General features: G+C 41.9%; 20 protein-coding genes across 30 annotated transcripts in view; 10 read left to right on the forward strand and 10 right to left on the reverse strand.

Annotated features, from left to right (window-relative positions):
- Window positions 1-7,179, reverse strand: part of tamalin (trafficking regulator and scaffold protein tamalin) — a 9,524-nt gene extending 2,345 nt beyond the window's left edge. Inside the window, exons 1-5 of the mRNA XM_069141460.1 lie at window positions 6,865-7,179; window positions 4,935-4,987; window positions 4,036-4,090; window positions 2,390-2,492; window positions 1,151-1,244 (exon numbers count right to left, since the gene is read on the reverse strand). Of these exons, the coding sequence (XP_068997561.1) occupies window positions 1,151-1,244; window positions 2,390-2,492; window positions 4,036-4,090; window positions 4,935-4,987; window positions 6,865-7,062 (503 nt within the window). The 5' untranslated portion in view covers window positions 7,063-7,179. The remainder of the gene's footprint in view (window positions 1-1,150; window positions 1,245-2,389; window positions 2,493-4,035; window positions 4,091-4,934; window positions 4,988-6,864) is intronic.
- A 3,028-nt stretch (window positions 7,180-10,207) lies between these two features.
- dgkaa (diacylglycerol kinase, alpha a) lies at window positions 10,208-27,053 on the reverse strand. The gene is made up of 24 exons (XM_069140835.1): window positions 26,803-27,053; window positions 19,975-20,078; window positions 19,530-19,606; window positions 18,202-18,331; window positions 17,924-17,998; window positions 17,785-17,834; window positions 17,615-17,689; window positions 17,180-17,296; window positions 15,974-16,091; window positions 15,722-15,810; window positions 15,488-15,607; window positions 15,134-15,232; window positions 14,825-14,911; window positions 14,650-14,723; window positions 14,492-14,566; window positions 14,262-14,347; window positions 14,077-14,166; window positions 13,774-13,934; window positions 13,622-13,686; window positions 13,145-13,235; window positions 12,816-13,002; window positions 11,821-11,938; window positions 11,585-11,645; window positions 10,208-11,480 (listed from the first exon to the last, which is right to left on the reverse strand). The coding sequence occupies exons 2-24, from the start codon at window positions 20,048-20,050 to the stop codon at window positions 11,400-11,402; spliced, it is 2,202 nt and encodes a 733-aa protein (XP_068996936.1). The 5' UTR covers window positions 20,051-20,078; window positions 26,803-27,053; the 3' UTR covers window positions 10,208-11,399.
- A 2,270-nt stretch (window positions 27,054-29,323) lies between these two features.
- rnf41 (ring finger protein 41) lies at window positions 29,324-34,477 on the reverse strand. 2 transcript variants are annotated; one of them, XM_069141008.1, is made up of 7 exons: window positions 34,363-34,477; window positions 33,297-33,380; window positions 32,193-32,302; window positions 31,838-32,109; window positions 31,568-31,703; window positions 30,994-31,097; window positions 29,324-30,852 (listed from the first exon to the last, which is right to left on the reverse strand). In XM_069141008.1, the coding sequence occupies exons 3-7, from the start codon at window positions 32,280-32,282 to the stop codon at window positions 30,498-30,500; spliced, it is 957 nt and encodes a 318-aa protein (XP_068997109.1). In that variant the 5' UTR covers window positions 32,283-32,302; window positions 33,297-33,380; window positions 34,363-34,477; the 3' UTR covers window positions 29,324-30,497. The 2 variants fall into 2 exon arrangements, with proteins under 2 accessions (XP_068997109.1, XP_068997108.1); XM_069141007.1 differs by having other exon boundaries at window positions 33,297-33,404.
- A 1,060-nt stretch (window positions 34,478-35,537) lies between these two features.
- On the reverse strand, window positions 35,538-56,094 carry ankrd52a (ankyrin repeat domain 52a). 2 transcript variants are annotated; one of them, XM_069140780.1, is made up of 29 exons: window positions 55,893-56,094; window positions 55,222-55,305; window positions 55,031-55,109; window positions 54,778-54,848; window positions 54,355-54,555; window positions 54,145-54,232; window positions 53,355-53,497; window positions 52,939-53,151; window positions 52,152-52,230; window positions 51,934-52,048; window positions 51,659-51,741; window positions 51,165-51,282; window positions 51,001-51,069; window positions 50,781-50,921; window positions 50,392-50,454; window positions 50,160-50,271; window positions 49,993-50,064; window positions 49,697-49,898; window positions 49,475-49,562; window positions 49,200-49,317; window positions 48,578-48,797; window positions 48,381-48,468; window positions 48,174-48,257; window positions 47,621-47,689; window positions 47,357-47,502; window positions 46,885-46,967; window positions 46,576-46,658; window positions 46,240-46,331; window positions 35,538-45,805 (listed from the first exon to the last, which is right to left on the reverse strand). In XM_069140780.1, the coding sequence occupies exons 1-29, from the start codon at window positions 55,917-55,919 to the stop codon at window positions 45,534-45,536; spliced, it is 3,303 nt and encodes a 1,100-aa protein (XP_068996881.1). In that variant the 5' UTR covers window positions 55,920-56,094; the 3' UTR covers window positions 35,538-45,533. The 2 variants fall into 2 exon arrangements, with proteins under 2 accessions (XP_068996881.1, XP_068996882.1); XM_069140781.1 differs by lacking the exon at window positions 47,621-47,689.
- A 1,466-nt stretch (window positions 56,095-57,560) lies between these two features.
- Window positions 57,561-63,443, forward strand: coq10a (coenzyme Q10A). 2 transcript variants are annotated; one of them, XM_069140783.1, is made up of 6 exons: window positions 57,561-57,867; window positions 58,027-58,238; window positions 59,390-59,539; window positions 59,627-59,819; window positions 60,051-60,152; window positions 60,841-63,443. In XM_069140783.1, the coding sequence occupies exons 2-6, from the start codon at window positions 58,102-58,104 to the stop codon at window positions 61,006-61,008; spliced, it is 750 nt and encodes a 249-aa protein (XP_068996884.1). In that variant the 5' UTR covers window positions 57,561-57,867; window positions 58,027-58,101; the 3' UTR covers window positions 61,009-63,443. The 2 variants fall into 2 exon arrangements, with proteins under 2 accessions (XP_068996884.1, XP_068996883.1); XM_069140782.1 differs by having other exon boundaries at window positions 57,561-58,238.
- Window positions 63,444-64,945: 1,502 nt separating this feature from the next.
- On the reverse strand, window positions 64,946-75,253 carry cs (citrate synthase). The gene is made up of 11 exons (XM_069140621.1): window positions 75,084-75,253; window positions 72,475-72,525; window positions 72,079-72,186; window positions 71,556-71,621; window positions 70,913-71,044; window positions 70,106-70,294; window positions 69,643-69,842; window positions 68,633-68,762; window positions 67,739-67,840; window positions 67,190-67,399; window positions 64,946-67,077 (listed from the first exon to the last, which is right to left on the reverse strand). Exons 1-11 carry the CDS (start codon window positions 75,132-75,134, stop codon window positions 66,907-66,909), a joined length of 1,410 nt encoding a protein of 469 aa, XP_068996722.1. The 5' UTR covers window positions 75,135-75,253; the 3' UTR covers window positions 64,946-66,906.
- Window positions 75,254-75,978: 725 nt separating this feature from the next.
- Window positions 75,979-101,906, reverse strand: LOC138192770 (inactive dipeptidyl peptidase 10). Of its 2 annotated transcripts, XM_069140415.1 has the most exons (26): window positions 101,735-101,904; window positions 101,407-101,521; window positions 95,078-95,192; window positions 93,957-94,052; window positions 93,687-93,781; window positions 91,646-91,717; window positions 87,722-87,774; window positions 87,059-87,134; window positions 86,457-86,577; window positions 86,209-86,363; window positions 85,373-85,470; window positions 85,073-85,196; window positions 84,648-84,689; window positions 84,458-84,562; window positions 83,178-83,269; window positions 82,308-82,355; window positions 79,817-79,935; window positions 79,615-79,662; window positions 79,208-79,306; window positions 78,871-78,937; window positions 78,525-78,719; window positions 78,371-78,425; window positions 78,178-78,277; window positions 78,017-78,075; window positions 77,304-77,376; window positions 75,979-77,199 (listed from the first exon to the last, which is right to left on the reverse strand). In XM_069140415.1, the coding sequence occupies exons 3-26, from the start codon at window positions 95,136-95,138 to the stop codon at window positions 76,982-76,984; spliced, it is 2,271 nt and encodes a 756-aa protein (XP_068996516.1). In that variant the 5' UTR covers window positions 95,139-95,192; window positions 101,407-101,521; window positions 101,735-101,904; the 3' UTR covers window positions 75,979-76,981. The 2 variants fall into 2 exon arrangements, with proteins under 2 accessions (XP_068996516.1, XP_068996515.1); XM_069140414.1 differs by lacking the exon at window positions 101,407-101,521 and having other exon boundaries at window positions 101,735-101,906.
- Window positions 101,907-103,059: 1,153 nt separating this feature from the next.
- On the forward strand, window positions 103,060-112,161 carry racgap1 (Rac GTPase activating protein 1). The gene is made up of 17 exons (XM_069141309.1): window positions 103,060-103,209; window positions 103,542-103,649; window positions 103,746-103,948; window positions 104,379-104,521; window positions 104,824-104,893; window positions 105,009-105,062; window positions 105,166-105,243; window positions 105,470-105,587; window positions 106,419-106,561; window positions 106,825-106,989; window positions 107,097-107,192; window positions 108,172-108,370; window positions 108,804-108,909; window positions 109,262-109,394; window positions 110,500-110,626; window positions 110,740-110,839; window positions 111,058-112,161. The coding sequence occupies exons 2-17, from the start codon at window positions 103,565-103,567 to the stop codon at window positions 111,131-111,133; spliced, it is 1,896 nt and encodes a 631-aa protein (XP_068997410.1). The 5' UTR covers window positions 103,060-103,209; window positions 103,542-103,564; the 3' UTR covers window positions 111,134-112,161.
- Window positions 112,162-112,871: 710 nt separating this feature from the next.
- LOC138193330 (uncharacterized) lies at window positions 112,872-116,417 on the reverse strand. The gene is made up of 5 exons (XM_069141310.1): window positions 116,237-116,417; window positions 114,152-114,257; window positions 113,792-113,898; window positions 113,386-113,558; window positions 112,872-113,292 (listed from the first exon to the last, which is right to left on the reverse strand). Exons 1-5 carry the CDS (start codon window positions 116,391-116,393, stop codon window positions 113,014-113,016), a joined length of 822 nt encoding a protein of 273 aa, XP_068997411.1. The 5' UTR covers window positions 116,394-116,417; the 3' UTR covers window positions 112,872-113,013.
- Window positions 116,418-117,551: 1,134 nt separating this feature from the next.
- bin2a (bridging integrator 2a) lies at window positions 117,552-120,570 on the forward strand. The gene is made up of 12 exons (XM_069140283.1): window positions 117,552-117,635; window positions 117,750-117,830; window positions 117,994-118,048; window positions 118,138-118,232; window positions 118,395-118,490; window positions 118,634-118,741; window positions 118,832-118,917; window positions 119,005-119,080; window positions 119,159-119,241; window positions 119,640-120,207; window positions 120,324-120,399; window positions 120,514-120,570. The coding sequence occupies exons 1-11, from the start codon at window positions 117,552-117,554 to the stop codon at window positions 120,375-120,377; spliced, it is 1,386 nt and encodes a 461-aa protein (XP_068996384.1). The 3' UTR covers window positions 120,378-120,399; window positions 120,514-120,570.
- A 1,785-nt stretch (window positions 120,571-122,355) lies between these two features.
- LOC138193441 (small cell adhesion glycoprotein-like) lies at window positions 122,356-125,783 on the forward strand. Of its 2 annotated transcripts, none has more exons than XM_069141483.1 (6): window positions 122,356-122,606; window positions 122,961-122,993; window positions 124,310-124,363; window positions 124,524-124,583; window positions 124,750-124,797; window positions 124,883-125,783. In XM_069141483.1, exons 2-6 carry the CDS (start codon window positions 122,975-122,977, stop codon window positions 125,053-125,055), a joined length of 354 nt encoding a protein of 117 aa, XP_068997584.1. In that variant the 5' UTR covers window positions 122,356-122,606; window positions 122,961-122,974; the 3' UTR covers window positions 125,056-125,783. The 2 variants fall into 2 exon arrangements, with proteins under 2 accessions (XP_068997584.1, XP_068997582.1); XM_069141481.1 differs by having other exon boundaries at window positions 122,358-122,606; window positions 124,304-124,363.
- Window positions 125,784-126,772: 989 nt separating this feature from the next.
- Window positions 126,773-133,012, reverse strand: dazap2 (DAZ associated protein 2). The gene is made up of 4 exons (XM_069140284.1): window positions 132,860-133,012; window positions 131,038-131,156; window positions 129,692-129,940; window positions 126,773-129,577 (listed from the first exon to the last, which is right to left on the reverse strand). The coding sequence occupies exons 1-4, from the start codon at window positions 132,870-132,872 to the stop codon at window positions 129,449-129,451; spliced, it is 510 nt and encodes a 169-aa protein (XP_068996385.1). The 5' UTR covers window positions 132,873-133,012; the 3' UTR covers window positions 126,773-129,448.
- Window positions 133,013-134,545: 1,533 nt separating this feature from the next.
- On the forward strand, window positions 134,546-144,162 carry pou6f1 (POU class 6 homeobox 1). Of its 4 annotated transcripts, XM_069141044.1 has the most exons (11): window positions 134,546-134,851; window positions 135,529-135,621; window positions 136,593-136,767; window positions 136,932-137,068; window positions 137,691-137,910; window positions 138,893-139,152; window positions 139,254-139,391; window positions 140,095-140,328; window positions 140,497-140,632; window positions 140,718-140,886; window positions 141,800-144,162. In XM_069141044.1, the coding sequence occupies exons 2-11, from the start codon at window positions 135,568-135,570 to the stop codon at window positions 142,140-142,142; spliced, it is 1,866 nt and encodes a 621-aa protein (XP_068997145.1). In that variant the 5' UTR covers window positions 134,546-134,851; window positions 135,529-135,567; the 3' UTR covers window positions 142,143-144,162. The 4 variants fall into 4 exon arrangements, with proteins under 4 accessions (XP_068997145.1, XP_068997143.1, XP_068997144.1 ...); XM_069141042.1 differs by lacking the exons at window positions 134,546-134,851; window positions 135,529-135,621 and adding an exon at window positions 135,656-136,256; XM_069141043.1 differs by lacking the exons at window positions 134,546-134,851; window positions 135,529-135,621 and adding an exon at window positions 135,656-136,256 and having other exon boundaries at window positions 140,545-140,632.
- Window positions 144,163-144,347: 185 nt separating this feature from the next.
- tfcp2 (transcription factor CP2) lies at window positions 144,348-155,261 on the forward strand. Of its 2 annotated transcripts, XM_069140233.1 has the most exons (16): window positions 144,348-144,636; window positions 145,045-145,241; window positions 146,415-146,566; window positions 147,001-147,077; window positions 148,725-148,830; window positions 149,455-149,561; window positions 149,813-149,965; window positions 150,096-150,206; window positions 150,888-150,976; window positions 151,124-151,172; window positions 152,148-152,241; window positions 152,645-152,735; window positions 152,854-152,960; window positions 153,613-153,755; window positions 153,889-153,940; window positions 154,054-155,261. In XM_069140233.1, the coding sequence occupies exons 2-16, from the start codon at window positions 145,120-145,122 to the stop codon at window positions 154,089-154,091; spliced, it is 1,491 nt and encodes a 496-aa protein (XP_068996334.1). In that variant the 5' UTR covers window positions 144,348-144,636; window positions 145,045-145,119; the 3' UTR covers window positions 154,092-155,261. The 2 variants fall into 2 exon arrangements, with proteins under 2 accessions (XP_068996334.1, XP_068996335.1); XM_069140234.1 differs by lacking the exons at window positions 153,889-153,940; window positions 154,054-155,261 and having other exon boundaries at window positions 153,596-153,749.
- A 428-nt stretch (window positions 155,262-155,689) lies between these two features.
- Window positions 155,690-164,044, forward strand: csrnp2 (cysteine-serine-rich nuclear protein 2). The gene is made up of 5 exons (XM_069140232.1): window positions 155,690-156,427; window positions 157,884-158,056; window positions 158,142-158,404; window positions 159,104-159,400; window positions 160,879-164,044. The coding sequence occupies exons 2-5, from the start codon at window positions 157,897-157,899 to the stop codon at window positions 161,848-161,850; spliced, it is 1,692 nt and encodes a 563-aa protein (XP_068996333.1). The 5' UTR covers window positions 155,690-156,427; window positions 157,884-157,896; the 3' UTR covers window positions 161,851-164,044.
- A 27,630-nt stretch (window positions 164,045-191,674) lies between these two features.
- Window positions 191,675-229,320, forward strand: itga5 (integrin, alpha 5 (fibronectin receptor, alpha polypeptide)). The gene is made up of 30 exons (XM_069140632.1): window positions 191,675-192,086; window positions 201,100-201,230; window positions 205,831-205,931; window positions 206,696-206,819; window positions 206,988-207,049; window positions 207,145-207,190; window positions 207,287-207,412; window positions 207,507-207,551; window positions 207,740-207,783; window positions 208,015-208,071; window positions 208,636-208,688; window positions 208,831-209,039; window positions 209,794-209,985; window positions 210,078-210,123; window positions 210,387-210,500; window positions 211,825-211,880; window positions 212,288-212,445; window positions 212,617-212,754; window positions 215,239-215,306; window positions 217,478-217,628; window positions 218,110-218,202; window positions 219,267-219,346; window positions 219,714-219,794; window positions 219,884-219,989; window positions 220,933-221,091; window positions 221,687-221,794; window positions 224,996-225,109; window positions 226,263-226,364; window positions 226,475-226,597; window positions 226,715-229,320. The coding sequence occupies exons 1-30, from the start codon at window positions 191,878-191,880 to the stop codon at window positions 226,796-226,798; spliced, it is 3,180 nt and encodes a 1,059-aa protein (XP_068996733.1). The 5' UTR covers window positions 191,675-191,877; the 3' UTR covers window positions 226,799-229,320.
- A 32-nt stretch (window positions 229,321-229,352) lies between these two features.
- On the reverse strand, window positions 229,353-252,659 carry rapgef3 (Rap guanine nucleotide exchange factor (GEF) 3). Of its 2 annotated transcripts, XM_069140635.1 has the most exons (28): window positions 252,507-252,659; window positions 249,952-250,037; window positions 244,140-244,184; window positions 240,312-240,418; window positions 239,547-239,668; window positions 238,791-238,968; window positions 238,547-238,631; window positions 238,047-238,107; window positions 237,546-237,622; window positions 237,300-237,446; window positions 237,033-237,139; window positions 234,978-235,066; window positions 234,794-234,872; window positions 234,463-234,613; window positions 234,235-234,317; window positions 234,109-234,139; window positions 233,872-233,947; window positions 233,513-233,650; window positions 233,230-233,327; window positions 232,933-233,058; window positions 232,428-232,609; window positions 231,265-231,355; window positions 231,119-231,169; window positions 230,913-231,000; window positions 230,762-230,826; window positions 230,613-230,667; window positions 230,348-230,419; window positions 229,353-230,114 (listed from the first exon to the last, which is right to left on the reverse strand). In XM_069140635.1, the coding sequence occupies exons 2-28, from the start codon at window positions 250,012-250,014 to the stop codon at window positions 229,996-229,998; spliced, it is 2,586 nt and encodes an 861-aa protein (XP_068996736.1). In that variant the 5' UTR covers window positions 250,015-250,037; window positions 252,507-252,659; the 3' UTR covers window positions 229,353-229,995. The 2 variants fall into 2 exon arrangements, with proteins under 2 accessions (XP_068996736.1, XP_068996735.1); XM_069140634.1 differs by lacking the exons at window positions 249,952-250,037; window positions 252,507-252,659 and adding an exon at window positions 248,665-249,146.
- A 1,169-nt stretch (window positions 252,660-253,828) lies between these two features.
- slc48a1a (solute carrier family 48 member 1a) lies at window positions 253,829-258,317 on the forward strand. Its single transcript, XM_069141169.1, has 3 exons — window positions 253,829-254,447; window positions 256,281-256,448; window positions 256,571-258,317. Exons 1-3 carry the CDS (start codon window positions 254,318-254,320, stop codon window positions 256,705-256,707), a joined length of 435 nt encoding a protein of 144 aa, XP_068997270.1. The 5' UTR covers window positions 253,829-254,317; the 3' UTR covers window positions 256,708-258,317.
- Window positions 258,318-259,273: 956 nt separating this feature from the next.
- On the forward strand, window positions 259,274-266,260 carry LOC138193014 (solute carrier family 26 member 9-like). The gene is made up of 18 exons (XM_069140778.1): window positions 259,274-259,398; window positions 259,610-259,749; window positions 259,875-259,985; window positions 260,132-260,307; window positions 260,404-260,568; window positions 260,652-260,804; window positions 261,183-261,265; window positions 261,379-261,526; window positions 261,607-261,720; window positions 262,480-262,557; window positions 262,667-262,762; window positions 262,851-262,957; window positions 263,043-263,112; window positions 263,217-263,309; window positions 263,389-263,529; window positions 263,654-263,899; window positions 264,777-264,831; window positions 265,149-266,260. The coding sequence occupies exons 1-18, from the start codon at window positions 259,274-259,276 to the stop codon at window positions 265,304-265,306; spliced, it is 2,259 nt and encodes a 752-aa protein (XP_068996879.1). The 3' UTR covers window positions 265,307-266,260.
- Window positions 266,261-272,163: 5,903 nt separating this feature from the next.
- tmdd1 (transmembrane and death domain 1) lies at window positions 272,164-278,438 on the reverse strand. The gene is made up of 6 exons (XM_069140609.1): window positions 278,372-278,438; window positions 277,813-278,004; window positions 277,069-277,188; window positions 276,034-276,174; window positions 274,879-275,102; window positions 272,164-272,238 (listed from the first exon to the last, which is right to left on the reverse strand). Exons 1-6 carry the CDS (start codon window positions 278,436-278,438, stop codon window positions 272,164-272,166), a joined length of 819 nt encoding a protein of 272 aa, XP_068996710.1.
- Between the last annotated feature and the right edge of the window lie 1,273 nt (window positions 278,439-279,711).

The raw sequence follows: 279,711 nt of genomic DNA on the forward strand, positions 1-279,711 counted from the left end.
TAAGTCAGAGGTCTGGTGTCGAGCGACAGTTTACAAGCAGTCGGGTGGGTGGTGGTGGTGGTGGGAGGGGGTGGGGGGGGGGACACAAAACATATACGGTTTCCACTCAGACACCCGAGTGCCGTAAATCCTTTTGAATCACATGAGGAAGAACAACTAATATATAAGCTCGTTTGTACAGACTCGAGTTGTTTATATGATTTGCTGATGTCAGTCTATAAAGTCTCTGATGCGGTTCACCTCACTTCTTCTGCAGCAGCTCGGACGGTTTACAGACGGGGCACGGGGGATGGGGGTGCGGGGGATGGGGATGGGGGTGGGGGGCTGCGCTAATTGTCCTTTTAATCTTTTACAAGCAGAGACAGAGGGTTGAGGAAGAGAGCGTGATTCAAATTAAAACACCCACTCAGCAAACTGACGGATATCAGATCTTAAAGATATTATTCAGACTGAATAAAATGAGTAAAATAGGGCTGTTTTTTTCAATTATCTCTGATCTTTCAGTCTATAAATTGTTAGATTGAGAATCTGAGTTTCCCCTGAAGTGACATAACAGGTGTTGCTCCGATGCTCTTCAGTTTGGGGATTTTGCTTTCTCGCCCTGAGATTATGTAAGATTTCGGTGTGAATTTACCTGCTCGCTCTGACTGCCTATTGGTCCATATCGATCATATGACTACTGATAACAAGTATGACAAACAGCCCGAAGGAAATCCTTTTCTACTTGCCCTGATGTTTTCTTGGCCCGACCATAAGCCCAAGAAACCTAAATATACGCAGAGGATGATAATATAAAAGACTGATTAAGTCATATATATATATATATAAATCATATTCTGTATTTCACTGTTATTCTCTTCCTGTTACATCCCTCAGCTGATTTACACGTCACGGTGTCCTCTGATTAAATCTTTGCTTGAGTTATGCCGACCTCGGCAGCAACAGAGACCGCAGGTTTAGTTTTTGTTCCCAGATTTATTTGAACTTTAGAAGAACTTCCCATTTTCCATCTCTGGCAGGGAGTTGAACAATTAATTAACATCCTGTCTAATCGATTTACTGTTTCATCAGCGGAACAAACTGAACATATTTATTAATGAATCAGAATCTGAGAAGTAGAAGTGTTGGGGCAGTGTTTTTTTCTGTGTACCTGATTGTGTTGCCGCAGGCCCTGATGAGCTGAACGATCTCTTTGTGTCGAAATCCATCCACGGTGGTCTCGTTCACACTCGAGATGGTGTCACCTGCACACACACACACACACACACAAAAAGCATGTGTTAACCCGCAGCCCAGTTAAAGGATGCACTTCAATCCACTGTGGCTTCAATTACTGCAAGAGGCAGCCAACTGAGGCGAATTGGAATTGAGTTTTAAATGAAACCATCGACACATGTGCCACACAAATGTTGGGAGGGCCGTCACCGGGCCGCTGTCGCCTCACGTGACGGGAAGCAGTTTGTTTCAGTACGAAATCTATTTGGTGTGTAGCGTTGAAGCCATCAGCAGTATGAATGTCTATTTATGTGCGAGAGAGTCACACGGTTCCATTTGAGGCTCGGTGGAGTCATTCGATGTGGACTCAGACGTGACAGAGGCCTTTGTGAGGCTTTCAAGACAAAGCCTACTTGCCTCTTTCAGAAAGCACCGCGGTGAAGTCACCAGCGTTCGCAGCAAGACACACGAGGACAATAGAGCAAGCATGCGAGGAATGTAGGAAGTGAAACTGAAGTGACACACGTAGGTTGTGACTAAACCGTCACGGGTTTGTAAACCAGAGATAATTTATAGGAGCGAAGCACAGCTGCAGCGCTCCCGAGCATGAAATAGAGCAGAAAACTGCTCATTTGACTAAATTACTCATTCACTGATCCTCTCCTGTGAAAAGAACAAATGTACATGTTGGTTTAGTTGCTTCTATTTTTGAGGATTTTTTTTTTTTTTATTTTTTTTTTTTTAAATGGACCAAACAGGAAGCCAGACATGTTTCTCAAATAAAAATATCCCTTCCTTAAAAACTGGCTTGCCTGTCTCTATCTGGCACGGTGGTGAGAGGAGCTGGCAAATAACGTGCCGGCTGAAATAGCAGCCCATTAAGTTGTTTGTTGACTGGGAAAATGAGTGGGCACGCACGATTAGGTACTTCCCCAAACAGCCGGCTGAAACTCACAAGTGCTTTTGTTGACGTACGGTACACACAAGTGGAAGAGGACGAACCGAAGAAGCAAAACCTAGTGCCACGCTCACTTCCTATCCCGTCTATTTCTGGCGTTTTCAAGGTTATTTCAGGCTGAGATAAGAACAGAAAGAGCGAAACATACAGAAGGACCAAAAAAAAAAAAGAAAAAGAAAAAGAAAAGGAAAAAGGAGAAAGAAAAGGTTTACTCACCAACTTTAAGTCCGGCTTGCTGGGCCGGGCTGTCGTCGTGCACCTTGAACACAAACGTGCACATCTCCACCGAGTTCTGGTCCTGATGGTGGAGGCCGTAAGTCTGAAAGAGACACGACAATCACACTGAGCAAAAGAAAGACTTATTCCTGATGTCTGGGGATTGTTTTACACAACGTGACTGATGTCATCCGTCTTGAAATAATGCAACTACACAATGCAACTCTGAGAAACCGCCGAGTGACGCGCTCGGGAAGCCGTGACGGACAACGCTGGCAAGAAGACGGAACCGGTGGACGTGCAGCGACGTGACGCAAACAAGCGAGCCAGCAGGTTTATTTCCTCTCTCTGATGAAACGGAAACCGCTGGTGGATTTTGGTAATTGTACAACATTAAAGCGACTGTAAAAATAAAGACACTTAATGAGCATTTTACTCACAAAAAAAGATGGAAGTTCACTTGCTGGAAAATAGTGGAAAACAACAATGTACTTTTATTCAGCTACTGCACATAATAACTGCGATTTAGTATTTTTCCTCAAACGTATTGTTTTGATTGACCAACAGTAAAAAAAAAAAACCACCAAAATATTCAATTCATAATGATATAAAAATGAGAAAGCAGCAAATTCTCTGCTCAAACTAGAAAATCGTGATACTTTTACTGGACTAAATGATCCGAGTGCCTCTCCAAACACCAGGCGCCACTAATATTTTGTTGTCTTGGAAACTGTTTGCGTTACTTCCACATGTATTTACATGCGCTTCCCGGTTTCCGTCACCACATCGTCTCTGCAGCAGGTCAGAGTGCTGCAGGACAGACAGACTTCCCCCTATTGCACAGCTATCACGCAACTATCACGGAGCTGTCAGTCAGCCAACACGCTGCTGCTGAAGGAGCCTTTTCACTTAAACAAAAAAACAGGCCGAACGCACCAAAAAAAACAACCAAAAAACCCACAAGCGTCTCGTTAAATAACACAGAAGTTATCAAGCTTTCCATCTGCTACAGTCAAGTGTCACATATTAATAGACACGAGTGTGTCCTGTAGAAAATAGCCTGTCTCTGCTGCTGGTTTCCTCCTCAGCCGCCCGAAAGATAAACTTTGAACCATGCAAATATGGTCGAAATGCAAATATTACATTTACATGCTGGATCCTCGTCCACGTTGACTTAACAGATACGGAGGGAGGAAAACCACCAGAAAAACACAGCAGTCTCTTTTCTCGGCCCGACCATCAAACCGGTCGACCCTCATGATCTCACTTCCTGCTGGCCGCGGGCGGGCAGGAAGGGCGGGAACCCGGGAGATCGGAGCGAGCGTGTGAGCAGAGCGCACGGCTTAAAATACAAAACGCTGGGAGCAGGATAAATATATAAATGAATAAAAGATCTCCCCTTCCCTCAAGTCATGGGATTAACATCATCGAGTTATTTGCCCGATGCGTGACCTTTCACCCCCCCCGCCGGCGCAGGCAAATGCTCGGATTAAGCGACGCGGGCCGAGATGATGCGCACGCTTCAGTCACTTAAATTTCATCACCGGCTCGCAGAGACTTGGCCGATCGCGGGAAATCCCGTTAAACGGCACTCGACGGGGATCAGAAATTTCCCATCTGCCTCCGTCGCCCGTTAATCTTCTTACCTGGATCTCAAAACCGAACGTCTCCTCTTCTTTTTTCTCCAGGACCACCACCTTCCTGGAAAAAAACAACAACAAAAAAAAAGCAACATATTTTATTAAAAGTTCAACGCATGAACACTTTTCTGTTTGTAGTTCAGACATCACGACGTCTTTTATAGCCTCAGATCTCATATGAGCAACTTTTTTTTTTTTTTATTGTACTGCTTTGCAGCAGCAGAGGAAGAGATGTTATCTTTTATTATGAAACTTATTCTTCTTCCTTTTCAAAGATTGCTACCAGCGGCGACCTGATAATCGATAGTGCCGCATTTCCTGTCTGTCTATACCGACTTTGTCAGAACATTACAACGCAGGTTGGTTTTTAGTTTTCAAACTTGTCTTCCCTTTAAAATGACCCAATGTGTGATTTTTATAGCCGGTTCATGAGGACAGAGGCAAATGCTAAATGATGACATTTATCTAGACTCATTTATAAAACAGCACCTTTGTACATAAAGTGAACAGAGGAGGAGGGGTGGACGTCCAGAGGAGTTTAAATGTCCGGATTCATGTGCACATCCTTATCTAAATTGCATAACAAGACATCTCTGCTGGCGGCACAGGACTCAGTTTGTGTCCGGCAGCATGTGGACGTCACAGACAGACAGAGACACAGTCTGTTGGACTGAAGGACGTCAGCGTTGGACGTCGCCCGCAGGAGAAGACATGAAAATTCATGACAACCCTCACGAATGTCATACATGACAATGGCTGCAATCACTAGAGATCACTGTCCGAACCGGCCCCAAGTCAGAGACGACGCTGCTCGTCGGCGACATGTTGGCACCAACAGATTCGTGTAAGAAGAGGGAGAAATGTTGGGGGGAAGGGGTGGTGGTGGAGGGGGGGGGGGGTCGTACCTTTGTGGTTCTGGTGACTGTGTCAGGGGTTTCCACTTCTGCAGCCCGCCAGCCTGCGTAGAGAAAACGAGAAGATGTGAAGCATGTCAGACACCTGCAAAATTACTCATAAAGAACCCCCCCCCCTCCAACCCCAACCATTTCCTGGACACACCTTTAGCACACATCATCGCATCAACCGGTCCGTCAGGTCGTTAAGCTGCACACGTGCTATGCGGTGTGTTTATGGTTGTTGTTTTTTTGTTTTTTTTTAAGCCACTGAACTAATACGCAAGCATGGGAATATATAACCAGAAATGCGTGTCTGGCTTGTCTACTTTACGCCGTCACAACATCAAAACAAAGCCCTGAATCTAAATTTAGCCCTAATTTTCACACCAGATCAGGCGCCTTCAGGCTCTTAAACTGCTGACTGATCAGAGAATTTACACCGTTTACACAAACTCCAGTCTGCTAACAGAAACAAACAAGACGCAGTGGTGAGCTCCAAGCCGGGGCCACAATAACTGCATTGAGAGGAAAGCCGAGTCAGCAGCGGGTCAGCTACCTGACTGTGTAAATAAGGAAGGTATCTGTCCAGAAGGCTCCACTAAATCACTTAAATCAAATCCACCTCTGTTCGAACTCAATCATTTTCAAAAGTTGGCCCTATGAAAGGCCGCTTTGTGTCCGCAGTCTCTCTGGGTAGTAAAATGTTGCTTTCTTTATGTCCCAACACTTACAGAATTGTCCCACACTCGTCTCAATGGGGGCATTTATTTCCCAAATACCCACAGACACCGACGGGGGTGGCTGGAGTAGGACCTCCGGCCCTGGGCAGGCACAATGCAGTGTTGTAGACCCTCACTCGCACTGTGTGTGTGTGTGTGTGTGTGTGTGTGTGTGTGTGTGTGTGTGTGTGTGTGCCTCACTTTACAGTACACTGTCACACATGTCTGCCTTCCAACTGGGAAGTCCACATTTGACAGAAATTAAGTTACAGAACAGAATTAAATGAAGTTTCTGAGGGAGAGAGAGAAAAGCAGCCCGTAAAATGTGATTATTGACCTACTAGACAAGCAAATCTGTAACCTGCAGTGTGCAACACGGGCAACAGCCGGGGTCACTCTTGACCATCAGGGAAGGAGGGCGGCCGTTCCTGGAAACTGTTCTTCAAACTGGGGGGCTTAACTAATCCACGCCACACATGTGGTCGCCGGGATAAAACGATTGATTTGTTCCAGGCTATTTTCAGCGCGCTCTTATTTTGAAATAAAGGCAACATGTAGTAGAGAGTCATAGCAGGTGAAATAGTCCTGAGGCCAGTTTTCAGCTGAGCTTAATACATTTTAGTGTTAAAATGACAAGTGTTTTACTTTGTGTTTTAACTCTCAGACAACTATTGGTTCCGCTTAATTGTGAATCACCAAAAGCAAGCTGCAGTATGTTAATAAACCCAAACCACATCAAAGTTTCTCAACATCCTAAAAACAACCAAAAAGATTTGTATCCCAAAAAGAAGTCTTATTTCATTCTGTAATAAATCCTGGTACAAAGACCTGCACTACCTGACACAACACACATCAGATTCATTGTCTGGGTGGTCCACACTTGCCCTTGGATGGGCTACTGTTGACCCCGAGTCAGATGCCCTCTGCAGATACACTGTGAGCAACTTTTCCAAACATTTCCAGATAAACATACTGAATATACTTTTAAACACTTCATTGTCTTGTGAAATTATAACATGAATAATCCAGTTCAAAATTGGAAATGCAGAAATTCGTAAATAAATCCAATTATTCCGCCTTTTTTTTATTATTATTTGGTAAAGTTTGAACTTTAAAAAGTAAACAATAACTTTTAAGAATATAGAAAATAACTCACACTATCTAGTTTTCATCAAACTTTAAAGTAAACTCTCTCGCAGGAGTTTAAAAGGACTTCTTACCTTTCTGTAGTTTCTGGGCAGCGTCCCTCCAGAGTAAGCCAGAGTCTTGTAGTTGTAAACCTCCGCGGAGTTGGTCGGTATGTCCGACGTCCTGCATCCGTCCGACTTTGACGAGGGGAAATAAATGTCGTTGTCCGGAGCCGTGTGTCCACTCTCCGGCCCGCTGGAGTTCATCTTCTTCAGCCGCCTGAACGTCATTGTTGTTGAAAGTAAAAGACAAAAAAGTAAAGAAGCAGACTCGTCGCTATGGTCCTCCCGCAGAGATGGAAACCACCCGAGGAAGATGCTGAGCGAGTTTTGAACCTTCAACGTGGAGCCAACTCCAATTCCTCTTGTGTGTGTGTTTCCCCTGAATAAGCTGGAGGCGGGGACTTTGTTGTGAAGGACGCGACCGGGTGCCAATCGCGACGTTGACGTGCATCCTCCTGCGGTGCCTTCAAGTGCGCCTCGGGCGTCTCGGCTTCACATTTACAGAGCAGAAGATAAAGGAGGTTGGAAGTGTTTTACTTATTAACAAATTGACGGTTTAAATGAAAAAGTAAAGCGGTCCTTATTTACCTCGTGCTATAACAGCAAAATGATGAGGAGAAAAAAAAAAAAAAAACACGTGATCGACGATGAGTCGATTATTCAACAAGATGAATCTTGATTAGTTGTTTTTTCTATTTTTTTTTTTTCTTCCACAGGTGTCAACTCCTCAAATGTGAAGATGTTTCTCTTTTTTTAATTTTCACATCATTGAAAACTAAGTTTTTGTCTTTTGGACAATTGGTTGGATAAAACAAACTATTTGAAGGACATTTTCACAATTTTTTTTCTTAATTTTTTTTTTTAAACCAAATGATTTGAAAAATAATTCTAAATTGCAGATATGCGTTAATGTTTGTGTTCAACATTTGTGAATAAGTGCTTATCCTTCCTGATTGTACAAATCCCAATCACTTTTCTGCATCTAAAAGCTTTAAATTTTTGATTTACTGTGATTATTAAAAGGTATAATCTGAACCCGAGGGCCACAATCCATCCTATACAGTGGTGTGAAAAAGCGTTTGCCCCCTTCCTGATTTCTTATTTTTTTTGCATGTTCGTCACACTTAAATGTTTCAGATTATTAAACAAATTTAAATGTTAGTCAAACATAACACAAGTAAACACAAAATGCAGTTTTTAAATAAAGGTTTTTATTATTAAGGGAGAAAAAAAAATCCAAACCCACATGGCCCTGTGTGGAAAAAGTGTTTGCCCCCTAAACCTAATAACTGGTTGGGCCACCCTTAGCAGCAACAACTGCAATCAAGCGTTTGCGATAACTTGCAATGAGTCTTTTACAGCTGTGGAGGAATTTTGGCCGACTCATCTTTGCAGAGTTGTTGTAATTCAGCCACATTGGAGGGTTTCCCAGCACGAACCGCCTTTTTAAGATCATGCCTCAGCATCTCAATAGGATTCAGGTCAGGACTTTGACGAGGCCACTCCAAAGTCTTCATTTTGTTTTTCTTCAGCCATTCAGAGGTGGACTTGCTGGTGTGTTTTGGATCATTGTCCTGCTGCAGAACCCAAGTTGGCTTCAGCTTGAGGTCACGAACAGATGGCCGGACATTCTCCTTCAGGATTTTTTGGTCGACGGTAGAATTCATGGTTCCATTTATTCACAGCAAGTCTTCCAGGTCCTGAAGCAGCAAAACAGCCCCAGACCATCACACTACCACCACCATATTTTACTGTTGGTATGATGTTCTTATTCTGAAATGCGGTGTTACTTTTACGCCAGCTGTAACGGGACACACACCTTCCAAAAAGTTCAACTTTTGTCTCGTCAGTCCACAGAGTATTTTCCCAAAAGTCTTGGGGATCATCAAGATGTTTTCTGGCAAAAATGAGACGAGCCTTAATGTTCTTTTTGCTCAGCGGTGGTTTTCGTCTTGGAACTCTGCCATGCAGCCATTTTTGCCGAGTCTCTTTCTTATGGTGGAGTCATGAACATTGACCTTAACTGAGGCAAGTGAGGCCTGCAGTTCTTTGGATGTTGTTGTGGGGTCTTTTGTGACCTCTGGGTGAGTCGTCGCTGCACTCTTGGGGTAATTTTGGTCAGCCGGCCACTCCTGGGAAGGTTCACCACTGTTCCATGTTTTCTCCATTTGTGGATAATGGTTCTCACTGTGGTTCTCTGGAGTCCCAAAGCTTTAGAAATGGCTTTATAACCTTTCCCAGACTGATAGATCTCAATTACTTTCTTTCTCATTTGTTCCTGAATTTCTTTGGATCTCGGCATGATGTCTATCTTTTGAGGATCTTTTGGTCTACTTCACTTTGTCAGGCAGGTCCTATTTAAGTGATTTCTTGATTGAGAACAGGTGTGGCAGTAATCAGGCCTGGGTGTGGCTGGAGAAATTGAACTCAGGTGTGATAAACCAGTTATGTTTTAACAGGAGGGGGCAAACACTTTTTCACACAAGGCCATGTGGGTTTGGATTTTATTTCTCCCTTAATAATAAAAACCTTCATTTAAAAATTGCATTTTGTGTTTACTTGTGTTATCTTTGACTAATATTTAAATTTGTTTGATGATCTGAAACATTTAAGTGTGACAGACATGCAAAAAAATTGGAAATCAGGAAGGGGGCAAACACTTTTTCACACCACTGTATTTGGCTAATGGGTTTACATCCTAGTTAAATGACAGGTCTGAAGTTTAAAGCTCCTTTGTTTTTTGTTATCTTACCTTCACTGCAGAATCATACAAACAACAGTAAAAGGCTGCTTTCAGTATTTACTTATTTGGACATATACATATAAGGAAGAAGGAGAAAATGTAATATAATGATTTGTAGGTAGTATATTTAAACTATTTTCAGACTCATTATTATTTTTCTATGAATGAATTGAAGAGGAGAAGCTCTTACACACATTCTTTGGTGGCTTAATTTTCTCAAAATACACAGAGTTGTGTAAATCCTTTTGTCCAGCAGCTGTTTGCAATGTTTCCACTTATACAAGATCACGTAAAAAGTTGTAAATTGTCCAACAGCATGTGAAGAGAGCATTTGTTGCTTGCAGACCAACCAGGAGCTAAAAGTTCAATGTTGTTGTTCTCTGAAATACTTTGCTGGAGAAAACCCATAAAAAGATTCTTTCGACTCTTCGACAAAGTACGGATCAAGTTCTAAAATAAAAAAAAGTTTAAGGGAGGCTGAGTAGACAATTATTTGTAGTCAGTGGATCAGGTCATGTTGCAGCCATCTGTGGCCCCAGACGAAAAAGTCAATGATGCCCCCTCGTGGCAGAAAGATTTCTACCACAACAAACACGGTGTGTCAAAGTTTTTAAAAAGTATGACAAAAAGTGAGGGTCCAGATGATTTATTAGAATATTAAGACAGAGAGTTATTTCAGGCATAATACATTGGCATCATCCAGATATATTCAAATGATATGGCTGATAAAGCATTTAAATAAAGACTACATACATTTAAACAGGCCTAAAACAAGGATTTCAAATCCAACTCATCATATATTATAAGTCAGAGGTGAACATACTGCATCTTTTGGATTTCCACAGAGAGGCACAGACAAACACACACACACACATTCACACACACTCACACGCAGGTCTGCCCAGCTATCATTGTTAGGACATTGACTTCCATTCATTGTGGACAGCATAAAACCAAACTTTAACCTTAACTTAACCTCGATTAAAACGTCACTCCTGAACTCAACCAGGACCAGAAATGACCCAGTTTGATCCCCATGAGGAGTACTGGTCCTGACAAGGTCCCTATGAGGTAACAAAAAAATACACACACACACACACACGCACGCACGCACGCACGCACGCACACACACACACACACACACACTTACAAGGAAACAGCAGGCTGACTGCTGCAGTGGGTCAACGTGCAGCCCTTTTTGCCCTTTTACTGTTCCCCAAAACACCTTCAAGTATCTTTTGAAATTAATGAAAAAAGGTGAAACAAGTTCAACTGTTATCTCAAATGTAATCCTGTTTCTCTTTCACTCTTGGAACAAAATCGACAGGAACATACAACTGGCTTTTTCAGAACATCTTTAAAGCCACAACAAAACAGCAAATACTACATGGTCTATGCTCACAGTGCACGCCTACGCAGCGCTCTGTACGTCTTCTACCTAAGCCAAATCCATAGAGAACAGATTGAAAAGGCACATGAAGCTGAATAATCTTCTTTTAGCATGATATTCACTTTAATCTTAGTTTAAGTTTCTAAAGAGCAGCATTTCTACCAACTGTGAAGCATCGAGACGGCGAGATTGTTGATTATTGGCACAAAACACTGAGGAAATTTGGTCAAAATCCTTTTGTCACAATGCAAACATTTCTTACCGTAAAGTCTGATATCATGCCATGCATCAGTTATGTGTTAAGAGAACCTTTGAAACAGCTATCCTTACTTTGACTGTTACAATGCGATTATTCTACAACAGACACATTCAAAAGGATTTTATATAAAAACTGTCAGTCCTCTATAAACAAGTGCATTTAGTCAGTCGGGTTTATTTGTAATTAAAAAACCCAGATGATTTGGCCTGAGGAGCCATCAACATACTGGCTTGATTCTTGTGTGTCATGTGAATCTGAAAAGAGAATATAAAATGCAGAATTTTAAAAACAGTAGCTTTCACACCGAAGCAGCCGGATTTCATTTCAATTTTTTTTTCTGTGTGAGTGCAGTAATTACCGTGCAGGGAGGCTGCATCCACGGCTCTCCATCTATCTGCATGGGTAATGCCTTCTTTGTCCTGAGTGTAAATGAGAGAGGGATCATCAATCTGCATCAGGTAACCGAAGCAATGTGCATTCCCGTGTAAAGAATCAGCAAACGATTATCCCCCCGCTGGAGACGACCGGGGCTATTGTCGAGGCTGAGGGCCCAATCTGGTCATGTCCGAGCATATCTCTGGCCGTTTTTCTCACCTGATGGTGATCTGCGAAGTTTTCGCGAGTCGTACAGCACTCTTGAGGCCGGTGTATATCTGTCCCATCTCCATGGCTCCTTCCAGGCCGACAACCTCTAATCGACGGTCGCTGAGATCTGACAATATACAATATGTAAATAGGCAACTGTTTACTATTAGATTGACAGATAAACTTAAAAGGGTCAGTGTTGTTTACAGCTTCTTTTCTGCTCCCCTCAGGCAAACAGAAAAATCAGCAATTACAGGTTTATAGTATACCTAAACCAAATTCTTCGGTTGGGACATGTGACCTTTGACCACCGAAATATAATTAGGTCATCCTTGAGTTTAAGTCAAATATTGAAGAAATTCCCTCAAGGCGTTCCTGAGATAATGTGAGAATGAGATGAACACAGATATGTAGGTACCGACGTGTAAACAACCTCCGAAACGCCTCCGACTACGTCTGTCGTCAGCAGAGAGGCTTAAACACCACACAGTCAGATGTCAACTTCAGGGTGTTTCAGTATTTAATTTGGTTATCCTGCAAAACTTGCTGCCGAATTGCTTTCATTTATTTGATTTAGTTTCATTTCCAGGAGTTTCTTTAGTTACAGTGTGTTGAGCTCTCAGGGCTGCTGTTGTGTTTTGGCCACAGATGACTAAAAATAAAATCTGTCTCTGTCGTACTAAATGTTCCACTATATTTACCAGCTAGTCTCTGATTTAGTCAGCCTGTGTTTTAGTGCTGGCCAGCTAGCATGAGGTCGGTTTATAAGCTTTTCATTGATAACAACTGCCTGCTGCAGTTGGAAAGCCGGATTTGGAGATTGCCAAAAACAATCAGCTAAGGGGCTCGGTGGAGCTCAGGGGAAATTTCATGTCACACTGAAGTCCCTTGATCAACTGGTAATATAAAAAGTATTTATTAGTCTTTAAATTAGATTTCTGAGAACCTCATCTGCATCTTGTTTTAATGTCACAACTGAGTGTAGTTAAATAAGGTGAAAATACCTTGGGCGGTCACTTTCAGGATCTCTGGGTTGACGATCACCTCAGGCTCCTCCGGACTCGCCAGTCCCTTAGTGTCCACTTTTTTGGTCTCACCCCATAGGTTGGAGCCACCATGCATGCTGGGAATGTTTAGGACAGCAACTCCCTCTAGAGACAGGCCATTAAGATCCAGCGGAGTACCACAACACTAGAGAGGGTAGAGAAGACCCCCAGAGACAGATTAAATCATCAGTACACTGTCTGTGGGAACAGTGTCATGATGGCGGTTTTGTATTTTAAAGACATGATGAACACTCCCGGTGCTGATAGCTCTGCTGCTGCATTCTCACCTCAATTGTTAAACTTTCGTTCAGCTTCTTGCAAGAAGCAGAGATGGTTTCTGAAGTGGCGAATTCAAAATACCACAGCTTGTTCTTCATTCTGCAGATATGAAAAAAAAAAAAGTGTTTTTCAGGTTTCAGGGATATTTCACTTTCACAGAATATTTTCTCCTTTCAGCATGCACAGCTCTTTGGAAGGAGGAGGAGTCAAGTGGCAGCACTTGCTGCCACAGACATCTGCTGGAACCACCTGCTTTCGTTTTTTTCTGTTTTAAAAAAAAGCAGTAATTGCAACAAAAAAAAAAAAGGAAAACTGATGTAAGAAAACTGAAACGGTGTCACTGAGCTTTGTTATTTTGCTTAACAATGCATCTGCTGGAGGTATGAGTTTCAAACAGTGTTGTATTCTATTACTATGACTGAGATATTATTTTCTTTGTTTGCTGATGAGGTGCCCTAGAAATGTTCCAACAAGAAAGCAGATACCTGCTGTTGAATTTCTGGGGATGTTTCTCCCTCATTGTGTGAAACCGGTGGGCAATGGATGCATCCTGTCAACAAAACACAACACAGCCATGAGCCAAAACCACCGAACTGAAAACAAAACACTTCCTCTTGTGTGTCTCTGAGGAACTCACAACTCCAATAGAGAAGTAGTTGTTGATGATTTCATACGGCACTGGGTCGCCCTTCTCTTGGCTCTCATCTGTGATGACCTGCACGCTCCAGCGGTCCATCAGCACCTGAGAGCTCCCCTCGATGTCCTTAAGAATACGACTCAAATCTTCACCATCATATCCTGCAAGAAATTGAGAATAACTGAGTGCCTTCATGTGCACAATTATAAAACAATGTAATTTGGAAAATAGTGAATTAAAAACAGGAAGGTGCAACATTATTTTCATTATAACAGAGCACTCTGACTGCCATTCATTTCTCACCTCCTCCCCAACGCAGACATCGTGCGAGGTCATTTCCTGTGCCCAAAGGAAGCACAGCTACAGGTGGTCGTACCAGCAGATTGGCTTTGTCTGATTTCAAGAAGTGGAAAGAGGGAAGGAAAAAGGACGTGCGTCACAACGATATTCACACGTGTCTTTTATGGAGTTTGATCCAACAAGCTCACCTATTGCGTCAAGAATCCAGCCAACTGTTCCGTCTCCACCACAAACCAAGATTCTGTAATCCTGCAGATTTTTGAAGAAACTCAGTCTGAAAGAAAGATGATGAGAAGAACTATAACAGCGAGGCGTGAAGCAGAGCACAAGAAAGTATTCAGGACAACATGGTCTCAAATAATCAGATATTTAAAGTGTTTGTATCTCAATAAAATATACAGAATTGCGAGGCACTTACCCTGCTCCAGGGCCACCGCTTGAAAGGTTGTACACCTGCCGTGGATTCAGTAAAAACTGAAATTTACGCAGGACTCTGAAATACATAAAACCAACTTAAATCATGTCCATGGATCAGAAATCCCTTTTTCCAATATCATTAGATATTTTTGGGCTCACCTCTCTCCCTGCTTGCCACCACTTTTAGGGTTCACAAACACTAGAAGAGGATGAGTGTTTGGCACAGGGTTGATCTGTTGATTGATAAACAAATGTCACAGTTAATATGCTGATGTAATATGGAAAAGTAAACATACATCCTAAGTGTGATTATTCAGCATTAATAGAGTAAAACCTGAAGCACTTGTCCATCAGGAGTGGTATTGAGCTCGCTGTCATCTGTTGACCCTGAGCAGCCATTCTTTACATTGTTTGGTCTCTCCTTCAGAAAAAAACCAGAAAAAATGTTTTATATTTTTCTTGTTTTTTGAGGACATGAAAAAAAATATATCTCCTCACTGTACCTGTTAAAATTCCTCACAGGTGAGAAGGTTTTTACCAACAACAAGCAGCCCTGGGCTGATGATATGTTGTGCGTTGGTGTGAGAGGCACCTTTTGTACAGTACATGGGCAGTACAGATGTGCCTGAGGATAATTATGTACCTTTATCACAGGATATATTGCCCACGGAGGCAGGATATGGTCTCTGAGCGGCCCACAGGTGCACTCTGTTGGCTCTCGGTCCGCACATTCATCGTGACGCTGTAAAACACCAATATGTGACACATTACATAAAATCTCCAAACAACAGGGACTGGCAGAATCCAGTTTTATCTTTTCAAAGATGATTTTGTATTTCTGATTCGTTGGATGCTTACAGTGGCAAGAGACATGGAAAAAAACAGGCTTCCCTACACTGGATTTGAATGCAAACAACATTGAGTGAATGGCCTAAAATTATGCAATTTAAATCAGAATGTATGTTGACAAAAATACATGCAGTGAATGTTTCCTTACCATCGTGTGGCACCACACACAGTGTTTGCCTGTCAAGCCTTGGAAGCTCTTGATCTTCTTCTGGCATCTGTCACACTTCCTGGAGTCACAGTTCCCACTTACCCAGTCGTGCGCTGGAACCTGAGAAGTGGGATGCATGTTTAAGTGTCCATGTAAGAGCGCTCACACATAGAATGAAGGCAAATTTAGACATTGCTTGTCATAGTAAAGGTTGTCATGGAGACACGAGCATACCCCGGTTTCTTTCTTGGACTTCACATACGTCCTGGTGCAAGGGGCCGGATTCCTGTTAGCACAGCGTCCGTGGACTGTGTATTTGCAGCCTGCACGACAGAATGCATAAACTAGTTGTCATATCATTTTTGAACAAGTATGAAATACCCTGTCAGACAGGGAATTAATTAATCCAAAAAGGATCTTGCAATGCTCAAATTTGACCCCAGGGTTTGGCATCGCTGCCCTCTTCTGGTGAGTTCAGGTACTCACAGGTGCAGCACAGCCCTTGCTTCCTCAAACCCAGCAGCATGCTCTGACACACGTTGCAGTAAACAGGCTTGTTAAAATGTTTCATTCTCCAAAGGTGCTGCCCGTCCTTCTGGGTCATCTGGGTTGTTGAAGTCATTGGCAATGCAAAACAGGGAAGAACATAATGGTTTAAGATCATTCTTATAACGCAAAATTTGCAATTTGGATAGAAAAATAAAAGTTAGTAAGAAAAATAGTGGATCTACATAAACCCTTTTATAAATGGACTCTTATCATGTGGCTAAGTTCTGCATTTCAGTTGTTGTTTTGCATCCACTCAACCCTAACACCACTAATCCTGCCTTAAGGAGACTGTTCAGTTATGGAGTGACATACATATCATAACATATTGTGCAACATGGTGGATATTCAAATCAGCACTCACGGTATTTCTTTTCTCAACACAAGATTGTTTCAATCTGCGTACACAATTTCGAGCGCTCTCATGCAGATTACACGCTGGAATGTTTTTTTTTATGACACTATGGATCAGCCTATCACTTGGTGCACGAGGCATAGTGGACAGTCCTCGGAGCAGGACAGAACAACTGTGAGGGGGCTGAATTCATGCACCCCAGGCTTCAAATGTTCATTGGTGGCTAGAAATAGCTTGAGGGGAAGTCCCTGGCATTGTTGTAGAGGCCAAACCCAGTAACAGAGTCTAGTTCATGGTTTGAGACCACCACAGTGAGCTGGCAGGCAGGCTGTAAGTGGCTTTTGAATTCCTGGCAACAGATTAAACAACGCCCGCAACAAAAAGCGGCTCTGTCCTTAGTTTAAGAAAAAACATTCTAATGTATTTATCCTATTTTAAAACAGTTCATTTCATTGGTTAAAATATTGTGCATTAGAACTAAAACGAATCTATTTTATCGAACCACTTATATTGTCACAAGTGAATGGAAAACACGAAAGCATTCTGATGGTGCAGGGCTGGCATGAGATGGGATGACATTACCACACCCTGTAACACTGAGTCAGCAAAAAGGCCCTAACAGAGAGGGAGGAGGAAGAGGAGGCAAAGGACAGAGGCGAGGCATGCCAGACCACGGTTTCACAAGAGCAGCAGCCACTTTGTGAGACACCTGCTGTAAAAATGAAATATAGTTGAGCTCGGCTTTTGGAGCCAACACTCAATAAAAAAGAAATATATTGCTTTTAAAGCACCTTCAGACCCAGCAGCACCAGCAAGGGAACGTTGTTCATGCCTCCCTCTACCCATTCTTCCAGAGACACCGTGCCGCTGCTGTCAGCATCAATCGCTGTCATCATGTCCTTCAGAACCTGACGAAATCACATTTACTTGTTATTATACAATCAGTACACACATTTCTATTACTTAAAAAGGGGCCATATGTTTTCTGAAACTGGTCAAGCGTTGCAATTTCTGAATCTGATATGCAGGGAAGTTGATCACTTTATGAACCCTAGCAAATGAGTAACGAGTACTGCCATATAATGTACGTCACATTGTCAAGGATATCTTATGCAAACAAACATATTTTCAATTCCTATACTGTCGCAGCTAAAAGCACAGTATGTACAGGGTTTCATGTGTTTGTGGGACATTTACAATTCAGCGTAGGGCAATCTGGGACTCACCGGCTTGAGCTCAGACACATCCCAGTCGAGATATTCTGCAGCATGCATCATCTGAGCGATAATCCGATCCACCTCCTGGGAAAAAGGCAAGAGAAGACTTTATATTCTGTCTGGTATGATACATTGAAAATGTTACAATTATACCTTCAGAGATTTTCTGAGCAACTTACAGAACTGTCAAGGACTCCATTGCCATCTCTGTCATAAAGCCTGAAAGCAACTAAAGAGAGAATGGAAACGAGAGGGGAACAATTAGACCGAGTCATCCCTTTAGACTTATTTTGGGCAGAAAATAAACAAGGGACTCACATTCCAGCTTGTCTCTGGGTTGGCCATCCTCCAGCAGAGAGAAGTAACATGAAACATCCTTCAGGAAGACCTCCTCTACAGAAGGGATGGAGGAGGGAGAGAGAGAGACGGGGCTGTGAATACTCTGGTTACCATATATGCACAAACAGCATCCTACTGGCATGTGGTGATAAATGAATATATGCCAAATAGGCCGTGGCGTAAATTGATAAGGGCCCGCAGCAAAGTAGCATGAAGGCAGTGAGTTGTGTGAATACGTGGTGTATGTATAATCTCACTGGCACTGTCTTCCTGGGTGGGTTCAGAGTTTTGGAAGGAGCGGAAGAGTCTCTGGCAGAGATCCACAGGGAAGTCCTCCACTTCTAAATAAGTCTTCAGGAACAGACGAAAGCCTTCTTCATTGATGCACTGGGAAACACATGAATGGGAGAGACGTATTTTGTTTACGGTGGCTTATTGAGATGTAAAATAAAATGGCTGAAGTTTCTGTATATGTGGTGTGCTTGTTAACTTCTGCATTTTTTCAAATTAACCTCTTCTGAGAATAAAGGAAGATGACGATCATTTTATTGCTGTCCTGTGAAAACCTTAGATTTGACAAGTGTTGCTTTCTGCCTTAGTGTCATGCTGGTGGGAGATGAAATGCATTCAAAAGGCCAAGATGCTACTCGATTACATTTAATCCATTATTTAAAGGTACAAATATGTCTCCAAAAGTGGAGTGACTCTTGGGTTTTTATTGTGACATTGACATGTAAATAAAAACCAAGCCCCTGACTGAAGATTTCAGTCCATCTGCCTAGCGTGGTATCCATGTTTCTCACATGATAATCTGCTGCAGGGCTAACAAGCAGGAGTGCCTCCATAATGATGAACCACAAACCCATTTCTTGTTGATATCATTCCATTGCCTTGGTTCATAACCAGCAGAGCTGCTCCCGTAATAATTAATGTCACAGCGAGGCAGCCAGATCACAAAAAGAAATTTTAAAAAAACAAACAAACATGAATGCAACCGAGGAGATTGCATCACTCTCAGAGCACACCAATATTTACAACAAATAATGTCATTGTTCTGCACATTTACTGGTGCTTTATGGCTGTGTTTGCATCTTCCCCCATTATAAAAGACAATATTTCGTCCTAATTGTCTAATAAAACTGAATGAAGCCAAATAATCCATCAGGAATTACTGCTTCCTGCACAAATTAGTTGGCAATGTCAGCAGTTGACGTACATCATTGCAAAGATATCTTTTCAATCACATTTAAGCTTACACTGCATGAGGGCAGCCAGATCACTGTTCAACAAGGCCTTGCTGCGTGGGCAAATCCAAGGAGGTGATTTACATTTGTAGCCTTGCCCGAACCCGCTGAAGATATTTTTTCATGGGCAGCTTAGTCAACGTGATCGATGTGTTCGAATCTAATTAATCAGCACAGTATAATTAATAACTGCAGAATATACATAAATCACACTCTCATTTCACGCTAAATGGTTGCTCTGAGAGCAATTACTCTGTTCAGTTATGTGCCTTGCAGCGACGTCCCTGTGACTCAGTTTCGGAGGAGTGGACTGCGAACAGCAGAACACACCGTCCCCTCACCTCTCCATGTCTGTGCCGAGCCAGACGGCCATCTGCATCAAATTCCCTCAGCACGTCTTTCACCTTCAAGCTGCAGTCTGGAAGTACAGACGAACAGGTCAAACAGGGATACACAGGGCAGTTCACCGAACGTTAGACTCTACTGTGTGTAACTGTTTTCAATACACATCTCTGAACTATCACTTGCATGCATATGCATTTTACACAACAAATACAGACTTTTATAAAGTACAACGCAGTATGTGTATATGCAGTATGTATGTAGGCATGCCGGATATAGAAAAAAAAAAAAAAAGGAGAATGAGGCAGACTGCAACCTTCTCTACATATGAGAAACATGAGCGAGTGTAAATGAGCGTGTGGGTGGAAGTGGAAGTGGAGGTGTGTGTGTGGGGGGGAGATGGGGGGGGGTGCATTAAGCGCTCAGAAAGCTGCCTGTACTCACATTCAATATACTGTTGTAGCTGGATGAAGTCTACAGGGTTCAGTTCCTTCACCTCTGGGTTTGTGGGGGTGGACATGGTGCCTGCTTCTGCACTAACTGCCTGCCTGTGTACAGGCGAGAGAAACAGTGAGACATAGACAGAGAAAAAAAAGAGAAGGTGGGTGCACGGTAGCCTGCTTCTTTGTAAAACATGAAAGCATGGCTGCAAGCAAAAGATAGCATCTTCCATCACAAACGGTAAAAAAATGCGCGATTGCGGCTCACACTCGACATCCAAACTTTGTGTGAAGCCGAAGCCAGAATATGTAGAGCTGTGCACGTGTGAAACTGTCTTCTAACAGGGAATAATTATAACAGCATTATCTGTCACTGTGGTCCATGTTCAAAAACCCATAGTTTTTCTTCCAACAAGTGTTTGGATAACACTTTTTCCTTGTATGACGCTTTGAAATGCAGCTTCGCTACCAAACATGAAAAATGTTGTGTACATGCTGTGTTTGTTTTAGCTGTCACACCCTTAGAGAAAGTGACAAGTCAGTCAAAACTGGGCCAAAAGTCTGGCAGAAATTATGTCAGGCTAAAAGTACCCACGGTAGTTCGACTCCAGGGATTCTCTGCACCCAAATTCTCTTTTAATATACTCCATATTAGCTTTTTAAAAGACCAAATATGGGGGGTGTTTGGTTTAGTGTAGCGCTAAAGAGTGCAACGACGCACTAAAATGCAGAGATAAAACATAAAATCTTGCAGAGACATTGCAAATCCCAAACCGGTTTGCAGAGGGGCCTCCCCTCCATCAAGAGGAAGAGACTTAAATGTCATACCAGGCTAAAAGCGAGCAGAAAATGTAAACCCGACACCGAAAAAGAGCACGTCACTGCAATGAAAACTGGCCAAGCCTCATTCTGAGGGCGACAGCATGAAGCTTAGAAAAAAACATTTAGTGGATTTGTTATGCATATTTCAGAAGCAAACAGGTTGATAACATAATTGAAAGAAATTCTATACAAACAGGAAAACAAGCAGACAATTATGCAGCTCATCAATCATTGAAACGGGACAAACAAGTTAATGGAAGGGAGAAAGTTGCCATCCTGACATCCTGTTTAATGCGGTTGTTGTACATGCATGTCGATGAAAACAGTTCAATAAGAAATATACAGATAGATCAATATGGAATTTATAGAGTACCTAATGGAGTAAAAAAAAAAAATCTATGTTTTGTAATTGTCTTTGCAGAGAAATGTGATCTTTCCAGCAGGTTGGTCGTGATTAACAGAAAGAAACTGCACACGTGCTTTACTGACTCTCTCGTGAATGCCTTTTGTGGTAAGAAGCGCATGTAAGAGCTATTTTTGTTAAAGCAACGCTGTGTTTAGTTTATATTGTTAAGACAGAATAACACATTCTCCCATTTAAAAGCAATATAAAGGCAATAAATATTCTATATTTAAAAATGTCAGGAGATTTGTTGCTAGTCTTTCTTGGTGTTGTATGACCTGTCACTTTACTTCTCAGCTCCTACCATTTAACGGTATCCAGTAATCATCACTTGTTTAATAAAATAAACTTTGTCTTGCTTTAAGAGATCACACCAGGAATTTTGTCTGCTTTCGCCCTTGAATACTTCATATAACTGCAGAACATTTAGAAGTGCATGCTGGAGAGTTTCAAACTTTTCATAGCTATCTTAAAAATTGTCTAAACTGTGTAACCATAGAATACTGCATGAAGTTTTGTGTATAGGATCAGCATGAGTTAATACAGTGCACACTTTCTGAATCAATCTGCACTTCACCTGCATTATCATGCAACAATAACAAAAATATTGTTTGGTCATGGAAACTGAAGTGCAATGGAAGTCTGCAATGGAAAATAGCAAAGATAGATTCACAATGATAATTTCTACAGGAGGCTTTGGAAGATGGTCAGCAGTAGTATGATGTGTGGTTTAAGACATCTTTACGAGCACCATTTTGGCTTAAAACCAAATCCAGTAGCAATGCTGGAAGTTTCCCATTTAACAATGTGATTGTCATTAAAAGAATTATGAGGGGAAAGACTTTGAAACAAAACAGCACAGAACATGGCGTAACAGTGTTGAACAATAAAATACACATGCTGTAAATCTGATTTCATGTTCAACATCCAGTCTTTTATATCATCAACTTCCCAAATACAAACCAAAAGTGAATAAAACACCGTATGAGGGTTTTCTAGCTGATGACAAGGCCCTCACTGTATATGTGTTGTTCACACTGTTGCCCACAGGTATTATCACACATTAAAGTGCTGCCAGCGCAGGTATCGTTAACGGCTGCCGGCAGTGAACGGAAAATCAAAGTACTTAAAGGACAAAGAATGCACTGAGAAAAAGCAGTGAAATAATCAGAAAAAACACCCACTCACTACATGTGATTTGGATCCATTTGCTCTCTTTGGACTCAGAAAGGTTCACAGTGCCCTCACTTAATTCCCTCAAAAGGTCAGCAGCGTTGCCTAGCAGTTGTGTTTATGCAGCCGATCAGGTGGGACAGGTCTGTATCGACGGCAAAGTGACACCTGAAGGAATCATGACAAGCCATCTGCTACCGATCACAGATTACAGCCTAAAACTGTTTATCCTGGCCTCATCTTCAAACACTGTCATATAACTTAACCTAAAAATAGGCTTCTGAGTTTACTTGCACATAAAACGGCCCTTTTATGTTAGATTACTTCTGGGTGATGTTCTTCCTCTCCTGTTTTTATGCTCTCCACAGGAGGGTGACGTCAAAAGCAGCATCATATCTTTTTTGTCTCCTTACCAACTGAGTATCATCATCATTATTGTCTGGTTCAACAAGATCTTGACCCAATCTGAGTAATTTGATTCCTCACTTCCTGATTATATAATGATTTGCATAGATGATGCGGAGAAGGAATCGGGACCAGTCAGAACATGGATGACAGGAAGAAGCATTCCATTCAGAGGAGAGGTGAGTAGTGTAATAAATACAGATGGTTTTTTGCACTCAAAAACATCGGATGGACTTTTGAAAAACAATGGCAGCAACTAAATGAGCTCACTGAAGCAGGCATAAATATTTCAGGACGTTTTGCGAACGTCTGAAGCTTTTTAAAGGCTTAATACAGACCGTGTGACTACCTCAGCTCTCGATAAGGTCACGCTCCTGGGCTAAAGTTAAATGGTACGTGCTTTATGAGGAAGCTGTTTATGTTCCTTTATAGCAACGTTCATGTGGAGGAGTCTCTGTTGTGTAGACATGAGGAAGATTTAAATGTGTGCTAACAGGAATCCTGGTGTTATCATTCAGTGCGAATTAGTTTGGTTCTCTCTACTGGCAGACAGTCGGAGGTATAATTCTGTTAGAACAAAATGTCGCTCCATCTAATCAGCGCAGAATGAATTGCACAACGCATGTTCTGAGCAGACGTGCACAAAAGCCACAGCCTCACTCGTGGTTCTCCAAATGCTACTAAAGAACATTTTAAATGTTAAAGTGGTGAGCAACAGTTTGCGAGAGCAACATCTACACTCCAATAAACGTCTGAAAAAACATCTGTCTAGTGCCCGACACTCACTTCTGACCACTTAAATAAAATACACAGCAGCAAGTGCTTTTTCAAAAGCAACATAATAATATAATTGGAGGTTTAGAGTGGACAGTTCGGTTGGCTTTCTCCTTCACAGACACCGTGCAGTTAATTATAAACTCTTAATATCCTGATGTGAAACTGTCAACAAACCTAAAACCACTCTCTTCACAAGAATCTTTTGAAGGTGTTTTGGGGATGACCTTTTTCCATGCCCGCTAATGTTTGTGCAAGCTGTCATGACGCCCACGCCTTGTGTCAAGGAAATCTGCTGTTTTGCAACACTTGCAGGATGTAAGTCACTGACTCCGTCATTCTGTGGTTGGAAAACACTGCGTAGGTTTTTTGAAGCGAATGAAGTCTGCCCGTAATGTTGTAGTATGTTTTTTTTCCCTTCTGAAACTACAACAGTTCTCTTTGCTGAAGTGTGTGCAAATTGCATCAGGTTAACAGAAGGGGAAGGACGGACATGCTTGGGTTGCTATGGAAAGTGTTTCCCTCCATCAGCTGCTCTCCGTCAAAGCGCTGCCACGGGTGACTAACAGGTATGAGGATCCGCAGGCAGAACGGGAGGTAGCCGGATTAAGGAAGGGGAGCCCAATCATTGGCAGTGAGTCTTCCCCCTTCAGCTTCACCTCCTCCCACGCGCAAGTCTCGTTTGGCCTTCTACACCAGGGGCCCCGCTCTAAATTGCATTCCACATGCAGATGCTACTGTGACTCATTGCATGAACAGGGGAATACACCCTTACTATAAATGGACTGTTTGACAAAGAGGTCCCTTTGCAGATTCAGCCAGAAGTTAAAAAAAAACTATCAGGAAAAAATATATATATAAATGCCACTGCTTGACATTTGTGTCTCCCTTGAGCGTCAACCTGTAACCACGAGTTCTCCTGTGTTTTCACTTGTTCCACTCTGTAATACTAGCAAATGTATTGTTGGCCATATTGATATAGATGATGTATAAAATTATTAAACAGCGTCCTAAATAGAGGGGTTTTTTTGTTTTGTTTTTTACAGATGGTGTATTTATTTAGCCATGAAGATAAGAGATGTGAAATATGGCTGAAAGCTGGGTCTGAATAATTGCATGTTCACAGCCGAGCACACTCTGTTGAAACAGGGCTTCCCCTTGTCTACTATTGTTTGGTGATATTTAAAAATTGGGTGCAAACTACAGGCTGCAGTTAGTAGGAACACTGGAGAAACATAGCACAATAACTATCTATTATGAATCAGACAAAAAACACTAAACAAATGGGAAAGAGAAAGGATATTCACCACAGTATGAATCACAGATTTCTTGGAAAATGTAGGCGAGTCTCTGCTCACGCTCCAGCTTCAAAGTGAAGACTGCCCATCACTCTGAGTTCAGACTTGAATGTGACTTATATAATAGCTTTTTTGTGTGGAGGCAGCCTTGTAGAACACCATGCTGCGCTCTGAAAAAAAAAATAAACCTCAAACCTGCCTAGACTTGTGAGGGTGCATGCTGCTATACAGCAGCCACATTGGTTTTATGGTGTAACTCTTTGCAAATATCAGAGTCTCCCCTGGTTCACCCACAGATTTATCCACAAGTGAAAATGAAACAACATAAAATTCCACATCCCCCCCCCCCCCCAAAAAAAAAAAAAAAAAAAAAAAAAAAAAAAAAAATCTAATATAATGTAGTATTCTCCACTATCATATTAGTAAGTCTGGGATTTGAGGTCTTCTGAAAGAATAAAAAAATATGTGATTATATTTGCTCATTAAAACTATGTTAAAAACGTTGATAGATGAACCAAACTCTGAGAAAATAAGTTGTAACTTACAGCATGCTCCTATGACGTGATAATAAAGTAGTGACGTATGGCAGTTTAAGAATGCCAAATACGTAGTCAGTATTTTATTTGTTTAAAAGGATTCAGGTTGGGGTGATGTGATGAAGGAAGTGAAAGCCACTCGCAAGATACCATTACTGTATTTAGAGAAGTGAAATAATCTATAAACAAAAGGCTATGATGCCATTTCTCACACTAACTATGCTGTAAAGCAATAGTAAACATTTACTAAATACAAAATGGGCTAAATTCTAGTTCATTTACAGCCTCTAGCCTCTGATGTAAACGTTAACAATGGCACAATTGACCTGACAACAGTATTGATTGTGTGTGCTTGAAAACTCTCCTGCAGCTACAAACAAATGAGCACCGCTGAGACGCCGAGCTTTGAAACAACCTTCTTACAATATAACATACATACAGCGCAACAAGGAAGGTGTCACGAGGAAATAAAACTGAGAGCTCCTTCCAAAAAAAACCCAAGAGAAAGGTCAAACCTAACAACGTTTCTCGACTATGCTGTGTTTTGTTTTTCAGGTTACCATGAGGTCTGAAAGTCACATTCACTATTTGTAGTCAAATGACATTGAAAGTGGAGCTCATGTACTTCGCACACAATGAAGGCTTTCGTTATCCCAGTACTGACAGAAAAAAAAAAAGTGCAAGGGATGTTTATTGAGTGTTTTGATTGAGGTTACCCACCATATCCTGCAACACACATAGTCTCTCTGGGGGAGGAGGGGGGGGGGTCACTCATAAGATCCTATCAGATGGGAGGAATAAAACTGTACGCTCAATGTACTAGTGACATATTAATGTATATAATGTATTGGCAAATGTAAATAAAAACACACTGTTGCCTCCTGTACACCAAAATATCTTCAGAGACGACACCCCAACTAGTTAAAATAGCCCTAAATGTTTACGAGTCCCTGCTCCGACATGGGTTGTTTTCTCTAAATGGACTGAGAAGAAGGGTTCCCCACTCAAGAAGCCTGCCATTAACAATCATGACACACTGCAAAGGGAACTGAAATGATGCACGTTTCTGTGAAGAAAAGGAAGGGGCCTGCGCTCTAAATGCAATAGCTTTGATGGTTGTTGTTTTGCTGATGTAAATTACTCTGTTATTGGCACACGACTATGTTTAGATTTCTCTCTATAAAAACAACAACAACAACACACATGCACTGAGGTGAAAGCGAGCAATCACCACATGCAAATTGAATACTTGACAGCATCGTCAAAAACAACGAGCTAAAATTACCCCCCTCCCCTCCCCTCGTATTTCTACCAGCGTTTATCTGCATGCAAAAGACGTCCAGAGCTGCACCGAAACTTCAATCAATACGAGTCCGGAGAGCTGTGCTGGTTTTTTTGGTTTTTTTTTAAGAGTCGTGTACCTTTTCTGTCGGGACTCCGTTGTTCAGTCTCTCCTGAAAAACCGTCGCCGTGCAGCTCACAACAACCCGGTCCAGATCCCGCTTTTCCGATGCGAAGCAAAGTGGCCGTTAACTTTAAATGGAGGCAGCGGCTCGGCGGAGTGGAAGCGGTGAACTAGTGCAGAGCGCAGACTGAGAGGAGTGGATCCCTCCTGTCAAGCACCGCCTCAGCCGCTCTTCTTCTGCGCCCTCCTCTCCAGCCAATACACACACACACACACACACACACACACACACCCGGTTCCACCCGCTCCTTCTGCAAAGTAACACTCGTGAACATTACGCAGCGCAAACCTGCAGTGGTGCGATTATATAGCGTTGCTCTCTTAAAGGAAATCAATGCACGTATCCGTTCTAATGCTTTTAATAAATGAATAGTGCTTTTACCATTTTTTTTTTTTATAAGGAGACCTAAAGTCTATATGGTGCAAGTAACTCACTGAAACAGCTGAAGTTATTATGCACGCCAAACTAAGCTATTAGAAATTACAGCTAATTACCAAAAAAAAGGACCGTTTTTAACCAAAATTAAACTCGAAAACATAATATAATAGCTCACAAAATAGCAAACATTAGCTACTGCTTCACCTCAAGAGACACATTTGAGCAAATTCTTGTGTTTAAAGCTATCTGCCATGATTACTGCCCAAAGTAATAAACATTAATTATTGATGGAAAATAAGTTATCCATTTAATGAAGTTAGGTTGTTAACTCTTTGAATTAGATATGGCTATTTTTTTAATTTGTTTTTTTATTGTTAGTCAACTATGTCTATGCACACAGTCTATGAACTTCCAGGAGCTCTGTCAATCATTATTATTAAACCACTGGCGGTTTTACGGTGCAAAGCCAATCAGAAAGGAGCATTTTGTGACTACTATTAAGTTTAGTTTGCAAAGGAAAATATTACTGTTTTTATACAACAGAGAAACAGGAAACATACCAATTTTTAATTTGAGGTAATATGATTTATTATGGTCCTCTGCGAGTCGCCACCTTAACGTGGTGGAGGGGTTTGAGTGGCCCAGTGATCCTGGGAGCTATGTCGTCCGGGGCATCAGCCTCTGGTAGGGTCTCCCAAGGCAAACTGGTCTCAGGTGGAGAGCCCAGTGTCTTGGGACACTCGGGTGAAGAGAGGCGCGGAGCTGTCAACTGATCACCACCTGGTGGTGAGTTGGATCAGGTGGTGGGGGAGTCGGCTGGAAAGACCTGGCAAGCCCAAACGTGTGGTGAGGGGTAAACTGGGAACGTCTGGCCGAGGGACCTGTCCGGGAGGTCTTCCAACTCTCACCTCCAGAAGAAGCTTCCCACGCATCCCGAGGGAGGTTGGGGACATGGAGTCCGAGTGGACCATGTTCAAAGTCTCTATTGTGGACGCGGCCGCTAAGAGTTGTGGTCGGAAGGTTCGTTGGTGCCCGTCGCGGCACAAACCACGGGAACCCGGTGGTGGACACCGAGGGTGAGGGAAGCTGTCAAGCTGAAAAAGGAGGCCTTCCGGGCCCGGTTGGCTCAGGGGTCTCCGGAAGCAGCTGACGGGCGCCGGCAGGCCAGAAGGGGCTTGCAGCTACGGTGGTCGCGGATGCTAAAACTCGGGCATGGGGAGGAGTTCGGTGAGGCCATGGAGAAGGACTTTCGGTTGGCCTCAAAGAAGTTCTGGCAAACCAATCCGACGACTCAGGAAGGTACTTTTACTTAAAAAAAAAAAAAAAAAGATGTGAATACTTCATCCAGCACTGTATAGAAGCCAAATAGTGTTTCTGGTAGAAATTGTACACATACTTTGACGAGTATGTAATATATCAGTCACAATACTGAACAGCTGTTCTCCATGTCTTAATAGTTTTTAAATGTCCTTGTCTTTTGCCTTATGTTTTGACGCTTTTAAGTGAAGCACTTTGAATTGCCTTGTTGTTGAAATACGCCGTACAAATAAACTCGCTTTGCCTTGCCTTGTCCAGGAACCAACCCTATCACGTAATGATTTGAGTAGACAATAACTGAGCCAAGGTATTTGGTAAAGCACATGATTTCACATTCCGTCGGCCACAATGGTGAGGGATTAGGCTCCACAATGAGGACGAGGCTGGCAGGAGAGGATAACAGACATGGAAAACATGTGGGTGTCTGAGTTAGACGGAGAAAAGGAGAGTGAGTCAGGTCAGGGCAGTCACAGCTTTCTCCGTCTCGAGTTTTGCGGTTCAACTTTTGCTCTTTTGTTTTCCTGATCTGGATCAGCACCACTTCACGCCCCACATCTCCTTACACGATGCCCTTATTTCATAAAAGCATAAATCATTTTCCCCTGACTGAAAGAAATCCTTACATAATGTGATCATCTGACGTGCCCTCAAGAAATGCAGCTCCCCACGGATCTCTGATGACATGGTGTGGTAAAATAAGGAACTGCATTTTTTTTTTTCCTAATTACAATGCTAAAAATAAAATGGGGTTATCCCGATGAGAAAATCCATTAATTTAGGATGAAGTTTGACATTTTATTACTTTGTCTGTACAGCACGGTACATAACAGACACAAAACAAATAAAAACATTAACAAGGAAAATAGTAAAGGGCACAAGCCACTTGTGTGGGCTTCTATACCGTCAGTTCATGTCTTCTTTGTCTGACAACAGCAATAACTGAATAATGGTAAAGCATTTTCCTCTCAAAAGCTGTAAGAGTGACTTTACAAATATTTGTACAATCTCCAAGCTGTTTTTTTTTGTGGGTTTTTTTTGTGACGTGTCAGTGAAACGATGTATGATAACTGTGACAAATGAGAAGATCAATGTCTATATTTCAATCATCAGAAAATGATATAAGGATCACCTAACAGCAAGTGACCCAATACGATTCATCAAATAAAACTCATTTTACATAGTTAAATCCCAAATGTTAAACTTCAAATTTAACACTTCAACTGGACCCAACAGACAGACTATATACACACAACTGAGGCAACAAAGAAACCACAAAATCATTTTTTTCTTCCTGCAATGAACTTCAAATGCACCGAAAAAGGCAGATTTCCATACATCAAATGGTAACATCTTCAAGCATGTTTGTGTAAAAGGCAACACAATAAATAAAACAAATGGCACAGAAGGTTTTGGACAATCTAAACTGAGAAGCACGACGTCTTGTGAAATATTCACAGGAAACTAAATACTAAAGCGAGCGCGTGAGAAATCTTCAGAGTTGACATCCCTGCAGACTAAACAGAACTGAGAGAAACAAGAAATAACAATCTAATTACTGTGAGGAGTATAACATTTATAATTCAATATAGTATTTGTATTTACAAGCATTTATACAGCCGCGGACTTTATTGGGGGGTTCAAGCTTATTACTATATCAGGACAAGGAGCAGAACAATCAGATCATATAATGCACTAAATATAAACCTTGTAAACATCACATCTCACCTTCTATCTTAGATATCAGTCAGATTAAGTTTATATTTGCTAGGTTCATAATGTATTTGTCCTTACTTTAAGGCATAGGTATCAAGCTTAGGAGTGAGCCTAAGATTTTGTTAAATAAGCCAGATTAATTCAGAAGGTTTCACTCCAAAGAGGAAAAACTGAGTCATCACAGCAAACCCCCAAGCAAAACGTCCCCACTTGTCTCTGGATCAGCTCAGCCCGCTGTACAGTTATAAGATCTCCTCCACTCCGTGCGCAAAGATCATAACCAGGCCAGGCTCCAGGATCATATCCTCCCCCATATGCTGATTCTCGCAGGCCATCACCACCACGGCCTGTTTGCCAGGGATACGCTTGGCAACGTAGTTCTCATAGTAGCGCCTGTTCATCTGCCGCGTCTCGAGAGTGGCCAGTCCCTGCGGCCAGTTTCGCTCGTGGGCGTTCTCGATCAGGTCGTTCACAATCGAGAGAGGACAGCCGCTGTCGATGAGGGAGCGCTTGATGACTGCCTGGAGCACGGCGTCGGGGGTGGAGATCATGCCGCCCCAGCGTGTCACTCTGGCTGGCTGCATGGAGTTCACCCACCTAAAAAAAAGAAAAGGAAAAAAAAAAAAAAAAAAGGTGAAAAACACACCCCCAAAAAATAAATAAATAAATAAATAAGCACCCGGAGATTGAATGATTTTAGATTACCAAGTGGGGAAAAGAAGAAGAAACTTCACTTACTCCAGGATCTCATTGTACTCGATAGTCTCCTCAAGGTTCTGCAGGTTGGGGTTTGCACTGCGGATTGCTCTCATGTAGGCTTTTAGTAGCTGAATGTCTCGTTTCTGGACAGTGAGAGCACTTTCATCAGAGGCAGACCTCAGGAAATCTCTTAAAAGCTAAATAGTCATTTCCAACTGTCCAATTAACGAGTCTGGTGGCCTAATATCAAGATGAAACATAGCTCCTTAGGACAAATCACATTTTGCACAAGTATATCCATATGCCAGTATCAATAATATGTTAATTGCAGAGTAAAATAGTATCAAACATAACATTAACAAATCAAACAGAGCTTATACAGAGGTATGCATGTTTCACAAAGACCTATCACAGTTGGAGGGCAAACATTTTACGAACAAAATAACATTGGTAACCGAGTTAAAATGTATTACACCGAGTACTCAGTAGAGAATGACGTGATTGTTATTGAAGAGAAACACTTTCCAGGCTGTTTGTAAACAGTATTTTTCAGAATTCGGCACATGAAGCATTTTGTGGGTATTACGTTGCTGCACCAGCAAAATGTTCTTACTTGTTCCCCCAACTGGTGCTTATGTTCTGCCACCGTTTTCTCCAGGTCTGAAATCTTAGTTTGTTGCTGCTGGACGACGCTACGCAGGTGTTTGATGCAGTTATGGTTAGGCAGCTCATCTTTGGGCATTTCAAGCCTGAATACCAGGGAAGAAAAAAAATAAAATAAAAATGTAATACCACACCAGACAGTCCACACGGTTTTAATATTGTACTGCACAAATATTTCATGGAGACCATTTAAAATTTCTGGCAAATGGGAGCCACTTACCCGCATCCCTCCTCGCAGTTGACAGCCCTTTTAGGGTTGTGCTCGCAGTCCTTGAGGTGCGACTGCAGCTGGTCCAACCGCAGTGTGGCGATGCAGCCGAAGGTTGCATTGTCACAGCTGATCTGAAGTTTGGACAGCATGTTGCGCATGATGCGGGGTACGGGCCGGAGGTGAGCTAGCGTCACTACTGTGCGGTCAACAGGACAAATCTGCTGCTGGGCGAACCACTGTGTTATACAGGCATTGCAGAAGGCATGTTCACAGTGTGGAGCCTGAATTGGAAATGAAAACGCACGATCAAAAGATGTTGAAAAATGCTGATGCAATTAATAGCTGTTGTGAAACAGGGACTTGCCTGGACTGGCTCTTCTAGCACTCCACTACATATTGGGCACAGCAGGTCTTCGTCCACCTCCCCTTGGAACCTCGTTACGTCGTACCCCATGGTACATTACCCACAACCTCCTGAGCAACACACAACCAAGAAAATTACGTTTTACGACAACTTTACTGCTGCACCATGATATGCCTACTGCACATACACAGCTGTGCAAAGGTTTCAGGAATTTTTTTTAAATTTTTTTTTTTTTTATGTCTGATTCGACACAATACAAGGCTTCTCATTGGTTCCAAATTCATCAAGCGGCATGAGTCACAAAGAACTATTTTTGGTGACGAGGGGAACAAGGAGTTCTGCTGCATATGGTACGGCCCCCGCCGAGCCCTGATTTCAACATCATCGGTTCAGTCTGGGTTTATGTAAAGACACAGAATACGCTAAAACAGCCCAAATCCACAGAACAGTCGCAGGTTCACCAAGACGCTCGGGACAACTAACCTGCCAAGTACCAACAAGAATTGATGCACCAAATATGAATTTAATTTCACCTTTTTCCTTTTTCAGCTGCCTGTTCAGGACTAATTTTAAAGTTTTATTGTTTGTGTACAAAGTGTTTAAAAATGGGACAGCCCTGACAAATCTGTCCGACCTGTTGCAGCTCCCCCTCGACACCAGGTCATCACCGTTAGAGAGAACGTACTCTCTCCGGCATTTCCTGATTAGGCCCAATTTTAATTAGGATTTTTTTTTTTTTTTGGTATTATTTCCATTTTAATTACCGCGCGTGCATATCATGCACACCGTCTCCTATTGTTTTGCCATTTCTTTATATTCAGTTGTTTTATTGCTTAACTTTTTTTCAATTGCTTCATTGTTCTATCTGGTTTTGTTTTGGTTCTGGTCTGATGTTGTGCAGTAGAAATGCGCGATATAAAATAAACTTGACAGGACTTTTTCTGCTTATTGAAAGTTTGTATAAAGTAGAATGATAAATCATTAAAAAAAATACAAATTAAAAAAAAAAAATCTACGCACCAATTTTAAAAGCGCCCTCGCTTTCCTTTTAAAGTTCCTTAATCTTTCGCACGATTTGCGTACATGCACGTCGTCGGAGCTTACCTCACTCACAAAAGGCCTCAAATGCTTCCATTCAGCTCTTGATGTCGTGCTGATGCGTCACATCTGGCGGAGACAATCCGTCTGCTGAAAAGAGACAACAGACACTCCCTGCAAGAGATGATGACAACATGCACACCGCTGATTTTTTATTTTTTTTGTTTGTTGCATTTTTTAAATGACTACAGGGTGGCTGATGGTCAGATCGGCCAAAGTTATGCTGCACAATCAAATCCCACATCCTTCACACAACACTGATGCAGCTCATCTGGACACATGTTTAAATAGGCAAGAGCTCAGGGATTTTTTTTTTCTTTCTTTTTCGTGATATGAATACCTATAATACTAAATAATAATAATAATAAAAAAAATTTAAATTTAAAAAAAAAAAAAAAAAAAGTAACATTTTTGCTATTACATATTTATTCCTGATAAATAAATCATTAAAAGCTGTAAAAGCACAATGACTCTTTTTTTTTTTTTTTTGGGATCGGATGGTTTTCCAACGTTGTCCTCGACATGTGGAACTGCACACGGACAAGGATCCTGTGATCCTTTGCTGACCCAATTTCTTGTGAAAGCAGGCACATACCGGCCTGGAGATTTATTTATTTATTTATTATTATTATTATAAATTCTTTTCCTCCCATCGCTCCCAGCATGATGCCCGAGAAACGAGCTCGCCCTCAACGATGAAGCTCCCAACGCTGCTGCATCGATGTTGATATTTGCACTTGAATCGCAAAAGGCTGCAGGTTTTTTTTTTTTTAAATTTTTGGTATTTTTTTTTTTTTTAAACTGGTGCCGTCGTGATTAAATATCCCGTCACTTCATATTCCGGATATCGGCATAGTTCTCTTTAAGTCTTGACCCTCGCTAACCCAGCTAGCTCTGTTAGCAGACCCACGGCACCGTTGGTTTCCTCTGGATATTAGCTGTCGAGCTAACCAGACGTAGCTCAGTCTGGAGGTGTGGGGGGGGGGGGTAAGAAAAAATAATTACACCCGGGAAAGGCCGTTTACACTCAGCCGCACTGGAAGAACGCGTCGTAACGGACTGTTTTACTTACTTCGGCGTGTAGTGAAACGAATCCTTACGGCGATTTGCATGTGTTTTCGGACGTCCTGCTACAACTAGCAGCCTGTTAGCCACGTCCTGTGCTACATCCTACACTTCTGCGTCGTCCGGGCGGTGACGTCATGACGCAAAGCAACAGCTTTTGATCGGTCCCTTAAATCTATCTGAATCTATTTACAATATCTGATGGCTTTATTGCAAATTGTTTTTTTGTTTTGTTTTTTAAGACAGGATATGACAAACATTCCCTAAAAAAAAAAAAAAAAAAAAAAAAAAAAAGTATTGCCAGCAAATTATATGTTTGATCTGTTTATGGGATAAATATTAAAGATCAATACATGTCATTATTTAAATTACCAATATGTTATAGTTGAATTTGCACACAATATATATTTTTTTTTAATTTATGTATTTGCACTGTTGCAATGCTTTGTTAGCAAGGAAGGAAATGGAAGAGCGTCCAGACAGCATGCAGAGAGAAAATGAATGTGAGGATGCAGTACAACAGAAGGAGGAACACATTATAAAAGCGTCCACACTCGGTGCCAGTGTGATTGCATGTTCCAACACTGACCAAAAACCAATGTTATGACATTGCACAAGTAGTTTTAACACCCAGGATGATTGCGTTCCCAGTCAAATCCATCCCCAAGCAGCGGGACTGTTAACTGTCAACTGGTTACTTCAATATTTACATTAGTTGAGTGTTTAATTCTTCTTTTTATTGCCTTTATTTAAAGGTTTTGTTTTATATGTATCTTGTGAGGACTTCACTTTAATGGTTCAGTATTTTATTCTAATTATCGAATTGAAATATAAACTATAAATACTTTGGTGAATTAAGATCCTGCCGATTAAAACGCGAGAGTTATGGACTAAAACAAACCCTGTAGTTTCACAAAACAAGGGCTGACAGTGCAGCAAAAACACTTCATCATCTTGACAGTTCCTCGTTTAAATTTAGATCAACCCAAGACATGAAACAAATTTCTCACACTCAAGTGACGACAAGAAGTTGTAAATGTTTTCTTAGTATTAAGGCACATTTTAGCTCCCAGCAAATTAGGCATTACAGTGAATTAAACAGAGCTGAAGATAAAAAAAAAAATGTGAATTCGAGACCCGAAATGGTGATCACTAGTCCAAAGTAACTCCAGAGTCCAAAAATATTTAGCAATAGCACTTTATTGAACACAAACAACCCTAAGCCACAATACTGAATGACAAGACCAATTGGCTGCAGCAAACATTTTATAAAATAGATTCCGGTTTAATGTCACTAAATTGTTTTTTTTTTTTTATCTTTTAACGTCAGAAAGACAGATGCAGGTTTTTCCAAAACAGTGAATGATCTTTTACATATTTAACATTTCTGTAACAAATTATCATTCACATGTTCACACAAAGGAATAACAAGGCAAAGTGCTTTCAGGATTGCATTGTCGAAAAAACAAAACAGAAAAATGAATGGCTTGAGGTTTAGGTGAGACGGCGGGTGGGTGATGGGGAAGTGGGGCTGGTCCTGTCATGGGAGAAGGCGTGAGTGGGTGGAGGGTTGTGGGTGAATGGTTGGGGAAGGGGGTGGTGGGGGTGGTGGTGGGGGGGGGCTGGTCAGAAAACCTCAAACCTTTCACCTTGTCCTGTACCCCTTGTAGTTAAAACTTGAATGTAAAATGTTGGGGCAGTGCGGAGACGGACGCCTATGTAGCAGAATTTGGTTCAGAGTGGACAGATGGATTCAAAGGCATACGGCTCGAGGGCCTCAAACTCACCCCCGTACACAAGTACAAATCCAACTAACTATCTTCCTTGTGATAACCTGTGATGTAATTCCAACTGCAGGGCAATCGATGGCTGACCCAGAACGAAGCTGTAAACGTTGACATATTGAACACTATTAGAGCTAGGCAGGGAAGTATGTGCATAAGAGGAAAACCAAAGGAATAAATGGTGTTAAAAAATAAAGCCAATGCACGGTTTTTCCATTTTTCTAAAAGATGAGACTCCTCTGACCATTTCGCCACTGTATGTTAAAGGGGGATAGACTATCATCATAATCTGCATCATAACATTGTCTGGCTTCACATTCCAGTGGTATTTTTGTCGTATAAATGCTTCTCATAAATATTTTGTTTTTATCAACGTCAAATAGACATATACACATACAGCACAACCAAGCACACTTTATGTATAACTACCATTGCTTATGATAAATCTGTATTCCCGTACTGTGAATAGACTTTTTTTTTCTTTTCTTTTAAAGTCAGAACAGGTGGCGAAGACAAACAATACTCAAGGCTGCAAAACAAGGAGGTAGGAGAAATGCTACTGAAAAAACAGCAAGTGATGCCAATATGATCGTTCACTTAAATAATCGTGAGATACACCAGGCCTCGCGAGCCATGCTAGTGCCAACCAGTTGCTATTCCAGTCAGTGTTTGAGGAGCGGTTTGTAACAACCGTAACGTTAAGATTTCCACTTCTATTTTGTAAAATGAGGTGGAATATTAATGCGAAGCCTCAAAAAACGGTATTATGCAGCTTTCCTGACAGCTCCCGAGGCTGACTGGGGTAGCAGCTGTGGTGATTTACTAACTGAAGAAATCTTAAGAGGACCATCTGGCCTTTACAAAAAAAAAAATAAAAAAATTTTGAATCGTGTCTTAACCCTATATTCCCAGACTGGTTGTATTTTGAAGTTGGCTAATTTCAACAGAGTAACTTCATTGGTCCTGTTGTCATCACAGGTCTCGAGACCGCGCTGCTGGTGATGGCATTGACTCCTTTACACACAGTAGAATAGTATATTTGCAGATTTCTAAATGAGGTAATCAGCGTTAGGCTAAATAGGGAACCCTGTCATTGACACACATGCCCACTTCATTCACCAGCAAAGCAAAAAGGACCTCCTCAATCAGAGGGACAGGACTGTGGAAAATTAAATCAACTTTGGAATGTTGGGTGGACGAGCCAACTTTTTTTTTTTGTGTTGTTTTTCTAGTTTTTTTCCCATGAAGGTGCACTGTGAAACGTTTTGATTGTAACTCATCACATGCCCTGATTCAGAGTCCTTCCACTCGTGATAAGGGCTCCTTTGTATTTCCCCAGATAAGCCACTCAAAGTAAAAACAGGCAACCCTTTTTCCTACCATCTCTCTTTTTTCTTTCAAATTTTGCAATGAATTAAGGCTGCCTCAGCAGCAGATCAATGCCTGCTTTAAGTCCAGTTGTGAGAGGATTGTTAATAGCTTGTGAGTTGCAATGAGGTGGTGACATCTACAGTGAAGCAGACTAAACATTACAAAAAAAACAAACAAACAAAAAAAAACAACATGAAAGGGACTACCACTACTAAAATGTCACAGAACATGCAGTATACATCCTTTCCTACAGTAGGCTATTCCTAATAGCACATTCAAGGGGGCTCCTAATGGGCAAATTCTGTGATATGGCTCTGCTTTAGAGTAATCAAGCTTGGTGAGAGACTATTTCCATTGTGGGCTCACAGAAGGAGCAAGTCGATAAGGTGCTCCATCAGAAGATTGCTGCCTTATTTCACCTGCACAAATACTTTGTGTCATTCGGTTCAACAGGTTCAACAGTAAACACCGGGAAAGTGTTTGGTTATTTTTTTGTGTGTTTTTTTTGTTTTTTTTTTGTGAACATTTGTTTTCCCTTCGTGTAAATACATCCCCCCCCTCCCACCCCACCCACCCCCCAAGACACATCTTCTGCTGGTGAAAACAAACGGCACTTTCAAGGGGAATGTTTCTCTAAAACCACAATCACAGGACCTCCGAGTAACAAAGTCTGAAAACACATAGGCTATACAGTAGATATAAATCTCATGAGTTTCTTAACTGTACAAACTTTAGGCTACACGCTGAGAAGGGAGGGACACGCAAGAACCCTTAATGCTTAACATTGAAAACAAATATAAGGCATTTCATATTTCCTTTTATCCGCATACATCACTGACAGCAGGTCTAAATATTTTTGAGAAAACGTTTCATTCAAGGAGGAAGAGAGGATGCATATACACACATCTACACATGCAAATGAACGAGTCTGCCGGTTATTAAAACCAGAAGCCCAAACTACAATACCATCAAAGTCCATCCAGAAGAAGAAGAAGAAGAAGAAGAAGAGAGAGAGGAAAAAAAAAATGCACCTACTCAAATCTATCAGTCAACTTGTGCACGGTCCTTTGTCTGAGCAGGCAGCTTTTAAAGTCGGATATTGATCACAGTTTTAAGAATGGAATATCACACACTCCACTATCAAATATCACCTCTCTGAACACAAACAAGAGGACCACTTGAAATCCTTCATTTGCTACAGATGAGTGACTTTTGGTGTTAACAAAAAAGAAGAAGAAGAAGAAAAAAAAAAAAAGGGCATATCAAATAATATTTTCTTCAACCGAGGAAGCAATGATAAACAAAAGGTTATTGCACTTTTTATCTTTTGTCTATTTCAAACGAGGTCAGCTCGACAGAAGATGATTCATGCCTTAATGTCGTAGTAAGACAACAAATGTTACGTCACTTCTATAATATGATCACACTGTTATTAACACTGCACACAGCTACTACTGCCACCTTACTTGTAGTCAGTCTACCCTAAAAAAAAACACAAAACAATCTCCACAATCAATTTGCAACACAGTCACAACAAACAGATTCACTTAAATTCGATGTTGAACGCAGGTACCGCAACAGCTCACAACTTGGTTTGCACTGTGAAGTTACTAATTGCCGATGAAATACCCAAAGAGTTGAGGAGAACAATAAGAATAAGCTCTGATATTCCAGACAATGGTCTTTCTACAGTTAATGTGTTACTGACAATCAAACCTCATGTTTTCTGTACTCAGGAGTCGGATGGTTTTTCCTTACATCTTTGCCAAATTTGGTCTGTAGGCCGGCTCCTTCGCTTCTTATTGTTGGGAGAGCCAACTGAGCCCCGAGGTGCCTTCTTTGGATTTGTGCTTTTGTACTATTGAACCCCATCCATTCAATGTTTGATGTGCCCTAAAATCGCAACAGTAATGTGCAATTTATTCTGCTCCCCGAAGGGAGCACTCGGTTACTAGAAATGCAGTGAAATTCAGATGGATACAGAAGAGTTATTTAGGCTGTTTTTTTTTTCCCGTTTTAAATCAGATCATACAGGATTGAAATGATATTAATAATAATAATGCTGGGAGGGAGTATGAGCCTATCTACTGTCGTCATGTATGTTCAGGGTAATTTCTTTTTCCCATTATAAGGCTTCTGGGAAATACAAATGGAAGACCGTACCTTTCGGTAGTAACAAATAAAAGGCACCATGCCACCACTGTGCTCGATATTACACAGGTCCTATTGGTGGAGGGGGAAATTAATAACCAAGTGTTCAGGCAGGGAACGCGGTCAAACTAGCATTAGTCATACAGTCAAATTGTATTGTTTTGACTTGCAGAGGTATGGTTTTTATAGCTACCTTCATTTCCCACCGTAAATTAGACTGTACCCTTCACTCTAAATGACTTGCACCAGACAACAGACTCATGTTGATTATTAATGAAGAGAAATATGTTGAAACGGAGTAACTATGCTTTTCAGTTCTAAAAAAAAAAAAAAAGGGCTCGTGCATGTTTAGGTTTGACATGCATATGTTGAAAATTCACACACACACACACGCACACACACACACACGCACACGCACTATAAGAGCGAGAGAGAGAGAAATCTACACGACTGGCATCAAGGAGAAACAAGAAGAAATCACAGAGGATCAATGTCAGCATCGTCACACAAAAGATCACTGATGAGGTAAAACTGCAGGTCCAATAAAAAGTACAAGGTGCAGTTGGCTGCCCCTTCGTAAGGTAGGAAACATGAGACATCTGCCGACACTAATCAAACACTCCCGCGTAGATACATCTGATTTAGGCTGGTTGAAGCAGAATTACACTACCCACAACAAGATGGATCACAAGATTTTAACTCTTTGTTAGCATAGCTGTACAAGCGTTTTTCATAAGAACGTCTTTTCTGTCTGAATTTTTTTTTTTTTTACCTTTATTCTTTTTGAGGTACACCACTTTTTATCTCCAGTGTCGTTTGGCTCTGGATAACAGAGAAGCCAAAGTTGATTGTTTACGAGTGAATTCTGAATTCATTCATTCACAGTGGAAAATATGGCGATATCCCAACCTCTCAGGACAATCTCTGCACCGTGGCAACCTTGAGCTATGTGCTACCTCAAATTTATTTGTGTGCTTCTTGACACCCGAAGATGTCGGTAAGACCAAAAAAAAAAAAAAAAAAAAAAAAAACAACGCCAATTTTCTTTTTTTTTTTTTTCCCACAATCCAACCAAGTAGCATAACTCTGCAGGTGATGCAACTTATCAGGTACTGCCAGGTATCATTTTCCTTATCAGCTTTTAAGGCAAAAGGCTCAACAGTGGATCAGAGAGTTGAATTGAAATTTGCCATTTACTTCAAGTAAGAACCGAGACATCCCTTGAGGCAAATCAATTCTATACTGTACTGTATATACCATGCTTTTTTTTATTTTTTTTTTTTGGACATCAAATTGTTTTTTTTTTTTCTCTTCCTGGTAACACATACATTATAAACCATCTGGTTAAACACACAACCTAGGGATTGCATTGCCAATACCAAAGGGCCTAACTATATTCTTCAAAAATGTCCAATTATAAAATAGACTTCTACCAACACCAAATTTTAACAGAATACTTGCATTAAAGTACTAAAAATCCATGCAAATATTTATATTGTTTTCCTTTGACTAGTATAATTGGCGAAAAGACATGCAGCTCCAAACACAAAAACCGTAATAATCCTGCCTACGTCTGAATATGTTACTGACCAAGTAAATATGATTCATGTCTAAAGGCAAATCAAGGTTTCTATGGCACTAAATGGGTGTAGCTTAGGTGCATTTTTGTCAAATATAGGCTATTTACGAGTGTGTGTGTGTGTGTAATCATATCTACTGTAGACCCTTTTGTCCCTCTTGTTTTACTGTACTGTAAGGCAATCTCAATGGAATGGATGAACGTGAATGTTAAATTCGTCTGAACTCTTGTCCTCTGTTTACCTTTTAGGCTACGCTCTACACAAATGTATAGAGAAAGAAAAGTGATATTTCAAAAACAGCAGGCCTATATGCCAACAATAATGCCAAAGGAAAAAAATAATAAAAAATAAAAATCCATATCCAGACCTTCGATGCAGGAAGACAACTACACATACTGTATAATATGTAGAGAATTATTTTACTACATGCTACCTGTAAAATCGTATCTACGCAAGACAAATGAAGAGCAACAGTTTAAAGTCGGGAGAAAGCAAATTTGTCCTGCTCTAAACTGACCCTACATTCATTTCAGTCAGAAAAATTCATGGCTCAGATTTGATGGTCAGACTGTAAACTGCTTGAACATATGCATAAATCCTTTGCTGCTTCACGGAGAGGCTTTTCCCTCCCGTCTCTACACATTTTGGCAAACAGGCCTTATTTGTGACCAAAGATTATGACATCTAACCCGCATTTAAATCTTCCATTGGCATTTATGCTATGAGTTACTGAATTGGCCTAAATGGATGGCAGTGCAATATTTGTGCTGCACACTGTTACACACACGCGCTATTGCTACAATTGGACCTTACATTGCTTTCCGTTTCTGACTCCAGATATATTGTTATATGCTCCATTTGCTTAACCGTTGCTATATCAAAATAGTGATCTAGCTCCATGCACAATCACTCAGTTATCACTGGTACACACAAATAAAAAAAAAAAAAAGCATGTATAAGAATACTGTGATACAACAAAAGGATTCAGTTTCAACCTGTAGAGTTGCAAGGGGCAACGGCTCCTTTTCACTGGTCAGATAAGGACATCACGAGAGAGAGAGAAAAAAAATCTCTGCCTTAACAGGCTGGCCTGACAGCACCTACAGATGGCAGAGAGTGTGTGTAGAGGATTTTGAGGAGCCTGCCTGAGGTGTCTGTAGAATCACTGCACTGACTTTAAGTGACTGAGGCCAGAGTCTGTGTTATTAACAGTAGGCTGGGTAATGTAACCTTGTCACTTTGCCGGGGCGCCCGCCCAGAAATAGATGCCACAAGCGGGCAGTTGACGCTGTCCCGAAGTGTGCGTGATTTTTTTTTTTTTTTTTTTTTCAAATAATGCATTGTTAATAGTACAATTTTGTTGCAGCCTTTTGTCTTTTGCAACCCTACCTTCCTGTATTCAGCAGCAACACACATGCATGTAAACAAAAGTACATACATTACATCTGCTCTATTTTTCACACTTAGAACCTGAATGTACTAAAGTGCGTGCTTGACTATCTAATTAAGTGTCAAGGGATTAGGGTTAAAAAGGAATTAAATTATGGAACATCCCTTCACAAACTGTGGACATAATCATCCTGCGGAGATCTGATTGGATTCATAAATTCTGTCTGCTACTTCAGCACAGATCCTGAGATTACAAAGAAAGTATGTACCTATGCCCAGTCTTAATGTAATATCGGTTCTCGTGAAATTTAGAAATTGATCAAGAGAACAAAAGCTGGGGTTCACCAATTAGTTCCATTTCATTTCAGTCAGTCATGCAGATTGAGTGAAATGCCCATTACACCACTAAAGTCATCGATATCACTGCTCTGAATAGGATTCGTGTCACTTTTCTTGAAAAAAAAACATCGAAGTTAAATACGCCAAAACAAAAGCCATTTTGTGAAGGGCATTTAACGACACAGCCTAGTCTAGGTCCTCATCTCTCATCCAGTCAACTAATGTGTGCAATTGTGCCACTTCATTACCAGTGGATATGAAGTTATCGCGCCAATGAAAACAATCTGACTCAGTGTAATTTAACCACCAGCAGATGGTTTTAAAAAAACAAACAATATAATAGCATAGATATAACATCTAAAAGTCACAAACAGCTCTAGTGGTCCGATACAATCATCTTTAGTATGCTTAGTACCAGAAAATGGGATGAGCAGACAACAAAATAAACACCAAAAAGGACATATTTGGATTTCTGCTATTCCTGAAATCTAAACAACAGGTATTGGCCTCAGCAAAGATCCCTCTCCTTTTCCTCTTAGCCCTATTTGATTCTATCAGGGATATCAACCCCGTGGTCACTGATAACGCCGGGACATAAAGATATGCCAGGCAATTGGTTGTTTAGTTTTTTTTCCCACTAGATACTGTGGTGCAACTGTGGTTTCAATGCCGTTGCTATCAAATGGGTGGAAACGTAATCAGACTTCGGGCTCGCCATACTCTGCCATTAAGCAATCCAACTGAAATGATGTGTTACGGAAGGCATGGGTCAAAAGGCATTTCATGAGATGCCATAAAGGCAATCCAGTGCATTTGTGTTGACACTGACAGTAAAATGCCCGGCACACACAGAGCCATTCGTTTAGTCTTTAGGTAATTTGTCATGAAATTTTTTTTTTTTTAAAACTGAAGAAAACAAAAAATAATAATAAAAGAAAAATCAAACACATTCCAGGGAAACAAAAGCCCTTGTGACAGTGATTGTCTATTCAATAATGCTAAACAAAACAAAAAAGGCCAAAAGAAAATATTGCTTGAAAACTGCCCAATAAAAATAGCAGACAATACTCTGAATCTGTTCAAATTGATCACCACCGAGAAGTTGAGATGTAAGCTATTAGATGCTTAAGACTAGTTCACCAGCTCAGAGAAATACTCCTTTAGTGAGAGCCAACCACAAAAGCTGATGGCCGGTTCAACTTCAGAAACACAAAAGAACAAAAACATCATTAGTGCCTAAAAACCAAAAACTGATTGCTCTCGTTCAATAATCAGGCCATTCGAATTCTGAAATCTTTTTTTTTTTTTTTCTCCGAAAAAACACTGTTAAAGAGATGGGAAATAAATTGAAATGGCTTGTTCATTTATGTGCTCAGATATATGATGCTTTGATGAGGTGTTGTTGGCAGATATTACTAGTAAAGCCTTCATCTAGAAATAAACAAGGCCTCAGTCAGTCACTATCCTACAGTAGTTCTCTAGTCCTACAAAAAGAGAACGTTAGGCCTACGGACCCTGGGTGAAGATGAAGCAGCTGCTAAACGAGTTGACGAGGTATATCGAGATCTATTGTCTTTCTCTATACAGTACAGTTCATCTCAAATAAATAATTTATAGCCATAGTAGTGTTGATCAACTTTGGTCATAACTTATATGCTTAGAAACATTCTAGCTTAACAAACACTTATTTAGCATCTTTAAAAAATGAAGTCGGCATTAAGAACAAATCGATGTTATAAACGCTGACCCGAACATGGCTCTCCTTTGGAAGGAGACATGCTAATGTATTCAGCAGCATTACCAAATTATCTTTAAAATGCCAAACAAATTCTAGGCCGTACATTTAAAGTACGCTATGGAATTAAACATCTTTGTGACCCTTTTCCAAATTTCAGATTGTACTGTAGTACACAAGCATTGCACTCTTAAGCAAAAATTTCGATTTTTCCCTTGTGTGGTTCCTTCATAAAAATCTAAGCTAACGGACAATTAAAAACTAAAAGAAAAAAAAAAAAGAAGAAGAAAAAAAAAAAAAGAGTAAAGATAAACTATCAAAAAACAAAGAAACTCTTTGATCATTCTTTTGGGAAGGCTGTATGTTCCTCTACAAGGTCACCACAACTGATTAAACATGATATGACTTTTATACTGAATGATATGAGGTGAGACAGCTGAGGATACAGACATTTCCATGCTCTTAGATGTTGGTTATATAATCATGTCATTATGGTTTTAAAGGGTTAAATGGTTTCGAGATGGCCAGATTGCTAGTGTTTGCTTTGAATGCTGCACTTCGTCTGAGTGACCTTGTAGAGCAATCTGCCTCTACATATTAAGCACTACTAGGAGATGGAGGAATGGGATCTAATTGCATATTAGGTTTGACTGCACCTCAAGAGAAGACCAAACACTCACGCACGCACAGACACACAAACACATACATACACAGAAAACAGACATGTGGGTGGGTGCTCTCCTGGTCCTCTGGGCCATGTTAAAGGGAGTCGCCCCCTGGTGGTGATGAAGGTGATAGCAGCTGGCTGAGGGGGGGGGGCTCGAGGAGCTCACTCAGACAGACACCCGTCCAGGCCGACCGGTGCACCGTGACGGTCTTTGACGTAGCCGTTGTGGAGGCCGTTGCTGGGCAGCGGGGCGCAGGCGGCGGTGATGCCGCAGTGCTTCAGCAAGTTGAGACCCGGGGATGAGGAGACTGTGGGAGAGGAGCAGGAGCAGGAGGAAGGGTCCCGCTGGGGGAAAGGCTTCATGGTAGAGAGGATCAGAGCCAGGCAGTCAGCCACGTCCTTGTTGGGAGCACAGGCCAGAGCTGGGGTGTGGCCTGACGGACATCAACACGGACACATTCGGTCAAAGGTTTCACTCAGTGATGAACTCGCAGAGAATAATCAACTTCACAGTTTAACTCGGCTCTACAGAGCATTTTAGAGTCTTTACTCTACTTGTTTTGGTTTCATGGCTCGAAACGTCACTCTCAAAACTCATCATTTCCAACACTAAAACCTCTTTGTGCGTTACCTTCTCAGCAACAAAGGGCACACAAAAAGGTGCAAAAAAAACCCCCCCATCGAACCATAATTGAGAACTTGCAGATTATCCATCAAAAGTTTCACATCTGCACATTTTAGTTTTCAAACAAAAATAGAAAATATGGTGTGGTTTGGAAAAAAGGGTTATCCGACAAGATATATGTGATTTGTAGTAAAGAAGCTAACACAAGATAAACTGAGAAAAGAGAAACGTATAGTGCCTCACCTTCCTCATCCACAGCCAGCACTGTGGCTCCTCTACTCAGCAGTGCCTGCACCACCGTAGCCAGGCCATTACGTGCTGCAAGATGGAGGGGCCTGTGGGAGAGCAAGGCAGAGTTTGACAGACAGCTGGCAGACAAACTACTTAACTAATGTGCACACATAGAGAATACCATAAACATTCAATCAAATTTGGCGAAAAAAAGTGGTACGTGGACAAACATGGCCTGTGCAGTTTTTCAAGGTTGTTGGACAAAATAAAATCCCCAGTAAACTTAAGTGAAGCGCTTTTTGCCACCAAATGTTTTTTGGCAGTTTAAAATGTTTACTAAGTTCTCACATTTGCAGAGCACTGTTGGTGGCATTTATGAGAGTGGGACTGTGGATCTCGCCCAGAATCAGCAGGGCACACATCTCATGGGCCTGAAGAACAAAATCAAAAAGACAGTCATAATGATTGATGATTGATCGCTGAGCATTTGAAGAAAACGGAAAATGTTTTTTTCGAACTCATTATTCACTGGTGTTATTTAGTTAAAAATAGTGCTTAGAAAAACTGTACATGCTTCAGTTCTGTCTTATCAGCATTTGCGCTGGCACTCGGCACACCGCGGCAGAGCTTCGACTTTAGTGAGTAACTGATGTGTACCTTGCTGCAGGCCAAATGCAGGGCAGTGTTCCTGTTCTCATCCAGCAGTGTCAGGTCGGCCTTGGCCCGGTGAAGGAGGATGGCTGGACGACACAGAGACACAAAGACATTAATAAGATGTTACTACCGATGTCCCAAACTGACAATTAAAGTCAGCACAACAGACAAAGAGAGTGACAAACAGCCACCTCTTAAAAACCAGAGCGGACTGTTCTGTGGAGTCGGGGCTCCTCAGGTCAGGCAGGCTGGCTCGGTTTCCTCCTTTAAATCCCTCTTAAAAACACACTATTTTAGAACAGAATTTTCTTAAACTGTTTGTTTTCTGTGTTTTAGTTCAATTGTATTTTAACCTAATTTTCTGTATTTATTTTTTAATATTTAACATTGATCAGGTTTTTCTTTCTTTTTTTTTTTCCTTTTTCTTTCGTAAAGCACTCTGTAACTTGTCCTTGAAAAGAATAAACAGACTCACCCACGGTGCCACTGTGTCCCTTGTCAGCAGCTACCATCAGAGCAGAGCGTCCACTTTTGTCCACTGCGTTGATCTCTGCCCCGTGGCGAAGCACCAGCTGAAGTCCTGCGACATCCTCGGCAAATGCAGCAGCATGCAGTGGGGTCCTACAGGCAGACAGAGACGGCCCAACCCATGATTGAGTATTATAATCCCCCTGATTGTAATCACACGGTGTTAAGTTGTATTTTTGGTGTGTCTAGTGTCAGAAACACCCTCCCGCACCTTTCTGACCTCTGATATTGGGTGTCTGTGCTGCACTTTTTCGATCCATCATTTGCACCCACTTCACACCTTGATCAGGCAGAGATGCAGATGTGAGAGACCTGTACTCCCCTTTATAGCCGTCTTATTTAAATTTGTTACTTAATTTTTTTTTTTTTTTTAATACTTTTCTTGTGTACAATCTACTGTAACACTAATAATGTTTCCCTGATTGTCTTCTAAACTATATCGTGTCTTTCCCCTCCGTCACCCTTTCTAAGATGGCAATCTTTTTGTTTGTTTGTCTTTGTTAGGCCGTCGGAAATTTCTGACGCGGTTTGACAGCACATCTTAAGGACTAGTTCTGATCATCCGTCTCTTACAGCTTCACGGGCTGTAGCGGGCTTCACGAAGGCTTTCAAGCGTGCCGGAAACAATACTACCTCTATAACAATGAGAAGTACATCCAGTCTATACCTCCTTATTACCCTATGATCATTATGTTACATGCCTGCTTTCTGAATCAAATTTGACCTCGTACAATATATTTAGCTCTTTTGTTCTGCAGCCTCACCTTCCTTTGGCATCTCTGGTGTTAATCATGTGGACCCCAGCAGATTCCAGCAGCCTCTCTGCAGCACCGCTGTGGCCATTCATCCTACAAACAAGACGAGCGGGTTCATGAAACGATGATTCTTTCTAGAGTGTTGTTGTTGTTTTTCAGTAAAAGCAATTAGTGTTGACACACAGAGACACCGGACAAGAGAATGTTAATACTCACAGAGCACAGTGCAGGGGGGTGAAAGGGTTTCCCTCTTCATGGATAAATGTTTTAAATTCAAGTAAAACCTCCAAACAGTCTTCATGCCCTGCAAACAAACACACTCAGCGTTACACGCGACGACAGATGTTACAGTGATTAATTGCAACATTTAGGTTTGGGGATTAGACGTTTCCAGTCCATCAAACTGAGCAAACCTTTGTAAGCAGCCCAGTGTAATGGGGTGTATTGTTTGTTGTCCAGCAATTTATCTTGCGGGTCCGTTGCCATGGCGGCCTGCACCAGACTGGCCAGGATCTCTGTGTGGCCTCTGGACGCAGCGTAGTGCAGCGGTGTCCTACCCTGGATGTCCCGACATAACGCAGAAGCTTTGTGCTCCAGCAGGGCCGTCACACAGTCGTCGTGGCCCAACACCGCCTGAGCAAAGAGAGTTCAAATTACACAAACTCCACCGACATAAAGCAGCAAACCTGCATTCAGGAAATGAGAAATTCTTTTTTTTTTTTTCACTTCAAACATAGAAATAGTTTTTATTCATATGTATCTGTTATGTATTCTATTGCAGTATTAATAGAACATTTGGGCATGTTTCCCAGACAGGGTTTTTAGTCTATTCCAGAAAACAAACACAAGGCTTTATAGTGAAGTAGGTTTTTACTCCATGTGTGTGATTAAAGATGAGTCATTTAGGTTGTCTATTGAAATCGTAAATTATGCTGTAAATTTTGACCTCCACTGTACTCTGTTATACTTGATCCTCCAATTGTCTTAAGTTTTTGTCGGACAGCTGACGCCCCGAATGCAGCGGTCTTGACCTACCCCTCTGTGCAAGCTGGTGCTGCCCCTCTTGTCCTTAGCATCTGGTGAGGCACCCTTCTCTAACAGGAAGTGGACACAGTCTGTGTGACCTCCCAGAACAGCTAGCATTAGAGGAGTCCTGAAGGAGACGGAGGTAACCATAAAGAAGCATTTTAGCACTGTATGTTCATTGGTCAAATCAGCTTTAGGCATGAAACTGTTTTTCAAAGCTGACTGAACAAACTGAAGTCATCTTTTTAAAAGAAAAAAAAAAAAAAAAAAAAAAAAAAACTTACTGGCCAAATTTGTCTGCCACGTTGATGAGATCCCCCTCCTCCCCGTAATCAATCATCATGCGCAGACAGTCCGAGTGACCATTGGCAGCTGGTATGAAACAAAGTACAAAAAACACAATTAGAAAAGAAAAAAAAAATACACTCAATGACATAAAATTGACTCTATCCAGAGTGATAACAATCCGAAACACTGCTATGCAGTCTCCCAGCTGAGCGCCAGACCTGCAACATGAATAGGAGTCCACATTAGACGGTTGTCATTGAGGAGACAGGAGGCCCCCTGAGCCAGCAGCACCTCCACGCAGCGTGCGAAGCCTTTCTGGGCAGCCAGGTAGAGTACGGAGCGTCCGGCGGCGTCCTGCATGTCCACATAGGCTGCAGTCTCCGTGAGCACACGCAGCGCCTGCCAGTGGCCTTTATCAGCCTGCAGGAGCAGAGATAAGACAGTCACAACTTTGCTTCTAATCAGCCTCGTAATGTCAACTAAATGCAGTGGCGACCTGATGTGCAACACTTACAGCGAGATGCAGTGGGCTGACGGGAATACTGCTCTCTATGTCTCCTAGTGCATTAAAGGACATCTCCAGGAGCTAGAAGTAAAGCGCAACAGTCAGTTTCAAGCAGAACAACCCCATTAACTAATCCTTGATATGTAGCGTGTGATATTTGTGAACAGAAAACTCACCAGCTCCAGGTTCTGTTTGTTGCCGTGGTAAGCTGCATAGTGAACAGCGCTGTAACCCTTTGAGTTGACCATCGATGGATCAGCGCCATTGTCCAAAAGATGCTCCAAGCAGCTGTTAAAAAAAACAGAAACCAGAAAAACATGTCATTCTGTGATGTTTTGTAATAACTGTTCACAACAAACCTTACTCATGTTGGTCAAATAAAGTTAAGACTAGAGAAAGAAAACTCACAAGTACGACTCCTTCGCCTCGTCCTCATCATTCTGATGGTTCCCAGAAAAATGACGATCAACTCTGAAAGAACCCAGAAACGACCTGTTTCAATTACCTTTCCTGAGTGTTTTATCTTCTTGATTATGTTGTTCAGACTGCTTTCTAAGAACTCTAAAGGAGAAGAAACTGTTCAGTGCTTGAAGTGAATGAGTAATGAGAGAGAGATAAGGTCAGGAGAGGGCTTTGTTTTTGTATTTCAAACACCACCATTTATTTGACAGTTTCTACCAATCAATCAGTCCTCTGAATCAACAGTTGTTGTTTATTTTGGACAGAATTTGTTGGCTTGTGTTGAATTTGCCGTTTCAGAGAGAACAAAACGAGAGAGAGAGAAACAAGTTTCCAACCTGCTGAAGGCTTGGGAGGCGGCAGAGTAGTGCAGGGGAGTACAGCCTGTCTGGTCAGGCTCGTTGACCTCAGCGCCAGCGCTCACCAGGGTCACAGTGCACTGGTACCTCCCATTAGCAGCTGCATAGTGCAACGGTGTCCTGCAGGGAGCATGAAGTCACTTTCCATTCTTGCTTGTGTTATGGGATGAAAAACACAGACAACTGAAGGAGAACTCACCTTCCCATTATGTCCCTCTTATTCAAATCGGTACCGCTACTTAAGAGCAAGTTCAGACATTCAACATTTCTGCGGAGACAGAAAATCATGAGGAAAACATTTCGTCAGAGGACCATTTATGGTCCTTTTGACATTCCGGTGCTGAAAGAGATCGTGCGTCTTACCCTCCAGAGGCAGCAGCGTGTAGACAGGTCCTCCCAAAGTTGTCAGGGGTGTTTATGTCAAACCCAGCCGATAGTACGTGCTCTTTACTCATAGATGAAACTATACTATACAGCTGACCTGCCGGGGGAGGGGAGAAGAGATGGCGACGTCAAAGTGAACATAAACACAGACATGGAAGATTAAGTTAATTAGGAGCTACGAAGGATCTAAAAGTTGGCACTTTGTGTATCAGCTGATAAATTTAAAGGCTTCATCAGGAATGTGATGACTGAGGCAAGTGTTTGTTTTATTGAAGAGGTTGCTGTTTTATTGTGGATCTCGTATATTACGTTGTGTACGCCGCATTTTAATTGCATGTGACTTTGTACGACTGCTATCTTGGCCAGGTCTCCCTTGTAAAAGAGATTTTTATCGCAATGGGACTTCCTGGTAAAATAAAAGTTAAAAAAAGAAAAAAGAATTTGAGTGCACATACAGTATTTATGGAACAAACCTGAGGAGAGTAACTTGCGACAACAGTCTGAAAACCCGTACAGCACAGCTAAGTGCAAAGGGAACATTCCGTGGATCCCACGTCTGAAAACACAAAAACAAACTAAATGTTAGCAACCGAAGGGGCAAAATTACAAAAGCAACTCCGCCTGAACTCAACAATCTTTCAGCATGACACGTATACTTTAAGGCATCTTTACTGTGGTTCAACACCCTCATATTACAACTATTTCATACTATTATATCAGTTAGCCCCACTGAGAGCTTCTCTCCTACCTGGCCGTGTCTGCTCCGTTGGTCATCAGAGTGCTGATCAGCAGTTCATGGCCGTACTTAGCAGCAACGTGGAGAGGAGTATTGCCATACTTATCCACGCAATCGATTTCCCCACCTGATAGAAAGCAGGGAATAGGGAGCGAAACAAAGACCCATTAGGAGGCGAGAAAGCGGATTCACCAACACGTTCTCGGTGAGACGGTGGAGTCAATCGTTACCGTTTTGGATGAGGATCTGAGAGCGTGTGAAGCGTCCGTGAATGGCTGCCATGTGCAGGGGGCTCTTCCCTTCTTTGCTCTGCAGAGGGCAACAAACAAAATATGAAGTCATATTATCTTAACACTATCTAGACATCATTACTATGGCACTGATTGGGCCTAAACAAATCTAAAGCTATGATGCACATATTCAGGGGTTTTTAAAGATAGCAGCAGCTAACACGTAGTTTCCTCTCTGCTCTTAATTCAAATTAAACATTTAAAGTGACAGGTCTCTTTCCACTGACTCCATTTTCACAACAATGCCGCCTCCACTGCCTCTAACTTTCTGACCAATGTTAATTCTCACAGTATCATTTTTAAAGTCCTTTAAGATATACATAGAGGAAGGATCAATAGCATATTAATCCTTCCATTAATTGGGATTCCTCATGCATTCCCTTTTTACACACAACAATATTGTCATTTCTGCAAGCATAACAACTGTAAATTCACCACAGGAATACAGTGCGTATAATTCTCCATATCCACTGCACTATGTTAAATTAAAACCAAATACACACATACACTTCTCTAAATTTGTTCTCTAAAACTGACCATAACAATAAAATTCACCTTTTTATTAAAGCCTAACCAAACAAAATGAATCGCACTGCATCTGTACTTTTAGCAATAGTAAAGAATAATTAACGCTTAATTATCGTAAAATTTTCCTAAATATTAGTAAGAGGAAAAAATTAAAATAAAACCATAAATAAAAGCACAGAAATAACATCTCATTTCATACCTGCTGGTTGACATCTGCCCCATTGTTGACCAGCAACTCCAGACAGAGGGCGCCGTTGGTGGAGACGGCGGCCAGGTGCAGAGGCGTGTAGCCACACTTGTTGGGCTGGTTCACATTAGCTCCGTGGTTCACCAGCTCCGTAGCCACAGCCTCCTGCCCCATGTAGCAAGCCACATGGAGCGCAGTGTTTCCGAAGCCGTTGGGCTCGTCAATCTGACCGTAAAACACAAACATAACGTCAGGCGGTACCAACTGGCTCCTGAAAGTGTCGTCCGATACGATTTCAGACGACCGTGATGATAGACTTTTCGATAAACGCTTGTTATGGTTAATATAACTGACAACAGGGAAGATGAATTTGGCGAGTCTTAAAGTGAGACCTGTTTGAAATAATGAATACATACATCATCACTCACCTCTGTCCCCATCCTCAGCAGGTACTTTACAATTTCGAGGTGACCACTTGCAGCAGCAGCGTGGAGAGGTGTGTAGCCCTGCTTATCCTTGCAGCTTTTGTCGGCACTGCGGGACACCAGCAACTTCACAACCTCCGCGTGTCCTGTCAGAAACACAGAACGGGAGAAAACATGTCAGTATTATTTCTGGCATGAATTCGACTTTATTCGACGGATACAAAAACAATAAACACATATAAGAGAGATTAGAGAGAAGTAAATGAGACTGTGATGACTGTGAATTTTAACCCTCGGGAACCCTGGCAGGTTTGATGGGCATGTTTTCTTTAAAACAAAATGCCAAAATTACACCATCATTACAGCCAGAAACTGCAACTGAATTATTGCCAGATTCAAAATTTCCAATGGTCCTTAAACTAATCGTGTCCGCCAAACACTTCTAAAAAAAAAAAAAAAAATTAACAAAATCGAAGATTAAAATGGTCATAAAAATCTAAATTCGATATGTCTCATTTAAAATTTTGCCAAAAATGCACAATCCACATAAGGTTAAAAAAAATGATGTGGCGGTAAATGGGAAGACTTGAATGACTTGGCCGAGGCTACCAGTCACATGACAAAAACTCTGAACGGCAGGGACAGGACGGAGAGCAGATGTGAATTTGTAGAGGTTGTAAAAATGTAAATAATTCAGTATTTATACCATGTGGAGATATTCAGAGGGTTAACAGCTAGCTGACAATGAAAACATGTGGAGTGCAGCATTGGCAAGGAAGTGAAATCTGCGAACCCAAGTAAGCAGCACAATGGATGGGCTGTCTCTCCTTCTTATCGATGGCACTCAGGTTGGCTCCTTTGTTCAGCAGCAGCTTCACCATCTGTAAGACAAATGGAATAAATAAAAAAAAAAATTATAGATTGACCTCTCTTGGCGTCTGGTTTAATTACGACAATCCATAAAAAGGTTCACCTCTACAGATTAAATTAAACAAAGCCTCACCTCCTGGAACCCACTCTGAGCTGCATGGTGCAGGGCTGTTCTGCCAGTGCGATCGGCCATGTTCAGGTTGCTCAGCTGGGTCAGCAGGGCCTCTGCGCAGCGCGTGGCTCGGTTGGCAGCGGCCACGTGCAGCGGTGTCTGCCAGAACTTGTCTCGTGCGTTTGCCTCGGCTCCGCGCCTCAGCAGCAGACCCACTGCCCTCTGGGGATAAGCAAAACAACCACCAGGGCTTAAAAGTGTGCATCGTATCTGTGGCTTTCTGCATTTCCCTTCCGTCGGGGCAATAGTTTTTGGATGCATGCGCGTAAATGAGTGCAGTAATCGCCGTGGGTGAATGCATAATAGAATTACAAGATTTGGTCATCTGACCGAGAATTAATTAAGGCTCTTTGAAAAAGGGGGCAAAACGAGTTTATTCCTTACTTCATTCCTGGAAGCAGCTGCCCTGTGCAACGGGGTCAACCATATATGGTCTTTAGCATTTACACTGGCACCTGAAAGACACACACACACAACATCATTTTAAAAAGGGGGTCACAGACGTCGCAGGTATAAAAAAAAAAAAAAAAAAAAAAATGCAATTCAGTGAAGCAAAAATAAGGAGCATGTCTGCTGGGATGATGACAAACGGGTGAATGTGCAGCTCGTTGCCAGGTGTCAGGTGCAGCTCACTCACCTGATTCAATGAGGACGTCCATTATATGGACATCACCCAAACAGGCAGCAGCATGAAGTGGCGTACGGCGCTCTTGGTCCTGTCGAGCAGCCCAGAGAAAGATTTTGAGTTTTGTTTTTTTTTAACGTTTTAACATCACACATCATTCCCGATCTGCAACCATTTAACACGGAAAGTGCTTGCAAACGTACCAGTGCATTGACATCCTCCTTTTTGTGCAATAATAGTTGAACTTCTTCGGCGTTACGATTGAAGATGGCCTGGACCAGAGGAGGCTGCAACACAGAAACACCGGTTAAATGAATATAACGCTGCATGAAATCACGTTAGCGTTGATCCGCACCGACGAACCGGATGAGACCATCGCACATCGTATGGACGCATCCGAGCTGCTCAAATCCGCGCCGACGCCATTATCTATTCCGCGAGATCGATAAATACACCGCCGTGGCGTTCAATATTACATTTAACGCTTCATTGTCGGTAACTGGATGCGATTCTCGCGCTCCTCCAGGAGATACCCCGAGCCTTGGCCGAGGCCTGCAGGCCCCGCTCCAACAACTTACGTCAGCTAACCAAAACGGGCTCTCGCTCGAGCTAAAGTCTGCTCGCGGAGCTGGCAACCGGACCCCAGCAGGGCCCCGGACCGGAGCACCGACGCGATCGCCTCGCAAATACCGAGCGGCATCGCTGTTCACGACGGAATTGCGCAATTAACGACGCGGATATCTGCTTCGGTAAACGCGCGCCGCCGATAAGCTGAGCATGAAAACAAGTACGTTGCGCACAAGGAGCAGGTCTCCGTCCCAGCAATTAGACTGCGCCACGGCACAAACACGGAGCGCTTTTCTTTCAGCGTTACCTGGTCTGCAATGTTGAGTACTCCCATCTCCCAAACTCAGCCAGGACGGAGCTCCTTCATGAGGATAAAACTCGGAGGTATATTGCGGCGCGCTGCTGTTCCCACTTCTCTCAGACTGCACCCATAGCGGATTTTGCAAACAGAAATGCGGTCTTGATCTGTCACTGTTGTTGTCTGTATCCAGTGTCTGGTCTGACGAGACTGGCTACGACGGTGCGGGTCCGCCTAGAGGCGTGGCGGGCCGTTGTCACCTCCCCTGGGTGAAATGGCGGCACCGTGTGGCAGAAAACCGCAACTCGCTGTAAAATTGACCTTATATAAAATGTAGAAAAATACAGAATATAAATAAAAACGAACAACAAAACTACAAACTTGAACTCTGTCTGGCTAATCTAATGGGGGGGGGGGGGAACCATGGATCTACAAACAAAATATATCCTGGCCTTTTCTTCAGATTTTTTTTGTTTTTTTTGTACATATTACCTAAAGAGGTACATTTAAATATAATAATTTCAAGATTTGATTTAAACAATAAAAAAAAAATCAATGAATAAATAGACCAGGAGGATTTCTCTAGGCAGACTCTGCAAAGCTTGGCAAATCAGCTTAACAGGACTACTTTACCTGGTGTTACTATTTATAACATATGTTATATGTTGTATAACATATTCAATTGGTAAGTGGTTGGAGCATTAAAATCAAGTTTTCAAGTGTTAAAAAAATGAGGAAAAAGTGACCAAACTAGCTTTCTCTTAGGCTAAGGCCTTAACGGGCCTTGGTGCAATTACTGCAGTTTGTATAATAATTTTTATAACAAGATATAGAAGGTACATTTTTTTTTTTTGTAGTTGCTGCATTTTGGCTTTGCAGGGCAGTCAGGCCAAAGCTCAACTGAATATTTTGGTTAAATGTAAATGAAATTATATTTCTATGCAGTGTTAAAATAAAACAGTTCAATTGGACAGCCTGGAAAAGGTGGTGGAGAGGAGGACGCTGAACAAATTATTATCCATATTTTATAATCCTGACCAACCTCTCCACCACCTGCTGCAGGGACAGAGGAGGACTTTCTCCAAAAGACTCCTCCAGCTCCGCTGTCACAAGGACAGATACAGGAGATCATTCCTGCCGACCGGAATAAGTCTACAATAACTCACCTCTGGCAAAATCCATCACATAACAATAACACTGTTGACTGTGTTTCTTGGTTGTTTGTATATAATATATATAGATATATATACTGTACTGTATATACTGTATATACTGTGCATTTTATATTTTTTACTGCTATTTTATTGCTTTTCTATTGTTCTATTATTATCTTATTGCTTCTGTATGCTGCTGTAGCGAAAAAATTTCCCCTCGGGGATTAATAAAGTAACTACCTAACCTAACGGGCCTTGGTGCAATTACTGCAGTTTGTATAATAATTTTTATAACAAGATATAGAAGGTACATTTTTTTTTTTTTGTAGTTGCTGCATTTTGGCTTTGCAGGGCAGTCAGGCCAAAGCTCAACTGAATATTTTGGTTAAAATGTAAATGAAATTATATTTCTATGCAGTGTTAAAATAAAATACCGTAAAATAAAATTTTAATAATTTTACCCTCCAGGCCAACAGGGGGCAGCATGACGTCACAGAGCTGTCGGTCTGAACCTTAAGGGGCAGAAGAAACGTATTATTTGCCCCACCGGCGTTTAATTTAGCAGCAGAAGGTCGTCCGCGGCTCGGTCGGAATTTGTCCCATCTTCAGAGCCAAAACGAGCCTAAATCCTTTAACTTTGACGCGAGTTTTTGCGTTTTTTTAGACGCGAAGTAATGTGAGTATTGCCGGAAAAAAAAAAAAAAAAAGTCGAGGAACGCGTCGTGCGGTACGTCGTGCTGTTTTTTTAAAAAACCCTCGGTAGCTAACGTTAGCTGCTGACCACCGTCACCACCGCCGGTGACGCTCAGCGGGAGAGACGCCGTTCAACGGTCGGTGGTTCACTTTACACAAAGCTTACGTGTTTATTTTACATTTCCTCGCTTAAAAAAAAAATAAAATAAAAAAAAAAAAGCGTTTCGGACCGATCGACTGAATCTTACTATACCCCTTCCTCCTCCTCTTCCTCCCTCTTCCTCCTCCCGACCAAGACCCCCGGTGCTCAGCGTCCACACACACACACACACCCGGGATTTCCCTTCCTTGAGCTGGAGTGGCTGGTTTTGATGGCAGCCACGGCCGGAGCCCGGAGGTTACCCATGGGTGTGCGGACATTCAGCGACTTTCTCCAGATAGCCTCCGTGGGCTCCCCTCGCTCGTGCCGTACGGCGCTGCAGAGAGGATGCACGCGACAAAACATCAGGTGAGCCACGTCACGGGGACACTTGGAGGAGGCTATTATTAGTATTATTAGTATTATTAGTATTATTAGGCTCTTTAAGTCCTAATTGACAACCAAAAGGCAGAAAATGACTCACTGGGGCTGAGTGATGTGGACAAAACTCGAGATACCCTTTTATCAATATTGCAAACAATATTTATAGGGATGCTTTCACCAAATATTTACATAATGACATTTGATCAATAGTCATGAGTAATGAGACTATAACGACTGAGTGGGTAAAGGCAAGTAACAGCAAAGATAAAACATTCAAAGAAATTCAGAAAATGACTTCTGTTTAAAACCTGGAAAATAATGTAAGTATAATGCTATAATAATTCATATGTCACCAACAGGGTCAAATATTGATCACCCAGCCCTACTACCCACAAAATACAAGCATTGTTATATAAAAAAAAAATTTCACAACACCTATATTAAATAATTAAACCATATAAAATTATCAAAACAACATTGTGGAAGTCATTTGGACATAAAAAAAGGGGCAACAAAACAATGTTTTACCATATTTCACAAAGCTGAGCAGTAAGAGAAACGGAAATATCATTTTATGTTTATCGCATCACTGAGTAATAACGTCTTTTTTAGGATTTCAATCATATCATGATAAGTATTGTTATTACATGTAATGAAGAAGTCGTTCATCCCTGGTGCAAACAGTATTCAAAACTCTTGTCAAAAGGCAATTTTCAACACCAGTCGACAACAAATGTTCCTTCTATTCTTTTGATCCTGATATGATTTTATGGCACTATTGCCTATCATAGTCACCCGTAAGTAATTAAGTATTTTTAAGCGTTAAGCCAGCGGCCGCAACATATTTGGTCAGAAAACACATCGTTAATTCATTCCAACAAGTGCAATAAAATAAGGTGTCGCGTTACCTAGCTTTTTTTTTTTTTTTGCTCCTCGCATAAAAGGCCTCCCAACTCGGAAAATACCAGCACACTCACAACACAGACCTTCCACCGGCTCCTGGTCCGCTCGCCGTGTGCACTCGCTGACTTTGGCAGCTGGAAACTGGAATGCAGTGTTTTGTTGGACACCGTGCCGATCGCAGGTCGCGCCATTTCCAGAACGTGGCTCACGGGACATTTCCTCTTACCTTTCAGACACTTGTCGTCGTGTGGCATTTTGATGACGAGATCTCCCAGGGTGCTCTGCCTCCAAGACTGGGACACGATGACGGCGGTTCCCCAAAGCAGAAACTTCATCAGCCTCACCAACAAAAGGAAGGAGTACTCCGAGCGTAGGATACTTGGGTAATTGAACAGTACGAGCCGGTTGCGACCGTGTTTATCAGGACGAAAACCGTTTCTTTTGACCCTCGTGTTTCTTTGCTGCCGTAGGTTTTCTATGCTGGAAATGTACGACGTGGTGGCCAACGTTGACGACTACAAGCACTTTGTGCCTTGGTGTAAGAAGTCCCAGACCGTCATGAAGAGAGCGAGTCACTCCAAAGCCCAACTCGAAGTGGGATTCCCTCCGGTGGTGGAGAGATACACGTCTATGATCACGTGCGTTAGGCCTCATCTAGTCAAAGTGAGTACCGACCGCCTCAGAGATTCTGTCGGCCCCGCGAATAACGGGTTGTCTGACGTTCACTGTGACGTCTGCGGATGAGAATTGGATTTTATGTAGTTAAAATATGCTGCCAGTTTCAGTCGAATCCTACTGAGACGCTAAGTGTAGTTTTGTGAACGTAGTATTTATATGTATTCCACTTTCTAATCACAGGGTGTGTTTTGTGTTTTGTTTTTTTGTTTTTTGCAGGCAGTGTGTACAGATGGAAAGCTGTTTAATCACCTGGAGACGATATGGCGCTTTAGTCCTGGCATTCCCGGTTACCCTCGCACCTGCACGGTAGACTTTTCTGTAAGTAGCCTGAATCTTGATGTATGTGCTGGTTCACTGAGTGGGTATTAGACCATCTGTCCCTCTTTAAGCATCTTTGGTCGGAGTAGTTTGACATTTTGGTTGAAAATGTCCCTTTTTGGCCCTGTCACTGTTTTTTTTTTTTTTTTTTTCGAGCCTGTCCAGTAAATAAACCAGTCAGCTTATTTCAGCATAAACATCGGAAGCAATGAGAAACCGCTCGTCTGGCTCTGTCCGAAAATAGCCCAACATTTTAGAGCCAATGATGCTTCATTTGTTTAACCCGTACAAAAACTGAAGTGTGACAGTTGGTTATGATTGGGAATATTTCTTCACCTGTAAAATGGCAAAACGCCAGGAAAGTCTGTTTAGCCAAGAGACGGTCCCGCACGTACATCTTTGTCACCTTCGGACGGCGCCAGGCGAGCCTCCTCCCACTGTTTTCACCCTTTATGCTGAGCTAAGCTAACTGTTTGGGGGTTTTGGCTTCAGTCTCTCTGCAAGAAATAAACAGTAAATAGCAAATAGGCCCATTTTTCAATCATTTTAAACTATTTGAATCCGTCCTCTGTTGTTGCCACCTTTTGATGAATCTTCTTTTCTCTCTGGTGTATACACAAAAAAAAAAAAAAAGCAACTATATATATATATTTTTTTTTATTTATTTATTTTTTTTAATCTTTAACAGATATCGTTTGAGTTCCGCTCGTTGCTTCACTCCCAGTTGGCCACTATGTTCTTCGACGAAGTCGTAAAGCAGAACGTCGCTGCGTTTGAGCGGCGAGCCTGCAAGCTTTACGGCCCAGAGACTCGGATCCCGCGAGAGCTGATGTTTCACGAGGTGCATCAGACGTGATCGCAGCAACTGTACGTCCTCACCTGGCCTTAAATCATACCACCCTTTATTCCCTTTTTTTTTTTTTTGCACTCAAACCTGCATGATGCGGCTTGGTCGCCCCCCCCCCCCCCCTCCACCTCCCCCGCCTCCCCACACATGCAGCCTCCACTGCTGCGCATTCATCATAGCGGCTACTGAATATGTAGGACATCTAACTCTTGTAGTCGTAAAGTTGGGAGTTCCCGCCTCAGTAAGTTCTTGCTCGTCTCCCTCCTCATGTTCAGTCTGTTCACTTTCTGTCTACCTCCAGTTTGGGTCCTTCTTTAGCAGAAGGAAGTCACCATCCATGCATTCTGCTCCACGGCCGCTACAAGCTGTAAACATGCAAAGAAAACAGTAAATAATTACAACATCACGTTAGCGGTGTTACAGTCGACTATCATTTTAAATAAACACCCTTTTAAACTGAATAAGACACGGAGGCCCTTTTGCTCAAGTCTTGTTGTTCACTGTGACTTGAGGTGACAGTATTTGACACTCTTGACACGTTATCGGGATCAGCTGATGACATTATATTATATTAAGAAACGCATTCTTTGCCTTTACTTTAACTAAATAGAAATTAAGACATATTTTTGGACATAGGGTAGTGCTGTCGCTGCGAAATTCTTTCAAATTTATCCAGCAGTGGTTTTATGCAAAATATTCGTTTGGAATTTAAGGTGCCACGTTTTGGGACGTTTGGAGCGTCATCACCGTTCTGACCGTGTGACGCTATCGCGAAGGGAAAAAGTGTCATGTTTTCATCAGCGAACGGCGGCATCAGTGAAGTTTGGGGAATTTAGCTTTAACTTGAGTGTTGTGCTGTGAGGATTGTGTTTTTGGATGTTGAGATTTGGCCTGCTAGTTTTAATAATGCCTTATTTTACAGCCGAGCTTCAGTCACTATTCGTGGAGAGGGGCAGTCAAACTTTGCACAAAGAATGAGTGTATGAAAACGCTGGAGAGTGCTGTGAATGGGATTGTGACAAAAAAAAAAGTTGATAGGTCATAATATAGCTGCCACTTTAAAAAAAAAAAAAAGATATATATATTGTTTTGCTTTCTATATTCATAAAGTTACAGATTATACATTTTAAACCTGACATTTCATGTGATGGTGCTGCTTTGTTGTGGTGAGATCACAAAAATAAAATGCTATGTGCTTCAGTCTTTGATAGGATTCGGATCAGTTCACAGTTATTATATCGTAATTGATCACTGCAGTGACAACAAATGATAATTTATAAAACGTTGTAGAGGTTTCCCTGCTCAGCTGTTTGTATTTTGTGGTCCATCTTCTGAAGGTGATCAGGACGATTATCTCGCATCATGTACATTCTCATCATCAAACATACTGGCGGGCTGTAGAATAAAACATGATCATTTATCATCTTCTGTGGGTTTCCTGCTTATTTGTGGGGCTTTTTATTTAAATACGTTATCATGCATGTATGTAACTACAGAAAAAGCAAATATTAGAGATATTTCTTGAGTTTTACGTGTTGCACCGTCGGGGCATGACTTCTATTTTCTATCCAAGTAGCCCTTCACTTTATTCCATGACAAAGGACTCTTGAAAGTTTACTGACTTTAAATGTGACTGCTGAGTTCCGGTCGCCAAAGGTCAACAGACCAAGTTGTTCTGTCTGTGACCTTCCCCGTGATTGGCAGTTTATTTTGTCCACACGCTCAAGTTTCAGACGAACAAAACTGAGCCGACGTTCAGTTAACTTCAAAGCTGATGTGGTCCATTTGCTTCGGTGGGGAGGCGATTTACAAATCAGTCCATGAGGAATGTGTATTGAAAAGAAATGGATCTGTTAATACTGTTATGTCTTAAGAAATAATAACAACAATATTCGATTTTGAAATGACACTTTTCAAGTGTTACAATTTTAGGGAATAAAATAGATCCGAGTCTATTTTAAACGATTTTATTTTGGTTCTCGTTGTCAGTAATGCTGCATAATTCAGAAATTCATCTTTACCCCATGTTTCTTTTTTTTTTAGTTTTTCTCAGAAAGAGATATTTTACATCACAGTGATTCAATTGAATGATAAATGTTGTTATTGTAGGTGCCAATACTCCTTGAAAACCTTTTAAGAGCGGACATTATAAACAGAAGAAATATTTTGTAAAAGTATTTTATGATGACCTGACCCATTCATCTCCACAGTATGTTTCCACATGATTTCTCAAACTGCAGGAGTGTGGTAGATCCTTGGTCTGATATTGGCCGCCTGGTATGTATACAAAATGTATGTAAAACTATCACTGCAGTAACAGAAAATATTTGCCATCATTTTGCAGCCTGCTCACTTTTAATGTTGCAAGCAAAAATGTATCTTTGTAAATACTCTGGGTTTATTTTCAAACTTTATTTAAATAAAAAGGTGCCACAAATTTTTGTCTGTGCAGTTTTTAAAAAAAAAAAAAAAAAAAAAAAAAACATTAATGCATGTAGTTGAAACTTTGTACCTTTTTAGATTGAGCTTTTTGTGCCACAGATTGGCATGAGGTTGAGGCTCTTTGGCACTTACTGCCTTTGTTGCGCACACCGAGACACAGCTGACCAGCAGGAAACCAGAGCGGTGTGGCGGTATGTGGGCCAGTTATTAATAACGGCACACGGGAGAGTTGGGTACTTGGACCATCATCTTTTCATGATCATGAAGTTACAGAACTGAAAAAAAAGACTAATTAATTAAATTGAAGCCCTACAACATTAGTCATATCGGATCATTATCTTACTAGATGTACAGATTTTTTTTTTTTTTTTTTTTTTTTTTTTTATATCTCTTGTTGAAACCAAAACCTTCAAAACATCTTGAGCTGACATCTCAACAAGAGACAAATGACTCGAGGTCTTCAGAGCACATGCTTCTTTTTTTTTTTTTTTTTTTTTTGCGTGTACTGTCATTCTCAAGTTTCAAACATGACAGAAATTCTCATAAAAGTCAGGACACCGACCTCGCTCTCTAGGGAATTCAGGTCATATTTCAGAATTCAAGAGACACCAGATAATTGGAATTGACCTGAGCCAGCAGATGACTTGTTTTGTTTCCCAGGCACTCGGGTAGGATTTAGTGGCACCTAGTGGTGAGGCTGCAGATTGCAACCAACTTGAATACCGTCCCCCCCGAGTGGCCCACACAACTTGGCCACTGTAGTGTGCTATGTAGCTGACATGAGGACAGTCGGTCTGCCTTATTCCCTGCTAATCCAACAATGGGCTAAGAGGAGGTGCGTGGGTGGAGCTCAGGCAGCCCTAATGAAGCCAAATTGCTGAAACCTACAGGCACATCGCCAACTGTGACAGCATCCACCCGTCACTCACAGCAGCTACGTCCTTAATTATTCAAAGGCCTCGATACAATTTAAATGGATGGATTTGTATATATATAAAAAAAAAATGTAAAAAAAAAAAATGCAGGCCCTTTACAGTTATGAATGGTGAAAGGCTGCAAATGTGTTTTCAATTTACAGTTCGACATTTTAAAATGAGTGTCTGTGGGGATTGACTCACTTTTGGAGACACCCTCAAATGGGCACTCAGGGAACTGCAAGTTTGGGCACTTCCGTTTTAGCTTTTTTTTTTTTTTTTTAAATCTCTGGAGCCAGAGCCAAACCCTTAGTGGCTCTCGGTGGTATTGCAGTTTAAAGCACTTTCGCATTTGCCTCCCTTTTTCAGACCTGGACGCTACGTCCACTTTTACATGGAGTCTCATGCAGAAACATGGCGAGCTCTGTGGATAAACGGAGACGTGAAGGCTTCTTCTAAGGGAATGAAAAAAATGATTCCTAGTTTCAGGGGATTCTACCCCAATAAAAACAATTACAAGTATTTTCGTAGTAAAGCCTCCTAAATCTTGTACACTAAAAGCTTTAATCATGAAGAAGACGAGACCAAACAAGTGTTAATAAAAACCTTTATTTTTCACTTTTTGTTAGGTTTTCCAATTGCTCTTCAAGCTTTTCTTGCCCGTTTGACCCATCCAGCCCCATCCCCCAAGTTTTTCTCTGATGAATCCACCCGCCTTGAGTTCTCCCATTCGTCACGTACCTTTATCCTCCTCTACGATCAAAATAACCACATCTGCTGAACAACCCGCCACATGGAAGAACACTACAACAAACAAAAAAAAATCCACACCGGATAAAGACCAGAAGGAAGACGGCGGCGGAGCGGAGAGAATCGAACACGTCTTGGTGAACTAATGATGACTAACGCGGCGAGAGTATTGTTTGGGAAAAAAAAAAAAAAAAATAAGAGTGAGAACGACACAAAAATGGAGTGCTGACAAACCCAGAATTTAAGAGCAAGCTTGAAACATTCAAGTGGAATCACCTGAAAAACAGCACCAGCTAAGCCCACAGAGCCAGGCGAGAAATCGTGTATATACAAGATAGCTGCAGCTTTTTTTTTATTTTTGTTCGTCGGCAGAATTTCACAGTGACCAGCGAGCCTGGGCATTAATTTACAGACCAACCCGGACACTACTACGATGTTGGTAAACTGTGGTTCTCATTGTGATTATTACAAGCAAGTGATCGCACAGAGCTCATACATTCAAGCTATACATATATATATATATATAACTATGTACACAAAGTATAAATAAAACCACAAAATGAGAACCCCAAAATTTTTAGTTTTATACATATTCAACACCAAAAAAAAAAAAAACTGCTGTCAGAGGGACACAATCAACCTGGGAGGGTTTTCTACTGCTACGAATTAGGGAATCCAATCAAGCAAGTGCTCTTTTTGAAGTAGTCGATGTTTAAAGCGCTCTCCTCTGGGGATAAAGTAACAAAACGTACACGCGTAAACACACAGGACTCCAACAGAAACAAAGCCTCCCCCTCTCCTATCCCGCTTTTCATTCAAGCTTGCTCTTAAGGATTCACTACAGGCTGCCAATTACAACATCCTTTTACTGTACATTATTCTCAAACCATTGGAGCCTTTGAGCAGAGAGACCCATTTATAATAGGAAAGCAGGAAGAAGAGCCGACGAAGCTAATTTCGATATAAGACAAGCCAGTTATTTTGATCATAGAGGTAATACAGGTCAATCTTTACAAAGAAGAAAAAAATAATACAAGTTGGAGAGAGAAGAGAGATTAAAGATTTAAAGGGGCAGTATCTTTTAACTGATTTTCATACTTTTCTTACACAGCTTGCTAATTACTTTTACTGGTGAGGACCTATTATTTCTCTAAACTTGGAGTGTTCATAAGGGGGAGTGAAACACATTGATCAACTAGGTGGGATGACAACATTGCATAGAAGGAAAACTAAGTCGGATCGTCTTATTGAAAAAAAAAAAGAAAAAAGAAAAAGAAAAAAAAGAAAGAAGATGTTTTGCTTGGGAATATCTTCTAAAAAGAAACAAATCACTGCATTAGCCAAAAGCAGCAAAAATGTAGTCAGGTATACTTGAAATCTTTACACAAATACAAAGGAAGTGTAGTTCACTCCCACAATTCCCTTTGAATGCCACTGCCTATTCATAATTCAGACTCAGTGCAGGCACTGCTCAGGGGTGAATCTTAACGGTACATAGTTTGAGCCTTCTATGGGGGTTACATACATGCGCGTCTGAAGTTTGGACCTTTCATGTTTCAAACGTATGATGTGGAAACGTGTTCAGTGGTGAACTAAACGCACTAAAACACTAACACCGTGGCAATTTTAAAAGGCCCTTCTTTTGTGAAATGACATTAAAAGCGTACTGTCTCTTTGAATCCCGTTAAATCCCTGGGGTTGGAAATGACAGAGGGTCAACTTATGTCTGCCTTTTGATATTTCCACCTCCTCCCACCCTTTCACACTAACCCCCCCCCGGTTCTTCCTCTCAGGTGGTGCCTCAGCCCGACTTGGTTCCGACCAAATTCATCAGTCCCTCTGTGCTCATGGACTTGGGGCGCTCCAAGGGGAAGCCCAGGGCTCTACTCCACACCAGCTGAGCCAGCACGCCGAGGGCACGGGACACGCCGAAGAGCACCGTGTAGTAGTTCATCTCCGTCATGCCGTAGTACTGCGCAGACACACGGCGGATAAAAAATTTTTTTTTTAAAAAGACTCAGCGTCTGCATTCGCTACCGTTAGATGGCAAATGTATGATTACAATACAAAACGCGTCTTCTTACCTGCAGCAGCACTCCGCTGTGAGCGTCCACGTTGGGCCAGGGGTTCTTGGCCTTACCCTGCTCCAGGAGCACATTGGGGACAATCTTGTAAAGCTGGGCGACCATCTTGAACAGGGGGTCATTGGGCAGATGCTTCAGGGCAAACTCGCGCTGGCAGGTGTAACGTGGGTCAGTCTTCCTGAGGACAGCGTGGCCATAGCCCGGAACCACCTACAGACAAAAGAGCAAAAATGCATATTTTAAACTGTGATGAAATACTAACACATACTGCTACCTTTTATGGTTTACAGCAGCATTTTTGAGAAGCTTTCAAGGAGTAAAAATGAAATTGAGCGACGGGGTAAATCCGGAAAATAGAATACAAAGAAACATAAAACCGAGTACACAATATTTAAAAAAAATGTTTATTGTAATGCGTCGAACGAATCTGTTGGTTTTGGAAAACGTCTTCCGAGTCCAACGACGCACCTAAAAGACTATTTCTGAAATGACTGAATCTTGAGCTCATTATGACAACCAGAACTGCTCATGAACGTGGTTCATCTTTACCCTTCCAGACTGAAGTGTGTTCCAGATGTAATCCCTCATCTTCTCATCAGACACCTCTCCTCCCAACTCCTTCTGCAGGGCAGTCAGCCACACCAGCACCTCCTGAAGATGCAAAATAAAACACACATTGAGAAGTTTTATATATATATATATATATATATATATATATATATATATATATATATATATATATATATTTTAAAAAAATGTAGCAAAATAACACAAAGTAAATGATTATGACACTTTTCTCTGGTATTTTCTGAACTTGGGCTCATTTTTTCTTCTTAAAAATACCACATCAGAGGAGTGCCGGGCGGAAACCAGTAAATCTTGTTGAATACATTCAGTGTCAGCAGTGCTGAAAACAACCCTCACTTTACTTTCAAAGTCAAGGTGTTAGCAAAGTGCGTATTAAGGGAAGCCAAATCGAATGATCATATTTCATTAGTTAATAATAAAACGGATAGCAGAATTTAATGCCGGTGAAACAGGAAACTTGGACAGCTGAAGAAGAAGTGACCTTCCAATCAAGCCCTGGTTAACAAACTGTGCTGATTATCAGTCAATCAACTCTACAATAAGTTTTATAAATCAATAGAGGCAGTCAGTCGGCAGCCTGTGTAAACTTGTCTTCCTTTATGTCATTATGTTTACCCTCTGCTGTTTGTCTGCTGCGCTGACCACGGTAGTGAAGAGAAAAACAAACAAGCGGACCAAACTAAATTCAACCCTGAACAGTCATATCATGTGTTCAAAGGCCAACAAGCCTTTTCTTACAGGAGACATTTCTAAAAGCAGAGTTGTTACTCGTGACTTATCAAACGTCTTCTTTGTGAAAGGCTCATTGGGAGACGAGCAGTGAATTTCCAAACGCTGATGTGCCGAGGAACGAACCTGATTGGCCAGGCCGTGCAGAGGACCAGCCAGCCCGTTCATGGCAGCGCTGAAGGACAGGTAAGGGTCAGACAAGGCGCTCCCCACTAGGTGGCTGGTGTGGGCACTGACGTTGCCTCCTTCATGGTCACTAAAAATTACAACAACAAAAATTTTAAATTAATAAACACACGTTTACAAAAAAATGTCAACTCGGGATTTCTCAAAAGAGAAGCCAATTTTCTAAAGCAGACTGAGATTAAAGTTTGTTTGCATCAGCAACATTTGAACTGCCGTCTAATCACTCACTGAAATAAGAATAATGTCCGGTGACCCACACTATGTAACTGAACAGTACTTTGCATTTGTGCTTTTACCCTCATCATGTGTCACTATGATGGGATATGTGCTACCTGCTTTGAAGTTTGATGACTAAACAAACTGGTGTACCATGTTATATCATCCGGCGTTAATTGTGGGTGGCAGCACATTCAGGGCAGTGGGACGACTGTCACAGTAGAACAGCCGACGGTTTAACACACAAAGTTAGGAGATGCATCGGTCAAGATGTAACTACAAACTTTTTGTTTCGTTTTCAACAATGTCTCATGAGTGATTATTGTCATGTTGTCTAAATCCAGAAAGATTTTGTTGGTATTTAGCTTAATCTTAGGCTGCTATTTCAGTTAAACTGATTAGATAGAGTGCTTTTAACACTTTTTTCCAATATGAAATTGTAGATATTATAGCTAGTGTTTTAACAGTTTTAAAAGAGCCTTTTCCCTTTAACACAATCATTTAGACTCAGTTTTGCTTAGAAATCTACGAATGAAATCAATATCATCTTCGTGCTCTCATAGTCAACAGCTCCATCTGATTGAAGTGGTGTCCAGTTTTTCAAAAACTTAATTTGAGCTTGTTTAAAGCTCGACTTAATTTACAATAAAATTTTGTTACTCCCGAGGGAAAATTAAAAAAAAAAAAAATCGAACCCAATTCACAGCCTATGAAGACATATTTTAAAGTTGCACCTGTGGATGGTGAGGTAGAGCCTCATGAGCTCGGTGAACTGGGAATCGCTGTAGCCCAGCATGTTGGTGAAATTGTGAGACCAGTCCAGGTTGGAGTCGATGGCTCCGATGCTGCTGCCTTCGCGGTACAGGTTGCGGTAGATCTTGGCAGCAATGCAAGGCAGCTTGGCAATCAAGTCCATGGAGTCTTCATAAACAAACTAAGAAAACCAATGCAAAGGCATTGCAAAAGAGTAAGTCTGAATCTATGAAAGCAGGACTGTAGCTGTAACACTTTCTATACAAAAAAAAAAAAATGTTTTGAAATACATTAATCATCTGAGGGCAGTGCACCCAATTAAATGGCAATCCATCCATTAGTCCAAATATTTCCATCCTTGGTGCCAAACAGGAGGTGAAAAGTGTGTGTGTGTGTGTGTGTGTGTGTGTGTGTGTGTGTGTGTGTGTGTGTGTGTAAACTCACCTCCCAGTACTTAGACTTGTGGACGCCCTCAGAGTAGGCCCGTGCAAAGCTGCTCTCACTGTTCAGAGCTGTGATGGCAGCACTGAACTGAGACATGGGGTGCAGGTTTGTGGGGAAGTTATCCAGCATGGTGACGACGTGAGAGGGGAGAGCTGCTCTTTTCGCCCACTCTTTGGACACCCAGCTCACCTGGAGAAAAAGAAGCACACCATGTACGCGGGAGAGGTTAAAATAATTCCTCTTCAGCTCTTTGTCAGTCAAGTGCAAAGTTGTGGACTTAATCCCTTGAGAGGAAAAAGATCTACATTTTGTCCTTAACTTACTTCTTTGTGTCATTAGCAGGTGCATTCAAATTCATGTCAAAGTACAGTTAGTCAGTTCAAAGGAGGGAGATTATCAGACAGCTTGTCCTCATGACTCTTAGAAGGTGATAGGTGGCAGCAATAAATTCACTACTGATTCGGTTTTGTTTACTAGTTATGAATTAAATCTCTAATTGAGAGAAAAGAATTTTCCAGAGTGATAGATAACCGATAATGTCATAAACACTACTTGCCAACAGCTTGTTATTCACCTTCCCATGCTGTGGCACCAATCATATCAAAGCTCATGTACTATTTTGCGAACTGATCTGTGGCTAAACTCTCCTTCATCTTACCATTTATTGTTCTGACGGAATATTGAGTTTTTGAAAAATGCTGAAACAGTGTGTGGTCGAAATCTGACATGCAGGGTCTGACAAGCCAGGACTAACAGATTAAAAGAGTGAGCAGCTGTTTTACTATTGTACAACAATGTTTCAGTCACCTGCTCCTCAGTGGGGACCTGTCCTGTGACCAGCAGCCAGAAGAGGCCCTCAGGCAGCGGCTCCTCGCCTCCTGGACCTTTGGGCAGCAACTCTTGACACTCTGGGATGCTGTAGCCCCTGAAGCGGATGCCCTGCGTATCAGTGGAGCCAGGAAAAGATGAAAAACTAAACATTACTTGTGATAATCACATACATATTCAAGTTATCCTGAAATTCGCATTCAAGTGAGTGCTGGCAAACTGCTAATGTGAGCTCTCGCCCCTCCAATGAACACTGATGATGCAATATCTCACTCCACGCAGTGCCGCTCTGTCACTGAATGCGCTCAGCTTTGGGCAGAAAGTAATCAAGGTAAGTGCCTACAATGAAGGCTGATTTCCAGGCCGCCAATTTTCAAAACCACATGCAAAGAAAAAAAAAAAAAAAAAACGTGGGCAGTTTCACAAATATTTGTTTAAGATTATGTTGACCAAGATACAAATCAAATGAGGCATTTTACAGTAAAAGAAAACGACCTTTGCAGAGCTCACTGATTGGCAAATTATGCAATCCAGTCTAGAGGACCTTAAACCTAGTTCTGCTGACAAAGACAGACACTGATATTATCTGCAATAAATCAATCAATCTGGCTCTAACACTGACCTCGTCGGGATCCAACACAGAGGTTTCATACACCAGACCCTTCATCCCCCGCATACCTCCATACACCTGGAGAATGAAAACACACAAAACATAAAGCATATAGAGAAATTACATTCCATCTATTTAACACTGTATACAAAGTTGTGTGTGCAAAGTAATGCAGCGAGCGGCTAACAGAAGAAGACAAAGCATTTATTGCAGTGGTGTATGTATGCGAGAGCAATTATGGGCCCGTTTGAGACTGGCAGTTTACAGCCGAGGTTTGAGTGACTCAGCTAAAATATCTCCGCCGGCAGAAAGCAGTTCATATTGTGACCTCGGAGGGAGATAACAGGACATTGATACCCGACACAGTAAATAACCCTCTGCAGGCCGAGATGGATTAAGTGCGGCTGATATGGCATCACTCATCTGAATAATGGTCGATGGCCTGATTATTGTAATGGCTAAGTAGAATCCAGCTCAGTTGCCAACTAAATATATGACAAGCGGCGTATTTTGTTCAATATCGAGAGTCACTCACCATGTCAACAGTAATCTGTCCTATGTTGGTTTTGCCATACTGTGTTTTGAAGCTCTTGATTCTGGTCTGTTCTTTAGGGATGAGGTCTGCCAGGACATCCTTCAGATTCTGTGGGGGGAAAAAAAAAAAAAAAACACAATATTTAGTCACTAATGCCCTCAAAATAAAACCCATTCCTTTTTAATGTGACCTGCAGTTAATCAAACAGACTTTATGTAAACATTTCAGATTTTTTTTTGTGTTTTATCTGCTGTAACAAAGGTCAGCATGTTCTGTTAACACTTGAGGGACCAACAAACCAACTGCTGCACACATTTTATCACTTCAACTGCAGAATAACAATGTGGGAAAATCTGAAGCGAGCAAACAACATTGAGGTGAACCGAGTGCACTTACTGTTGTTGATGCGCTGGCATTTCTGGCAGCCACAAAGAAGCAGGCGGCATTCTGTGGAATAAACAGAGAAATATTAAGATTTTGATTATCAGGACCAAAACGAGAAAAACCTCATGAAAATAAGATAAAAGTCAGAGGATGAATTTCTGGACCATTATCTCCTTATGTGTGAACTGCAACAACAATTGAGCTCCTCAACAGTTACCCACAAAGAAGTTTGGACGAACCTAATACTGCTGTGACTTTGTTAGTTTGTGAGTGACATGGGTCTAACCTTGTCGTATATAGAAAACCGCAGTAGCTTTTTGCCCAACATTTATAAGCAGAGTGACTAATACAAATTCAAAATGAATTATCCCGTTAGAATTGGCATTTGACATTTACACTGAACTAAACTGAAAACGCATGTCTGAGCAGACAACTAGAAATGGCTGCAACAAGTAACTACTAGTGTTGACATTTTTTCTGCATACACAAGGATTACCCAGCCGGAAAAAACACCTCTTCACAAACATGATTTTATCGTCTGCTAATGATGTGAAGATGTTCAGTCACGCAAGTATTTCTCAACTTCTGTCGAAAGAGGACTGTCTGGCGTTAAAAAAAGAAGAAGAGAAAAAAAGAGAAGAAAATCATGGCACACAATCTACAATGTCAATATGGACGATTGATTAATGTGCTCATGTGATTTTCAGTCTTCTGACACTGGTGTAAAACAACAGGATTTGTTAAGACGAGGAATGTTTCTCTATATTTTTTATCCAAAGGACTGTGATTGTGTATTCTGATATTATAACGCCGACTATTAACATGCTGAATTTATAATTTAAGACCAAGTTAAAAACAGTGTATTTATAAGCTTAATTTTGCATGACTGTTATAATCCAAAACACTCTGAAAGTGAAAATGACACTCAAAAGGTTTGTAATTAATGCTACTTATGCTCTTAAGCCTTGGACTGAGGGGGTGGGGGGGGTGATCTTGTTGGAAGCTCAGTGTCTGTAGTGAGAAGTTGAGTTTACCACTGAAACGGGACTCCTCTGTCAGTGTACTAAAATCATCAATGGATGAAGGAGTCGTCGGAGGGAGGGAGGGGGGGACAGCAGGCAATGGGATCCCCCCCACCCCGTAAACACAACTGTTGGGGGTGAATAGGACCGACAAGGTTCGTCGAAACAAAAGGAAGCGTCTTGGGTCACTTTACACAGCTGAGAGAGAGATTATGCAACAGCTCAGGATCTTAAATATAGAGCACGAGTTTGACTCAACTTCCACCAGCCTGACAGTAAGAGGAACGATTACTCTGCACCAGAAGGGCATACGAGTCAACCAAACATGTGAAAGCTCAATTCATGAGCATTCTCTATGGTGACCAACACATACAACCCCTTGCTTAAGGGGAAAAACATTTGCATCTTTTAATGACACTCAGCTGGAAGCAAGTTTTGATTTGAAATTTCTTTCATCCAAATTTTCACCTTTTTTTTTTTTTTTTTCCCCCTTTCTGCATTTCTAAAGATACAATTTTGTACATTTCAACACCGAAATCAAAAAGACACTTAAAGATCACAATCCTCTCCCAAAGAACTGAAACGATCCGAAGCCAGAAAATATCATAAAGACTCCAAATTTAAGCGCTCCGGTCGTCACTGACTCCTGATTTTTGGGTCATAGTTCAGAGACATAAGATATTACACAACAACAACAACAAAAAAAAACAGCTGGCTCATAAATCTCCCTTGCAGAGATTGCAAAACGATAAGGAAGAAAGTGAATGTAACAGAGTTCAAAGACATTTAATCACTTATTAGAGGGAGAACCATTAAAAAAAAAAAAAACACATGGAGGGCAATTGATTTTTTTTTTTTTTTTATCAGTGTTTCAGGAGGCTGAACCAAAGCATACTTCAGGTGACACCATAATGGCATTCACAGCTCGCTATTAAAAGCAATTTCAGCAAAGTATTTTTTTACCTTCACGGGTTATTGATCAATAAGATCTTCCGTAAAGAGATTTCAAGCAGCATCCGTTGTTAGGACATTTGTTTCTACAGGGGTTGAGTATTCTTTAAATGCCATAAATCATATGTTGAGGACCTAATTAAAGAAATAAAAGACATTATAAGACACTTGGCTCGAGTCTAAAACGTGAAGGTCAACGGTGGTGGCGAGAAAATAAAAAAATAGGCACAAAGTTGGAAGTTTTTATGGGCGATCGCAGTGTACCAGATGATTTTTTTACACTTTTACCGATGAAAACTAAAACGTGGTGAGACTCTGGTTCGTGACGTTATTAACACGGTCCCCGGTGACAGCGGACAACGGCCGCCGCGCTAGCTTTAGCCGACGAAAGACACGAGTTCACGAACCGTTAAAAAATATATATATAGTTTACGTAACCCTGCGCGAAACGGCAAGAAATGACCGCTGCTGTTAAGAAAACAACAAAAAAATATAATATTGTAGTTTCAGCGATTATGAGCCACACAGCTGTTTCGCAATGCGTGACGTTAAACTAGCTCACCGCTACGTCGTTAGCAGGCTAAACCTAGCGTTAGCTTCGAGGCAACAGCTTTGACTTTTAAAAGGCCCGTTTCTAACTCGTCTTACCTTTGAATTGAGGAGTTTAGGCGCTAGCCTGCTGACGGTTAGGAAGGACATTGCGTCTGTGTAAAATTATTATTTCCACTTGTTCTCTGGAGCTAAGGAAGCCGCTGCCGGTGCACCGCGGAGCTGGTTGAAGGTGCCCCTCCGGAAAGCAGAAGGTTGAAGAGGGATTCGGGGCCCGCAACTACCAGCGCCGCTGATTGGACGATTGGGACTGATTGCGTCGAGAAATATGATTGGTCAAAGCGATGTTGGCTGCACTCGGATTGGATAGGAGCTCCGCTTTGAGTCTGTGACGATAACTGGAGATCGGGGGGGGGGGGGGAGGGGGCGTTTGTTCAAGAAACTTTATAAAGTTTGCTCCTCTCGATTTAATCCCGTTGGATTAAACAAATAAAACTATTGTCTGACGATTGCAGCGTCATGGTTGATCCAACATGGATTCCCGTCTACACGAGCGTAGCAAAAGGGAATATTGTGTGTTGCCATAATTGTGAAAATGTGGTAATGAGATTAAAGTCAGAGACTTTATCACATGATTTTAATAATGGCATAATCTCTGACGGAAAAAAAAAAAAAAGAGGCTGCCTATTATTATTACCAATTCATCTCAGCTCCATAGTGGTACTTTTTCAGACATCAAAGTTACTATAGTGATTTGTCCATAATCATCTCTCCAAATGAATTTGTTAGACAAAAGCCATAATGATTGGTGAAGGAACCTAAATGATTTCTTTTTTTTTTGCTGTAAAGCAAGAAGTTCAAGCTTTATTTTCAAGAGCTGCTTGTCCCGACTCAGTGGCTTTTGTTTCAAACCAACTGCATTGTTGATAGTTTGATGATCAGGCCCACCCGCTTTGTGAACTGTAAAAAAAAAAAAAAAAAAAAGGTCCAACAGTTTGTTGAAAGAAATAATTTAATTTTGTAATGCACAAGAAATGGTTAAAATGCATTTTGATAAGATGTATCAAAACAGAAACATACTGTACTTTCAAATGCAGTACACAAGACACCTGCATAGATGTTCTTGTGGTTATTCTTGAATTGGAGCTTGTAGTGTAAATAAGTCTCAGTTGCATTCTCATTCCTAACCACACATTGCAAATAAAACCAGTGGATAAAGTCCACAAAATGTATTTGGCACATTTAGAATGATCTTTATGCTTTGAGCCAGGAACACGCTATAAATAAAACACCTAAAATAACTAAAATGACATCTTACAGATCGTGCGGGGTATGCACAGACCAGAGACCATGTAGAGACAGTTAGCATGGTATCTTCGAAGTTGGGGTTCAGATATCTTGCATCAGAGCTGTTGCTAATGTTTGGTTTCACAAGACCAGAATCTGCCTCATTCTGAAGGTGATCCTTTCGCTGGTTTATTCAACAACCTGTATGGAAAACTTCAAGCATTTTATGCAATCGTAAAATCATTAAATGTGTAAGGCTGAGTATTCTCAGTGAGCATTCTTAAAAGTCAGCAAGTGTGTTCCCGGCTGTTGGCAGAGTTTGCACTTTTAGCCCCTGTGGGCGAGATTTAAAACCTACAAAACACACAAAATGCAATGTAAACTGATGCCCATCATGCAGCCATTATGACATGCATGCTTTAAAATTGTTGTAAACTTTTGGCAGAATCAGTAGCCGTCTATAGTCCACATCATCTCAAGTGAATTTTGTAAACACACGGGGCCTCAAACATACAATTAAACAGCATAAATAATTGTGTGCAACACGTTATACAGTACATGAAATTTTCCAGAAGCTGTAGGAGGTGATCTGATGTGTTTGGTCCCCACTCCTGTGCTCTTGTGCCTGGCAATCTGACCCAACGTAATGCATAAGATGGCATACAGTCCAAAGAGAGTTCCTCCAGAAGAAGGGAAGAGGAACTCTGGGCTCAGTCATCTTGCTCCTCTGCATCCGGTATGGGACCTACGAAGGCGCTGTGCTTCAAGCAGGTTTGGAGGTAGTTCACCACAGTCCGCTGAAAGTGTTGGACGCTGCGGGGCTCTCTTAGGACGTGGCCCTCGTCTGGGTACAGCTGGAGGGAGTAGTTGGCCTCCACCTTCACCAGTCGGCTCAGGAGCTCAGCGCTGTGCTGGAAGTGTACCCTGGCTTTGGTCGAACACACACAGATACACAAACATGTGAATTATGAATGAGAAACGGACACAATAATTCACTCTAAAATTCTGTATAAATTGTGAAGAAAATCTCACCATCTGCAGTTCCATGGAGAATGAGGAAATTCTCGTCTTTTAGCTTGTTAACCTCCTCCAGCAGGGAGGCAGTCTGAAAGGATACAACATTACAATATATGTAGTTTATTGGATACTGCCAGCTAAATTTAATGCAGTCAATCGCAATAACTTTGGAAAAAAAATCCAACCTTTATTCAAGTTTTAATGTACAGTTTATGTTTAAAGCTTTGAGAGGTGTTGCTTAAACTTCATAGTCTTCTTGGAGGCCTTGGTTTGTGGTGCTATTGAATTGTATTGCACTGTTACACTGGGAGGTTTTTCAGCCAGCCCAGATATACCAGTGAGGATAGACTCATGGTCATTTTGGAGGTTGTAGTTTGCAGATGAATTGTGTTGCATTATAGTGAGACATGTCTTATTTTGTGAACTTTCACTGATATAAATGGGATGGACAAAATATTAGAAACACCTTTCCATATGGCACAATACAAATTAACAGCTCTGCAAACTACGGCCGCAAAAATAACAATACATTTCTATCAATATGTTCCTAAAACAGTTGAAAAAAAAATAATCAAAACACTAGCAATTATGAAAACAAGATTTATTGCAGGATTAGTGTAAGAGATTGTATTTGTTTTATGGGGTTAACTTGCAAATGAGTTTATGATCACAGTTCTTATCGCTGTTAACATCAAAACCACATATACCGAAGAGCCTTAGAGCCTCACCGAGTAAGCATGTTCCTCTTTTGCTGGAAGGCCCAGATACCGCTCAGAGAATGCAGCGCCTGAAAACAAGAGAATCATTTTTACTCTGAAGTGCCTCTGAGTTTCTGCACAATTTCCATGGCCTCATTATGTGAATAGTTAATGACACGATCTCAACTCACTATAAAGCCTGAAGTCAGTTATTGGTGCCACAGCAGCCGTGCATTGAAAGAGTTTATCGGTTGCAGCTAACATTTTGAGAGTTAAATAACCACCGAATGCCTGTGATGAGAATAGAAAAGTGTTAAAGAGTGTTTTAGCTTTGATGACTTCAATAGGAAAGAATAAAGCTTCCAAATAAAAAACTGCGGTAACCTTTCCATAAAGGGCCATCCGACGATCATCAATATAAGGCAGCTGCATCAGCAACCTGTGGAAACATCATAAAAGCCCTTCAGTTTCTATATTAACAGGCTTTATGGTCACACTTCAATTATACAGCCTTATTTTATTACATAACTCTACTGACTCTACAATTCCCAGATAATCTTTGACTCTCAGCGAGCCGAGCTTGCGTGGATCCACAGCGGTGGTCTTCTGTCCGCGGCCGACCCCGCTCCTGCCGTCCACCCAGGCCAAGGCCACGCTGTGCATGCTGGAGAGGACCTGAGGCCAGTCGAGGGCAAATTCCTCCGTCACTGACTGACTGCCGGGAATGCCGTCTCTGAGTGACAAGACGCACAGGATGAGCCAGTGTGGTGACAGTTGTTAGGGCTTGCAGGAGTAAAGAAAAAGGCTAGAGATCATAGATTGTGAAACATGTGGCTTTAAACATCCCTCTGCCATTCATTCAGCGTGCTTGATGAATCACTTACACAATGATGAGAAGAGGGTGGAGGTTGGCCTCATAGCCCTGAGGTAGAGATAGTTTCAGGTGCAGATCTGTGGAGAGCAAACAAGGCCTGAACAAGGGCAACTGTCCATAGATATGTTCGGGTCACTACTACAGTTGAAACTTGTGCCTGAAATACATCTGAACCACAGAAACTATTATATTGTAATTTTCACTATGACCAAATATCTAAACACACAATTTTTGTGAAAATGTTATTGTAGTTGCCTCCTCCAGGCTGAGATACTTGTTTTGCAAGTATTGTTCACTTAACAATGTGAGAGCTTAAATGAAAGAAGTATTTTTTATCTTTGTTGTACCATGGTTGTCTGCTGGGAGCGTCCTGAACAGAGTCTCAGGGAGCCTCTTGTCCTCCAGAGCTTTAGACAGAGGGCTGTTATCCTCCAAGACGACATATCCTACAGGAGATAAAACACCACTGTCTCATATTCTTTAATATTAAGGCTCAGTAAAGCATCAAGTTGTGGATTAAATCTTCCTCATCCCCATGTAAATGGTTGAATTTAAGAGCCACAGACAGAGGGCAGTGTTCACAAGCATGACTTTAATGAATCTGTACTTTATTGCTCTCTGCAGGCTGCTGGGGGAAACTGCAGTCCGTGTGTGTGTGTGTGTGTGTGTGTGTGTGTGTGTGTGTGTGTGTGTGTGTGTGTGTGTGTGTGTGTATTATTGTACCATTAGTCAGACGAGCAGATGTAACACTCACTTGAGGGGTCCTTTGTACTGTGAACTGTCACTTTAGGTATTCTTGGACCTGAGGATTATTCAAAATGACAGCATTATAAAAACCAACTGTCTGGGCTGTATTGAGCATTTATATTCACCGTGAGTGTGTGTGTGTGTGTGTGTGTGTGTGTGTGTGTGTGTGTGTGTGTGTGTGTGTGTGTGTGTGTGTGTGTGTGATTTACCCAAGCAGTAGAGGGTGAAGTGGGTTTGATTGGGGCTGAAAACAGCTTTAAAGAACCGACATCCATCTATGAGATTACAGGAGATGCACTGGCGCTGAAACACTCCGTCCAGGTCCACACTTGGAAATAAGAAAACAAAAGGTTATCCACAAAAGAACAGGGCAGTTTAAAGCGGTTTGATTTGGTCCACAAGAGGCTCAAATTACTGCTCCAATATAGAGGACAGTGTGGGTATCTAGAGACAAACTACTGAGGCAGTTGACTTTTCAGAGACAAACGAGGTTCAATGAGGTTAGACATAAAAGTCGTTATACAGATTGCTCTGTTAGGCGATGTTGAGTCACTAAATGTCCCTCTCCACTCCACTGCTTACAAATTTCATTCAGGATTAATCACAGGCCGAGTTTAAACAAGCCCTCTTCCCACCTCCATAGTATTAAGTCATTTCCTCAAGCCCAAAGCTATGTAAATTAATAAAAAGATATGAAAAGCTGGGAGGCTGGTGAGGGAGCAGACGGGTGTTCATCACAGGCATTATTATCAAGAGACTCTGGCCTCAGTAGTAGAGTCGCATGGCCATCACCCTAAGAAGGATTTTTATCTGATATAAATGTGTCAACTGAGCTCTTTTATACTGCACATAAAATTGGATTTACATATAAACATACTGTTGTGAGCCGTTACTCTTCTGATTGCTTTTTTAGCTATGAGAATTCAGACATTCATGGTTCCCAGATGATGTATCCTGCTGGCGTTTCCCGTGAAATCCCCCCGCGAGTCTCACACTTTTAGGTTTAATTGAAATATCTTGAAAGCTATTTCCCGGATTGTGATGAAATTAAATTCAGTCACATTGCACTCAAAATGATTTTTCACCCAGTACCCCCAATAGGCAAAAAAAAGTGCATTATCGTTTATGACCAAATTTCTGCAACATTAATAACGTTTCCACCAACCTCTGCTGTGCTTTGTGTTTTTTTTTGTTTTTTTTTTCCAGCCAGCTAATTAAACAAATATTTGCACGCTAACAGGTTGAACTAAGAGGCAGTGAACACAAGCTACCTGAAGGAGACAGACACGTTGCTGGGAAGACCCAGATTTCAAATGTTATTCACTGTTTGTCCTCTAGGTGTCGCTGTAGTAATATTTACAGACCAGGTGTGTGGTATTTGACGCCGGAATGTCAAACGGTCTTTTTGCGATAAAGTTAAGTCAAGCTGTAAGTTGCGTGTTGGTTTATTGCTGGAAAAGGGACCCTGGACATTTAATCACTGTGGAATTTTTTTTTTTTTTTTTTTTTTTTTTTTTTTTTTTTTTACTCAACACGACGCAGCAGCTCCTGAGGTAGGCGAAGCGAGGCGTGACAGCCAGACAGGGTCAGTCCTGGGTGAGACACCTCAGTAGCTCCAAATAATGGACTTAACTTCTTCAACACCTGCTACAAATTAACACGCTGGCATTGACTTTGTTAACAACGTAAAGCCTACTGACATCAGCAAATAGCTCTGAGAAATTACAGACTGTACAAGTAATGCCAGCATGCTACATGATAGGAATATTTCAATTTTAATTAGCCTCATTATAAGTAGAACGTTGAACGGAGTCCTTGTAGGATTTTATGGCAAGCATTTTAGATATCTGCAATTGCATGTTTCAAGGTCAAAATTACATCCTTACTTGATATAACGGTGGTTAAAGCTATAGACAAAAAGTATTCTCAATAGCAGAAATTGTATTTCAAGTTACCTCCGACTCTGAATTTCCTTGTCAAAACTACTTTTTTCAGATATCCTTAACAAAAGTGGGTATTTCATTGCTTTCAGTGGATATGTGTTAAAGATATTGGTAATTTAATTCTTCCTCGTCAAAATGAACATTTCAGATGTTCAGAGTTACATTCTTTGTGTCCACTACTGTCATTTTAGATATCCACAACACCATCCCTCCTATGAGAAACCACATATCTTTTGCCATTCATAGGGATCTGGGTATCAACTTCAGATATCCACGATTTAATTTTGAGATCCAGAATGAACAGTTTGGATATCTGCAATAAAATTCTTACTCAGAAATACTCCCATTTCAGATATATAGATTTATGTTGTCACGAGTCATAAGTTTAATGTCAGATATTCAAAATGATAAATATTCCATCGAATTCAGAATGTAATTTTTTTTAAGTCCAAAATTTTTGTGACCAGTAAAAATGTTATTTTGAATACGAGTGATTAGAAATATAAATTAACAATAGCATATCCACATCCACAAATCTGTTGCAGATATTTTATAGTCATAATTCTAATAAGAAGAATAACATTTAAGATATTTAAAATTACAATAGTGCAAACAAAGAATGGTATTATGGATATTTGACATGGTCATTTTTGACCAGGAAAATGAAGCAATAGATATTTGAATGCACTCAAACTATGATATGTAAAAATAACTTTCCACACAAGGTAGGGCCATTTTTCAGAGGGAAGTTGCATACCTGTAAAGGTGTCTGCTGTGCCTGGATTCTTCTGTGCTCAGGAAGTAACTGATGATGAGAAAAATGAACCACAAACAGAGTGAGTTACTCAACATTGTCAAACATTTGGATGTTTTAAATTCATCCTAATGATTCGGGATATTAATTATTCATGACAATAATTTATCTCCACTTCTTTACATATTTGAGAATGTTAATAAAATCAGCCTTGTACTGCATTTATCTTGCACAGCATCATTAGGGATGGTGAATTCATTCATGTCAATGTGCCTCCCAGTATCAGTCGTGTTCTTCTGTATGAATTTAAGTGGAATGCTGCAGGACAGGATTACCGGAGGCAAAAAGCCGTATAAGCCCGAGGGTTTTTAGGCCTGAAAATAACTGTCTACATACGATTTACTTTCCTTGCTTGTCTGTGATGCTCACACACCTCAGTCAATCGGTACATGTGGGGTTTCTGCCCCCAGCAGGATAAAGACAGATTTAAGCAATAATCTGCTCTGTCCAAGTGCAAGTAATCCTTTGTCCTCTTCAGATTCAGAGCCTGCCAAAGTCAGTCAGAGCTATTTCCTTCGGCCTTTTAACCAAGACCAATGCTAAATGTTAAAATGGCTTATTTTCATTATTTTTTAGTTACTATCATAAGTGTATCGTTTCCCTTCCGCAGAGTCTGTCCTATCGAAGGAATTTTCTCTGAAGCGGTTGACGCATCTAACATTTTCTCCGAGTTTACAGGAGGAGATGATCATTTTAATGATGGCCAATATTCGACTCTAACCCCCCCGCTGTCCCTCGCGTGTTCGTAGAAAGAGGCTGTGCGCTGATAAAGGGTGATTCAACCCAGCTCCACGCGCTGTGGCGCTCACATACATCTTTCCAGCCTTCTCGTCAAGGGTGCAGAGCAGGGTGACGTCCCAGCTCCCCGATGTCAAGAAGCGAGGCGGGATAGAGGGGATGGCAGCCTGCGTTGCACAGAGACACACAGGGATGAAGGGCAATGCAGAAGCCGTCACATGTACAGAATAGAAATAGGTGCAGCTGTACGGCAAGCGCGTGTCAGAGGATGGCAACAAAAGTGAAGACGGGTTCATAAAGTTAAACCGCATGAAGACACTGAAGGCAAGAGAGTTCAGAAAAAGTACCTTTTTTTAAAAAAAAATTATGGTTATTTTAATGGTGGAAGTGAAGTCAGAGAGACATAAAGGAGAAAACTCTGGATTTTAGCCTCAGCAGCTAATGGCATACATCTGTACACATGCCTTTAAGTCTTAGTCTAAATTGAGCAAAAAATCAGCAGATATCATTTCATCCTGTATAGTTTGTTTCTTACAAAAAGCAACATTAAACGTTTTAATCACGCCGCTCAGGATGAGTAAGTTCGTTAACTGAGCTTAAATTAATTCCTTCAGAAATATGAACAGCAAAGCACCAAGAAAATTAATCAGGGAAATAAGTTCTGAGATAAATGGATGGTTTAGCAATTTGGGGAAAAGTAATGCATTCAATAATATACAATTAAAATGGCTTTGCAAGTAAAAGAGGTGGAGGAGAGGGTGAGAAAAGCAGACTAGCCTCTGTGCTGCTCAGGTTTGTAGTCATTCACGGTTTTATGTTGAAATGAAATGAAATGAACCAGTTATGTCAGAAATACACTCAATAAAATGATAAACACTACACTTTTGTTTTCACACTCATTTCTTGTTGAAGTTAAAGTAAAAGCTCTAAGACTTCTTTTATGCAAATAAAAAAGGTTATTGCTCCAATTTAAATTCCCAAATTTGTTAAAGCACATGTTAGTTAGCACTTTGCTTCTGCCAACATAATCCACCTGACAGCTGTGGCACATCAAGGTGCTGATGAAACGGCATGATTACTGCGCAGGTGTCCCTCGGGCTGCTCACAAAATCAGGCCACTCTGGAATGTGTAGTTTTATCAGGCAACTCAACGCCACAGACGTTAGAAGTTTTGAGAGAGAGCGTGCAATTTGCATACCGACTGCAGGAACGTCCATCAGAGCTGCTGTTTGTGAATTGAATGTTAATGTTGGCAACAATAAGCCCTCTCCTGCGTCCTTTCCAAGAACTTGGCAGTACATTTTGTTGAGTGTATACAGGGATGATATGAAGGAGGAATAGTGCCAAAAATTGACCTGCGCTGTGAGACCAGCAATGTGGTGAAACTCTCCACGAGCGCCTTGTTTTGCTGGCAGGATCGTATAAAAAACAGAGGCGTCCTCTGAAAACAGTTGCACATCCTGTAGAGGAAAAAAAAATATGGAGTCAAAAAAAAAAAAAAAAGACTGCAGTGATAAATTGGTGTAAAACACAAGCAATACATACCTGTCGTTGGTTTTGCATTATGTCCATGGCCATTTTGTGTTTCTACGGATTTAAAATTTCACAATTTAGAAAAGTTATTAGCCACACCATTTGCAAAGCAATTTTGTTTCTAAAGTGGATGTAAATAACATTTTGTGAATAAAACTTGTACATGTTAATTATTAAAAATGAAATTAATACTTCACTTAAATCTGTGAGGAATTACAGACGAGCAGCAGCAATGAAATACTGCAATACATCAATGAAAATTCTTGTCAGGCAGCAAATGACCTTAAATATGAATCTAGCCAGTAGAGATTTGAGAGCTTAAGGAAATCAATCTCAACTCCCAACACTGTGTAAATGAAGCAAAAATTCTATTAAAGCTGTATATTGGAGCAGAGGCCGGTCTGATTACTAATGTGGAACAACTGATGACCACTCACCTCTGAGCATGCTCCTGTGGTGGCCTCACACACGCACAGCAGTGATTGGTTCTGGGCACGGTTCAGCCAACGAACCGCGAGCCGGGTGCTGCTGATCCAAGTCACCATGGAGATGTAGCTGTCTCTGAAGAGGCGATGCAGAAAATGATACACAGGGAAAGTGGTGCAAAAGAACAGGGGGAAAAAAAGAAAGCTAAACAGTGAAGGGGAGAGGAATTTCAATGTGCAATCATTTCTGATGGGGTTTCTGAGGCGGGTAACGGTTTATTCTGTTTTTTACATTCACACAGGTGGAGTTACCTGGCCCGGAGGGAGTCAGGAGGCATCATCTCCAGAGTGTGAGCTGGACCATACAGATTCACCACAAACAGACTGACTGATGGGATACTGGAGCCGGCCTGTGAGCACACAAGATAAAAGGAAAAATGTTAAGCATACGTTCTGGCAAATATTTTTAGACATGCTGGCAGCGGGAGTCCAGGGGCAGCAATGTCGGTCGATCAGTCAGTCAGTCCACCGCTGCGGTGCAGGCTAAAACACAGTCGCTTCATAAAGTATATACACCCCATCGCTTTTTACGCACTTAATTGTTGCTGATTTAAATTTGGTTTTAAATTTAGTCTGGGAAATTTGAGCAGCTGAATGGCTGCTTAATGGGCTTTCACAAAGTATTAAAAAGGGTCTGAATACTCTTGTAAATGAGAGATTTGCGAATGTTTTTAAAAACATGCATTTATTTGTGAGTTATTGATTGTAGATTGGTGGGAAAATTGCCAATATTATCAATTTAAAAGGAAATGTACAACACAATAAAGTACAAAACGTGAGGGATTATTTTCTGAAGCGACTGTATTTCAGCAACAACTGGGTGGATCGTCATGAAATGTTGCTATCAATGAGCAACATTTAAATTTGTCCTGCAAAACTAATGAAATTCCTATTATCCTCAGCTTTTTATTTAATGCTAAATGGTAACACGTGAAAGTAAAAATGGTAAACATTACATCGGCGAAACAGCAGTATGTTAACGTCATCATTGTGAACATGCTGACTCAAAGGATGACTGCACAGCCTCAGCACGGCCTCACGGAGCTGCGAGCGTGACTGTGGACGATCTTGTTTCAACCAGTTCTCACCTTGGGGTAGGGGAAGAGCACATTGGAGGGGTAGAGACCACCTAAGAAGTGAGGTATTTCCATCACGGGTGTGGCAGAGTTGTTGATGCTGAGGTATGCCAGCCGGGCACCATCCACAGACCACCAGTGGGCAGCATATTTCAACAGCACCTCCTCTGTTATAGAAGACAGAACGTTTTTGAATGTCAAACTCGTCGCGCAAGTCTGCTCATAATTATTGTTGAGTGTGAAGCCGGACTTTATCGCACCTTCGTAAGTCCAGTCAGAGAGCCCGTTCAGCACATTCTGCTCCTCGTCGGTGGATGTGAGACGCAGGGGCTTGCTGGTCACACTCGGCTTGTAGTAGATATCTCCGTCAAACACGTAGGCCTGGCAGGAGAGGCACACATGGACAGCTCCAATCCGTTATCAGAGACAGCGAGGTTGCAGACTTCAGAGCCGGTTGCCTGATTTGAGCGGCGGAAACCGTCCAAAATGAATGAATCGTTGGCCGGCACACACACACACACACGGGTGGGAGGCAAACCATCTTTACTTGCCAGTTAATGTGCTGCAGATAAACACTGACATAGCAGCAAAAGCCAGTTACATTACAGGGGAAGTAGATGAACGATATTGTGAGTGTAAAACAACCCCATTATATTAACACAGCCACTGCAGCTAAGATGAGTTCATCTCATAATGACGTGGCACCATTTATGTTACCATGATTAAAAAAAATGGCAGGTGCTTTCACAGGTAGACTGCGTTCTTATAAATTATAAGGGGTGAGAATATCCTCTCGTCATATTGACAGTTTTAGTTGTAGTAGATTCCAACACATAAATCTGGTAAATGGCTCCTCACTCACCAGCTGGTTCCCCTGAGGTCCCCAGGAAGCATACTGTAGCACTGCCCTCTTCGGATGGTTAAGGTCCTGCAGTTCCCTGTAACACACACAAAAACTCAGACATAAGCGCTCCATTAGGGATTACTGTCCTATTTGAAGCCCTTTGAGGTCCGTCCATGCCCTGCCCTCGATAGAGATACCGCACCAAGATGCAGAGAGGAAAAAAACCGAAACAGAAATGGAGTTGGTTCATGCAAGAGTGCAACATTTATTTTTTCCCCCGTATTTTTAGACACACTTTTTTTTCTTCTTCTGGACAGGCAAACATTTTTCCTCCAAGGCATACTCAGGCAATGATCAGTACTGCAGGTCTTCCTAAAAATCGTTTTCGGGAATCACTCCTCAGAAGTTCAAGAGCCACCATAGAGTTGTTGTTTTGTTTTTTTTTCCACTGATGATGCTGAATATGAGTCTCAGGCAGTGAAATCTGAATAACAGCACAAACCTTACGTCGGTATATCGAGCCTTGAAAAACCACTGATGAATGACTGCATGTCTGACGAAAACATGATTCAATGAGACACACTTTGGGAGGGAGGTTTTTTTTCAGTCCACAGGTCTGCTTGCATTGGTAACGCTCATGCCCAGTGCAGCCCATGCATTAGCATTCACGATTGCACCTACCCATTAGCCACATTGTAGATAGCATAGGAGGCTGTGAAGGACTGAGAGAACACCTGAAAGAGGTAGAGGATATCATGCACACAGGTGTGCCGCACAGAGATGAAAACACACATATTTCAGTGCTCACACATGCTCTTTAACGTGTTTAAATAAAGTCAAATGCAAATGAAACAAAAGTTGTGAATTTCAACCTTATGATAAAGCAATAAGCAACAGGAAGCTGTGTTTGCATTATCTAAACTCTTCTATAATCACTGCAAAGCACTGCGTGAAGTGGCTTATTGCTTTTATAAAAAAAAAAAAAAAGCAGAAACAATTGTTCAAAAAAAATTAGAAAGGTAAATGCTCAGTGATCCCAGAATTATTTCATTCATAGTAGTGGGATTTAGTGTTATTCTTTTACCAGCAGCAAAATGCCTTCTACTATAATAATCCATAAGTGTGGTCATTTCCAATGGTGCTTTAATATAGCTTTGATTTTTACTGCGCAAATTGCATATTCACATTTGGCTATAGACTTAATTTATATCATTCATTTGCAGAAATTTCATCCGTATTACATCATTACTGAGATCACAAGTGCATAACATAAAGTGGGACCCTGAAAACCGAATAAAAAAGACAACAGTAAAGACACAGCATGTGAAAAAAAAGTACCAAACCTTAGACAAAAATTCTTATTAAATAGCATCATTAGAGCTAATATCCTTCCCGCTGGGCTGTATTGTGGCTGACATCTGTTTCACAACCTCGACACAAGCATGAGCAGCTCCGAATGTTTACAGTAACATGCTGAAGAAAGACGAAGAGACCGGAATCAATGCACGTGCGCATGTGTACGTGTGCGTGTTAACCACGATTGATCAAAGCATTTCCTGATGAGTTCCTGCTAATATATTGATTACCATTGTCGTCTTTTTTTCTTTTGTTTTTCTCAAGTAAAGAGTTGGAAGCAGCGTATTTGCCCGCTGGCCTAGCCACCTGGAAAAACCCGTCCCTAAAGAAATTAAATGTCACATTCTCTATACGGCACACTTTGTGAAATTGGATTTTTTTTTTTTTTTTTTCCCTCAGTGTTGTCTGTTGTTAGAAAATGCATGAGTGGAGTGACACAGGGGTAAAGCTGCAGGGCTCAAGGAAGGGAAATAGATTCTCAGGCTATCTAAATGAAATTGAAATCTGATTGCGGTGTAAAGTCTTTGAGCGTGGACAGCAAGGGAGCTGCACCACAAAATAACAACAAGAAGAGGGAGAGGAAGGCATGAATTGGTCAAACACTGAAGGAAAGAGTGAGGGAAGGAGAGAAGACGCAAAGACGAGCTGAAGGTAGTATCAGTCTTCGAGACCAAAGGAGGCAGCGTTGCCATCAGCGCCATGTTCAATCAGCTGTGTATGATTTGTTTAGGATCCCGATGATTCTGCTTGTGATTAATCGTGAGGCCGTCGGTTGCTGTGTGCTTGTGTGATGAACAGAAAGAGCGTGAGAGCATCTGTCCTAATTCTAATGTGGATGCCAGTAACGTATCATAAATCCTCCAGATCGCTCTTCTTGTCACCCCCCTTTTTTACTACCCACCCCTCCTCCGGGCTGCCAAAAAAAGTGGGGGCGGGGGCACAAAACACAGTTTAAACACTCAGAAGATAGTGCGGGATAATGTGACAAAGGACGCGTGTAGAAATTACAACTCCCTTTGCATGAGCACAGATATCGGGATCTATTTCAAAATGTGGGATTCACAATGCAGAGATAATAGTATCTTTCCTTCTGTTCCTGCCTCAGGAGCGTTTCTTCGCAGCCCCACAATGCGCTGCCTTTGATACTGGCGCCCATCAGCGTTTGCTGCATGGTGCCGACACCATTGCCCTGCCATTTTATTTGTCCCTAAACTACCCCGTCTTGGCAGGCAGCAGTTCATTTGCAGCTGCGCATCAATCCCAGAAACCACCGCTGAGCTATCGCACCATCACTGATTTAAAAATATCCCGCTCTCCTCTTTTCTTGCTTTACTCCTCTCACACAAACACAAACAAACCAGCTTAGTTCAAACGGGCTTTAAGGAAAGGCATTTTCCGGTAGAAAATCAGCTTTCTCTTGTTCATCTGTCGCCAAATCCCCAATTCACTTCTATGTATACCCTCTTATCAAAATCCATTTATTTTCACCCACAAGGCACCCACTCCCGCTCAAAGCCTCCAGACCCGATACAAAACCCAGAGAAGCCTTTTAACTTTACACACAGCCTGCTCATCCATTTCGCTCCGCTGCAGCTCTCTCCGCCGAGCCTCTCTGACATTCTTTGATAATCATTTTGATTGATTTCAACTGGGCAGTGTATAAGGGCAAGTGGTGCATATCCCATTTTTCAACCCCCTCCATTGAGTGTCTTCCCCCCACCGCATTCTCTGCCACTCTCAGCAGCAGCGTGCTGCTCTTCTTCTGAACAGCAAAGCCGGTGCCTGGCGCAAACTGCTTTAGTCAGCACAAATCCCCCACGCCCCCAGAGATAGACAGAAAAAAGTGAGTGAGAGTGAGGAAGATGAAGGAGGAGAGAAAAAAAGGAGGCAGCTACAGAAGAAGGGGGACAACGGAGGAGTAGCCCCCACGCACACAAAATGCCAGCAAGGCTCACACACAAATATATTTTTCTAAACAAACAAATGATTCCAGGTGGCATGCCTGCTGCCTCTGATTTCCTCGAGTGTACATACACCCCGAGCATACAGATGAGACCAGACAATCCCTTCTGACATCAAAGGAAATATGCTAATCACGTGGTATGAATCAACCAGAACAACCCACAAACTGGGCAAAGATCTAAACCCATTCTCTGCACAGATATCTGAAAACTGATTGAGTGCATGCTAACCGCTCGATAATTCAGTTAGAATGGACGCACCGTGTTTGTGACGAATGCTGTAACACAGCAACAGGCTCATTCGTTCCCCACACACAGAGAAAAATATGATACGCAGTGATTAGAGCAAAGGCAGATAGAAGAGAGTGAACGGCTGAACAAATGAGAGGACAGCAAATTCTGCTCCCAGGTTTTTAATAAAAAAAAAACGTGGAAAATGTGCTGAGGACCTTCATTTCCTCCTTAACTCTGTTTTCTGCTCCCGCCGATTACTTGCACATTACACGACGTGCCTGCCCTTTGAGGGAAGAGTCAACAATTTATTAGCGATGCGGGTATTTACAGTGAGGCGGCTGCTGGAGAGGGGGGTGGTGTTGGTGGTGGTGGTGTGTGTGTGTGTGTGGGGGGGGGGGGGGGGTGGAGAAATGTGGTATTAAAAGCAAAGTGAGCAAAAGATCTGTGTTTTGTCTACCCCGATGCTTATCTACCACCTGCGATCATGATTCTCTTCAGCTCCTCATTAAAATTCCCCACCGAACGAGCAGGGGTGATTTCATTACTGCAGCTCCAACCTTAACTCTTCATCTCCTTGATGTCCCCCCACCCCGTGTCGCACCTATCAACTAGCCACTTCACAGATATCGCTCACTCTAACTCTCCCTCAGTCCCCGTGCACCTCCTGCCATCAACCAGTTTAAATATTCAACTCCTCATATGTTATCCCAGTCATTTGGCGGGTGGTGTAATAGAACTAAAAACTGCTGCAGTAGCAGAAAGCAGCTTGCGCGCACACACACACACACACACACACACACACACACACACACACACCCCTTCTCCTCCACCCCCCTCCTTCATGTTCTTGCTCCTTATCCCTGTTGTTATTGAGGCTCTGATCAGGATGCTTGTCGCCGTTGTTTCACAGAGACAGTGGTAGCCAGACAGACACGTGGAGGTCTGTGAGCGGTAATAACTTCGATATTAGTGGATGATTTATAGCCCTTACATGATATTGTCTGAAGGTAAAAAGCTGGATGGGGCTTTGTGGAGTAAATCTGAGCCAACTTACCGGTCGGATGTTATATGCCAGGAGGACAAACCTCTTGTCCGCAGACACTTGGAATTTAGTGGTGGTCAGGTCCTGGAGAAAAAGGACAGTATAAGATAAGACTTGGTCAGAAACTTTAGATTTGGATGCTTGGAGATAAAGTGGGTTGTGTTATTTGATATCGCACTTCTTCTCATTTATCAAATTGCAACTTCCTTGTATTCATTGCTAACTGTCATTGAGTGTTCCTCAAGGGTCAATCCTGGGACCGTTCTGTTTCTCCCTTTACACATCATCTGTAGGGCATGTGGCCGGCCAGCTTGGTTGTGTATCTGTTCATCTCTTGGCTGATGATGTTTATCTTTATGTTTTTTGTGAAATCTGCAAGGCTTGCAAATGTGGGCATGTTACGTAACTGTCTAAAATGCAAAAACTATCAAAACTACTCATATCACCAGTGATGCGTTGTCTAAAGCTAAAAACAAAATCGATTTCTTTCCTAAAAAACCGTTGCTTTTCTCCCATTTAATTACATTTTGTGTGAAAGTATTCATGACAAAAACAACAGTACGAAAAAAACGTTTTGACGTGTAAAATAATCGCAGTATAGTCTTCATAATAAGTAGTGCGATGTATTTCCAAGTGAAATTGAATACACACTCATGTTCAGTTTGGAATAAAACAAGAACTAACTGAAGAACAATAACACAATATGGTTTTGCAAAGAGACAGAGTTTGGAAAATGTACTTTTGTCTGATGGTGTTTTGCTGAAATGAGGACTCTTGTCCAAATGTTTCCCGCAGTTAAGTCAAGTTTTTTTTCTTGCCCCTGTAAGAGACTATGCAGCAACACAAGGTAAGTAGGATTTAACATTTTTTTATTGTTATTTATTTACCCCTAAAAAAATAATCAAAGATAATTAGCTAACTTAGGCCCTAAAATAGGAACAGGACTGAGAAATGTAACCAAAACTCTAAACTGACAAACATCTCGGGCCGTTTCTTTAACGCTTTAAGAAACAAGCTAAGCCCTTTTCTTATCTTACTGACGGCTCAAACATATCCTCCACTGTTTTGTCTCTTCACCTTTTGACAGTGTTAATACATTATATTCTTGTTTAAACCAAGAAGCGTTGGCGTGATTATGATTCGAAATTATGCTGCACATTCACTGAAGCTCCACAGTGTTTTCATCTCATCCTGACACTTGACAATGCTGACTTCTTTTCAGATTTACTCCTCAATTTAAAAGATACTTCTAATTACTTTCAAGGCCATTTGACTCCACTATACTGCATATTAGTGAGTCGGGTCATTAACCCACTCAGGTCATCAGATCAAGTGCTTCTTCCCAACGTTCTTGAACTAACTTAATTTTTGCTGCTCTGGTATTTATTAAAGCTTCCTTTCCCTGATTTGTTCTCATTATTTGACCATTTTTTTACACTTAGCTTTAAACCGATTATATATTCAGAACTTTTTATCGTCTTTTTTACAGCTGGAAAGTGATAAAGTTTCACTCACTGTGAATCTTAATCTCAAAGGTTGACACTATATTTAGCTAAAACTTTCCCAGCAATTCATTTATTTAGGGAAATCCCATGTGCTTCTTGTTATTCATAAAAGAAAATATATTTTTCAGGGATTGGAAAATGCAGCGATGACAAACCACATGAGAACACAGAGGAGAGACTTCTCAACCTGACAACACAACCCTGCTTTAAGCTCTTCAGCGATGACCCATATAAGTCTGTCAGTGTCGTGCAGAGGCGGTGTTCAAAATGATGCCCTTGCTTGGAAAATTCTCTTTGAAGGCGCATGTTGAGGGCTCATAGAGCAGCAAGATTGGGGGGGAAAATGAGCTGATACTGTCACTCCGCCAAATCTTTTTTTGTCTGAACTGTGGGATGTGGAGCGGAGGGACTCAACTGCTTCCCTCTCTCTCAATCCAGAAGCACCTCTCGCTCTTTCCTGGCCCATCATTTTGTGCAGCTGTCGGTGGATATGAGCCAATCAATACTAAAATCTGCCCTCTGTTCTCATAAACTGTGCCGTTACTCACCAGGGAGCTGTTGTCCAGCAGAGTTGTGGTTATGTTGCTGGAGAGGCTGAACGACAGGACATGTCCCTCTCTGGTGCGCAGAGCCACTTCGTTCTCTATCAGGGTTGAGACAGTTCAGGGAAGAAGGTCGTGTGTTATTAAACCGAGGACTCAAATCCACAGAGGTGGAGACGGCTGCTACAAACCAGTGTTTCAGCTTCAGGCGGCGTCATTAAAGCGGTGTTAGGCTGCCGTTAGCAAGTCGTCGTGGCAGTAAACATGTACCCTTACCGTTCAGCCATGCAACACTGGGATCGTGAACTTTGAACTCGTCACTCTCCAGATCCTCCATGGCGAGATGGTTACGGAGCAACAAGTGAGACTCATCTGTGAAGACAGAGTTAGCGAGTACATCAGAAACTCTCCTTTGTTCACAGAGATGCAGAGTCTGAGCATCTTTGTTGTTTTGTCTCCCTTACAGAAAAAACAACATGAATTTTACATGCGTGATCAGATGTCAAACATGTACTATGCCCATGGGAAAAGTGGTTTTGGAACATTTTCATGGTGTAATGCGGGAAGCCCATGTAAATTTAATTTGAAAACTTTTCCATGTTTTGTCCGTGTTATCATACTGTATGTTGCAACATGTGGTAAATCACATCTCCCATGTGCTGCAAAGACTTCGTTTCCGCTTCACTATTGATTACTATTACTATTGATTGATTCTTTTGCATTTTCAGCATCACTCTGGTCAGCATTTTGGAAAAAACATGCTTTTAGGCGCAGAGTCAGATGACGGATATCGCATATCTGTCCTTTAGATTTAAGGCTGCAGCCAGCAGTCGGGCAGCTCGGCTGAATATTGGAGGCAGATGGAAACAGCTAACATGTCTCAATGATAAAATCCAACTCCCGGCACCTCTGTGGCTTACTAATGAAGATATTACATCTTGTTTGTTTAATGTCCACTAAAAGCAAAGTTTTATGGGGTTTTATTTCTCAATGACGATTTCATGGCTGGAAGCAGTACCTTCTTGGATTCTCCCATGGTTGCCTGGCAACTGCTCAGAGCCAAGAAATGGTCACAGAAATTATAACCCCATGGTGAATTGTTGTATTTACACTGTGGTTTGTGTACAGATTAAAAAACAGGAGTTAAAATGTTAATTAGAGAGCTTTGGAGGGGCGAGTAGGAGGATTTAGCTACTTCTGGAAAGTGCAAGGTTAGCTTTTGCAGCCGTCTTTCCAATCTTTGTGCTAAGCTAAACTAAGCAGCTTCTGCCTATCCCCTAAAATGTTAAACTGTTTCTTTCGTTCCCCACCTCACATCACACCTCCTTAATGCTTTAACTTCCCTCCAGCTCTTCACACCCTTGTTGTCCTTCCTTTCTCTTTTTACACATTCTTACCAGGTGTGAGGAGGATGACGGAGAGGATGACCAAAGACATAACCGCCAGGATCACCACCATGGCGATCCCGATGCCCTTCCAGTTCCGCGGAGGACCGTCTGAACTTCCCCGGTCCTGATGTTGAGAAAAAAAAACGAAAAACAAAACACAAACACAGTAATGAATTTGAGAAACAGCCAGGGAGGAGGACATTAGTGCTGCTTGATTTCCACAGTCTCACAGAAATTTCTCCCCGACAGGCATATCAGCACAGCGAGCCTCAGGGGACCGAGACCAGTCTTCAGCATCACAGAGACTTCGCTGAATTACACAAATTTTCCATATGAGAACTGCATAAAATTGTTGCATATAAGAGATCTCCCTCTAATTGCTGCAGCTATTTTGCCCGCACTGTAATTTTTCTTCGCCATCGCCTCATTTCACCTGTTACATGACTGATGGGCCATGTGGTCATTACCAAAACGGGGGTGGGTGAAGGGTCCCTCTTAAACTTGTGGAGCCCGGAACTACACTGTGCTTCTATAGAAAAAGCTGTCACCTACTTCATCTTTAAAGAGCTGCTGTGGTGCGTTAGGATTTATTCAATATCTCTGGGTGAAGTTGTTAACAAGGCAATCAATTTTTTTTTTTTTAAAGAAGCAGAAGATGGGATTGTACAATGAGCTACAAAGCCACAGTTGCCAGGACCTCAAGTTTACCCTGCGTTCCAGTATCCATACTTCATGTATGGTCGTTCCAAATTGCATATTATTTCTTTAGTACGTACTGCAGCTACCTTTAAACAGTATGTAGTGTTGCATGTAGAATGTATACAATTGGGACACACTACTTCATCATACAAATACGTCTTGGTCTTTGACCCTCTTAGTCATATCTGTTGCGACCCATAGTTTTGAAGTAAAAAGAAAAAGAATAGGCTTCCTTTTAATTCCTCTTCTTCTTCTCCTCCTCCTTCCTTTTGCAGACGGAGCATTAGCGCCACCAACAGTCTGTTGTAATACATACTATGTTAAACGTAGGATGCTAAAAGTACCAGGATGTCCTACTATCTCTGGTCGTATTTTGCAGTATGCAGGACAGCATGCTACTCGAGTAGTTCTGCCCCACAATAATTTGCGCGGCGGAAGATTCGTCACATCGACTGAACCGCCGAGAGAGTTGGTGGCACTAATGTTTCGCTCAAAAAGGGAGGAAGAAGCCGAAGAAGAAGAACAGGCATTAAAAGAAAGTGTACACCTTCCAAATCACTTTTCTTTTTACTTCAAATGTTCCACTACGGATCGCGACAGAAATGACCAAGAGGGTCAAAGTTCAAGGCACATTTCTACAATGAAGTACTATTTCCCAATTGTATACATGCTACATGCAACAGTACATACTTTTTAAGGGTAACTGCAGTACGTACTGAAAGTAAAAATAAATAGCATGCGATTCGGAACGCAGGGGGGAGACTCCTTGTATACCCCATGAATGCGATCAAGGTGAACTAATGGAACGGGCCGGCATCAGTATCAGTCACAATTAAACACAACTGCGTGCTGTTCCCAAGCTGTGCTCCACTCCCTCATACTGAGTGGCTGGCACAGCTGTAGCCACACGCCTGCTGGCGTGTGAGAGTTCAGTGACAGAGCAGCCATAAAACTCAGCCTTCATTATGGCCGCCCACCCCTTCGGCTATACCCCTCGAAAACCTCGCCGGTCGTGATCGCCCCGTCCTCCAGGGGTCAGAGAGGCTGGCGGGGGAAGAAGGGCATCTACGCGCTCCACTGGTCAACAGATTGTGCTCTTCCGCGCTCCCTCGGTGACGCCAGCTGTCCTTGATTCGGTGCTATTGGCCACACTATTTTAATAACCTAACACTTCCTCTCCACGAGCATACACTTCTTTGCCTCCCTTTACCATTTGACTAACAGCTCCTTAGTGTATTAAAGTGCTAGAAACTCACAATGTACTTACATACCCGGAGTCAGGATATCTTAAAAATCCACTTCAAGAAATAGAAACATTGTGAATTCTGCAAGATCTGGAGGTGTAAGATCATTGTAGTTGCACCATAAAAATGGTGTTTTTCAGTTTCAATTTCTGTATGCCGCTATGCGCTATAATTTTTCCATTCACATTTGTATTAATCTCAACATTTCAGCCGTTTTTACTCCTTACTGTACGAGGAAGCAGGTTTACTTCACCCGAATAACAAATTCTGCCAGAGCAGAACTCCTTCCAAGGTCTCATCTTTAATAGATCCATTTCGGTTGCAGAATCATAACAAATTAAAATCCACTACCAGTTACACCTGCAGGGACAACTTTTAAGTGATATTTAAACTTTCAGTTGCTGACCGAGAGCTGGGTGATTGATGTCCAAGGCAGTGTATCTACTGGCCTTTCTAACTCTCTGCTTTATCTCATTCCCCTGCCCTCTCGGCACACAGTCTCTCAAAGAACCACCATTATCCCTCTATCAGACGAAGAAACCTGCAGTCTGTGAAGGCTGAAGTAGAAAACAGTCAGGACTGAATCATGCATTTTTAGCACTTACAGGTACAAGGTTGAAAAATAGATCATTTTGAATTGAACCACAGGTTATATGCTGGTAAAAAAATGACAATCCGTCAATAGCGATGGTCGTGTACCATAACTGTACAAAATCTTAATATATCTTGATATGTACTATATTTAAATTACATCGTGATGCCAGGATCTCGTAGAAAAATACATTTTAAACTCAATTTCTTGCTTGGCTGATTTCAATACTCAGAGTTTTAAGTCCTACCTCTAATTATGTGACAACATGAGACCAGGAACATCCTCCTAATGAGAAGCACCGCTGCTACGAGTCCTCTAAGCACAGACATTAGGCTATTCTTCCAATTAAGACCAACAAGGAGAATCCCACATCTGGGTGAATTTGTCACACTCAAAAATGAGGTAAACGCGCTGACAGACTCCCCTGAGAAACCACTGGGGAAGTTGCTGGGGCTGATTGGCTGCTGGTGACAAGAGATGTGGGGAATGTAATGCAGCACAAACTGCTGGAACAGGTGAACAGATGACAGGCCTGGTTTATCTCAGTCAGCGCCACTGATGGACAAGCAGAAATATCTCCGAGCAGGTTTTCTGCTGAGCTGGACTGATAAATAAATCACACATGGACCTTCCTCAGTGAGCCATCTTTTTATTCAGCCCGTGTAATCCCACAGGGGTTGCAGAAGAGGCCTGGATGAGGAGTCAGTCAAACACTGAAGGGTGCGAGAATGCAAATCACAGGTCTTATTGTTTATGGATAAATCTCCCCGAAGGAATCCCCTTGGGAGGATTTTTTTTGTTTTTTGCAAATCCTGCAGAGCTGAAATAGAAGAGGGAGATAGAGCTCTTACATTTGCCAGCAGATCTCAGGGATTTTCACTCAACCAAATGAGAGAATCGATAAGGTGTACAGTTGTACAGAGTCCAGAGGGAAACAATTAATAGTGGGAATACAGCCATGACGGAAAAGGAGACTTTTTAGATAGATGCCCTCTGTTGAACACTGTTTCTCGCAAAGTTTGACACTTTTTTGAGGAATATCAAGAACTATTCTGACCTTTCTACCGTTTCAGCTACAAAAATCAGACTCTTCAGAGTAGAACCGTTTATTCAAACGGCACACGAAGAGATCCCAATCAACCGACTTCTTTTTACTCAAAGCACTGCGCATAATCAAACTATTCCAAATGTATTGATTGAGTTCGCACACTGAAGAAGCAAGCCACGGCAAACACAATTGCTCAATCTGCACAGTATGCACCACAAGTAGGCTGCACTGAATACAGGCGGTGCTTAGAATTCATAAATTAGGCTCAGGAGACCTCCTTAACTCCTTATTCTGTGTCTTGGAGGCATCCGACAATAAATCACATGCAGAGGAATGAGGGGAACCAATGCTGGCTGTTTGGCGTTTCTGGCTGTGGATGTACATGCCTCTAACATCTGCCGATAATCTTTATTACACACATGACATTGGCAAAGGCATCAATTAAATAACTACCCACATAAAACGGGGTGAGAGCTATTGGCAGACACATACAGCCCTCATTAGAACCTATCGGCTCCTGTTTTTAATGATTCACCGCAATTGCTCACGAGGGAAAGCTGTAGATTAACAAGTAACCCACATATGTATTACCTTGTCAATATTTGTCAGTGCCTAATTAAAAAAGAAGGTCATCATTAGAGCAGACTGTAACTTTGACATGGCTGGAATAGATGGCAATCAAACTGCTGGAAAGAGATACTACAGCTCAATATTGATTCATATATGGGGCTCTTTTTCATCACATCCAGAGGCATTTCTGTGCTTCTACTCACTGCACCAGAATTCTTCCTTTGGTATTTCTTATCTTAAAAAAAAAGATGTGCACAGTAGGTGGCACAGACATCAAATGGGACTAACCTGGCAAAAATGCCCTCAAGGCTTTTGCCAGACAATGCAGCAAGAGCCTTAGTGAAATGAAAGACCAGCTGCTTTCGCCTCGACTGCTGCAAGGCTGCCCTATCTTCTTTTCATGCTCCCCATCACATGCAAGAAAATTACTGTACAGAAGGGTCCCATACAAGGGAGCTTTTCCTCAGCACGTCCAGCCACTTAAAGTGGCTGAGTTGCCTGCCTTAGGAAACAAGCAGCATCAGGAAAACACATGTGGGAGTGTTACGGGTGACACGATATGGAGTTACAGTAAAATATGAGAGAGGGTATGCCATTTTTTTTAGCAGGCTGAGACCCGACAGAGACACTCTACCAGCAAATACTATGCGTGTAATGCGCTCACTGTAAGAATTCACTGTGCTATATTGTCACTTTATCTGTGGATAAATATTCAAACAAAATTGCCTTTGAAAAAACTATTTAAATGGCTGTTTCTTTTCTCACTTAATGCCAGGGATTAACTGAGCCAGAACCAAAGCATTGTGTTTTTCTGGCATGAAGCATGTGGTATTGCTCTCATAGTTGGTTCAGGCAACAAATAATATTAAAGGACCTTTATGTTGATGCACTTCATTATGACGCACAAACATATGACACAAGTAGTATCCCGCATTATTCCACAAACAAGCAACTCTGCAGCAACAGAGACGACAGACTTTTTTTCTTATCTGAATCGAGGATTAAAAGAAAGAGGATGTGGTATGCTGTACAGACAAATTTGTGATCTGCTGTTGTCCTACATAAATATAATTTAACTTGACTGGACACACATGACAGCCTCTCCATCAGAGAAGTAACCATAAAACCCCTTAAATCCCCTCAAAGGATTAAGTATGATTTGGCTCATTAAATGCTCTGCTGTATAAAGCACATTGATTGGAGGCTGTGGCTTGAGATGTTGCGACATTTGCACGTAATGGATTGTCTCTAAGTCTCGCAGCCTCGGGGGGGCCCTCTTAAGAAGATAATAGTGCTGCAGGATTGTCACACAACTGCTTTCAGACAAGTTTCACCAAGATTTTATCAGAACAGCATGTAGGTCAAACATCTAAAGATTAGAGCGTCACTGAATGTCAAACACCAGAATCATAATACATACAGATTCTACATAATTTACTGAGTCCAGCCTCTGAAACATTTTCACCACCAAAGAAGCTGTGTACTAATGATCACATGCTTGAAACTCTACCAAAAAGGGGCTGAGCTGCTGACTTGGCAAGGGTGGAAATTGTTGCACTGCACTGTAGAGAAACATAAGCGCCAGAAAAACAAAAAATTCTGGACAATGACTGATGGCACATTGGAAAGTTTTATTAAAAGAAGGAAGCATTGCAGGTTAGTTATGCGCAGATAAATAAATCCCACCGAAATCACAGTGTAAAACCAGCGTGATGATGAATTTGATGGAAGAGTGCCGCTTCCTCTAATATTATATTAAACTGTTCATGATTTCATAACAGTTCAACACACTTCAAGCCATAAAATATAAATAAATCGAATGCTTAATTTACCTAATTATACTCCTTGTAATATTTAAAAATAAGTGTGTTAACAAGTTGTTTCAGAGGGGATTTGCCTGTTTAAATAAACCATGTTGCATCTGAACAGGAGAGCTGAGGTAAAACATAATTAAAATAGGAGTAATATAATAAACTATATATGTCAGAACTACTAAGGGCTGTTTAAATTAACAGCAGTAAACAGAGGATGCTCACAATCTTTGTTCATTGACAATACACCTATGCAGCAGAGGGATAATCAATCATACAGTGCAAGCTGCCTCTGTCACTGTGCAGGTACAAGCTGGATGGCACTTTGCTGGGACAAATATCTGTATACTGGAGAAAAAAAAGAGCATTCTTACGGGTGCAGATATAATGCTGTAAAAGTCTGCATGGGACAGAGACGGTGTAGGAGTGATCGAGACTGGACTGGACGTCGAGTTACACCAGCCTGCACCGCAGTGCACAGAGTCAAGCCTGTCCGGGAGATGGATATTGAGGAGGAAAGTGTGAATGGGTGAGCAGGCTAAAACACCAATTTCCCCGCTGCACATCAGAGGACAACACACCCACATCTGATATGATAAAAAAAAAAAAAAAGACAAAAAAAAGACAAAAAAAAAAGACAAAAACAAAGTAGGAATAAAAGAATAAAAAAAAAGAAAAAAAAAAAGAGAAATTCACACATACCAGCTCCGTGGTCATGTTTTGTTGAGTTGTGGCAATCATTGTAATCCGCAACAATCTCTGCTGCCTGTGTAGCCTCAAAACCCGCCGAGCAGCTGCACTGTTGTCTTGCGGAGCTTTTTCTGCATGCTCTGCTTCTTGCAAGTTTGTCCTCAGAGGGTTGGTGGTCCTTTCTCTCTCTCTCTCTACCTCCCTCTTTCTCTCTCTCCCTCCCTCTTTCTCTCACTCTCTCTGCTCGGGTGACTCTCATTCATTCACTCGCCCATCTAATCTGCTTAGAGGCTATTGATCGGCTCAGAAATTAATCATGACAAGGTGTTGGGTTTATAGATATACGATCGTCGGCTCCGGCTGTTTCAGAATTCCTCGTCAACAGTCAAAATTAGTAATTATCAGACAACATATTGATTTGCTGAATGATGAAAAGCCAGTTTAACTGTGAAGCACATGTAGTGCAATTCAATAGGCTGCTTGCATAAAATAGTTTCATTCCATCATTTCTATGTAGCGTATAGTGCCTTAATGGGCAATACTACAGCTACATTAGGACCTTTAAACATACCGGGAAACATTTGTATTGTCGTGACCTGAATACAGTGTCGTCATCTACACACAAAAGGATCATAATGATTCTTTGTAATTAAGGAGGAAATCCTTTTAGGGAGGCATTATTGGGCTCGACGTCAAATACTTTGTCATATGACTGTTAATGGGCACTATAACTGCAGCGTGACCAATGACCTTAACTCACTCACTTAAAGGAATAACGATATTTTCTGGCACATGTTCGGTGCTACAGATGCAGAGCACATTACCTCACAACCGCAGCATTATGACATTTTACAGTTAAACTCTACAGTTTAATAACAGTCGTTATTTTTCCATTTACTCAACGAATAAAACATTCCTTTACTTGTATGGACTCTACTGTGTCCACTATGTGACCGGAAGTCAAGTTTTTATTCTCATCCCGTCTCTCTCGTTCTGGACTAATTTGTTTGCTTCTTTAATCGCTAGAAAGAAAAGAAAAAAAAAAAGAAAAATCACTTTTTGTTCATTTAATACTGCAATTTACCTTTTCATGATTTTTTTTTTCTTTTTTTTGTCTATTTGTCTAAACACTTATGCGGCAAGTGACCGTTACAGTAATAGACATATGTCATACGTATGTGTATAAAATGTCCATCGGTTACCGTGGTTTTATTTTGAAAACAGGTAACCGGAAGTGATTTATTGTCGTCGTCTTGACACCGGCGCGGTGCTCTTCACTCATTGGCTCGCGGCGAAATTTGAAATGCAATGCGCTCACTGTAGTTGTGGCCGCGGAAGGATGTGGACAAAGGGCAAAGAAGCTGGTCGCTAAAACCTCCCCCTCACCCCCCAAAAAGAAATAGGGGAAGAAAACAAACAAAAAAAAAGGGCACCGTGTTAAACAAACGTCACAGAAGAGCTTTCCTGCAGAAAATTTCTCCGGGTAGGTGAGTAACTCTTGTTTGCCAACACGTGAGATAAAACAAAAAAGTGTACGCTGGCAGCTTAAGGTGAGCGCCAACGTAACTGCCGTGTTGTTTTACTGTGTACATTTAAGTTCGCGTTACGTCCGTGTTACACGAGGCAGCGAAACAAAGAAAGTAGACTTAACACGTATGTAAAATTACAGCTGAGCAATTTTAACTCGTTTGTCTTAACTTTAAGCGTTAATAAGCAACCATACACCAGTACGAAATGTTCACTGTATTAGAGCCATAACAGCTGTAATCCTGTGACTTAAATTGAGTTACAGTATGATTTTTTTTTTTTTTCTTTTCAGAGGGTCTTGAACTGTAGGATACCATGGAGACCGCGGTGCTGAACCTCCAGAGTTTGTATGATAACATGAGGACACAGGTTTACCATCTCAACGAGAACATTGAACCCAGTGAGTAGCTCAAAGGTCTTGATTTTAATCTTCACTGATCGTGTGTTTTAGCGTCCCGTGCAGCTTCATGTATCGCGTTTGCGTCCTCTTTCCCAGACTTCATTCAGATGGCACAAAACTTTGACAACTGCCGTCGCAAGTGGCTGAGCGCTGAGCAGGACCTGGGTTCCTGCAAAGAGATGCTCACCAAAAAAGAGATGGAGAGGGGAGCCTTGGAGGTCAAACTCAAACACGCCCGCAACCAAGTGGACGTGGAGATCCGGCGCAGACAGAAGGCTGAGGCCGACTGCGAGAAATTGGTATGTTAAATAAAATTCCAACTCTCGTTTGTTGTCGATAAACCCGATTCACCAGATTGTAGAATGTCCCCTGCCTTTTTTTTTTTTAATTTTTTTACAGTCCTTAATGTTACGGGAAACATCCACCCCTGAGCTAATAAGGCAGGCCTGCTTGGTTCTTTTTTGGTCTTTTGCCAGATTTAACCATTTTAACGTCGAGCTCGCCTCCCCACGTACTGAAGTTTAGTACCACCCTAGACGACGGTGACTGGTTAAAGGAACACAAACGAACCAAAGCATTTATTCCCCCTCTAGCAGAATGATATATGGATGCAGTCAGACCGTTCTCCAGTGCCAAGTGAAACTACTCGTGGACGTTGCTTTGGACCACTTGAGTTTTTTTTTCCACATAGCTTCTACTCATGCTCTGCTTTTTATTTCTATTGTACAGGACCGTCAAATCCAGTTGATCCGGGACCTGTTGACCAGCGAGGGATCCTCTAACAGCATCCAGCTGAGTGCAGAACAGCGCTCAGCTCTGGCCTTCCTGAACACGAACTGTCAGGCAGCAACCAACCTGAATACCAGCCGAAGGTAAGAAATGCGCAAATACAAGATGGTATCGCTTATATTATGTACTTCCTGTTTTGGGCCAGTGTGTTAGTACACGTGGGAACATCTGACTCAACATTATCACATGAATTACCCACTCTGACCCTCTTTCGCGTCACTCTAAACTGTTGGCTGTGTTTCTACTTTGATTTTTTTTTTTTTAAACAGGCAAAATGCCAAATTAAACTGCTTACTAAAATATTTTGGGTGGAGCAAATGAATTATCTCCACAGAGGGCTACAACGTTGACTGACTTAACATTTGTTTCCTGTGGCCCCTGACAGACTGATGACGATAGATGAGTCTGCCTCCATCTTGTCAGATATCAGCTATGACAAAACCGATGACTCTCTTGTAAGCACTTCTCTTTTCTGAATCATCCAGCTTCATTATTAACACTAATGAATTCGTAAAAAAATAACCTCCTCTAATTTAAAAATCTGATTCTGACGTGCTTTCATCTCGACAGGATTGGGACTCCTCCACGGTGAGGCCTGGGCATCTGAAGAAACTAAAAAAAAGGGTACGTTGCGTACACGCGCACTTCTTTTCTTCAAGAAGTGGAAAATGTCTCTCGTGTCACCGGACGTGTTCAATAGCCGTGATGTCGTCTGTCTTGATTTCAGCGCTCCTCAAGAAATCATGTCGATGGTCCTCCGATGGCCTCCAAAAGGTCTCGATCAACAGGCAGAGCTTTAGAGAGGGTACTTTTCTTTTCTTTTCTGTCTCATTCTGGATTTTGTTAACACTTATAAGATGTGTAGTTATTCTACGTTGTCTAAAACCACGTAAAATAAAAGTATTTTAAATATGGCAGCTATTCTGGTTGAGGTGAGGTTTGGTTGCATCCAGGTCTTCAGGCTCAGTATTGGGTGTTGACGTTGTTTGGTTGCGTGTGCTTATCCTGATCGGTTTTGTTGACCGTGAAAGGGAAATGAGACCCTTGTGACGAAGACCACAGTGACCGTCCCTGCGAACGGAGGACCCGTTGAGGCAGTTTCTACCATTGAGTCCGTTCCTTACTGGACCCGCAGCAGGAGAAAGACGGGTGAGATTTCTTTCATGGTGCAATATGTACTTTATCTGCAGGCATTTTAAAAGTCTTTACTTTAGTTTCAAACAGAGACTTCAGAAAATGTTGAAAATAATTTAATTTACAGGGGCCTGTCCTCTTGCTGGCAATATTCATATTTAAATTAAAAAAAAGAATAAAGTTGTATACTAAAAGGGGAGTTGTGCACTTTTATAGGCTGTTCAGTCCTTTTTTTTTTTTTTTTTTTTTTTTTTGAGTCATGGTCGGCATCATCAGACTTATAGTCGCCACCGCTCTTCACTACACCAGTTAAGATGCTCACATTTCTCTCTGTTTAACTCATCTATTCTTTAGCTTACTTGAGTGCACAATCAGGAATAATTATTTTATACTGTTGAGAAGTACATGATAAATCTGATATGATAATTTTCCTACTTTGGCTCTCATCCTTGAAACAGGTCTGAAACTGAATTCTCTGTGGTTGCTAAACGCCTTCAATTTAATTCCGTGAGCCTTACAAAAACATTGTCTTCAGACATGGCTTAATCAATTCAGGGTAATATAAACATCTCAAACGATCCTGTTGACTCCCATTTAGCGAACTTTGTTTCTCTCAGAGAAGTGAAATAATCGGCCGTAACTCCGCTAACGAGATGAGAACGAAGTCTCTGTTGTGGTTCAAGCAAAACAAACGCCGAAACACAATTCAATGAAAAGCGATTGCCTTGATTGTTTCTTGAACTTTAAAGTGCAGACGTAGCGATTCGACGGTGTGTTTTCTCATAACTGCGGAGTATTGATGGTAAATAACAAACAGTAACTCATTTTCCAACTACTGCTGCTCAGCTGCGATGGAGTGGGACTCTGAATCTGTCAAGTCTGAGGATCTCTTCAAGCAGCCTGGCAACCCTGAGCCAGCGATGCCAGCGGAGCCCAGCACTCCGCAGAGCAAAGGAGGTGTCCGTCTTCACGAGTTCGTCTCCAAAACCGTAAGAGGGACATTTATGTGAAAGAGCAGAATTGACTTAATTTAATAGAAAAGCACACGTTTGGCAGTTATACCATGAGGCTGTTGCAATCTGCTCTTAAATCATGGCGATTTATTTGGCTTTTCTGGACTTTTCTGGCACCATATTGAAAGCGCTGCTCGCTCATTTGCAGCCGTATTTATTAAGAGCATTTAATGAAGAGCGAGTCCTCGTTTAGCTGCGTGTTTACACAGTTTTACAGCCTCCCGTCCTGTATTTAATAGGTCATTAAGCCGGAGTCCTGCGTGCCCTGTGGGAAGAGGATCAAGTTTGGCAAGATTTCACTGAAGTGCCGGGACTGCAGGGTGGTCTCGCACCTCGAATGTCGAGAGCGCTGCCCTCTGCCGTGCATCCCCAACCTGGGAGGCACGCCAGTCAAAATCGGAGCGGTATGTGGATGTTTTCGGGGCTTTCTCGGTCGACGAGCAGGCACGTGCACGTGTTTATACCCAGTCAAAGTTACTCACATTTGACCTCATTTTCCATTTGTTTCCAGGGCGTGCTCGCAGACTACGTCCCAGACACGTCCCCCATGATCCCCTCACTCGTGGTCCACTGCATCAGTGAGATTGAGCAGAGGGGCCTGCATGAGGTGAGCAAAGTTTTCCCCTCCTAATATTCTGCAGAAGTGTGAAGGAAAGCAAAGCCTCGCCATCCCAGTAGATATTTTTACTGTCTTCCCCTTAAGCCAAGAGGGAGAGCTGTAACTAAGATTTTACAATGTGTTCCTGGGAGATTAAATTCGTAATTGGGCTGTGGAGGGGCTCCAAATCTGTTGATTGCGGTATGACTGAGCTGCTGTCTCTTCCGTCTGTTTAATGTTTTTGCTCCTTTCTCATTTTCCTTCATGGCAAATCTTTCTGCAGTTATCATGAAATGTTAGCTTTTTCCCATCTGACACAAATGTGTCCCGCCTGCTGTTGCTTTTGTTTTAGTCGTGCTTTATCTTTATGGCTCTAAAATGGACCAAAATTGACTCTTCAGATTTTGTTGTTTGCATCGTAGTGATGTGAAAGTGTGATTCGAGCTTCTCTGACCAAAGTCAATTGACAGAACGTAAACTACTTTGTCATATTTTGGAAAAGAAATGTCACATTTTTGCTGCTTGTAGAGTCTGAAACTGGAAAATGCGATTGCTCCTTTTCTGCCTTTTTACAATATGCCATTGGTAAAGAGATGACAGGAAATAAGGGAGAGAGATCCAACAAAGGTTCCATTCAAAAAATGGGATGTTGGTTTTAAGGGAGGCATCTTAACCCTGAAGCCATGAAAGGAGGTCTTCTTATGCGAATTTCACTACGGTTCCCACAGTTCAGAGAACTTCAGCGAATTTTTAAAGCTCTTTTCCAGACAGGGAAAGTCAAGGGATTTGATCATTGGATAACCAGGGAATTTTGTTTGCATGTTTAAATTTTGGCTCCCATTTATCTACCCCAGCCGAAACTGGGCAAAAGGCAACACAGAAAGACGAACAACCATTCATGCTCACATTCACACCTTCGGACAATTTATAATCTGCAGTAAATGCTAAATGATTGGGTGGTGTTTTAAAAAAAAAAAATTTTTTTAAGGCTGGACTGTACCGTCTGTCCGGATCCGATCGCACAGTGAAGGAGCTGAAGGAGAAGTTTCTCCGCAACAGAACGGTTCCCGTGCTCAGCAAGGTGGACGACATTAACGCCATCACTGGACTCCTCAAGGACTTCCTGAGGAACCTCAAGGAGCCGCTTCTCACCTTCCGCCTCAACCGTCCCTTCATGGAGGCAGCCGGTAAGTGTGTGTGTGTGTGTGTGTGTGTGTGTGTGTGTGTGAGAGAGAGAGATACTGGTCGGATGTGGAGGGCTCCACCGCAAAAGTTAGTACGCATTAGTAAAAACAAATTTATAGCGGAACTTGAAATAACTGCATCAGTGTAATGAGCAGAAATGTATCCAAACAACCATTAAGTGGAGCTTTCATAAGTGCTTCTGCTGTGTTTTTTGCAATTTGTTCCACTGAGTAATGGAAACCTCTGGTGGGAAGTTGCCTGAAACCAAAAAAAAAAAAAGAAGAGAGAAAGATTGATCTTTGTCTGTTATTTGTTTTTTTTGTATTTGTTTGTTGCTGGAGTCGGGTACATTTCCTTTGACGTTGCTAATAAATCCACCCGACACCCTCTTTCTTGTTCTCCGCTGATACAACTGTTTTCTTTGTTCTCCTTCAGAGGTTTCCGATGACGACAACAGCATAGCTCTGATGTACCAAACCATTGGCGACCTGCCGCGGGCCAACAGAGACACACTGGCTTTCTTAGTTCTTCACCTCCAGAGGTTGACAGCTATTGTCTCATTGAATATGATACTAATAAACCTCATTGAGCTTTGATGCCGTGCAAATTTCTGCTACAAATTCAGTGTGGGGATACGCTGATATTTCCATGGTCTCTGTGTAACTGACGGTTGCTGGTTCCTCTCAATTTAATTGGGTTAAATTGCTTTAGGAAAAAAAAAGTGCTAAGAATTTTTATGAGCAGCTTAACTGAATCTAATTTCCAGATTTTTGGCAGGAACATTTTTTTTTTTCTTAAAAATTCAGTCATGAGTTCTTTAACTTGAAATATACATTTAGATTGTGTGTATTTGACTTCAAAGAAACACAATCGAATCTTATCAAATCTTTCAGAGTTGCCGACAGTTTGGACACGAGGATGAACATCAGTAACTTGGCCCGAGTTTTCGGTCCGACTATCGTGGGTCATGCAGTTCTCAACCCGGAACCCATGACAATCCTGCAGGACACCAAACGGCAGCCGAAGGTAGGCCTGAAGTCTCTCGTATGCACCGATCCAAGAACTCTGTGGGCAGCAAACACTCGTTGAGCAGCTACTTCCAACGGGAACACTAAAGAAGAGCAACTGTAGAGTCCGTTTTAAAGCAAACTAACTCACATTTTAATATAGAAGTCAGACGATAATTAGACTTTTTCCATCATGCTATTTGCAACTGCAGTTGTACGTTATGCTGAGAACAGTAAAAGATCAAAGGAGTTCATGTAAAAGTCAGAGGGTGTTCAGGGTGTCACCTTCTGGTTTCTTTTCTTCCTGCAAGATTTAAAACTTTTCAACGGTCAAGAAAAAGCCAACCTAACATGTTTGTGACAAATACAGTCGGCTCTTTTTAATGTCTGTTTGCTGCAGCCATCAACAAAATATGTAATTTTGTAGAGACTGGCCAACGCCGATATGAGGAAGTACAAAGATTTGAATGTCCGTATATCAGGAGTTTTGGTTATCGAATACTTTTGCCAAAGCTATGTAATGAAGGGAGGATATTTACCAGTTTAATGTTACATTTTATTGTTCAAAATAACATCACTGCACTGAAATAGTGAACTTCACTGGGAATGTAATAATTATATATATATTTTAAAAAAAAAAAACTATAGAAGAATTTCAAATTCATCCCAAACGTCTTTTTTCTGCATCATTTTCTGTAAAAGTAAGTTTGCATTTTGGCATATATCAGACAACATCTACACTATATATATATATATATATATATATATTAGTGATAAGCTAATATCCAATTTTGCTGGAGAAATGCAAAGATTTAGAAGAGTTGGATTTCCAACCAATCTTAAAGATTGCGAATGTAAGTCTCAAAAATCAATTCCGTCCAAATTTAGACGCATTCCTGTGATCAATCAGAATCAAGTTACGAGACTGAGCTCCCGCAGCAGTTGAAGGCCTCCGAAACTCTCTTTTCTATGTAATACTACACACCAGAAAATTATCATAACACCACGCACTGTGTTTGAGTAATTGCCCCGCGTCTTGCTCGAGGCAACTGTAGCCGGCGTCGCGCTGGTGGAGGGAGGATGAGGCAACACGCTGAAATGAGCCTCATCTCTTGTCTGTTCAGGTCGTGGAGCGTCTGCTGTCTCTGCCGGCGGATTACTGGGGCCAGTTTGTGATGGCGCAGACGGAGCAGCCCAACTTGGAGCATTTGATCATCGAGAACGCAAACTGCTACGCCACCCCTGAGAGAGGTACGGGTTCACGGAAGTCTCTTTGTTGTCGTGTTGCCGCCGCCGCGGTGATTGTACAAGTGTAGGCACACGGGAGGCTGAGGTGGTAATGTTGATTGTTTGTGGTGTTGCAGCCAGCATCCTGGGACCTCTGACCACTCCAGAGCACCAGTTCAATAAAACGCCGTCCTCCAGCTCCCTGTCTCAGCGCATGAAGTCCACCCTGACGCCCAGGTAAACACACAATGATCCTATCGTCAATCTCACAGTTAAGGGACGCTGGAAAGTGTTATTTCTTTTTCCTCTCTCCCAGATTTACACAAAAACACTAACTCCTTTGAACATCTTTCATAGAACTTAATCGACTGTGATATCTCATTATCCTCCGTTGACTCTGTTTTACCGACTACGACTCCTAATTAATAACTCATTACGTGCTCTGTTTGTTGCAGATTTGGGAGCAAGAGCAAATCAGCAGTCGGATTTTCTCGCCAAGGAAAGTTCTTTGCATCGCCGCTCCTCAAATAACCCGAAGCAGCTCCACCTGAATCTTTTATTCAGATGCAATAACAAGCAACACATTCATGCTTTAACATTTGATAGGAGCTGTGAATCCATCTTTTAGTTCCCCCCCCCCCCCCCCCCGCTTAGTTTAAATCATATTTCACAGTGCTAAGAGTTGCATTTTGATGATTTTACATGCTTGTTAAAGGGTAATTTTTTTTTTTTCTAACCAAACAGTAGGTTTTCCTATCTATGCATGCTAGTGTGTATTTAGAGTTGCTGCTTTTACTAAATGCTTAAACGTGTTATTCTAATTTCAGATGATAACACGAGAATGTACCGTATATTTTTGAGAAGTGTGCCCCTAGATGAAAATATGTACTGTGTACGCTTTATTGTGACCTGCTCTCTAATTGTAATCATTTCGTTTGAAGAGTTTTTCAGCTCATGTGTCACTCAGAGGTTGAAGAACTGATTTCATGGCATTCCATGGCATTTCATTGTAGGTTGTAATTGAATGTGTGGCTGCTTGTGACGTGATCTTTTTATTTTGATCTTTGTACCTGATTTCTATTTGAGTTGGACTGTCTTTATTCCCAGGTGATTTGTGATGTAGATGTTTTTAATCGTACGTGCCTTTTTCGTTTAAACTTAAGCTACAAACGGTAGTTATAAGACCTCGAGGAAGACCTTTCTTATCGGCACTCATCATCAGCAAACTTGGCCAGATGTGGAATTTATTTTTGTAAATGTCATTGATCTCTTCAGAGAGGAAACAAAGCTGCCAGTGATCATCAGCAGGAACGTCGTCACAGGCTGTGATCTTTGCTTTCTTGGTTCATTTCAACTCCTCCCGTGTTTATTGCTGTGTAATATTTGTACTGTGGGAGGTCGCTCATGAGCGATCCCGTGCAAAAGGCAATTACTTTGTATTGTTAGCCAGTTCAGTTACTGAGGCATTATTTGATTACCTATTCACACACTTTTTTTTTTTTTTTTTTACAGTAATACGCTCTCTAAAATTCATGTAACTTATAAAGTCCGTTTTTAACATTTACAGAAAAATGTCTCCTGTCCTTTCTGTGAAATGCTTTTTAATTTTCTGAAGGTTACTACTCAGCTGAGTCGCAAACATCGATGCCATTTTCATGTAATAGGAAGGTGGACATGGGAAAGAATTTCTCCAGCCATTGATTTTATTTTTATTGCATTAAAGAATAGTCTTTTGCTAATGCAAGACACCCTTATTTGGTTTTCAGCCACTGCTCAAATCAAATATTTTGGCGCTTTCGGAAAAATCTATGGTTCCAATCATAATTCCGATTTGTGGATTTGAAACTTGGAAGATGTATGCCGTTATGGATACGAGACAAAACGAGCATCGATCAGTGTATGTTTGTTTACATCTTGAATGTTTGAGGTCACGTGGGACTGAGATGTGAATGGGTCTTTAACGGTTTGGGACGGGATGTAACAACATTGTACGTGTCTGTATACACAGCCTCCTCTGCTTTTGTATTCTGACTCCCTCACTGTCCTTTAAAGCCACCAGTTTTAAAGGCTCATTCACAACTGGACTCATGAGTCTAACATCTCGATGACTGAAAATCGCAACAGACAACTTTATTGCGGAGGTTTAACTTTTAAATTGAAGGGTGAAAATAGAGGTGGCTGTTTTGGAGATGAAAATAAACCTTTTTGTTTGCGGTAAATCGTGAGATGCCACAAAAAGGATCTCGCACTGAAGTCAGTTTTGCAAAAATCGGGTGTGACAAACTCCTTTTATTTTACAGAATAGCTGCGAAAGTAAAAAGTTTTGTTTAGAGCACTCGACAGCCTTGGATGTTTGTAGCTTCTTTGGGTGAGGCAATTCATGAGAATGTGAAATGTTCAAACAAGTGTCATCAAAACTTAGGCCACGGCCAGAGAAGAGGAGTGTTCCTGACGTAGTCCTGAAAGGCCGGCTCGGATCCCCAATTCTTCACGGCCTGCTGCTCCAGGATGGGGATGCCGCTGACGTAGCGCAACATAAACCAGACGAACAGAGGCGACGCCACGCTCAGGTACTGCGGACCCTGCATCACCGATGAGGCCGAGAGCCACAGACCTGACCACTGCAGGATCTCGCCGAAGTAGTTGGGATGCCTGCTGCAGGCCCAGAGTCCACTCTGGATGAACTTCCCCTGCAGGAGGTGCACAAGTAAATGTTGCGGTCCAGTTAATACGCTCAGCGAAATGAAGCTTATTGTTGCGCGACACGAGGTCTCTTAACTTACAGCATTATCTGGGTCGCGCTTGAAAAGCCATTTCTGCTGGTCAGCAATCGCCTCGGTCGCGAAGCCAAGGCCCCAAACTGTCCAGCCGATGTAGTCCCTCGTTCCCAGAGGCACTTCTCGCTTCTCGCTGTTCAGCATGAGGGTGGGCAGCAGGGTCATGAATACCCACACGGCTGAGAGGGATAGGAAAAATACAAATCATCTTCGACTAACCTTGCCTTAATCCTTCCATGAAATAAATGCATTTAACTTACTGTAACCAATGGTTCATGTATAGAATAAATGCATATAAAGAGCTGGAAACTAGACAGTGATTTATGTGGGGCAAATCCTCCCTCGAGTTCGGTGCTGAATTGGTCAAGGACTACGGTAACGTGATGGAGGCGTTCGCGCTGCTTCCAAGTACCTTGAATAGTCCAATAAACAAAGAAAGTCCCTGGGCTGTCTCTGACTTTGTTGAACCTCCGATCATGACCGTCCTTCAAGATCCGCATGAAGAGGAATGTCCCCAGCCTGCAGAGGGAACATGGTTAACATCCAATCTCGTTAACCGGGGCATTATTCATTAACCCGAGTTTGCCTGACTCTTAATTCTCACATGCATTAGTTCCTCCTCTGACCTTCCCAAGGATCCTCCGTGACTGAAATTACACAAAACTCTGCGAGATGATCTAAACTCTTCACGCCTCGGTTGGTTTGTATTAAATTGTCGGGGGGGTGTGGGGGGTGTGTGTGCGAGACTTGGGGTTGATGCTGCCTCGGTTACCTGAGTCCCCATGTCGTCACCAGGCCCGTCTGCACCTTCTGACGGATATGACCAGCTCCACCCCAGATACAACTCAGGTGTGCAAGTAGTATAAATGTGCCAGAGCCTGCAAACAGAGAGAGAGAGAGAGAGAGTGAGAGAGTTACAGACTCAGCGTGGCTGGGACGTGGGCATGGCGGCGGGCTCTACTTGTTGCCGTCTAAGGCGTGTCCAATAAATCTTTCACCCAGGATACTGCAGACGATTGGTTCCAAAGTTCAAGGGTAAAAATATACAGGAGCACACAGTGGAGTGGAAATACGCCAGAGGACGAGGAAAGGAGAAGTGTCATTTGTGAAGTTACAAAAAAAAACAAAAAAAACTTCTGCCATTGGTGTCGACAGGTAAGATACGCTGTTCTACACGTGACAAATGATTGGAAACTGACTGTATTCCAGATTAGAGGGTCAGATTGCCGACAGACTAAATTAATTTGTAAATCTGTAACTTCCTCATTGGTCGTGCACTTAAAATTTCTTTTACAAGTTGTTACAGATGTCTAAACAGGTAAAAGGTGACGACACCAGGGCTGCAACTAATGATTTTCATCATCATTCAATTTGCTAGTTATTTTCTGGATTGAACTGAATAATCCGTTGTTGAATAAAAAGTCAAAGAAGGTTTAAAAATGTTATGAAGCTGGTGCGTCTTTGATCCCGCCGACCTCATAAAACACAAAGTTATTCAGTTCATTATCAAATAAGATTAAAAAAAAAAAAAAAAAAAAAAAAAAAAGCAGAATATCTTCACAATGGAAATCTACAATCAGAAAATGTAAACTTGAAAAAGAACATAAAAATTGTAAAAATAATTAATTTGATGTCAACCAGCTAATAATGTTTTATGTCTCTAAAGTGAGCAAAGCAAATACAACTAAAATCAGCCACCGAACTAACTTACAAATATCTGTATAGCGACTGCAGAAGTGCTGACCTGTAAAAAAGCTGTTCCTCTAGCAGAGCATTGCTTTTCAAAAACCTTTAAAACCTTATAGTTTTACTTTGAAAGTGTATATATATATATACATAAATATATATATATATCGTTATAAAAAAAATATATGTATATATATGTGTGTATATATATATATTTATAAATATATCTATTTATGAATATTTATATTTTATATATAAATTATATAATTTATATAATTTTTATATAAAAATATAATATAAATATTCATTTATTTATTATTATATATAAATATTTATATAAAATATATAATTTTTTATATATTTTTTAATATAATTCAAAAAAAAAAATATATATATATATATTTATAAATAATGTAATTGCTCATCTTGCATGACTCCTGTCTCTTCGTTTCCCCGAGCAGCTTTCTTCTCCTCAGCTGTCTAAATTCTTTCGGTTTAATGCAGACACCCACCTAACAAAAAAACATTGCTTGTCGTGCCATTAATTGATAAATTGCTTCAGCTGTAGCACTATTTAATTAAAAAAAATTAAACTAAAAGATGCACAGCAAGTGTTTTTGGTTAAATTATTCTACCATTGCAAATGTTGATAAAAGTCATTTATATTAAACTAGTTTTAAACTAGCTAAAGTGAGATTATATTGCAACAAAGACACATTGTGATTTGCTTTACCAGCACACCACAGTAGACTGTGTATGTTCTTGACTGGAGTCCACAATAAGCCCCCTCTCTGAGGGTGCCCGGATGTCTGTTTGCGCCCCTGCTGACAGGCGCTGATTGGATGTATCTGCTGCTTCATAAGCTGAAGGAGGAGCTCTTGAGTTGTTTCACAACTAAGCTGTTTTAGATAACACTGGTTTTATAACGATGACTTTTCAATTTCTGGGTGCAGTGCAAAAACATGCCTTCAAAAAAAAAAAAAAAAAAAAAGAGAAAGGGCTTATTGACGCGGCTGAATGACTAATTTTCTCGCAAAATGTGATTCGCTTTAATCGCGTCGACTTCTCGCAAATTATTTGTGCAGAATAAAAAAACAAAAAACAAAGCTGCAAAACCAAACAGCACACGCGGCCAAAGATGACCGTTCAGGAAGGGCTGTTTTCACATTACCTGCCAAATCATAAAACTTCTCGGTTTTGAAAGCCGCGGCCAGAGCCCAGCCGGCCCACTGGATGCCCAGGTCGGTGACCGCGCACTTGGCCAGTGTGCTCCCCATGATCATGTCCGGAAGCTCCGCGAGCAGCAGGGGAATCTGAAGGGTTGTCATGGAGCCACTCCTCCAACAACCCTCAGAAATATAAACACACCCGGTAAAGTTCACGGCTGACAGACTCCTGCTGGAAGTGGGTTACCGCGAGGAACTCTGGGTATTGTAGTGATGAGAGGATCGGCGTGTCCATTGCTCATTGAGAGGCTGAAGTGCAGTTAAACTAAGTACATTTATTCAATTTGTCGATTTGTACTTTACATGAGTATTTCAGTGTTCTTCTGCTGTGAGTGTTATGGTTTTAAATACCCCCCCCCCCCCCAAAAAAAAAAAAAAAAGAAAAGATTTTGATCACTAATGGACACTTTCCAATATGTTTAAATGACATTTTAATGTTACTGTCTGGAGCCAATTTTAATAATTTTATATTTTACGAAGCAGTAAAATATGAAACCGTGTGTCATATTGTGGCAAACATAGTTATCTGAGACACAAGAAGCAGGCACTCCTGATATTATCTATTTTTTTTTTATTAAAGGGGAGACTTAATTTTAAAAGAAGGGAACACAGTTGGAGTCAAGAAAACAACATCCCCCAAAAATAAATCAGCACAACACAGGCAGACTGATAAAGCATCAAATTTATACTCTAAAACAGTTTTAAAAGAATACATTTATCCAACTATTTCCTCGCTTTCTAAGCACGATGAGAAATGACTGTTGTTGTTGTTGTTGCTTAAATATTTCAATAAGTTTGTGTTTTGCGTGGAAAATATTGCTGTCAAATAAATTCAGTGGAGACAAAAGTAGGCTGAAATATTTCCCTCTGAAATGCAGCAGTGTGAAGGTGCATAAAATGAAAGTAAAGTATATGTTCCAACTACTTCAATTACTCTTCCTATCAAAATAATGATTATAGTAATATGAACTGCAGACAAAGTTTGGACATATTGTATATACGTGATTGTTTAAGTGTTTTAAAATCAAAGAAATACTGGGTGGTTACAGGCGTTGTTGTCCACATGCAGAAGTCATTTTAGCGGTCAGATGGACAATAATAGAAAACAATTTTAAATTTGTTAACATTTGCTTTCAGGTAAAATGCATTTGATCCGTCTATTCTGCACAGCATGAAGCAATTGTGGTGTTACAGGTCTGTGTATTAATGTATTTTTTCTCCTCTGTTTCACCTCAGGAATCAACACAGACAAGATAAAACATGGCAGAAAGCAAAAGTCCGAAAGCTACCTCTGGGGAATTTGCTAAAAAAGTCCAAAGACAGCTGAGCAGAAGCAAAGAAAAGGTACATAGTCTGAAAGTTCTTGTTTCCCAAATATCAAGAGAAAGAATATATCACCATTTATTTACTGTTACTTTGAGATAAATCTTTTTCTTTGCTTTTTTTTTTTTGTTGCAGGTACTCCAGAGGCTGGGAAAGACTGTGGAGACCAGAGATGACCAATTCGAACACTGTGTGCACCTGTTTAATGACCAGCAGGTAAAAATGTGCTCTCAGGTCAAAGCTATCCACTGCTGTCTCGACATGTTTACCTGTGTATTTAAACACTGAGCAATTTATTAACTACAGGCAGTTAATCAAACACTGTAGAAGTAATAAATGTGAAGACTGGCCATCATGGAAACCACTTCTCTGTTTGCAGACTGATGGGAACAGGATACACAAGGACATGAGGAACTACATTCACGCAGTCAGAGGTGAAAATGCTCTTTGCTTGTATAGATGCTGCAAAATTGTCGTTTTGTGCCCTCTGCAGGTCTCAAACAGTCAAATCTGCTTTTTACAGACATGCGTGAAGCTTCAAGACGTCTTTCCCAATCTCTGTTGGACGTTTATGAACTCGACTGGGCCGGAGGGGAAGATTTGGGCGCCATCGTAGAGGTCAGTGTTGGCTAAAAGACAGATTCACTGCTACCACTGCACCATTTAATTCTAAGTGCAAAAGCTGCAGCGTTCACGCATCGCCAGGGGAGCAAAACCTCTTATTTCCCCCTCTCTTTATACATTATTAATGCAACATGTATGTTGCGACTTTTATTGAAGGGGGAGGACCTCCTGTGGAATGACTACGAGGTGAAGCTTTTAGACCAGGCCGTACGCGCCATGGAGTCCTATGTGGGCCAGTTCCCAGATGTCAGGGTAAGGAGAAGAGGATACACGTGAAAACACACATATAGACTGAACAGACAGAAGGCCCGAAAGCAAACACACACACACAACTCAGCAAACTACACACATGTAGTTCAAACACACGTAATGTGCACATTTTTTATCATCTGTAGGAGAAAGTTGCCAAGAGGGGAAGAAAACTGGTCGACTTCGACTCTTCCCTTCACCACCTGGAGGCACTGGAGACCGCTAAGAAGAGGGATGATATCAAGATAAACAAGGTCATTAAAATAACATATATATATGTATTTTTTTAACACTTATATTTGTTTACAAATGCTCATTAAAATGAGCTGTTTTTGTGACTGCAGGCAGTGGAAGAGATGAATGCTGCCAAAAATGTCTATGAAATGATCAACACTGATTTAAAAGCGGAGATTCCTGTTCTCTATGACAGGTCTGGTATTATAAAACGTTTCATTGCGGTAATCTGTGTAAATTTACAGGCGTTTTACATAATGTGTTAATGTTTTTTGTCCCTCAGCCGCATTGGATGCTACGTGGCTGTCTTCTCAGCCATGTCAAATTTACGAGACATCTTCTATAAGGAGATGAGCACGGTATGTTTCACTCTGTCTTGGCGCGACATAGTCATCGTTATGAAATAGTTTTTTTTGACAGTCCACTTCCTCGTTTAGCTCAATTTGGATCTGCAGAACGTGATAAAGGAGCTGCAAGCTCAGCATCCAGACAAAACGTTTTCCGTGACGGGAATGCAACGGTAAGCTTTTCCTTTCAGCTTTAAAGTTTGAAGTCAATTGGGAATTCAAAAGAACAGTTTGTCACAACGACTTATGGCAACAGAAACTTTACCAAACCTCATGGCTAACAAAACACAGTAAATGAACCCCCACAGTCTCGTCTCGGCCCGCTCCCCAAGTATTGATGTTAATGGAGGTTTGTTGCAGCTCCAGAAAGCATTTAACTGTGTTTTACGGCCAAACAGATGCACTGTGGGTCCAAAGCTGCAATATTTACTGTATTTATTACCTATATATTCCTCCCTGATAACGCCTCGGTTGCTGAAAACCCCACAGCATTGGGCAGAGTTCTGCTTATCTCGTGTTTTGATGTCTCTTTTTTGGGGGATGGAAATGACTTATTGCAACATTTTTTCAGATATGGCTCCTTGAGGAGACGAACTCTGCTGTCCCCGAAGGCCTGGAAAGCCAGTTTCTCTGAGTTTCACAATAGCTACAGTCCTAGACCACCGCAGAGGTTTAGTTTCAGGTCCCCGGACAAACATCGCCACAGCACCTTGTCCAGAGAGGGCTCCCTCAGAGTCTCCTCACTGTCACCGTCTCTGGAGAACTCCCTGTCCGAGTCCAGGGACCTGGATGCATCGAGCCACAGCGAGATCCAAAGCTCTGCTGCACGAGAGGACGCTGCAGGTGGGGCATCAGGAAAGGCTGAAGAAGACAGCAGTCAGCTTGAGGATGAGAAGGAAAAGGAACCTCCTGCAGAATCTAATAATAAAGCACCAAGTGAGAGTAGCTCTGAACTGAACAACTCCTGTGATTCGGAGAGCTTGGAGCTCCAGCTGTCTGCAGCAGACAACGGCCCGCTGCACATCGAGGAGGGGGACGACAGCCCGACAACCCTCAACATTCCCAAACCAAACAGACTGAAGAACTGTGACGTTTCTGGGTTTAACTCGGACGATAAAGACCTGAGCTTTCCTCACAAGGTTTGTCATTTGATTATCACACAGCTGAGGGGTAACACTGCAGGCCTTTTCTGTGTATTAACCATTATTTTGTGTCATAACTAGTTTTTTTTTTTTTTTTTGTGTGTCCTATCCAGGATGCTCTTGCAGATAAAGAAGTATCCACGGACTCAAAAAACACAGCGGTTTAAAGAATTCCCACTTTGATAAAAGGTTTGTTTGTTTTTCGTGCATAAAAGATGTCACATATTATTGTTTCTCTTCTTTCTTTGTCTGTTGTTTCTGTGTCTGACTTAGTATTTCATGAATCTTTGAATGCCCTAACAGAACAGCAGAGAGGAGATTGAAGTCAACAGCTGCAGGAAAAAAATGTGGAGACAGACAGCCGCAGCGACTCGTCCAAATGTGGTGTCAAGACTGATGTACTGTTGCTCTTAGTCTTCTTATTTATCTTTTATCGAAATCAACTTTACGTTCACTATGTCGTGCCTCTGAGTAAAGCTCTGTAATGTTTTTGTCACAACCATATCTTTTCTAAAATATACTCACCCAGTGCATTATATTCTTACCAAGAGGATGGATTTTAAAAAAACAGAGACATGCAGTACATGTCTAATAAAAGCATAAATAAATGCAAAGTACAGGTTTACATTTTTAGAAAATGTAGTGACTGACTGCAGCATGGTCACTGTACATACATGTACTGTTTACTGTGGTCTCCGTTTCAAAAGTAACTGCACTCCACTCTCATGTTGCCTCTTTCTAAAAGACTGAAACTAAACAGCATTTTTAATCATCTTCTTTAATTGTTTTAAATTTTATTTTATTTTTCAGACTCATTTGATGTTAAGGATTCAACAGGGGTTTAAATTTTTAGGCTTGAATGGAATGTGTTTGATCCTTTCAACTCAGAAATTTATTAATTAGGTGTGAACTGTGAATATTTTGTTAATCCTGAAAAAACACCTTTGTAACTCATGTTTATGCTCAAGCTGAATCTCAACAGTTGGTTTAATTTTTAAGTAATTCATTGTTTTTGTTAATTATTTGTTAAATATGCACATTCAAGGCGAAGCTGTATGAGAAGTATTAAAAGATGCTTTCAGACCAAAATAATAAAATGCAGTTAATTTAAAACTGTGTCAACAGCTGGTTGTGTGTCTCTGTCAGTGGAAGTGTCAATGTTTGAGATGATAGGGAACAAAATGGAGGTCTCACTCAGACCAGATTTAAAAGCTCTTCGAATTTTTTCAACATAACTTGCGTTAATGTAAAGTTATGATATATTGCTGCTGCTGCAAACATCCTTCATTTAAAAAGGTTTATTTGGAACAAATCCCAAGAAAGAAACAAGGCAACTCAATGTTGAATTTCAGAGCATAAATGACTGATTTTGTGACGATGAATCCCATAGGTGCAGCTCGACTAAGAGTGGTTGGTCAGCACCATGACCATGATTTGATAATACATCTTGTGTGTTTTTGCAAATGCTTTTTTTCATTATAAAAAAAAGACACGAGGTGAGGTTCCTGGAATTTGTTGTCGTCAATTGACCCTGAAGTCTCTCACTTCCGCTTTACGCATCTACACAAAAGGATTCAGTATGACTAAGAGGTTTTATCACATGGGCCCAGGTAACCAGCATCTTCTTCATCACAGAAGTATCCCCATTTATTTTAATATAAATGTACTCATTTACTTCCCCCCAACTAAATCCACAGGAGCCAATATGTACAACCCCAACAACAAACTAATAAACAAATAAACACTGGTTTCAGCTTATAAAATGTGAATATTTTATGGGTTTCTTATTCTTGTACAATATCAAACTAAATATCTTGAGGTTTTGGACAGTTGTTTGGACAAAACAAGCAATTGAAATATGTTTTTTTTTTTCCAACTATTTTCTAACATTTTGTAAAACAATTAATTTAGAAAAATTAAACAATAATGAATTATCATGCATGTTCATTGTCAAATAAGAAAATCATCAGATACAAACAATTTTGAAAAACCCAAATTTGTTTAAGGTTTACCCAGCAAAATAGAGGAAACACACGTTCAAAGCCAGCAACTCCATTTTGTACATCCGCCGTCCTACATTTTAAGCTCGGGAGGGATCGCTCTTGCTCAATAGACGATCTTTGCCGTGTGGCAGGGTCAGGAAAGGGAGGGGCGGAAATCGAGAGCGTGTGCTTCATGACTCACGAGTGCTTGGAGGAAAGCTGGAGCAACTTATTGTATTTCACGGATGCCTCAACAGAGTCGCACGGCGTCTGCATTTCAAACTTAAAATAGCAGTGCGCGTTAGTTGTTCTCCGCCAATAATAATAATAATAATAAAAAAAAAAGTTCGCTCGAGGACCGAAAAGTGAATTATTGGCCGGGTTTCGTGACGCGCGCTCCTCCGCCGCTTCCAGGTAAGCTCGCGCAACAGCTGCAAAAAAAAAACGATGCCCGATTGATTAGCTGCAGTTTTGAGAAGCGTGGAAACTTTAGATGAAAAATGTGCCTCAAACGTCGTTGTTTTTCCACCCTTTGTGTTTGAGAAGTGAGGTTTTTTTTTTTTTTTTCCCCCTCTTCGTGAGGGTGGAGAAGTTTTGTCGTCCTTAAAAGGTCCGAGCGGTTTAGTAAAACAAAGAAAAGTCAGCTTGTGTGTGTCGAAAACAAAGCAGGAAAAAGGTGTCGACCGGTTCATTTCCACGTCCGAATAAAAAATGAGTAACATGTTGGCTCATTTGAAATAAAACTTTTCACGATGTGTTTTTTTTCAGGTCGCCAGTGAGAAATGGCACCAACCACGATTAGTAAGTCCAACTTTTTAATCGATTTAGTCGTTATTTGTAACATTTCATGCTTTCAATTTTGGAAATACTGTATTATGATACTTTGATTTATCAAGTTAATTCATTTTCTGCAGTGTTTTTTTTTTTTAAGTACATTTACTCGACTGTAAAATACACACTCATCTAAAGTATCTTCAATAAAATGCTGTTGTTTGATGAAAGCAACTCGAGCTGGTCAAAATAGGACAAAAATCAAATATCACAACATTTTCGACCAAATTCCTCAGTGTCAATATCGTGACAACACTGTAGGAACACAGATATGATATGATAATCATCATTAATGTGGATGTAATGACTGAGTGTAGAAAGACAAAAACTATAACGGCTAGAACAGTCTGGTAAGTTCAGAAAATAACACCACTGTACTGTAATGAAGCTTTTTAAAACCTGGAAAAGGCCACATCATATCACAATATCCAAAGTCTGAAACAATATCTGGTCTAACATTATATATATATATCAATATTGTTTGATGTAGTGTAGAAATTTGCTATATTCTATATAACTAAAATTGACTTGACCTATTATCAATATATTTTCCAGCCCTGGACTATATTTACGTGAACGCTGCATTTACTACTTACCCAACAGTCAGACTCTACGTACAGAAGATACACGATCAGCGTATGAAATGTGTATTATTCTAGATTAATCAACCCAACAGTACAAAGTAGGTAACATTAGCTCCACTCCCAACAAATACAGTGTTAAAATGCATCACGGATAATAATCCGTAAAGCAATGAAACGGTCAGATTGGGGCCTTCCTGCTGCCCTAATGAACACTTTTGGTACTTTTTGCTGATGAACGCTGTAAGTAAGAATCAATAACACACCAGAAAGCAAACCTAAATTATTCCACTTGCTGTCATGTATAGTGAAGAAAAGCAGGAAAGAATCACATTTGACAGCCTTGACTCCCAAGAATTTGGGTATATTAATAAGAAAGGTGACTCGGAATAGTGACTATGCCTCAAATAGTTTTTTGTATTTTACTTTGTAAAATGTGAAGTGCAGGACATTAAATGTGAGGTGGGTTGTTCTACTTCTGCTCTCATTAAAACCATTGCACCACAGGGCATTCAGGGCTAAATAAGAGTTGGACAGGTTTATTTCAGCCCCCGCTCCTAATAATCAGATTACTGTGTCCCAACACTTAATATTCCCTCCTCAGGCAGCAGCTATGCTGTTACACAAGTTGCTCCGAGCAGACTGTGTGCTGAAGATAGAGCGCTGCGACATTTTTAACATGCTTTTTTTATCTGCCAGCTACAGGTATGGAGCATTTGACAACACTCGACACGTATACGAGCAAAAACATGACAATGGGTGAGTGAATAGGTGTTTTTTTGTTTTTTTTTAGATCTGGTTTTAATGTAATGACTTGGCTGTGAAAGCTGAGTTGAATAATCTGACATAATGTTATAATTTGTGCTGTTTTGTCAACACGTATGTTTTTTTTGTTGTCGTTTGTTTGTCTTTTTCCCAGCACCAGATGTGGGGCCGTCGACGTCACGCCCCACACAAGCAAGCACCACCATAATTCAGGGTAACTCTTTTTTTTTGTTTTTTTTACTACTGTCAGTCTCCTCCTGAACTCGCACAGTTTACTTCCTGTCAAACACAACAGAGGAAGAATCACGTGACCTTTCTGCGACGTCTGTCACCTGCCAACATTTGTTTAAACCTCCTTGTTTAATTTTGTTCCTCCTCAGTGGTAACAACAATGATCCCCTCAAGTCCCGACTCAGCAGTTATTGCAGGTACACTTTGCAGGTATTTTGTCCTGAGATTTTTCTCGCTACATCACGAAATGTCTCCTAAATGAGCTTTCATTCTTTCTTTCAGTGGTTATTGTTCTCATCCTGCTGACGGTAGCTGCTCTGGGCTTTCTGCTTTACCGGTATCTCTGCCACAACAAAGGAGACTACAGGACGACAGGAGAGCTGGCTCCGGGAGAGGACCCAGATGAGGAGTACAGTAACCAGACGGCGAGCGAGAAGAAGGAATACTTCATCTGAGGCGGGGAGTGAGTGGAGATTTAAGAAAGGAAAAAAAAAAAAAAAAAAAAAAAGGATCTGTGGAGGAGTGATAAGAAACAGGACTGTTGTGTTGTTTTTTGTTTTTTTTCCTATGTCTGTGTTTTTGAGGGAAGGCTGCACGCTCGTCGAAGAGGATGTCGTTTTGAAGAAACACGAGTGTAACCAAAGATAGGAGCCTGACTGTAAGAGTGAATGTTGACGGACGCGAAGCAGGTGAAAAAGACAACAGGTGTGTGCAGATTAGCGGCGCGAGGCACCAAAAAAGGTGGTGGGATTTTTACGATGCCTCCAGTCACAGTTTCAACATCAGAAAATACTCCGCAACAGTCAAAGCGTGAGATTAGCTCGTCTGCGACACTTCTTTATCACCAACGTTTCAGATTCTCTCTTTAGTATTTTAAATATGTTGTTTTTCAATCAGATATACTGTATTTCTCCCAAATACAAACCCTCCATACGATGATGTGTGCTGGTGCTACCGTCGGCTGTTACTTTCATGTTGATTTGCTTTAAAAAAAAAATATATATAGTTTTTCTATGCAGTTCTTTTATAAGCTGGTCAAAATCAATGTCCTGCTTTCGAATACAGGACAGCTAAATGATATTGGTTGTATTTGTTTTTTTTTTTGTACAGTTCTTTACCAGACATGGTAACTGAAGGCTTTCCTATTTGAAATAAATAAAGGCAATTAAGCCTGTTATTTTTTTGGGACTAGTGTCATTAATGTGACTGCAATATTTCGTTTAATGTATTGGGAAATAAGCAATACCTTTTCTGGTCATCTTTGCTGCCCCTGAAAATGATTTGCCCCCATTCAAAGTCAGACTTTGGACACACAACATGCTGCACGTGATCCTAAAAGTCTGTTGCACACACCCACCAACATCCAGCGGTTTGATGTAAGTATCGGTGCTTTAGTTTTCATACCTCTGTCTACTTTCAGTTTTGCTCCCCAACATTTCTGAATTTAAATATAAAGTTTTACTCCAGTACATTTCCCCGAAGCACCTTCGTTTTACTTTGTCACTAAAAAATTGTTAGCCTAATGACACAGATTACAAGCAAGCAGGTTTGCTCTCAAAGCCCTGGTTCAGTTTCTATGTCCAGTCAAGCCCAAGCATAGCAGATGATAAATCATAACTAAATCACAATAATCCTAACCTTCACTCGTAGCCAAAGTGGCCCCAGTTCAGCGGGTGTTACAAGTGTTATAATGTCTAAAGGAATAAACTTCATAATTCTCAAAATTCGGACTGCTTTCTTTTTGTGATACAGCATTTACTTTTACTTTGAATACTTGTGTACATTTAGTATTAAAAAGTTACTTTTTATACTTAAGTACAGTAAATATCATACTTAAAGGCTTTTACTCAACTAACTTTCTAATAGGTGACTAACTTTTACCAAAGTCATTTTCTGGGAAGATATCTGTGGGATACTTTTATTCAAGCGTGGCTTTCAGGTACTTTATACACCACTGGCCATATTCAATATGATCCCGTACAACCATGTGATGCTAGCTGACCTCGAGTCGAGGAAACGAATATAAACTGATCATATAATATATAAAAAATAATCCTCAGTCCAAAAATTCAAAATCCCTGATGTTATTCGGTCTCATATGACTATACTGAAATAAACACTCTTCACAATAAACATTAAACAGGTGAATAAAAAAAAGACAACGTGGCCATATTTCAAATTTCCAAAATAACCTTTATTCTAAACTTACATTTTAAATTTTAAGTTTAGTATAAAAAAGTTAAGTGCACCTAAGTTCTTTTTTCCAAAGTATTCCATCTCTGACATGTCTCAGCAAACTGTAGTGACACTCATCTCCTTTAGTAATCTTAAAAGATAGAATGTGTACCAAAGTCGATCACATCACTTTAGTACATACATCTATTTTTTTTTTTTACAAAATATTGTAAAGAGAATCCCTGAACTATAAATGTCCATAATCCTTCAACAAAGAGTGATCCATTTGCTGGCTGTGGTTGGCATAGCATCTACTGGTCAGCTGTAGTTTACAGTACTTCATATTGCTGGGACAAAGCCACCATTATGCTGCTTTACAAACAATCAGAGCAGAGATGGAAAAAAAAAAAAAAAAAAAAAAAAAAGAAAACATTTGTTTGAAATCATTTGTAAGGTTTGATAGCTGTGGCCCCTTTTTCTTGTTTTTTTTTTTTTTTTTTTTTTTTAAAGCGTGAGCGGAAATAAATGAACATTTTGTAGTTAATTGTATGAGCTGCACTGAAGAGGTTCATCAGGTGAACCGAGCAGGTTTCCAGACAGATGATCGTTCTGAATTTGATAAGACTGAAATAACTAAATGTGAGCTGACGGCTGCCGCCATTTGTTTTCTGGTGTGGCCACAGCTGTCAAAACTTGATATGCTATGTCGGATACCCAGTGACACATTGACACAAAATGAAGAATATCTACAAATATTAGTTGATGGTATCCAAACTGACAACTTACCTAGTTTCAGATGCCTTATTTAAGTTTGCCAGATACTAAAGATTCTACAGCACAAAAAAATGTCTTGGAAATGAACAATTATGCTGACAGTCTTATAGCCTCTTTGCAAAAAGGTTTGCATACACATGCAGGCTACGGAAAAACACAACACATCTTGACATTACTTTGAAATTGGACTACACTGGATGAATTTCAGACTCTACAAATGTTCAAAACTAACAGCTTTCTGGAAAAACACATGAAAACAGAATTTAATAAAAAAAAAAAATTAAATGAGAGTAGCCCCTTGTCTGCAACCTCTCCGTTTTGCTTTGCAGTGCATTTCAGATAAAAAGTATTTTAATCAAATTTGTACATAGCAAAAGGTGCAAAAGTATGCAGCAACTTAAAAAGATGCAACTGACTCACACAAAGTGACACTAACACGTTAACTAACAGTTGCAGTCGTGTCGGACTGAAGGTTCCCAACGATCGCCGACAGCCTCACAAGTTCTTGCTCAAGGATACGTTTGCTTTTACATTGTGACGTTTTAAATTTCAAGTCACAACCAAACATAAGTGCATCAAAGACCAGATCTTTGGTACAACCAGCTCATTGGTTATACTAACAAATCTATTACACCAACTACCCATGTAAACCACTTCAATGGGGTAAAGTAATGAAAGAAACATTGAAATATTCGACAAAGTCTCCTCAACTTTGTTAAAAATGTTCACGGTAATCTAATGCTATCACAAAATGTGAGACTTTTCAAAAAGTACTTTTCAAAATGTGTTTGATGATACTAAATTAAACTGCGAGAGGGAAACAAGGGAGGATCGTTCTTGAAATCTGTACAATAAAACATTTAGTGTATAAACTCTGGGTATCCGACTGTGAAACAGAAACAGGAGACAAAAAAAAAGCTCAAATGTTACACCAACCACCCCTCCCGTTCATCGTACGATTTGGATTTACTTTAAATTTCTTTCCTTTAAGTTTACTGAAGTTAATTTGCTTTAATTTAGGGCTATCCCCAGTGCTCTTTGGCACTTGACTATGTTCATCTACAAGTTGCCCAACAAGGTACAGTAAACCACTTTAGATATTGCATTAAATCTTTTCTTGAATTTTGTTTTCTTTGCTTTAATTTTTATTTAATTTACACGTGATTTAAATAGAACAATCTGTCCGATAAGACAGTTCACTGTGCGACAAATTAGCCGTGGTATTTTGGATACTGTGCAAAAAGACAAGACAATTCTAGCTAAAAGCATCCGGGATGCTGGTTTCTTTTTTTTAATAGTTGATCATACTGGTATTTACATGGAACTATTACACACTTATTAATTTAACTAACACTAAAAGTTTTCAAAAAAAGACAAGTGGAGGTTTCTTTTTTTTTTTTTTTGCACTGCAACTTTGTAACTGCGTTTCACTTTCACCATAAAGCAGCTAAACTATATAATGCGGGTCTGGTATTTCAACATTTCATTTACGTAGCTTTACAGGAATACAAGAACATCTCAATGGGTAATTTGTGACCGTTGGATCAAAGGAGACCAGGTCTCTTGTACAAATACAGATGCCTGAAAGAGTCCAAGTCCAATCTGGAAAGACCAAAGAGGTTAGACCCAATGAAGAATTATGAAATGGATTTCTACAACATTAAAAACTTGCATTTTTCCTCTCCAGGCAGTGGGATTTATCATTTGATCTCTAGGTCAGAAGTGGAGTACTGTACCTTTCACAAGGGCTCTAAAATATTACATTCCGTTAGGTGATATCAGTATTGTGGCACGGCCAAGCAGCCTGAAGAGGGAGGCATATGGGATGGGGAAAGAACTGGGGCATCATCTGGGATGGGGACACGGTTTAGGCATGAAGAAGGAGTCGAGGAGTTGCTGTTACCAGATGGTATAACCTCCATTGGATCCACCCAGGAAGAAGTTGTTCTTGCGCTGTGCCATTACAACGTTGGCTCCCTGCATGGCAGCCAGCTGAGCCGCATTGGGAGGGTGTCCAGGAGGAGGGGGCTGGCGAAAGGTGGGGGGAGGGAAACAAACACAGATATAGGAAGAGGGTCGATCAGCTTTGCAAAAGTGAATGGATGTAGCGTCTGTAAATCACTCAACTAAGTAGACACTCACTGGGATGGAAACACTGCTGCCCGCTGTGAAGCGAGCACCAGCATCGAAGCCGCCTTCCACCATCACCGTTGAGCCATGCGGGTAAACGGCTCCCATGGGGTAATAAGCCATGGGGACGTTCTGGCCCACCGGCCCGACGGGCATAGGCGCCTGCATGGGCATGAACACCTGAGCACCATGGTAGTGGGAGGACATCTGAGGCACCTGACCGGGCACCTGAGGTGGAAGCACATATCTGGGCTGGTATATCTGCAGGAAGACAAGAGATGCAAAGACGGATTTAAAACCGTGCGTCAAACGTGCCGTCGCATTGTCTCACGGTCGTGAAGAGCAGATGACGTACTTCCCACAGCACCCTAACGACAGCGACTCTTGCTTGGGCGGTGCAGTAATGTCGCCCTCTGTCTAGCGCGCTCAATAAACACTAAACACATTGATTCTTCTTTCCGGCCGCAGTGAAAAATAAACACTTTGGTGCGGTTTTCAGCCGCAGCTTCCTAAAGCCGCGTCCAGACCAAACCGCTCCAGGTAAATATCCTATACTACTACTAATCGCTCCACGGGAGTAATTCACTTCGCATTCGGCCTCAAGACCCCGTAATTTGAAAATTCTTCACGTCGGTGGCCCCGCCCCCTTCCCGCTACGTAGCCAAGGTGGCTGCCGTTTAGGTTTAGTGTTGCACACGTCTTTTTTTGGACCATTTGTAGCGCGTAATCCTGGTGCTCGCAGTGCGCACCGCGTGTTCTCCGTACTCGACGGCGCGCGCGCGCTCGTATGCACTTAAAATCGTGAGCGTTGGTACGCGAGTACGCCATTTTGAACGCGGCGCAGGTCTGGAGAAGGACCGGGGGAAGTGGGAGAAGAACGGATTTGACCAGAGCCCGTGTAGAGGATTGAGTTCAGGTGCGCGCCCTGATGCTCAAATTGCGGCAGAAGTTTCCGACTGGCACATGTGATTTTCCTTCGCTCTCAGCACGTTTACGTTTGCAGTCATTTGACATCCGAGTTACTTACATTAAGTTAAGAACGACAATGATGATGAGTACATATTATTAGTTCTCCTAAAGCAGATATTTTCTCCTTTTGTATTAAATTCATTCTGTGGTAATACGCGGTACATCTTTTCCGTTTGAAACTGTAAAACCAGCATCAATTGGTGCCAGCCTACTACCCGTTTAATACCTCCAATGAAAGAGGAACCTTCTGGTGTCTCCTCGCGCCGGACCGCGCACCCATAGTGTTATCATAGTACCTGGTAATCAACATAACCCACATGCATACTTACCGACTGATATTTGACACGTTATAAAAGAAAAAAAGACAAAAGAAAAGAAGCAACAGTTACCTCAGAATATGCAGGCGGTGTGTCTGTGTAAGGAGGTGCCTGAGGAGACATTTGCATAGCAGGAGGGTATACAGGTGCGGTGCTCTGCTGAGGGTACACAGCCTGCTGTGGATATGAACCTGCAAAACAACATTTCATTTTAAGGCAAATACTTCTGCTTTAGTCTCAACAGTGGCTGACAGAGAAATAAATCCCAGGTTTCAGCGGGTGACGGCGTTTTTGTGCCGACTTGTTTAAGCAGCGAAGAAGAAGACGACTCGTACTTTGAAACAACAGCGAAACGTGTTGGCAGACGGCAGGAAAGATTATGTCGCGTTTACAGAAAATAACAGTAAAGTTTTAGCAGTAAAAGACGGTATCGGGGCAGCAGAGGAATTTAGCACAGAGTGACGCGTAAGGGGTGAAAGGTCACGTCTGTTCTCATCTGGAAAAAAGACTTCGAACAGCCTTCAAGTACAATTTATTTTTATCCTTAAATAAAAATAACAAAATCTCTAAAATAAAGTACCCATAATTCAGTTTAAAACTGCACACAAATCAAACTTGAGGTTTTGTATTTATAGGACCAGAGTATAAAAACCAACAATTTACTAGAAATGATTATTAAATATAAGATCACCAAAGATCGAAAATCTTGCACAGATTTTGATATCTTCTCCTTTAAAGTAAAAAAAAAATAATAATAATAAAAAAAAAAAAAAATTGGATTTTAAATAGCCAGCGTTAATTTTACATGTGACAACTTGTTTTTATAACTTTGGATATATTTTATGTAATCTTTTCACATTTGTATCCCGTTTTGCGTTTATCCCAAACGGTGTGTGTGTGTCCGGGTGAGTGTCAATAAGTTGTTGGTCCATTTGTAGTAGAGATAAGTAGGTTTTTTTTTTATTGTTTTCTCTCACCTGCTCCGGGACTGCAGATGGAAACGAGCTGGTCGCTAAATCTGGTACACAAGCATTTTTTTTTTGCTCTCCCTCTTTTTGAGATTAATCTGTTTTGAACACGTCTACCTATATTTTAACAAACGAAACTAAAACCTGATGACGCTTTTACGCAGAAATGCTCTGCTTCCAGCAAACTAAAAAATTTTTTTAAAAAAAAATTCTAGTTTCTTTGTCTTCCCATTGGGGGAAAAAAAAAAAAAAAAAAAAAAAAAAAAACGAGCCTCAATCTGGGAACTTATCATGGACATTTTTTTATTTAATAGAAATATTTGTTAATCTGCTAATAAACCGGGGACAACGAATCTACGATCGTTAGTAGCGACCCGCGGTTGTAAGATCAACAAAAGATCCGAAAATGTTTCCCCCAAAAAAAAAAAAAAAAAAAAATATAAAAGCGGACGTATTTACAAAACGTAAAATGTGCAAAATCCGTTAAAATTCCTGACGCGAGGTTTCGATTTTTCTGTGCGCAAAACAAGAGGACAGGAAACCAAAACAGTGAAGTCATGTCAGCCCTGCCTGTAAAATGTACCCGTGTTGGAGAGCTGTTAGCTAACCGTACCAAAAAAAAAAAAAAAATATGTGACGTGCTCGTTTTAAAGGCTGCAAAGAACATTTGAAGTGACAATAAAATGTAAAGCATCCGGCGGTGGTATTTTGTTTTTTGTTATAACCTCGACTGCTTTAGTTCAGCCCCGTGTGCTCCACCGTTACCCAGAAAGCGTCAGTTTATTGTTATGTACGTAGCTTAAAAACGTGAAGATGGCCATTAACGACAAGCTCTTCCATCTCTATAGTTTTTTTTTTTTTTTTTTACCGTCAGCGTCGTACCGCGAACAGCTGACTAATCACCCAAACAATGTGCGGAGAAATACCTTTGTTGTTCATTTTTGTGGACTGATCCGAAGGATGAGGAATGTCAGACTGAAAGGAGCTCGGCGTATCTTTTCACGGCCTTATTACAGGTTACGGCTTCACACAATCGTCCACTTCCTTGTTTTTCAGCTTCTTGTTGTTGTGGAAGTGGTGACGTCAGCCGTTCTCTATCTGCGGTTTTTGCGACGCACGAAGAAGCTTGGCCTTGCGCGCGCGCGCCCCCTACGGGTGGAAGCTGGAAGCGACTTCAAAGCGCGACGCGAGGCGCCTAAACAATTTGACTCGTGTTTAAGGTCAAAAAGACATAACGGATAAATATTATATGATTACATTACTGCATCTGTATTACCCCCCCCTTTTTTTTATGGCTCACCACGTAATAAATGCTTTATTGTTGTTATTGCTTTCTATAGGCCTACTTTTTGGTGGTTTAATTTATAATAATGTATTATATTTTACACAGCTGTCAAAAAAAAATGTAGGGAAGTAAAAAACAATAACAGCAGAAGTATAATAGTAGCCTTTAACAAACACACACACAGCAAGCGTCAGTCATAATCGGAAGGAAGTTCTGCTGACAAGGTCGAATAACAACAGCCAACAGGGAAAGTAAAGTGCATTTATAAAAGTGCTGTACTTATGTACAATTTTGAGGTACTTGAACTGTACTTATTGATATTATTATTTCCATTTGATCCTTTATACCTTCACTCTACTGCATTTTAGAGATGTATTGTACTTTCTACTCTCCTAAATTTATTTGACATCTTTATTTAGATCTTTACTAATAGGAAGATTTGACCCAGAGGATAATATTTATTAAGCTTTTATAATACAACCTTGTTAATGATCAAACCAGAGGTTTTTCCAGTGTCTTTTCGAGGTCACATTTCAGGTGTCTCAAGTTCATAACAGCTCCACCAAACATAATGTTTTTCCTTTTAAACTTTTCACGGTGTAATTTCAATAAATGTTCAAAAGACCCAACATCGCTGCAAAAATCAAATATTAGTGGAAAAAAGTACAGAAACCAAAACGAGATTTGTGGATCAGAACTTTTGTTTTTTTTCTTCCTCTCCGTCAGATGAGTTGAAGAAATCTGAGGCACCCTTCAGATTTATCTGCTGTCTTTGTACACTGCATATACAACTGTATATAATGTAGTTCAAACGAGCTCCCCCTACAGCAGCTGCAACAGTAACACGCTGCTCACATACTGATGCTTCACTGTAAATAATTGAATGATATTTGACCACATTTTTCAGATAATACTTTTGTACTTTTACTTACGCAGGACTTACTTGAAATTTAGTATCTCTACATTGCTGTTAGTACTTTCTCTTCTGTAAATATCTGAATTACTTCTTCCACTACTCACAACAACATCAAGCCACCGTGCATAAAAGCTATTCTGCAAGTACATTGGGAAATCCCCCTATATTATTTTTTACTTTTTTTTTTTTTTACTAATTCATAGAAATAAACAGCGTTTCTCAAAGATATTATGTGTTACACAAGCAGCAGTGTTGGAAACAGTTGCAGCGGCTCTGTTTGATCCCCTCAGTGTGTCACAATGCTCCGCCGCTCGGTGAGCTACTTCCCCTTTAAGAGAACCATGGCTCCTCTCAAGTCGAGGCAGACATTTTTCAATGCAAGATTTTTTCTTGCATAAATTATGTTCATGACGTAGTGCCAAAGGCCAATTTTGTGGCAATTTTGCCCGACTTTACTGCTCAAATAGGATTCTGTGAGACACCTCGAGGATTTTTGACAATCTGAACTGTTGCAGAAAGGGCATCGTCATTAAATATTAAGAGAGAGGAGATCCTAACATTGCAACCCTCCTTATCAATGCAAATACCTCTTTTGTGTGCAGGCACAGCGCCTGTCTGGGAGCTGAGATGAATTTTTAATTATGTGTGACTGAAACAAACTGTGACAAGGACCTTTTTAAGAGCCGGGGATTACAGAAAATAAGCTGCATTTACGCGGTAAGTTGAATATAATAACCGGACTGTGTTCGAGCTCGCTCTTCGCGCACGGCAGCGAAATGGCGAGAGGAAATGACTTTTGGTTAATATGCAATGTTCGTAATTAGCATAATTTATATATTTATGATAAAGAGAGGGAAATACATAATTTTCGGTCTCGAGGCTCGGGTCGAGATGATTTGTGTCGCCTGCGCTCGGCGCTTGCCGCTTGTCCTTAAAAGTGGCCGACGCGGCGAGACTTTTATTGGGCAGGATGGGGGTGGGGAGCCCATCAACACCCGCTGAAGTTTTTTTTTTGACAGATCCTCGTTTCTACCGGGACATTGCAGCAGCAAACGCGGCGACTCGAGCCTGTTTTCTAACCCGTGATGAATTTGTAACCACTTCATGTCCACGATCAGCAGTGTTTGGTCACGTTTTCTGCAGCTTAAGTTGCAACACACTATGGCCTGTTTATAGGCCCCTCCAAATCTGGTCTGGTCCGGCAATGACTGAAATAGCCACGAATTTAAAAAAACAAAACAAACAACTGTCCACTGCATGTGGGGTTCTTTCCCCCAGCATTTCTACAATGAGTTTACGGGGGCACCATAAACAAACTTGACGTATATTTTATTCCTGAAATGTCAACAGAGCATATTTAAGGGAGTTTGTTTAATCAGTGTTTGTTTACTCAGGATGCCAGGAAGGCAGTGACTGTGGTGGTGCAGCCAGCCATGAACTCCCAGGATTTGCCTGCCAAAGATGCCCCACTCACTGTCAACGAGCAGGTAACACTCACCTGTTAGTGACAGGGACCTCCTCTTCCAGCCCGAACCAGAGAGCAGAGCCAGACCCCCATCGCTTGTGTTGCCTTCTGTGCTGCTCCTGTCACCCTCCATGTTGACATACCTCATCATAATGGAACGATTAACTGCCACACAGCAGCCCATTCAGATCAGGAGCCACTTTTTTTTTTTTTTTTTTTTTTTTTTTGGTGTGGGGGGGTGTTTTATCGCCTAATAATACCTGCTACTCTGTGCTTGTGAGGGTTACAGACCTTTAAACTGCCATGCTTAATAATTAATTGTGTTTTTTTTTCTCTGTAGTAACATTCTGTGTCGACATAGTCAGCAAACGAAAGCAATGATCTCCACAGATCAGGCGAGCTCGGGAGGAAGCATTGCTTGAGCTTCTTTGTTGGCTGATGTTCTTCTCATTTGTTTCGGTGTACTCATGCTCTTTTCATTTTTGTTTGTTTTGTTTTGTTTTGTTTGTTTTGTTTTGTTTGTTTTGTTTTGGGTCATTGTGTCCTAACATGTGCTCGGCTTCTCTGTTCTCCTTAGCCATTCACTGTCTGACTGCAGAAGTCTTTTTTCAGCCATTTAAATCCTGCACTTTGAAATTCCCTGCCACAGACAATCAGGTATGCATCCTCCTCTCTCTTCCTGCATTTGTCTCTCTGCACCTTGTCCTCCAGCCCAGGTTGCCTTGCTGCCTCTTCATTAGGTCTTTCATTATTGCATACCATGAGTCAATATCGGGTTTACTACATGTTGTAAGAAAGGGAATTGCTAAGAACTACTAAAAAGTCAGGCTTTTTTTTTGTAACTCCTGTGGTGCTAGATCAAGTGAGACCTTTTTAGCATATTCTTTCTAAGTGTACTAATCGGATAATTATTGATACAACCTCAAACAAAAGACGAAGACATTTTTCTACAGCTCATTTTTGCACCTCCGATTTTATTCCTGATCCCTGCAGGTCATTGTGATGTCCGGCCATGAGACTATTCGTGTGCTGGAAGTTGAAGTGGACGCATCACTGCCATCATCGGCACCCGATGGGAACAGTGAAGGCAAAGCTGAGGAGGGAGAGGCTCGGGCCACAGAGCAGCCTGATGCCAGCGTCACGGTGACCCAGAGCGCTGGGGGAGCAGGTAAATCATGCTGGATGATGATGATGATGATGATGATGATGATGCTGCATCGCTCATGTCTTACACATACACTGACCTGTTGTAGTGAACTGTTGATGACAGCTGTGGAAAAAAACAACAACTTTAAATGTCAGTAAGAACCAGGCCTTGCCCTCCTCCTGCAGTGCTGGGTGAGCAGCAGGTGGTTTCTGTAGCGGCTCCGGCGTCTGCTGTCCAAACATTGACTCCTGCTGTTCCCATCAGCGTGTCCCTGACGCAGCCCCAGGCTGCCATGCCCATCACTGTGCAAGGCTGTCCACAGGTACAAACTCACTACACTTTCCATATCCATCTCGACGCATCAGGGAAAGACAGTTGTGGTCAGTAGTTTGGTTTTTCCTGACTTAACGATGGTCTTTCAAGTGCAGGAATTGTCAGTGAAATGAAGAAAATTAGTGGGTGCAAACATATACTAAAGTTTTGGTAGGTCCCTATTTGCATTTCTTGCTGTTTGCATATTTTTTCTGGTCCAATATTCCTGTACCAGAAAGATTATTGCCACCAATGTCACCCTCAGGCTGCAATAGGTGATTTACTGTAGTTTCAGATTGAGGTAGTTGTCCAGTCTGCACTTTGGATGTGCTGAAAATGAGCAGAGTTGATCCGAAACACCTGAATACACGGCCCGAGGCGGTAGAAGTTGTTGATACAACATTTTCCAGCTGCAAAGAATAAAACCCCAAATGTGGTAAAAACCCAACAGCAGACTATTTGAGTGCACATATTGTACAGTAGCAAAAGTATTTCTGCTTTAGTCCAGGAAAACGGTTCATGTAAAACTACCAGGATAAATCCCAGAGGCAGAAATCAGCCTTCTGCCGCCACACTAGGCATATCTGTTGAAGGAAAACTCTTTTTTTTTGTTCTACATTATGCTGCACTAGGTGCTGACCCAGGAGAGTCTGGCCACGTTAATGACCGGTATGATGGCCCAGACCGGGTCGCTGGGCCAGCCGCTGCTCATCCCCCTCAGCATGGCGGGCTCCATCGGCGGCCAGGGCGGCCTGGCTGTTCTCACTCTTCCTACCACCAATGTGGCGACTCTCCCCGGCCTCGCGAATGCAGCCGGAAACTTCCTCAAACTTCCGTTTGCTGGACTTCAAGGTAAAACACAGTCCGCATGTCCAGAATGTGTTTAAATTCGCTTTGATCACAGCAGAGAGACGAAACACAACAGTTTTCTTAACGTCATCTCTCGTTTCTCTTACTGTGTTGTGTATGTAGTGTCTTTGTTGTATATTGTTTATATTTTGTATTTATGAGTTTTTAAGTTCTTTTCATTTACTGAAGATTATTCTTGTCCCGTCTTCCACAATGGTAATAAGCACATTTGCTTTTTTTTTGTTATCTGTGACAATTTCTGAACATTTTTACATTGAGCTCATGGAGTCTATTTATTTTTTGTTATTATGGTAGAATAATATCAGTAAATCAATCAATCAACATGATTATCTTCACAGGCTATTGACGTCTTACACAAAGCCTGCTACCAATTTTTTTTTCAAAAACTATTTTTATAGTCTACATGGTAGCGCTTTTGGTGTATGAGTGATTCTCTCTATCCGCGGCCCGGACTCAAATATCTCAACCAGTATCACGGGAGTCCTTTGACCTTTTGTACAAATATTTATGCTCCACAGAGGATGATCCCTGCTGACTTTGGTATCATCTGTTTTGTCTTCTCATGCCATGATGAGGTTGACATTTCGTACGATGGAGTTCAAAGTGAAATGTCTCAACACCTAATGAATGGATGGTCATAAAACTCGTTCACATCCCCCTCAGAGTTCATTTTAATAACACTGATGATATCTGACTACAAAAGGTCAAATTTTCCACCAGTCTCCAATACTTTTGGTGCTTATTAGCAAATGTTAGCATGCTTACATGCCAAACTAACATGTTGAATATGTTACACGTCATACCAGCTGAGCTTCGGTGTGATAGAGTATTTATTGTGAGCTAGTTAGTGTAGTATAGTAGCTGCTAGCATTCGTAGCTGCAGACTTATATTTTTGTCAGCTTTCCTTAAAATGAAGAACATTACAGAACATTAACATCTTGTGTTGCATCCTCTCTTATTCAGCTGCAACAGTCCTGAACTCGATCCAGCCGCAGCTGCAGACGAATGCGCAGACGGTGTTCCAGCCTCAAGCGACGTCCATACAGCAGCTGCAGGCTGCAGTGCAGCAGGTCACGACTCAGCCAATGCAGGTCACCAATGCACAGGTCACTGCTGCTCAGGTGGCAGCAGCCCAGGCCACGTCCGCGTCCACCACCGTCTCCCAGTCCAGCATACCGATGGCGGCGCTGCAGGCAGCAGGACTGTCCATCAACCCTGCGATAGTAAGAATGACTCTTCAAGGATCTTTGTCCGTTTGTGGTTGGCTTTGCGATTGATTGTTTTATTTTCCTATTCTCCATGAACATGTTGTGATTCTCCTCAGATCAATGCTGCTTCTTTGGGAGCGCAGCCGCACTTCCTCAGCTCCCTCAGCTCCCTCACATCCACTCCCATCATCAGCAGTGCCATGTCCAGCATGGCCGGCCTCACCAGCCAGATCATCACAAACGCACAGGGACAGGTGGGTGCCATAAAATACTGTTAATATAATGTAACGTGATGTCTGCGAGTTTGGATTTGAATTATGATCTTGTGCTCCTCATATCTGCCACCTCTCTCTACCTGATATTTTCAGCTGAAGACAAAACGCCTTAAATACAATTAAAAAAAAATACCACCAATAAACCATTTCCCTTGTTGACAACTTGAAGACTACAACACATAACAGACTTAATACAAAATTAGGAAAAACATAAGGAATATGTGATTCACAGATTGTGTCTTTCTCAGTGGGGTTCACTTTGTTTAAAAACTTTTTTATTCATATAAATCATATTCATATTCATGAATTCATATGCATATTAATCACTAATCACACAGATTTCTTGGACAATCAAAATTCATCTTCAGTGATTTTGATTTTGAGACATTTCCGTTTTGTGGCAAACAGGCTCCATCATCCAGGTTAACATCAGTCATCAGTTTCAAGGCAGCGAGCATGAGCCAATTCCTATGACAACCAATTGTCCGCTTTACTGAATCTCTCCATGATTGGAGTTGTGTAGTGTTTAATCGTGAAAGACATATTTCATCCCGAGTGAACTGCTAATAGGATCAAATCATTTCACAGCGGCAAAAACGCTCCCATGTCAGGTTGATAAATATCCTGTAAGCGGCTGTGTTTGAGTCAAAACTATATTTAATGGATTATTTCATGTTTACAGGTCATAGGGACCCTGCCGCTGTTCGTAAACCCCGCCTCTCTGGCTGGAGGTGGTGCGACTTCCACCCTCCCCCTGCAGGGTCTCCAGGTCCAGACCGTCACCCCACAGCTGCTTTTCAACACCCAGGGACAGATCATTGCCACTGTGGGAAATGGACACACTGCAGTCGCAACCTCTGCTGCAGTTCTGCCTAAAACTGTTGCTACGCCAACGCTCGCCAAACCCTGCACACAGGTAGCAGGACGAGGATCAGTTTGAAGTCTTTTTGAGGATAATAAATAACTGCTGCATTTGCACGATAAATCTAAAACAAAAATAGCATGTATGATCGCTGAATAGACTCGGTTAAGAGACAGTCTTTTCCACAGGTTACATCCAAGAATATTATCTGTTCCCTCCCAGGCTTCAGTAACCACTGTCACTCAGTCACCAGTTGTCATTGCCCCGCAGCCATCTGTACTGAAGACGGCCACCACGCTCTCCTCCACGGTGCCCATCACCTGTGGAGACATAGCTAAAGTGGGCCAGCTTGTCAGCAGTACGTACACCTGCTCCTCCTATCTGAGCACGGGCCCCGTTTTAAGTAGGTAGATATTTTTAACCAGATTCTTCTCGATTTTTAGAGCCCCAGCAGGCGGTCAGCAGCGAGGAGGGCATTAATCTGGAGGAAATTCGAGAGTTTGCCAAGACTTTCAAGATCCGTCGGCTGTCCTTGGGGCTTACTCAGACACAAGTAGGGCAGGCTCTGACTGCGACTGAGGGTCCGGCCTACAGCCAGTCTGCCATTTGCAGGTAAGATACTTCCCTGTTTGTGTTGCCTTCCATATGAATCTGTGTGATTAGTGATCAATATTTACTTTCTCCAGTAAAGTAGTAACTGTAGAAATACAAATTTATTTCACTGAATAAAGTGCCAGTGATGCATCAGTAACAGAGTGTATACGGCGGACATTTTGATTCATCACACCAGGAAAAGCACATTAACGATGGCTCTGTTCCATTAAGGAGCAAAGAAAGCTTCCCCAGTGAGACAACATGTATAATATCAAACCATCTAAATGGGAACACAGCCATCATTATTGTTATGAATTAAACATGTGCTTTTCCTGCTTTGATATGTCCGCTGTGGAAAAGGTTTATTTGTGCGCACATTTAAATAATTTACAGTATATCCACACAAATTGCTATCTTTTCAGTATTGTAACATAAATGTTGGTAAGGCACCAATGCATGCTTTTACTCTGACCTGGATTCATCCTCAGTGTGAGATTGTGGTATTAAATCCTTCAATTAGTTTTAAGGTGGGTGGTTAAGGCACCTTGAGAACACCATTCATTATATTGACATTTAAGATCTTGGATTTGGCTAACCTGTGAACATACATGTTAAGAATTGTCCAAATGGTTTCATATTATTTTTAACCGTGCAGTGGATGGAAATATCCATAAAGAGCCACAAAATATGTAACATACATTCATGGTGCCCTGAGAATAAATTGTCAAAATTCAACTTTTGTTAGTTGTTGGTATCTGGAGGTATGCAAGTAAAACAGGTCGGTTTTAGCCATTTTTCTTTCTGCAGATTTTCCTGCAAATCGAGTCAGTGTGGGATGCAATCGAGTTAATTTCTCATTTGTATAATGGAGCGACAGTATATACACTGCTCTTATGAATACATTTAGAGTAAACTTTATTTTTTACAATAGGTTTGAAAAGCTGGATATCACCCCAAAGAGCGCTCAGAAGCTGAAGCCGGTGCTGGAGAAGTGGCTGGCTGAAGCAGAGCACTGGAACCAGAAAGGCCAGCAGAATCTGATGGAGTTTGTCGGCGGGGAACCTTCCAAAAAACGCAAGCGGCGCACAAGTTTCACACCGCAGGCGATAGAAGTCCTAAACTCCTACTTTGAGAAGAACGCTCTGCCGACGGGCCAGGAGATCACGGAGATTGCACGGGAGCTAAACTATGACAGAGAGGTTGTAAGAGTTTGGTTCTGCAACCGGCGACAGACGCTGAAAAACACAAGCAAAATCAACGTCTTCCAGGTTTAGAGATGACCTCATTCTGGGAGAGCTCTCTTTTGATCTTTGGTCCTTTTGGGAATTTGAACACATAATGCGGCAGCACAGATGTGGATTGTGTTGTAAATATGACTCCATCAAGGTCAAAAGAACATGAACTTTTTGAGAAAAATACTTATGAAAGAGTACTAAAAATGAATACTAGTTGTGTTCTGAGTGAACACTACTTCAGTGTGGTGTGTACCAAGTCAAACTGCATGGTCCTCTTATCATTAACAGTGATGATAATACAGTGATGATAATGTCATGTTTAAACACATTTTAACTTTTATACAAGTGGTTTTATAGGCTTCACCTCTGACTTATTTGAAGTGGTTGTGCTTTAAGTCACATTGATTTTAGTCACGTGTGTCACTTGGAGACTGGCTGACATTGGGCTGATGTTTGAATAATATGCTTTGAAAGCTATAGCTGCCCTTTTAATAATACAAAAAAAAAATTATATTGTATTTGTCCTGCATGAGCAGCTCCACAAACATTAATGTGACACAAGACTCTATAGACTCTTAAGAAGGCCATAAATATCCTTTTTTTTTTTGTCTAAGGAACTTCAAAAATTACTTTTACTCTCAATGGACTCCCGACTCTGCCACAAGTGTTTTGGGACAATCATTTTGATATTTCTTAACTGATAATCACAAATACAAGCATAAAATCTGTCGTCACTTCCTCTTATTTGACTTTAATACTTTGATCCAGTTGTGTGAAATGTGTCGCACCGTTAGGCGTCCATAGAGAGTCATTTCTGATGTTCCACAGACGACAGATTCTTATCAGAATGAAGTCGTAGTTTGAGCTTGTTGTCTATTGTGCCACATTTTGTATACTTATTTTTGTTTTATAAAGCTTGGTTTGTTTGTGAGTGACTGGAAATACTCACAATGTCCATGTGGGTAAACACGTGTGTGAATTCACCACAGTCTGTCTTGTTTCTACACTTTGTTTTTATGTGCTCATAATACTCTGAGAGTATTTTTTTTTTTTTTTTTGACAGTTTACTTAATAGCCTCACAATGCTTCTGCTGCAGCTTTTCATCTTTAGTTAGATAAAATGAATTTGCAAAATAGGAGCTTAATTGGCCTATTTTGAAATCATAATGCCTGAAACACCAGTGCCAGATTTTTTGATTCTCTTATTAAGCCTAAAATTAATCAAATTGATTAATGCATTTTTTAAAAATTGAATTAACTGTTAAGCAAAGGAAAAGTGTTTGTAAATTACTGTCCTGACTTCCATTCTGAACGAGTTAGAAGACAGTTTGCGAATGCAGTATGAAGTTTATTTTTTGTAGGAACAATACTGTGGCAGTTCTGCCAATATTTCAAGAATTCTTTGCACTTTAGTGACAGCAGGGGAAGTGAAAGAGTTATGAAAGGTTTATGTACAGGTTTCATTTATGTTTGTGGGAGAATGGAATTTATGTATTTTAACGTCATGAACAGTAAGAAGCTTTGCGAAATATAGCAGTACTGGCAAAATTGCAATCAACTTTACAAGCAACATCTATTATCAAGATAGTTTACTTTTTAAGCAGATGAAATGTAAAATACTGCAGAATATAAAAGCCAATATGCATTAATTACATCTTTAAAATATGTCTGAGTTTGAGAATTATATGTTAAATGGTGCGTTTTATGCTCCCTCATGTTTGCCTTTTAAATGACAGTAAGCCTATACTGCAGTGGACATACACCTAGCTATAAAGATAATTAATGTTACAAAAGTCTTGCTTTAACATGTGTTTACCTTCATGTTCAATGTAGGAAGACAATTTATGATATTGTTTTATATACTAAATTATCCAACAGAGAAAAACAAATAAGCTAAATTAGATGAATACAATGTAAGCTATTATTCATTTGACTCTGCAAAGCACATAGAAGTTCTGTTTTTAGAGACATGGGGAAAAAGAAAAGTTTAATGTTTTTTTTTTTTTTTGGTCATTTTCTGTCAGATAAATCAAATAAAGCCCGTCTTTATTAATCACTACTTGTTGTTTGTCGCTATATTTTTGATTTAGACATTTTGGCCAGTCGTTCAAAATGACCAGTGAACTACATGGAAAAACTTAAAGGGGTATAACAGGAATAAACTCAGCGATGGGTGGCGGTAATGAGCCCCGACGTTCTTTGCTGGCACCGACGAAGAAGAAATCGAACCGGAAGTTACGGCAGCTCATTTTCCCGACGATGCTAGATAAACAAACAAAAGCGACACATAATATTACACATATTTAAGAGTTTGAGATCATTTTGACATCTTTATATGTGCTTGCCAGCAACAAACCGGTCCGGTGAACAGCCAAAAGCGAGCTAAGTCAACTGGCAGGCTCCGAAGCTAAGTTGTTACCTCGACATGTTTACTGTATTTTAGTGCTCGGACGAAGGAGCGCGACATGATGGCATGAAACGCTTGCAGTGTTGGCAAATAGCTGCACTTTTTTTTTTTTTCTTTCACCGAAAGGTAAGCTTTATAGCTCCAATTTGATAACACTACTCGACAGAATAATAATAATTAAAAAAAGAGCAGAGAGTTAAAATACTGTCGCGTACTGTTTGGATGTGACCGCATCAGTGCGCGGTTGTGTATAAAACGTGTGTTTGAACTACCGTCAAACCTCTGAAGCTCTTTTTTTTTTTATTTGTTCAGCATGATCGCCTGTTACTGACAATTACACAAACTGCTTTTACCATCATCTTGACTCCTTTTTTTTTTTTTAATGGGTATTTTCCGCCTCTAAACAACCGAATGCTGCTTTATTTGCACGTTTTTGTTTGTTTGTTTGTTTGTTTGTTTGTTTGTTTGTTTGTTTTTAGCGTCGGAGCCACACCTAACAAATGATTTCACCTTCACCTCTTTACATTTCGGCAGGTTGTGAGAAACGGGTAAAAGTTACCTCGACTTTTAAACCGGAACTGCACTCCGTAACATCTCCGCATCGCAACCATGGCGTGGGCTCTGAAACTGCCTCTCACTGATGAAGTGATCGAGTCCGGACTGGTCCAGGACTTTGATGCCAGTCTCTCCGGCATTGGCCAGGAGCTTGGTGCCGGGGCGTACAGCATGAGGTACAGTAGGAGTTTTGGGCAGATCAAGCCCTCTGTCCTTCGGTGTGCTGTTGGAACTGAATGCTGCTGCTACAGGTTGACATATCTTCCATGATTGGTGACTTTATGAAAACTACTGGGAAAAAAAAAAAAGTATATATTTTTCATTTGGAGTGTATGATTGTAAATGTAAACAGCGACGGTAGTAACGCCTCAAAGTGATGCTATCTTTCTAAATTTAGTGAAACTGTTATCACCTGTTTCAGCCTGAATGTCAGCAGTGTTTGGTTTTTTTTACTTGACCCAGAGCTTTAACGGTGTGATTTTATAAATGTTCATCTTGCTTTGTAGTCTGTAGTCAGAACTTTATTTAAGAAAGGATTAGGCATGGGTCTGATATATTTAGAAGATTAGTGCTCAAACATACCTATTGTGTACAGTGTGTCACATTTTCTGAGTGCTACGCTTTGTGTCCACATCAGTGGGCAGTTTGACCAGAGAAATTTCTTCACCCTTTGAAGAAACACCTGGACATGTGAGGTCCTGTGCTGAGCGATAGCATCCACATACAGATAAAGTGGAGATGTTGCACTACTTGACTGAGGCATTCAATTTATACTGTGACTCTGCAGTATATCTCTAATCCAATAGTGTGATGATCTGCACACATCTGTGGTTTTTCATTTGTTGTGGAGAGTTCAAACAAAGTATTTATTTTGTTTTACTAAGCTTCTGCTCACTTTTGCGTGATGGAAATTGTGTGAAATCCATTTAGATTTTGCTGCCTCAAGCACTTTACTTTGCTGGAGAAAGACCCCGCTCTGTGTGTCCTTTGCTGGCTCGTTAAATGCTCTGAAAAGTGTCTGCTTGGTGCAGAAATTCTTGTGTTGTGAGGAGCAATGACGTACTGATTGGATACCTTGGTATTTGGTAGTGTTGCCTCCATTAGAGTTTATGAACTGCAAAGCCAGAGAACACGAGAACTCACTATTCAGCCTCAAGTGTCGTCTGCTGGTGACTGTAGGTAGTGTTAAGCTCTACATCTGATTTCACGTTACTTTTATCATTATGAAAGTCTGTCAGTACTAACAATTCAATATTAAGAGTGGATTTGTTTCATTAAAAGGATTGAAGGTGATACGGTTTTTTTTTGGCAGCTTTACTGACTGTTCTTCCTCCGTCTCTGTTCTCCAGTGATGTACTTGCCCTCCCCATCTTCAAACAGGAGGAGTCCAACCTGCCTCCAGACAGCGACAACAAGATCCTTCCCTTTCAGTATGTTCTGTGCGCAGCTACCTCGCCAGCCGTTAAACTGCATGATGAAACACTCACCTACCTCAACCAAGGTCAGCATCAGGATCCCGACCACAGTGTCCTTTGTTTAAATAATTGAGATAGAAGAGCACCAAGTCATAAGCCACTGAAAGCAAATTCAGCTGCAGAGGAAAATCACTATGGAAATATTCTGCAATACGGTCTGCACAGTGTGAATTTGAAACATTCTTTTCTGGCTGTTTAAAACTGTTTTCCACCTAAAATGTGAGTCATTTGGACACATTTTTCTACTGTCACACAAAAATTGTGAATACTATCACTGCAGTGTTTGTTATTTATTTATGACTCGCATAATGAAATAACAGAGCAAACAAGGATGTACACACTTTGTATTGTTGTGACTAGAATGACCGCAGTATGTATTAAATGTGAATGTTCGGGTTTTTTGTGACAACCTTGTAGGAGTTAACTTGTATTAATTCGCGATGTGGACTTGTCATTGCAGGGCAGTCCTATGAAATTAGAATGCTTGACAATCGGAAAATTGGGGAGCTTCCTGAAATCACTGAAAAAATGGTGAAGGTAAGATTATATGTTGCGATATACACTGCTCAAAAAAATAAAGGGAACACTTAAACAACACATCCTCAATCTCAATGAATGAAATATTCCAGTTGAAAATCTTTATTCATTACATAGTGGAATGTGTTGAGAACAAAATAACATAAGAATGATCAATGGAAATCAAAATCATTATCCCATGGAGGTCTGGATTCAGAATCATACTCAAAATAAAAGTGGAAAAAATCAGATCACAGGCTGATCCAACTTCTGTGGAAATTCCTCAAGACAAGTCAAAATGAGGCTCAGTAGTGTGTGTGTGTGTGTGTGGCCTCCACGTGCCTGTATGCACTCCCTACAACGCCTGGGCATGCTCCTGATGAGACCACGGATGTTCTCCTGAGGGATCTCCTCCCAGACCTGGATCAAAGCATGCGACGTGGTGTCGGTGGATGGAACGAGACATGATGTCCCAGATGTGCTGTATTGGATTCAGGTCTGGGGAACGGGCAGGCCGGTCCATAGCATCAATGCCTTCATCATGCAGGAACTGTTGACACACTCCAGCCACATGAGGCCGAGCATTGTCATGCATCAGAAGGAACCCAGGGCCCACTGCACCAGCATATGGTCTTCCAATGGGTCTGAGGATCTCATCCCGGTACCTAATGGCAGTCAGGGTACCTCTGGCTAGCACATGGAGGGCTGTGCGGCCCTCCCAAGACCATCGCTGACCCACCGCCGAACCGGTCACGCTGGAGGATGTCGCAGGCAGCAGAACGTTCTCCACGGCGTCTCCAGACTCCGTCACGTCTGTCACATGTGCTCAGTGTGAACCTGCTCTCATCCGTGAAGAGCACAGGGCGCCAATGGAGAAGCTGCCAATCTTGGTGTTCTCTGGCAAATGCCGATCGCCCCGCACGGTGTTGGGCTGTAAGCACAGGCCCCACTTGTGGACGTCGGGTCCTCGTACCACCCTCATGGAGTCTGTTTCTGACAGTTTGAGCTGAAACATGCACATTAGTGGCCTGCTGGAGGTCATTTTGTAGGGCTCTGGCAGCGCTCCTCCTGTTCCTCCTCACACAAAGGAGCAGATAGCGGTCCCGCTGCTGGGTTGTTGTCCTCCATGTGGTGTACTGGCCTGTCTCCTGGTATCTCCTCCGTGCTCTTGACACTGTGCTGACAGACACAGCAAACCTTCTTGCCACAGCGTGCATTGATGTGCCATCCTGGATGAGCTGCACTACCTGAGCAACTTCTGTGGGTTGTAGACACCGCCTCATGCTACCTCTGGTGGTGAAGGCACTGGCAAAATGCAAAAGTGACCAAAAATCAGCCAGAAAGGACGAGGACAGAGAAATGGTCTGTGGTCACCAGCTGCAGAACCGTTCCTTTATAGGGGTTGTCTTGCTAATTGCCTCATTTCCACCTGTTGTCTGTTACATTTGCACAACAGCAGGTGAAATTGATTCACAATCAGTGTTAATTCCTAACTGGACAGGTTGATTTCCCAGAAGTGTGATTGACTTGGAGTTACATTGTGTTGTTTAAGTGTTCCCTTTAGTTTTTTTGAGCAGTGTATTTACACAGGTCAGTGTCTGTCTGGGCAAGTTGGTATAAATAGCACCTCGACCTCCCTTCAATGATTTGTAAAACTCTTGATTTCAGAGTATTATTCGTGTGGTGTTTCATGACCGACGACTTCAGTACACGGAGCACCAACAGCTGGAAGGCTGGCGCTGGAACCGACCCGGGGATCGCATCCTCGACCTGGGTGAGCACTGAACACAAAACGACGGGTATTCTTTTGAGGGTTCCAGATTTTCTGGTTCTTATCGCCAGTTCAGACCAAAGATTTGAAGTCTGCAACTCTGAAACCTGCTAGTTCACCCCAAAACCAATGACACGAGACGATGTAACATCTCCACAGCAGTGACTTTCTGTACTTGTGTTTTTTTAACTGCCGGCTTTTTGGCACCTGGATATAATTTGTAGCATCTGAAAACATGAATGAGAATAGTGATAGTGAGTTAATTGCAACTGTTGAGTTTTTAGCTGTGGTGACATGGTAAAACATACTTGAAAGAAAATGGTTGAGAATTTGGGGCCACCCACGGTGCTTCAACAGAATACACAGGGGGCGTATGCAAATTTATGCTGTGAAGTTGAGGCAGGAGATCTCCCCTGTTTTGTTAATTTCTTTTGTCTTTTTCCAGAGTTCTGTTGTTTAGATATGTCTCTTCTTATTTGCAGAAGAAACACTAACTAATCTGCAAAAACAGCTCAGGATGTTGACTGTTAACCTGAATTTTAAATTCCTGACAGTGATTTTGTGGAGAAGTTTGCATACATTAAGAACTCCACTGATAACCGCTTGTTTTGCATTGATCCATTGCAGATATCCCCATGTCCGTCGGCATAATCGACCCCAGGGCTAACCCTACTCAGCTTAACACTGTGGAGTTCCTCTGGGACCCTTCAAAAAGAACCTCCGTTTTTATCCAGGTAGCATGACGGTCAATGCTTTCCTTTGCACATGTTGTAACTCACCATTCTCTCTCTATTAAATTACTTCTGTTCATTAAAAGGAGTGACAGTGATGGGAGGAAATGTAGAGCTAAGCCTGTTAACAAACTGAATGTTCCACTCCCAACTACTAAATCTAGAGTTTTACAGAGATCTGTTGGTTTACTGGTTTCACTGACCTCCGTTATGTCCTCATTCTCGTGTTGATTTCATGTTCTTTTGCTCTCTAGGTTCATTGTATCAGCACAGAATTCACCATGCGAAAGCACGGAGGAGAAAAGGGCGTGCCTTTCCGCATCCAGATCGACACGTTTAAGGAGAATGAGAATGTAGAGTACACAGATCAAATCCACTCGGCCTCCTGCCAGGTCAAAGTCTTCAAGGTAGAAGAAAAAGAGCAAAGACTGCATTTAAATCTGACGCACTGCAATACAAACCTTTTTTTTTCTCCATTGCCTCTGGTTGAGTTGTTTGTGACCACCTCTTTAATTTCCTCCACACGACCTGTTTCAGCCTAAAGGTGCCGACAGAAAGCAGAAGACAGATAGGGAGAAGATGGAGAAGAGGGCGCCGCAGGAAAAGGAAAAGTACCAGGTCTCCTACGAAACCACAATCCTAACAGAGGTTAGTATATTCTGTGATCGGCATGAAGGTTTATCAAAAGGACACACAGCCTAAGAATATACTCCGATATCCAACCAGGGCTTGGAGCAAAAACAATGATGTATTAGCCACTGGGTCAAAATGACAAAGTTGGCTTTTATTCCAGCTTGAGCTGCTACTTGTGCTTATTTTCAGTATTTATTAATTTTGTCAGTTATTTTCTAGATTAACCAATTAATCTGTGAAATGTACAAAAAAAAAAAAAAAAAAAAATATTGAAAATATGCAAATCAACTTCAGTTCCCAGAGGCCGAGTTGAGGTCCTCAGAATGCTTGTTTTTGTCCAACTAGCAGTCTAAAACCCAAATATCTTAAATTGTCAACATTATAGTCGGAGAAAAGCAATAAATCCTCACATTACTGTAACCACAGAATGTTTTCTTGATTAATTAGCTAACAAAATAGATGACTATTTCTGTTGAAGTGGTTATTCAGCTTTTTTTTTTGTTTCAGTTCAAATTCAATAACATTTTTTATTTAAAACTTGGAAATGAAAACAGTACTGCAGCACATGTGGGTAACAGATAGACTGAAACACAAACAGTGTCCAAGGGAAAGCAGCATCTTGTAACGTTTGGCGGCAGAAATTTCTTTCTGCGGTTATTTAAATACGACAATAACACAAGTGTTGGTGTTTTGCAGTGCTCTCCCTGGCCTGAGGTCACATATGTCAGCAACTCCCCGTCTCCTGGCTTCAATAGCTCACACAACAGCTTTCCTGTTTCTGAAGGGTATGAGTGTTTCATGTTTTACGCTAAAATCCACCGAGTGGACACGTCTGATTTAGTGAGGGACGCGCATGATTTTCAGATACTTCCTAACGTAGATTTCGTGGTTCCTCCTGGGCTCTAACACGGTTCATTTATCATCCTTTCCAGAAATGATTCCCCGAACCACCAGCCTGAGCCTGTCGTTCAGGTCGTAGACGTAAGTTCCTGTTCTCTTTGTGGATTTATTTTACCGCCTGCCCACCTGCTGCCTCGCCGGACTTCTGCATATTAATAAAAAAAATGCAAAGCTGACGTCATTATGTCAAACCTCTGCTTGTCATTAGTTTTACTTCCTCACTGAAAATATAAAATCAGCCCTACATGCCTTCAGGTGTGCATGAAAGCGTTCAATAATGATCAGAAATATTTAATCAACTGCTATTAAATTCATGAGACTGGAAGGCAGTGATTTAATGCTTCTGCTATTTAACCTTGACACATGACGTGAGAGTATTTCATGATGTATATTTGGGGATCTGTCGACCTGATATGTTTCAGTCTCACAAGTACACGACAGCCCGAGTTAAGTTCATTGTTTCACTGCACCGATAAAGTTTAAACTGTAATATAACCTGCCTTCATGACATGTATCATCAGAAGTGTTTCATAACCACGTACCGATTTTGTTTTTGACTTTCTAATATTGATATTGATCAGAAATATCCAGTACCAGCCGTATGTGCATCAAATGAGAAACGAAGGAATGACATTTTATAATTTTTGTCCACATTATAAATGTTTAATTGATTCAGGCTTATTCATATTGATTCAGTCACTGTTCTCCTAAGCCTTTTCACAGCCAGTTGAAAAGTTGAGGCAGACTACCATTTGCTAATAAACAGACTTTTGACAATTGTTTTTGCTTTATTGCAACACCCTGACTTTTGAAAATCCCTCACAGTTAACGCAAAATCAAGCAGGCGTGGTCAAATCTGACATCATCTTTATGCATTTATTGTGGTGTCTGTTCAAGACTCCGTTTAATTTTAAACGTATTTCCATACTTCTGACAGGTGTACGACACATGCAAATGCTAGTGATGGCACACTTTTTAAAGTGAACTCTGACCGTCCTTGAGACGTTTGCACTTTTGACTCTTTTCTGTGTTTTGTGTTTTTTTTTCCTCCCTCAGAATTTGTTGCCCACAACGACACCACAAGATGCCCAACAGTGGCTTCTCAGAAACCGCTTCTCACCCTTCTGTCGACTCTTCACCAACTTCTCAGGTAAAACGACCTCTTGTTGCAAATTCAACACCCATTTATTGTTGTGTAGTTTGGTCTTGTGGTTAAAGAGAGGGAAAAAGCCAAAAAGTGAGCAGAGGTAGAGACGACGTCTGGTATCGGAGGACACCAGGTGTCGTAGTGAGAGCTGAAGTCGCAACACTTCACGACACAGAGCGTCCACTCTGCTCAGGTGTCCTTTAGCAAGACACTGATTCCCTGCCAGGTCCTCTGAATTCTTGCTGACGTCTATTGGTGACCTGCTGGGAGACGGTGAGGACAACTGCTCCGTAATGTGGATCTATGAAGTTGTTTTGCTGTCGATGTAAACGGAACAAAAACTCTTTATTGTTATATTCAATTTCATCAGTGGAGGCTGAGAGAAAGGTTGTGTTTTGTGTACCAGGGGCAGACCTGCTGAAGCTCACCAGGGAGGATGTGATTCAGATCTGCGGGCCAGCTGATGGTATAAGACTCTTCAATGCACTGAAGGGACGGTGGGTTTCATTCAGTTTCATCACCTCTTGGAATGTATCATTTATTTACCTGATATTATCAAAATGGGATGAGAGCTTTTTTATTTTTAATTTTTATTGTTTCCGTGTGTGGATGCAGGATTGTACGTCCGAGGCTGACCATCTACGTTTGCCAGGAGTCTCAGCAGGCACGAGAGCAGCAACCAAAACACGAAAACGGAGATGCTGCTGCCAACACTTTCTTTGGTCAGTACATGTTCGTGGTTCAGTGTATCGATGAGTCTTTTGTGTCACATGTTTAGAGAACAGCGAGAAGTAGCAATGAGCCAAATCTGGCGGGAAGGGGTGTTCGGGGAGCAACGATTGTGTTGTTGAACGTGAGAAATTTGTGTTTTTCACAAGCACTGTGAGTGGGCGCGTCATGTTGGAGAATCCGTGTGATGTCATGCCACGGTTCAGGTCGTTTACATCGAATGTGCCTCAGAATGTCACAGTAGAAGGTATTAACTCCACGGATGTCAAAGAAAACGCAGCAGGGCTCCTGACCTGACACACTTTCTTCAGGCTTGGACGGTGACGTTCTGCCCCTCTTGAAATGCAAATATCACTCAGAAGACCTCCTTTTATTGAAGTAGATTTTCGGAAGCATCTCTACGGTCTCCGTTGCTTATTTCCAAAGAACAACAGGATGTTTCTCTGAACGGTTTCCAGTCTTCATGCCAAGAACACCATCTGCTGTCTTCAGCTTCACATTCATTGTACAGACGCGACAGAGCCATCATTTGAATCAAACTCGCTGCAATAAATTGAATCGTATTTCCCAAATTGTTGTGTGTGTGTGTATATCTAGGTACTGATCTTGTCATCGTTTTGATTTCAAGTTCTTTTTTTCCTGCAGTATATCACGCCATTTACCTGGAGGAGCTCACAGCTGGTGAGCTGACAGAGAAGATCGCTCAGCTCTTCAACATCTCACCCAGACAGATAAACCAGATCTTCAAACAGGGTCCCACCGGCATCCACGTGCTGGTTAGTGACGAGGTGAGACGATCGTCTCTGTGGTCCCTTCTGCTATGAATTTACCAAGGTTGCTCTTCAGAGAGAGAGACTGAGAGAGAGTAGGCGTCATTGTATGTGCAAGAATAAACCGCTTTTGTTTTGTTTCCCTTAACAGATGATTCAGAACTTCCAAGATGAAGTATGTTTTGTTTTGGACACAATGAAAGGTATTTGGCAGTAATAAATGATTATTATTGATCTGTTTCTACATTTACCGTAAAGCCCTGTTGACCTTTATCATTGCAAGTTTATTTTAAACCCTGCTTTGTATTCTCTCCAGATGACACAAATGATGGCTACCACATCATCTTAAAGTGAACCCTGGGCTGGAGAAACGCAGAGCCTTCATCTCTTCTCAAACCCGAACCAGTCAGCCCCTCTCGAGCTTCATACTCCTCGATGTTCCTGGAACGTATGAAGACGCCCCGAGAAGCCTCTTGAGGCAGCTATGAGGAACATATGACTGAAGCAACCCGACCCTCTCCTCACTCTACCTTACCGTTTTACTTTATGGAGGAGCGACTCTGTTACCGTAGTGACATAACGGTCTCCCTCTCGCCCTTCCATCGTCTCCCTTAAGTGGTTGCATTTTCCTCTGTCGCTCGTGTCTCAAGAGAGAGGTTAGTGGCACCGCAGCTGCTGTCGTCGTTTGTTAGCTGAGCATCTGGTGTGCCAATGCTCTGTGCGTCTCTTTACGAACCAACAACCAAAAAAAAAAACAGCGAGACAGTTCCACCGACTGTACTTTCAATCTGCAATTCAGCGTGACTTCTCGTTTTAAGGAATTCAAGCCAGTCTGCAAGAAACGCGGTACAGCTAACGCAAAAAAAAAAACCCACAATATGCATCGAAATCACCGCCCAGGTCCTGAAGGGAAACTAAGCTGAAACCTGTCTGTCTGTCTTCGACTTCTTTCAAAGCTCACGATGTCTGTTACTCACGACAAAACAAGTTTTCCCCGGACTCCCGAACACTGTTAGGTCCTAAAAGCTTGTGTAGACCGAATACTGGCACACGTGATCGTTACTTGTGCATCTGCAAAGATGATAAACGCTGTCCGTGTTAGTGATCACCGTGGCAACACCAGCAACCTATCTTCACGTGCTCCCTCAACTGATCGGTTTCTTCAGCACCAATGTTTGTTTTTGGCCATTTTCTTCATTATTTTTAAGTAGATAATTTTTTTTTTTAAATGTTCTCTTAAGGAATCATGCGTTACTTTGGCTTATTTTGTTGTTTGTTTTTTTTTTTTTTTACAAAATTTTGAAGAATAATCTTTTTAACATACTTACATCTCTTCATTGTTGTTTTTGGATGTTCCCACTTCCAAATGCTAATAAATGTAACATCGTTGGGCACACCAGAGCTGCATGTGAAAACAATGGCTAGTTTTTGTTTGGTCCTTCGTACATGGAGTTGATCGCTTGATATTTTAGATATCCATCTTTGCCCCATCTCATCAGCATCATTAAATTACTTACCCATGTATTAGCGTCCAGCTGTCGTCTCTTTATTTATAATACTCGCAAGAAATAAACAGTAGTTTTTTTTATTTTTTTTATAACAATTAACAACCCAAATGATTTCATTCATTTCATTAGGCACAGCCTTCACATCTGTGCCTTTGTTGGACAGATGCACCAGCTCTGTCCTAGTCATTTTGTTGCCATGGAAACTGTAGTTTTGACGTGACCCCACAATGATAATGTCATTTACTTTAAATCAGATTAATCCAAGGCGCAGGTTTATTTTTGAATGATGTCCGTGTCCTGTTTTTGGCACATCTGTTTCTGCCCAATATGAACAAAGAAGTAAAAAAAAAAAGGAAAAAGATAATCACTTCATTTCCCAGCATGCCTCGGCGCCGGGCATGCCTATGATGTCACAATAAGTATATATACGGCTACAGGGAAGAATTTCTTCCTCCATTGTTACATTGTAACAAACGGGGCCGGGGCGGAACTGGGGGGGAAGAAAAAGGCGTCTTCTCCGTTACAAATAAAGCAACATTTTTTTTTTTTGACACCAAACGAAACGAGCCGGTTCCGCGTTTGACTGCAAGAAGACGGCGAAGTGAGCCCGCACCGACCGAACCCGCCCCGGCGACAGAAAGAAAAGGATAAACGAACCCAGATGTCAGCGGATTTCTCCATTACGAACATTTCAAGGCTTTCGTCGGGAAGATCGGCTGTTTACATTATTCACGCTGCACCGAAAAATGTTGGGAAATAAACCGCAGCTTCACCAAATGCCGCCCCTCTTTCTGTCGTCTGTCCTTTAAATAGATCCGGCATGCAACATTTAAATAAAAGCCGCCGGTGCGAGGGGCAGCTCCTGCTTTCTTCGGTGATCTCTCGGTGTGCAGAACAATGAGCATGGAGCTTAAGTAGCCCTGATATCGCCAGAGAATTAAGTGTTGCACGTTGACAATCACGCACAGCCAGATCGGTCTGGGGGCACCATCGCTCCAACGGTCGCAGTCTGGATAGTCGGTTCAGGGATACATCGGCTTTGGCACACAAACACGCACACATGCACGCACACACGCGCAAAAAGGCATCTCACAGGGCGTCAAAAGATTGATGTGCAGCTCGTGTTGGAAAGAGAAACGACCTGCGAGGTGGTTGGAATCAGGGTCCCTGTTACTGCCCCAGGTAAGAAGGTTTAGTGTTTCATTAACTGGGCGGTATGCCATTCATTGTGTGTGTGTGTGTGTTTTAGTGTTTGTGTGTGAAAAATGAGAGCTGGTTTTAGTGTACAGAGAGAGAGAGAGAGTGTGGTCGAGCTTTTGCTTGTCAGACTGTGAATATCCAACCTCCCCTTCTAAAAACAGTCTGACCAGCATGCGCACAGTTAAACAAATAGCTCATCCACACTGCATGTAAATACACCACGAAGTTCCAATTGTCTGCAAACACACAGTCAAAACCAAGTGTTGAGAGGAACAGGCTGATTTCCAGACTTCTATCAAAAAATAGACCTCTGCTGTGTTGCTCTACTTAGAAATATTGATGCTCCAACCTCAGCAGAGGCTGTAACCGCAGGCCCTGTTTGTCACAGCTTTCTCAGGTGTGTTATAACATTAGGCAAAAAGGGCACCGTGACGGCATCTTCTCGAAGCATCAAGACATTCATTTAGTAAGTGCTCATAATCGATCTCTGTGCAGAATGGTGGGAAAAGTTCCCGGTAACATGACTACGACTGCAGTTGTTTCATTATTCACTGTCTACACAGCAGCTCTGAGATGTGTCTCTGTATTACATCATCATCACACAATCTTTTTTTAGCCTGAGGAAAAAAACAAACTATGAAATATTACTGAGATGTTTGTACTATTTAAGGCTGGATTTGTATTTTTCCTGTAGAAGTTTGGAAAAGTGCTCATTTGGAGGCGTCCCATTGAGGAATGATGATACATTATGTTGCATGCCACGTTAACACAGAGTTTAAAATGAAGTGCAGTTGTTCTTAGAATTTATTTCCACTGTGTCTTGACAATACAAATGTGTGAGATGCAGACCCGTAGATGATAACTCAGCAGACCATATACACTTCACTGCTTTCATTCACCTTGTTTGACCTCTCCTACAGATGTGACTGATCACATTCACTCCTATCGATTCCTCCCTCTTGCACTGTTCATTGCAGAAATGATGGGGTGGGGGGTGGGTGGGTGGGAAGAGGTGGGGGGGGGGGACGACATAGAGATCATTCTCTTCAAGTCTGTGCACATAAACAGTGCTTGCCTAGTTGCCATGGTGACGTCTCTCGACTCGATCATTTCAAAGTAGGATTTGAGATGGGGAGGCAGAGAGAGAGACAAAATGATGGAGCTGGAATACAGATGAAAAGAGCCGGGACCGAGCAGATGTCACCCTCCTTGTTTCTGTGCCGGTGTTGAGAGGCGACCTCATAACCCAGGAGCAGTTTGATATGAATCGACCAGCCGTCTGAGGCACAGCAGGAAAATTTGATCTCGAAAGTAGTAAATAAATATTACACAGCACAACAAAACATGATCTGCTCTGTCTCGTTAATAAAGCGTGTTTTTCCCCTTTTTTCTTCCCATCTTTTGGGTCACATTTGCTCTGTGTGCTCTGCGCCCTCAGACACCAAGTTTCCATGGAGGCAGGCTCGTCCCTCAGCCTCAAACGAAGATATGAAGAGGTGGACAACAGCTCTCCATTCTCTACACCTAAGGACTCTGACGATGACATCTCCAGCAGTGACAGCGCTGACAGCTGCGACAGCCTCAACCCTCCTTCCAGCACCGCATTTACCCGTAAGGAAACAGCAGCAGCGTTTAATTACACCTGTGTGACACCACATCCTAAATCTTTCTCCCTTTTTTTCCCCGCCCACGTCAGCCACCTCCATCCTCAGACAGCACAAGCCGTCACCGGGGGGTAAGCGGGTGCGTTTTGATGTGGTGACGGTGTATTACTTCCCCCGGCGGCAGGGCTTCACCAGCGTGCCCAGCCAGGGGGGAAGCTCGCTGGGCATGGCCCGCCACCACTCCTCCATCAGACACTACACGCTGGGCGAGTTTGCGCGTGAACAGGAGACCAGCCACCGGAACACTTTGCGCCAGCACCTGCGGCAGGAGAAGCTCAACGCCCGCAAGATGAAGGTAGATTTTGTTTGAGCTCAATGGCGCCTTTCTGTATTTGGGGCCCTTTCCACATTTCAAAGAGTGAGTGATTGCCCTCCTTTAGAATAACTGTTTTAGGCCAAAGAGGTCAAACTCTTCCATATTTCAAACTACAATTACACAGGCTAGAGAAAAGTCCAAAAGATAAATACATTTTTGTGGAGTAGAACTTTGTTTTTTTTCTTCTTCTGCAGTCCATTAATCAGCTCACAGACCTTCAGATTTATCATGTGATCTTTTAAAGGGTTCGCCCCTCAGGCTGGGAACTGTTAGACCAAAGTACCGAAATAGAAAGCATTTAAAATGGGCTTAATTTGGACCAGCATGTTACTTAATCATTGATACATTAGTGTTAACAATAGTAATAAAGACTACAAGGACATTAATGCGGTCACAGAGGCCAATTTTCTGCCGTTACTATTGGTGATGATGTTTCCTTTCTTTTACTAAGAAGGAAGAATTTTGTTTGTAATGGAATATATTTTTTTTTACAGTTTTTTAGTACTTTTACCAAAACAAAGGATCTGAATAATACTATGACATATTAAATCAGCTGCAAATGAAGATGTTTTTGAAGGATCGGCCTGCCGGATGTTTATCATCCTCTTGACTTTAAAACAGGGACTCAGCCTCTTATTGTCCACGGCTCAGAGTCTCACACTATCTCGTCGTCCACAGCTGACCAGGAACGGCACGGTGGAGTGCGCTCAGGCCGACCTGCTCACTCTGGAGGACGTGTCGGACGAGGACCTGGACGTGGACGGCGTGGAGGTGGACGACTGCTTCTTCCTCCAGCCGCTGCCCACCAAGCGCCGCCGAGCTCTGCTTCGAGCCTCCGGCATCGCCCGCATTGATGCGCGTGAGAAAGCGGAGCTCAGAGCCATCCGCCTCTCCCGGGAGGAATGCGGCTGTGACTGCCGTTTGTACTGTGATCCGCGCCACTGCGGCTGCAGCCAGGCTGGTATTAAGTGCCAGGTAAGAGTTGCTGGCTCGGGCTGGGTGCACTTTGCAGAAAGAGGAGAGACACGCTGAGACTCAGCCTTCGAATTGTAACCCCCCTGTTTACCATATATTTTATGACGGGTGACATTTTGTCATGTCACAGTGGGAAAAGCACATTTGTGAGTCAAAGATGACTGACTTCCATTTTGTTGCCTCGGTTTCAGGATGCTGGTGTCGTGCATGCCGGCTCACTGTAACACTGCCACTGCTTTCTGGGGCTCCTGAACACAACAGAGCCTTTGTTAATATTATCAATAACACCTGTGCTCTTCCTGCAGTGACGGGTCGAAATGTCTGCTGTGAATAAGGCTCCATTCATCTGATTAGAACTGTGGAAGGATTTGATTTAACATTAAAACACCTGCATTTCAGTATTCGAACCAGAATTATATATCAACGAAATAAACATGTTCAATCATCCCAGTGAGACTATCCGGATGGTTTAAAAAGACAAAAACCTGACATATCACTGTTTCACTTTCAGTTGTGATGGTAGAGTTCCCTGCGCTACTTTGTTAGAGTTTTGCCAATTTTACACACGGCATACGTTTTATAGAAGCAGCTCTTTTATTCTGCCTGCTGGCACTTGAACATGGTCCCTCTGTTCAGAGCCTGTGCTGCAGTTTCCACTGTGGGAACTGAGGAAGTTTCTACTGAGCAAGAACAACTTAAAAGACCCTTTGTACATGTGCAAAGCAGGCGTGACAGATTTTACTTTTTATGTTTTAGGGATTGTGAATATTATATTAAAATCATGTCTGTAAAAAAACTGGGCTGCAGCCAGACTGATTCTTTGTCTTTCATTAATCAGTGCAGTGAACTCAGAATTTATAAAACAATGAATCAATCAGTACATTGTCATTTATTTATACACTTCATCTCTCTCATTTAAAATGAAAGTTTGTGAATAAAAAACAAGACACATAATTCCTTTTGATATGCTTTTCCTTTGTTGTGCATATCTTTGTGTTTGTGTAGTCTGCTGGCTGGGAATTTTTCCCTTGCATTGTGCATTTTAATTCTAATTTAAAAAGAAAGTATCTAAAATTAAAGGCCATTTCTACAATATGTGCATGTATCACTGCTGCTGCTGGTCCATCAGGTTATGGAATGATGTCATTTATTTTGACTGAGCTGCTTTTTTTTACCTTCTCCAGTTAGTTAGTTTTATTTTGAAAAATCCACAACTCCTTTGAGGCCTAAAAATCGGTATTTGTTTACATTTTTACTTGTTAGGAGGAAATCTCTGTCTTGCATAGTAACCAAATCATTTCTTGGTTACCATTTCTCCATGTGCTGTATCATCTGTTGTCATTTAAGCTGAACAACAGTAAACACTTTTATAACTTTTCTAACTAAATGTAAATGAGTCAGTAGTTTTCAGGCGTTTTCCCTTCACTGTTGAAATAGAAGAAAAGCGAAAGTGAAATTCCCTCTGCTTTCTTCTCCAGGTGGATCGAATGTCTTTCCCCTGCGGCTGCTCTCGGGACGGCTGCGGCAACGTAGCAGGTCGTATCGAGTTCAACCCGCTACGCGTCCGAACTCACTACCTGCACACCATCATGAAGCTGGACCTGGAGAAGAGGAGGATGCTGATACAAGGAACTGGGGACCAGTATGCTGAATCTGACCCGATGTCTTCCCCCTCCTCCACTTGCCCCACTTCCCCGGACCTATCATCCGTCGCCGGCCTGGACTCGGAGCTGGAGGAGAGCGAGGTGCACTCGGTTGTGGAGGTTCAGGATCTCCTGGCAGAGCAGGACATCCTGGAGCAGGAGAACGAGACGGCTGTGTTGCACCTGCAGAGCGCGGAGGAGCAGGAGAGGAGGGAGAGGGAGGAGGCTGAGGGGGAGGCGTTGCAGCAGGCGTTGCAGCAGGAGTTGAGCGGCGGTGGCCTCGCAGAGCAGCCTCTCTGCCTCCTACCCAGTGCCTTGGGAGGGGAGCTGCCTGGGCAGGAGGAGGTGCCGGATGTGGAGCAGGTCCTCCTGCAGGGGCCTTTCCCCACGGGGGCCACGGTGTTGTGCATCACCGACAACCAGGAGGAGAGCCCATCCGACCTCCTCAAAGACTCCACCTCTCTGCTCTACTATCAGCTCAGTCCCATCGAGCCCGGAGCCTTTGAGACGCTGCCCAGGGCGGAGGAGCAGGAGGAGCGCTTGGTGAGAGAACGAGATGCAGGAGGAGATGAGTTTATGGAGAGGAAACTAGAAGGAGAAGAGGGGCTGAAGGATGATAAGCAAGAAGACAACAACTGCAGGCAGAGTTTGGCCAAGTCTTTGACCAATGTGATTCTGTGCACGGAGGAATGTGTGGCAGCGGTGGAGGAGAGGCCCTCGAGTCCTCGGCAGAGCGTCCCGGACGAGCGGTGCCAAGCGGAGTCCTGCCTGGAGAAAAACGTAGACCCACTGCCTCCTGAAGTTTAGCACTAGCCTCTCTGCAGATATTTTGCACAATAGCTTCATCTAAGATGACTAAATTACACATTTCACGTTTATTACTGCTATTATCAAGACTGACTACAGGTTACAATCTCTTATAGTGACTGTCATTGAATTATGAGGAGTGTTACAATAGATGAGGGAGGAGAGATGCTGAAAGCACATACAGATCACTCCCCAGAAGTCATGTGGATGCAGTTCAAACACAGCATTGTACGCAGTTCTGTTGGGGGTGACGAACGCGGCCTTATTGGAAAAACAATAAAAAACACTTGTGTGTAGGAGTCGATGAGGAGTACAGCGAGCAGAGCTTTTGTTCATTTCCAACGCAGCAAACAGAAAAAAAACACAGTGCGTGAATGCTGACGTAAGCCTTTCGTTTGGTGATTATAAAGCTATCAAACACTAAACACTAAATTTGTTTTTGCGGTGCGCGAGAAGCTGGTGCATTTAGATACTCACTGGCTCACTTCCCATTTACAGCCAACCCGTGCTGTAGTCAAGCCAAATGAAGGCCTCTGATAGTATCCTCCGCTGAAAATAGACCTAATAATCCTGGAAATACTTGGTTTTTTTGTGTACTGTATATGCATTTGCAATGTGCAAGACAGAGCTGAGGGTTGCTGCTTTTTAAAAATCTGTATGCACATTGTGAGCTGACGTGAAGACATGAAGGTAAACAAACACAGAGCAGCAGATTAGCACTGGCCTTAGTTGCTGCTCTTGCTCATCCTGGACTGCTCCAACGCAATCGATAAAAAAAAAGAAAAAAAAAAAAAGAAGCTTACCTGTAGTTGCAATGCCTATGATATTATTTCTTTAAGTGTCTTTTGTGGATTAGATGCTGTTGTTTTTGAAGTCCTTGCAGTCTGTTTTTTTTTTCTTTTTTCTTGGGATGAAAGGATTATTTCTTTCATACTGCTACACCGTAATGTAGTCAGTCATGTTATGTTACGATGAAAAGCCAGAGTGTAGATCTTCCTCGTTCTTTTTAAATGTTCTGTGAGGAAGAGATGATTCTGAAACAAGTCAAATTCCATATGAAGAAAAATAGCATTAAAAGAGTCAAAGAAAGTAGTTATACGAGTACAAAACAATGTGATGTTAGTAATTTATGGATCAGATTGACAACAACATGAATTTGTATATTTTATGTTCAATCTGTACGTGTGGGATGTGTGTGTGTGTGTGTGTGTGTGTGCATCTACTTTACATTTATATGTCTACGTGAGAGAGAAAGGTGTGTATGTACTGTATTAGAGATTAGTGGGGGAGGGAAGGGGGGGGTTAGTGAGGATACATATTTTAATCCTGAAAGGTGCTGATGTTACAGATTTACAAGTTACAGGTTTTTCTCCCGACCATCATGAGAAATGAGATGTTTCTCGATGACTGACGTGTGAGAAGTATCGGACAGCCTCTTGTAGGAATGCAATAGCAACTGCACTGCAAAATCATTAACGTGGTGACTCTGGAATGAGGTGTTTTCGTGACTGAGTATGTAAAATGCAATCGTATAACAATTCTGGTCTTTTAAATGTCTTTTTTAAGCCGTGTCTGCTTCATACTGATCTGCGTAAGTGTGCCGACTCTCCTTACACAAAATCAGTCCTTTGTTTTGTTGCCTGAAATTACAGCCGTTGCTTTTTGTGACGGCTCGCCTAACACAGGATATGCTGCTGTGTATGAGTTGTCTGATGTATTTCTTTGCCTTTTTATTTTTAATTGTCTTAATATAATCCTGCTTAAGAGTTGCACCAAAGCAGTGGTTTCAAACCTAATTAAAAGACGCTTGCATCCATCAGAGTTTAAACAAAGCAGTGTCCTGGAGTTATTGTGAGGCTGCAGATCTATTGTGACTCTTTGTGTTCGCGTGACTTGCCTTGACGTAGTACCATCTTTGAAGTGACGATGATTGCAAGCTGCTTATTGTTGAGCTTTTGTCCTTGGCTTTCCACTAATAGACTTAGGTTTGGGACCACTGCACCAAATTAACTCCAATACACTATGTGATTGTGTGTTTCTCTGTGTGAAAGGAACGTGTGATTGTGGAGGAGACCGATAAGTTTAGACTTCATCTAAAACTCTGTGAGAACTACTCTCATGCTAACTGTTGCCTAAAGTGAACAAAAAAGGTTTTTATACAAAAATAAAAACAATAAAACACATTATAAAAATATTTTTTTGTGTGTTGTATTTTTTTTTCTTCAATAACACATTTTTATTTAAAGGTTACATGTCATTCATGACCCTCTGTCTTGGCCTGTATCTTAGGTTGTTGTGTTTCCTGTTTTACTTTGAAATCCCTCACTTCTTGTTTCGTTGTACCTCCTGCCATTGTGTTTTCCCGGTAGTTTTTGTGCTCACCTGTGTTTAATTATTATAGTTCTACCTCTCCCCCAGATTCTCATGTCTTTGTACCTTCTAGTGAGTTCATTGCTTTCCCCGGGGATGACTCATGCCAGCCTCTCGCCTGCTTCCTGGCTTCTTTTGTTCACCTGCAGCCTGCAGAACTACGTGAGTGAACTTTCCAATTTGCTTCTACTTCCGCCTCCATTGAGGCGTTTTGGGGCCCTTTAGCACCAGCAACCACGACACCTTTTGTCAGATTTGGTTCGAGTACAAGCACACCGAGGTTACAGATAATGCGATAAGTGTACACAACACAAAAATAGATATGTAAAATAACAAAAACTAACTAAAACCCAAAAAGTAAATACTGTAATAGGAGTGGAAGCTTTGAATGTAGCACATTTCCTTAATAATTTGAAAATGAACAATGCAGCTATACTTTTGCTAAATAATTATTCTACATGAAGAACATTTTGCTGTTTTGTCACCAAAAAAAAGGCATAATTTGAAAAGCCTTTGTCCTCATTCGAACACTGCAGGTCACGAGTGTCTTCTGTGCAGTTTGATCTCTGACCACTAGATGGCGGCTAAAACCAGCGCAGTATCTGGGTCACAGATTCACTGCAGTAACAAATCTGACACGCTGTACATGCTACTCAACGGTAGCACTACTGGAAATATTAACATAGCCCAGCCATAAGTCATGTTTAATGTGGTTTCTTTTTGACTGTCACTGACCTGTCTCTAACGCTCCACAATGATCTGTGGCTTTAAGAAAATATTTTCTCTGCACAAGCATCATATTTTCTTACGTGTACATTATCTAGACATTTGTGCAGGTGTAACGACTGATTGTGGAGGCCAAAACATTTTCTCTATTCTCTCTTCGATAGCCGGAAGTAGCGAGCTGGGTGACATAATATCTCATCCCAGTTATCCACACAGTCACCCACACAGCTCTCTGCTCTGGGATGCAGGGTGTAATAGCACTGCCTCTGACATGAACTTTCCTACCAGCAGCTGACACTGATAACTGGTACAAATAACAGTCACATGTGTGGGACTCGTGTCATACACTTTGTGTGTATTAGCTCAGAGAAAATGAGCCTATTGTTTAGATCTCAGCTTGTGATTGGTGAGATGTATTATATCAATAATCCCAATTTAAAAGTCTGCAAATTTTAATATGAAACGGGTGACTCTTCATAATGTAGCATGTATTTTACTCCTGCAGTTTTGGTGCTGTAACTTCTCGTTAAATGTAAAACACTTTATATGTTTACTTAATAAGTTATGCACAATATATATATATGTTAGATACTAGCAACTTCCTCACCCTTTTTTTCCTAAACTTCTGCTTTGTTTCCAAGTATTGTACTCAAAAGTACTTTAAATAAAGTTGTTTCTTTCCCCTTTACTCTAAAAAAAATCGGATTGAAATTCCTTTATTTCACCTAGTCTTGTTTTGTTTCAGTTTAGTGATAAGCATTTTATTGGAACCTGATTCATGCAATGAAATCCCACTGTAAACTGTGGGCTGTATTATTAGGTGTTACCCAGACACCTCCATTACAAAGTTTAAAAGGGTGCAAAGTTGGGGGCATTCAACAGGCAAGGCAGGTCTGACAAAGGACACAGAGTTATAGCCATCGTGGTAAATAAAGGAAGAAAAAAAAGCCTTTACTCTTTCATTGTTTTACTATTTTGTTTTTATTGTCTGCAAGTTTCCAAACTTTATGAAAACACAACGCTAAATATCCGGAGCATCCCTTTAACTGTGTCTCCTTCAGAGTTACCTGAATAAATTCCCCCTCCTTTTCTTCGCCAGTCACTGTGTGTTTGAACGTGTGCTATATTCAGGACTGAGAGCAGACCAACCACAAACATGCAGAAGCTAATCACCTCTGGAACCTGTGGAACAATCGTGGCAAAAGTCCACCGCTCTGAGAACTATGCCTCATCTGTTGAACATTTCCAGCCACCAGCTTTCTATTGTTTTACCTCTCCAAAGCCCGGAAGAAGTCGACTCTCTCCCCCGATAGCTGCGGGGCTGCTGGTGGAGTCCATCACCGGCCTCTGGAAAGTTTTTTTTTTTTTTTTCTTAAGAGGACATTAAGAAAACTCATAATCGGTGAGGCTCTCTCCCACAGTCATCTGGGAGCGCGTTGACAGATGTGTAAAATCACCAGTTTTATCTGGGCTTTAATTTTACTGTTGTGACTGGACCAAGCCGCGGAGAGCAACTGGGCGTCAGGAGTGACGTATGTGAGATGGAAAGTTGCCACACCAGCTTGCTCCAGTCTCCGTGTCTCAAAGCGCTGCTCCAGCGCCTGGAAAGAATGCTTTCTCTTCTCCCTTCCTTCCTTCCTTCCTTCCCTCCCTTCCTCCCTGCCTCCCTGCCTCCTCTCTCTCTGTGACGGCAGCGCGATGGCATCATTAAGGCCTTCACCGAAACCAATCCCTTTTTAAATGGAACTATTCATGAAAGCGGCTCATGGTATTTTCACTCGTCTGCCCAGCTCTTCACATGCTGGCTGAACTGAGGAGGGAAATCCAGACCCTCAGCTGCAGAGTTCACTCTGTGTGCTCCGGAGAGACGATCCAAATGCTCAAGTGACCTTCTGAAGGCAGGAAGAAGGAAACAAAGAGGCCAGCAAAGATCAGCACAAAACTGCGGCTGTAACTTTCTCTTTTGGACCATTAGTGAATGTCAGTAAATCTCTAAACTTGTATTTGGTGTATATATACCAACAATTAATGAATGAATTCTCTGTTACAGTCTCAATAACTTGTGTATTTTATTCAGCCGTCAGTTAGCCTAGCTTAAAGACTGGAAATGGAGGGGAAAAACTAGCCTGGCTCTGCCCAAAGGAAACCAAATTCCCAGAAGATCTTAGCTGGTAGTTAAAATATTCTGACACTTAAAAAGTGCAAGTAGTTGATTCTTTTTTTTTTTTTTGTCTGTGCACATAGCCAGACTGTATTCCCATGTTTCTGGTGCAATAATGGCAGGATTGTGGCATCAATCTTGGCAGCTAACTCTACAAGATAATGAAGAAGAGTATGTTTCCCAAAATGTTGAACTGTTTCTAATACGTTTGAACGGATGAGGAAATTGAAAAGACAATTGTTTGTTTTGTATATAAATAAAATATATATATATATTTTATGATTTCAACAATAAAAGCTGTCTTCTGTCACAGAGAGGGCGATGGATTAATCACAGGAAGCGGGAGCGAAGATGATCAGGATTTCCGTTAGAGATGTGCATGCAGGATGTACATGGAAGAGACATCTGTGTCTGTGTAGAAAACTAGTACCGGTATCAATGTGCACTGAGGAAAAGATCCCTGCTGTATCACAAGAGTCTAGTCATCTCTCCCTCTCGAACACTGGCTACAAACGCTGTAAAGTGATCCAATTTGATCTATTTACATTGTGCACTTATAAGACATCAATTTATAAAATCAACAAAGGTAGAACAATCACTGTTTGCGCAAAGCAAAAACTGAGATCTTCAGTGCGTCCAAGAATGTCCTGACAAAAGGATTCACGTGGAGAGTTATTTGAACTATGCAGCCAGAGGTCTGTGGAGCTATCCCAATCAATGTGACTCCACCGTTTACTCAGCATGACAACCACCCCCCCCTCCCCAACCACACAGCCGGAGTCATGAAGAACCATCTTCAGAAGAACAAGGAGTCCTGATGGTGTGACACCCCCCCCTCCCCCCCGCAGAGTCCTGAGTTTACCTTCATGGAGTCGGTCTGGGATTACAGGAAGAGACAGAAAACACTGTGACCACAGAAGGACTGTAACAAGTTCTCCAACATGCTCGAAATGACATTGCAGGTTCCTTTAAAAACCTGTGTGCAGGTGTTCTGAGGAGAGCTGGTTTTAAAAGCCAAATATTAATTTGTTTTTCTGTTTACTGCCCCTTATATGAAGTTTAGAAATGTCATATTTCCATCACTTGTTCTACATTGTTCCCCCTGTTTGAATGACCCCTTATATGTGAAACAAACGGCTGACTTTAGTAATTGGAGTTATGAAAAGTATGTTTTACTAAAATACAATCTGATTTTATCCGTCACAGTACAGCTCCTCCAGCAGATGATCATCGATCTTTTGTCCTGACAGAACAAAAGGTTATGTTTGATTAATTTGCGACAGCTGAACCCGGAGCGATGACTTCAGTTTCAAATTAATTTCAATGTGTCAGAACACACTGAGGCCAAAAGCACAATATTTCAATTATGTCATCGACCTCTCGTTATGAGATGGTACTGCCAGAACAAGCAACATTTAAAAAAAAAAAAAAAAGAAGTGAACTGAATCAAAGCAAAGCATGGCAGCAGAGCCGAATGACTCCCAATAGAACCAGAAAAGCAGCTGTGGACACAGCTGTATGAAATATGGCGTGTCTTCCTACTGCCTGCTGGTCCCCACGGACATGTCCGTCATAGCTGCATCCAGGCTGCCTAACAACAACTCCCAAACACCGTTTATTATGGACGTTTCTGAGAAGAAGCAGCAGCAGGTAGTTTCAGTCCCGTGCCTGCTTCTTCCTTGTGGTTTCTCTTGAATGTTACATGTTCTTCCTTCCTTTCCGTTCTGTAATAAAAAACATCCATTAGCTAAGCCACTGGCCGTGTGCCCAGCTTTCCTCGAGGTGGAAGTTTAAATATCTATATGCTTGCATAGTCTCTTAACAACAACCAGTCGGTAACCTCATATGAATGTTTTCTATCTTGCAAGAGGAGGAGGAAAAAAAAAAAAAAAAGTGACTTCATATCGGAGGTATCCGGAGAAAAGAAGAAAGAGTCTGCATCTTTAACTCGACCCCTGCAGCTGTAAGGATGCTTTTAATTAATGTAAACGAAGAGGTGGTCTTTACAAATCGTCTGTTGTTAATTTGCTGAAAGTGGAGCTTAATACTTGGTCATTGTTGAGGCTTTTCTTCATGATTAGTTCTTTCTTTAAAATCAGTAATGGCAGTTAGGTGACGGTAACGGGACAAATGATGCCAAGGTCCAGGGAATGACCGATGAATGATGGTATCCTTCTCTTGGTATGATATTATGTCATTAAAATAATGTCGCTGCAATGGTACATGACGATGCAGTTCATGGTCTCACTTACTTAACGTCATTTTAGCCACGGCAGAATGTCGGTCAGTCCATCACGTTGTGCCACACTGAAATATCTCAAAATCCCTTTTTTTTTTTTCTCTGAACGATAAATAGTCTGTAATATTTGGAAAATCATTATCTTTTAGATAAGAGAATGTTTTATAGCTCATAATAGGCAGAAACTGTTTCTATCTTGTGTAAAAGTACAAAGTCTGAGAATGAAAAAGAAGGAAATGATGCCTTAAAATTGTCTCAACAATCCTGAGTGTGTTCATGTCTCCATCCTGATGCTGTTGATACTTCAGCCTCACATGACGTGTTTGTGGCAGTCGGCCTTTGTATCGTAGAAGTGGTGGGAAGAGGAAACGAAATGTGTTTTCTAAAATCTGGGAAAGAATGTAGAGTCACTTCCTGTCCATGTACTCCTACTCCCTAATGAACAATTAAGTGAATCATGTAAAAGTCCCTGCTTGTGGCAAATGTCTAACCCCTGTCATGACAGGCAAGCAACCTTAATTACAACCATATTTGCTTCTCTTCTTCTTGCATAAAACTAGCAGCGGTAGTCCTTCCCAGCCAAGCCCAGGCTGTGCTGACATTTTCAGTTTTCAGTAGCAGCCATGGTTTAATCACATGACCTCATTTCCTGTAACAAAGGGGTTTGCTGGTCTACCTGTAAAAACAGTGATCTGCCCTGCTGCCTCTGTGTGTAAGACTTTCCACTGTGTGTGTGTGTGTGTGTGTGTGTGTGTGTGTGTGTGTGTGTGTGTATGTGTATGTGCTGGGCTTTGTATGTATGCAGAAGCAGGGAGTGTGTGTGTGTGTTTAGTGTATGGATGTTGGAGGGTGCAGGGGGGTGCTTTCCGTTAGTGGAATAATCTGAGGGGGCGGAGTTTAGCCAGGCAGAGGGCCACATTTAAAGTTGCAGGTGCAGTTTAGTTTAAATCTGATGATTTATTTGGTCAATTTTGCTGCTTATTCCTTGTAAAAGCAACAATTGAAAGAAAATAAATAGTTATGTAGACTTTGAATGTATAAAAAAAGATGACGTAGCTTCTGGGTCTGAAAATGAGGCCGATACGGAAGTGCCTTAAACTGTGATACCACCGAGTGCCACTAGAGGTCGGCTCCAAAAAGCCTCCGGCTCCAAAAAGCCTCCGGCTCCAAAGACTCCCATTCAACTTCTCTCATAAAATTCTCGGTCAATAAAATTTCTCCACAAGTTATCTCGGTGTGGTTAGTAAAGTCGCTCCTTCTAATTCGTTTTCTGTCTGTAATCTGAAAATAATCCCGTCATTAATTATAAAAAAACACCTCAAAAAGACGTGTTTTTCTGTTTGATTGACAGGCCTGTGTTGCAGTCAGGTTACGGCTATCGGTGGGCGGGACGTAGTATCATCAGGGGTCCAATCAGATTGATTCAGATCCGCCGCTCGCTCCCCCCCCCCCCCAGCTCATCCACATATGGTCACGGCCGGCTCCGAACTTCACTGAACGAGCAAGATGGCGCCGGCCAAAATCTGAACTCGACCTTTAGCGAACCAGTGGATGGCTTCACTGTCGGTTGACACTTGGATGAACATCACCTGCTTTTTTGAATGTCCACATAGTTCCTGCTTTAGAAATATCTTATTTTAGTGGAAAAACTTTCCACTTTCCATTTTTGAGTGGATAAAACGCTCAAACACTAGAAAGTCAAAGATCAAGTGTCGTCCAAGTGAAATTTTGTCATCCACGAAATCTATTTTACCTCATTGGTGGCCATGGGAGCTGGGAACGAGGTTTCGGGTTACCGCTGGGAAAACAAGCGTAGCGCGAGTCCAACAGGTGATGGGCTCGACGGAGGGGCTTGTCATAACGCCACAGTGCTTCATCACTGGTGGGGGCGGGGGACTACAGCTGAAAATTAATTACACATCAGGGATGACTTCAGAAGATTATTTATAGTCTGTCTTCAGGGGTTTTAGGGGAAAAGGGATCCCCTCAGAGAGAATAGAAGTAACAGAGAACGGCCCGGCTGGACACCCGAGTGACATCCCTCTGACTGGTGGGCTAAACAAAGCAACGCAAGGTCATTCAGAGTTTGCAACTTTAAAGACCTGCTCGGCATCTCTGAGCGCTAAGTGTTAGCAATCGGTAACAGATCAACCACATGAACGGGAGGTTAAGATAGCTGATGCTCAGGAATGCTGAATTGGTTTCTGTTCACTCTGTTCTTCCTTCCTTCTGGCGCTTTCTGGAAAATGTTGGTTTCATGTGAATTACTGAAAAGCAAACCTGGTGTAAAACACAGACGGTCGAGTATATTTCTATTTTATTCAGGATATCCGTGCTGGCGTGTCGAGTCACCTGAGCTGAGGAGATTATGCAGCACCATTGAGGGCAGACCTCGAAGGGCACAACACTGCTGAATGTCAATCTGATGTCCTCCGTCTATCTTTAACGACCAGACGCTCCCAGCTGCTTCCAGAGAAAATGTTATGGTTCAGCACTTCCATGAGACGGCGGTGGCTTTCCCACCGGGGCCCCCCAAAGGGAATCACAGAGAAATCTGATTACCAGGGATCTTCATCTGTCTGAGTTTTTTTTAAAAAAAATTTCAGAAGTTAACCCGAGACTGATGAGGCGTTCCTGAAGAACATCAGAGGACACTGCTGTGATCTCAGTACAGATTTACTCGACTCCCGTGTCAGACAGCTTCCTGGGAGCTGATAAAATATTTCAATAGAAACCCAAAACGCCCGTCGCTGAGATTAAACTCCAGGGAAGAGAGAGAGAGTCTTTTGGGAAGAAAAGAGGAATTCAAACTGCCATAAATTCTTTGTGTGGTAACGTGAACTGGAGAGCAGCTAGATAGTTAATGAATACGTCCTGATCCGCCTCATTTCACCCTCTGCTGCAGTTTCCCACAGGCCTCCAGTCGTTCCTTCAGGTTGGAGCACTGAAAGTAATTGTTGTGAGCACAAAGGCATGAAATAGATGCAATTAGTGTTCTTCTTCCTCGCTCAAGGAAACATTAAATTGAGGGTGGACACAGACGTCTCAGGGATGTTTTGGCTACTGTATGCGAGCTGATCCACTTATTTACTGTTCTGAGCAGACGCCGTGGCTTTCATCCCAGTGAGTGATGGGTAAACTCCAAACTTCATATCTTTCGCCAAAAATATTTTTCCCACTGTTCCGCTGCTGAAGTGCTTTCCCTCTTTAAACGGTCGGTTTAGTCGAAGTGCCTTTTTAAAGGGTCCGTCCACCTAAATTAGGTAAAAACATTTTCCTCATTGAGCTCTGACAGTGCAAAACTGTTTTGGTTTCATTTGTCCAAGTTAGAATCTCTAAAATTTCATTCTCCATCCAAATCCAGCAGGGGCAATTTAAAAATCATCCTACAAGCACTTCTGTGACTGGACATTACAAGGCTGCAGCGCACATGTCCAACCATAAACCCTCTAAAAAAAACACAAAAATGACGATTTTACATCTCTTGTGGACGGTTTGTTTAAAGTTTAGACTGAGCAAGGTGTGCTGCTCTTCCTGAGTTTATACTTAAATAAACCAGTTTTTTTGCTCTGGCTTCATATTCACACATGTTCACATATGAATGGTATCTTCTTGCGTGATTCTCTGAAACGGAAGTGAATACGGGTAGTTGACATCATGGGGAAACAAGCCCTTTAAAACGAGAGAATGGAAAGAAGTCAATTACTATTCATTTAATAGTGTGTTCTGTGTAGTATCATGAGCAATGGCTGGTGGCAACACTTCTCTGAAAAGCTGTTGATTTTTTTTGTGTGTGTGTGAAATGTAAGTCTTACCATTCACCTCTATCGTATTAGGGCAGAAAATGAAGTCAGAATCAGACATCTCAAAATCTGGACAAATAAAACGAAAACTATTTTCATAGAAACCAAAAGGAGGTTAAGAAGGAAGTATGCTTTATGTATTCATGGTGCTTTTAAAGGTACTTCGGCTAAGTCATGTGCTCTCTCTCTCTCTCTCTCTCTCTCTCACACACACACACACACACACACACACACACACACACACACACACACACACACACACACACACACACAGTGTGCGGGCCCCTGCGCTCTGTGTTGGGTGTCATTAGATTAGAGGGTTCTGCAGTTTCTCACTGACATCAGCCTCTGACCCTGCAGGCCTCTCTTTACTTTCAGGCCCCTTCATTAGGCTCCTGCAGAGTAGGACCACTCACCCAGGGAGGGGAGGTCATCTCCCAGCCAGCAGCCCCCCGCCCGCCCCCCTCACCAGCAGCCAGCAGGTGAATCAACACACTCTTTGTCAGATCACCTGAAGGTCTGTCCCCCCCCCCCCCCTGGATCTTTTTACTTTGGTTGTTGCTGATTACGGGGTAAAAGCCAGTGAGTCAGCTCCTTGTTGGGTTTGAACCAGCAGCTGCTCATCACTCATTACGTTAATTATTTCTTTCTTTTTAGAGATCCTTTCATGAGGCATAGTATTTAGGTGGTGGTGGGTTAATGTTTTTAACTTTTTAAATCTTTTTTAATTAAAGTTTGTGTAATCTTGAATTTATAGCTGACAAACGAAAAATAAATTAGAGAAGACTGGAACATAATGAATGAGATTACATGTAAGAGAATTATAAAGAATGAGCTGAGCAGCTCGAGGGGAGCTGGAGGAAGGAGGATGATGAGTGGAGGATTCTGACAGAGGTGATGGATGAACGTGGAAACTTTAGGAACCCTTTACAGTCGACGCTTGGCTTTAAATCACTGTTGGAGCAGGGTGTGTCCGTATTAGAGAAGAAGGGGAATTTAGAGACCCATGCTGTGCTAATAAGGGTTCCTGGTGCCTTAAACCAGCATGCATACTTTTGCATGCGGAGGAGATTGAGGGAAAATTGAGGCAGAGTGAGGAAGTCTACAGGATCTGGAAAGAAACCGTTGGGAAAGAAAATGTTCCACATGCATGAGAAAAACTGGAGCTGGAAGTCATGATATATACTGTACATGTCTTTCATCTGGGTAGAGTCATCAAACAGTTTCAGTGCTTATGAAGCCAGATGAGGCTGTTGCCGGCAGCTGGTTAGCTCAGTTTAGCACAAAGACTGGGTTGAGGAGCAGCAGCTACTGTTGCTCTCTCAGCAGGTAACAAAATCCATCTGCTGTTGGAGACCTGATCAATAATTAACACAAGTTATCTTGTTTGGTTAATCTGTACAAAAAAACAAAGTGTAAGAGTTTTAGAGCTGCTGGTACCTGATAGAGCTACGATAGCTGTAGGCTAGAAAACTATTAATATTTCCCCCAAATTCTTGAACTATTCCTTTAAATGAAGGTCTATCCGTGTCTTTTTGGAGATGCTTTAATCCTTCACTTCTACAGCTGCTATGTAAATGAGACCTGTATAATAGTGGCATCATCTTTTTGTCTGTGCTTTCACAATAGTAGATAAGCTTTATTGTGTTTTTCATCTCAGTTTGCAAAGCTTTTATTAGTTTGCATTTAGTCTAAATCTCTTTCAAATACTTTGACTTCAGCACTTTCTCCAGATAACAACAGCAATATAAACAAATAACTGCCTACTTTGGAAAAAAAATTGAATTGTGTGTCCTAATGGATGTGGGTGGGTCAGTGCTCAGCTTGTGGTTACAAAAATAGAGAAGAGACGACACCCAGAAAGCTTCTCTATTCACAACTTCTCCAGCAACTTTTCACCAGTGACTAAATGACGAGATATGGGAAAACCTCAAGCTGACTGAATACAGGAAGACACACAAGCTAATCTTTAACTGTATTTGGCTGTTGCCATGCAAACCACAGTCATAACCTTTGAACACATTGACATGTAGTCTTTTAGTTTGTGTGTGATCATTCAACACACTGGGATGTGTTGTTTTGCAGTGCTATATTTTACAAAGATACATCACATAATGCATATCTATATTTACATTAATAGGTTTCTCCTCTGTTCTCAGTTTAATACAGTATGTGTTTAAAGGGGCGGTTCAACATTTTGGGAAATATGCTTATTTTCATTCTTACTGAAAGTCAGATGAGATGATCAACAACACTCTAACGCCTTTGCAGTAAATATAAAGCTAAAGCCATGGAATGGTTAACTTTATTAGCATAAAGATTGGACACAGCAAACAAGTGCCTGTCCAAAGTTGACAAAAGCTGCCTGTCAGCATGTGAAAGCCATCAGAGTTGTATCAATGTTCTCATCAGTTCAAGGCAAGAAAACAATCTATCTGTATTCTCCAAAATGTCAAACTATCCTTTTAAGTAATCTCTGCACGCATACAGATGATAAGGTGCTAGCTCTTAAGATTGTGGATGTTTTGTAGCTCTCCTGTGTATCATCTTTTAGATCTCAGCAGCTGTGAAATAGACTTTTTTTTTTTTTCCTCTAACATGTTCCATGAGTAAGCACGAGCTAATCTCTTATTCACTCTTTTAAGTATGTTTGAAAGACGACCACAGACGGAATCTGCAAGCTTACAGTCATGACGCGACTCCAGGGGGTCACAGTGCCCAGTCCAAAAAATTGTTACAACATGTACCTCCCTGTGAAACCACAAAGTGTTGGTGTTGCATCCTTGTGCAGAGTCTCCCCGCTGAACAGACGTGCCGTGAGCTCGACCCTCAGACGGCAGGGAGTGAGTAGGAGTGGAGTCACACACTGATGTAGTTCTCCGACTCTGTACAGCAACTTTTCCTCATCTTTAAGGCTCCATTTAACAATGAGTACAATTGTTTTATTAGCAGATGATCTGAATGTAAAACCTGTTTTTGTGGAAAACATCAGCGAATAACAGAACAGGCCACCCTCAGATCAGCCGTAATGTGATGAATAAAGACACTTCAGATCTCAGCAGTGATGAACAATCGTTTGTTGTTCTCATGACGTTACTGATACAGCTCGCCTTGCCTGAGTTCCTCTGTGATGTGGGGGTGAGAAAGGGGCTGCTGGTTGGTTAATCATTTCACATGTCAATGCACTTTCTTCTCGCTCCTATATAATGACGCACATGTTTGTCCTGGCTTCACCTCAAATCTCATCCCATGTCAACATTTATCTTCCAGAGAGATGGGAACACCTGGCAGACCGAGGTCAGAGGCAACCAGATGACACCTGTGGAATTCAGCCTCCTCCTCTCCCTGCCGCCAGGTTGTGGCCCATCCAAACACCTGGATGGAGTCTGGACGCCGAGTTCATTCTGTTTGACTAAAAATATCTGGCTCTGGCTTTCTGTCTGTCTGAGGGCTTCTCACACTGACATGTGTTAAGTGAAAAAAAAAAAAAACCCACATCTTCAGAAGCATGGATCAAAAAGATTTCTTTAGCTCTGAGCAGAATACTTTATAAATGATTTTCAAATGTGTTTTATATCAAAATTATGTCAGCTTTACATCTGAGGGCCTTAACATGCACATATTTTAATTCGTTACTTTTCTTCTAAGCGTGTGGTGACTGTAATTGGCTGTAAGAGGTTGTGGTTCTATACGTAAGGAGAGACATGACCGCTGTGGAAAAAGGACGTTATGAGCAGAGGCAAGCGTTACTCATACAGCGCACACAGTCTTCAAAGTTGTGTCATCAGTGTGCAGGACTCTCAGCTGACAGAATGTGCTCTCCGCAGCCGGTAAATAACCCCACCCAGCTGGTCTCTGACGTTCTCATCCCAAAGCCTCCCCTCTCCACCTCGTACTAACATCATCAGCATGGCCCGCGCCACAACTGAGAGACATGGAAGCAATTATAGCAGCAGGCACGGGAACTTTACTGTCTAGGCAGGGCGAAGTCAAATCAGAGCAAAATCAAAGCTCAGGCTCTGTTTTAGCCTGCGAGCACACTGGTCGCTGATCCAGGAGGCAATCGGGAGAAGTGTTGGTATGAAAAGCAAAGCTCTTTTCAAGAGTGTCCTACCAGAAAAGTAGTGGAACTTAGAAACGCGACGTTTCAAGGCCAAGTACTGTCGAGGGACACGAGGGACTTTATTCTAATAAAAGCCATACCGAGTTGGCTTATGAGAGGTGTAGAATTTAGATGTTTGGGGCGAGATTCATTTAACTACATGTCAGAGAGAGCTAAATTAGTTTTTATGCCACCGCAACGGCGACAGCTCGTGAATGAGAAATTTCAGTGAAGCCTTATGTCATAAGTGTATAAATGAGTTAAAGCCACAAGATCTAACCAGTTCATCATTGAGTCCAAGTGGATGTTTGTGCCAGTTTTAAAGAGATTCCCTCAAGGCGTTCCTAAGATTTTGTGTTCATGAGAATGGGACGGACACAAAGGATGGATGTAAAGCCACAGTGATCTTGACCACGAGAATGGAACAGACAAATGTGGGTAACAGTGATGTTGACTTTTGACAACCCCAAACTTAATCAGTTCATCCTTGAGTCCAAGTTAATGTTCGTGCTAAATTTGAAGAAATTCCCACAAGGTGTTTTTGACATACCGTGTTTACGAGCCTCGTACAGACAGACAACAGAAATTCCCTTTAGGCTGAGATATCGTGTTCACGAGAATGGAATAGAAAGATACAACAGTTGTCATGTCACATTGATCTTAACCTTTGACCCCCCCCTCTCCCCACCTCATCAATTCACATTAAAGTCCAATTGAATGTTTCTGCCAAATTCTAAGAAATTCTCTTAAGACGTTCTTGAGAGATTCCATTCATGAGAATGCGATGGACAGATATGAGGTCACAGTGATTTTGACCTTTGACCCCCTTAAATTCAATCAGTTTATCCTTAAGTCCAAGTGAACGTGTGTGCCAAATTTGAAGAAGTCCCCACAAGGTGTTTTTGACAAACCGTGTTTAGACAGACAACAGAACACATCATGCCTCAATTGCCGGTGTGGATCAAAGGACTCTGAAATGGTCCGTAAGGTCACTTGGTTCTTGATCCACTCCAGCGGCCTTGATTCTCACAAGATGCATGTAATTATTTCCGAATCTGGATTCTAATTTTTTCTCCAACTACTTGTCACAGACTCATCCGACATTTCCTCTGATCCTCCCATCTTACAAGTACTAATTTTCTTTTTCTCTGTCCTTCCACCCACGCGGAGTTCATTATCGTTCACATGGGGTATTACAGAGACAACAAGGTATTTCTTCCAAAGAGTAACTCAACTCCCCAGCGGCTGTGGTTCGGCTAGATCCTGATGAGCTAAGGTGGGTCTGTCCAAAAAAGCTGGACGCGCCCACGGCAGCAGCTCCTCATGGGAGTCCAGCCCGTCTTGTTACTCATGGAAACCAACATGTTAACACACACAAGGTTACTGGGAGACTCAAATGTTCCGGGTTGTTCGAGTCCCCTGGCTGTGGGCCTGGGACAGCAGGGGGGCGGAGGGGAGGGGAGGGGAGGGGAGGTTAGGGGAGGGGAGGTTAGGGGATGGGAGGGGAGGGGAGGGGGGGGGGGCATCTGTAGGTTGATACAGCCTATATACTATATGTGTGAGTCAGAATGAGGGAGGCAGATTGAAGGATGGCGGCTGTCTTGTAAAAGGGAAATTTCTGCCTTAACAGCTCCCGTACCTCGGCAGAATGTACACAGAGGCTTGTGCCAAAACACTAATAGAAACCAGACACATGGCGCATGAGGAGTGAGGCTTTCACTGCACTGCTCCAGAGGGAACCACTGGAGGAGTGACGAAGATGAGGAGGAGGAGGAGGTGGGAAGTAGGCAAAAAAAAAGAAAAAGAAAGACATAACGAACTGGGTAGATAACAACCCTTTTAACCGTCTTTTGCCCTCGGAGGCAGGCCGAGATGGGAGCGTTAAATCCCTCTTTGTATCTGAGATTCCTCCATCCACTCGCGGGATGAGTACAACCCGCTGATAAGAGGAAAGTCAGCATAACACTTAACTGAGATAATGCTTGAAAACCGAACCTGCTGCTATATCTTTGAGAGAATTCTCTGCTGCTTGACGTCTTATTGATTTGGCCTGATGGATAAAACACCTAACTGCAACCACATGCACACACACACACACACACACACACACACACACACACACACACACACACACACACACACACACACACACACACACACACACACACTCACACACACACACTCGCACGCACGCACGCACGCACGCACGCACGCACGCACACACACACACACACACTCGCACGCACGCACGCACGCACGCACGCACGCACGCACGCACACACGCACACACACACACACACACAGAGATAACCACCCAGATTCAACTTTGAACTTTCTGACAGCTTATTGACATGTAGCCAGCAGTGTGTTAAAAGATAAACAAGGGCCATGGTATGGTGTGATAGTGTACAAACTATGTCCGAGATGGGAATAGAGGGGGAAGAACTGCAGCACTTGTGTAATTTGGGACATTGGGACATCAGATCAGATGAGTCATCATCATAATTTCGTGACTCAGATGTTTGTTCAAGACCACCAGACCTTTTACCCTCATTACTGGGGAGCCCCCTTTCCTTTCCTTTCCTTTCCTTTCCTTTCCTTTCCTTTCCTTTCCTTTCCTTTCCTTTCCTTTCCTTTCCTTTCCTTTCCTTTCCTTTCCTTTCCTCTCCTTTCCTCTCCTCTCCTCTCCTCTCCTCTCCTCTCCTCTCCTCTCCTCTCCTCTCCTCTCCTCTCCTCTCTGGAAAAGCTTGATGCTGGTCATGTGCGAGGCATCCGGAAACAAAGAACAGAGGCTCCACTTCAGTCTTTTTCGGACTGCTTGTTCTCTATGTCAGGTCATAAGCAGAGACTGAGCGCTAGTGACGGTTGAACATACTGATACAGAGAAGTACGCTGCCTTATTTAGAATTGCAGTTGGAAGATCGTTTGAGTCACAAGACGTCGACAGCACAATCTCTCCCAGTGGAATTCATTAGGGAGGATGAATCAGCCTTTTAGCACAAACATGAGCTGTTAGTGTTTCTTGCTCAGCATGCTTTGTATGAGACAGGTATTACCAAGAATGGTCAATTCCTCCTTGGTGTGAGACATTCAGTGTCCAGGTTGGTGGAGATGAATCAGCATTTAGAACAATGCTGTGACTTCCTGAAAGATTGTGGATGTGAAAAAGTCATCTTTTTGTTTATTTCCAGTCTTGAACAAAATGAAACTGAAGAGGGAAAAGATGGTGAGACGTAGACCTGACTAAGCAACCTGATATCTCACCAAAGCCTGTAATAGACCTGTCAGTCCACTAGACAATGCTGTTTTTTTCTTTACCTCTAGGCGTAAAAAGTCGGGTGTCCTGAATCTGTTTTCTACGGGAACTGGTTGCGTTGTGTTCCTGTCCCGATACATAATCGATGTTTGTTATTCCACCAGGCGTACCACGGCGTATGTCAGCATTGTCCCAGAAGCGACTAGTTGGCCACTTTGCTAAAAATATGCGCCTTGTTAATTTTTGTATGAAATTAAAGTCATCAGGAACGCCACATTAGTCATATCTACTTCATCAAAATGGGCATGACCCTTGCAAATCAGGCTTTAAAAAAATTCTCAAACCAAACAGGTTAGTTTTAACATTTCTTTTTCCAATATTTTTATTTTGTCGGAAACAAAGGAAAATGTACTCATTAAGTTTGAATGAGAAGTGACCATATTTATGCATAAGTTTTGCAGCTTTACGTTTTAGTTTTTCTTCTGGAAAAGTATTGTGTAACTCTTGACCACATAACTAAAGAAAATATATTTCCAGAACCTTGTTTGTTTGCTTTGGAGGAAACCTCAAAACTCATAATCTTACCAACACTATCCAAACATTTCTAAAAATAGCAATAACAGCGATCAATTAGCGTGTGCCACTATGAGGGAAAGGCAGTAATCCTCCCCTTTTATCATGTCTGTATGAGTCGTTACGCAATGACCTGTAATATGTTACAAATTTCTTATTAATTTCAATAACAATTTTGAGTCCCCTGTTAGATATCATGAAAAATCCAATTACTAAGGATGATCTTTTTTTTTTTTTTAAGTCTGTGTTAAAGTGTTAAAATTTGTTTAAATAAATCAAAACATTGTTAGGTTGTGAGGTTCAACCTTCCATATCCTGTGGAAGTTTTATGGGAAGTTAGCTACTGCCAAGACAATGTTTTACTGTTGTTTTCTACCTGGGTGTTCCTCCTCAGAAAATTTGTTTTCAGTGAAATAAGAGTTGAAGCTCTGTTGTTAAAAATGTATATTTTGTCATTTTCCCCACAGGGAAGACACTACTGCTGCTGCAGTGGGTAGGTGGTCTTTCACCAGGCCCTGAGCTGTGTTATATTACATTACCAGTTATGACTGTTATGTGTGGTCAGGAAAACACATTTTCTCATTGCTATAGCCATAATCCAATTGATATAATTACAGCAGCATTTCATAAAGACCAGGTTAAAGTGAAATGGTTGTTGTGTAAAAGACTTAATAGAGCATTCATTAATGTCTCACACACAGCAGTCACACATGGAGACATCAACACGTTTGTATCAACAACACATGACGTTAGATAAGCAGTAAAATGAATCTCTTTTCCTTTGAAGAACAGGAGATTCTTCAGCGGCAACAAAACACAACATTCCTCAACACAAATGCAGGAAGACTGGGATTGTTTGACTGCAACGCTTGGATGTGGCAACATGGCACTCTCCTAATATTTCAGCATGAGGTGGAATGTGCCAAGAGCACGCAATCGATGGGATTTCCACATATTACCGTCACACAGAGGTGACTGGGACCTGGCTTTGTGCTCGGGATATGGGTTTGGATCTTTGCTGGGAAAAACAAATGGAGGAGCTATTTTTACTCCCGAACAGACTGCTTAAATTAAGGATCCCTCTACAGCCAGGAGAGTGGCTGTATGAGCAGTGGCAGATTCAGTATCAAGTCTTACTGACGGTCTCAAAAGTAAAAACATTTTTTTTTCCATTTTCCATGGAGATGTCCCAGAGCTGGAAGCCGGAGCAATAAAAATACCTGCCTGGGAAGTGTTTTTCCTGCATTTTCGTACATTTTGTTGTTTGAATTTGTGTGTCGAGTTAAACTTGATCTCCATGTCATATGATGATATGCTGCTTAAAACATCTGCTTACATATGTAAAGGCTCACTGTAATTGAGCAGATAACAGGTGGAGATCTTTTGAGGATATTTAACAATTTGGCAATGAGTCAGATTTCAAATGGAGGAAAAAAAAAACCCTGCAGCCGAACCATAATAACGCAGATGACCCCGCACCCTTTCATTAGAGGAGACACTTCACTTCCCCTCTGCACTGTTTGCTTGTGTGCATGCTTTGGTTTGTTTGGGATGTAACCCTATCCAGGCAGAGGACATGCCATGTACCAAGTCATTTGTGAGTCCTTCATCAATTTTAACCCCCAACCCAAAAAAATGTAATCCCACAATGCCAGTCATTTCCCAGGACCCTTCATCCTGTGCCTGCACTGAGAGGTACTCGTATAAGGGAAGGGTATGAGCTATTGCTAAAGAGCTTCACCAGACCACCTTGGGATGTAACCTCGCCGTGACTCGAGCATTAGCGAGATGACAGACTGCCCTATGCATGTTGGTTCACACCAGCTGATGCTGCTAATGCACTGATCATAAACCCCTGATGGCTTCTATATAAGGCCGGGCGAGCGTGCACGACACCTCGGTGGTCTGGACAGCACTAACATCAACATTGACTTATAAGGAGGGGCAAAGACAGATTAAGAGGAGTCAGGCGCTAGGTGTAACATGTTAACGGCCCTTGTGACTCGCCACCCCAAACATTGTTTTTTAATGTTTACAGAAGGTGACACGGCTGAAATATGGTACATTCTTTGTTGTTCATCAGGTCCAGCTCAGTCTGGACAGGAAATTACACACAATACATCAGGAAGTAGTCAGAACTTAGAGAGGGAGAAGGAATAACCGTTATGCTTTTAGCCATGCCATACTGTAGGGGTGGTGATGTTGGACTGACTGTCAGTCCACCACTTCAGTCCAGTCTGAAATATATCGATCAGTAAAACTTGAATTCATGGTAGCCACATGATGAATCCCAATGAGGGATCCCTTTGGTTTCCCACCTGCATCACCATGAAGCTCTTACTTCTTACTACTTTCATGATGCCTTCACTTTCTATTTATCATAGTTCCATAATCAGTTCAAAATTCTTAAATTGTCCACAAAGTTTTTTTTTTAAATGACCAAATAGCTGTAAAACTGATGTCATTCTTTCAACCTCAGCTTTGCTTTGTGTTTAAAACCCAACTGATACTAGATGTCTGAAGCTCATACTGCTGTTGATATGCAGGAGTTTAATCAAATCTGATAATCATATAATGATTCCTCAAAACATAAACACATAACATGAACCAATCTTCCCTCAGATTAGAGTGTTGTGAAGTTCATACTGATCGAGTGGGACATTTTGTTGGGGATGAATTCACTTGGCCTGTCAGAAGTTCCTGAAATTCTCAGACCATGCTTCCTCGTACTAAACCAAATTTCCCAAGTATGATTCTTTACTTATTATAACTTGTTTTAAAAAATGTTTAAAAGTCACAGATATAATGATGAAATACCCTCAGAAAAAGCTAATAACAACATAAGGCAGCTATTTTAAAATCTAAGAATAAACATACACATTTTGCTAGAAGTGGCGCCACCTGGCAGCTCAACAGCTGACTCAGACAACTCTTCAGTACCAAAAGTTTCTTCTCACCTGTCAGGTCGTGTTGTCACTCGACTCTCAACTGTTTTGCTGCACCATGTTATTTCAAAGCTCCACTAATTCCACTTCTTAAAATCAACAACTCAGGAGTCTGAATCCAACTACATGAAGTTAAGGTTAGCATTATGCTACGCGGGATGTGACGTAACGTAACCGCGAAACAGTATCAATAAAATAAAAATAAAAACTAAATAAAAACTAACCATTTTCTGTAATTAACTGGCTTTTTTTTTTTTTTTTTTTTTTAACTTGTGCTAATTGGAGCGCAATTTTTAAGCATTTCAGCAAGACTCTTACGCACCACAGATTGGGAGTCACTGGTCTATTTAATGACTCAAAATATTTCAAACCTAGTTTGGCATTTATGGTCTGCAGTCTTATTATTTATCACCCACACCATATTCTTCCAATAAGCTAATAATGGCCAATGCTGTTTTACCGATTAACATCTTTTTGTGTTTAATGGTAATGAGCAAATGCTAGGATGCACATTTAACTAGGAGTGAACAAAGTAAACATTATACCTGCCAAACATCAATTTTGAGAAGAACCCATGTAAAGCCTCATACAGCTGCTGTACAGCTGTAGACTAGTCAATGCATGATAAAAAAAAAAAAAAAAAAAAAATCAAAAAAAAAATCTGAGTGATAAATGTGAACTTCCACCACAGGAAGGAAGAGACAACTTGACAACATCAGCCAGAAGCATTCAGGAAACCATAGTAATGTGTCACACCCATAATGTTGTTGAATATGATGACAGTAAGTGTCCTCCTCTCTGAATAAGGCTTGTTCCATTGCCCACCTGTCTTATTGCAAACACAGAAGAGGCCTTAAGAGGTGCGCCTTTGTGTATTCATTCAGTCGTTTCATCAATCTCATGTTAAAGTGCCTCCATCAGTGGAGGAAATTACATCTGCATGATGTGTTGAAAGCCACCACAGTGGTGTTGTGTCTGCTGGTGCCATCAGTCACTCACTGTCATGAACTTTCTCAAGTCACTTCAGAGGTGGAGGAACTGAAGGCCTTTATAAGGGTGGTGTCTCCTCTTTAATCATCCATCTAATATAAATAAGTATGTACTTAAATCAGCAGCGGTTGAGTTTAGGTCATGCTGTTTTTGCAACAATAATATGAGGTTGTATTTAAAAAAAGGACATGTTTATGTTATGTCTGTGAGTATAAGAAGACACAGTATCTTCACATACTGTATCTATTTTCACTTTGGTGCAGTTTGTTTTTGTCCTGCGAAGCCGGGTGCGAGTGTTTCCATATGCATTATATCGGACATGTTTGGCCAAGGGAGTGGGTGTGGGAAAGCAACAGCACAAAATCGCAGGGAATGTGTGAATGGCTATATATGTGTGTGTGTGTGTGTGTGTGTGTGTGTGTGTGTGTGTGTGTGTGTGTGTGTGTGTGTGTGTGTGTGTGAATTTGAAACAATACCCCAAGGCTCCCCAGTGATCACACTGATTCACTGCCCTCTCCTGCTGTACCCCCAGATACACACATGTTAGCAGCCACATTCCTTCACTCCGAGGCCTGGCGGCGGCCCCGCAGCACGCCTGCCCCGATAGCAAAACACAGAAGGGGGTCAGGGGGCACGCCATTGCTGAGAGACAAATACGCCATCTAAATAAAACGTGACACCCTGAACACGGGACCTGAATGCTAAACTGTCCAGCTGGCTGCGCAATCCAATGTCATCTTTCACAACGAAGGGGTTTGACCTGGTTTTGGATTCATAAACTCTGCAGCTTAAGTGTTGTTCTTTCATTGTGATAACATACTAATGGTGCTTTTGCTGTGATCCCGCTCAGAGTGTTACCAGTTTTATGTTTCAATGTTAACTCTGGTATTTCAGAGGATTTTTCCTCATAAGCCCCACCTCGTACCGTGTTTTGTTCTTGCATCTTCTCTTGCTTCGTCAGCCTGGACGCGCTGCCCTTTTGACCTCTCATTAAAGCATGTCAAGCATTTTATGCTGCCCCTTAAATAGTTGTGTATTTAGGCGAACAAGTTCAGTGAGGTGGGACAGAGGCTAAGCACACTTTGGGACACTTGTGTGTGTTATGAAGTGTAGTGGGAGGCTGGTGGGATTTGGAGGTGGGGTCATCGTCCCCCCCCCCCCCCACACAGTTTACATGCTGCTGCTTTACTGCCCTGCTCCCTAACACTGATTAGCAGATGTACATAAAAAACACAAATGCTAATTTCCAGGCATTTTTGTGGCTGCTTTAACAAGGCAGCTAAAGAATGGACACTGACTGAATCATCTTGATAGCCACACAAGCTGTCTCAATTTGTCTGGTTTGACAGTAAAAACTCACAAGAGGAAACCATTAACACATAAAGGGCGGGTGCATGATCTTCGCCTTATAAGGAGCCTCTGGCATGATTTCTTCCTCTAAAACAAACTTATGATTCACTCTGGCCACTTGGTTGCTAAGAGCTTGTGTTGGAAAACAATGGACGGTCCACTAAGCAGTATGGTCCAGCTCAGCACTTCCACCCCTTCATGACAACTCTGTCATCCAGTGTCTCGGAGCGTCTGGAGCAATCAGCAGCACCTCACCACCCTTTCTTCTTGCACATGGGGAATGTTACACAGCACAGAGGGAGGAAAGCAAGGCGGATAGGAATAGAACGTGCATGTATGTTAAGGTGCGTGCAGGAACTCGGTGAAACAGGAAGCCCAGGCAGGCTTTTACATTGGAGGAATTTCCTGCCTGTAAGATGTATATCACTGCCTTTCTCCAGTCAAGGAGAGACCGAGAGAGGAGGGGGAGGAAGAGGAGGAGGAGGAGGGTGGGGTTTGCTCTGTGTGTTTTAAAAGGCATCCCAAGACAGGTTTCAGGCTGGCTGTTAAGATCGAGTGCAGGTTTTCATTTCAGCCACAGAAGCTCATACTTCTCCAGGATTTGGTTTGTTTTTTCTCATAGTACAGCCCATTGTTAAGAAACCACATTTTCCATCATAACCCCCAGGTTTCCTTGTTCAACAAGACTTTTTATCCACAACAGAATAAATCACAAATCCAATGCATCCGAAAAGACCGAGGCAAACTGCTTCAAGGAACAGAAGTTATTGTTGCGAAGTGTGTGTACAAACTACTGAGTTACCTGTTGTGGCCTTTATTTGCTGTCTGTTCCCAAGTGGTAAAATGTCGTTTATTCTGTGAGTTAAAAGGCTGACAGCTCACCTAATGGCAACCGCCGGGGCGTCTCTCCACCCCCACAGAGCCCACAAGTATCAGCTCACCGTTTGCACCACAAAGAAATGAGATGAAGGTGGTGCGGAGGTTGGTGTCTCTGGTAATAAAGATCATTTATGGAAAATGGATGCTAGTATTTACCCTTAACTTTAAAGTTCAAAGTATTAAGAATGTATTGCACCAAGTATTTATCTTCATTGTCGCACCCACGATGCAACTTAACTCCAAACAATTCAGTCAGAGATTCAACAATGCAATGGTAGTGGTGGTACGCTGCTACCGTGAAGCTGCTACAGAGCCAACTTGTTTCTAACTCCACGCTGATTTTCAGATTTCTGACCCAACAAGCATCGACTCACATCTTCAGAACATTTATCAGACTTCACACAGCTCCCTCTGGAGCCATACATTTTTTTAAATGATTTTTTTTTTTTCCCCACATATGCAGTAGTATTCCCCACCACCTGTAAACAGACTTTGATGTGTAAAATTGGTGGAGCTCCACATTAATAATTAAATTACTCTCGTATAGCCGGTCCTATTTCCACCGCGCTGCGCCAGCGGGAAAATGCTGCATCAACGTCTCATTCTGGTATCGGGGGAAAAAGTTTGTTTGTATTTCTTTTAAATTAATGGGAACTGTGAATTTTCCAACCTCTCGGTTGGAAAATACACCTGAACTTGTTTAACCAGGAATATCCCCTCCGGGAAAGCGGGACTTTTAGGGGCTCTGAGTTGTAGGTTTGACGTAACTTGACACGGCGACGTTTGCAGTGAAAGAAATGGAAATGCACTTGATCCGAAAGGTCTTGGTTAGCCTAGCATACCTAGCTTGCACACTGTGTTAAATGTTAAAAAAAGGCAAAGTGTGTAGAAATCTAGATTGAAAATTGGCCTCGTGAGCTCCATTTTGCCCCTGGCGTGGGTTACATGGATGATGACAAGATTGTTTGTCACTTTTCTGTTTTCTGACAGCAGAAATAAAGCAGGTTTTTGGGTGGTTGCCATGTTGCTTGTTTGTTGTCCTCATCTGAACGCTTAACTAGAAAGTGGGAAGTTTCCAAATGGGAACTTTTCCAATTACCAGCTGACTGGAGGCGCTATTATACCCACAGTCTTCATCTGGCGAGTCAGACTACAGTTAGACTGAGTCTTAAAAGAAATAGTGATATTTTAAGAAAAAAATTAAACACACTCGCTTTCTTGCAGAGAAGAAAGAGCAGAAGATACTTAGCTTAGTTTGGCATAAAGACTGACAGAAAATTTGCGAACGTGTCCTGGCTCCAGCTTCGTATCAAATGGACAGATAGTAGTGGTAACGATCCTCTTGTTTCACCCTCTGCAGGAAAGTTATTTGGTGAATTACCCCAAATGTTATTTGAAAAGAACTGAAGTTTGCAAAAGTGAAAGAAATGTGTCCAGAAAAAGATTTGTTAACACTTATGAGAAGCACCTTCCTGAGAGCACTTATTTTACACCTGCTCATCTTGATATAAATGTGTGAAGATGAAGGCACTTCTTCTCGTGCTATCAATAGTTTGTCCTTCTCTATTGGAAAGTCTATATGGTCAGTTCCCAGAAAGAAAGGAAGTCAATGTATATGTGTGTGCATGTGTGTGTGTCTGCACGTATGCACATACAGTACATGCCAGGTCCTTGCAGAAGTGCTAAAGTGTCACGTCTATATTTAAAATAGTTGGCAGGCTGCGTAGAGTCCTGTGAAATGTTCTATAACTGCTTTGCTGCACTTCAGATCTGTTGCCATGGCGGCTGAGTGATGATGTCAAAGCTGAGGCATTGAAATAACCCCCCCCCCCCTCCCCCCAACACCCGCCTTTCAGCAGAAACGACAAGATGGAAAGTATTGTTCAGTTTGCCAGACTCAATTACGCGTCACCACAGGCAAACAGGCTCTGGCTTCATTCATAAAATATGCTCAAAAACCGAGCACACTTGTGTACACTGGCTTGTAGGTGAAGTTTCTACTGGGTGACACACATAAATACATACAGAGAATACTGCTATCAGCTCTTAGTCGTGGTCTTCTTTACTGTCTGCCTTTACTTTAAACAGCTCTCATGTCATCTGTCCACCCACAATAAACTATTCGACCTCTTAAAATATCAGGATTTACCAGGAGATAAAAGAAATATTTCTCCTCACACATACAGTTTCCAAACTATTTTCTTGCCCCCCTCTGACTAACCTCATACATGAGGTCATGGGACTGTATGAGGATGACTAATACCTTCTTCACATTGAGGGGCCAACCAGGATTATACCTGTGGTGGAAATCATAAATTTGGAGTGAAAAGGTCAAAGAAGACTGCCTTAAGTGGCAAAACAGAAATGTTTATTGACATAACTCAGTTAAGGAAAGACAGAGTGACACGTGTAATGGTGTCTTGCCAGTTCACGGGGATTTTATGTTTGAAACAAACGGCAACCAACAGTTATGTCACCCGTTGGTATGTGAACGGCCGTTATGAAGCCTCGAGTTTGGAATTTGGCCGGCGCCATCTTGCTAGTTCGGAGTGGTTTGGAGCCAGTAGCGACCATATTTAGAAGAGCTTGGTGGGAGCAAGCGGTGGCTCTGACTTCGATCTGATTGGCGATACTACATCCCGTCCACCGTTAGCCGTAACCTTACTGCATCACAGGCCTGTCAATCAAACAGACACGCCCCCAGAAACACGGCTTTTTGAATCTTATTTTATCCTTATCTTATTAATGACGGGATTATTTTCAGATGGACCGCCAGGAAACGAATAAGAAGAAGCGACTTTAGCTAACAACACCAAGATAACTTGGGGAGAAATGTCATTGACTAAGAATTTTATGAGATTAGTTAAATGGGAGTCTATGGAGGCTTTTTGAAACCAACCTCTGGTGGCACTCGGTGATATCGCAGTTTAAGGCACTTCCCTATCAAACTCATTTTTCAGACCCAGAAGCTATGTACGGGTTTTGAATGCATCGTCCTGTGTTGCGGCTTCGACAAGAATTGATTTTGATGTGAATGGCAAAACCTGGTTGAACTAATTGCTATGCATCTCTCCAGGATTGAGACCCAAATCCTGTCTGAATTGTAATGAGCAGGGATTAACCTGAGCTCACTGACCTGGTTTGAACTGTCAAAACAACGGTTGGACATTGGTTGAATAACTGGTCATTAGTTTGAAGAAGGTATATGATGACCTCAGTGGCTTCAGACTCTCAGAATATCCAGAAACACGTCATATTGGCACACCCATTAATTGAGTTCATCAGTGAGTTTGTGGCTGACGCACAAACATCATCTCATTTCAGAGTTTGCATGTGATGATGGGATTTCTGAAAACCCAGTTCAGCTGGGAAGTTTCAACAACAAATCATTCAGATGACTACATATAATCCGACTTTCTATCAACCACGCCTTGAACTCTGGCTCTCATTCATCTCCATCCCGAGGACCTAAAAACAGAGTAAGAGCATGAGACTCCGCTGGGATTAGGGCTTTGAACCATCAAGTGCCCCCAACAGCTGTGAACTGGCCCCTTCCAGACACTCTGGATCCCTCCCATCAGGTCTACAGTCGAGACTCCGCTACGTGTGTCGGGCCGAGTTATAAATACGAGCAGCACTTGACAGAGAGTTCATGTTGCTACTGCCACACAGCCAAATTTGGCCCCTGTGTCCAATCCCTGAGGCTTCGAGTGAATCAGCTAAACCAACACTCACTAATTCCAGCCGGCTTGGATTGGTTTATTAAAGGTCTCATTGCAGTGAGTACTTGTTTCTTGCAGCCTAACCGCTCTCCTCGGTCTCGTGTGACTCAGAAGCAGGAACATAGAATCTTCCCAGACACTCCCCTCCAAAGCGCATCAGAGGACATCATATGCCCGAATCACATCAAAGCTGTAATTAGATAGAAATACATATGGATCACACACTGAGTTGCAAGAGTGGCTGATGAAGGTGTAATTAGTACGGACATTATAGTAAGTCACTTTATTTTGAGAGTTGAGAAGCGGAGGAGTAACCGAGTCTCTAAAAAAAAAAAAGGTTGAAAAGAAAGTGGGGGCAATTTGTGATGTGAAGTTTCATTGACCTTTCCATCACCTATCAGTTTGTCCTCTCTGGCAACAACTCTGGTCTCACAGGGTTGTGATAACTGAGAGATAAAATCAAAGCGAGGATTTCAGATCCATTGTTCTTTTGGCTAATAATCTTGGTGCAAGTAGAGATAAAAGTGGCCACATATTTTACCACATACACTAGGTAGTGGAGGAAAGGTTCCCTTGAGTTTTTTTTTTAAGGGAATCACAGGCTCCTCCCCCTCCAAACTCTTGTTACGCTTGTGGGAACTCCCTGTATCACGATTAGGTGAACAGAGAAGGCGTGGGCCTGGAGAGAGGCGGCGAGAGAGAAGGAGAAGGAGAGGAGTGAGTACCCGGAGAGGAGCTGACGGAGCATTAATGACACACAGGCCGGTTAGAGTTACAGGGATGCAGTTTTAGTCTGATTCCCCCTCTTGTTTCCTGGCTTTGATCTGCGGAATAGAAAGCGCGGAAATTTGGGAAACTTTCGCCACTCAAAACAAACTTTAGTGGATTAATTTATTTATTTTTTTCTAAAAATGGGCTTGGAACGATTTTGCCCAAAGACGCGGGGGACAGTCGCCTCTCTCGCCCGCTCATTCCTTTGTATCATCGGGCTATTACTCACTTCTTCTCAGCCTGTCTGCGACGCGTTCAACTTGGATGTGGAGAACCCAGCTGTTTACAGCGGACCTAACGGAAGCTACTTCGGATATGCTGTTGACTTTTATTTGTCTGACTCTGCCAGGTGAGTTTCCTTGATACAGAATTAAAGCATTTTATCAAGAACAGAAAGGAGGATTATTTCAGAACAAGATCTGAAACAATTATCTGTAATTTTATATGTAAACTCCACGTTGTTCTCCAATATGTTGCAGCCTGCAAACTTTCCATTGGAGTTTTTTTTTTTGTGCCAAATTTCAGATCATCTAGTTTACAGCTGTTAAAGTCACCCAGAAAGTTTCCAGAAGGAAACCCATTTCATTTGTTGGGTATAGTTCTGGCTCTGACATTCAAACCAGGGTTTTGTGTACAGACTGTGCTGTGGACACATGCTTTACGCACACGCCCTCAGCCCGCATACAACTCACTGTTGCTTTATTAAATATATATAGGAAATTAAATTTGTGTTCTCAACCACTTCTGGACTAAAGCCCAAATAAAGCCAATAAAATAGAGTGGCTATTCAACCAAAAACAAAGATCAGAACATTTCGAAGTCTTAATCTCATTGTCAGACAAAATGACATTTATTTATGACCTTTTAATCTGCTCTTGCATCTAGAATTCCAAAACTCACTTTAGCAATCACATCAGACTGGTATGAAATGTTGGTGCTGGTTGTGATGCTTCCAGGATGTGATCTCTGTGTCACTCTGCATGCAGTCACCGTCTCAGCATTCTTCCCGAGGAGCTTTTGGCATCAGTCATTTTTTGAAACTTTTGCTCATTCATGCATGCCTGTGGTCAGGTCTAATACCACAGCAGTCTGCGGAGAATATAATATGAGGAAAGGGGGCTCCTGACTTGTTCTGGGACCATACAGTCTGGGTTACAGAATGTCAGGCATTGGTTAATGTGGCTGCTGACAGATTTGCATTTGTGTTGCATACCCCTTCAGTATACTTTGGTGAGTCTTGGACCCAACATTGTACTGGCAATAATCATTAACAAAAGGTTATGCAGCCCACAGTCAAGGTTTCACTCAGACATAATCAGACTTCCTGGCTGAGTCTTAGTCTGCTGAGCTCCAGCGCTGTCTCAGACCTCTGTTCAACCAGCCAGCACGCTGGGATTTGAGACGGGGCTTTGTGCCGAGTGGGCCGCCAGCAGCAGCAGCAGCTTTTAGTTTCCCTGTTTCTCCTCCTCACTTCCCTGGACAGCAGACACTTAGACATGGGAAGATTTCTCTCCCTTCTCTCCTCTGGCCTTCCAGCCTCTTTAAAAGCCTGCTGCTATAAGTCTTAATTTCTGTGCCTGTGAAGCAGGGGGTTCAAGAGAGCGGTATGATTTAGGATGTGAGGCTTGTATTCATAGACTCTTATTATTTCTCTCTCCGACGTCCTCCTCCTTTCTTCCTCCTATGCTGATGTCATTCTGCGGAGCTTTTTTTATTTCATCCATCGCCGAGACCTTCCCCCCACCGTCTAGCCCCTCTTCCCATCATCTCTCCTCATCTCATTAAGCATCAGACACAGCAGACGTCATCTTACCGATGACTTAATCCCAACTTTTCTACACTTGAGACGCCTTGCTCACGGAGGCGGAGATGAGACGATGCTTTGTATGTGCAAAGCAGGACTAATGTTTAAATGTAGCTTCCTTACAACCCAGCGCCCTGTAATTTCCCTCCCGATGATATGTATTCAGAAGTCAAATGTCAAACAAAAACGAAGCACGAAAGAGCAGATTTAAGATCGTGACTCATTGCTCTATCTGTGAACCACATGTATCTAACACTTCAACCAGGTTTCTTAGAAGCTCGCATCAAAACACAACAGCGGAAACATGAAATGAGTTCTGTTATCTCTTGTTTGGCCCTGACATCATCAGTATCATCATCTTTACCCACACTTTGGAGATGTGATGTGGGGAGCTGGGGGAGTAGCCAGAAAGCCCGGTGAGGTCAGTTGAGGGATTGCACACACAGATACTTCTTGTCAGGATGTTCTGCTGCGAGCTCAGCTCCAACTGATAAAAATGATGGCCGCTTTTTAGAAAAACGTGTGTTCATCACTGGTTGGACTAGAGCAGTAAAAATGAGACAGTTGGCAGATGTAGATGCAGAGACGAGGAGGAAAAATACTTCTCCCATCTATAACAGCCGCTGTCAGGCCTTACAAATACAAAGGGTTACTTTCTCCCACTTTGACGCTGATCCTTGACAACACTTTTATAGATGCAGCTCTGCCATGCCCTTCGGCCTGATGTGATAAAATTACATTTGGACACTGGCTGGATGGCCCACCATGGAAGAACGCCTGGGGATAGTTCCTGTGAACTGTGTGACAGCTCTTGTCAGATGCACACAGGAAGGGTGGGAGGATATATGGCTCCCTGTTGTGTGTGTATGTTTTTCCATGTTGAGCGAGGATGGACTTCTCAGTCTATGCGCGCGCACACACACACACACACACACACACACACACACACACACACACACACACACACACACACACACACACACACACACACGACGAGAGCTAGAAGGACTTCTGAGTGTCTGACTCTCTCCTCAAACACACTCAATCACCAAACAGCTGTAAGTGACTCCTCTTTGACTTTCTCCTCGTGCCAGGCAGGGATAAGGGAGCGGATCATACCCAGATAGAAGAGGTCAAAGGTCAGGAGTCTGTAAACAATAACAGACTTGGCCTGCAGTGTGTGAACGGACGTGTTCATGTGTTCCAGTGACGTGATGCTGATGTGCATTAGCTCACAGATGGTTTGGGCATGACGAGCAAAAGCTGAGGTCAGCCGGTCCGTGTAGGTGACTCTCCCCCAGTTTACCCTCTCAAACAGGGTTAGAGTTGAACTAATATTGACTTTGGACCGGGGTCTCATTTGGCCACTAAAATGGCGATGTTTTCTCTACGCTGAGGCTCCTCTCCATATATGATCAGCCTCACTTTTGTTACTGTTTTCACTGGTGTCCTCCTCTGTGTACCTGTTTCTAAATCAGCTGCTGGAGTGCAGCTTGTATATTTGGGTTGCCAAGCGTTTCTTCATCCAGGTTCTCCTTGTTGCGTGCAGACAAAGAGGCCCTTTGTGTGATGGCAGTGATTGTTTACTGTTTTCCATCAGAGGAGCTCACACTATGACTCAATTCTTTCTTAATTTATTGGCCTTCCTTAAAGCTGCTTTAATTATCTGTTGTCAAACGCTACATGCACCTATGATAATCAGGCTGTTGGGTTGGGAACATAAGTGTCTGCTCCTGTGAAGGTCAGTCAGGATATACTTGGTACGGCTACGCTGCTGAAACAAAGTACCTTTCTAGGTTTTACTGGTCTGTCAGTAAAAGGGAGCTTTATATAATGAGCCTGTGTGTGTTACACTGGAAAAAGATGTCAGTGTGGATGGTGCTGATGGGTTTAGAGGGCCCGTGGACCCTGCTGTCACGTCTGCTGTATTGGTTTCGGGAATGCCCCGAGGACGTTGCGTCGACTTTGGGATGAAGTTGGCCGTCGGTCGGGGTCGTCCTGACTCATACGTTGCTCAATATAATCTCTCACTGCCAGCAGGCCTGGTTTGTTTTAACCCCCAGGTCACCAAATGACTCATATCTCTCGTAATTTGATAGAGTCGATCCTTTATATGGCGACAAGCGTATGACGCCATCGTGCGCTCATGCGATACGAAATTCTGCTGGATGACATTCAAAGTAGGAGCAGTTCTGATATTAGAAATGGAAATATCACGCAACCGTTGGCCATTAGTGTCCATGAATGTGTGTTTGTGTATATGCGTGTGCGAGTGCAACAGAGGTTTGGGGTGTGTTGAGGCAAAGTGCTCCAACAGCTGCAACCTCCCCCACCTCTTCCAGTCACCATGTTTAATACAACGGCCTCTCTATCTTGAGGTGACAGCGCCGGACCCCCTGATGTGACCATTGTAGAGAGGTGTGAACCACCAGCAGTTTAACTCCCCGCAGGAAGACTGTGAAAGGAGGGGTGGGGGTGGGGATGATCTGTAATTGCGGTTGGGGATGGGCAACAGTTTAGGTATGAGAAAATGCATAGGCGAGACCACGAGCCATTTTGATGTTTCGCCGTCGTAGCAGGATGTTTCAAATTTCCCACTTGCCACTTGTGAAATAACTCGACAGGTTGGCGGTTTTAACAAAACAGCTGCCGATTTTCCCACATTAACTCTGAACGCACCCGTAAGGATGGTAGCAGATTAAATGATTGCTGCTTGTTGAAAGGTTGGAGGAAATAACAAAACAACGGTTGCTAAATCAAACTTGGTGTCAACTTGCTTGATTCACTTAACAGACCTTAGTGACTCCTACGCAGCTGCAGAGTAGCGTAAAATCATGAAGCCCAAACTATAATTTCAAATTGCTTCTAGATGTTCACACGTTTCTCCTATGTGACAATAAACGACATTGTCTGACTACCTTAGCTAGCAGCGCCTGTATTCTCCAGGCCACCTGTTGCCTGGTGCGGTTATCCTTCGGAGGATCCAGAGGAAGCGTTTTTTGTTCTGTGATCTGGGATCACATCCTCGACAGACCAGACTGTTTATCTTATCATCTCTGGCTGGTGTGGGTTCAGACCTCAATGGCTCCTTGTCAAGCCAATCCCGAGATATGGAAATGTCTATAAATTGTTCTAAAAAGACATAACTCGCTCCAGGTTTGTAGAGCAACATGAAGAAGATCTCTTCTTTCTTTTCTTTTCTTTTTTTTCCTCATACAGCCTCAGCTCAGCACAGTAGACTCTCTGTAGTCAGCACACGCCATCCCAGCAGGCACTGCTACTCTCATCATCTTCAGGCTGCCGGACAGCAGCACTGACAACGTGTGTGTGTGTGTGTGTGTGTGTGTGTGTGTGTGTGTGTGTGTGTGTGTGGATAGACGATCGTCCATATGGCACCCGTGAGGACTCGAGCAGCCTCTGTCTGGCCTTGGTTCTGAGCGGACATGAGACTATTCGTATGGCTCCATGTGGTCTAGAATAAGTCATCACACACTCCTTGTGCTTCTCATTTCTGTCATTCAGCTGATCTCACTCTCATGTGCCACACGTGCTAAATCAATATTGCTTTATAGTATGACATCATACAGGCGTACATTCATTTATGTGCAGCTCCAGGAATTAATTAAATGTGTTGCTGAGAAAGAAGTTGGTTGTATTTTTTCACGCTCCGTTCCTCCACTGAAGGAGCGAGAGCAGTGAAGGTCAAGAACTGCTTCTGGCTCCAATCAGGTCCCTGCGTCGCCGTTTTACTGATATGGAGCCACTCCAGTGTTTAAGCATGTGTTGATAGCTGAGTGCAAACCCCATGGGGCAGTGTGTGTGTTTTACTGAGGTGCTGCTGAGGTTTGTAGGCCTCCAGTCCTTTTTCATTTTTTTGTTTCCTTCTTTTACATGTGCCATAGCATTCGTTGAGCCGCGTTTACGACTGCAGATGGTAACTGCCGCCGGCTCTGGCAGACTTAACCAACGTGATTAGGATTTTTCCCTCTTTTCTATCTTAAAGCTGTTGTAATAGTGTCGAAGTGACATCAGCTTTGCAGCTGGGTGGAAGACAATTAAATGTGGAATTGGGGTGAGGGGGAGGGGAAGGGAAGTGCTGGGCTGAACGGGAGGGGGGTAACAGAGGAATTTGCCTGTTGACAACCTCCCTCTGTAACCTCATCGTAAACCGTATTAGCCATGGCTACGTGCAGTTGTGTCACATCAGCAAGTTCCAGCACTCAGCATCACCCTTAATTTCTAAACCCCACATAAAATAGCGGTTGCAGTCTGGCAATTATGGTGTGGTGATTTCTTTTTTTTGGTAGAACGTCCCCTGATTGCTTGACCTTCAAATGAGACAAACCCAGTCGTCGGTTTACAGTGAAGCTCTTGTTTACAAATTCCTCGCTTGCAGCCTAAATCACTTACAGTAGTTTAATTAATGCTTTAATTGTCAGCTGGGTGGTGGAGATCATTAGTGGCCGCTGTATGGCAGTTGGTGGGACTTGGTGAAGCCGCTAATGCTTTTCATTTGTCCCACTAAGACATAGCTCGCATGTCTCTCTAGTGAAGTGGGTTGGCTACTTTTTCCATAGCAAGATGAATTTGAGAAATGACCAAACGGAGATTAGTTTAATTCTCCAGTAGCCGAAGTATTTCAGTGGGCAGAGCAGCCTGTCTGAGAGCATCAGAAAGGACTCTTTATTTCTTTGCAGAAGCATACTGAGTCTGTCAGTACGGTTTTCTCTAGTGTGCTGTAACTCCAATGCGGTGTTCCAAATGATATACTTCCTTTAGTACACTAACTCTCACTTGTGTAGTGCAGGAAGTTTTACAGAGTAGTGTTGTTTCAAATCTCACACTGCTGTTCTGCTCTCACAGGAAATAACCTCAGCATTTGAACACATCACCCGTCAAAATATCTGCTGCTTTAATTACCCAGAAATTAACATGTTCACATGCCCTCTGCATAACACACTCAATAAACACACGGATTTTTCTATCCAGCAGTGGTAGTGAAGAAGAAACACTTTTGTGTTGAGGAACAGCTACAGCTTCTTTAGCCGCCTTAATTTTAAAATTCTTCACATCGATGGCCCCGCATCCTTCCTGCTACGTAGCCAAGATGGCGACCGTTTAGGGTGGAAAGCGTCCAACGTTTCACACTTCTTTTTTGGACTGTTTTGAGTGCATCATCCTGGTACTTGTAGTGCGCTGCATGTTTCTGTACTTGGCAGCGTGAACGCACTGATGCAACAGTGAGTGTTAGTGCACAAGTACAACATCTGGAACACAGCAATAGCCTCCCCTCAACCATTGTAGCATGAACAAACCCACCTCATGAGGATGCCTGTCCTTCATCTGAAACGCTGAGGATTGCTTGTCCCCTACTAATGATATATTTTTGCATTCCAACGGCCTTTTCTTTGACAAAGGAATTTGTAATGAAGCACTCAGTCGACTGCACCTGGAGCTTCATTAAATGCAAACGATACAAAAGCTCTTACCTTTTGAGCACACGACATGCAGACGAGGTAAAGGGGCGGGGAAATGCCGGCAGATCCTCGCCAGATAAAGACCCATTCAATGCTAATTTCTCCTCATTTACAGAACTTTCAGATAACTATCAGCCTCTGTGTGTGTGTGTGTGTGTGTGTGTGTGTGTGTGTGTGTGTGTGTGTGTGTGTGTGTGCACATCTGCATGTATCCGTGTAAAGCAGTAAAACCAGCTGCCAACTTGCTGATTAAAGCGTGATCTGCTTGTTTTGTTATTTCCTGTATTCCCCACACCCCCTTTGAAAAGCTGCCATGGCCAACTCTGGCTGGACTCTGTTCAACTCCGTTTCAACAAAAGATGCTGTGGCTTTCAATTTCCCCGGCCTTGTTATTGTGAACATGTTCCTCCACTGGTGTCATTTATTGCATACATGTGCTTGCAGAATACTTCTAAAAATGTTTTTGCCAACTTTGCATTTTCTCTTGTTTGAAACTTCTGCAGTCTTGCTCTGACAAACAGAGGAAACTACGCTGAGAGTTTTGGAAATTATTTCCCAAAAATAGATTTGCAGGGCTTGCAGGTGACAGGTGTGCACATTCACTGACAGCCTGTTCGAGTGGGAGTGTTTAAAGATAGTGAGATCTTCAGCTGACTTATTGTGAGAATACCCGACCAGGAAACCTCTGTGATTTAGATTATTGCGCAGGTGGAGCTCTGTTGCTCTGCTGGGATATTCCCGCATCTGCATATGCGATCAGAAATAAAAGGTGTTTCTACTTCTCCAAGTTGAAACGGTTTGTTTCTTCTTCCCTGTTCCAACACAAACCGGGGAGCTTCTGCTCCACATTTGGAATTGGCATTGTGCTGTATCTCTTCTGAGGTAGTAAAACTGCAGTCATATTAAACTCATACCTTCTGCTCTGTGACCTCTTCTTTGTTCTCCCACAGTTGTGGCTTTTTCAAAGCCATAGACGCTGAAAGGATTTGAAAGCTTTGTAGTGACCACCAACACACATCTGTGCACGTCTTAGATTTTCCTTTTCCATTAGCCGTCCAATAACTTTCAGCGTTTTGTCATCTGAGGTAATAGATAGGTTCAAGGGGATTCATTATGGCAGATTACGAGGTCATGGAATAATGCGCGCTTTAACTGCCGTTTGACTCATGCTGGATCTCCCGTCTTCCTCTGGACCCTGCTGAGGAGTCACGCTCGGGGGCAGGATGCTCAGTTTTCGCCAAAACGTAAACTTTCATGCTCTGTTGGTAGATATGGGGCAGGAAAGGGTGTTCTCTTCCTGTTTTGGAACCCCCCCAGACATCGTTTGGTCTCAATGAGCACATGCCTACTTTACCCACATCAATGAGGTGATGCTTATTGGGTCAAGTGAGTCCAGAATGAGGTAACGGCTAAACCAGCCACTTAAGGCACATTATCTACAGAGGAGATTTTCCCCTAACTTATCCCTGCCCATATCTTGGTTTTCTCCATGTACATACCATCCTTCTCTGTCTTTTCTTCACCTCTTTAATCTCTGGAGTTTGTCCTGTGCGCTGTAATTCACCTGCAACCTCGGCTGCTCATCCTGTAGCTGTAACACTGAAGCTCCGAGGACGTTGCTGTTTGGCATCACAGCTGTAGAAACAAGAGTGTGACTCCACTTAGCCTGTCTGCTTTCTTGTTTTCCTATTCAATCTGCCCCACAGGGGAGCATGTGTGACCGCGGGACTCGTTCTCCTCCTGTGTGTGTGTGTGTCAGACTACGTACAAGCGGAGCGAACGCATCTGCGAATATCACATGTGCACATGTCATAACAGCAGATTCCAGAGAGCGTATGGGATTATGTAAAACAGCGCTGCAACCTGTCAAAATGATTTGCATTTGAATCGGAATACAGCTCGCTAAGCAGTTAAATGTGCGTCTAAACCTGTGTGGTGGGAGGCCTGGAGTGCTGTTTTTAATTGAGGCCAGGCTAAGAGCTGGAAATCTTACCAACGGCTTGATAAAGCAGTTATGATTGGCCAATCTTTCAACATTTGATTTACAGCGAGGTGTCTCTTTGTGTGTCTCTCCCCCGCAGTGCGAGTGTGGTGATCGGAGCGCCCAAGGCCAACACGAGGCAGGTCAACGTTACGGAGGGAGGCTCCGTCTTCTACTGTCCCTGGAGCCTCAGCCAATCAGACTGTCACACCATTGAATTTGATACCGAAGGTAAGCCTTATGATTTACACACACACAAACAAGCAGCGCAATGACATGCTGTTTGAAAAGCCGAAGGTCTGGGACTTTGTATGTCTGGTGCCAAAGAAAGTTGTTTTCATTTGATTTTTTTTTTTAAGGGGAAATGCAAAACAAAATGCTTTTTTTGTGATTTTGAACGGTGCAGTCTAACTCTTACTGCTCTTTGTCTTATTACCAAACTGCAACCAACAATGACGTCACCCATCACCCGTTGGTTTGTGAACGGCTGTTATGAAGCCTTGAGTTCAGATTTTGGCCGTCGGCATTTTGCTAGTCCCGAGCAGTTTGGAGCCGGTAGTGACCATATTTGGATGAGCTGGTGGGGAGCGAGCGGTGGATGTGACTGGATCGGATTGGAAACCCGCCTATACTGTGTCCCGCCCACGGATAGCTGTAACCTGACTGCACCACAGGCCTGTCAATCAAAAAGACACGCCACCAAGAACACAGCTTTTCAAATCGTATTTTCTAATTAATGACGGAATTATTTTCAGATGGATTGCAGAAAACTAATAAGAAGGAGCGACTTTAGCTAACAACGCCGAGATAACTGGTGGAGAAATTGTATTGACTGAGAATTTCATGAGACGAGTTGAATGGGAGTCTACGGAGCAGGAGGCTTTTTGGAGCCAACCTCTAGTGGCACTCAGTGGTATTGCAGCTTAAGGCACTTCAGCATCAGCCTAATTTTCAGACCCAGAAGCTACGTCCACTTTTATAGACAGTCTGTGGTTATTACCTGGTTGTTTGAGAGGTTGAGACGCCGTAAATGCTATTTGAACACTCTTTAGATGACTGAGCTTTGTTCCTTCTCTGTAAACTTTTAAAACCATCAGAGCATTTCCTCTCTGAATTGGGCGTCGCTGTTCCACTCCACTGGGCTGTTGTTGGCTGCATTGGTTCCTGGACGTGGGATGATCCTTTTTTTCCTGTTTGTGTCTTCTCTTTGGGGATGAAAAGGATAATGGGGTGTTGAAGAGGATTTTTGAAGGATCCTCCTTCTATCCTTCCTTCCTCCAGGTCATGTTTGTGTTGCCTTGCCTCAGGAGGCATAAGGAGATAAGCAACCAATAAACAAATAAAGTCGGACAAAGAAATATCGTGTTTGTATGACGAGTGAAGCCGACACCGCCGGCCGTGACAAAAAGGCTCCAGTTGAGTCAAAACGAAGTGAAGTGGTTTTTAGGAGAACATGAGGAAGAATGGATTCGTGTTTCAGTACGTTGACAGAGAACCCATCAGCCTGTTTTTACACAATGGAGCCAAGGTGAAGTGAAGAAAAGGGAGACTCAAACTAAAAAGCTTTTAGATTAAACATGCCCTGAAAAGACACAGTCATATACACACACACACAAACAGTATGAATTACACGTATGGAGAGACAGTTATTGCGTCACTTTTGGCTTCTTTCCTGAAAAATCAAATCTCAGCATTATGGGCCAACTTGAATTTACTGTCCGTTATGCACGACGGGAGAAATATTCCAGCGTTTCACAAGCCTTTTCCTTTTTTATTGGACACCCCTGTGCTCCACTATTTCTGCACTGTTTTTCTTGCAACATGAAATCTATTGTGTGTCCACCGTTGCTGGCTAAAGGCCACGGGGAATGATGTCATGCACAAGCGCACGAGGCCTCCCGGTCAAGGTTGGTCCCCTGGGTGTTTCAGAGAGTGTCCTTTGTATTTATAAAAAAAAAAAAAGTCTTTGAAGGAGCAGATTGGAGTGCCAGAGTCCGTTCTGACATCTGGATCGTAATCGAGCAGCTGCACAGACATGAACATCTGCATGCCAATGTGACTCTGACAAACATCCGTTTACACCAGTGGCATTTATTGCTGGAATTAATTTACTGTAGCTGTGCCTGCGCTTTCTTCAAATCTGGTAGTAATGATGAGGGCAATAAAAAAAAGACATTCCGTGATTTTTGTTCTGCTATGAATTCTGAATAAAAGATGGCTGCAGAGTCCTCGGTCTATTCTTAAAACAAAGTGGTGTCAGAGGTCTCCCTGTTCCTTGGTGTGCTTGAGCTCTGACCCACAGGCCACAGACCCTCTTAATTAGTCTAACTAATTGGGTCAAAGTGGCCAGTGGCCCCTCTCCCATCCACTTCCTCTTCCATAGATAAGAGCTTGTCTATGGATCCGAGAGGAGGAGGAGAAGGGACGGCGGGTATGAGGGGGGGGGGGGGCATATACAGGATGGTAGGAAGGGAGAGGAAGGGGGGAGGAAACCAGAGAAACCCTGCTCCTCGCCTCCGTCCCCCCTCTCTCCTCTCCTGCTGTCGGTGCTCCCACAGGGGTAGCTGATGTGATGAGTGAATTTGGCCATTTGTCTTCTACCCCACTGACACAAAAACACACACACTTCCAATGAGAGGCTCTAACCCCACTAATGGCCATCCACTCACACACAGTTCAAAGTAGAGAGCGGGTCTATACGGACTCTCTCCAGACCCACTCTGCTGGTCCTGGGAGAGACCAGCCTGGCACCATGTCACATCAGCACACTGTGCTAACCAGCCTCCCAAGAGGGGTGTGTGTGTGTGTGTGTGTGTGTGTGGGGGGGGGGGGGGTCGACTCAGGTCAGATGACAACTCGTCATGGTCCCTCTCTGGTTCTCCCTTTATCTCCCCGTGAATTTTCATCTTAAAGTGTTTCACGTGATTCCAGCTGGCAGACAACAAACACCACTTTTCATCGCCCGTTAAAGTGACACAGAACTACTGCTGCCGTTTGAGAGCGTTTCTCAGCAGAGGTGTGCCTCGTCTCTTTTTTTATTTTTTATTTTATTTTACACTGCAAGACAGCTGATTGTACACACTAAAAAAAATGGAACCCAATTTAGGTAGTTTTTAACCCAGCTGCTGGGTAAATATTGGACCAACATGGGTTAAATGTTCTTTAAAGGTTATTTTCACTGTAATGCTGGGTTAATTCTACCTCATTAAACATTTTCATGTTTGTTACAGTAAACACTTACAAAACGTTATTTCAACAGACTAAACATATCAAGTTATAATAACATAATAAAAGTACTTTCATAGAATGCTGGAATAGAAAAACTTATTTTTAAAAAGCCATAATAAATTCATTACTGTTGTCAGTTCATAAACTCTGTAACACTTAAATTAACAGAAACAGAATGCTTTCTTTATTGTTACTAAATAACATTCACATAGTATTATCTTCAATGAAAAAACTGCATAACTATACTTTTACAGTTTGAATTATGGGAGGCCTTTTCCACCGCTACTCATTGTTGCCTTGGTAACATGACTCAAACCAACACAGTCGCTGCTCTGCTTCAACCTTCGCCTGGTGGATTTGCATTCGCTTAACCAAACAAATTCCCCGTGCTATGAAAACGTGAAGAATAAATACCAAACAGCGAAGGCAGATTACTTACAGTAACAAGCTTATAAGGACGTTGTTTGAAGTGCTGGTCGTGTTATTGCCTGTGTGGCTAAAGCGCTTCTTTTCACCCCTTTTCTGAACACTTAAAGCGGGTCTGGCTGCTGTTGGCCGGTGATGAATAACGTGAGCAGGAAAGCCTAGAGATGGAGATTAAGCAGAAATACAGTTGGGGTTATTACAAACCTATAATCTCCCTGCTTACTGTCTGGGGTGAGGGGAGCAGCACTGCCTCATAGCAGGAGCAGAGAACGGACTGTTCGCACACGGAGACTTGGGCGAGATAGTGAAAGAAAAAATGAATAGGAAAATGGAGATAATGTTGAAAATGAAAACAGAGAAAAGTGTGTGCTTCCACAGAGATGACTGGGGAAGTTGCTGTGAGGAAGCCAGGCCAGAGTGTGTATGTTTTCCTTGGACCCCAGCCCCCCTTCACTGTTTCCAAAAAGACACGGAGCAGGCCTTCACTCTCAGCTCCGGGCTGCCGAGTTGGCTGGAAAGAAAAGAGCAGAGGCAGACAGGCAATGAACAGAGAGGCCTGATGCACAGCCTTCTTTCTTCACATCTACATAGATCTCCATCTCTTGCGGCATCTGTCAGTCCTCTGCCCCTATTTGTGGATTGATGAAGTCTGCATGGGAAATTAATCTCGATCTCACATTTGGACTTCCCTTACAGATGTCATCTGGTGTGAGCTGCACTGCGTAGCAGCGATGTGACTTCCCTGCCTAATCAATTTGTTTGCATTTCATTCTTTATTGCTGCACAGATGTAACATCTGCCTTCCAATGAAGCTGTTTTTAAACCTGACTCCTCAGACCATCTGTCATGTCACCTGCTGCTGTCAAAGTACTTCAAGTGGGGAGATCAGCTTTACTGGCCAGGTGGTCAAACAGAGCGAAGGGGGTCAGCGGGGTTAAACTAGGCCAGTCCGGTCCAAACCGGGTTGAGCTGAGACAACGAACTATCTCCTGAACAGTGAAAAATAGCGTAACTGGAGTCTTAAAGCCGGCTGTCTGTAAATTGTAGAGATGTTTCCAAGAGTCTGGGAGGGAGGGTGAAGCAGAATTAGGATACTTGAGGTCCAGCTGTAGGAATGCATGTTTTATCGTACTGCTATAACTCACTGTCTTTATTTTTTTTGTTGTATTTTTCCCAGGGGATCGCGTCGTCTTGCTCAATGACACTAAACACCAGGTCGATTTCAAGTCGCACCAATGGTTCGGCGCCACTGTGCGTTCTCACGGTGACACAATTCTGGTAAGTTGACCCTCTCGGAGATTCATTTAATGGTTGGACAAAGAGGGACCAGAGTTTTAGCTTTGGTTTATTTGTTAGTTATTAGTTTGTCGAGGCAGATGGCCGCCTCCCTCTGAGCCTGGTTCTGTCAGAGGTTTCTTCCTCTTAAAGGGGAGTTTTTCCTTCCCTCCGCTGGAGGTTTTCCTCCCTTAAAAAAGAGTTTTTCCCTCCTTGCTTACGTGGGAATTGTTGAATTGTTGGGTTCTTCTGTATCATGTTCATGTGTTAAATGCCATGAAACAACCCGTGTTGTGATTTGGCGCCACATAAATAAAATGGACTTGACTTAAGATTTGGCTGATCGGGCCAAATGGCTGTAAGAAAACAACGTCTCACCCCGATGTCAGTGGGAGTGTGTGTGTGTGTTCTCTGTTAGAAATTTGTCTCCCACATTGCTGTCCACTAAGTTGTTTTCATTCATGTCCAATTTTCACCTCCAGTCTCAGCCCACCGTAAAGAAACGTTTTGTGCCCCCAATGTGACATCAAAGTTCCGCCGCCTGTTGTTTGGTCTGATTGCTCGGGTTGTGACCTGGGTTGAGTTACATGGTTACCCTGCTCCAGATGTAACACTGACCTCAGCCCGGGACTCCTCCCGAGTTCACCGGGGTGCTGTTGCAACTGGAAAAACATAAACCTACCAAGAAGCTCACCCCGTTCATCATCACATCTCCTCCCTCCCGTCTTCTTCCCCATCTCTCCCTCCACCTCCTCTGTGCGTTCCAGGCTTGTGCCCCTCTTTACTCCTGGCGGACTGAAAAGGACATCCCCCGCTCTGATGCCACAGGAACCTGCTACCTCTCAGTCCATAATTTCACCAAATTTGTGGAGTATGCTCCCTGTCGTTCAGGTAACTGTCACCTCTCCTCAAACCTGTCATTAGACTGATTTGTTTCCTGCCTCTACCTTGATGTGGCAGCTGTCTGTGGGAAAGTATTACCTGTTGATGCCTTGAAACCAGAGGATTTGAAATATGAAGTCATCAAGTATGGTCCACTCTACTCCTTTTGTGTTTCAGAAATCAGTGATCCGGTGGGGCAAGGCTACTGTCAGGGAGGATTCAGCGCTGACTTCACAAAGGTAATAACTCGGTCCCTGCTAGTGACCCAGCAGAGGTTTTTCTGGGACAATCTTTTCTTTTTCCATTTCAGTAACTCACAAGTGTTATCTTTCAGGACGGCAAAGTGGTATTGGGAGGGCCAGGCAGCTACTTCTGGCAAGGTATTTAAGACATAAAAAAAAAAAAAAAAATCAACCAAACCAAACCTCAAAATATTGTTGTTTTGCTTACCGGTTTTCCCTCTGGTCCTACTTCAGGTCAGGTGATCTCTGCAGCTAAGGAAGACATAATCCAAGCGTACTATCCAGGATATTTCATGCAGGCGGTGAATGGCCAGATCAAGACCAAACAGGTCAAATCTGAGCACGATGACAGCTACCAAGGTATAGAGAGGCTGACTAAAACGCTGTACTTTAGCACAGCATCTCTATTTGTCTGGCATGAAAGCTGAAGTCTGTCCTCTATTCTTTTCTGCAGGCTACTCTGTCGCTGTCGGGGAATTCAGTGGTGATCAGGTCGAAGGTAAGTCAATAAAACAGACTAGTGAGTGAAACACAAAGAAATTAACATAGCGATGCTAAAATAGCATAAACTGAAATCAGCTACAATAATTTAGACGATTATTGAGCTGGAAATGTCGTCAATGCTGGATTTCTGGTCTCCTGCGGGGGTTTGACCTGGATATTTTCTAAATCTTTGCTTCATCTCAGATTTCGTGGCCGGCGTTCCAAAAGGACTCATGCTTTACGGTTCGGTAAGAGAGCTTCATCATCACTCTCACTTTGGGCTTTCGTTTGAGTGCTTTTAGAACGGGAGGCCCGGGGCTTTAAGACTTGGGACTGATTCAGGAAAGTAAAACAAAGAAAAGAACCTCGGCGATATTGTCACAGTGGGAATTATTTTTGCAGCGAATTCCTTACCGGAGACCGTGCTTATATTAGACCCTATAAAAAGATGTTCGCCATATGTGCTCGCTGTGTTGCAGGTGTCCATTCTGAACGGCACGGATCTGACGACGATGATTAATTACACCGGCGAGCAGGTGAGTTTGAAAACTCCGCCCTTCACAGAAAGCTCCTTCACACTCTACCTCCTCCCTGTTTTCATTCCTCGTGAGAGCTCCTAATTTGTAGAGTCAGTATAATAAAAAAGAATAATATCCTTTACAATGTCCTCTTTACTTGATGCCGGTCTCTTTCGTGGTTTTGCTGTAAAGCTTAATTACAGAAGAGGGAAAGTGCAGTGGCAATTTGTTCGAATGGTTCTGGGAATAGAAAAGTAGTATGCTCGTTTAGACAGCCATGATTGCCTCAGCTGAATAAATAAAATCACAAGTGAATTTGCATACATTCTCCGGCTATGCAGACAGACAAATCCAAAAATGAAACAGAAGTGGAACAGACAGCCCTGAACTGAAATCTAACCTGTAAAACCCATCAGGCCTTTGTGTTTCCTTTAGGCCTTCCTTTTATTCTGTAATGGAGAAAGCAAGAATGACGATTACAGTGACCGTTTTGGATTGTCTGAGAACAAACCAAATCTTGATGATGACGATTGTCGATGATATTTTCACTGGCTAAAGTCGTGGAAACGCTTTTGTTCACAGATGGGGTCGTATTTCGGCTACGCAGTGGCGACAACTGACATCAACGGCGACGGGTGAGTCGGTGCCTCGTCCCTCTCGGTTTTTCTCTCGGAGTCTAGATTGGATGCCATCAACAACACATTACAGCTGTTCCCTGAGGTGTCGACGTGTCTGAGTTTAAATGAGTTCCTGTGATTTTTCCTTTCTCGTCTGCAGGATGGTCGACCTGCTGGTGGGAGCGCCCATGCTCATGGTCCGAGGCTCCGACGGTCGTCTGGAGGAGATGGGCCGGGTCTATGTCTACCTGCAGCGTGGGCCCCTGAACCTGGAGCGCCGCCTGCCTCACCTGACAGGCACCGAGGTGTTCGGGAGGTTCGGCAGCACCATCGCACCGTTGGGAGATCTGAACCAGGATGGTTTCAATGGTAAGAAGTGGGAATTGTAGAAGGGTGACAGATGGATGTTTTGATAAAAAAAATTAATATGTAAATACAAATGTATCAATATAAGAATATAAAAAAAGATATAAAATAAAATTAGTCAGCATCATGATTCTTTTTCGTTTCTACTTCCTTTTTAAATGGTTTACAGTGCTGCGTGCAAATTGATTAACAAAGCAAAACAAAGGAAAGAAAGAAATCTGGTAAAAATCTGTCATAAATATGTTTTTTCCGATTGCATTTTATTAAAAAGCTGCAATATTAGCTTAACTGTGATTAATTTCCCCAATGGAAGTTTGGCAAGATTTTTTTTTTTTTTATCCACAGTATGTCGCTCTACGGATGGGGATGTTGCTTGGTTTAACCACTTATGGTTCCTAAAGAATGAAGCCTATTAACATTAATGATTTTTAAGTAGGCCATTATTAATTCGCTGGAATTTAGGCATAAACTTTGTTTTACGACTAAATACCAGCTTCAGTTGTACTTCATGTTCATCTCTACTAAACAGAAGTTAGTTTGTAGTTGAAAAGACAAAAACAGAGCTGCTCGATGTGGATGCTTATTACTAAAATGACTGTTTGAAATCAGCTACTTTTTTTTGAGTTCTGCATTTTTCACTGAGACACTGTGGCCACAGTCTGACCTGGTTTTTTACCTCATAAAGATCTTTTTTTTATTGAGCGTATGTCTTTTTCACAAGCTAATATTTTTTTCTGACCTTTTCGCTCCTCTGAAGACGTGGCTATCAGCTGTCCGTTCGGAGGGGAGGACCGGCAGGGACTGGTCTACATTTTCAACGGCTACTCAGATGGACTCAGGGAAAAGCCTTCTCAGGTGATAGCGGGCCAGTGGGCTGCTGGGACTATTCCTGCCAGCTTTGGATTTTCCCTCCGAGGTGCGAAGGACCTGGACATGAACGGATACCCAGGTAATGGAGAGCGAAATAAGCAATCATCAGCCATCATCATTGGCTTTTTATTTTTAGTATGTTTTTCAATTTTTGTTCTATTATTTCCTCAGACCTCATTGTTGGAGCCTTTGGAGTGAATAAGGCAGTTCTCTATAGGTATGTTCTTTTGAATCATATTCTGTGTCCAATTATGTAGTTTTCTGTTCATTAGCATAGATTCACATTTTAGGAAATATGTTTGTTCAGAATCAGAAACAGCTTTATTGACCATGTATGTTCACACATACAAGGAAATTGACTCTGGTTGTAACTTGTTCTCTCAATGTACAAACATAGAAACAGACATAAATAAACATATATACAGGTAAAATTTGACACTTGATGATTGCGACTTTGTTCAACTTTCTTTTTCCCCGCAGATCTCGCCCAATCGTCAACACCAGCGCCTCTCTGACAGTTTACCCCACGATGATCAACCCTGAGGAAAAGAACTGCATGGTGACCAGTGGAAACTCCAGCATCCCTGTTTCCTGGTGAGTGTCCAGATTGTCCAGAACCCAAACCTCTCTGCTTTCCTGTAACTCGTGCTTCAGCGCTTGTTGGTATTCCCCCCCCCCCCGGAAGCAGGTAGTTCTGATATGAGAAAATCCTTTCCATCAGCAGTCATGCTAGTTATTTCTACCCAGCGGTGCTCTTTTCTGAGCTATTTTCCAAATTTCTTCATATCGCACTCGCTCCGTTGAGGAGCAGAGAAATAACGCGCTGAATAGCAGCATTGTTAGCACAGTGTTCCAGAAACAGGGGAGAGGAAACAGACGACGGCCGCTCGCCGCTCGACACGGTGGACACTGCACTCGTGTGTCTGCTTCTCCCCTCCTTTTTCTCCACATCCTGATCCATAAAGGAAACTCTTGTATACACATGTGTCTTGATTGTGCTACGTTGCCTGGCGATGAGGAGTTTTTCAGTGGGGGTGAAAGCAGAGCGGAGGGGGATAATGGGAGGGAGGTCGGGTGGGGAGGGGCTGGAAGTTTTTTTTTTTTTTTTGCAGTTGCTTTGAATGAGATATTGTTTGGTTGGTGGAACACAGCTGGGAAACATCAGGACACGTCGACTCCCGTGAGCGTGCGCGCACACAGAAACAGGCAGACACAGGAGCGTATACTCAAAGTTATTACTACTCCTCCAAAGAAGCCTTTTGCACTCTCTGTGTCTTTCTCCCTCATTTTTCACCTCTCTTCCACTTCCTGTGTGTTTTTTTTTTTTTCCTCATTTCTTACTTCTTCCAAGTTTTTCTCTGCGTTTTTCTCTTGTGTGGGGTTTCTAGTAAAAGGATCGAGGGGTTTTGGAGTTGCAGACTTGGACAGCAGCAGCATGTTGTGTGGCTGATGTCATGGGAGAGAGCTACAGGCTTATAGAGACCGCCATCGACTGGTCAGCGCTGAAATATGAGTCGTTGCTCAATTTCACCCTTCTTAAGTCTGCTATTCCGTTGTGTGTGTGTGTGTGTGTGTGTGTGTGTGTGTGTGTGTGTGTGTGTATATAAGGGGGGTGGGGGGCTGTGGGTGGAAAACAGACACACACACACTGATTTATAAGCTTGGCTGGTGAAAGTGATCAAATGCCCTCCTGTCTCCAAACATTTAAAAACATTTTTTTCGTATCGTTGTATCCCCCATAATGCTCCATGCCTTCTAACGTGAACCCTGTAAAGGAGCTGACACCAGAAAAAGTGAGAGAACAAGTGAGGGCAAGTGAGGTGTCTTGTGCTCGCAGCGTATTTACGCTGAACCTCCGCCATAAACGAATATGCTTCTCTCATCATGTCCTCGTCCTTTTTTTTTGTGTCCTAAACAGCGTCAACCTGAGTTTCTGCATATCTGCTGATGGGAAGCACCTACCAGGCAGCCTAGGTGAGCCAATTTTCCACATCTGCACTTTATTACAAGTACGGAAACTGTCAAAGAGCCACCAGTGGTGATGTTTTGAATCCATAACAGTTGGTAGGTTAAAGTATTTTGGCAGGTGATGCAGATTTTTGGGACTTTGTTATGACACAAAAGGGAGCGCAGCACGTCAAATACCTCCTTTAATGATCAGCCCTTTTCTGTGTTCAATCCTTTTCCCCTATCAACCCTCACTTATTCCTCTAATCGCTCTTTCCTCTATATACAAGTCCTCTCTCTGCCATTATGTTTACATTGACTACATTGTGTGTGCTTCAGAGTATTTATGGGGGTCTTTTTCAAACCTGTCATTATGTGACTCGAGAGCATTCATCACACCATGAATGCTCATTTGTGTGTGTTATGTGTTCCAGACTTCCAGGTGGAGGTGCAGCTCGATAGTCATAAGCACAAGCAGAAAGGTGCCGTGAAGAGGGCTCTGTTCTTGGATTCCCAGCAGCCTTTGTTCCAGAGGAGTGTGAGAGTGCGCCACGGCGAGCGCGTGTGCAACCACACAAAGATCTACTTAAGAGTACGCCTTCTCTTTCACTAATAAAAACAATAAAAACAGGCCTTCTGTAATATTAAACAGCAGCTGTTGTTATTTTACTATGATGTTAACTTAAGTTGTGGCTTATTGTTGAACAACAGATTTGTACAAATTATGTTTTACATACCTCCTGCTATGTTTCTTTAACTGCAGGACGAGAAGGACTTCAGGGATAAACTCTCCTCCATTTTTGTGGCCTTGAACTTCAGCTTGGATCCAAAAGCTGCAGCTGACTCGCACGGCCTGCGGCCCATCCTCAACTATCAGACCACCAACGTAATCCTGCAGAAGGTACTTTAACATCCATTAAACTTTGCCAAATCAGTACACTTCACCAACCCTGCAGTGATCTATGAGGCCGCTTAAATCAAAATGTGATCGAGAAGTGTTCACTAATAATGTGCATGTGGTTTCTGAGGCTGCTTGGACTCTCTCTCAGTTGATGATAAGAGTATCTGCGCACCGTGTAATCATTCATCATATCAACGACTCTCTGACTTCCCTTCCTCCCGATGAAAGACTCAATCTGTTCTTTTTAATGTAAATTATCATCTCATCTGCTGGGAAGAGCTCCAGAGTGTCTGGAAAGCTGTTTTTCAAAAAGGAAATGTGAGACATATGTCCAGCGGCGTGTTCCCCCGGTCCCAGTAGAAAACACTTCTCGGCCTGCTTGGCTGCGTAGCGGCACAGAAGTGACCCTTTCCAGAGCTCCAGGCACAGAAGGATGGTCGATATATTTCAAGGAGGGGCTCAGATGGGCTTTTTGCCCATCTGGTTGAAATCTCTCGGCATGTTGCCACTTTTCCTTCTGGCAGTGAAGCAGAGCTGTCTGAACACACGCGGGCATCTTTTTCAGCTGTGGCACCATATGTGGGTTCAGCAACAGCTAGCAGATTGGAGCATTTGGCAAACGGCAAATCAGCAAAGTTTGATCTCTCTCTCTTCTTTCTCTTTCCTGGTTTGTTTTCTCTCTTTTTCCTGTCATCGATGTCCTCCTTTGATATCAAAGCAGTTTGGCCTGGAACAGATGTGGTCGATTGCTGAACTAAGGCCTTGAGAAGAGCTTTAGCTGAAATATCAACCATAAACCTGCAAAAAAGCCCTCTTTTTTGCCAAAGACTGTATATACTGCATATGTATGTAAAAGGCGAGTGTCAGACTGCCAACATATTTCATTAATTCTGTTTTACACTGTGTGAATGTAACAGTGCGTAAACAGTGAGGGGTGACTGTGATACCGCAGCTTTGGCCTCGATCAGACACACGATGCCCTATTGATTTCCACATATGCTCTGAGAATGTGTGGCAGGCGATGTAACATTTCATCCACTCTGCCAAGTTCTTTAAGCTGAAGTGAAAATGAAAGATGGCTGAGTCTCACTCTCTCATCTTAACATATTCCACATGTATCTAGGAAGAGTTATGGCATTATGATGGATCTATTAATTGCTATCGCTCCCAGATCTTATTCAAAAGCATCCATTTGTGCAAAAAACAGTCGTGGCCACCTTTTTTTAGAACTTGAAAATGGCTGAAATTGTGCATCAATGCCCTCATTGTTCTTAAAATAATATCAAATGACTTTGATTAATGGACTTCACTCTTACTGCCAGAGTTTTGATTTCCCTGCATGCTGTTTGCCCTCATTATGTCTCACGCTGATGACAGTGTTGATGTTGTTTAAAAGCAGCGATGGGACTACAAATGTTGTTTTCCTCCCCTGCACAGACACACAGACGCAGGGTGCAGATGTGGCCAAGTTAGCATGGTGGTTACCATGGTGTCCATAATTACAGCCCCTGGATGGTGTAATGACAGGCGGGGGGGGGTGGGGGGGGGGGGAAGGAGGGGGCGCTCTGCTCTCTCTAATCTCCTCCTCCATTTCTATTTATTTTCCTCATCGTCATGAGCATCATCACACTGTCGCAGTGGCAGCGGGATGCAATTTAGCGACCCGCAGGGCTTTCCCTGCCGCGGCTCTGCCACACGTTCTGCGGCCAGCCACTCATCCAGCAGTGTTTCTGCTCCTTTCGTCTTCTTCCCTCGACTGTAATCTCCGAGCCCTCGTTTCTTCTTTCAGGTCAACACGCATATCCTGTGTTTCAGTGGGGATGTAGGTTCCTCCCTCTCCATATGATCAAATACCGCTGGGTGGTGTAGTATGTGGTGAGAGCGCGGTGTGCCACAGGGCGCTGTGATGTGGGACGCTGGTGAGAGCTGGGAGCGGGCAGCTTTGTGCCCAGCGCCACAGGACTATCTCTTCCGGCATGAGCTATGAGCTGCACCCCGTCACTCAGTTCCCTTTTTTTAAATTTTTTAAATTTTTATTTACATTGCAAACAGAAAGCATGTGTGCGCCAGGACAGCTGGTTCATGGAAGTGTGTCTGTGCCTGTTATGACCTCACCGAGTCGGCTATTGTACCTCTGAGCAAAAACACTGTTTTTAATTGTCGGATGTGCAGTGATGATGCCTTGTAAATTAAGGTGACTGCAATCCAGGTGTGTGTGTGTGTGTGTGTGTGTGTGTGTGTGTGTGTTGTGTGGTGGTCGGGGGTGGAATTTATTAGTCATACCACATGTTGCATCTTGCTGCACTCATCCTGTTGTCTCCCTAACAGATATCTGATTTATGTCGTGTTCCTAATTCTCCTCACATGTGAAATGAATGTGACTTTAGTCAGAAGTGTTTTTAGTCTGAACCTACTGTGTGATTATGAAGGCCTGCAGCAGCTTCGTAATAACAGTTTTATCGCCCCCCAATGTTCATCTTTCAGGCTCAGATTCTGTTGGACTGCGGCGAGGACAACATCTGCGTTCCTGACCTGAAGCTAGCCGTCCATGGGTGAGTCTGTTCATTTCCTTACACGTTTCTAAAAGTCGAAGAGCATATGGATTTCAGGAAATACATTAGAATTCAATGGATAATACGCAAAAAACTCTGAACAGGATCACAGACTGAACTCTTCACCTCCTCTGTGCAAAAGGGACCTTGGATTTGAGTGCTAAAGCATATTTACAGCTGTTTTTGTTGCTTTGTTTAGTTTAGCATACCAGAAGATTAGTGTTAAAAGCCATAATGTTGCAGTTCAGTAAGGGGCACACAATCTCTATATAATTTCAGAAATCTCTGTCTGTCTCTTTGTCCTTGACATATCTCGACAACTGTTCGTCCCACCTGCTTCAAAGTCACTGGGTGTGTTGCTGAGGACCCGAGCCTTTCGTGCGACACGTTTGATATTAATAATAATATCCAATTGTTGCAAATTATTACATGGGAGCCTCTGAATGCAACCTGAGGCAGTAGGTGAGGCCTCCCCGGGAACAGAGAGTTTCAGTGACCATAAGCATCTCTTCACCTACCTGAACCGTGGATGATATAAAAATAAAATTTGTAATCATAGCCGTCCCTACAGTTGCCTGCTGAAGTCTAAAAATCAGTGAAAATGCAGAGTTTTTTTTAATTATTTTTTAAAATTAAATCACTGCAGCGGTCTGAACTGGTTTAGGGACAGAAGAAGAAAAACTGTTAAACAGATATTTAATATGGAGAACTTAGATAAGGCTTCAAGCCCATTTATCTAGTCAGTCTTTGTTTGTAAAACCATATCAATTTTCGTAATATTAGGAGTATTTTCAGTAAGTATTCAGATACTGATGTAAAAAAATAGGAAACACCACACTGAAAATACTCCACAACAAATAACAGTTCTGCATTTGAAAGCTTACACATACAAGTATGTAAGTATTATCAGCTTAATGTATGACAAGTAATTACTCACTGTGCAGGAAACCGGCAACTTTGAACGGACTCTGCACTAGTTCTCTAAAAACAGGAAGCACCTTTACAGGTACGGTGACAAACATTTCAAAGAGGAAAAGACAGAAAAGATGAAAGGGGATTTGTTTGGAGGGCCGTTCGCCCCGATCCCAACCTCGTCTGCCTCTGGAGCCGTCAGGAGCGCCCTGCCCGCCACACTTTGATTCGAGAAATCTGTTAGCATTTTTCACAAAAATAACAGCCTCCCCGATACTCCCTTGTCCGCTCTGTCATTTTGATTTCACATTCCTATATTTATCTACCATCTGCCTCCTTTTCCTCCCCCCCACCCATGTATGGCTGATCCATCACATAGAATAACCTGCTGTGAGCAAGTGTTAGGGGCTGAGCTCAATCCAAACAGAAAATGAGACATAGAAAGTGTGATTAGCGCAATTAAAATAATAGCTTGTAGTTTTTGTCTGCTCTGTCGTAAATTATGGAAGCCCAATAGTAGTTGGAGGGGTTGATGGGATGGCCGTGATTTAGAAGAATTTCAGTTAAAAAAAAAAAAAGTGTCCACCGTTCCTACAGTGTTGTTTCTGCCCTTCCACTGCCAAAATCACATAACCTGTTAGACCAAAGGGTTCCTCTGGGAAGTTTTAAGGTTTTTGTGGTGTTTTCTAATTTTGAGCCTTTGTTTGGTTTAAAAAGTGCATTGCCAGTGAGAGTCAGACTTCGGTTGAGTTGTAGGCCAGCCGAGGATTAAGCTCCAGAAATCTTCTCCCTCTTTTGCTCTCCTGCCTTCTTGAGAACGGGCTGTAATTAAAAGCGTCTGTGTGGCCCTCCATATGGAGTTTCTCATTGTTGTTAGCTGTGGAGGAAAAAGGTGGAAGGAGTGAGAGAAAGCAAAGGAAGGGGGAGGTGTTTTACAGTCTTGCGCTCTGTATTTCAGCATGCATGACTTTATTACCACTTTGGAAAAATGTTCGTTTATTGGGGGGGGGGGGGGGGGGGGGGGGCTTTATGACATCGATCTAATTGTTTTGGGTTTTTTTTTGATAACCAGACTCTAAATTCATTTGCACAAAGTCTGCAAATTAATTAGTTTCATTAAAGCAATTTGTTGCCCATTTTACTACCTGCCAACATTTACTGTTTATGGATAACACCCTTAAACTAATCTATGTGTTTATTTGTGTCTGTATTTTAACCATTGATTAATCGGTTTTCTTTTTCTTTCCTTTGGTCTTCAGCGATAAGAAGGAAGTCTACTTAGGTGATGACAACTCGCTGACCTTGACTTTCAACGCCAGGAACGAGGGTGAGGGAGGGGCGTACGAGGCCGAACTGTACGTGGTTCTGCCGCCTGAAGCCGACTACAGCGGGATCGCCCGCAATAACGAAGTGAGTGGAAACATCTCGGTGGAAAAAGTATGTAGAGAAATGGGAAGTTCAACTTACAAATCAGGAAACAGGACGCAATATGCAGCATTTTATTTTTAAATATGTATTTGTATTCCACTTACTGGCACTTTTACACTTCATCGACCTTGACTATAGCTCTTAACGTGTGTCTAGGTTTGGGTTGTTGATAAATATGATGTTATGAGATTTTATAAGCCTCCTTTAGTCCTTCTCGGGTGGACTTGCCACGCGTCCTCGTTGCTGATTGGACACTTCGTCCCCTTTTATCTCTATATAGTAACATTGACATGTATTGTCAGCACTGATGATGGCTTATGGCTGTTTTTGCCCACAATAAAATGTTGCAATGAGTTCCGGTATTCTGCAACTTTCAGGGACTAAAAGTCTCTTGGGACTTTAGTCTTTTTCCTATTCATTGTCCTTCACTGTGGTTTGACGAGCTTGTCCTTTTGTTTCTTAGAGCCTGACTCAGCTGACCTGCATCTATGAGGCAGAGAACCAGACCCGATACCTCAGCTGCGATTTGGGAAACCCGATGAAGTCTGGCACCAACGTAAGAACACTACTGGCTGTCTTTTTTTCCCCTTTCAGCTCAAAGCCTAATGAGTTTCAGAGTTGTAGGATGAAACAATTTATCTGAAGTGTATTTCATTCCAGTTATCAGTCAACATCAAGTCATGGATTCCTGTTGTTTGTTGGAAACGGTTGTATGTCATCCCCAGGTTGGGTGTAAACAGCACAGGAAAAGTCAGCGTGTGTTCGGAAATGTTGTGACAGGAAGTACAGACTCCATCTGTGCCCTCAGCTCCCTGCTAGGAGGAGTTCCCCTTTTTAATGATGGAGTCACAAGCTGGCATGTTTTTAATAGGTCTGCAGAGGAAAACTGTCAACTACACGTTAACTGAGTGACAGAGAGACTTATTCCTTTTTAAAAACAGGCTGTCAGGCTGTTAAAGAATCTGCTCATTTGTTCCCTGAAAGCTCTTAGGATTGCAGGATTATTGATCTCGTGAAAGATGCGCATCTCGTAGAAATGTAGATGCAGCTAGGATGTAATGTTTCACTGTGTGGAAAGTAAACGGATCTGAAAATATAGATGAATATGGTGCAAAACAATAACTTTTGAGTCATATCTGCCTGCTGGACATTCACTTTTCTCACTTTTTTAGAATAAAATTATATTTTATACATATATATATGAGTAGTGAAGAGTGAGCAGTTTTAAAGAGTGTTTTATAGCACTGACAATAGAGTATGAAACCACAAGAATACGTTTAGTAGTTTTAGTCAAGACCATTCCTGTGTTCCAGATGGCGTACTTGTGTACTAACACTTACTATTTTGAGTGCATAAATGTGTTCACACTGTTAAGTAACGTAATGTTAGAAACATGCAGTGAACTACAAATACCAGGATGATGCACTCAAAACGGTCCAAAAAAGAAGAAGGAAACTCTGGACACTTTCCACCCTAAACGGTCGCCATCTTGACGGAAGGGGTGGGACCACTGACGTGAAGGATTTTCAACTTAAGGCGTCTGAAGAAGCTGCAGCTGTTCCTGAACACCACACAAAATAGTCCTGATGATGTTAATATGTTTGATCTTTCTCTTTCCAGCTTTGGGCCGGTCTGCGCTTCACAGTTCCTCGCCTGAAGGACACGCACAAAACTGTTCAGTTTGAGCTGCAGATTCGCAGGTACCGCATGACGTGAACGTACAACAGAGACACTAACAGTTTAACCCTCGTGTTGTCCTTGGGTCAAAATGACCCGTAGCTGTGTTCAACCAAGTTCTATTTTATTTCTATATTTTTTTTATATTTTTTTGGGATCATTGGTCATCATTCTTTAAAGAAACCCTCACAGCCTCCTTGTTACCAATGATCCCAAAAAATATGAAAATAAAATAGAACTTGGTTGAACACAGCTGCGGGTCATTTTGACCCAAGGACAACACAAGGGTTAAAGTCTACGTGCTTCTTGTGATTCAGCTGTATCAATCTCTGCAGCTCTAAATGACATCAGCTAATCACAATCTGTTTCTTCTCTTCATTGTTTCCACAGTAAAAATGAGAATAATTCCCACAGTGAGTTTGTGCCCTACAAGCTGGAGGTGGTTGTCCAGGCTGATGTCATTCTACAGGGGTGAGTTGAGTGTTAGGATTCCCTTCATTAAGTCTCCGGCCTCTCCCGACACATGTTCTCACATGTCTTTTCCTTATTTCTTTTTACAGTGTGTCCCGACCAGATAAGGTCTTCTTTCCACCGGCCAACTGGAAGCTGACCAAAAACTATGGGGTGGAGCAGGACGTCGGGCCCGCAGTGGAACACATTTATGAGGTAATCAGTCGTGCTCCTGGCTGTGCAGACTCATTGGGCTGAGCAGATTGGACTGGAAAGCAGATCCTACTGTTCATAAAGAAAGTTCCCAGAGCAGCAAAGAAGGAAAAACCAAAGGAAATGTACTCCAGATCACACGGTGTGATTTAGGTTGTGCAGATGTACCAATTTGTAGGTTAAAGAAATATGTCAGATTTGAATGTTTCAACATGGGAAAGAACAGTTTCAACCTTGCACTGCTGCTTTAACAAAAATATGAAACCACGATGGCTGCTCTTGAGGTTTTCCTAATACTTTAACATATTAACCCTTGAACGAATAGTGCAGCGAGTATTCATCACAGAGAAATAGAACGCATATCCTGTAAAACTGCACGATTTGAGTTTTCCAAAAATGTTTGCGCTTTGTCAAGTGTTGTTTAGATGCGTCCATCTCCACACTCGCTACTCTTAATTGAATAAATCTCAATGTACAACACACTGTATATCAAAATGAACAGCAGAACTCAACCTTTCTGATGATACCTGTCGTTTCTCTGTACGACAAAGCGTTTTCAGCAAGTCCAGTTTTGAAATCACAGCCGACCACTACTGTTTCCCACATTGGACTGATATTAAATCTCACTTTGAATAAAAAAAAAACAAACAACCTAAACAACGCATTTGTGTTGCCGAAACTACAGCTGAGTTATTAGCACATATCACAGGGGTGTTGCCCTGAATGCGAGTCCCTGGTTTGGCCCCCCTGGCCACTCGGTGTCATTCATGACATTTATTTTCCATCAGGCACCAGACTTGGATAGCCTAGACTGTCCTGAAAAAAACCCAAGATGAAGCACGAATAGTTAGCCCCGGACAATGACCGATATATGAGCTAATAAGTGATGGTAGTGAAATTACCCTGGAAGTAGCCTGAGTTCAAAGGTTTTCATTCTCTCTTCCAGCTCGTGAACAACGGTCCCAGTCGGATCAGCCACACCTTACTGGAGCTGCGCTGCCCTCTCAATCTGCAGGGTCACAATCTCCTCTACCCTCTGGAGTTCTCCACGGAGGGCCCCATCAACTGCACCTCCGACAAAAACATGAACCACCGAAACCTCAGAGTGAGTGACCCACATGCAGTCGCGCACCTTTTATTTAGACAGCGAACATCTCCCATCCTTTCCCAGTCGGGTTCCCGATGGTTGGCCCACACCCACCTCCCTCTCCCAGTTTCTCAGCCCCACCCAGGACACTTAACCCCACCACTGCTTTGAAGCTGCTGCTCTTCCCTATGCTTGGCACAGCTTGACGAACCACCTCACCCAGCGATACACTCACTCATCTTCAACATCCAGCGACACCTCCCTCTTATGCCAAGATGTAGTTTTAGGATTTCGAGGGCGAAACATTTGTTTGTGTTTACATTCGAAGCCTGACAGATGTCGAGCAGGGCTGTGAGTGGTCATCAGTCTAAGCTGTGATCTAATGTTTTTCTTTTTCCCTGGTGAATTGCTAAGTATGGTGTATTTACATGGGAATCCATGAGGAGGAGCGCTCACATGCTTCTGATTAATGACAACCAGCCTTCGGGTCGTGCTAACATTAGGTCTTCTATTGACAGAATGGGTGGTGTGCTCTTCTGCCTGCTGAGATCAGTGTCTGTGTTGTTCTAATGGGTGTGTGTGTGTGTGTGTGTGTGTTTCTGTCCTTCTTTAGCTCCAGCGCACGTCCACAGAGTCACCTATTCTGGCTCTGAAGGCCCACGAGCACCATGTCGAGAGGAGGGACGTCCACAAGAATCAACTCGCTCACTTGACTAACCTGGTAAGATAGGTAGAGGGGAACTGTCACTATCTGTAAATACAACATGTCGTATGCATGAATGAACACCGTCAGGCCAAAACTTGAAGTCTAATGTATTAGGTGCCTGGTTGATCACCCTCCATAGGGAACCGTTTGCAGTCGTTCCGTCCTACGTAGACCTCATGGTCATTGAAAGCGGTAGCCAACAGTGACATCACCTATTGGTTTGTGAACGGCTGTTGTAAAGCCTCAAGTTCGTATTTTGTCCGGCGCCATTTTGCTAGTCCAGAGCGGTTTGGATTATTTTCAGATGGACCGCCAGAAAACTAATAAGAAGGAGAAACTTCAGCTCGCAAAATTGAAATTACTCATGGAGAAATTTTAATGACTGAGAATTTTATGAGACTAGTTGAATGGGAGTCTATGGCGCCGGAGGCTTTTTGGAGCCAACCTCTAGTGGCACTCGGTGATATTGCAGTTTAAGACACTTACAAATCCGCCTTGGTTTTCAGAGCTGGAAGCTATGTCCTCTTTTATATACAGTCAATGGTAAATTTTAACAAATCAGCATGCGCCGAAACCGGTCGACACGCTGCCACTGCTCTAACTACCTACCGTGTCCACCAAAGTGATTTTTCTAGAGTACAGCAAATTTAAAAGAAAATTGTTTTAATGAGCGGCAGTAGTGTGACGAGGTGGTGGGTGTTTATTCTGCGCCTAACACTGAAGTTTCGGCGATTATTTCCGGTCAGCGAGAGTTAAAAAAAATATTGATTGTGCGCTCGTCACTGTCAGCAGCCGTCCAATAACAGTGAAGGAGAAGCGGGACAAACGCAGTTAATCACCGACACTGATCACTGATTGGTCCGCCCTTCAGACTGGCTGTTCAAACGCTAATACGAGCCGAGTTGCCAGACTGTTGGGAGGCTAAATGTGGTTTTGCACTTACAAGCATTTTTGTGTCACTCACCTACGAGTCGTGACTCTGCATTGAATCCAAAAACATGGCGTTTTAAACGATATGTATATTTTTTGCATTACTTTAAGTGTGTAAATCTGAACCTGTTTTGGTGACACTGGGCCTGTTCTTACATGAGACTCCTGGGAGCTGGTAATTAGGTTATGATGTCGTTAAAAGGGAGGGGTCAGAGGGCACAGGCTTGTCCCGTTGTGGTGATTAACATTAAAGAGCCTTTAGTAGTGGTGGAGAGGCTGAGAAGACATGAGACATGGGAGGCCTATGATGCACTGCTCATTTCACAGACTGCTCTGTAATTTTTAGCTCTGGGTGCTACGAGCCCCTGAGCCTCCACACACACAGACACACAGACACACAGACACACAGACACAGACACACAGACACACAGACACACAGACACAGACACACACACACACACACACACACACACACACACACACACACACACACACACACACACACACACACACACACACACAGAGGTCCCATTGATCCACCCAGCTGCAGGTAGTCGCTCTATCTGCCATTTGTGGATACCTGCACCCACTAAAGAGGTCTTTGTCCGTGCGTCTGTCTCTACTGACCGTGTTCATTTTTCAGGCATGTCCAGCGACACATTAGCATGAAGGACCCCATTCTCTCATTTCCCTTGTGTCTGCACTTTTGTTTTTTTTATGCCCGAGAGGACAGACATCTCTAAGTGATTCTTGATCAAAGTGTGTTAGTGTTTAGCAATGGTCGGATAAAGTTGTCAGCAAAGGTCATAGTGAGAATTTTAAATGACCTGCTCAGTCTTTGAAGAGCTGAGCTAAGCATAGAGAACAAAGGACTGTCTATACTTGCACTAAAATTCAAAAAGCATTTCAAAATGACTTTGATTCGTTTAAAAACATTGCAGTAGGATAGTATTAGCTCTTGCTGTGCTAGCAGATGTGATACATTTGGTATCATTTTCTAAGGTTTGTAGGTTGTAAATGGCTTTATTAATGATGAATAATGGCATTATTAACCAATACAAAAGATTTTCAACTTGATTAATAAAGATTATTAAAACCAGCTGCAACTTAAACTGCTTAAATGCTCATCACAAAAGGTGTCATATCAAAGAGGGGTATCTTATATTTTTTTTTATCATTGCTATATTTTACATTGCAAAAGCAGTGCGTGCCATACATGTTCTCATAATATAGTTTGAAATGAGGCTTTAACAAACTGTCATTTTGTCTGATCAGCATTTTTTAACTCAAAGGTATAACATTTACTCGGCGAAACGTCTGCGTTTTGCTTTGCACAACAATTTTGAGATGTTTTCCAACAACAACTTGATGAACCAGCCAATTGTTTCAGGTTGTTTTTACAAAGTGTAAACCTCTACAGGCCCCTTGCATACAGCAGCTGTGTAGTCCAGCCAGACTGTTGTTTTATGAAGTTGTGGGAACTGCCTCCATGCCCCCGTGATCCAGATCTTGACCACATAATCCCACTAGGGAGGATATGTGGGACTTGGGTCTGAGGCATCTTTGGCACTACACCGTCTTCATGTCATTTTCACAAACCTTTGTGGCCCCCGCCGCCCTGAGGGCATCATACAGAGTCTACCAGGAGGAAGTGGACTGATACGCTCCCTGTCTGTCTGAACACTCATTAAGTCTGTCTTAAGACTGAGCCTGGGGGATCGAGGCGGCCGCTCTGTTCTTCTCCTGTGTTTGCCCTCCTCGGTGTAATAAGTAAACGAATGCGTTCCCGCAGGAAACCCGCCGAAACCTCTCAGTCTGGGGGTGGTCTGGCTGCAGTACCAGCTCTAAAACAGTGTGTGCATGTTTTAAAATATTAAACGTACCAAGCTGCATTATGGGGATCTAATTAAGACTGTGTATTCGACAGCCTTGAGAAAAATGGGCCGGTTTTTAGTGGTTGGGCAATAATGTGGCGAGTGGTGCATGCTGCATTTTTACAGTCTCATGACATTCCTTCAATCTAATTCGAAGCAGGCGTGGAATAGGGATCATAACATTGGGCTCTTTGTTATATTTATTTGACCTGCAGCATTAACATGGCGGTTATTTGTCCTCCTCATATCTGTCGGAACAGTTTTGCCTTCATGACTTTAACCAGAATCATGGTCCTGTGATGTTGTTAAATTTTTATGGAAGTAAAATGTTTTTTATATAATGTACCTGCAGAAAAATTACTTAAAATCTTTGAGTGTATTTATTAATCATCATCTCTCTCTGCTTCCACAGTCCTGCTCTAATGTGGAGTGCTGGACGCTCAAGTGCAACGTGGGTCTTCTGGAGAAGGGAACCACCGCCATCCTCAAAATGCGTTCTCGCGTCTGGGCCGAGACCTTCGTCGAGGTTTGTTGGAGATGAACCTTGCCATCTGAAACTCGGACTGTTCCTGATGTGTGCTCCCAGCAGATGACAGAAGACAGGGCACAGGAAAAAAATTGCACACTACAGATCAGTCTCTTCCCACTGGTGCCTGTGTATTTTCTAAATACTGTATTTTTGTCAGACTTTGGCAGGAAAAAAGAACAATTTTTTTCATTAAAGCATCAAAAAGCAAAAACACTGAGAGTCAACATCTCAAATGTGCAGCTAGGAAAGGCAAAAAGCTGCATTCGTCACCCGCACATATTTGTTTGTGTTAAGGAGACATCAGCAGTAGCTCTGAGTCTGTTTCCACTCTGCCCGGTTTCACATGTTTGCCTCAACAAATGGGACAACAGTTGCTTTCCGAAAATGCAGACTGTGTGTACAGACTGCAGCCTCTGCCAGTGTTTGAGCTACACGCAGATTATTTACCACCTTCTGCATGATGTAACACAAGTCATACAGTATGTGTCATCTATTGAAAATTCATTATCTGGTTGTCACAGTTGCTCATAGGATCAGAAACAGATTTTCTTTTACAGTTGCACGTGGTCTGTGATGCCACCTAGTGTACAACTAGTATACTGCATGCAGTGAGAATCTTTTTTTTTTTTTTTAATAGTTTGTCTTTGGTGTATTTTAATAGAATATCAACAAGAAAAGGACAAAAAATACTTTACAAAAATGACCTTGAATTACACCGGAAACCCAACCTGTACACACACACACACACACACACACACACACACACACACACACACACACACACAAACACACACACACACACACACACACACACACACACACACATACACACACAAGGGAGGGATGCCAGTAACTCAGAAGTTCATCCTAATGGCATGTCCATGACATTATAGCTCAAAATAGCACACATCCCCCACATGAAAATTAATAGATGCAGCACGTTGAAAGCAGGAGTTGCAGGAGAAAAAATGAAAAAGCAAAACAAAGCAGAACAAAAAACTCACGATATATATGCAAATGCAGTTAAATTTGATCTCATATATTGTAAGAAGGGCCCCCAAGATTTTTCCCATTTCTGCTGACACTTCCAGTTATTCCATCATATGCAGTTTGAATCTGATGAGGTAACCGATAATGTTTCCCTCCTCAGAGATCTTACAAACAGTACGTGCTGGAGTGCCTGGCCAGATACAGTGTGAAGAAGATGCCCTATGCAATCCCCCCCAAACTCTTCCCCAGTGGACACAAAAAGGTATTTAACATCTTTACTCATCCATTCATTCACTCTTTCCAATTTTATACAGAGAAATTATGTTTATTTTTTTGTTGTTAAACTGAGATTAACCGTCCTGTCCTCCTCAGGTGGTGACTCCAGTGGTGTGGAACAAGCCAGACATCGAGAACTCGGTTCCTCTGTGGATCATCATCTTGGCTATTCTGGCTGGTTTGCTGCTTCTGGCTCTTCTCATCTACGTCCTATACAGGGTCAGTGCTGCTCTGAAACAACAGATTTAAAACAACACTGTGGTTATATTCTGAAGGGTTAATTACATTGCAGTTAAACTGATTATATCTGTGCTCATTTCTTAATTTTTCTTGCAGTTCGGCTTCTTCAAGCGATCGCTACCTTACGGCACCGCCATGGAGAAAGCACAACTCAAACCACAGGCTGCCTCGGAAGCCTAAAAACCTTCCGGAGCTACCAGAACCACAGTACCTGGCCATATGATTGCAACGGAGAAACACGGTGGAGCACGTAGAGCGGGTCAGAAAGGAGTTGGAAGAGTTACGCCAAAGAGAGACTACTGGAACTCCACTGTGCTGCACTAGAAGACAAAAAAAAAAAAAAAATCCAAAGAGCTCCAAGCCAAATGAATGTTTCTTTTTCTTAATTTTTTTTTTTTTCATTTTTAATTTATATCTTGTTTGTTGGCAGGTTGAGATTGTTTTCAAAAATAACTTTTCTCAATGCCTGAAGGCTGACGTTAAAATGTACAAAAAAAAAAAAAAAAAAGTGACCGCAATCACAGCTCCTGTCGACCTGCAACTGCAGCGCGCTACATCTCGGGTTTTGTGGATTGTGGAATGGAGAGTTCTGTAAAACCCTCTTCAACTGCCTTATAGTGGTGCTAACGACCTGATGCATTCACTGCCTCTGACAGGATGTGGCCACATGTTGTTTGTGGCAGCGAGGAGCTGTGAATTTTGCTGCCTGCCCAGGCCTGAAAGTATTCTTCTGATCTCTCCTCAACACGTGGTTTTATTGTCAGGAGAGTAATAAACAGTTTTCGGGAGAAAACGTTGACCTGGCAACATCACATGCAAAGACAACACAAATCTGTTTAGTAGCAAATGTTTTATTGCAAATTTTATCCCCCTCCCCCCCATAATTTAAGCCCTGACCTGTCTGAGGTGTTTCCCTGATTCTAGACCAGTGCATTCTGGGATATTCTCGACCCCACCCCTCCCCCCGCAAACCCTGAGCAGGAAACACGGGGGTATAGAAAATGCATAGATGGATGTTTCTCAACTGTTCATGAAAGCAGATCTCTCTCTGCCTCAGGTTGGTGGACAGTGCTGGGTTAAGTTTTTTTTTTTTTTTTTTTTTTTTTTTTTGCACTCAAAGGAAATCTACTGATATTTTACTCCGAAGACACCAAAAGACTGACTGAAACTTCCTTTGAGTTCTGAATTTGACTCCTACTGATCACTTTGTTTGAATCCTGTACGTATGTTTTGTGTTCGGAGTTACCAATGCTGGCGTAGTCGACTGGGATGGGACTGGAACCACCGCAGACCTGTGAAACCTCATCGGATAAAAAGTGGTGTTCTCCTCGAGGATTGTTTTTACTGTTCGGGCTCATCCAGAGTGGAGACCATGTATGAACAAAATAATGCTTAGGGGGAAACCAAAGAGTTAACAGCCATGGCGTATTGAAGGCGTGACAATCAGCAGTGTTGTAGGCTTACAGTGTGTTTTACTGAGATATTTTTGAAGTCATCCCACAACCAAAAGGCTACAGGGACTGAACATTACAATGCTTTGTGTTGGTTTCTTCTTGTCTTGTGCATAAGTTTTATGTGCCTTAAAATGTAAATACTTCATGTCTGTTGGGTAGAGTTAGAAGTTGTGTGCATGTGCATGTGTGTGACTTCACACACACACATGCATTAGTGTGAATGGTATATTTATGAGTATTTGTTTTGTGTTATGGTTATTACCTTTTCCCATTGCCTAGTCCTGTTTATGCCTATCACACATGTAGCTTGAGATAACTGAGGTGGAGTATTGAACATGATAGCATAAATACCTCTAACAAAGGGATAACAACTAGGCACTGGGAACTAACTGTTGTTTGGAAGTGCAATATTTATATTCACTCTTTTTAAAAAAATATATATTACAGTGCTTTCTTTTGTTTTATGTTTGACTTGTGATAAACCAGAACTTTGTGTGTCAAAGTGTGGAGACTAAATCCTTTGTGGGTTTCTAGCTTTTTCATGTCTTTTCTCACTGAGCATACTTCAAGTGTGAAACTTTCTTTATCCCACTTCAGATGTACTCATCACTTCACTGCTGGAATACCTTCCTGATCGTACTCCGTTTTTTTTTATGGCACAGAAACACAACCACCAGAGCATATCTGAGTTGAACTTGGATATGTTGACATAGTTTGCTAATTTATGTGCTCTGCTGTTGCACGTGTCCAAACACCACCACCATTATACTACCCATATGTAATACATTTGTTTGCCTCATTACATTCATGTCATACATCCCCCTCTTATTGAATAGTGATTTACGGTTTGTCACATGGTCCACAAAAATCCCCATTTGGTAATTTGACTTAAATCCTTTAACACACTGTCTATATGAAGATTCTTCGCTGAAGATGTAAGCCCATTATTTATGATGACAGGGGATCATTTTACTTCTTCCTCCGCGGTGACATCAGGAGAAGGCACTGTTTTTTTTCATTTTTTTCTTTTTCGTTTTTTACATGGTTTAGCCCATTTTTTCTCTCTCCGGGACTTTCTAAAAGATGTACATATTTATGGCAAGGAGAGTGTTTTTTTTTTTTTAGTTCAAATGATTTGTTGTGAATTTTCTCACCCCATATTGGGGAGACCTTTCGTGTGGGGCTCTTTGAAGGTCGATTTGTACCCGTTACGGTTTGTACTTTAAATAAAAATTATTTCCCTTTTTACATTTTCTGGTGCTTTCATTGAAGACACATGCCTGGGAAAAATAATTTATTTTAGAAAACAACAGTGTATGAAATGATATGCATGTAAGTTACTGGCCTTGTTGGCAAAAAAAACTATCTGACACAATATATTAGTTTTAACGTAAAAACACGAGTGCACAAAAAAACTGAGCTAAAGTGATTAGTTATGGCACAGATCTGAAGTTTGTGTTCTTGTGGCCCTTTTGTGAAACCATCAGTGAGATTCTTCCACAGACAGCAGTTTACAAAATGTCCCATAAAATGAATTTTGACACCAAAAACAGGAATACTTTACATGTTGTAACATCACCTTTTTTAAGGATCCCTCCAAATGTTTACACACCGGTGTGACTGGCGTAAGGCTTGTTGGATAAAAAGTGGGTTCTCAGGACGGAGAATCAGATTCTCTGGATCAGCATTGGCGGTCATCACTGTGCACGCTGCACGTTTTCATTCTCAGTGCTGTGCTGTGTAGAAATCATCCTTGTGAATGTCCAAGCTCCTTGAATTACAGTCAGTTTCCTTGGCACGAGCCACCTCCAGAGGTCCATTTCATTCAGGCAAGTGGAAGTTTTGCTCATCCTACAACAATCCGTCCTCTGGTTCAGATTTAGCCACAGTCTCACGGCCTTTGTACATCTGCAGGTGGATGTTTTAGCACTCGATTGTTCTCGATAGCTGCGTTAGCTTGCGCTGGCTGTCAATCACCTTCAGGTTTTGAACGTAATGTCGGATGTTGCTGGGACTCCGCAGAGGGAGGGCGTGGTCCGAGTCTGGATGAGAGGAGGAGATCAGGTTTGACTCGGCCTACAATTCACTGAGTGTTGGTACTAGCAAATCAAAAATGTTGAAACAGTAGTAGGGCTGTGGAGATCATATTTATCAAGAGTAAATTGAACTAGCTGTGGGCACTATGTTCAAAACAATTAAATAAAACATTATTGGAAAAGAAACTCAGGGACTACAACGGGATACAACAGCTCATGATATTGCAGATGTAGCTTACATGTAGATATGCGAGTAGAGGACCCTTCCAGAAACATGCGATCAGCCAGGCCTCTTTGTGGAGATGAAGGCACTGCAGAGGAGATTTAAAATGTTACTTACCTCACATTTATCATGTAAAGGCACACATTTTGCCTTTACTTCAACATGCATGTGCAATTGTTTGACTTTTCCTGAATGCTTACAGAGTCCAAGGTGTGAAGGGCATATTAGTACTGATACTGTGGGTCCACTTGTTGTAATGCAAGCTCATCTGGATCACTTACCATAAGGTTGGCTTCTACATCCTCGTACGATTTTCACTGTTTTGGCGAGCATTCGCTACGAGAGGAAAAGGAGGCAGTCAGTCTCTTACTTGGGAGAAGATTTGTGAGGAGAATAATCGAACAGGACAGCACTGAAAAATTGATCCTACCATCTTCTCAAAATTGACCAGTTTCTCTACGTAGGTTGGGTTTCCCTCATGGATGAACGTCATGTCTGGGTACAGACAGGAACAGAATAATTGATGATTTAGTCAAAGATGTCTATGGATTCATGACTGGGCGACTCCTGATATCGGTTACCTTTCAGCAGCAGCGGCATTAAGGGGATGTAAGGAGGACTGAGTTTAGCCACAGCCAGTCTGTAGGCTCTGTGGTTGCGTGAAGGATCCTAACAGAACCAGAGGACACAGCACCATCAGAACTCTTTATTAATGAACACAGATAAACTGACTTTCAATGTCGAGAAGCAGAAAACTTGTAATGAAGAATAGTTTATAGTCACTTACCATCAGTCTCTCATAGGCACAGTAAATTCTTTTCATCTTGCTAGGTATTCTCTGCAACAGACAGCAAAGAGTTGCACAGGTTATTTCCAAAGTACTTGCTCAGTAAATGTGAGACAGCATTCCTTACCATGGTGATGGTTTCTTACCTCCCAGGTCTTGTAAAGCCTATGTACTGCACTGTTGCTCAGACCGAACATCACAGCGAAAAATGAATTGAGGTTCTTCTGCTCCTTTAACCTGTGAGGGAGAGGACACGTGGCTTTGAAGAACATGGTCTCAGACAGACAACGTGCTGTTCTTCAAGTGAAGCTGGATTGTGCAGGGTTTAAAAAGTCAGTCATGCAAACGGCCCTCTGAGGCAATAAGCAGAGAGGGGCTGTGAGCTAAATGGCAGTGTCAGCATCCTCACTGTGACAATGCTTACGCGGTGATATTAAGCAGGATAATAATGCTTAACATGTTCACCCTCTTTAATATGTTACCAAGCTAAACTTTGCTATGAAACACTAAACACCATGCACTGCTGAGTTTGAGGGTATTGTCACTAATTTCAGAGTAATGCTGATGATGCTGGCACTAGATAATAAAGTCAGTAAATTATCAATCTTTTGTCAATTTGTTCTATGGGGAACATAAATATATGTATCAAATCCAATGGCAGGCAATCCAGTGTACACAGGTTTTGGCCTTCCTGCCCTTTCACTTATCCAGTTTATCCCCTGCATCACTCCCTCCACCCACCAGAGGTCCCTTCTCTCTCTCTGTCTATGCCCATTCTCCGGCCAGTCACGCCCACCTCACCTGCTATCCAGTTCCCCAATCTGCTCACCTGAATTTTCCTGTTCTGTTTATTTGTCATAATTTTGTCAGCATTGGACCCTGTCTGGACTTCAGACTCCTCTTTTCCTTCAGTGCTGTGTTCCCCTGCCTGGACTTTGTTAATTCAACAATTGTTTGTAAGTAAAGTTCTCTGTTCGCTTGTACCTTCCTCAGTGTCTTGTGTTTGGATGCTTTTGCCTGGTGAAACTGTAACATCCAGATCCAGAGATATTTCACTCACAAAACACTAATGTCAACCTCATGGTGGTGCTAAAGGAAAAGTCACTGAAGTCATTAGGATTCGTCATCTGGGAGTCATAAATGTCAGAAGAATTTGTTTTACTAAATAAGGGAAAACTATGACCTGCTGATGGTGCCGGAAGAGATCACCAAGGTCAGAGATACCAATAGATGTTGAGATCAGTTTTAAAGTGGTGGACTGACTGACCTACATTGCCTACATATCAGGTTTCATGTAACTAACTCTTACACAGAAGCAATCTTGATGAACTTCTTGAGCAGAATGGCCCGTTTCACCAGGTCCTCACAGAGGCACAGCTCTGTCACCACCCAGTACTGCACCTCGTTGAAGCGACGCACAAAGCGCTCCAGGTTCGCCGTAGTGGCACCGGGGAATTTATGACGGCCGAATATGTAGTGGACAAGCTCCACCTGTAAAGATAAAGACAGGAAGGAACCACCGCTGGCATAAATTGTACGTACTATACAAAATGATCTAGAAATCAAGGACAGGAAGGTGTTTATAAGTGATTGAATGGAGGGAATTTTCTTCAGAAACATGTAAAGCATGCAGGTAGTGGACCAGATGACGTGATGGCAAAGATGGTGCTGTCAGATAAAAGGTGTTCTTGTCCATTAGAGATATCTAATCCTTTGTCTGAATGCCAGTTTCAGGTTAATGCCAGACAGCAGTTTCCTCTTTTTGTTTTGTCACATTTGGTTTATATGCAGTGGTCAGATTGCTGCTGAGTCACCTCATGCATGGCAGTGAAAAGTTCCCAGTCATGATTGGTGAGTTCGTTGGCGATGTCTTTAGAGCCCATCTGCTCGAGGATGTCGGTGGATCCTCGCTCTGGACCCTGCTGCTCCGTCAGGGGCATCTGGGACACGGAGAGAGGAAGTGAAGGTGTCGGGTTGTGTGTGCGCTGATCAAACTCAACTGTGTGTAGCGTAATAAATAATAAACCTAATGAGAATATGTCTGAAGAGGTTGAATGTTAATCAAACAAAAAAGGGTTTTGAGTAATGCATGAAAGGCACATATTCCTCACCAGTTGTTCCACTTGGCTGCTTGTGCAGATGAACAGCCTCTCGTTGAGTCCCAGCGCAGTGTAGACCGCAGTAGCATCAAGCTTCAACTGAGCTCTTTCTGTGGGAATTTACAGGATTATGTTAAAAACTCATTTTCTGCCAAGAAAATCTGAAACTGAATTAATTTTCATCTCTGAATGTTTTTCTAACAATGTTCCAGGAAGCAACAATTTAAATGAAAAATGTCTGCTGCAAAGATTGGAAAAAACACAACAACAAAAAAACGTTTTTAATGAGTCCCACCTCCTGTGGAGTTCATTTTGACCAGGATGTGATCGCTGCCTGGTTTCACTATTGCTGACATCACATCCTGTACAGACGCGTTCACCGGGAGCATCAGAGTGAGAGGCTTGTTGTCCGACCTGTAGATCTCGTACAACACTGAACCAAGAGGGCACAGAGCCAAAATGTCAAAATATGATGATTGAATATTGATGTGTGCTAATATTTCTTTCTCATTAAAGGCACCCAAAGATGCTGAACATGAGCTAATGTGAGGTAATTATAATAATATGTTTTGACATATCTTTGTGATTTAGAAAACTTGTAACACTAATTTGATTGATTAGATCTGCCTGTTTTAATGCCTGAGCCTTACTCACCTTTATCCTTTGCTTTGATTGGCTGTAACCTCCCCGCTGGCTCCTCACAGTTTGAAAACCAATCAAAATGCTGGTTCTGTAGATAGCAGGAGAGCGACTCAGCAAGTCAGTGACATTAAACTGACAAATGGCAGCAGAGTGACATTCAAACGGTTTTCTAATGAAATGTATCTCTGATTTAATATCCTGCCATCTCCAAACATTTTACTGCACAAGCAATAAGCACGTGAAACTCACCCTGCCCAGCGAGTGAAATCCATTGTCCAACCTGTCGTGGTATTAAAAGGTGAAAAAAGTGTTAGATAGTGGGCCACAATATTTATAGCAGCGTAGAAATAGAAAATGTTATCAGATAATATTTACACTTTTGTTCTCCTTCTTTCCCTAAAGTGTTCTTTCAGCAGGCTGCACTGACGATAATCAGCCGCCACCTCCTTCTTTAGCTTCTGTTTCAGAAAACAGGAGGACAATTATTATTTATTCTTCTTAATAACAAATTCAATCGTCTTAATATTTAGAGAAAATATTCTGATGCACAAAGTAAACAGGGTAATAAGTATAAATTCAATTACTTTGAGGCTGAAATCTCACCTCCAAAAAGTCCAAAGCGACAGGGTCCTCTTTCAGCAGAAGGCCGTACAGCGCCACCCACTGGCCGATCAGCTTCACTACCTTCTGTTTGGTGTTGAGGATATAAGCAGCTTTCTCCTGCTCTGAACCCTCAGAGAGCTCCGCCTGGTAAGTGCAATGATGGTTAAGGGATATAAGAAAATATGTATACTAAGAACAATCAAACATTGTATCTTGTAGTCATTAAATGTTCTGAGAATAAAAGTGTTAGACATCATCATAATAAGCAGCATCATCCTAATTGATGGCACCGTTGACACTGTTATCAGTATTATTGTCCATTGCAGGATATTAGTGCTGAAGTGCAGGACACAGCTGACTGGAAGGCATGAAGACTTTGTGGATGAGCAGAAAGTCGTTCACACAGGGATCTGCAGGGAGAGAATCACAAAAACATTCAGTTGACTTGGTCTGCACAACCTGAATCCCTCACAGTTAAACAGGTAGAAGATAACAAGGTGTCCGCAGGTTCCCACCTATTGAATCATTTCCATTAGAGTCCAACTTCACTGTTTCTAACAGGTGTTCCAGGATTTTCTCAGGTTCTCCAGACATAACTGTGTACCTGCACAGAGGATGACAGAAACATGACGAACTTTTAGTTTTCATAACTTTGAATTTGCTTTGTATTGCTCTGCATGCATTGGGCTTTTGTGCATGTGTATTAATTTGGGTCTAATTATGAAATGTTTCTGCATGCTAATATAACTGAAAAGGTAACATCTGTCCAGGTAGCCTACTACAGATTAACAGAAATGAGTCGACAGCTATGCTAAAGGCTTAGTCAGACTGTATGCGACTGTACTGATCTTTGTTAAGTGTATTAAAATGCTATAATTTGCTACTAAGTGCAAAGATCAATCTACAGCTAAGAAGCACGGTTGTCTTTTGTAAATCAAACCAATTAATGACTAAATACATAATGAGACCTGTCTGGTTATACATATAGGGCTGGGCGTCATTAAAACATTTTTGATACTGGTTTATTTATAATATCCCTTTTAGGAAAATTGCAATTACATTACATATTATGGTACAAATCTTTGGTTTTCATGCAGTTTATAGGGGGGCAGTGTAACCGAGGTGGTTTTCTGTAGCTACAATTAACAGACGTTCCCTAAATGCCTCATAGGTCATCAGTAGGCGGCCCCCTACAGAGCAACCGCAGCCCACTGCAGCACACACAATTACTCATACAGTTATGTGGCTAAATATTAGTTTGATAGATTTACCTGGGGGGAAACAGAATGATTTTATGTATGCTGGCGGGCTGCCCACGTGGAGGCTGCGGTGCGTTCACAGAGCCACCGGGGGAGTGGGAAAGTTTAGACTTCCGAGTGGGGAAATACACCTGAACACTTGTTTAACAAGGAATATGTTTGAAGTAGGCGTGAAGTCACTTAACATGGCAGCGTTTGTGGTTAAAGATTTAAAAAAAAGGTACCTGCTCCGAAAATAAGGTGAACCAGCCAGACTTGATTAGCCTAGCCTACACTAAGTGATAAAAAACAGAAGTTATGTTGATCTACAGAGCTCCATTGTGCCATGTGCTGGTTTATATGGATAATAATAAGGTTGTGTGTGTCACTTTTCTGTATTCGTACATGTCCCAATGGGAACTTTCCTAATTTCCAGCTGCCTGAGCACATGATTATTATGGTAAAAACTACTCCTTTGTAAACATTGCAAAAGTTATGGTAGTGTATTGAAATTTGGTACCAAGACTGAAGTTGTAGACCGAACCAATGCAATTTGGTGGGTGCCATAAAAGTATTGAAGCCCTGATAACAAACTAGTTTGCGTAAATGCTGGCTGATAACCTCCCTGAAAAAGAAGAAGCAGAAAAAGGCTCTTGACGTAATCATTGCATATGCAGTTTGCCCGACAGCCTGTGTTTACAACACTTTGCAAGTTGGCAGTAATATATCACAGCTGAGCCACCACAGGTGTGCTGTCTGCGTCACGTCATAAGATTATTGGCCTTGTTTAAAACGCCTTGCCTTCCAGCACATATACAGTATCTATGGCGTAACTAAATTTAAGGGCTCCTTGTCTAATGGCATCGGGCCCAAAATTTGTATACTGGTTGGACTCCATGGACAATAAATCTTGTGTTTTAAGTGGAGAGAAGTAGTTGCAGTGTACGTAGATGTAAAGTAAAGAGAGAAAGAAGGTAAAAAAAAAAAAGTTTAACCCTAACCCCTAACCCCTAACCCCTACCCCTAAATGAGAGCTCAAAATTAGCTAATCTCATTTTAATGTTCACTATAATACGTAAAGTTCAACAAGGCAACATTAAGGTCCATTTCTATTCTGAATGTCAGTTAACACTTCATTATTAAGACCTTATCCATGTCTGACAGAAAGATCTGTGAAGTTGTCCCCGTTTGTGTTGTGACAATGGAAGTGTTTGTCATGTTAGCATGATACAATATCTGCCCTCTCCCAGATAACGTGTCTTAATGATTGTAAACCTGCTTGTAAATTACTGTGGTCATTTTCTCAGAGGTGACTTTGCAGAGTTTTCTCACTTGCTGTTGTTTCCTGCTCCTCCCTGGTCAGCCGAGTCTGCGCTCTTCTCCAGCACCAGCACGGTCTTGCCGTGCTCCTCAAGTCGCACTGTGTTCGCCTCCACATCCTGAAGGACAGACGTGGATGACGGCCCGGTCAAAAAAGGTATTTTAGTATATTTTCGGAACTCTTACTCTGTCGCATACAACCTTGTATGCAAATCGACACATGCACACCTTTGGCAACAAAGTCATGGTGCCACACGTGTAGTGCTGAAGTAAACAAACCTTGAGGATCCGTATGAAGTCCTGTTTATCAACACGGAGGAAATGGCAATTGTCCTCTCTCAGGATGATGGTGGCAGCGCGAGGAGCGTCATTCAGCAAAGCCAGCTGCCCGAAGTCCTCGCCCTCGTGTAGTGTCGTTACCAGACCCTGCGTGCACACGGTACTTTCAGCTTTACTTCACACTGGCGGTCCATTGCAAAGCATTTTATTAGTGAGGTTTATTGAGGACAAACAGATGGATTTTACCTTCCCATGGGTGATCACGTTTACGGAGCCTTTCCAGATGATGTACCAGGAGGTGCCTTTATCCCCCTGACTGAACACTGCATCCCCGAAAAAAGAGATTCAGCACCAACATAATAACCATGAATGAATAACCATGAATGAATAACCATGACGATCGCGCTCACAGGGCACCTTCCCATCATGCGTTTCATCACGTGCAGTATGTATGACTTTAACATTCAAGACCAGATGTGCCGTGTCAGAGGTGTGAAGAACACGATGATCGAGAATGAAATCGGTCATGACATTCGGAGTTTTAAGTTGTTTTACACGATTCGCTGGATCTTATGTGGGTCAGGCATGTAGGAGGGCATTTGATGTACATCAGGACAGAAAATGCTCATCATGGACCATCGTGTTGTTCACCTACACAGTGAAAGTGTGTGTGTGTGTGTGTGTCTCTGTGTGCATGTGGTAAGACTCTCCACTGAGCCAAAACGTCAGCAATGCTGTTGCACTCACAGACTGTTCCGGCCTTGGCATGTGATTCAAAGACCAGCACCGCTGCCAGCTCCTTACGCACCTAAAGGCACAACAGAGCAAGAAATTCATTTTAAACTCGTATTTTACTCCTGGTGTTTTTTGTTCTCAAACTATTTTAGGAAACGGGCAAAAGAATGCTCAGTTTAGTTTATTTTTCTGGGGGGGAAAAAAAAGAGATTACGAAAGAGTAACAAGAATTGTGGCGTCACTAATGTTGTTTCTTGCGTTTAGCATAACAAGAGTTCAATGATTCTCTGTGTACTAACTTTAAAAACAGACTCAAATGGTGCTCTTGAATCAAGATACCATAAAACTACCATGAAAAAAAGAATCTTCTGAACTGCAGTTCAACAACAACTTCATTTTAATTACTTTTCAGAAATGTGTGCCATCATAATAATTTTAAATAATCTTTTAAAAAAAAAATCTCTATGGAGAGGCTGAAATGATGTGAGGAGAAAACAGTAACATGGACTGACGGAGGTGGAGAGATGAGCGGCAGCCTTGACGTGCAGCAGCTCCTCGTAGATGACCTCCAGGTCCTCGGCACTCCTCTGACTGGGGCTGAATACAAAAGAAGTTGACACAGTGGACATAAAGCAGCCACACAAACACCCGATGATCATCCTGATAACATCCAACTGTACTTGTTCCTTTGAAATGTTGTAGGAGGTGCAGTCATAATGAGTAATTCTAATGTAACGATTTAAAAAAAACACGGACCATTTACGTAGAATCATCGTGAGCAGAGCGTCAGGACCGAGCTGAGACAGCAGCGACAGACCTTCCTGTAATTCGTCCTCTGAGTCCTTCTCATTCGTTACTTGGTTCAGGCCAAACTCAGAGTCCTGGAAGCGGTAGAACTGCGTGTCCTTGTCATGGAAGTTCAACTCATGTTTCACTTAATAGACAGAACAGGGAAGAAAAACACCGAAATAAATGTAAGAATGTGATTATATTAAATTATTCAACTAAAAGAAAACCAACAGATTAGTTTAGAAATGAGTAAACTTTGACCGTTAGATGAATTTGGTCTTCATGTAGGAGCTTCATAAAACTCCAGAACAACCAGATAAATGGAAATAAGTGCAAATGCTTTCTAAGTGATTCCGCTCGTTTGATGATGAAGGATTTCTGTCCTGATTGGAGTGGTCTCTTCCAGAAAGATGTGGTTAGGGAACACTTGACTGAGTGAGAGCACATTGGAAAACATTATGCCATGGGCAGCTTCAGTCACTAGATGTCAACACATTAGAGCGCTTCTAGGAAATTATTGAGTGCTGCCTGAGACGTTATCAGAATATATTAAAAAATACTGAATAATACAGGATATGGGTGGAATTATTCCACATCGTTCTACAGTTTATGCCATGGCCTGGAATCGCCCGACACATGATTAATATATGTTAATGTGTCCTTCATTTCGGCGGCTGACTGAAAGATACACTTCCTCAAAACTGGAGCTCTTTTTATTCTTACCATGAACAAGGATCCCTTCATCGACCAAGACCTGCCACATTCCCACTGCCTGACTTCTTGATTGGAGACATTCGTTTTGTTTCAACAGCCAATCAACAAGTTCCTTACCGGAGCAGCATTGTCTGGGAGAGAAATTCAACACAACCATTTGCATGTGATTTGTAGACGCTGGATGCATCTCAATTCGCTTACCTCTGCGAGTACACTTACATGTACTCTACATGTCAGTACACTTATCTTAGGTGGTGAGTGAATTCTGACAGGGTAGTGCTGTTTTAAATTGCACACTGCTTTTGTGCACTTACAGTAAATTTGAATGCATCACCCACAAACATATCTGCCAGGTTATGTTTGGTCACCGGCTTTTGTTTGGTGTTAAAAATGTTTGGCTGCCTCCTGTGTCACACGCACAATAAACATACTCATGGCTTTTATCCCACAACAGTCAAGTGTGCTACTTAGTGAAAAATAAACACTTGTGTGTGTATGTGTACACCTTGAATTTATATCGTCCGGTGTTTGTTGCAATAGCTGCAGCTTCCTCAGCTGCCAAGTTCAGCAATTCTTAAGTAGGTTGGTGGTCCCTCACCTTCTGCTACTTAGCCAAGATGGCGACTTTTAAAGGTGAAAAGTGTTCAGTGTTTCATTCTCGATTTCAGTGTGAACCCACTTATGCACGTAAGATAAGAGGTCTAAGTAAGCAGATTGAGACACAGCCACTCTTGCTTTTGAAGATGAAAGGAATTACACGACCTATGTCGGTACCTGTATGTTTTGAGGTGGTACTTTCTGTCTCGGATCACAGCAGGGTTCCTCTCGATCATGACACTGTATACTGATCTTGCTGCCTTCACAACACGATCTGAAAGAAACTGAGTAAACGGGGGAAAAAAATAAATAAAGGTTGTGCAGTTACACAATTAGTGTCTTTCTCTTTTAAGAAGCGATTAAAAACTGGGTGAGAGGGTGAAGGAGGGATGTGCAGACAAAGGAGGAGGATCTGTAACACGGACTGCTGCGATGGCGACAAACAGGAGTTGGCAGAAGAAACAAATGTTCAAACAAATGTTTGTGTGTAAGTGAAAATGGGGGAGTATTTTCACTGCATTTCCCTCTCGTGATCATGTGTGATGGCGTGAGGGGAAATTTCTGGAGGTGTCGGGAGTGTAATGGAGTGTGTGTGTGTGTGTGTGTGGGCTGCAGGGAGGTGAGAATGTGTTTTAAAAATGGCTGTGTTAAACTCTCCCACACCTCACAGAGTTTCCAGCCTCTACAACTCACTCTGGTTGGCACGCAGCGACAACAAACTTTCACTTTCCGACCACCCTCAACGGATTTCCTTTGAACTTCTCTTGATTCATTCTCACCTCATTCTCAACCCGAGACACACAGACACACACACACACACCATTGTGTTTTTAATCACCTCAGAGGACGATATGTTGACCTACATTTATTTCCTGTAGATTACCCAAACCATAACTTTTACTTGCTAGTCCTTACCTTACCTGTAACCTAAACCTAGTCTTACCTTAAACAAAGTAGTTCTCCCACTTTAATTTGATAATTAGCATTATGGGGACTTGTTTTTTTGTCCCTCACAGAGCGGGACAATGTCCAATAGTAATTAATGTCCTCACAACATCAGTAATACTACAACTCACTGAGGTCAGGTTTAAAAGCAAAAGACTGCACAGGGGTGCAAAACATGTCAGCCACTGATGCGGAAGCAAAGCTTACTCAACAAGAATGTGCTTTGCCTGTTCCTGTAAGGCTTCTGTCCTATTTAAAACCTTTTCACCCTTGTGGCTTTGGTCATATTTAAAAAAAAAAAACTTGAATCAATCTACCAGAGGACAATATTTCCTGTCTTAATGATGGATGGTAGCAGATACTTAAATTTTCCTCCTCCCTGTTTCCCTCCCCCGCAGAAATCTCCCACGCGTCTTGTGATCACAGGAGTGACTCAGAGGGTTGCCTGTTTGTGCTTTGGACACAGTAGTTTGCCCAAGATGGTGGTCTCAACATGTCCACATTTCTTCTCCTTTTTCTTGATGAGTGGAGTTTAAGGAGGCCAGCGAAAGAAACTACCTGAACACTTTGCCTCCTTTAGTCAGGAACACCTGACCTGACCTTTGACCCCATTCCTCGATGACACCAACACAACCATTGCTCTTTCACCTGGACAGAGGTCTTAACACGTGCTTGCAAGATCCAAGTTCACACAGGGATGCTAATTATAATGCATAATTGACTAATGTGGGTAAGACTGTACACATGTTAACCACTGGCCTCTTCCCAGACCTGACATCGAATGAGTAAATGTGCCCTGCTGCGTCCAGTGCCCTGCTGAAGTTATGCTGTCTGGAGGTCACCAGTATTCCCAGGGGCCCCTTTTCCCTCTGGGACTCCCATAGTCACATTCTCAGGCATGTCAGCTCCAAAACTTATTTTCTTGATGAGGCCATTTTCCATTACTTAAACCCAGTCCTTACAAAAACAACATCAGACGCCGTATTTCACAGAGAGGCCTACCCCTCGCTGCTAAACGTGACAGTCATGTAAACATGCGGGAGGCGGAATAATTTGTTTCATGGAATATTTTCCATGACTGTCAGCGGTGGAGCTACTGCGAGTTGTAGATTGTCTCCATGTAGGCCATCTAATCATGTTATCTGGGAACTACAAGCCACAGGTGATTGTTCCCAGTGAGTCAAGTTTCAGAGCAAACATGTTTCCCACAGGTGTGCCTGTGAAAGACAAAGTACAATACACACCCAGCCAGCGTGCAGGGACCAACACTGATGAATGGGCAATCTGAAAAGTTTGGACACGTGGCCATAACCAATTTTATGACCAGGGTTCGTTCTACTGTTGAGATCATTTTACAGTCTCGAGCCTATGACTGAAGATGTAAAGTAAAATATTCACAATTACAAGTATTTCGACTTAACTTGTCAAACATGTATGATCTTTGTCTACGATCCTAAATTTCTACACCCAATTTTATCTGGGCTAACGCGACAACAGCTGTTCTCTCCTCCGTAGAGTTTGCTCAAATACTCACTTTCGCTCGCAAGAAGTAATTATCTTTATCGCAGAAAAAGTGCATTATCTATTCTGTCTCATCCTCTTTAACTTTGGCGTGATCCTGGCTTTTGAAGTGCGTAGTATGCGGTGTAATTTGAGGCTTTTGTCTTGTTGGGTGGAATGATGATGAGCACAGTTATCCACTGTGCGGCTCCTCTGTAGGCGAGACATTTCTCTGTTTCTTACACTCTCGGTGACCTCGGTGGGCTGTGTTGTGTGAGAAGCAGCGAGAGATGAACACTGCGCGAGTTGACAAGCAGCTTAATGCGGCTCTGTGAACTGACTTTTTCCCCCCTTTCTCTTCTTTGTGAGAAAAATACAACAGCGCGCTTCTGAAGGCAACACTTCCATCCCGCTATGTACACCACAAATGTGGGGAAAGTGGATGTCTCGGCCTGCGATGCAGTGATTTAGCATCAGATTTCAGACTGTTCAAGTTGTATCGGAACCCAAGTTTATTTGAACTTGTGTGCATCGAAAAATTGCCTAAAGAACAAGCAGTAAAACCCACTTTACACATCCTATGTAGCAACAACATCCTGCACCTGCAGAACAGAACCACATCAGCCACAGGCAAGTCAAAAATAAACGAGACGAACAGGTTACAGGCTTTTGTCTTAGTTGTCTTAAACATTTCAAACATTTGTTAAAGAAATTTAAAAAGCGAGTAGCCTGTATATCTAAGGCGAATTCTACTTGACAGTCGAAACAGGGAAACTCCATTTTTTGCATCTAAAAGTTGAAGCAAAATCAGACTTGGCTTATTAAAAACGATCTATCTTTTACAGTACTATCATAATGTATGACGTTCATTAGTGACTTTTTGGATTTGGAGCCAATGCTTGCTAAGCAACCGAGCACAAAGGTCTTGGATGTTAGCAACACCGGCCTCCTGCAGACTCCGTTACTCTGTCCGCTCCTTTGTCCCCCTGCAGCACAAAAAATATCGCCGGCATTGATTATGTGGTTGAAAGAAAAAAATAGTTGAAAGATGCTCTCTACCTACTCTGGCATGAAGAAGACCGCTGAACTTAAACAGGAGTCACTTTCCGTGTCAAACCCTGGTATCAGTATTTTAACGTTTCTCTCCTTGGCATGCCGCTGACGAAGCTGAGATGAAGCACCGTGAGCGGGTCTGGACTGGGTGTGACGTATCGGGCTCGGGAGGGTGGGGGTGGGGGGGTCGGCTAGCTGTGGGCCTTGGAGTGCCCTTTAGACTCCTTATGACAGTTTGCACCCGCTAGGAATGTGTTTTTTTTAAAAGACTCGCTTGAGTAGTATTGCCGGATATCATAACGACAGAAAGAACAAGTTCAGCAGTTTGAGAGGATGCGAGCGCTGCAACTCTGGATGATTCCAGAGGTCAGGAAAACTTTAAGCCACCATGACGGAGAAACCTTTCAAAGGCTGAGCCAACTAGTGTCAATGTGTGGTCAGCTAATTAGTGAATTGACAGAGAAGGCTGATATGTGCTTACAAGAAAAGCTTTTCTGGTGTACACACCTGCTTCATAGTGTCCTTTGAATTCAGGGCCTCTGGCAGCGGAGTCTAGAAGAAACAGAGAGACAGATTTGATACTTACTAAGACATTTCTTCATATCTAACACCTCAGAAATAAAGCAGACGAATTGAATTCCACAGAAACCAACCGGACTGGTCGTTGATTATAATCTTGATGTGGTTGCACCAAATTAAATAGATATAACCAAGCTGGACGGGTCAGATCGAAAAAAATAATTATTTTCTTTTCATCGGGATGAAGGTCAACACAATCTCAACCTGTGGTGCATTACCATTGTCTCCATCGCGGTGTGGGTGGGTGTTGAGTGTGTGTGTGTAGTGAAGTGGGTGGAAAGAGTACATGGACATCGACAAAGGAAAGTACATAGTCTGTCGCTTGTAAGTGAAACAAACTACAAACTATATCTTCTTATGAAAATTCCAACCATTTAAAGATGAAAGGTGCTTAATCGTATCTTTTATTCTCTCTGCACTTAAAAGGGTCACATCATCCCTGACTTAAACCTGCTGCTGTGTACAAATATTCAACATTACTGCATGTACTTTGGCCGAAGTGAGACTTCCTCTTTGTTGCTTGGTTTTTATGTTTTTACAACCACCTTGTAGCCACTATTGTGTGTCTCCATTCCCAAGATAATTAGTTTTAGTGAATTTAATTATAGCTCTATAAAGGGCACTTATTGTGATCAAATATTTCTCTCCATTTCTCAGTACTTTGTGTCTGCACATGAAAGACAACTGATTTATAGACACCAGATTTCAGTTTCCATCACATTTACGTAACTATCCATGTGCAGCAGAGTTTTGTGCTGCTTTGCATGAACAGCTTGAATTTAAAAAAAGTTAATTTTGAAAAGTTAATCACATGACACAGCAGACAGTGAGCCACACATGTACAGCAGTTGACTGTATCGATCAGGAAGTTGTGATAAAGTCTTCACGTCACTGATGTACATCTGTGTCTCCACTCATACTGCCGACACACTTTGTGGTATGTTTTGTCTGGCCTGCTGTGCAGCCAGCTCTATCACATGATCACAGCCTGATTGGCAGATTGCCAACAGTTTTAACTCCGCTCATAAAAAAACTTATTAGCTCTCACTGCAAGTTTGCATGGACGAAGAACTTAAAGAAACATGTAGCTGAATCGGCATTTTCACCGATCATGATTTTGATTGTAATTGAAATGTTATTGACTGAATATTAAGTCGTAAAATCTTATGCATGCCTTATCAGTCAACAAAAAAATGTGGAGAAACCAGTGTCGTTGACAGACACAGTCAGGAAGCTTTAAGTACCTCAGGTATTTTGTTCTCCTTGTCTGCTTGTCTGGTATGCATTAGTAAGAAGGACAGGAGAGACGCAAATCTGGCATCTTAAAATGATGACAACCAAATGAGCTCAAAATGCTAGTGCCCCTGTTAGAGGTACAGGATCTGTCTCGTGTTAAGAGAATGAATCAGCTTGTGCTTCAGGGCCTGTTTAATTGGGCTTTTTGTTAACACACAATGAACAGAGAGAAGAAGAAGAAGAAGAAATGAACTCTTCAACTTTGAGTAATTACAAGCCAGCAGTGTTGGGGAGTAACAAGTTACATGTCAGAGTTATTAATGAAATTACTGTTACTATTGAAAATGTTGGTGATCATAAATAAATATATTATTTTTGGTAAAAAGCTGATATGTTAAATATCACACTCATTCTGTTGCTTTGCATCTTTGCGCTGGACAGGAATTTTTCCTGTGTACAAGCTGGACATGGCTCCATTCATTTGCAAGTATGAGCTCAAATTTTAAAGTTTGTTTTTGATTGGTTCTCTTGTTTGGATTGGCACCGCCTCTTTTCTGCCAGTCAAATCAAGGTGCACTGTTCTAAACAACTGCGCCAAAGCAGTCAGCCATGTCATCGGGGAATACAAAATATTTAAAAAGAAAAAAAAGTAATTCAGGAACCAAAAGGACTCAAAACAAAACAGTGACCAGTACCCTGTAGGTAGTTCTATCATCACTCAGCATGGAGTTGACCTTAATGTAGACTTGGTTTGAAGTTATTTGAAAAAAAATTCTTCACTGCAATCAGTTGTGATCCGACTTGAAATTTGATTTGGTGCTTTTGTTTTAAAATCAAATCATTTCAGTCTTTATTCAAGTTACATTGAAGAACTCAGTGTTCAGTACTTTTGTGAGGTTTACATGGGTTAGTTTAAATTTAGTTTTGGAACTTTTCAGATTTATTGACCAGTTTAAAACGTTTAATAGGAATTATAACCGAAAAGTTTTCAAATGTAATATGTTACATTTCTTTGAAGTAATTAAAATAGTTACATTACTTATTGCATTTTTAACAAGGTAACTTGTTATCTGTAACCTATCACATATCTAAAGTAACCTTTACAGCACTGTAAGCCAGTATAGTACAAACAATGTTCCCATAGAAAAGATAATCATCCGTTAGACGTGAATGCTCATTTTACAATTAGGGTCGTTCTGCCTATTTTTAACTTAGTTGTGTAAATCTTGTTATTGTCGCTGGGCTCTGCTCAAGTTGTCCTGTGTAATTTGTCATGTGTGAAATATCCTGAATAAACACAATCTGACTCAGTTCAGTGACGGCAATGCTTGTGACATGTAGGAATATTTTTAGCATTTTACATTAAGCGGTTTGGATCTCAAAGGTTAAAGGTGATTGAACTACTTTCTTAAAATATGACATCAATGTTTGTCCGGTAACAGCAGAACAATCAGAGATTTACAGTTGTCTTTGGCCTGCTGTTATTTAAAAGTGAAGTAAATTTAGAACCTAAGAGTTTCAGCACTCATCTGTGTCTTCCTGTGACCTGGTAAGAGAAAGAAAATCTCCGCGACACGCATTCTTCTACAAACTCTTCTGTAATCTGAGTGGGGGTTTTGCAAAGAAAGTGAACAATAAACAATACACTATTTATAACCTGAGTTTATAAAAAAAAAAAAAAAAAAAAAAAAAAAAATGACTTTGTGCTTTGTTACCTTCCTGTGTCCCCACACCCGAACTGCTAACACAATAGAGAAGTCTGCTTCAGTCCACTTGGAAGCATTCTTTAAATATCTGTGAACTGCTGTTTGGAGGACCTGAAGTGTGTCTTAGTGCAGGTGAGAGGTAGTTGTGGAAGAAGTATTCAGATCGTAAAGTAAAAGTACTAATACCACACTAATACTCCATTATAAGTTATAGTCCTGCATGGAAAATGGCACTTCAGTAAAAGTATTATGTAATCAGAAAACTACTTAAAGTGCAAATGCATATAAATGTCTCCTGTGTTATATAAATGATATTATTAGATTGACTTGGCTCATGCATTAGAGTTCAAGCAGCATTTCTCTACTATAGCTAGTATACTTTTTAAACCATTTTGTACATGACTTAAACTACTGATTATTTTCATACAGGCTGAATATGCTGTTTATTTTCTGGATTAATCAGTTGATTGGTTGGTTGAACAAAAATTTGACATTGGTGAGAAACGTCAGCCCAAAGTGACACCATGGCAATACTTTGTTTTGTTTAACCAATAGTTCAAACCTCAACATTATCAAGAATCCAATTTAAACTATTAAAATAATTAAAAAGAAAGGTCACATCTGATGGGCTGCAATACTTTTTTTCTTCAATTATGAAAGCTCTTTTCATAATAATAAAAATAATTGCTGTAAACTGACAAATGTGTCAGCTGTATTTGTAAATACTGTGGTCTAATTTAATTTATAATAACAGCATTATATTGTATAAGGTATTTACATGTTTTCTATGCAAAAATCTTGATTTTGTTTCGCAGCAAGTAACAGTAGCCGTGAATTAAAAGTGTAAATCGTGCAGTAAAAAGTACAGTTGAAATGTGCCGAAGTATAAAGGGGCATAAAAGTTAAATATTTAAGCACCTCCAACTTGTATTTATGTAGAGTACTACTTAGTCCCACCACTGGTGAGAGGAAATGAGGTTAACTCAACCCCTTTTTTCACACAAGCACACTTTACTCTGACTAATGTTCCTTTTTCTCCATCTCTCCTCAAACTGACTTTTTACTCTGTTTCAGCACTAAGTGTGTTCAACATGCTGAGTACTTGTCACTTTAACAAAAACTATAGCTTTTGGAGCTATTAAGCCATCATGTGTCAAGACATGTAGACACCAATTTTGCAAAGTGAATTATTATTATCGGCTTTTAGAAGCCGACGAGCTTCTCAGGCAGATTAATTGAAGACATTTACAGCAAGCAAGTCACATTTTGAGGGTTTATTCTGAGTTAATTATCTTCTCATTAAAGGAACAAGTCAATACAAAAAGATAGCTGGAGTAATGATCATCAGAATAATGGTGACTCATTAGCCTATCATTATTTTCATCTCTCTTTTTCCTCATTATTATCTTTATATGGCATCACACAGTAGCTATAGTAATTCCTGTGTGTGCCCCACGAACTTATTCCTCTGAAGTAAACATGTAAACATGTAAACATGAAAGCAGGCGTACCCAGCTGATGCCCCGGATGGTCGGTGTTTTCACTGAGTAGCGGTCCGGGAACACTTGGTAATTCTGGCTCCGAAACAGATGCATGTTGTCTCAGATCAAAACACCAGACAAACAAGTTTCCCAGTCAGAAGATCTGCCCACGGACTCGGCACCTCCAGACATTATTCACGGCACAGTTGATCGACACGCTCATTACTGCACAGCGACGACTCGATGGCAGCTCAGGGCTCCTCCACATTTTGTCCCCCCCCCCTCCACCCCCCTCTCTTAAATCCAGCCAGGACTCCCGAGTCACAGTCCCTGCATCCGAACTTCAGACCTCGCCAGACGTGTCTGCCTCAGTGAGGACGGGCTGCGTAATGCTCAGCCATCCCTCGCAGCACAGGCGCACTTTGTTGCTGAGTTGCGTGTGTGCGCACTTTGCCTTAGCCAAGGAACTACATCAGAGACTCTGCTTGCTCTGGCATTTTTACCACCCAATTAACGGAGTTTGAGTTAATATTTCCTTGTGTGTGTGAGGCGGGGGGCGGGGGGCAGGTGCAGCCTTATCATTTTGTCCTTTGTCAGTGAAATGTCTATTCTAAAAAGGCTTTTTCACAGATGGCAGGGATGCAAATTGTTGGACTTGGGCTCACAGAATCGCACAAAAGGTGACAAATATGACTTGTTAAAGATCATCCATAGGCTACATACAAAAAAATGTAATCAAATTAGAAAACATATTTGTATTTAGCCTCTCCCATGCATTTGTTTTTACAACAATCTTAATCAATCTACACACACATTCAACAGGCTCAGGACTGTCAACTACCTGTTCACCTGACACTGTAGGTTCACAAGACTGTGTCAAGGTAAAAGAGGCGTAATGTTTCATGCAGGCACTGTATGATCTAGTTTGTTTAGTGCAGCAGTTCATTCCAGCTCGCGTTGGCTGCAGAACTCTGCATACACACTTTTATCAGGTTGTCCAGCTGTCTGGCTCGACCGGGTCTGTGAAGCACAGATAAACCACTTCAAGGGCAGAAAGTAATTTAGGTTTGAGAACAGCAGTCAATGTCTCTCATTAGTGCTTATGTCCAGTTCTTGTTCTCAGTTTGATCCTCAGGTGCTTGTCCTTTGTACAGGTGTTAAACTGTTACACACTCATTATTTTTATGGCGTCATAAAAGTCGTACCAGGCGTACTGCCGTGTTCAGCTATGAATAGATTTCTATAGTGTGACTCGGCTTCGGACCTAATTCCTGCGGTTCAAAGTCATGCGTTGTAATATAGATGCAGATGACTTACTTCCCCCATCTCTGGTGTGCACCGTCTTGGTGGGGAAGAGATGGCTTTGACCAAGTTCTCCATAGAGAAGAGGGCTTGAACAGGATCTGTGTGCAGAGGAAACAGGGAAATGGTGTGTCTCCTTTAATATCATGCATTTTCCCCCTATTGGTAATTAGCTAAAGCAAACCTAACCAGATATAAATCTACAGACTGTTAAACACAGACAAGGGAACCATCTATTTAACTTGATCTCCATGGGCTACAAGTAATATCTGGATCGTGGTCTGCTGTGTCCTGCAGCCTGGAAGTGTTATGTGAGAATTGTTTAAAATCCCAGCTATTGTTCCAGGGCCGGGCTGCCCTTCCTGTACTGATCTCCGAATCGGAGTTAGTTTGTCAAGGTTTTCCACAAGACACACACTGACAAGAACACTCACTTTGTCCTGTTTTCCATGGTTTTGTAGGTTCAGTTGTTCCTCCAGCTGTAAAGATGTCAGAGGGCAGCGTATTGAAACTGCCTGTTGCTCACCTCTGCTTTAGACATGGCTTCTTTCTGGGAGTCCATTAGTGTGTGTGGTTGAGTAAAAAGCATTTTTTTGCTTTAAATAAAAACCTCCATTCATCTCCCTTGCATAACAGGAGACTAATTGGGCTCTCTGTGCTTTGAAAGGTAGTGTCAGGCATATTAAGACAAAAACCACAACAGCTTCTTACTCAGTTTAGATCTCCGTGGAGTCATGAGGACGCTGCAGTCACAGTTGCCCCAAAAGCTAATATTTAAAGTATAAGCAAGCAAGCAATCAAACCAAGTGTCGGCTGTTTTTCCCGAGCTCTGGCTGAACTGTGTGCCTCTCTGTGTCTTTAGAATGCATCACAGGGGCTCTGTGAAACCACATTCATAACATTACATTACATAATATTGATAAGGAAAAGGCTTATTGCTACAGTGTGTTTGATCGTATCATGACAAACTGACTGTCCTCATTGTCTTCGGGGAACAGCTGCACATCTCGGAGAAAAATGTGACTCTTCCAAGTGATCTTTAGTTTTTCAGCTAATATAAAAGGCCTGGGTCATAGTTAAGCAGCAAACAGCTTTCTAGAAGACGACTAGATGGAGATCATCTCAAGAATGGTTCATGAAAAACAGAAAATGCAATGATGGTAATTGCTTTGTGGCCCTGGGATTGGAAATCAAAGCTCATTAACTGTGCTGTGGGTTTGGGTGACCTTGTTTGAGATCCAGAGGATATCACGCAGTTATAACCATCAAAAAGGTCCAACTCACAGGAGAGACTGAATTTAGGCTGAGCTCCTCAGTAGCACGGGTCCGGTTCCCTCTGCATTGCACAAGGTTTCATTTCACATGGCAGCCTGGCATTTTGAAAATAAATGCTGCCCTCTGTTGAGAACGGAGAGGTCCTGCAATGTGCCAGTCAAGTGAGGTGGGATTTCATGCAAGCAGTTTACGCGCAAGTCCCGAAACGTATGAAATCACGAGACCATTGATTTAGGAGTTGATCTACTGACTGATCTCCTTTTAGTGAGGAGAATTAAATGCAAGAGTTTATATAAATATCGCAAAACAATCTAAATTTGTAGGTTTCAGGTATAGATAATGGATGGATGACGTTAGTGGTTTGTGTTTCTGTGGAGATTCTCATTCATGCAGTTCCTGGTAACTAGACTGGCTTGAAAATGTAGAAATTCGGAAGAAGCCTTCAGATGAGAGGTGAAATGTCTTCAAGAATTTCAAGCAGTTTTTTTTTTTTATAACACTTAGATGGATTTTTATGTACTTCAGTTTTGTTACATGAACAATGTTGTTTTGTGTGTTGTGTCTACGTTAGTTCCTCTTTCTCTTTTTGTATTTATGTGTGTGTGTGTGTTTCTATTTCTATTTAAATCCTTCGGGAATGGGAGTGGGATTTCCTGCAACACATCTACGCCCATGGAATGTACTTTGCCAACAGTCTTTGTTGTGCTTGTCTGGTGGTACACACACACACACACACACACACACACACACACACACACACACACACACACGCACATATGCACACATACACACACATTTTCCTTCCGTTCTCCTGTCCAGTTAGCAGTGACAGAGAAAGACATGTTTAATGTGATTGACCCCAGGAGTCAAATGAGGACTGAAAGGCAGCAAGTGAAGCAGACGAGTAAAGACAATAATTCTACACCTCACGAGGTGTCGAGTTTGTCAGCCATGTGCTCTCACATCGACCACCTGCTGCGCCGTCACGTGTTGATTAATTCAAGAATAAATACTGAAAAGCAATTAGTAGGTTGAATTTTATTTTTTTTAATTCAACATTATTTCAAAAAGGAAGTGTTTATCTTAAAAGTTGGATCAAGTGGAATGAAAAATGTTCCTCATATCAAAAACTATTTTTTAAAATTTTGTCAGACATTTAAACCTACAACAAGTTCCTTTGCATGGTATACCATATGATAATTAAAATAATGTTTTCATCCAAAGATATGAATAAAACAATTAAACCAAACAATCTGGTTGTTTTACATTATTCTGAGACGTGATCAGTAACTCACCTCTGGCGTGCTCGTATAAGATTTTCGTGTTCGATTGCTTCAATCCTTTTTCGTTTTTCTCCTTTCCTTTCCAAGCCTTTGCTTCTTTCACATGTCTGAAGATGATTCCTCAGTCAGGGTAGTCTCTGTGAATTGTAGGGAGTGTTATTGGACACAGCTTCCTGTATCTTCCTGATTGGTCATGAAGCGAGCGCCCGAGGGCATGGACTGTGTACAGCACCGACACACAGCAGTGTGTACGTGAGAGTGTGAAGACAGGAACACAATATGAGAAACTGTGCAGTCTTTGGTTTACAGATTTTACCTCACAACTTTATGTGAATCGTGTGGTTTTCTTGTGTCAACTTTGACTGCAATACAACTGCAGACAACCACAGGAAAGCTTTGAAGCTCAGCCATGGTGCACCAATTTCCAATGCTCTATATTATGTATCTTTATAATTGCTTCATTTATAGTTATACTGTAAATAATGCCCAGAATAAAGAATACAATTATTTCCTGAGGGAAAGTCACTTCATGCCTGTTCTCATGCAGCCAGGGTCATGTTTTGATTTAAATAATTCCTTTGTAGATGGATAATAATTGCTGTATTTATTCATTTCTGGCTGACAGTTTGGATTAACATAATGCAATGTCATTGCCTGACCTTATGACCTCATGAACATACAACAATTTTGTTTATAGATTTGTAATTTATCAAAAAGAAAGAACGAGGAACAACAAATAACTTCCCAGTGAGCAGTCAATGGCCTTCATTTAAGCAAAATTTATATTCTTGCCCCATGTACAGTAGTGTGCAAAAAAAAAAATAAAAAAATGAAGCGCTTTAGATGCTGACAGAAGAAGACAGACGGCACTGAGACATCCTAAATTCACAGAATAATTGTGGAAAATTCTCCAAGATGCTTGGAACAAAGTGCCTGCAGAGTACCTTGAAAAACTGCGAGAAAGTAGAAGAACTTGTGGTTTTTAAAGAGCAAAGGGTGGTCACGGCAGATATTCACTTTGTTCAGTTTTTCTTTTCAGTTAATATTGTATCATTGAAAAAAGACATTCATTGCTTTACTGTTGTCAGCATCCACACTTTACTTGTAGTGCTTCCAGTTTTTGCACAGCACTTTAATCTGCATCTAATTATACAGCTCCATCAGGTTGGAGGTCGGAAGCTGCTGTTCCTCTTTCCTCCGCTAGGGGCGGTGTGGCAATGAGGTCAGGGTTTCCTCGGTACAAAGATATTTAAAGAACATGTGATAGATGACTTTAAAGAACTAATTGTACATACACCCGAGTAATTCGTTGTTGTTGTTGTTTTTTTTAATCAACGCATCATCGCCAAATATGCTTTATTCATCGCGTGTGAATGTGAGGTACGATTAATGTCGTCGTTAAAGAGACGTATAGTCGGCTGCTGAAGACGGTGAGCCGCGGTGTTGGTGGTATCTCCATCCCAGCATGTCATCTTTGTTGTGTACTTCAGATAAGCGCTTGTTATTTTGACGCTGCTACTTCTTAGCTCGAAATCTAAAGTGTGTCAGCGCCGCGTGTGTTTATCCAGCTATATCTAAAGCTGTGTTTTTTTTTTTAATTATTATTATTTATTTTCTTCGCGAACAGTAACACGCGTCTTTCTCCTCCCTGGCTGCATTTAATTTCGTCGTTTTTCCCCCTGTCGTTAAGCGTATTACATAATGTGTCGGTAAGCTGTAGCTTAATATCACAGCAGTCTGGGCTGAGATAAACAAAAACAAAAATATTTATTTTATACTTCTGTTACAAACGTTTGGGGGGTCGGAGCTGTCGGTAGTTTACAATGGGAACCGGCAGGGTATACGTTAGCGTAGGATACGCCACCTTCGGAACTCTGATGGGACTCTCGGCTTTCCTGGTCTGGAACATCGCGTATAAACAGCCATGGACGGCGGCCATGGGAGGCCTGTCGGGTACGTTTAACACACCTGTGCAGCACCTGTGCATTTTATTTGTGGCTTTGTCTTTTTGTTTGTTGTTGTTGTTTTGTTCCTCCCCCCCCCCCCCCCCCCCACACACACACACATGATATCGGTCCATTTATCTGAGGCTTCTTAATCCTAAACGCAGGCCTGCATAGTCATCCGATAAACATGTTTTCTTCCGTCACCTACATTTATTGTCAAGTCACTGACATCTTTACAAAACACGATTTCATATTTGGTTGCTTTTTTTTTTTTTGCTTTGCGTCAGCTGACTTACTACTTACCAGCGGTCACACTTCTTCTGCATACGATCAGATTTATAGCTAATCTGCTTCTTCAGCATCACTTTTTTTTTTTTTTTGCATCCTCCATAAATAATAGCAGTCTCAGTAAAAGTCATGTGGACCTCCACACAAAGCCTGACCCATGCGTGAGGTTTTTTTTTTTTAAAGCTGTTAAAGCTCGAGTCGAGTCGAGAGAAAATCTGATTAGAATATATGTTAGTAGTAATTGTTGGAAAAGTAAATACTTAAGTCTTGATTTGGAGCCTTGGATTTAAACCAACTACGCCGCCAATGTTGGCATGATATTTTTCAGTATAAAAATAGAATTGTCTGTATTCTGCTAAACCAACTATATTAAAGAGACACTGAATAAAGTCAAATCTGTTTTGGTATTTCGTGGATTGCGATTTCTTTGTTACTTATCAGCCAAAATATTCAGCGACCGCTGATGCACCTGCAACTCGAAAGGCGCTCGGGAATCACAAACCTCCTCCAAGGCCAACCGTCCGCTCTCATATGATATACAAATCTGAAACTGCAGCCGCTAAATACGCCTGGATGTATTTCCAAAACTATAAAAAAAAAAAAATGTTGTTAAAATACACTCGTTCTGAGTTGAAGCCTCGCATCTCTGCTACACATTAATCATCTACCTTTAAACTGAAAATATTTCATATGCAGAACACATCATAACATCATCATGTGAATGTTGAAATATCAAATGCTTAGACTGAAATGATAACGCAAACATGGCAGCTTGTTATCAGAAGCAATTTTTCCTTACGAGAAAGATGTTTTTTTTTACATCCGTGAAATGTAAATTCACGTTCCGATTGTGCTGACGTTGCAGTTGCTCCGGTTCTGGTTTCCCCCCCTGTGATTCCACCGTCCCCGACTTCTGCACTGCAACTGCTTTCGTTATTTAGTTTGAGCAAGCACATATTTATCCCAGAGGATTACGGGTAACTGTGAATGTGGATTGGCATATGGAGTCATTGTATTTCTAGAATTGGCTATTTTGAACTTTACTACAGTCCACTGGATCATAAGATTCTTGGCATTTAGTAGACCAAACAAATCGAGCCTTATGCAACGCAGCCGCCCCGTGATTTGGACCTGCTCCAAATTTGAATGGGTTGCCCCATTGCCTAGCCTGTGTTACCCTAACCTCTGAAGAATGACAAATTAGCTGGTAGTTTTTGTGCAATCCTGCTGATAAACAAACAAACAACTAAAACACACTGAAAACATAACCTCCTTATAATCTAATGACTGTGCATATTTTCTATTTGTTGTTGTATCATAGGAGTTATTCAGGAAAAACTTGAGTTTTGAAATGTTTATGTCCCCCCCCCCCCCCCCCCCCCCCACTAGTTTCTGATATTTAAATACTAAAACGAGCAAATGAATCTGCATCTGAGGTTGTAGCTTGACATTCACGGGACTTTTTTTTTTAACTTCATGCTGTTGTTACTTGGATGTAGTTTGTCATTCGATTGCAGTGACTCAAAAATAATGTGCGTTTCTCTTTTGACAGGGGTTTTAGCGCTCTGGTCTCTTGTCACACACATCATGTACCTGCAGGACTACTGGCGCACCTGGCTCAAGGGCCTCAAATTCTTCATCGGTGTCGGTGTGCTCTTCTCAGTTTTGGCCGTGGGCGCCTTCATTGGGTTTCTGACTCTGGCCATCACGCAGAAGCAATGTAATCCTCTCCATTCTGTTCCGATCTTATCACGAGTTATGTTCAGGAAATAGACACTCGCCAACAATTCAACCGCTCCTCATGCAACAAGCACTAATCATCTTGTTTATTGTGTCCCACAGCTCTCACTGACCCGAGGAGCCTCTACCTGTCCTGTGTGTGGAGCTTCCTGACCCTCAAATGGTCTTTCCTCTTGGCCTTGTACTCGTACAGATACCGCCAGGAGTTTGCGGACATCAGCATCCTCAGTGATTTCTAGTCGGTGCTGATTTCAAAGACTGCAGTGGACTTCCGTTGGTCTTAGGCTGCCAGCGGGAGTTGGTCAACGAGCTTTTGTAACAAAGAGGAGGAAAAGCAAACATGGCTCGATTTAAAAAGTCATCTGACTTTCACAACATGGAAGTGCACTTGTTCTTGCTTGACAAGCTCTGTATTCGCATTGCTACCTGTTCTCCTGCTTTTAATGACCCACATATTACAGTCCTGTATTAAGTCGTGACTCCGAACCTCTGAAGACTGGAGCTGCTTTAGAAAGAATTACTCAAGGCCGATTATGAAGAGACGTGCACATGACTTTTTCCAGGCAGATTTTTATCTCGGGCTCGGTTTATTCTAAGACGGATAAATATTTAAAAGGAAATTCCCGCCATGACAAGCTTTTTAATCTCTTGATCGGTTGTTCAAAATGAAAGTAAACTTACTCTTAACGCTGAAATCCTCAGAACCAAAACTAAAACCTTTTACTACCTGAAACCTCCCTAATACTAGTTTTACCGTGTTTGATTGGAGTGCTTGATTTTTTTCCGCATCCAAAAATACCTTTTTAATAGTTGGAGCGCTGAAAAAGTGCTGAACCACTAAATGCTGATTTTTTTTTTCCAACTGGTCCCTGTCTTATTGACCTCAAATCTTTTTGCATCCAGTTGAGCAATTAACATGTTTTTAGAGGTTCAGTCACCGATATGAAGAGTTACACTCTGATTTGAAACTCTTTTAATAGAGATGTTAAAGGAGCAGTTTTTAGGATTTAAGGTGTCCATTGACAGAAATGAAATGCATCATATTCATAATTATGTTTTCATTGATGAATAATGCGCTGAATGATCATTGTGTTTTTGTTACCTTAGAACGATCCTTTAAAGCGTGCCTATGGAGCAGGTCCGCTTCCATGGAGCCCGCCATGTTGCACTGCCATGTTTCTACAGTAGCCCAGAAGGGACAAATCAAACACTAGCGCTAGAGAGGACCTGTCGTGAGTTTTACAGCCATCAGAGGATGATTGTAGAGGTAATCAGGTTGTTTAATCTACAACCTCATGGTTAGATGGCACTAAATTATATACACTGCTCCTTTAGTGGATGAGGATTAGATCCTTTATTCTCATTTCTTTTCTTAAGAACTGAAAAAGTCGCTTGAAGAGAAGGCATATGTGGAGTTTGTGCTCTTCCTCTTTTCTTCCACCAGGGGGAGACATGCTTTTTCTGTCAAGAGTTCATTTGACTATTGTGACATTCCTCTTTTTAGAGAAAACACAAATGGATGTAATGAATATTTGCACTTTAGGCTCTGATATTGACGCCATTGATTTGCACACAGATTCTCATACATTGGAACAAAATCATGTTTTTCACATAATCATTTCTGTCTCACCTTTTTAATGTTAAAATATATTCATATGTATCATTTATTTTTCAGTTAGTTGAACTGCGTAGGTCCAGATAAACTCGGCTTTGTAACTGCTTTAGGTCCACCTTTTACCCTACAACATGTACAATTTGAATTTTTGTTGATGAGCGAATGAATGCGAGATGGTGGATGCTACATGTGAATAGAAACTGAACCCATTAAAGATGCATTTATTGTTAATTACATCATGTCTTCTTAATGAATCAACAGTTTTAAGTCATTACACCATTTCCCTCCAACTCTCCATGTACCAATGTTTGTCATCTTAAGCACCGCCCAGAAGGTGCAGAGAGTCTTGAGCATAGCTTGATAAGTGATCAAACAGGTGGGCGACGCACACGTCTGAGCCAAATGCCTGCAGACGTTGTGCTCTAACAGTGAGGTAAAGTACCGTCCTCTCACACTTTTGGGTTTTCGCTTTAACTTGTATAGCTGCACTGCTTTTAAACGGCGCTGGCTTTGGGATGGATGTTTTGGGATTTTTACTTGCAACATTTAGACTCTTTTATCAGCACAGTAGAGTATTGTAGGAATTTCATTTTTTATTGACAGACCCATTTACCTAATGCACCATGTTGACTGAATGTTTAAAAATACCATTTTTATATGTATTTGTATTCAGTATTGTCAACAGGTGTTCTCTTGTTAAATGGTAAAAGTAAGTCTGTTTTGAACTCCAGCTTTATATCCAGTTGTGACATCTTGTACATTAGTTCTAAATGGTTTAAGTGTTCACTAGATAGTAAAGTAGCCATGTTGTGTTGGTCCATTCTATTGTAATTGTTTACATGGTAGACTTAATTTTGAAAAAAAAAAAAAGACGGCATGCAGACTATGATTGAAGACATAGTACACTTGTGCACGTGCTTTAAAATTGAAGTGTGGATCAAATGCTTCAGGAGCCCTCGGACCTGCTGGCTGGTCCTTCATCCTTCATCAGATGTAAATGTATATGATATAAACGTAAAACAGTGCAACCCTGAAGATCCGGGCTGCATAAACGTATTGCTGAAGTCATGTTAAAGTATGCTGAGTTAATAATATTGACGATGCTTTTATGATTTGATCGATGAGTAATTTTACGGAAATGTAAAAAAAATATTTGACACAGACTTGATATGTTTAAATGTGTTGTAGCCATGCACCAGGAACGCCCACGATATGTGATTGACAGGCGGGCGTATAACCTACCAGACTTTGACAGACAGTTTGACAAGAAGTCTCGTCAGTTCCCCGTTGGAGAAACAGTGAAGAAACTCTTCAGGTGCAAATTTACCATCTTCCTGCACAGTCAACATGAACAACATGTCTTCACATCACACAAAGTCTGCCTGTGACAAGCTTTGTGCTGTGATCAAACAGCGGAGAGCGCTGTAGCTGTGACTCAGTACAAAGATTGAACGTGTGTGATGGACTTTCACAAAAAGAACAGGCAGGAAAAAAAACCGGATCTCTGTCTTGTTTGTTTCCGTCAGATGCTCGCTGCCAAGACTGAGGGGCTTGGTATTCAGACATCTGCCTGTGCTGAGCTGGCTGCCCAAGTACAAAGTGAAAGAAAATCTACTGTGTGATGTCATCAGCGGGGTCAGCGCTGGCACCATTCAGGTTCCCCAAGGTCGGTCAATCCTCCCCTGTCTGATGCTTCTGTATAAAAGCCTCCGACTGATGCTAGTTGCCGTGCATAACATAGTTTTTGTGTTATATTTTCATGATTCATTTGACAGTTTCTCTTCTTTACAGGGATGGCGTTTGCCCTCTTGGCAAGCCTCCCTCCTGTCAATGGTCTCTATTCCTCTTTCTTCCCCCTCTTCCCATATTTCTTCATGGGCACCGCTCACCAGATGGTCCCAGGTAAATCAGAGTGATTTATCTACGGCAATTTTCTATGATGACAGTGATAAGTTGCCGGAGCCGCGCTGTGCTGCACTCAGCCCGACTTTGCCCACTTTGCAGAACGGCAAAGAAAATAGATGTGACACACTACTTTCTATGCGCAGGAACTTTCGCTGTCCTCAGCATAATGGCGGGAACAGTGTGTCTTCGGCTGGCCCCGGAGTCAGGCTTCAGCCGTTTCAATGCCACTCTTAATGCCACAGTCGTGGACACGGACGGGATGACGGGGGCTCGGCTGGGAATATCTGGATCTCTATCCTGCCTCACCGCAATCATACAGGTATTTGTACCACAAAAGCTCTTTTAATGTGAAATTTGAAAGAAATGTAAGTATAATTTAAAAGTGACACGGTGATGGTGATTTCTGTCTGCACAGATTGGTCTTGGCTTCATGCAGTTTGGGTTTGTAGCCATCTACCTGTCAGAGTCCTTCGTCAGAGGCTTCATGACGGCTGCAGGACTGCAGATCCTCATCTCGGTGCTCAAGTACGTCTTCGGCATCGAAGTGCCACCTTATAGTGGTCCGCTGGCCGTTATATATGTAAGTGACTCGCATATTGACGTCAATATATTTTGATAAAATTATTTTTCAGTAACGTATGTAATTTAAATCTTTTTATTTAGACTCTCAGAGATATCATACGCGGCCTACCTGATACCAACGTAGCCTCGTTAGGGTTCGCTCTGGTCAGCAGTGCAGTTTTGATTGTGGTGAAGCAACTGAGCTCCCGCTTTCATCACAAGCTTCCCTTCCCCGTTCCCATGGAGATCATCATTGTAAGTAGTTCGTTGTTATTGCTGTGTTGTAAATGACATACCTTCCTGCTACGTAGCCAAGATGGCGACCGTTTAAGGTGGAAAGTGTCCAGCTTTTCATGCTTCTTTTTTTGGACCGTTTTAAGCGCATCATCCTGGTACTCGTAGTGCGCTGCTGGTTTCTGTACTTGACAGTGTGAACGCACTTATATGCACTCAAATAGTGAGTGTCGGTACACAAGTATCCGATTTGGAACACGGCACATCTCTCTGAAGTTAAAAGTATGCAAAAAAATGTGTCTAATTTGATGTCGCTGTTGCACTGATTTTTTTTTTTGTTCACTCATGGACAGTCTGAGGTTGATAGTGGTAAATGATTTATCTTCCTGTTTCACTCAGGTGGTGGTGGCCACAGTCATATCCGGCCCTCTGCATCTTTCCGAGATCTATCACATGGACATCGTCGGAGAAATCCCTCTGGGGTAAAGCTTAAGATGGGGGGGGGGACTTCTCTAAAAGTTACTCATGCCTTTCCTTTTTATTTATTTTTTTAATTTTTTTTTTTTAAGATTCATTTTTTCAATATTTTTTCCAGATTCCCATCACCAACCCTTCCGACAGTGAGTCAGTGGGACGACATGCTGAGCACAGCTTTCTCCCTGGCTATCGTGGGGTATGTTGTCAACTTGGCTATAGGCAGGACACTGGCAGCCAGGCACGGCTATGATGTGGATCCCAACCAGGTAGAAAGACGTTGGCAGCTCTTTCACCATTTAAACATTTTACTCCCTTTTGTCAACGCTGGACGGATGTTCTTGTACAGGAAATGTTGGCTCTTGGATGCAGCAATCTGCTCGGGTCCTTCTTTAACATCCACGTGGTCTGCTGTGCTCTGTCTGTAACGCTGGCTGTCGACAGTGCTGGAGGAGCATCGCAGGTGAGTGCTGGAAGTATTCTGTAACTGTAACTAAGGCCAGTGGTGGAAGAAGAATTTTGATTCTTTAGTCAAGTGAAGGTAGTAATACTACGGTATAAAAATACTTTGTCACGAGGAAAAGTCCTGCATTCAAAATCCAAAGTGTCAGTACAAGAGTATCAGCATCAAAATGTACCTATATTACCTAAAGTAAAAGTACTCATTATGCTGAATGGCCAACTAATGGTTTGATCCCTTGGTCGTCCTGTGTGTGTGTGTGTGTGTGTGTGTGTGTGTGTGTGTGTGTGTGTGTGAATGGGAGGCCAACTGTAAGTGCTTTGAGACCGCTGAGGTGATTTAGCTCTTTCTAAGTGCAGACTATATGTCATTTTACCCTTTAATTATTGCTGCTGGGTAGCTTAATGTTTGATAATGCAGCATCATTTATTAGTTGACTTGTATTTCATATTGGTAATCTGAATCTGCTAAATAAGTGGCAACTACAGCTTTAAAATAACTCTAATAGAGTATAAAGTGCAATATCTTTATCCAAAATATAGTGGAGTAGAAGCAAAAGTATCAGTACAAGGAAATACCTAAGTACCAGTACATAAACATTTTATTTAAGTATATTAATTGAGTAAATATACTTAGTTGCATTCCTCCAATGACTAGCGCCAAGTTTTGCTTGAAATTAGTAGAAAAATCTAGTTCGGACTGTGAGAAAATAATAATACTTCAAACTGCTCACTACCTTACTTTTGTTGCTTCCACTTGTAGTTTGCCAGTCTGTGTGTGATGCTGGTTGTAATGGTTACCATGCTCGCATTGGGAGCCCACCTGAAGCCACTTCCAAAAGTAGGTGGACATAACAGTATGATACTTTACAAGAAAATACACAAAACAGGTAAACGGAAAAAAAAAACCTCAGCTTGATTCGTCACCCACGTCATGTCTGTTTTCAAAGTCCGTGCTTGGAGCCTTGATCGCAGTCAACCTGAAGAACACACTCCTACAGCTCTCTGATCCCTTTTACTTATGGAAGAAGAGCAAACTGGACTGTGTAGGTCAAAGCCATGGATGCAGTACTGAAGTACAATGCAGTGTTGTTTTGCAACTTTTATCTTACTCCGTTGTTCCTTGTCTTGCAGTGTGTGTGGGTTGTGTCGTTCTTGGCCACATTCTTTCTTAGCTTGCCGTATGGAGTTGCGATCGGAGTGGGATTTTCCATCCTGGTGGTGATATTCAAGACGCAGTTGTGAGTAAACTCCATGCAGTACGCGGTATTTCTGGACCAAAGTGTAAAGTATTACTCATTTTCAACTGTGTTCTTTTCCTCGTAGTCGTAACGGTTCAGCAGTGGTTCGGATCGTAGATACAGATATCTACAGAAACCCAAAGGTGTACAGTCAGGTATGAGAAGTATTTTGTTTATTTTTGACATTTTGGATTATGTTAGAGGACTTGCATCTCATCTCATTTTTTTTTTTTTTTTTTTTTTTGTATTACCTCCACAGGTCATGTCAACACCAGGTGTGAAAATAGTGAACTATTGCTCACCACTGTATTTTGCAAATGCTGAAATATTTCGCCAGAAGGTCATCAAAAAGGTACGCTGTAAAAATGATGGTTAGTCAGACGTTTATGTGGCATATGGGTGTTAACATATGCAACCATGTTTGTGTCTAGACCGGGCTGGACCCTGGAAAACTCATCCTGGCCAGGCGGAAGTTTACAGAACAACAACAGAGGGAAAAAGCCAAAGAGGAGAAGAAGGACAAACAGACAAGAAGGAGGAAACTCGGCTCTTTGGTTAACATGAAGGCTCAGGTGGGATCAAGTGCATATGAAATATGATACATGTCATTTAGGGGTCATTTAACTGTCAATATTTTCCCTTCAGATAAAGGGGATTAACCCGTGACTTTCTGTCTATATTTCCCTTAAAATCTAGACCATGTCTCAGCTTGAACTGCAAGATGACTTCAATATGAACGATGGCGGTGCCAACAAAGCTGAACCTCCCGCGAGTACCATCAACTTCCGCTGTAAGGACATTGAGCTGGGCGAGCAGGCGCCTGACCGAGAGCCCACTGTCCCGCTGGAGACCCCGCCCCCTCCCCCGCCCTTCCACACCCTCATCCTCGACCTGGCAGGGGTCTGCTTCATAGACCTGATGGGCATGAAAGTATTGATAAAGGTTATAAACCTAAAAAAAATATATATATATATAATTCAGGCTGTAAACAAGTGGCTTATCCATTGTTTTTGTATTTTCTGTATTTTAGTAGTGTCAAAAAAGGTTTAATAAAATCAAATAAGAGGAAAATGAAGAAGGCAAGTTTTCTCTGACAATTTCAGAGCTGAAGAGGCAGAAATACTGCTAGTACTAATCAAGGACTTTGTTCACTGAGCACTCACAGGCTAAAAAAAAGTATCAGTATTTCCCAAATTTAGCTTGTTCTAATTCAAATAACATTACATGTAGAAAATAGAATGAGAGGAACTTTTCTTAACACCCAACTGGCTTGTCAGTATTGATAATGTAGCATGAAAGTTAGTAAGAGTTGAAAGAAAACACACTTCTGGATCTGTCATACTGCTATACTCACCATTTGCTGCTTGGCGACTAATTTAATTAATATATTTAAATGGCATCAACATTACGCATTTTATGTTGACAGTTGATATTAGTTGGAATAAGTTTGCTGACATTAAATTGCCGTCTAACTGACAAGAATAATCAGGGTGAAATGAATCATTTAAATTTCTGATGTTGATATTTTCAGGCCAAGGAAACTGAGACAGACAAATAGCAAGAGAACAATCTAAATTAAATGTGTAAATTAAAGTGTAAATAATGGAAAAAGAGCTACTATCCTTTTTTTTTTTTTTTACAAATCTAATTTTGAATTCTTTTGTGGCTGGATGTTTGTCTGATACGAGAGTTGAACTCTGGCATTTCTTACGCTGCCTTTTTTTTTTTCTTTTCTAGAGAGCATTAATAGTGTGGCTTTGTATAATCATACTTTGTTCAACATGTCCGTGAACAGTCTTCTCTTTTATTTTCCGCGCAGATGAACTCGAGCTACGCTACGCTGGGCATTGAGCTGTACCTGGCTAACGTTCAAGGTAAAATCTTAAAATGACCTAAATGCGTTCTCACTTGTTGGTTCACCTGAAGGGTTGGCGTGGCAACATGAAGTAGTCATTCATTCAACACTGATTTAATTAGGTCTGTGAAGGACACGGGTAGAGTACAACTGTAAGTTTGACATCACAGCTGTAAACACTTGTCCTTTATGTCCCAGTGAGATAAAGAGATGATGCTCAATAACTGTAATTTATTTTGCCTGACTACTTTAAAACCTTCTCTTATTCTTTTCTCGGCGGGTGTTTAACTGTGTAACTGTGTCTTTGTGTAATATTTGTTGTGTTTCTACCTGCAGCCCAGGTGTGTGAGGACCTGGAGGCTGGAGGAGCTTTTGACGACGGCCATATTGCCCGCAGTAGTCTCTTTCTTTCCGTCCACGATGCCGTGGTGTTTGCTCAGCCGACTTCTGAAGACAGCAGTCTCCTCAAAGATGGGCCCCACTGCATTAAATAACCTTATCATTAAAATCCTTTTCATAACATCGCATACAAACGCTTGCGGTTTAAACGGTCTAAGGTTAGGGTTACAGGGAGAGATTAGGAAGAGGAGAAAAACTAGATTTATTATGAAAAATTCCTCTTTTTAGCAGAGCTTTTGACACCTTATCTGGTTAAACAAGGGTAAACAGAAATATCACACACACAATGTCACGCTGCATATTGTGGACTGCCTGACAGATTTACTCTCTTTTATTCTGCCTAATGCCTCTCGTTGCCTCATGAGCACGGGTGGCCTTTTCAGGCAGGACGCACATTTCTTTCAGTGGGATTTAAAAGGTAATATGGTTAAAAAAATTGCACATTTGACCATCTTGAATTTTTAAAATTCATAAAAGTAGATGGAGTATGTGTCATTTTAAAGCGAGCAATAAAGCAGCTATTTAAAAAGTGGTGGATACTCAGAGTGATTTAGATCCTGGGGGGGGGAGGGGGTTAATATTTCTCAGCGTGTCCGGCGAATGTTATTGAAGGTCTCTACAGGATGCTGTGCAACCCGCTTGAAGATCTCTTCAGAGTTACCTCCAGCACACAGTTCAAGCTGAGCATGTTGTACCACCACCGCCTTTACTGCATGTTGTGTCAGTGTTGGTAGCATCACGTTGTGTACACGCCTGTTTGACTTTGAATATGTGAATTGACTTTGCTGGCTGCAGGCAGAGGGAGAAAAACAGGGACTTACTCTTAACATTAAAGAGGAAGAGGGTCTGGAACAGGCGCGCACTAGTTGATACAAAAATATCAGTGTTACCTAAAATTTATATTCATCACGAAGCCACGTCTAAGACTATTATTACTTTTACAGGAAATGTTTTGAGTGCTGCGGGAAACATGAGCGGAGGAAACATGCCAGAGATAAACAATAACATCGACTGTTACTGTAATTAAAATGTTTTATTTCTGAAATGCACCCTGTACTTGATCTTGCATCTTCTAGCGGACAATCAGTCATCTAAACAAAATGTTTTACTTTGTGATCGGTCACAGATATCAGTACTTCCCTCCACTGGCAGAGGGTGGTACATACCAGCACAACAGGAAGTAAGTCCAGAGCAGATAATGAGGGGGAACTCTGAGGCTCAGTGTTCCCACCTCTCTCCCAATAACTGTGGAGGGAACCTGCTGACTGCGCAGTCATACAGAGCTACTCCTGTAATTAACCGAGAGAGTGCACGGCCACAGCTGTGAGGTACAACCAGCTGAGCAGTCTGGCTGAGTCCCTGCGGAGCCAAGACACTGCGAAAGGCTAAACCTAAATGAAAGGAAGATTACTAGTATCAGCACTTTCATGGCTTTGTTGTCTCGCAGACTCTTTTAAGGAGCTACGGTCTTCATATTTTTCCACGAGGCAGAATTAAGCTGGAGGAACCATAATAAAGCTCCTAATTGTTGCTATTTGCACCAGCAGAAACTGTAAGAAAAAGAAATATGCGGGCCAGCTAACTTGTGTTGGTGTAGCAGGTGCTTAAAGGCCTGTGGTGTCGAGCCTAGCAGCGGGCTGTCAGCGGTGTTGGTATGCCTGTGATGCATGAATGGATTTATGAAGCTATTAAGAAATCATCCTAAGGTATTCTGGCACACATCTGCTCCTCTGCTCCCCTTCGTCTCTCCAGCAAATTGGCACCACGAGTGATTACAAGGTTTCTGTGGCCATCAGCTTTAATTTGGAGCCCTGGGAAAGTCTCTCAACACTTAATGTGTGTGTGTGTGCGTGTGTGTGTGTCTGTGTTTAATTTCATTACCTGCAGCTTTTGCTTCTCTTTCTTCTCTCCCTCTTTGTTTTCAGACAGACTGCTTGAACTTGATTTGATTAATTTTAATCAGAGACGCATTTTGATTGACAGAGTTAGTTTGACCGTAGTTTGGTACGTGGTTATGAGTCATGATGACACGCTGCGCTGCCTCTTATGTCTTTAAATGTTTGAATGTATAGGAAAAGACGAGGTCGTTTTGCATTTTCCATCCCCATTGCACTCCACATAAACATCAGCTGTGTCCCAGTTACAAATGATATTCTGTGTACACTCAAAAAAGTCAGTGATTTTGATGCACGCTACACTCCCATAATGCAATGCCCCTAAGAAACAACCAAAAAAATTATAGCACAGCAGTGTTTTTTTTTTTTTTATAACTGTGCCTCATAGCTTCCATGCAAGATACCCGCCTGTCATTCAGTGTCTTGCTCAAGAACACTTCAGCATGTGGACCGAAGGAGTCGGGGATCGACCACCGACCCTACGATTAGAGGACAACAGGCTCTACCATCAGAGCCACAGCTGCTTACAGGCTGTACAAATGATCATTACTCGGTAAAACAAGATAGAAGTTTTGGGGGAAGATGGGATAACGATTTTTGTAGCATTTTGTGAATGTGCTGTGAATCATTTTGAAAGGATCATGCGTTCCTCAAGTGAGGAAAAGCAAACTACATCATTCCTAAAATAAAACTAGAGGGTACACCTGTGTTTACATTCTGAAACAAACAGAGGTCCAGGGACTACAGAAATGTTACATGTTGTAAAGGAGGCCTACTGTGTGTAGAATACAACATTGTGGAATAGAAAAGGCAAATTCAAGATTGTTGCCCCTCTAATTTACATGCTTGTTTGTGCCTATATTGGTATTGACATGTAAATATTAGAACAAATAATTCCACTGTAACTTGGGAAGAGTTTCACTGTACGGTACGCTGTACATTCCTGGTCGTAATTTAAAGCTTCACTTGTTTTCCTTTTTCTTTGTGAAGCTTAACTGGCAGAGGGAATCCAAGGCTGGAGTTTGATTGACATCCATCAACACACATACTATATTATTCCCTGAAGTACGGTGATTTGGTACTCTACTGCCACTATAATGCAAAAACATGTAAATACTGTACACTATTAGTATGTGGTATGGAGATAAGAGATACACTGTATTTATCCATTCTTTTAGAGATTACGGTTCAAAGCACTTCTGAAGTTGTGTGGTTGCAGTGCCTTGCTCAAGGCTACTTTTCTGAGATTGAGGGATTTAACAGTCTCTGAAAAACCTTTGTTACTGCTTGGTGATTTTACCTCCCCCTGCCTTCATTACATTTATAGTTAAGAACTATTGCACCTGGTATTGTATTTTCTATCTAAATTTAACATGGGCTTTGGCCTAGTCTTCTTTTTTTAATTTGACCCTCTTGATATTGTGCCTTATAATTATCCTTTATCACTGCAGCTCTAGGTAGAAAAAAAAACAACCTTTCAGGAGGTCAAATGAAGATTACATTGAATTAAGAAATACTTCCAGCTAAATCCCTTTTCAAAGCAAATTCTATTATAATAGACTAGCTTCTCAATCCTGTAATTGCAAGTTCATATAAAAATTAATTTTACACCCCTTGCACATTCATTGACCATGATGGTTTAATTAACAAGGTCCCCTTTAGAAAAGTGAGACCAGGAGATTTATGTATTAAATTTGTTTACACGCCCAATGGTTTCATACTATTGAGACTAATTGCACGGTGTCAGAGGGTATCTCCTCATTGAGTCATGGGACCTTGTCATTTAGCGCTCGCCTGTTTTTATGAAGAGCCGTCCCAGAGAAAATATTTAGCTCTGACCTTTCAGAATCAACATTGGAAATTGGAGTGCTTTAATAAAGAGCCAGGAAGATAAAATATTATTTTTAAAAAAAGACTGTTGTACGAATGGGCTGTGGGCTTGTAAGACTCATCTGGGAATGAGAATGACAGAGTGAGAGCAAAACAGCTTCTGGAAATTTAAATAATGGGTGTTTGACATTGATCAAGCGACAGCAGTTGGTGCTCTGCATATGTACTTTACAGACCTCTGTTTGTGGATCTATTCTGCTTCATTAACAAACCAATTTTCAGCCAGGCACTCATAAATCTTGATTGTGTAATGTCAGCAAATTGTCTTTTGACAGGGTTTGTTTACCGAGTTGCTGAGGGCAAATCTGACCACTGATAGCTGGTATTAATTAATGCTGCATATTGTCTCATTTCAGTAGTTCAGCAGCAATTAAATGCACCAACAATGGAACATTCTCTCGTGATTAATTAAGGCATGAAATTATTGAGTCTGCGTCTCTGACTGGAGGATGGTTAATTATTTATAGTTGAATTAAGCCACAACCCCATGTCTGATGGAAAAATTCTGCTCAACCTGCTTACAATTTTTGTTTTTCTCTTTATCATCTTATAGATGAAATGAATTCCTTCATTACACACGAGCATAATTGCATAAAAAGTAATCAGGGTGTTAATTATTTCAAAAGACACTGACCTTTATGAAACTACAAACAGCAGAGTTTGAAGGTCAGGGATGGCGGTATTATTGTGTTTTTAATATTTTTTTTGGTGGGAAAGGAATGGATTTAATTTTTACAGTATCATAAAGCAAAAACTGAAACAAGAAGATCAAGTTTTAGAGAGAGAAACAAATTCGACCTTCCGTTCGAACATATATGAATATAGTCTTGCAGCTATTGTGTTTGACAGGTATGCAGGAGACGTGTTTTATCATCCCATCAACTCATTAAACAGAGCAGGAGGTACTGTTTGCGCTCCTTTTATGAGATAAAAAAAAAAAAAAAACACGACTGCAGATAGCAGCACCTTACTGAGCTGTTCAGCATCAGTCGGGAAATTAGACGAGACAATGCAAAACAACTCAGTGTGGTGCAATGCTGGGGGAACTCATTAGAACGCTGCAGCATGGAAAGAATCCACATGATGCCCTGCAACATGTCATCAGGGGTGTTGCAAGTGTTATTACACAATCATAATTTCATAGCTTGTGCACAATTACATCATTAATTTTGAGAATTGCATGATAAACTCACAGGATAGTTGTCAAGATCTGCATCTGCAATGACAGGATGTTGATAAGTCTGTGACTTTATGGTTGCAACCATAGCAACCGTGCATGCAAACGTGTTTTTTGGGGGGTGGGGAAACTTTAGTTGTTTGAAGTAATGATAGCTTAATGCACAGTGATAGTAAAGAGTTCCTTGAAAAGAGCCATCAGTTATAATTCAGTTGCATTTTTACATGTTGGCAGTTTGAATTGAAGTCAGACTTTTAAGAATTTAAATGTGGCTCAGCTGACACTTGACTTCAGAGACCAGAACCAGCCATGTCTGACTGTCTAAATGTCTGTCACAGAGTGAGCTGAAGACCATTAGCCGCACAAGCATTAGAGAAACCGCCCCTCCTACAGCTGCAGGATATACCCGAGTCATTAACACAAACATTTGCATCCAGCATCCCATTGAGTTCCTACATGAAAGCGCTCCATGTAGTTCTACATAAACACAATGTTTACGAGCTGGAAATAGAGGAAAAAGTGGAGGAGGAAGAAAGAATTTCAGACCAGCTGTACTTCAGACCAGTTTATTTTCTCTCTCTCTCTCTCTCGCTCTCTCTCGAAAGTCCCATGGGTACATCTGTCTGTCTCTGGTGCAGAGGAAACACACCTGTCTGAAGCTCAGAGGAAAAATCTCCTCCCTTTATCTCAGTAAATAGACAAGCCGCGCAGCCATTATTCAAAGCCCTTTACTACTTTTGTTTTCCTCTCTGCCAGGAGTAACCTTTCATCTGGGGAATTTAAAGCTGGGGCAGGCAGGCTTTCTTTCGGTCTCAAAAATTCAATGATAACCTTTCAGCATTCAATTGGTCTGAGAGCACAGCCTTCTTCTGCTCTTTCTCTTGGCTCTATATCCAGGTTTCACATAATCTAGCCTGTGAGGGAGACTTTAAGGTCAGGGGTCATCAAACATCTTTCCTCTGAAAACTACTTTGACAAAATGAAAGGGTCCGAGTGCTACTCAAGTTTAGTAACATTCATTCACATAGCTGAGCTCCACCCAAACCAGCTGCTGGTCTGGTGGGAGGGGCTTAGGGCAGAGGTGGGAGGAAGGAGAGCTGCATTTTCAAGTTCTGCCGGCTTTTTGGTCTTTTTTGGTGGGGATTTTTTTTTTTAACATTTAAAATTACAACTTAAATGGAATTAATCCATTTAATATATTTCACTTATGTCTTCATAAGTGAAGACAGACGTGAACTACAGTTTGAAAGTCGTAGGGAAATTTGTAATAGAGTTTCCCTTTGTTACAAGACATCTTTGGCCAATTTACTTTTGTTTAGGCGTAGGAAGCATTTTTCCCCATGAGCGCTGCTCTGTGAGTCAGTGTGCCTGGCGCATTAAAAACATCTGCCTAACTGCACCGCATTATGACCATCTACTCACCTCTCTCCTGCATTTTAATTAGCTACAACTCAACATCTTTTAGCTGTAACTGCCACTCCACAGCTGTTCTAAGAGGTAAACCAATTAAACCAATATACAGTATCTCTATCAAACAATATGACTATTCAAATTATTTTCTACTGTTATAACATGGAGGTTTATCACAGCCATTTAAAACTGCTCATAAGTAGAGTTATTATAGTATGCAAAAATTCTCCACTGCTACTAGGCCTATAATGAAAGAGTTTTTTGTTGTTGTGTTAGTCTCTGTGTGGGTGTCCATTCCTCCAACCCACGTTAAATAAATACACATCAGTTTAACTTTTAAATCTTTTATTTTGAAATCCGGAAGTGCTGACAACTTGATCAAATGGTAAAAATCGAACAACACATTTAATCATATTTTCGAACATCATGCGGGGGAAGAAAATTGACATTGAGAGAGGCAGGAGTTTTGCAGGTACAGTGTGCAAGAAAGACCACTTTTGTCTTTTGTCTCATCACCTCGAAGTACAATATTTTTACTGCTTTAAGGTCTGCCCTTTGCAGAGGGTTGGGGGCCACAGGGTCAAGGAGGATTAGGCAGACTGGGGGTGTGGGAGTGTGGGGGTGGGGGTGGAGGGTAATGGGAGGGGGTCGAGGCCTGAGGTACAGGATCAAAACGCTCAGGGGTCAAGGGAGGGTCAAGGACAAAGGTTGCAGAAGGGTGCAAAGGGTGCTTTTGTTCTTGTTGAAATGAATGTTGATCGTCTGCTGTAATGACCTGTCATGACCACAGGATGGCACTGTGGTTTTATCTGTAAGCCCGCAGAGTTGCTCTTGTCTGATCAGCATTAAAAACTTTGAAGAACTCTCAGATTCCCCCAAGGAAACCATGAAAGACAAAGTTGTGAAAGCTGGAGCCGAGGCGATTAAAAAAAAAAGAAAAAAGTATGACTTTAAAAGAGCTGCTGTTGTGATCTTGTTTCCTGTGATCCATATATATTGAGCAAAGGGAGAGTGATGGTTGAGTGGGGACTGCAGCACCTCAGTGGCCCTGCAGATGAATGAAGATGCAAATGGAGGGAGGGGGAAGTTAAAGCCTTTAGTGACACTAAGCACACCCCAGAGGCCCCGGTGCAGAACGCTCAGCACATGAAGGACGCAGCCCCTCTGTCTGAGCGTCCCCTTGGCACACATTACATCCAGTCCGTCTACATTTTCATCCAGACAAACACTTGACTCCTCATGCTGAGCTCAAACCAATGACGAGAGACAGATGTGTCCTCCTCGGAGAATCCAGTTTGATAAGCTGCTGCTCCACAAACTATTAAATAACCCAAAGAAACCACAGGAATTAAAAAAAAAAAAAAAAAAAAAATGAAAATGCTCTATTTTACATGAGAATGGATGTGCCTGGAAACCCGTACCCTCGCACATTGGCTTTGCCTTGGCTGTAAATGTCAATTTCATGTCAGTTTCTTTCTCTATTCATCCATGCCGTCTGTGATTGCTTCATCCCTTTGCATAAGAATGGCTAGAAATGAACGTTGGCCTATTCTTCTTCAGATTTCTGTAAATGAAAGGCATCTCAAAGGATGAGGCTGAGGACAATCATCTGATCAGGCCCGTCATTAGAGAATATGGAACTGCATTTCCGTATAGCCACGCAGTGTGCCTCAACAAAATGGAGGTGATGCTACAGTTTTCATTACCCTCTAAGTGAAGCTTTCCTGGTGGGACACTGGTTATGCTAAGGAGTGTCACAACCATGATGCCGGCCCCCATGTGGCATGTTGTTTCTGTGAGTCACTCAGGCATACAGAACTCTGGCTTTCCTCTCCACTGGTTACAGAAATACGGGTGAGCCCACAGCAGGTGAACCTGTCATAGTCAGCACCTTCAGGATCCTAACAGCCAGCAGGGGAAAACTGAAGGACAGCGGAAGTTTTGTCGTGAAGAGTTCTGCTGTGCCACTTGGGACGCTTTGTGATGAAGGTGAAACTCAATGTTGTGACTTCTCACAACACACATGGCGAGAAAGACAAACTATTACAAACTCTTCATCCAGATGAAGTAGTACGAGTTGGTCTATGCGTAAAAATGATATTAACAATGAAGGAAAACTTGCAGTGTTGTAGGATTATTTAGGTTTTTACTTTTGGTAATAAGTCAAAACGCAAATCCATCCCATTTTGGTCATTTTGAACTTTGCTCATACAGCTCTTCTTGGCACTATAATTTGTTTAAATGTTGATTTATGAACTAATAGTCTGTAATTGCTCCTTAGTGCCACTGTTAATCCAAGCTGTCTGCCTCCTGAAGCACATTAGGCCAGATTTGTATAATGAAGTAATTAGCTCAATTATGACGAAGAAAGTCGGGATGGTGTAAGAAACCGAGAACAAGAAGCACGAAAGTCCCCCAGTGCCACGAGCGTGTTTTCTGTCTTGCTATTAGGAAACTGTTTGTCTCAGCAGAGTATGTGAAAAGAACCCCGTCGTGAGCAAATGATTTCCTTAATTAAAGCTTGCACTTGTCAGCAAAGTTCATTTGAATTTTCTGGTATGGACATTTTGATTCTATTTGGTTTCCGACGCCAATTTCTGGACCGGCGTTGCAGCAGCATCTCATATACTGAGTTATATCAGCCTGCTAACGATCTCCCCTACTTTACACCTTCAAAAAAATACAGCTCTGTGTTTTCTGTTTGGCTTCTGTCACCCGCCAGAAGCTGCCATCACAACCAAGAGTGCTCCATTGTCTGCTAGCGTTGTCATTGTTATTAGTCTTTTGGATTGCCTGTGGAGGTATCGGCAGGCTCCGGGGAAGCAGGCGCCAAGCTGGATAATTAGTTGTTCTTCGATGCCAGACGGGCACATTGCCGTCACTTGGAGGGGAAATGGAAAGTAGCATCACTATCACAGTAACACCGGAACAACCTTTGGTGTGAGGGCCGGGTTCCAGCGCATCTGTCACGCTTCTAGTCATCCACCCACTGGCAAGACAATAATGCGTAGTGGTCTAGGAATACACAGCATGGGTAATTATCTTATCTGAAACGACATCATTCGTTTCATGTTTGTTGTATCATTCGCTGTCGTGTGGTGGAATCGGCAGTACCGGTTCTGGTGAGCACTGTGGACAAAGAGATTAGAAGATTTAGATTTTTAAAATCCAAAAAAGAAATAGGGAAAATGATCAGATCTGTTTAGCCTATATTTATTTTCGATGCCTTCCTAGATTATTTGAATGCTTAATATGACATTGTGGAAGCAACACCTTCCAACGTCTCATCTCCAACCGTGACCTCACAGCCATCGTCGCCGCGATGACAGCTCTGCGGCCTTTTGCGAGACACGTGGAGAAAGATGAGGAGTAAAACTCCGCCTCCGAACAAGGTGCCTCCGAAGCCCAGCAGAAGGCCATACAGGAGCGGCAGAGCGACATCCAAAATCCCCTTCTGGTACGCAGGTACAGGAGTGCGCACTACAATCAGATCCAGGTCACGCCATGTCAGATCCCTTGCTAACACACACACACACACACACACACACACACACACACACACACACACACACACACACACACACACACACAAAGCACAAACAGGACACACACACACACACACTAAACCATCTCAGAGGACTACCGGAGCATTTTGATCAAGTTTTAACTTGAATGAAGCACCCGGGAGATGACAAAAAAAATGGACAGGTGATAATTACATTTTTGATGTCCTGGGAAATATTCCGTGTTCTAGTGTGAGTGTTGATGTTGAGAGGTAATGAGTTGGAAGCCTGCCCACGGCCACCAAATCTAATCCAGCACCTCATCTAAACACTTAATAGATTCAGGGTTCAGTGAAACATTATATCGTTTGTCTTTCAGGCAGTCTCTGGAGGTGTAACCCAAAACTCTCCTCCTGACATCTGTAGCCCAAGATATTTGGGCTCTTAATATACAGGGGCACACATAACGTTTTATGCATGTATATATTATGTATGTATTACCACACCCAAATTCACTGTGTGGATATATGGGTCTGACCACCATCTATTGGCGGTTGTTTCGAGTTGTTGCATCCTAATTTTGAAACTGTTGGAGCAGCCTTTAACCAATCAGCATTGACCACCATGTGATGTAAGTTATGCGCTGAAATTCTTGTTCTTTCTATTAATTTTTTAGTTAATGGTCTTGCTTTGGTTTCAACTCGTCAATATTTGCTGGCATTCTATACAACTGCTCAATATGTTTCACCCGCCACCGTCGCCGTTGTTGGAACTACATTTTGAAACAACACCTCAATGTGAACACGGTTTCTAGAAAGTAATCAAAGCTGTGAGCAACAGGTAGGCGGCGCCAAGCTAGGACTAGATTCATTTCTCCATCACTATTTATATTTTGGGATGTACAAAACTAAATGGACTCCTTCAAGTTTTAGGATGAGTGACCTCACCCTTTACAATTCTGACCCTCTGGTGTGCTTGCTGCTTGTCCTGTTTGTCAGGGGAGTTTAATGATTCGACAAACTTGTGATAGTCTTCAACGTAGTGTTTCATGTTCGAGATTTTGTCCTGGTTGATGCTCTTCCCCACTTCTGTGAAAACATTGAAAACACGGGGTAACTCTCACATTATTTCCATTTAACTTAAAGTGCTAAACATGTATGTATTCCATCCTATAAAAGGTTGTAAATCTGAATTAAATTGTTGTTTTCTTATGCTGAACATAATTAATTCTAGCAGGAGAACAACTGTTGTTTTTCAGTTCAGAATAAAACAAAATGAACCTCTCAGAGTTTTGACGTATGAGTAGATCTCTTCAGAACTGCAATCAAGTGTACGATAATTGCTGCATTCTGCATCCACAATCTTTTTCACCAAACCCCCTCCCCCCTCCCTCATCCGTCCTCCGGCCTGTCTTACAAGTCATCTCTTTCCATGCTTTTCCTAGTCTTTTTTTTTTTTTTTTTACTCCAAAGCTGCTGATGAAAGGAGCAGATGGTTTGTTCTGTGGCTGGTGTCAGCGCCACTGAGTCCTCTGTCAGATCATTTACACCTCCTTCTATCCAACGCCACTCGGCTGTGGAGTTGTGTGCAACACTGGACTGCAACACATGCCGGAGACTGGCAGTGTGCAAAATATGCCACTTTTGAAGTTCCAATTAAAATGAATCTCAAAGTAATGAAGCAATTATACTCTGTTGTTAAAGTCTTAGAGATGCCTTCTTGACCGAAATAAACCAATTTTGAAAATACACGTCCATGTACCAAATGAGGCTTTGTTCCAATTTCCTTCTGTCAGGGGACAATGCTGTGATGTCCGCTCACAGGGATTTGCTGCTATGAACAACACTACAGACATAATAATAAAACATAAAAAAAAAAGCTAGCTAACCGTCACGTTAGTTGGACCACTCAAAATGATTCTGTTTAAAGACAAAATTATTCCTTGCTTCAGGAGGCTTGTGTTCTCTCCGCTCATTCCTCACCGATGGCGATGTCTGTTCTACCGATGTGCTGCAAGGCGCGAGAAAGTCTGTCGTGGTAGGTCTCCTGGCCGTACCTCAGCAGCCAGTCTGTCAGGGCCATTTGGCACTCAGTCTGACTTTCTGGTAAACACAAAACATATGGCCCGCTCAGAAAGACAAGTCTCTGACAGGCAGCTTGCTGCCAGAAACTCTCCAAGCTGAGCTGGACGTGTGAGAAACAGACAGGTCTCAGGGTGGGCTTTCTCGTCACCTTATTACAGCTCATGGGGTGTTTGCTTTTTGCTGTGTAAGAGAACTCTTGTATTTGTATGTTCTTGCTTGTAACTTTCAAAGGTTGGGTTTTCCATCTTCCCAAGTTTAACTTAAAACAATACTCGCATATCCATATGTACATTGTAGGAATTATTGGTGGCTGTAATCGTACTGGCGATATGAAGAAAATCCCCTCCTGAAGAAATTCAAGCAATGATCAAGCAAATGCAAAAAAGAAGTCTGGGGAGTTTGAAATCATTTGAAATATTCCAAAATTGTTTGTTGCGTGTGGATTTAGTTCCCCACGACTTACATCGAAAGGATTGAAAGTATCGAGGAGTTATGAACACAAGCAAACAGCTAAAACGTGACCAAAAACTCAAAAATGAGAAGAACAATTTGTTATGTGTACATTAGATGTTTGTGATTTATGTGGTCTTAAGTGCCGAAGGTCTCAGATGAGATGTACGTCAGTTGATGATGAACACTCACCTTCAGCAGTGGGGGTGTCTCTCTTGGCCCGATTTTTGAGATCCAGTTTATTGTTTTCTGGTGAGAGCTGATCGAGATGCTTGAAGATGCTGTCCTCCGGGTGAGAAAGGGTGAACAGCAGGTCTTCGCACTCCTTAATTGTCAGCAGCTCCACTAAACGCTCCAACTGATGGATGCCCATGTCTTCTGCGACTAAACAGCCAGAATACAAACTAATGAAAGTGGCGTGCAGACTCCAGGAAGAACACCAGTCTCGCTAACAGGCCGTTGGACCATAGCTTGTACTAAACTGTCACATGAAAGCATGACAATACAGTACATTTGCGCTTAATCAAGCATGGTGCTTTTTGCAGCATGGTTGTGTTTTTCAATTAGCAAGTGCTGCTTGTGTGTTACGAAACTGTCGTTATACCCTCCTCAGCCCAGAATAGAAACTGAATAATCCACATTTCACAGCCGTAAACATGGCAATCATCAAATTCAGCATCACTGAGGGTTTTTTTTTTTTCTTGCCGACTGCTGAAGTAACTGCACCTGCTGTAGGAACATTTGCTCTCACCTGTGTCCTCTCCGAGCGTCGTACTCGGTGGCAGAAAGACCAAGAGGAGACAGAATCTCCAGACCATCATGTCAACTGTTTAGACTCGATACAGGCTGCTCACCACCAGGGCAGTTTATTTTCAAAATGTGCACAGGATCTAGAATCAGTTGAAATGTAAACAAAGCAACAGAGTAAAATTCCTTGTCTCTTTTGTTAGAGCCAATCACCATGGAAAAAAATACTACTCTAATGAATGCATGACATTTCTTCCAGTTTATGTGACAGGAAACGTGTCAAAATGTTTTGGGAAATTTACTGGAGGAAACTGAAACACTGTTCTTATTTATTAATCAACATATTTAGATTAATAAAGTGTAGAGGCCACACTGGATTTTTGGGGCCGATACCGATATAAGGAAGTAAAGATGTCAATATATGAGCCAAAATGTAATTGTCAGTCACTCGTGACACAGATGTGTAATGGAGGCAGGATATCTTATAGTTTAATGATGAACTTTATTATCCAAAATTATATTAGTGCATTGAAACAATAAACTTCTTTGGGGAACTTTATAATTATAAATAAATAAATGGAAGAAAAAACCCCCACAAAATCATCACTTTTTAATTACCCAAAGCATCTTTATCTGCATTATTATTTTTATTAAAAAAAAAAAATCTCATATTGGACGACATATATTCCAATATACCAATATATCTGTGACAGGTAAACTGATAATTCTGTGGAGTTCCATTGTTTTGTCTATATAATGCTCATAATATCCAATTAGAGTTCACTCTATAAAGCAATCTAGGAATTCATCAAATTATCAACAGTTTAATTGATGAACTGTTCTGATCATTAACTGCTTAGTTAAATCATCATTACAGCTCTAATTTTCAGCAGGTTTGAGTTTAGCAGATGTTAGAAGAACTTTCTGTACTTTTACAAACTTTTCACTGTCATGATTTATTGCTGGATGTCGAGTAACTGTTACTATCAGTTGATGCATCTTGCATACAATAGTTGTATCAATGTGTGTGACAGTTATTTTAGGTAATACAGCCAAACTTATCTGCTGCAGATGAACCAAACCACACAAGCCATACTGTATAGAGAGGCATTGTATCTGGGTTTAGACATCGCCTCTCCTCCTGTCTGTGTTTCTGTGTTGTCTGAAAGACTCCTGTTAGTTGTGGCAATGCACTTCGGATAACTGTTAAATAACTGAAATAATTTCAGAGGCCACTGGGGCAAAATCCACTTCAGGCCATTGAGAGCAAGTGGGTGCATTTATATTAATATGAGTGTATCCACATGCATAACTATGGGCCAAAAATATGTTGCTTTGTTCTGT

Source organism: Embiotoca jacksoni, unplaced genomic scaffold (assembly GCF_022577435.1).
Source record: "Embiotoca jacksoni isolate LCO1_2020_lvr unplaced genomic scaffold, fEmbJac1.0.p SCAF_9, whole genome shotgun sequence".
Lineage (NCBI taxonomy): Eukaryota > Metazoa > Chordata > Actinopteri > Embiotocidae > Embiotoca > Embiotoca jacksoni.

What these genes read in the sequence shown, in the direction of transcription:
- csrnp2 (XM_069140232.1), top strand. Translation starts at nt 157,897, where the DNA reads ATGGAGGCAGGCTCGTCCCTCAGCCTCAAACGAAGATATGAAGAGGTG. An exon ending in TCAACGCCCGCAAGATGAAG is followed by an intron (nt 158,405 to 159,103) that starts GTAGATTTTGTT and finishes CGTCGTCCACAG; the next exon opens with CTGACCAGGAACGGCACGGT. An exon ending in AGGCTGGTATTAAGTGCCAG is followed by an intron (nt 159,401 to 160,878) that starts GTAAGAGTTGCT and finishes TTTCTTCTCCAG; the next exon opens with GTGGATCGAATGTCTTTCCC.
- dazap2 (XM_069140284.1), bottom strand. An exon ending in CACCGCCTGCATATTCTGAG is followed by an intron (nt 129,941 to 131,037) that starts GTAACTGTTGCT and finishes GTCTTCCTGCAG; the next exon opens with ATATACCAGCCCAGATATGT. An exon ending in GCAGCAGTGTTTCCATCCCA is followed by an intron (nt 129,578 to 129,691) that starts GTGAGTGTCTAC and finishes ACCTTTCGCCAG; the next exon opens with CCCCCTCCTCCTGGACACCC.
- LOC138193014 (XM_069140778.1), top strand. Translation starts at nt 259,274, where the DNA reads ATGCACCAGGAACGCCCACGATATGTGATTGACAGGCGGGCGTATAAC. An exon ending in ACAGTGAAGAAACTCTTCAG is followed by an intron (nt 259,399 to 259,609) that starts GTGCAAATTTAC and finishes TGTTTCCGTCAG; the next exon opens with ATGCTCGCTGCCAAGACTGA. An exon ending in GTACCTGGCTAACGTTCAAG is followed by an intron (nt 264,832 to 265,148) that starts GTAAAATCTTAA and finishes TTCTACCTGCAG; the next exon opens with CCCAGGTGTGTGAGGACCTG.
- racgap1 (XM_069141309.1), top strand. Translation starts at nt 103,565, where the DNA reads ATGGAGACCGCGGTGCTGAACCTCCAGAGTTTGTATGATAACATGAGG. An exon ending in AGCAGAGGGGCCTGCATGAG is followed by an intron (nt 107,193 to 108,171) that starts GTGAGCAAAGTT and finishes AATTTTTTTAAG; the next exon opens with GCTGGACTGTACCGTCTGTC. An exon ending in ACACCAAACGGCAGCCGAAG is followed by an intron (nt 109,395 to 110,499) that starts GTAGGCCTGAAG and finishes TTGTCTGTTCAG; the next exon opens with GTCGTGGAGCGTCTGCTGTC.
- coq10a (XM_069140782.1), top strand. Translation starts at nt 58,102, where the DNA reads ATGGCAGCCACGGCCGGAGCCCGGAGGTTACCCATGGGTGTGCGGACA. An exon ending in TGCACGCGACAAAACATCAG is followed by an intron (nt 58,239 to 59,389) that starts GTGAGCCACGTC and finishes CTTACCTTTCAG; the next exon opens with ACACTTGTCGTCGTGTGGCA. An exon ending in CCTGCACGGTAGACTTTTCT is followed by an intron (nt 60,153 to 60,840) that starts GTAAGTAGCCTG and finishes AATCTTTAACAG; the next exon opens with ATATCGTTTGAGTTCCGCTC.
- tmdd1 (XM_069140609.1), bottom strand. Translation starts at nt 278,438, where the DNA reads ATGGTCTGGAGATTCTGTCTCCTCTTGGTCTTTCTGCCACCGAGTACG. An exon ending in GACGCTCGGAGAGGACACAG is followed by an intron (nt 278,005 to 278,371) that starts GTGAGAGCAAAT and finishes CTGGCTGTTTAG; the next exon opens with TCGCAGAAGACATGGGCATC. An exon ending in GAGGGTCAGAATTGTAAAGG is followed by an intron (nt 275,103 to 276,033) that starts GTGAGGTCACTC and finishes TGTGTGTGTTAG; the next exon opens with CAAGGGATCTGACATGGCGT.
- ankrd52a (XM_069140780.1), bottom strand. Translation starts at nt 55,919, where the DNA reads ATGGGAGTACTCAACATTGCAGACCAG. An exon ending in AGGAGGATGTCAATGCACTG is followed by an intron (nt 55,110 to 55,221) that starts GTACGTTTGCAA and finishes GCTGCTCGACAG; the next exon opens with GACCAAGAGCGCCGTACGCC. An exon ending in AAGAGGGACATAATGGGAAG is followed by an intron (nt 50,922 to 51,000) that starts GTGAGTTCTCCT and finishes TGCTCCCTGCAG; the next exon opens with GACACCGTTGCACTATGCAG.
- pou6f1 (XM_069141042.1), top strand. Translation starts at nt 136,038, where the DNA reads ATGTTCTTCTCATTTGTTTCGGTGTACTCATGCTCTTTTCATTTTTGT. An exon ending in TCCCTGCCACAGACAATCAG is followed by an intron (nt 136,257 to 136,592) that starts GTATGCATCCTC and finishes TGATCCCTGCAG; the next exon opens with GTCATTGTGATGTCCGGCCA. An exon ending in TGTCCATCAACCCTGCGATA is followed by an intron (nt 139,153 to 139,253) that starts GTAAGAATGACT and finishes GATTCTCCTCAG; the next exon opens with ATCAATGCTGCTTCTTTGGG.
- itga5 (XM_069140632.1), top strand. Translation starts at nt 191,878, where the DNA reads ATGGGCTTGGAACGATTTTGCCCAAAGACGCGGGGGACAGTCGCCTCT. An exon ending in TTAATTACACCGGCGAGCAG is followed by an intron (nt 208,072 to 208,635) that starts GTGAGTTTGAAA and finishes TTTTGTTCACAG; the next exon opens with ATGGGGTCGTATTTCGGCTA. An exon ending in CAGTGGAACACATTTATGAG is followed by an intron (nt 219,990 to 220,932) that starts GTAATCAGTCGT and finishes TCTCTCTTCCAG; the next exon opens with CTCGTGAACAACGGTCCCAG.
- slc48a1a (XM_069141169.1), top strand. Translation starts at nt 254,318, where the DNA reads ATGGGAACCGGCAGGGTATACGTTAGCGTAGGATACGCCACCTTCGGA. An exon ending in GGCCATGGGAGGCCTGTCGG is followed by an intron (nt 254,448 to 256,280) that starts GTACGTTTAACA and finishes CTCTTTTGACAG; the next exon opens with GGGTTTTAGCGCTCTGGTCT. An exon ending in GGCCATCACGCAGAAGCAAT is followed by an intron (nt 256,449 to 256,570) that starts GTAATCCTCTCC and finishes TGTGTCCCACAG; the next exon opens with CTCTCACTGACCCGAGGAGC.
- dgkaa (XM_069140835.1), bottom strand. Translation starts at nt 20,050, where the DNA reads ATGTCCACCCCCACAAACCCAGAGGTGAAGGAACTGAACCCTGTAGAC. An exon ending in GCTACAACAGTATATTGAAT is followed by an intron (nt 19,607 to 19,974) that starts GTGAGTACAGGC and finishes CTGTACTTCCAG; the next exon opens with ACTGCAGCTTGAAGGTGAAA. An exon ending in AGCGGTGGCCCTGGAGCAGG is followed by an intron (nt 14,348 to 14,491) that starts GTAAGTGCCTCG and finishes TCTTTCTTTCAG; the next exon opens with ACTGAGTTTCTTCAAAAATC.
- LOC138193441 (XM_069141481.1), top strand. An exon ending in GAGCAAAAACATGACAATGG is followed by an intron (nt 124,364 to 124,523) that starts GTGAGTGAATAG and finishes TCTTTTTCCCAG; the next exon opens with CACCAGATGTGGGGCCGTCG. An exon ending in CGACTCAGCAGTTATTGCAG is followed by an intron (nt 124,798 to 124,882) that starts GTACACTTTGCA and finishes TCTTTCTTTCAG; the next exon opens with TGGTTATTGTTCTCATCCTG.
- LOC138193330 (XM_069141310.1), bottom strand. Translation starts at nt 116,393, where the DNA reads ATGACAACCCTTCAGATTCCCCTGCTGCTCGCGGAGCTTCCGGACATG. An exon ending in GAAGTTTTATGATTTGGCAG is followed by an intron (nt 114,258 to 116,236) that starts GTAATGTGAAAA and finishes CTCTGTTTGCAG; the next exon opens with GCTCTGGCACATTTATACTA. An exon ending in TGTTTATTGGACTATTCAAG is followed by an intron (nt 113,559 to 113,791) that starts GTACTTGGAAGC and finishes TATCCCTCTCAG; the next exon opens with CCGTGTGGGTATTCATGACC.
- cs (XM_069140621.1), bottom strand. Translation starts at nt 75,134, where the DNA reads ATGTCCTTCCTAACCGTCAGCAGGCTAGCGCCTAAACTCCTCAATTCA. An exon ending in GACAGATTACTGTTGACATG is followed by an intron (nt 71,622 to 72,078) that starts GTGAGTGACTCT and finishes TTCATTCTCCAG; the next exon opens with GTGTATGGAGGTATGCGGGG. An exon ending in CTCTACCTCACCATCCACAG is followed by an intron (nt 68,763 to 69,642) that starts GTGCAACTTTAA and finishes TGTAATTTTTAG; the next exon opens with TGACCATGAAGGAGGCAACG.
- bin2a (XM_069140283.1), top strand. Translation starts at nt 117,552, where the DNA reads ATGGCAGAAAGCAAAAGTCCGAAAGCTACCTCTGGGGAATTTGCTAAA. An exon ending in GCCAGTTCCCAGATGTCAGG is followed by an intron (nt 118,491 to 118,633) that starts GTAAGGAGAAGA and finishes TATCATCTGTAG; the next exon opens with GAGAAAGTTGCCAAGAGGGG. An exon ending in ATGATATCAAGATAAACAAG is followed by an intron (nt 118,742 to 118,831) that starts GTCATTAAAATA and finishes TTGTGACTGCAG; the next exon opens with GCAGTGGAAGAGATGAATGC.
- rapgef3 (XM_069140634.1), bottom strand. Translation starts at nt 248,748, where the DNA reads ATGCATCTGTTTCGGAGCCAGAATTACCAAGTGTTCCCGGACCGCTAC. An exon ending in GGAGCAGGAAACAACAGCAA is followed by an intron (nt 235,067 to 237,032) that starts GTGAGAAAACTC and finishes TCCTCTGTGCAG; the next exon opens with GTACACAGTTATGTCTGGAG. An exon ending in TAATGGAAATGATTCAATAG is followed by an intron (nt 234,873 to 234,977) that starts GTGGGAACCTGC and finishes CTCTCCCTGCAG; the next exon opens with ATCCCTGTGTGAACGACTTT.
- LOC138192770 (XM_069140414.1), bottom strand. Translation starts at nt 101,773, where the DNA reads ATGATTGCCACAACTCAACAAAACATGACCACGGAGCTG. An exon ending in CTCTGACTGGACTTACGAAG is followed by an intron (nt 86,364 to 86,456) that starts GTGCGATAAAGT and finishes CTTCTATAACAG; the next exon opens with AGGAGGTGCTGTTGAAATAT. An exon ending in CACCCTCTTCTCATCATTGT is followed by an intron (nt 78,720 to 78,870) that starts GTAAGTGATTCA and finishes CTTGTCACTCAG; the next exon opens with AGACGGCATTCCCGGCAGTC.
- tfcp2 (XM_069140233.1), top strand. Translation starts at nt 145,120, where the DNA reads ATGGCGTGGGCTCTGAAACTGCCTCTCACTGATGAAGTGATCGAGTCC. An exon ending in GCCGGGGCGTACAGCATGAG is followed by an intron (nt 145,242 to 146,414) that starts GTACAGTAGGAG and finishes TCTGTTCTCCAG; the next exon opens with TGATGTACTTGCCCTCCCCA. An exon ending in CTGTCGTTCAGGTCGTAGAC is followed by an intron (nt 151,173 to 152,147) that starts GTAAGTTCCTGT and finishes TTCCTCCCTCAG; the next exon opens with AATTTGTTGCCCACAACGAC.
- rnf41 (XM_069141008.1), bottom strand. Translation starts at nt 32,282, where the DNA reads ATGGGGTACGACGTAACGAGGTTCCAAGGGGAGGTGGACGAAGACCTG. An exon ending in TGCTAGAAGAGCCAGTCCAG is followed by an intron (nt 32,110 to 32,192) that starts GCAAGTCCCTGT and finishes TTTCCAATTCAG; the next exon opens with GCTCCACACTGTGAACATGC. An exon ending in AGCACCAGTTGGGGGAACAA is followed by an intron (nt 31,098 to 31,567) that starts GTAAGAACATTT and finishes CTCACTGTCCAG; the next exon opens with AAACGAGACATTCAGCTACT.